Source organism: Grampus griseus (assembly GCF_964374135.1).
Source record: "Grampus griseus genome assembly, chromosome: 16".
Lineage (NCBI taxonomy): Eukaryota > Metazoa > Chordata > Mammalia > Artiodactyla > Delphinidae > Grampus > Grampus griseus.
This window is the reverse complement of record NC_139010.1, coordinates 17,942,306-18,230,663: the sequence shown is the minus strand read 5'-3', so window position 1 is coordinate 18,230,663 and position 288,358 is coordinate 17,942,306. Positions and strand designations below refer to the sequence as shown.

The following is a 288,358-nucleotide window of genomic DNA, read 5'->3' as shown; positions in this document are numbered from 1 at the left end:
GTGGTGATATTCCTTTTTTTAAAGTCCATTCTTTCTCATGTTTAACAATTAATATTTTTTAAGTAGAGAAATTTTCCTTGTCAACTATTTGTTACCCCAAAATAAAGTTTAAAAAGGAAAGGAAGTATAAATGCTCAATTATATCCCTTTATTTATCAGTTTTCAAACTAATGAGTTGGTTCCTTAGGATCCTCCAAAGATGTTGAGTGAATTAATTTTAGTATCCTTTGATGAATTCGAATTTGATGATTTAAAAATATTTAATGTTTTAGTCCATTACTCTACTTGTAGATATTCAAACTGGTGAAAGGCTCTTCAAGTTGGCTCTTACATCCTCTTGACATGACCTTAGTCATCCTTGATTGCTTCCTTGCTTTTTGGTGTGATAAGACATTCCAGGATCATCTTGTAAATGTCCTGACCCAGACCTGGAATCAGCCATTTGCTCTAAGAACCTTGGTATTTAGAGGCTACAATCTGAGTGCTTGGGGTGCTCATTGGTACTTGGTTTTTCAGTGAACAGATCCAGGAAATACGTTTTTGTTTCTGGTTTTGAATACCTAGGTACTGTGTTTGGCACTTGGAGAAATAGATATAAAACACGGTCCCTGCTTTGTAGATAATTAAAGCATGGTGTTATAAATACTAGAATGTGTTGGGCTTTTGGTATAGAAGCTCATAGGAGGTCACCTTACATAGAGGGAAGATGGGCATCAAGGAAGGCTTCTTTGAGGTGATGGCACTTGACCTCAGCTTTGAGGAATAAAGTGAAGTGAAGGTACTCTTGGGAATTGTCTCTTTAGGACATTTATGTGGTATGCCTTTGTCTTTGCACCAGTATGAGCCTCAGTCTCCTCATCTTTAAATTTATGACATTTATCAACATATATTTTGCCTTTCTTCAGGCTTGCTCTGTCAGTAATAATACCACAGGAAACATCATTGTGTGTATACTCTTGTGCATTTGACTATGTATTTTGAGAGGGCAAGATTCCTAGAAAGAAAATTGCCGTGTGCAAGAGTAGGTACATTTTAAACTTCGTTATAGATACTGCCAAATTGTCATCAGAAAAGGTTGTAACAATTTACAACTTTTACCAATGGGAGGCTAGTGACTGTTCTTCACATCCACGATAGTGTGTCTTTTAAAACTAAATTATTTTCATTAATTTAGTATCATATTTTTTAAAACTAAATTATTTTCATTTATTTAGTATCATATTGTGTTGCTTCCTTCCCAGAATATCAGGAAGTTAATTTAAATATGTTTACCTCTTGCAAGTATGGTGTTAAGATTACATTTAAAATTTAAGATATTTTCAGCACTAGAAACTTATTTTATAATGGAACTTTGTAGTTCTTTACTGTGGATTAATAATTATCTGTATTTTGAAAAGTATCAGTAATTGAAAGTCAGCATACCAAGAAATCATGTACCCTGCTTCTGACCAGCTGCAGGAAGAAAAGACCTTCTGATGTCACACTTCTCTCTCTCTCTCTTTTTTTTTTTTTTTCTTTTTTTGAAATGTGATCTGGAGATGTGGATTAGAAAGAAAACATTCCTAAGGTAGTTTGTGAGCCTTCTAATTTTATCAGACTTTTTCTACTTTTCTGACTTTATTATCTCCATTTATAGTAGCCACTTGTGTGGTCTGTGAAAATGGATAAACCATAAATTAATTTATACATGAAAGCAGAACATTTATGCTCTCTCCTTTATGTGCTGTTGAACTTATCATTTTAATAATTTGTACTTTCTGAAATTATGTTTTGTTCCTGTCTACTTAAAAATAGCCTGTGATTCTTACGTAGGTGTCAATCTACATTTTAATATTATCTACTTAAATTTTCCTGCTATAAATGTATAATTTTATCAGGTTAGCATACGCAGAGAATTTTCTTAAATTATGAATGGTGTTGAAAAAAGAAGATAAGGGAAAGAATAAATAAAGAAAAGCAGGGAGAGAAATTGAAAGAGAAATCCAGACAATTTTAAATCATGTTCCTTTTTCCCCCCTTTAAACAGAAAGCTAACCACTTATCTGACACTTCTCTTGAAGATACAGCTGTTATCTAGACTCATATCTTAGAACCTCACAGTTAAAACAAAGGCAAGACTTTAAGTTAATATTGGGGTCATTCAGGCAATACTGTGGTGAGTTATTTGTCTGAGTTATTTTCAATTGTTTAGATCTCCCCTACCTCAGCATTTTGGACTTACCACTTTGAGCTTGGTGTATAAAAGTGTAATTTGTTTTGCTTTTTCTTACACTTTTAATGATTACTTTTGTTTACTAATTACCTTTTAAAATGATCTTTTAAATCGGTATTGTAGATTAAAACTTCCCTTCTTGTGATTAACTTCTTCGTCAGACTTTGTGCGTATTAGAAGTTCCTTTTTTAGTTCCTTTTTATTTGGAACTAAAGCATGCCTTTCAAAGAAAAAGTAATGATTACTCTATTATTTAAAAATAAAATCTCTATAAGGTCAAGGAATTTCTGCTAAGTTGGATTTTTGTTTTTTCTTTTTTAGTTTAGAATGAATTCTCTTTTGTGGTGACACATAGCTGTTTCTGAAGTTGGCAAGAAAACTTCCTTTTGGGACTCTCTTGGAAGTGTTGTGGCAGCTCTCTGATTCGGCTGCTTAGAAAGCTCTGTGCAAGTTGCCTTATTTGTCTGGAAAGATTCTGGAGCCCAAGGTTCCTCCACTGAGGAGGATTGTAGCTCTAAGCTGCTGTTGGAACAGCAATGAAAGATTCTGTGATGACAGTGCAAAATAGAGCAATACCAAGGCATACATTTAAATTTTGTGCTCCAAACCAAATTTTCAGACCCAGTAAAAAAGGGGCCGTTTCTAGTACAGATAGGCTTTGGCAGTATTTATATTCCTATCTATCTTCCTAGGATACCAAGAGAAAGAAGAGGAAAGAAAGGAAGCATCTCCTTTTCTTACTAGACAGTCCACAAACAAGTTGAGTACCGTAAGAGAATCACTATGCAAGAAGAAGGAGGGTCAAGAGTGTTGGTGCAGATTCCTTATTGAAAAATGAAGTTGTAGGTCTTTGTATAATGTCTTAGTGAATACTAATTACCTCATATTAAAAGATTACATATAAATGTTAAAGTGTGTATCATGAAATTATTTTGAATCAGATTAAGTGTAATGGAGAAAAGAGTCGGTAATTAAAAATAGTTGTGTAGGGGGGAAGAAGAGCAGTAGTAGTAAAACAAGATGAGAAAGGTAAGAGAAAAAGATGGAAGTGGAGGAATTAAGGCAAAGAACGATTCTAATTTTCTCCCTCTAATGACTCAGCTCCCTGCCAACACGTCCACCCTCAGCTCTCACCACTCCATTTCTCCTCTGTCCCCAAATCCCCCCTGCTCCATTAAATGTTCCAAGCTTCAGTCATACTGTACTGAATTTCTCTCAGTTCGTTAAATATGGCACGTTCTCTCAAGCTTTCCATTTTTTATATTTGCCTGAAACCCTTTACCTTCCCCCATTCTTTGTCTGTCATTCATTCTTCAGGCTTCATCAGATCTATTATTGCTTCCTGATCTCTGCTTCAAGCCCAAGCCTGGATTAGTTAGTTGCCCTTTCTGTGTGCTGCCATCTGTCTAGTCATCCATCTATTTAATATCTTCTCATAGATTTCTCACTTAATATCAAAGGTCTGTATGTCTACTGTGCTGTAAACTTTGGGAGAGCCAAGACCGTGTCTTTCCTGTTCACTTTTGGATCATCGTAGTAAACAATAGTGCCTGGCATGTGGTAGGGCCTTGACAAGTATTTGTTGAATAAATTAATAGATTTAATTTTTTTGTTAAATTGAGAAAAACATTAATTCATTCATATTACACTTTTACTTAACAGTTACTCTGTGCTAGGCATCATGTCAATTGCTGTGCAATATTGAAAGGTCCCCAGTCCCTGCTTTCAAAGTGCTCTGGTCCACTTGTGGAAATAAAACATGGATAGTGATGTTTTCCTGAATACGAGTTCTCCTAATTTGAAATATGAGGAAATTTGGATATATCTGTAATACTTTTTTGTCAATTGTGAGAATTTTATTCCTAGGATAAGATGTCACTCCTCTTCTCACTGTTCTACATTGAGCTGTCACAGGTTCAGAAGAAGAAAGAAGATGTTGGCCTTGAGAAGGAGTGACGGGATATCTTTTCTCTGATTTTCTCTTCTTTTTTTTCTGCTACTATTTTTTTCTGTTTGAATAAAGATTTATGAGGTGAAATGGAGGTTGGAAGAAAAATTTGCATTCTCTGACAACAGCCTCAATCCAGGGGACTTTGAAAGAACAGGTATAGAAGGGAGAGCACAGAAAGTATTTCAGGAAGAACCACAGGTACTTTCCTCTGTGTTTTAATAGTCTTCATAGTAACATTTTCCTTTTAACAACAACAAAAACAATAAATACCTAAAATTTACTGAGCCCTGACTCTGTGCTTGTCACTGTGCTAGTTGTTTTATGTGAATTATTTCATTTAATCCTCATGAAGCTAGTGTTTTTATTATCCCTTTTGTGGTTGTACCTCTATTCCTGGATTTTAGTTTTTAAAATCTGTGCAGCAAAGAAGAGGTAATTCTGAGAAGTTCTTTTTAAAAGAACCCATTATGTCAAATGCTAACTCATCCCTCCAGTGGATGAGGGTAGAGGAGAACAGAGCAGCATGAACCCTCACTTGCCCTAGTGTCACGAGAATTCTCTGTCATGAGGATTCTCTGGGCCTTATAGTAAGGGAACCAGGAAAACTGAGGAGACGCTTATCCTTCCTTTTTTTCTCATATTTCCCCTGTGAGACTGACTACTGTAGGAAATATGTCCTTATTATCTCTGAATCAAAGGTCAATGGAAACTAAATATACAGTATTCACTCTAGTCAATTTTAGATGATAGTTGGAATGGATATTTTCCTTATCTACTTTTGTGATTTTTTAAGAGAATATAAAAATGTTTGTCATTGCTTTCATTGGTTTGATCAAGATCTTATATTTTTAACCCTCTTTATTTTTTTTTAAAATCCTAAATTCTTCAACTACAGATTCTCCTATCACAAAGGCCACAATTGAAGTTCAAATAAGCTCTGTGTTTGTCCTGAGGAGAGAGGGACTAAATGCTAGGAGAAAGGTATTGTTCATCTGGGAAAGTTACATACACTAAAAGTTATATATTCAAAAATCGTTCAATGAGGATAGCAGTATTATCTCAAAAGATAAGAGTTCTATTGCTTCCCTGTTTTGAAACAGTGTTTCTTAGAGTCCTTTGTAGGGAAGCACATTGCAGGTAGTGAGTGTGAATTGTTGGCTTTGGAGACTTGAGATCCAATCCTGATTCTGTACTTACTAGCAGTGTTATTTAGTCACATTGTTCTTTCTTAGCCTCAGTTTCTTCCCCTTAAAAATTGGAGATTATAATACCTCTTAAGGATATTGTTAGGATAAACGAGGTAGTTTGTGCTTATCACAGGTTTCATAAATCTCAAGTGTTGCCAAGTGTGAGGTATTCTTTTGTTGAAGTGCTGTGCTGGTAATTGGCAACATAACAGTGTGTCTGGTTTAAAGGGAAGATATGATTAAAAATTTCAGTCCTTATGCCTAAGGGGCAAATTTAAAATGAGACATTGTTTAAAAAAATGTATTAATGAATTACATCCTTTTGTTTTGTGCAGAGAATCGAGTGAGTGTAAAATAAGACACCAGTGGCAGTCTTATTTGCAAGTATTATCAAGATACTAAAATGTATTGTAGGCAGGCAGTTAATTCACCTTTTTTTGTGAAGTTTTCAAGGAAATAGCCCAAAAAAAAAAGCGGGGACGTGGAAACCTGGTTGTTATTATAACCCCTTGTTTGTTAGAAGTAGAAGAACTTTTCTCACAATCTAGAGCAATTGGGGGCGATTTTGTTCCCGCAAAGAATTAATGTGTTTCAAAATGTCAGTAGTGCTCAAGCTACCCCTGATTTAGACTTAGGGATCAGCTTATTTGAGAAGCTAACATTATGTTATGTTTTGTGGTGAATACTTTGTAGAAATGACTGGATTTTTAAAATATTTTATGCTTCACCTGTAACTGAAAATAGTATTTTATCCTCTTTAAATTGGTATTTTCATGGGGGAATTAAAATAATAAATTTCTTAAATGATTACTTCATTGTCTTCGTGATGAATAATAAACAGTCTAGTTGACCCATTTTTTAAAGACTATTTGGATTGTTTTATATTTCTTTTACATAAGATTTTATGGTTATTACAGTTTAAGATGAGTTCCTTTATAAAGATAGTTATTTAGACTAGAGATGTTGAGATTTTACAAAATGATCATACCTGGATTAGATCAACTCTATATGGTAATTAGGAATTTAATTTTTAAAAAATTAGGAAGCATTTTACTGGTTTTAAAGAATAAATGAATGGGCCATTACTGACATTTCTTGGAAATAGCTAATATTTATTGAGTGCTTCCTTTGTGCAACTCTGTTCTAAGTATGCAACATTATATTCACTCATATCATCCTCACAGCAATTTCTTTACATAGGAACTATTATTATTTCCATTTTACAGATGAGGAAACTGAGGCACAGAGAGATCATGTTACTTGCCCAGGGTCGCACAGCTAGTAAATGTTGGAGCTGGGATTAGAATTCAGTTTAGTTGCAGTTTGCTCTCTTAACCACTATGTTACTTTATACTGACTCTCAATAAAGAAGTTAAACTATTTTCTGATTAATTACATCTCTGTAGACTTGATGAATATATATAGCTAAAAGTAAATTGAAAGATACATAATTTTAAAATATTCTTGTGGCATTGGCATGTACTGTGTAATATAAGTTCATATGCTTAGATTAGGATGTGAAAGAATGGAAATCTGAGTTTACCTCCATCTCCATGCAGCTTCTGGTGTGCAGTCGTTCGTCCAAAGGAAACCTACTATTCTCTCTCTGATTTAGATTTTTCTTCTCCACATAACTTCCTTCCAACTTCTGTTTGTCTCTTCCTCCTCTCATGTGTTTTACTACTTTGGTTGGGGGGTTTTGTTTGTCCCCTGATTTCTACCTTCTTTCCATCCCCCAAATGATCTTAATAAACTAGAGATTAATTTATTTCTAAAAGTAATATTTCTGTTACTAAGTGAGGTCATGGAAGAGGTCCAAAAGCATGCTGGGTGGCAGGAGAAGACAACAAAAATATACAGTTAACAAACCATAAATGGATGGTCTGTAATTGACTGTGGTTTACTTCAGAAATATCTTTTGTTAAATGAAGCTTCTAAGTGAACTCTCAAAGCCACAGAATTAAGAAGGCTATTTGTTTAGTTTGAGTACTGCTCATATTTTTATAAATAAATTAGTAAATAAATAAATAAACAAATTCGGTTAATTTTAAAAGGAAATAAGTGTCTGCTACTTTATTTTATTTTATTTTAATTTTTTATTTTTTTTGAAAGGTGTCTGCTATTTTAAAACATAAATATCCAGTAGATATGTTCGTTGTAATTAATATGATCCTGGACATATTCTAGCAGTATAATGCCCAAGTGAAAGTTTCTCAAATCCAACTTTAAAATTAAGGTATCTTTAGTTTTTTTGAAATCTGAAAACATGAATTATCTGAAATAACATTAAAAACTATTCTATAGTGTTTACCAACCATTAGTCTAGGAAAAGACTTCCCATTATTTCTAACTACGTGTAATCAAGGAAATCCTATCTAGTTCCTGAGGAAAAACACTTAGTTAATTTCTCAGTGAGTCTATTGAAGCTTCATAAAACATATGAAGATTCAGTGTACAGTAATGTTTAAAATAATTCTATCAGCATATGAATAGCATTCGGAAAATTTGTAAATACGAGCCTTAGTTGTTCTGATGAGTCTACAGTGTATTTATATCAGTTTCTCTAGCATACACATATGAGTTACAGACTGGATGATGAAAATGCTTACAGCCCCCCTTCCCTTCTGATAATTAATTTCCTGTATTACAGAACGAGAGTAGGGAAAGAGCTGCTGTTGAGACTCACAAAAAACATTTTCTGGTATACTGGTAGCTAGGGTCCTGGGCTTCCTTGTTTGCCATCCATCCATTTTTTAAGTGATGTATCACGAAGGTAACCAAAAAAGCTTTGAACCGGACTCCTCTCTAACAGAAAGGGTACCTCTATCTGTAGGCATACAGACTACCTGTGGTGAATCATTATTAGTCTATAATAATATTTTAAAATTGTTAATAGCAATAAAAATTGTTAATAACAGTTGTTAATTGTTAATAATAAGCAGTGAGTGGAGCTTGAGTGCATCCACCCGTAATCATTGTGTTCACAGTTTTCGGTGTTCCCAGTTTAGAGTGCCAGGCCTTAGCACTCTAAGGGCTTACAGAGGCTGTAAGACAGCCTGGCTGTAAGACTACATTTTAGGCTGTTTCTGAAGGATTCATTACTACCCCTGTGGAATATATCTTGCAGACCCCCAAAGGTCTGAAATTAGGGTCTGAAATTGCTTCAGAAGATGGTCTCTGTATGTCTTCTGCTTCTCGATTAAATCTGGATTGTTCTTAACTGGATTAGAACCTTTTATACTAGCCATAGAACAATGCTGTTTGATTGGATAGCCTCTAGAATAAAACTCACTGTACTTTAAAAAATACTGTTTTTTAAGGTGATTTTTTAAATTGTCAAAGTAACAGATATTCATTCTTTTATAGTAGTTTTCCAAAATCCTGTATTTGGAAAATCCAGAGAAGTAGGAAGCACTTCAAACCAACCAACCAACCAACCAACCGACTTCTGGTAATTCTACTACCCAAAGGAAGCCACTGATACTATTTAGTCCTCTCAAAAATCTCTTCCCACTTTTTGGTTACTGGGATCCTCATAGTCTTATTCTCCCAAAGTAGAAACCTGGGGCTCATCTTTGATTAGTTACATTTAGTAAATAAATCCTGCTAGTTCTGTGTCTACTGTGGCTCTTGATTTTGTCCAGTCCCTCAACTCCTGACTTACTCCTTTTCACAGTGCTTGTCTTAGATGTTAAACTAGTCTTCTCTATCTGGTTTTTCTGTTTCTGTTGTCTTTCCTCTTTTATTCTTTACAATATTAGTAGATTTATTTCTCTAAGAACCAAGTCTGATCCTATCACTTAGCTTAAAAACATTTTGTGTCTCTGCATACTTTAAAGTGTGGACAATATATTGTAGCATATATGAAGTGTTAGAAGATTATGAAACATTTCACAGTGGCCTCATCCATAGCTGTCCCTCAGTAGGCACTTTATATGTGACTTATATCATGTAACTTGCTTATGCCTTAAACACAACGCATATTTCCAAACACCAGTGTCATGTTTTATGCTATTTTTTTCTGCCTTGAAATACTTTTTTCTTTTTACCTTACCTCCCACAAAAATGCTTCTTAACTTTAAAAATATAACTTAGACATCATCTTCCCTGGGAAGCATTTTTATTTATTTTTATTCATTTTTTAAAATTTAATTTTTTAAAAAAATTGTTTTACTGCAGTATAGTTGATTTACAGTGTTGTGTTAGTTTATGGTGTACAGCAAAAGTGATTCAGTTATACATATATATAATAGTTAGCATTTGCTTATCCCAAACTCCCAATTCATCCCTCCCCCACCCCCCAAGCCACGGCAACCACAAGTCTGTTCTCTATGTCTGTGAGTCTGTTTCTGTTTCGTAGATAAGTTCATTTGTGTCATATTTTTAGATTCCACAGGTAAGTGATATCATGTGGTATTTATCTTTCTGTTTCTGATTTCACTTAGTATGATAATCTCTAGGTCCATCCATGTTGCTGCAAATGGCATTATTTCATTCTTTGTTATGGCTGAGCAGTATTTCATTATATATTCCATTTTATACACACACACACACACACACACTCTCTCCACATCTTCTTTATTCATTCATCTTTTGATGGACATTTAGGTTGTTTCCATCTCTTGGCTGTTGTAAATAGTGCTGCTATGAACATAGGGGTACATGTATCCTTTCAAATTATAATTTTGTCCAGATACATGCCCTGGAGTGGGATTGCTGGATCATATGGTAGTTCTATTTTTAGTTTTCTGAGGAACTGAGATACTGTTTTCCATAGTGGCTGCACCAACTTATATTCCCACCAACAGCGCAGGAGGGTTCCCTTTTCTCCACACCCTCTCCAGCATTTGTTATTTGTAGACTTTTTAATGATGGCCATTCTGACTGCTGTGAGGTGGTACTTTATAGTAGTTTTGATTTGGTCCCATTTGTTTATTTTTGTTTTTATTTCTATTGCCTTGGGAGACAGACCTAAGAAAACATTGGTACAATTTATGTCAGAGAGTGTTCTGCCTGTGTTCTCTTCTAGGAGTTTTATCATGTCATGTCTTATATTTAAGTCTTTAAGCCATTTTGAGTTTGTTTTGCCTGTGGTGTGAGGGTGTGTTGTAACTTCATTGACTGACATGTGGCTGTCTAGCTTTCCCAACACCACTGGCTGAAGAGACGCTCTTTTTCTCCACTGTATATTCCTCCCTCTTGTCGAAGATTGACCGTATGGGTGTGTGTTTATTTCTGGGCTCTCTCTTCTGTTCCACTGATCCATATGGCTGTTTTTGTATGAGTATGGCACTGTTTTGATTACTGTAGCTTTGTAGTATTGTCTGAAGTCTGGAAGGGTTATGCCTCCTGCTTTGTTCTTTTTCCTCAGTATTGCTTTGGCAGTTCTGGGTCTTTTGTTGTTCCATATAAAAGTTCTGTGAAAAATGTCATGGGTAATTTGATAGGGATCACATGAAATCTGCAGATCACTTTGGATAGTATGGCCATTTTAACGATATTAATTCTTTCAATCCAGGAGCATGGATAACTTTCCATTTCTTTGAATCATCTTCAGTTTGCTTTATTAATATTTTATAGTTCTCAGCATATATATCTTTCATCTCCTTGGTCAGGTTTATTCCTAAGTATTTGTGTTTTTTGATGTGATTTTAAAACGGTTTGGTTTCTTACTTTTCTGATATTTTATTGTTAGTGTAAAGAAATGCAACTGATTTCTGTATGTTAATCTTGTATCCTGCTACCTTGCTAAATTCATTTATCAGTTCTAGTAGTTTTTTTGCAGTCTTTAGGGTTTCCTATATATACTATCATGTCATCTGCATGTAACAACAATTTTCCCTCTTCTTTTCCAGTTTGGATACCTTTTATTTCTTGTCTGATTGCTGTGGCTACGACTTCTAATACTGTGTTGAACAGAAGTGGTGAGAGTGGGCATCCTTGTCTTATTCCAGATTTTAGTGGGAAGGCTTTCAGCTTCTCACCGTTGAGTATTATACTGGCCGTACATTTGTCACGAATAGCTTTTATTATGTTGAGATATGTTCCCTCTATGCCCACTTTGGTAAGATTTTTTTCTCATGAATGGATGTTGAATTTATCAAATGCTTTTTCTGCATCTATTGAGATGGTAATGTGATTTTTGTCCTTTCTTCTGTTGATGTGCTGTATCACACTGATTGATTTGTGTTGAATCATCATTATGACCCTGGGATGAATCCAACTTGGTTGTGGTGTATAATCTTTTTTATATGTTGTTGGATTCGGTATGCTAATTTTTCTTTTTTTTTTTCTTTTTGCGGTACGCGGGCCTCTCACTGTTGTGGCCTCTCCCATTGCGGAGCAACAGGCTCCGGACACGCAGGCTCAGCCGCCATGGCTCATGGGCGCAGGCACTCTGCGACATGTGGGATCCTCCCAGACCGGGACACGAAACCGTGTCCCCTGCATCGGCAGGTGGACTCTCAACCATTGCACCACCAGGGAAGCCCTGGTTTGCTAATATTTTGTTGAGGATTTTTGCATCTATATTCATCAAAGATACTGGTCTGTAAGTTTCTTTTTTGGTAGTGTCTTTGGTTTTGGTATCAGGGTGATGGTGGCTTCATAAAATGTCTTTGGGAGTGTTCCCTCCTCTTCAATCTTTTGGAAAAGTTTTGGAAGTGTCAGTATAAGTTCATCTTTGTATGTTTGGTAGAATTCCTCTGGGAAGCATTTTTAAACTGTTCCAGATATAATTACTTACTCTGGTGTTCCAGAGGGAACTAATTATACTGCTTTAAAACACTTCCCATGTTGTATTATACTTAGTTATATATATCATGTACATTTCTGCTTCTCTAGTTAGTTAAGGGAGGTATAGATACCCTGTAATTTGGAATCACAAGATGATTTTTAACTGTCAGAAGGTAATTGTAGGGAAGCAGATTTTGTTTCTCACCTGTGACTTTCTCTATTGCTTATTTTATTATGTTGCCTTTACAGTTCTTCTACCTGCAGTACACCTAGAGTATTCACGTTGAATCTCTATGTGCAGTCAGCCCTCTGTAGCTAAGGTTCCACGTCCATGGATTCAACCAACTGCGGATCAAAAATATTCAGAAAAAAAAATTCCAGAAAGTTCCAGAAAGCAAAACTTGAATATGCTGCACTGCAACTATTTACATAGGATTTACATTGTATTAGGTATTATAAGTAATCTAGAGATGACTTAAAATATGTGGGAGGACATGTATAGGTTATATGCAAATATGATGACATTTTCTATGAGGGATTTGACTTGAGTATCTATGGATTTTGGTACCTGTGGGGTTCTGGAATCAGTCCCCCATGGATACAAAGGGATGACTGTTCATCCATGCTTTGTGCCGAAGATATCCAAAAGATTTTGAAGAAGATTTTAGGGGAGTGAGGAGGAATGTTGTTTTGGAATGAAAAAAAAGTCTAAGACACCCTCCCCCTAAAATTTTGCTTTGGGTTTCTTGGTGCTACCTTCACTGCTGTCATCGTTCAGAATTGTCAGTTTGTGAAAGTGGCCCTGTTAAAATTACACAGTACATCTTTTCAGTGTTAATAGTTCACAGTACTTCACAGTGACCTATTAGCATTTAGGAATTGGTCCAAAGAATTCTGAATGTATTATCACTATGTTTATTTCTATAGAATTGAGCAAGATGACACAACTTAGAAGTTAGTGAGAAAGACAAAAAGCAATTGATATGAGTAAATAGGTATCATAGCTTTTGAAGGTGCTAGATCGCCAGTTCATTTTCTGAGAAACTGTAAATGGAACGAGTCAAGAATTTACACTGTTTTTCCTGTGTAAACTGCATGTCAGCGTATCTAAATAGTTATTTAGGGAAAGTCCTTTTTAGAAGAATTCCAGATAATAAGTGCAGATGGAATGATAGAATTAGCATATCACTTTTGGGCAGCCCTTAAATAAATAATGGAGAATGATCATTGGGTGAATCAGGCCGGCAACACTTGAATATAGTAATCAATCGAAACATTACTTTAAGTGGGATAACCAGATATTACGTTTTTTCTAATGTGATGGATTAGGAAAGTACATGTATCATCTCTGGAGTATGCTTGTCAAAAATTTGAAAATGAATCACGTCTCTAGATCTTACTACAGTTTACTGGAAATATGGGGAATGGAGGAATAAGTTAACACTGTAAGGAAATAGCTAAATTTAGGATATGAGAAATTCTACAGGACAAATGACTTGTTACAGATTAAATGAGATTTGAAGAGATATATCCATCAGATAAAGTGTGTGGTTCTTGTTTCATTCCTGGTTTAGACAAATCAGTAGTAAAAGTTTCATTTTTGAGATGATTGAAATTTGAATATGTACTATGTATTAGAGGATATTGAGGAATTATTGCTAATTTTGTCAGATGAGATAATGGAATTATAGTGTCAATTTAAAGAAAAGTCTTTAACTGATAGTGATACATTCTTGACTAGTATGGGTGAAAAGATATGATGTCTATGATTTGCTCTAACTCCAAGCCCCAAGCCCCTCCTCCCCCAAAGAAAAAGAGAGAGAGAAATGGTAGGACAGGAGAAATGAGACTGTTAACTTGCATGGCCTTTCATTCTACAATTATCTCCTTACTTACATATGTATTTGAAAAATTTCAGAACCAAAGATTTAAAACAATTAGCCTAAAATATGTGTATCATAAAGATTTCTAGCAGCCAACATAGAAAGAAAACTAGGTCAGTAACATAATTCATAGTGTCTATGCAATAAAAACAAAGCAACTTGGGGAAAAAGCACAATTATTCCAAACATTTATTAAGACCAAAAAGAAGTTTTCCTTGACAGTGTTCTTGAGGACACTATGTAAGGTAGTGTGAAAAGCATTTTAAACCACATCCCTCCAGTAAATAGAATCAATTTTTTGTAGCATTCCTCAAAATGGCCAGTGAAATCCCATCCATGATTAATTCCAGTGAAACCAGCTTTATGGGGAGCCAATATGATACATTCGAGGAACCTCACTTCCCAGTAGAATTCATTAGAGGTCTCATTCCCATCCCTACCACTCCTCCCCTCCATTTCTGTAATGATTTCTTCCCCTAACCCTGTTTCAGATTAGTTAATATAACATAAATTTCCTTATAGCTGTTACTGTTGGCCAAACAAATTTGATTGAATTTTGTTTTCTATGGTTTGTTTCCAAAACAAGTATTTTTTAAAATGTAAAAATGTTGTCTTAAAATAAACATTTAAAATACCATAGTCGGCCCTCACTCCCTCTTGTGAGAGCACCGGAATCACAACTAACTGCTGAACAGTCATCGACAGGAAGACACTGGAACTCACCAAAAAAGATGCCCCACATCGAAAGACAAAGGAGAAGCCACAATGAGATGGTAGGATGGGCGCAATCACAATCAAATCAAATCCCATAACTCCTGGGTGGGTGACTCACAAACTGGAGAACACTTACACCACAGAAGTCCACCCACTGGAGTGAAGGTTCTGAGCCCCACGTCAGGCTTCCCAACCTGGGGGTCCGGCAACTGGAGGAGGAATTAATCAGACTTTGAAGGCTAGCGGGATTTGATTGCAGGACTTTGACAGGACTGGGGGAAACAGACTCAACTCTTGGAGGGCACACACAAAGTAGTGTGTGCATCGGGACCCAGGGGAAGGAGCAGTGACCCCATAGGAGACTGAACCAGACCTACCTGTTAGTGTTGGATGGTCTCCTGCAGAGGTGGGGGGTGGCTGTGGCTCAACGTGAGGACAAGGACACTGGCAGCAGTTCTGAGAAGTACTCCTTGGCGCGAGACCTCCTAGAGTCCACCATTAGCCCCACCAAAGAGCCTGAGTAGGCTCCAGTGTTGGGTCACCTCAGGCCAAACAGCCAACAGGGAGGGAACCCAGCCCAACCCATCAGCAGACAAATGGATTAAAGTTTTACTGAGCTCTGCTCACCACAGCAACAGCCAGCTCTACACACCACCAGTCCCTCCCATCAGGAAACTTCTGCAACCTCTTAGATAGCCTTATCCCCCAGAGGGCAGACAGCAGAAGCAAGAAGAACTAAAATCCTGCAGCCTGTGGAACAAAAACCACATTCACAGAAAGATAGACAAGATGAAAAGGCAGAGGGCTATGTACCAGATGAAGGAACAAGATAAAACCCCAGGAAAACAACTAAATGAAGTGGAGATAGGAAACCTTCCAGAAAAAGAATTCAGAATAATGATAGTGAAGATGATCCAGGACCTTGGAAAAAGAATGGAGGCAAAGCTCGAGAAGATGTAAGAAATGTTTAACAAAGAAGTAGAAGAATTAAAGAACAAACACCTAGAAGAATTAAAGAACAAACAAACAGGGATGAACAATACAATAACTGAAATGAAAAATACACTAGAAGGAATCAACAGCAGAATAACTGTGGCAGAAGAATGGATAAGTGACCTGGAAGACAGACAGGTGGAATTCACTGCCACGGAACAGAATAAAGAAAAGAGAATGAAAAGAAATGAATACAGCCTGAGAGACCTCTGGGACAACATTAAACGCAACAACATTCGCATTAGAGGGGCCCCAGAAGGAGAAGAGAGAGAGAAAGGACCCGAGAAAATATATGAAGACATTATAGTCGAAAACTTCCCTAACATGGGACAGGAAATAGCCACCCAAGTGCAGGAAGCGCAGAGAGTCCCATACAGGATAAACCCAAGGAGAAACATGCTGAGACACATAGTAATCAAATTGGCAAAAATTAAAGACAAAGAAAAATTATTGAAAGCAGCAAGGGGAAAATGGCAAATAACATACAAAGGAACTCCCATAAGGTTAAGAGCTGATTTCTTAGCAGAAACTCTACAAGTCAGCAGGGAGTGGCATGATGTATTTAAAGTGATGAAAGGGAAGAACCTACAACCAAGATTACTCTACCCAGCAAAGATCTCATTCAGATTTGACGGAGAAATCAAAGGCTTTACAGACCAGCAAAAGCTAAGAGAATTCAGCACCACCAAACCAGCTCTACAGCAAATGCTAAAGGAACTTCTCTAAGTGGCAAACACAAGAGGAGAAAAGGACCTACAAAAACAAACCTATAACAACTAAGAAGATGGTAATAGGTACATACATATCAGTAATTACCTTAAATGTGAATGGATTAAATGCTCCAACCAAAAGACACAGGCTCACTGAATGGATGCAAAAACAAGACCTATATATATGCTGTCTACAAGAGACCCACTTCAGACCTAGAGACACATACAGAGTGAAAGTGAGGGGATGGAAAAAGATACTCCATTCAATTGGAAATCAAAAGAAAGGTGGAGTAGCAATACTCATATCAGATAAAATAGACTTTAAAATAAAGAATGTTACAAGAGACAAGGAAGGACACTACATAATGATCAAGGGATCAATCCAAGAAGAAGATATAACAATTATAAACATATATGCACCCAACATAGGAGCACCTCAATATATAAGGCAACTGCTAACAGATATAAAATAGGAAATTGACAGTAGCACAATAATAGTGGGGGACTTTAACACCTCACTTACACCAATGGACAGATCATCCAATCAGAAAATTAATAAGGAAACATAAGCTTTAAATGACCCAATAGACCAGGTAGATTTAATTGATATTTATAGGACATTCCATCCAAAAACAACAGATTACACTTTCTTCTCAAGTGCACACGGAACTTCACCAGGATAGATCACATCTTGGGGCACAAATCAAGCCTCAGGAAATTTAAGAAAATTGAAATCATATCAAGCGTCTTTTCTGACCACAACGCTATGAGATTAGAAATAAATTACAGGGAAAAAAACGTAAAAAACACAAGCACACGGAGGCTAAACAGTACGTTACTAAATAACCAAGAGATTGCTGAGGAAATCAAAACATACCTCGAGACAAATGCCAATGAAAACACGATGATCCAAAACCTGTGGGATGCAGCAATAGCAGTGCTAAGAGGGAAGTTTATAGCAATACAAGCCTACCTCAAGAAACAAGAAAAATCTCAAATAAACAATCTAACGTTACACCTAAAGGAACTAGAGAAAGAATAACAAACAAAACCCAACATTAGTAGAGGAAAGAAGCCATACAGATCAGAGCAGAAATAAATGAAATAGAAACAAAGAAAACAATAGCAAAGATCAATGAAACTAAAGCTGGTTGTTTGGGAAGATAAAGATTGATAAACCTTTAGCCAGACTCATCAAGAAAATAGGGAGATGACTCAAATCAATAAAATCAGAAATGAAAAAGGAGACGTTACAACAGACACCGCAGAAATACAAAGCATCCTAAGAGGCTACTACAAGCAATTCTATGCCAGTAAAATGGACAACCTGGAAGAAATGGACAAATTCTTAGAAAGGTATAACCTTCCAAGACTGAACCAGGAAGAAATAGAAAATATGAACAGACCAGTCACAAGTAGTGAAATCGAAACTGTGATTAAAAATCTTCCAATAAACAAAAGTCCAGGACCAGATGGCTTCACAGGTGAATTCTATCAAACATTTAGAGAAGAGCTAACCCCTCTTCTCAAACTCTTCTAAAAAATTGCAGAGGAAGGAACACTCCCAAACTCGTTCTCTGAGGCCACCATCACCCTGATACCAAAACCAGACAAAGATACTACAAAAAAAGAAAATTACAGACCAATATCACTGATGAATATGATGCAAAAATCTTCAACAAAATGCTAGGAAACAGAATCCAACAACACGTTAAAAGGATCATACACCATGATCAAGTGGGATTTATCCCAAGGATGCGAGGATTCTTCAATATATGCAAATCAATCAATGTGATACAGCATATTAACAAATTGAAGAATAAAAACCATATGATCATCTCAATCAATGCAGAAAAAGCTTTTGACAAAGTTCAACACCCATTTATGATAAAAACTCTCCAGAAAGTGGGCATAGAGGGAACCTACCTCAACGTAATAAAGGCCATATACAACAAAGCCACAGCAAACATCACTCTCAATGGTGAAAAACTGAAAGCATTTCCTCTAAGATCAGTAACAACACAAGGATACCATGTTCTTGGATTGGAAGAATCAATATTGTGAAAATGACTATACTACCCAAAGCAATCTACAGATTCAGTGCAATCCTTATCAAATTACCCATGGGAATTTTTGCAGAACTAGAACAAAAAATCTTAAAATTTGTATGGAGACGCAAAAGACCCCGAATAGCCAAAGCAGTCTTGAGGGAAAAAAATGGAGCTGGAGGAATCAGACTCCCTAACTTCAGACTATACTGCAAAGCTACAGTAATCAAGACAATATGGTACTGGCACAAAAGCAGAAATATAGATCAATGGAACAGGATAGAAAGCCCAGAGATAAACCCACGCACCTACGGTCAACTAATCTATGACAAAGGAGGCAAGGCTATACAATGGAGAAAAGACAGTCTCTTCAATAAGTGGTGCTGGGAAAACTGGACAGCTACATGTAAAAGAATGAAATTAGAACACTTCCTGACACCATACACAAAAAGCAACTCAAAATGGTTTAGAGACCTAAATGTAAGACCGGACACTATAAAACTGTTAGAGGAAAACATAGGAAGAACACTCTCTGACATAGATCACAGCAAGATCTTTTTTGATCCACCTCCTAGAGTAATGGAAATAAAAACAAAAATAAACAAATGGGACCTAATGAAACTTAAAGCTTTTGCACGGCAAAGGAAACCATAAACAAGAGGAAAAAACAACCCTCAGAATGGGAGAAAATATTTGCAAACGAATCAGTGGACAAAGGATTAATCTCCAAAATATATAAACAGCTCATGCAGCTCAATATTAAAAAAAAAACCCAATCCCAAAATAGGCAGAAGACCTAAATAGACATTTCTCCAAAGAAGAGATACAGGTGGCCAAGAAGCACATGAAAAGCTGCTCAACATGACTAATTATTATTGAAATGCAAATCAAGACTACAATGAGGAATCACCTCACACCAGTTAAATTGGGCATCACCAGAAAATCTACAAACAAAAAGTGCTGGAGAGGGTGTGGAGAAAAGGGAACCCTCTTGCAGTGTTGGTGGGAATGTAAATTAATACAGCCACTGTGGAGAACAGTATGGCGGTTCCTTAAAAAACTAAAAATAGAATTACCATATGACCCAGCAATCCCACTACTGGGCATGTACCCAGAGAAAACCATAATTCAAAAAGACACATGCACCCCAATGTTCATTGCAGCACTATTTACAATAGCCAGGTCATGGAAGCAACCTAAATGCCCATCGACAGACAAATGGATAAAGAAGTTGTGGTACATATATACAATGGAATATTACTGAGCCATAAAAAGGAACAAAATTGGGTCATTTGTAGAGACGTGGATGGATCTAGAGACTGTTCCACAGAGTGAAGTAAGTCAGAAAGAGAAAAACAAATATCATATATTAATGCATATATGTGGAACCTAGAAAAATGGTACAGATGAACCAGTTTGCAGGGCAGAAATCGAGACACAGCTGTAGAGAACAAATGAATGGACACCAAGGGGGGAAAGTGGCAGTGGGAGTGGTGGTGTGATGAATTGGGTGATTGGGATTGACATGTATACACTGATGTGTATAAAGTGGGTAACTAATAAGAACCTGCTGTGTAAAATAATAAATACAATTCTAAAAACAAAAATTGTTTATGACATAGAGCTAGAAAACATCTTAAGTCACCTAATATTTTTCCTTGACTTTAAAGAAGAGCATAAATTATTTTATTTTTGAAAATTCTGAAGGGTATTTCACAATTTCCTTCAGTAGCCCATTTTAGTATCTAAACATACCGTTTTGAACTTAAAAAAGATCAAACTCTTCTGTTTTAGCAACTTGAGACTTAGGTCAATTACCCCTAGGCTAATAAAAATGCTAATCTTTTAAAAATTTTGAAACAAAGGGTGATAAAGAATAACTGTCTCAATCCTGGTCTGGGATATAAATTTTGTATAACAAAATTTACAATATTTTAGGAAGAAATCAGCTTTTCTGATAAAATGTTTTATAATCATATGTTCAATCTAATGGAATTAAACATTTTGAGAAACTAGCTCTCTATTGATTATCAGGCAAAAGTTTAATAGTTTAACAAAATATTCTCTTTTTGTATTAGTGTAAGCAGTCTGTTTTTGTTGTTGCTGTTGTTTTCACTGGATGTCTCTAATTGGACTGAATCTTTTAGTTGACTTGTTTTAGGTCTCTTGTGGCAATTTTGAAATAAAACTTCATACGTGCTCATAATTTTAAAAAAAATACCATACTCATCTACTTCCTTAGAGCTTTTTTTTTCCTTAGAGCTTTTGCTGTTAACTCCTCTCCCTCTCCCCAACCACTCTAAGTTTTTTTTTTTTTTTTTTTTTTTGCAGTACGTGGGCCTCTCACCGTTGTGGCCTCTCCCGCTGCGGAGCACAGGCTCCGGACGCGCAGGCCCAGCGGCCGTGGCTCACGGGCCCAGCCGCTCCGCGGCATGTGGGATCTTCCCAGAACGGGGCACGAACCCGCGTCCCCTGCATTGGCAGGCGGACCCTGAACCACTGCGCCACCAGGGAAGCCCCACTCTAAGTTTTTGAGTAACTAGATCAACTGTATGAAGCATCCTGCAGACAGTTCTCCATAAACATTGTTTTGTGTGGAGCTTTTCCCGGGTAATGGGCAGGAGTGAATTGAGATTTTATTTGCTGGCAACTTGCTGAAATGCAGGTCCTCTGTGTTACTGATTAAATCTGAACCATTATTCAGTGAAACTTGTGTTAAGGTTCACATTCTTTGGTGAAAGTTGAAGTGCCTAACAAGAACAGGACATTTACTGTAATTTGAGATGAGCCATTATTAAAGCCAAGATTCTCCAGAAAATAATTTCAATTACTGGATTACTTTTCTATTGCTGTGTAATAAATTGCCAGAGTTAGCAGCTTAAAACAACACAGACTTATCATCTCACAGTTTCCGTGGATCAGGAGTCTGGGCACAGTTTAAGCCGAGTCCTCTGCTCGGGGACTCACAAGGCTGCAAATCAAAAGTGTTGGCTGGGGCTGAGATGTCATTGACACTGGGTCTTCTTCCACGTTCACATGGTTGTTGCCTGAATTCATTTCCTTCCAACCGTAGAACACAGGTTGACTTGCATTTTCAAGGCTGGCAAGAAAGTCTCTGACGTCTAGACCCTTGTTTAAAGGGCTCACCTTCTCAGGTAGGCCCACCAGGGGAAAATCTCCTTTTTGATTAATTTAAAGCCACCAATTAGGGACCTAAATTACATCTGCAAAGTATTTTCACCTTTGCCATTTAAAACAACATAATCATGGGAGTGATATCCCATCACCTTTGCCATATTTCATTGGTCAGGAACAAGTTGCGAGTCCTACCCACACTCAGGGAGAGATGATTGTACAAAAGCATGAAGCTTATTTTGTTTGTTATTATGCAGACAATATTAATGGAACTTGAAGTAGAAGAGGAAAATAGTCACCCATAATCCTGCCAGCCGATGACTAAAAATGTTTTCCTTTGGCTGTGTGCATGCATAAATTTTATAAAGAACCTATAGAGCAAAGATCCAATTTTCTGTTGCTCTCTACTTAGGAAAGGCATTTGTTTTGTTATTTACCTAATATTTATACTTGCCACTTTTAAAGAATGAAATTGTTTTAGGTGACTGTGTATATTACTGGTTGTCTTAGGTTAATCAAGGTATAATTCACAAACAGTAAAAATCATTGTTCTCTGTGTATAGTTTTGTGTTTTGATAAGCACATGTATTTATGTAACCAGCATCACAATAAAGACATAAAATATAATCTTGTGCCCATTGGTAGACAAGCCCTCCCCCCCTGCATCCCAGACCTTGACAATTACTGGTGTATTTTCTATCCCTGTAGTTTTGCATTTTCAAGAATGTTGTATAAATGGTATCATATACTTCAGAGCCTTTTGGGCTTTTCCTTTCACTTAGTACAATGCATTTGAGGTTGTGTAGTAAAGGAATAGCATTCCTCTGACATAGTAAAAAATACATATTTTGTCTTTGTCCCTGGTTCCTGGTCTAGAACCCCTAAAAACCCTTGAAAGGAACATTTTCTGTTATTCATAATAAGCCTTTTCCAACCATGTCTGACTTGAACTCTTGGTGGGTCCCTAGATAGCTTCAGAATGGTGGCTAGTTGCCAGAGGAATCAACAATGTGATTAGAGGTTGGAACTTTCAGCTCCATCCCTGGACCTCCGAGGAGGGAGAGGGTTTGGAGATTGAGTTCAGTCACCAGTGGCCTATGATTTAATTAATTATGCCTATTTAGTAGAACCTACATAAAGACCCTGAAACAGTGGGGTTCGGAGAGCGTCAGATTTGGGAAACACATCCACTTGCTAAGAGGGTGGCACACTCCCAACTCTGTGGAGACAGAAGCTCCTGTGCTCAAGAACCATCTGGACCTTGCCCTGTGTGCCTTTTTATATGACTGTTCACTTGTATCCTTTATAATAAACTGGTAATAGTAAAGTTTTCTCTGGAGTTTTGTGAGCCATTCTAGGAAATTAATGTACCTGAAAGGGGGTGGGGTTTATGGGAGCCCCCCCCCCCCCGCCCTCGACCTTGTAGCCAAGTTGAACAGAAGTATGGGTAACCTGGGGACCCAGTACTTGCAACTGGCATCTGGAGTGGATGTCTTGTGAGACTGAGCCCAAAAGCCTGAGGAGTCTAATACTGACTGAGTAGTTAATTGTCAGAATTGAAGTGAATTGTAGGACACCTAATTGGTGTCTGGAGAGCTGGAGAATTAGTTGGTGTGAGGAAAAAATGCACACATGTGGTGTCAGAAGTGTTTTGAGTAAAAGTCGCTCAGTTGTACCTAAAGGTGCCTAAGGTTTGGCCTTGCCCAGCTCCTGGGAGGTAACCTTTAAGCCCTTGGAACATCCTGCTTCATAAGGGTGTCTTTGTTTACTTGGGGGCATTTGGCCACCCCAGACTGCCTATCCTGACAATGTGGCTGATAATTGCGTGGAAGCCTTGGGCTGTGTGGTATCAGTTTGACCTATAGACGAGCTGAGACTAAAGTCAGCCATGCAGATGGTTAGCCCTACCTATGTTTCAGACCTCGGATAAAAATGCTGGACACTGAGCCTCGGGTGAACTTACTTGATTGCTTATACTCCATGCACATTATCACAAGTTCTTGTTGGGGGAAGTAAGCGCTGTGTACACAACTCCACTGGGAGGGGACAGCTGGAAGCTTGGTGTCTTCTGGACCCTGCCGTATGCCCCTCTTCCCCTTATTGATTTTAATCTGTATCCTTTTGCTATATTAAACTGCAACCCTGAGTAAAATGGCTTTTCTGAGTTTTATAAGTCTAGTGAATCATTGAACATGAGTGTGGAGTTGGGGACCCCTGAATTGCGGAGGTTCATTCATATTATTTCATGTATATGAAATATTGAATTATTTCAGTGTTGAGTAGCACTCCAAAGTTCATTCCCCAGCTGAGCCGGTTGCATCTAGCTTTTGGCAATTACAAATAAAACTTCTATAAACATCTGAGAACAGGTTTTTGTGTGAACATAGGTTTTGATTTTACTTGGGTAAAAATACCTAAAAGTGGGATTGCTGGGTTATATGAAAAGTTTAACTTGATGAGAAACTTCCAAGCTGTTTCACGAAGTGGCTCTACCATTCTGTACTCGTCCCAGCTACTACTGTATGAGAGTTCTAATTGCTTCTCATTCTCCTCAGTATTTGATAGTGCCAGTTTTCTTTTTCTTTTAGCCATCTTAATAGGTATGAAATGGTATCGCATTATAGTTTTTCTTTCCATTTCACTAATAACTAGTGATGTTGAGTATCTTCACGTACTTATTTTCCATTTGTATATCTTACTCGTTGAAGTATCTGTTCAAATTTTTTGCCCATTGAAAAATTTTAAAAATTATTGTTTTGAGAGTTCTCTAAATTTTCTGGATACCAATCCTTTATCACATATGTGTTTTGCAAATATTTTCTCCTAGTCTGTGACCTTTGGAGAGGAATTTTTAATTTCAACAGTGTTTAATTTTTAATTTTATAGGTTTTATGGATTTTAAGAAATCTTTGTCTAACTCAATATCATGAGAATTTTCTGTTTTCTTCTAAAAGTTTTTTAGCTTTTCAAATATTTTACATTTAGGTTTTTTATTTATTTTGAATTGATTTTAGTATACGGTATGAGAGATGGATCAAGGTTCTTTTTTTGGTGTATGAATGTCTAATCGTTCTAGCACTATTTGTTGAAGGGATTATCCTTTCTCCATTGAATTACTTTTTTACGTTTGTCTATCAATTGACTATATATGTATGAGTCTGTTTATGGACTCTCCATTTTGTTCTATTCATCTATATGTTTACTCTTCTGCTTATGTCATGCTGAGTTGATTAATGAAGCTTTACAGTATAGTCCTGAGGTAAGATACTATGAGTCTTTTAGTTTTGTATTTTCAAAATTGTTGTGAAAAAAACCTGTTTTGGTTGTTCCGGTTTCTTTTTCTCTTTTTTTAATTTTTTAAAAAGTTATTTTTATTTGTTTATTTTTGGCTGCATTGGGTCTTGTTGCTGTGTGCGGACTTTCTCTCTAGTTGCAGTGAGCGGGGGTTATGTTGTGGTGCATGGGCTTCTCTTGCGGTGGCTTCTCTTGTTGTGGAGCACGGGCTCTAGGCACGCGGGCTGCAGTAGTTGTGGCTCGCAGGCTCTAGAGTGCGGGCTCAGTAGTTGTGGTGCACGGGCTTAGTTGCTCCGCGGCATGTGGGATCTTCCCGGACCAGAGCTCGAACCTGTGTCCCCTGCATTGGCAGGTGGATTCTTAACCACTGCACCACCAGGGAAGCCCCTGTTCCAGTTTCTTTACCTTAACTTACTGATTTTAGAATCAACTCGTTGATTGCCAGCATCAAAAAATTTGCTGGTATTTTAATTGAGATTACTTTGAATTTGTAGATAAACTTGGGGCTGATTGAGTCTTCTAATACATGTTTATGGTATATCTCTTCACTTATTTAGGTCTTCTTTCATTCATCAGTACTTTGGAGTTTTCAGCATGGAGAGCTTGTACATATTTTATTACATTTACACACATTTTTATTTGTTTGGGTGCTATTGTAAATGGTACTGGTTTTAAATTTAGATTTCTAACTTTTTGTTTCTAGTGTATGGAGACATAGTTGATGGTTGCATATTGATCTTGTATCCTGCAACCTTGCTAAACTCATTTATTAAAGTTCTAGAAGCTTTTTTGAAGGTTCTTTATGATTTTCTATGTAGACAATCATGCCATTTGCAAATAGAGGCAGGCTTATTTCTTCTTTTTCCAGTCTGTATGCCTTTTATTTCTTTTCTTTTATTGTACTTTCTAGGACTTTGAGTATGTTGTTATTGAATAGGAATGGTGACAGCTGATGTCCTTTCCTTGTTCTGAATCTTTGGAGGAAAACATTTAGTCTTTTACTGTTAAATATGATGTTAGCAGTAATTTTTTAGTAGATGCATTTTATCAGGTTGTTTAAGTGCCCTTCTCTTCCTGATTGAGAATTTTGTCAGGAATGAGGGTTGGATTTTCTCAAATGTGTATTTTTTGCATTTGTTGATGCTATCATATTTTTCTTCTTTAGTCTGTTGATCTGTTGAATTATACTGATTGATCTTTTAATGTGGAATCAACCTGCATTCCTGGAATAAACCTGCATTGGTTGTGGTGTTATCCTTTTTATAAATTACTGAATTTGATTTGCTAATATTTTGTTGAGGATTTTTGCATGTATGAGGGATAATGAGTTTTCTTTTCTCGTAATTTCTTTGTCTGATTTTGGTATCCAGGTTAATGCTTACCTCATAAAATGAATTTGAGACTTTCCCTCCTGTTCTATTTGTGTAGACTTTTTTCCCACTTTTTTTTTTTTTTTCCTGTTTAGTTTCAGCTTTGGTAATTTCTTTTGACCTGTCTTCAAGGTTATTGATTCTTTCCTCAGCTGTGTTAAGCCTGATGAGCCAGCCAAAGGCTTTTAAAATTTGTTACTGCAGTTCTTGTTTTCAGCATTTCAATTTCAAAAATAGATGTTTTTGTATAATTTATAGAACAGGTAATGGTAACCAAACATGCAGGCACTGCCTTGGTGATCAGGGAAGTCACCCCCATGGCTAGGCTTATAAATTTTGATTGAATGCCAGCTATCATTGGCAAGGTAAGAGAGATTTAAGTATACAGTATTTATGCCAAGAAGTAGGCATGACTCTTATTCCATTAAGCTGTTAACATGGGGGGTTGAATCAGTCTTGCTTGAAGTTGATGAGGTTTTATGTTTTTTTGTTGTTGTTGCTCTGGTTACCTTCAGTGTATCGTCAACTGTAAACACTTCTATCATCACCTCATGCTTAAGGTGAGAGTTGATTTGCTGGAAAGTTTAACTCAATATTTTTACTCTGCCTCTATGTTTAAGCCTTACTTGTATATCTGAGAAGCTCTCTCTGTACTCTTTTGTTCCTTCTCTACTAGTAGAATACGGTTACTTATTACTGGGAGCTCTTTTGCCTTGTGGTAGGCTAGGGCCCTGGGAACTCTAGCTTTGTGGTGGTGGGCATCAGGCCTTACTTTTTTGTCCTAGATCAGCGTTAGTTTTAGACAGGCTCTGTTTCCTTCTCTTCTCAGTAATCCTGCTTTTCTCCTGATAATAGTAGACCTTTATTGTTTGGGGCCAGGATGATTTCCTGTCCCTCTCTCAGGGGTAGATATTAGCCTCTAATTTGAGGGAATTATAAAAATTTGAATCATAAAACTACCAGAAGAAAATACAGAATACCTATGTATTTTCTAAGCATGGCTTAAGGCCAAAACAAAGATTTTAGCATATTTGTGTAAAAACTTAAAACTAGTGAATATCAAAAACAAAGTGCAACTGGGGAAAGAAACATCCATGAAAATTTAGCTGTGAAAAGCAAATGAAACAATTGACTTTAAGATAATTTTTGTAATTAGAATAATTGAAAAATGGATTTTTAGCCATTATAAACAAAGAAGAATATAAAGGCATGCAAGCCAGAGGTTTCTAATATAAAGGTTACTTGTAATGCAGAGTATCTCAAAAATTCCTCCATTTGGAGTTAATTCTGCTAGGTTATTTTAATATGATAGTTTTAAGAGCAAATTTGGAGAGAAGAGGAAAGAAGTGATTCTACAAGGGTGTTTAAAAAACTGTTGTTTAATTGGGAAATCTTTTGGTCTGTATTATTAAGTTTGTATGTATTAAATGATTGATATGTATATCTTCTGTGAGAGCTTTGAGATAGAAACTTTCTGGCTAAAAACATTTGTTTTCCTAAGCAAAATTACTTTTGTCAATCCTTTAACATTTTTCAGGTTTGAACCTAGCATGTATCAGGAGAGTGTACTTTGCTGCTTGCTGGATTATTCAGAAGCTTTAGAAGCAAATTTTTAGGAACTTCATTGATTATATTAGCCTCTACTTTTTCTGTATGATTCCTAGAGAAGCAGAGGGGTTTGCCCAAAGTGTACAGTAGTTAGCAGTAGAAGTAACTTAGACTTCTGTGACTCTTGCTCTTTCATTAAATTACATTATGTGACTGATAATTTTAAGTTTGCTATATTTGAGATATACATCTTAAAATACCCGTTTGTAAATGGCTCTAAGGCATGGAGATTGACCAGTTTTAACCTAAGTGTATTTGCATACTTTGTGAAAAGAGAAGTTGGCTAGTTTTCTGAATATTTCTCTTGGCCATTTAATCTTAGATAATATCAAAATGTGCCTTGAAGTAGCAGAATGTTTTGGGGATGTTGATTTGGATTTTAAGTTTGTAGTTAAAGTTTTTTCCAGGTCTCTTTTTTATGTGTGTCAATTTTGATTTTTGAAGAAAACATCTAGGGGCCTCCAAATACTGAGCTTCTGTGAACATAGGCCTTGGAATTGGAACAGTATTTTATACACGCTTTAATTGAATAAATAAATTATATGTAATAGTGAAGCACACGTGGAGCCAGAAGACAATGCTTTCCTTTATATAGAGTAATTTATTTTTATTGGATATTTATGTTTTGTAGTATGTTATAAATCTCATTATATGTAATCATGTGGCTTTTTCTAGAATATGCCAAAGAAAAGAATGACTAAAGATTTCCCATATTTCACTGCTAGGTCTTGTTTTGTTTTGGTTTTGTTTCTTTGAAGACAGATGCCATTAATTTAAGAAATGTGTCTCAGAGCAATGTGTACTTGACCGTGAAGTTTCATCTGTGGGGAGGAACTTCAGTGGAGTAAGCATGCTGAGATTTTGAGTCAGTATTACTTTATTTATTTATTTATTTGGCTGCGTTGGGTCTTCGTTGCTGTGCGCGGGCTTTCTCTAGTTGCGGTGGGTGGGGGCTTCTCTTGTTGCGGAGCACGGGCTCTAGGTGTGCCGGCTTCAGTAGTTGTGGTGCAAGGGCTTAGTTGCTCTGCGGCATGTGGGATATTCCCGGGCCACTTTTTAGCTTAGGTTTTACTTTGACTTTCCCTCATTTGTAGCTTTAAATACAAGTATAGACGCTCTTTTACTTAATTAACTTCCATGGATATAAACAGAGCCATTCTTTGGGATTTTTAGCTTTGCCACTACTGACACGTGGTAATAGTGAAGGCTTGTGAGAATAATACATACCTTTAGGAACCTGACCTGTTGATAAATGAAGGAGCTAATGTAACAATTGAAGATGCGAAGTGCAAACTGCCATCTAGCATATGCATATTTTAATGGTAGTTAATAGTGGAAGCATTTGTGTGAGGGGTGACAAACAAGAAGTCCTATGGGACACACCAGGAAGACTCTTGCTGTATGCTCAATGGCAACTTTTCATTTATTCTTTTTCTTATAGTTGCTCATTCTATAATGAGAAATTTTCAGTGCTATTATGTTCATTCTTTCTAAATTAAAAAAAATTATCATTGAAAATCAGATTTGAAGTCTCATTTTTAATAGAAAAATGTTGAAAAGAAGTGGTAGGTTCCTGCACATCCAGAATTTAAATTGGAAACTAGGTAACAAATGTGGAGGCCCAGTAGAGATTTCTTTATTTCTCCTTTCTTCCTTTCTTTTCACCTTCTTTTCGTCTTTCTCCCTCTTGCTCCTTCCACGTGGCATCAAGAAGACAGAAAGTTATGTTTGTATGTTACCTTCATCAAAGACATTATTTGAGACTGTTCTCTTTGGAATACTAAGAATAGACTGGTGTTTTGCATATATACTTATAGGATCGTTTGGGGGTTTGCGTTAAATTGGTAATTTGGTAACAGTGAAAGTTTTTCTTGTGAATTGTAACCCTTTCTCTGTATCTCTTCTTTAGAAAGTATACTCAGGAACCACCTTGCTTTTCTGGTGAAGCTCAAGTTTCATGAAGGCTTTACATTGTACTTCCATGATGAAATGAGATAATGTATGTAAGACATTGTTTTAAAGGCGATGAATAACCCTATAGAAAGAACATGAACTCTTGTTTATGACCCTCAATTGAGAGATTCTAAGTACCTCTTAGTTGGGTTGGATTTAGAAAAAGGTACATTTTTTGCGATGTTCATTCGTTAATTCAGTAACATGTATTGAGTATTTATTCTGCTCAGGTCTTAGTGGGTGCTGGGAGTATTGTTATGAACAAGATAAATTGTCCTCGCTTTTATGGAGCTTATAGTCTGCCAAGGGAGACAAATATAAAACAGTCTTTTACACAATAAATGTTATAAATACAATTGTGATAAGTACTAAGACAAATGGGAAAAGTTTTGAAAATCCATAATTGGGGATTTGATAATCTTGGAATCAGATAGCTTCCTTAAGGAAGTGACATTTGAGTTACTTTATCATTATCATAAATGTGGTTGAGGAATTCAGTTTAAGTGCTTAGGGAAATACTTAGATAAATATTAGTTAAGGTTTAATAATAAGCATGATAACAAATTTATATTCCATTCTACTCTTGGTCTTCCATTTGCAGAATTCAGTTGAAACTCTTGGCTTTCTTCATTTTAACATTGGCTTCCACAGTTCCTAGATATACTCATATAGTCTGAGCTCATAACCCAATCCAGTCTTTACATTTGGCAGTAAATAAAATCCTCCAAGTTATAATAGATTTGAAAATTATTTGTTAAAATGCACTAAACTTACCTTATATTCCATTCCAGGAATACTTCCTTAAATATTAAACAAACCAAGGCATTTCTATTGTCTATCTTTCCAGATAGACTGAACTTCTTAAGGACAGAGGCCCTATCTCCAAAACCTTGCAGGATGTGAGACACATAGTAAGTGTAAAATAAACAAATCCGTTATGAATAATCTGTGTTAAATAAGGAGGAAACAACTTGGCAACTGACCTTCCTGTTTCTTTTAAGTTACTTTTTAGCATAATACAGAGGCTTTGAATCAGAAGGTCTGGTTTTGAATTCCAGTTCCTTAATGTGTATTCCTAGGCAAATAACTAATTAAACTTCTGTAAACCTCATCTTCTTCATCTTTAAAATAAAGATTTATTTACATGCGATTACATGTGTAAAGTACTTCGCATAGTGTCTGGCACATAGTAAGTGTTTCACAAATGGTGGCTAATATTATTACAAGATACAGATCTTCCTTGGCTTACGATGGGGTTACCTCTAGATAAACCCATCAGAAGTTGAAAATATCCTAAGTTGAAAATGCATTTAATACACCTAATCTTCAGAACATCATAGCTTAGCCTTGCCTACCTTCAGCATGCTTAATATACTTACATTAGCCTACAGTTGGGCAAAATCATGGAACACATAGCATATTTTATAATAAAGTGCTGCATATCTCATGTAATTGATTGAATCCTTTACTGAAGTGAAAAACAGAATGGTTGTAAGTGTATATCAGCTGTTAACCATTGTGATTGCATGGCTTGACTAGGAGCTGCAGCTTGCTGCCATTGCCCCGCATCAAGAGGGAGTATGGTACTACCCTTACTAGCCTGGGAAAAGATTAAAATTCAGAATTCAAAGTAAGGTTTCTCCTGAATGCATATTGTTTTCACATTGTCCTAAAGTTGAAAAATTCTACGTTGATCCATCTTTAAGTTGGGGACTGTCTGTACATGCACTAAACCTTTTTACATATTTGTTTTATCTGTGATGTTTAAAATATATACCTATAGTGATGCAGGATACTGGTATGTGTTAGAGCAGATAATTGGCCCTTTCTATAGTTAAACCAAGTGAAAAAGTAAAAAATAACTAGTTGGTTGTTTATGAAACTAAATTTGATGAACTACTCATTATTGATAATTAAGTGGGTAATGGTGGCACTTATCATTGTAATGAATACATTGTCTTCCTTTATAAGTCAGGTTTTTTAATAAATCAAGTAGATTTTATAAATAAATTTTTGTAGACTTTTAAAAAACAAAACGATCCCCCATTTTATCTTGTATATAGATTAAGATAATTGGATGTACGAAATTTGCCTGAATTGATGTGTATGTGTGTGTGTGGATATATTTAATGTACATATTTGGGTTTGGGGATGGAAAGAGTAGAAGATCTAGTCTATATATCTAAATTTTCAGCTTCTGTAAACTTAGTTATTTTAAGTACTTCTGTGTCACTGTCTTCATCTATATAGTGAAGTACTATAACTTACAACTACAGTATTATAACTTCTTTTCTTTATAGTTACTAATCCTGGCATTTTCTGAGGATCTTTATGAAAGTAAAGGATGTAAGGGAACTAACTGAACAAACAAATATTTTAAGGTTTCAAGTCTGACTTTAAATTTATTTTTATTCCATGTTATTTACAGTTATGAGTTGCTGGCAAAAATAATGTAACTACAGTTGACTGTTGAACAACTCGGGGGTTAGGGGCGCTGATCCCCAGTGCAGTAGAAGATCTGAGTATGACTTTACAGTTGGCTCTCAGTGTGAGAGGTTCTGCATCTGTGGATTCAACCAGCTGGATGGGGTAGTACTATAGTAGTACTTAAACGGAAAAAAACCTGCATGTAAGTGGACCCACGGTTCAATCCCATGTTGTTCAAGGGTCAACTGTACTCCCTGAAACAAAGCAAAAAAATGCCAGCAAACAAACAAAAATCCTTTAAGGCCGTTTTATTTTACATTTTAAAAAATGCACTTCAAGTTTCTCCAAAAGCAAAACATCCACACATTAGTGATTTGTTGTTGTTGTCATTGAACCCTAGGTACTGGTTGTAGTCAAGGGATTCCTAGACTGCTATCTGGAATATAGTTCTAAGAATATAAGATGTTTGAAGATATATGGCCTTCTGAAAAACTTTTTGTTTTTGCATTTGAAATGTTTTGATTGATTTGGTTGATTGACATGCTTTTCAGGGTACTTGAAAGGACAGCATTCTACATATAGAGAGGGTTCCTAGGGTCCATTTAGAGGAGCTTGCCTACAAAATTAAAATCAGCTGGCAGTTTTATTAAGGCAACAGGACAACCTATACTCTAAAAATATAATTTAGTGAATGGTATTTATGTGATAATATGTGCATATTATATGTGCATCTCTTTTCTCAAACGACTTTATATTTTCTCACTTGTTCCCAGACTATCACTGAGATTAGGAAGCAGGCAATTTCAGTTGTAGCAATTGTGTCATACCAGAGATCACAAAGCAAGTCATTGATAAATTGGTATCTGAATTTAGATCTTACTTTTTTTCTTTCCACGTGTTAGATTATTTTCACCAGGTTATTTTACTGGCTCCTTAATCCACGTTGAGACTTTAGAAATCTTAGTCTGTAGTTCTCAAGGTGATTTGCTAAGTATTATACAGTGTGTGCTAAAAGAGTGGACTTGGAAATAAGATGGCACAAGTAAAATTAAATTTTTCTCTCAACTTGCAAGTATGCATTTCTAGATATGGTTTTCCTTTGTTATCTATTACAGTTCTACATTTGGTCTTTAGAGTAGCAAAATTAGACAATGATGATTAAAATCTGTCTTGCAATTTTGGTTTTTAACCTGTTAGCTGCGGCCATGTATTTTCCATTTCAAACAGCTCAGCTTGGGTGTTGTAAGAAAGCAGATAAAAGCCTTATGTTTATTTTAAATATTCAAATTTCTAGTGTAAATTCCTTTTAAAAAGGTAACTTTTTTTTTGTGGAGGCTTAGAAAAATCTTTAAGAAACCGAAATTTAGAAAAAGTTTTTATTGGACTAGAAGAATTTTGGGAGTTTATGTAATCAGTAGTGGCCGTGAAAAAAACCCACAACTGGGATTTTGAAAACTACTTTTTAAAAAACACTGTAATGTATGCCTGAAATCGAACTTCTCACCGAGATCTATAGAGGTTTGATCTAGAAGAATTGAAGGGTTAGATCAAAGAAGGAGTAATTGTTCTAAGTTGGAGATCTGTACGTGTATGGGTTACAAAGTCCTGTTGTGATTGGACGGGAAGAAAACATAATTTATTTTCCTGAACTATGATTGGCCAAAATCCTTTTCTTTCCACGGTATTTTCTAACAACTGAATCTGGAGCCTTTCTCTGTTTTTATTATCTGATCAGTGAGTTTGGCGTATGTACTAGTACTAAAAGTACTCAAATTGGTGCAGAGACTGTGAATTTTAAGAATGTTGACAAAAAGCCCTCAACCGGATGTTTGGCTTTCTTACAATAAAGCAGTATCGCGGTGTAAATCTCTGAATAGCTCAAACCCAGAATGAGTATCTCCCCAAAACAGGAAGAATGAAAGGATGACAGTGTTATCTTCATTTTCATTTAAAGTCGTGGACTGTGTTTCTGTCGTGACCGAGTTCTGTGGGCTTAGTTTTCATTTGAAAGTGTTGCTCTGCTTTGCAGCCTGGACTACGGGACTGTTAATTCAGGCAAAATTGCGGCTAACTAAGACTGCAGGCGCCATGTGTTCTGAAAAACATCACTCTGGAGATGCGGCTTTTAACCTTGAGTTTGTTTTGTGACCCAGAGTGGAACCAGCACACTTCACTTTCACCTCACCCCCAAGTCCCCCACTTCTCAGGGAGCGACGAGTAGAGAGGTGGACGTCAAACACTACGTTTCTGAAGGACTGCACTCCTTTCTCCCGCCCCACTCTGTTTTTTTATCCTGGCTGGTCCCGCAGACGCTGCTGCAGCGTCGGGCACTACTTTCCGTCTGCGGTGGTTCCTCCGACCCTCTCCCGCGGCTCCCTCCCCCAGCCCGCGCCGGCGGAAGGAGACGCGCGGCGCTCCTTCAATCACGCTAGTGGATGGGGAGGCGGAGTAGTACTGGCCGCGGCGCGGTGGCGGTAGCGGCCGGCGCTGCCTCGGGGCCTGAGACGGCCGTGTGGAAATTTCTGTCCGTTTCTTTCTTTTATTTGTGGAACTGCAGCCAGAGGCTGCAAGTCGGGAAGACCAGGGGAGCGCTGAGGACTGTGAGAGACCGAGGTCGCTGTGCCCTTCTGGGCAGAGCGTCCAGTGCGCCCCCGAGCCTGCGCTCGCTTGCGGGGCCGCCGCCTTCCCTAGGTCAGCTGTCCTCGGCATGGGCGGCCGGTAGGAGCGGGGTTTCGGTGATTTCCTGGCAGCTGAGGAGGCAGCGGCCACTTCGGCAGCGACGGCTATGGCGGTGGAGACGCGGCCGGAGCTGGTGGGGAAACGGTTCCTGTGCCTGGCGGTCGGAGAAGAGGCGCAGCCGGAGCGCGGGGAGAGCGGACGCTGCTGCCGGGGCTGGCGAGCGGGGGTTATCCGAGCGGTGTCACATAGGGACAGCCACAATCCCGACTTGGCGGTAAGAGAGTGAACTCCCCTCAGTCTCTCGCCCGCGGCCGCAGCCCCACCCCTGGTCTCGCAGCCGCACCTTGTGGGGTTACCTCTGGCACCTGGCTCAGCCAGGCCAACTGGCGGTCACGCCCCTCTCCTGCGCTCTGGGCCGGTTTGCCCACGTGCCCTGCCAGGATCGCCTCCTCCCCGCGAGGAACTTCCTCTGCGGGGGCGGTGACCCCCTCGGGACTCCCCGGCGCCCGGCCGGGCCCTTTGGCCGCTATCCGGGAGGGATGCGGCCGCGGAGACCTTACGGAAAGGCGGGGTTGCCAGCCGGGTGCTGCGTGGGCGGTTGGGGGTGGGGGCGGACCCCTCGCTCGTGGCGGTAGGGGCCCAGCCTCACCTGCCTCTCTGTGCGAAAGTCTTAACGGTGCAGGCGTTGGAGACTGAAAACTTATCCCGTAAGATTGCTGAAGGGGAGGGAGAAAAGGAAAGAGACACAGCTTTGGTTTTCCAGTCTGTCCTGGGATTCTTGTGTGTTTTCGAGGCAAAGGCCCTGGCAGTGGCGGGGGCCCTGATTCAACCTTTTCCTACAGTAGATGCTTGGATTTCTAACAGAAAACGATGAAAATGAAAACTTTTGGTTTGGAGGGCCATGGAAATTATTATCTCCCTCCCTCTCTCCCTTCTTTTCTTCCGTTTGTTTTTTCCATAGTGTTGTGTTTTTTTGTTAGAAGGGAATAGTGCGTTAAAGTCATCCATTCCTGGATTTTATATGATTTTTAAATGAAGCAAGAAATATTGTAAGTTAAAACGTTTAAGATTCTGCAGAACCCTAAAGTGTCTTTTTCTTTGCTTGCTTTTCCTCACTTGTGAGCACTGCCAGTGTTTTCTTTCACTAGTGTAGGAGTGTGCAAGATTCTGAGACAGGATATGCTGTTAGGGTTCCAATAACGTTTTCACTGGGGGACATGTTGGAGTTAAGGAGCCAAGGAGAGGCGAGACACTGACTAGGCTTTGAAAGGTTGATTTATGAATACATAATGCATGAAATTTATTGGTAATACTGTGGGGTATTTAATTTTTCAGTGGATATTTAAAATTTGGGAACTTTCTTTTTGTTTATATGCAGGTTTACAATTACGAATTTACGTGTACATATGTATCTTAATACTTTTGTTGGAGTTTTTGCGTGTTTTTGTTAACTCCGGTTTCATGAACGTAGTCAGTGATATGGTTTCTTGCGGAGTGTGTTAATGTCAACTTGATACTGCAAAATATATTTGCAGAATAGAAGTAATTTTGGAGATTCTGGTTGGTTATTCTCGTTGAAAAGAAGAAAAAGAGAATCTTCCTTAAAAAAAAAATCCAAACATTTCTTAATGGTTCTACAAATTGTGGCAATTCAGTGTTTGTGTAAAAAGCATGTGCTTATTTTATTTTTCCTCCTTTTACTCTGATATGTAATTGTCTTGGCTTTATGTGGAAGATAGATTATGGGTCAGCTTTTTTTTTTTTTCCGGTAAGTGGGCCTCTGACTGTTGTGGCCTCTGCCGTTGCGGAGCACAGGCTTCGGACGCGCAGGCTCAGCGGCTATGGCTCACGGGCGCAGCCGCTCCCCGGCATGTGGGATCTTCCCGGACCGGGGCACGAACCCGCGTCCCCTGCATTGGCAGGCGGACTCTCAACCACTGCGCCACCAGGGAAGCCCTTGGGTCAGCATTTTTTAATTGTTTCAAAACAAACATAGAATGATATTTTGTGTTTTCCTAAAAATTTTGTGTTTTGTTTTAGTAGATACGTGAAAATTGGGAAGTATAGTGTTAAATTACGAATGTCATTGGCGACGGTCAAGTTATCGAAGTTAAATATATTAAAAATTTTTTTGTATGGGAATTTAAATTATATGAGGAGGGGGGTTTACACATACCATGTTTGAAAAGGCAAGATGATAAATTGGGTATTTAAAAATGAAAAGTGTACGTGGATGGAGGGAATCAACTGGAAAGAAGAGGAAGGAGTTTCCTCAGATGATGGAAACGTTTTGCATCTTGATTGTTGATTACACGGGTGCATACATATGTCAAAACTCATTGAATTGTGCACTTAATATCTGTGCATTTCCTATATGTAAATTTTACCTCAGAAATGTGTTTTGAACTATAACTATGTGAACCTTTGACAGTTTTCCTGTAACAGTCTTAATTTTAAAAATTTATGTTGTTACAGTGTAATCTGAGTTTTTTAGCCTGGAACCTACAGATTTAGCGTTACTTCCAAACTTTCTTATATTTCTTTTTTTGCATTCATATTTTCTAAGTTAAACTTGGGACAGTTTAACATCACCAAAATGCAATTCGCGTTGTAGACTTTTGTTACTGCAGAATAAATCAAGCCCAAAGGAGCGCTTTTTAAAAATAATTAATTAATTAATTAATTTTTGGCTGTGTTGGGTCTTTGTTGCTGCTCGTGGGCTTTCTGTAGTTGTGGTGAGCGGGGGCTACTCTTTGTTGCGGTGCGCGGGCTTCTCATTGTCTTGGCTTCTCTTGTTGTGGAGCATGGGTTCTAGGAGCACAGGCTTCAGTAGTTGTGGCACGTGGGCTCAGTAGTTGTGGTTCGCAGGCTCTAGAGCTCAGGCTCAGTAGTTGTGGCGCACGGGCTTAGTTGCTCCGCGGCATGTGGGATCTTCCCGGACCAGGACTCGAACCCGTGTCCCCTGCATTGGCAGGCAGATTCTTAACCACTGCACCACCAGGGAAGCCCCCCAAAGGAGCTTGATCAATTACTTTTGTGTATTTTTTTTGGTTACAAATATATGTAATTTAAAAACTGCAAGTTCATTAGGAATCTCAGATATGTATGTATTTATGGCACATGATTTGGAAGGATAATTATCAGAACTTGAAAGTAGTTTAGGGGATGCTTGGTCTCAAAAGTTAGTCAGTTATTCTTATTTTTGGTCTTATGTATGAGGAATTTCCACATGCATTAATTTCCTATACTACTGTTAACTAATTATCACAACCTTGGTGGTTTAAACAATACGAATTGATTATTATAATGGTTCTGGAGATGATAAGTCTAACTTCTGGGTCTCCATGGGCTAAAATCAAGGTGCGATTAGAATTGTGTTCTTTACTGGAGGCTCTAGGTCTCACTTTTAGAAGCAGCCCACGTTCATTGGCTCGTGGTCCTCTTCCTCCTTAAAAACCAGAAGTTTGTCTCTGTTTTTCTCTAGTCACATCTCCCTTTTGACTCTCCTGCTTCCCCTTACACTTTTAAGGGCCCTTGTGATCATATTGGGCCCACACAGATAATCCAGGATAATCTCCCCATCTGCTAATTAACAACCTTAATATCATCTGAACCCTGATTCTCCTTTGGCATGGAATTTAACATAGTTACAGGTTTCATGTATTAGGACATGAGCATCTTTGAGGTGGCATTATTCTGCCCACCACACCATGGTAGCAAAAATATTCTTTTACAATATGACCATGATTTGATACAAATAAATTAAGGCTAAAATTATTGTACTTTTTCCTGCTGTGAGTTTTAGCAATATCACTATGTGATCTCTTAAGTAAATGAGCTTAATTTGTAGAAGCTGTACTCAGCTGTGCTTGTATAATTTCACCTATTTTGTTGGTGACTTTTAAAAAATGGCTTGAAAAATCTTCTGGGATATCTTGGAATTACATTAACCAACAAAAGACTTTATCTGAACCCTTTTAATTAAGGAGGACCAAGTTGTTGATTAAATTGAAATACATAAAATACATTGTGAGCCCTCAGCATGTTTTCTTTTTTGTAGCTCCATTGTTTAGAAAGGTTCTTGAGTTGTTATACATGTTGAATGTTTATTACTGCCCTACTTTTTCAGGAACTTTCTAGAAGATTGATAGTATTATGGAAGGAAAGCTGACAGTTGAGACAAGTATGGTTGCATAATATTCAACCTTGAATAATATTGTCATGCTAATTATAGAGCAAAAATTGATTTACTCTTTGCTCATTTTACTACCCTTGCACAACTTAACAGCCCTTTATTTATTTACTTATTTATTTATTCATCCATTCAGTCACTTACCCACCTACCTTCCCTTGAAGCTTAATGTGATTGCATCATTGTTTCACGCTAATCCTATCCAAAGTGTGAATATTTTTAAAAAATATATCAGGTTTTCATAAAACATTCCAGGTTACTGTGACATTTTGCAGTGTCATTGAAAATCATTTTTAATCTGGTTAGAGACCTCCCCACTGGGATTCCTCATTTTGGATGCAGTCATCTATTTTCCTTTCCCACAAAAGCTTCCACTTTTCCACACTCCTCTTTTTTTCTTTTATCTTGGACTTTAGTCTTCCAGATTAAAATCTAAGAGTGTGCTGTTTGTGTTTGAGTCTGCTTCTTGAGAATAAAATTCCCAGAATTTTGCACTCGACTTTGTGCTGTGTTGCATAAGAGGTTAGATATTTGCTGAGTGAATGAGAAGTTGAAGTACATTATACCCGATAGATCTTCATACCAAGGACCCAGTCCTGTTTCAAATGAAATAGAAACTGCTCTGGAGCTCCTGAGAATGGACACTTAACAGATTCACACTTGGGATGTCTGGATCTTGGGTCAGTTATTTTTTTCCTCTGTAGAATAATGTTTCCATCATTTCTATTTTTACACAAGAATCCTTTTGAGTCAATCTCCTTTATATTAATATATTGCTTGAAACAAATACAGAGTCAGGGAAGAAGTAAAGTCATAATAAAGGAAGGAAAATATTAACTGAAGTATTCAAAAATTCAGGAAGGGATGCTAAGAACTGAATTACATCTTGATTGCAACATAAAAGAAGAACACAGATACAACAACAAAGGCAACACACACACAAATAAAAACTTCCGTTTCTTGGTGAAAGAAGCTAACTCTTTTTTAATGTCAGTAGAGAAATATGAAGATATTTTGTGTACATTGAAAAAAAGCGATTTTACAATCATGGAACATTTTTCTATAGCGCTTATAAAACTTTACTCCTGGCTACCATTAATACTAAATTTGATAACATCTTGAGTTCTTTGGGGACTCATTATTGGATAGAAAGGAGCAAATGCACACAGTTTCTGAATGCTCATACCAAGTTGCTTTATGAGTGATATAATATAATTTTAAATCTCTTTCACAAGAACAGTGTTCTCAGCAAATGTTTTATTTGAAGTACAATGAATCAATGTGAAGTTACTTGAAAATAGTTGTTATCTAATAGTCCCTTGTCAAAAACTCAGATTGAAAGTTTCTTGTAGAGAAATGAAAAGTATGGCAATTATTGTTACCTATTTTTTAACTTGAAAATTACTCTCTGTCTAATAAAAAGCATTCTACAATTAAAAAAAAAAAAAGTACCAGGTTTTAGGACTTCCCTGTTGGCCCAGTGGTTGGGACATGGCCTTCCAATGCAGGGGGTGCAGATTCAATCCCTGGTTGGGGAGCTGGGATCCCACATGCCTCATGGCCAAAGGACCAAGAACATGGAATGGAGTCAATGTTGTAACAAATTCAATAAAGACTTACAAATGGCCCACGTTGGGCTTCCCTGGTGGCGCAGTGGTTGAGAGTCCGATGCAGGGGACGCGGGTTCGTGCCCCGGTCTGGGAAGATCCCACATGCCGCGGAGCGGCTGGACCCGTGAGCCATGGCTGCTAAGCCTGCGCGTCCGGAGCCTGTGCTCCGCAATGGGAGAGGCCACAACAGTGAGAGGCCCACATACCGCAAAAAAAAAAAAAAGGCCCACATCAAAAAAAAAAAACAACAACCTTAAAAGAAATGTTATCAGGTTTTTTCAGTACCCAAAAGGAACAAAAAATCATAGTATTGTGTTTTATAGACCAAACATGTAAATTTGTTTGTATTTGGGGGAATTTTCTAAAGCTCACTTAGTGAGGAGTAGCTAACTTTGTAATATAGATTTTAAGCTGTTCTAAACTGTGTACTACCTGTAGATTAAAGTTACTTTGCAAATCTTATATGTCCTATGTAAGTATCTTAAATATGAAAACTGTGTTTTTCTGCTTAGCTGTCTCTTCATTTAAGTTTCATATTGAATTGGTGGTATTTGATTCTTTAAGTTTTGTTAGGATAATTCTTTAGGTAAGTCTAAAATGTATATCGTAATATTGCTAATACTAATTTCTGGTCTAGGCGCACAGTGTTGAATGAGTTAATGAATGTATTTTATTTCATTGCTCAGTATGACCTGGATAAGTTAACCATAGGGAAAATTGGTTTAGCTGGTAGGTAGAAAAACTTTTATGTCTGATTTGAGTACATACAGGTTCCACTGCCACCCCCCCGCCCCGCCCTTGAATTTATATTGTGATTGGTCCTAAAGACTTATGTACAGGAAAATAAGTATGTAAACTGTAGCTGTGGTGGTACGTAACTTGTGCAGTTGTAACCACTAGCTGGTTTTAAAAGTAGACAGCCAACCAGTAAATGGTGTGAAGTGTATGTTTCTGTGTAAAACTAAATAAAGGATCTTTTGTTTTTCCCCTTTTAAACAGTCATAGATATATCCTGGCACGTATTGTGATGCCATTAATTTAAAATAGAGAATGTGGGCTTCCCTGGTGGCGCAGTGGTTGAGAGTCCGCCTGCTGATGCAGGGGACACGGGTTCGTGCCCTGGTCCGGGAGGATCCCACATGCCGTGGAGCGGCTGGGCCCATGAGCCATGGCCGCTGAGCCTGCACGTCTGGAGCCTGTGCTCCACAACGGGAGAGGCCACAACAGTGCGAGGCCTGCGTACCGCAAAAAAAAAAAAAAAAAGATAGGAGCAAGTGTACATGGTTTCATTCCTCCCACTCATATGTGATCAACCTGAGCATCACTGAAAGAAAACCACACATTATGAATCTACTGGCAATATATGGTAGGAAGTACACCAATGAAATATTTGTACTAAAAATGAAACCAATGAAGTATTTGTACTAAAAATTATTGAACTTGAGTATAATCAAGCTTCTACATTCAACCACTAATTTGCAGGACATATGAGGGTAGAGGAGCATGTTAAACACCACCATGAGGATACAGTCAACTAGATCCAGGATGTGGGAAATTCTAGAACTAGAGCTGTGCTGTTGAATATTGTGGCAAGTTAAATTGATTAAAATTGAATATCAGTTCCTCATTCACTGTAGCCAATTTCAGGTTCTCAGTTGCTACATCTAGCTAGTGACTATGGTTTTAGACAGCACAAATAAGAAAATTTCCATCATTGCAGAAAGATCTATTGGATGCCACTATTCTAGAGTAAGCTTTAAAAGAACAGGCAACTTATCATACAGACTAGTAGAAGGGGAAAAAAATGGAGTGATAAAAATAAAAGAAGGCAGGAAGAGAGACAAACATAACAAAGGTGAGACAAACAGAAATCACAAAATAAGAGATTTAATTTAAACCCAGATATATCAGTAATTACATTAAATGTAATTGACTAAACATTTCTATTAAAAGGAAGGTTATAAAACTGGGAGGAGAGAACCCACAAAACACACTTACTGGGACTTCCCTGGTAGCACAGTGGATAGGAATCTGCCTGCCAATGCAGAGGACACGGGTTCGATCCCTGGTCTGGGAGGATCCCACATGCTGCGGAGCAACTGAGCCCATGCACCACAACTACTGAGCCTGCATTCTAGAGCCCGTGAGCCACAACTACTGAGCCCACGTGCCGCAACTCCTGAAGCCTGTGTGCGTATGGCCCGTGCTCCGCAACAAGAGAAGCCACCGCAGTGAGAAGCCTGCACACCGCAACGAAGAGTAGTCCCTGTTTGCTGCAACTAGAGAAAGCCCACGCGCAGCAATGAAGACCCAACGCAGCGAAAAAAAAAAAACAACCCACGCTTATTTGCTGTTTATAACAAATCTATCTAAAACATAAGAATACTTACAGGTGGTTGTAAAAAGATGGGGAAAAAACTTCCATGCAAATACTAATTAAAGATAGTTGACATGGCTATGCTAAAGACAGTGTTTCAGAAAAGAAGCGTTATTTGGGATAAAGAGGCTTTGTTTACCATGGTAAGAGTTTATTCAGCAAGAAGATATAATTTCGGTTTTCTAAGTATCTGTGACATGACTTAAAATACATAAAGCTGGAATTGATAGAACTATTAGAGAAAATAGACAGATGTATAACCATAGTGCGAAGTTAAATAGCTGATAGAACTGGCAGTAAAATAACAGTAATAGAACATTTAGAATAATAAGTACTTGGCTTTGGCCATCTCACAAGGCAGTTGTGTGAATGAGGTAGTATATTTAATAAATATACTGTCATTCAATATGAGTAGGTATTTAACATGAATAAATACTGAAATACTTTTATTCAAAAAATACTTGAGCACCTTCTAATGACTGGTACTGTTTAAGACATGTGTTTTGTAAGGTGTGCAGCCTTAATCAAATGTAAGATGTTGTCAGGTACAGTTACCAATTTTAAGTGCTTAATGAATGATAAGCAGTAATATCTGTATGGATTCATAGAAGTGAGTGATACAGATTTGAAGGACGCATTCGTTGAGGAAACAGGATATTTTGGGCCCTGAAGAGTGACTGGCATAATATATTGGGTTGGCCAGAAAGTTCCTTCGGTTTTAAAGTAAAAATAGAAGACACATTTTTCATTTTCAGCAAGAAATTTATTGAACAACGTATTCACCATTTTGTTCCACTACCTTCTGCCATTTTTCAGACAACTTCATAATTTTCATCTTACCAAAACTTTTTAATCTTTTTGAGCAAAGAACTGGTCCAGGTGCCTTTTCCAGTCTTCCAGGGAATTGAAATTTTTTCCATTAAGAGAATTTTGTGAAGACGGAAATAAATGGAAATCCGAAGGTACAATGTCCGGTGAATACGGCGGATGAATCAGAACTTCCCAGCCAAGCTGTAAACAGTTTCTGCCTGGTCATCAGAGAAACATATGGTCTTGTATTACCCTGATGAAAGATTATGTGTTTTCTGTTGACTAATTCTGTACGCTTTTCGTTGAGTGCTGCTTTCAGTTGGTCTAATTGGGAGCAGTACTTGCTGGAAATAATCGTTTGGTTTTCCGAAAGGAGCTCATAATAGAGAACTCCCTTCCAATCCCACCATATACGTAACATCACCTTCTTTGGATGAAGACTGGCCTTTGGTTTGGTTGCTGGTGGTTCATTTTGCTTGCCCCACAGTCTCTTCCATTCCCCATTATTGTACAGTTATCCACTTTTCATCGCTGGTCACAATTTGTTTTAAAAACAGTACATTTTTGTTGTGTTTCAGTAGAGAATTGCATGCAGATATACGGTCAAGAAGGTTTTTTTTCCGCTTAACTTACGTGGAACCCAAACATCAAAGCAATTAACATAGTCATGCTGGTGCAAATGATTTTCAGTGCTTGATTGGGATATTTTGAGTATGTTGGCTGTCTCCCACATGGTATAACGTTGATTGTTCTCGTTGATTGTTCTCAGTTAATGTCTCGATTTGATCGCTATCAACTTCAACTGGTCTACCCGCCCGTGGAGCATTGTCCAGCGAGAAATCTCCAGCACGAAACTTCGCAAACTGCTTTTGACACGTTCGATCAGTCACAGCACCTTCTCCATACACTGCACAAATCTTTTTTTGCGTTTCAGTTGCGTTTTTACCTTTCTTGAAATAGTAAAGCATAATGCCAAAAATGCTGCTGTTTTCTTCCATCTTCAGTATTAAAATGGCTATACAAAAATTCACCAATTTACAAAGTGAGAGAGTGGCATGGACATATATACACTACCAAATGTAAAATAGGTAGCTAGTGGAAAGCAGCCGCATAGCACAGGGAGATCAGCTCAGTGCTTTGTGACCACCTAGAGGGGTGGGATAGGGAGGGTGGGAGGGAGGGAGATGTAAGAGGGAAGAGATATGGGGGTATATGTATATGTATAGCTGATTCACTTTGTTATAAAGCAGAAACTAACACACCGTTGTAAAGCAATTATACTCCAAGAAAGATGTTAAAAAAAAAATTCACCAATTGTGATTTTTTTAAATTCACGCTGATATGACAGCTGTCATGGTACATTCTACAAAATTGTTTTGAATGAAGTTAAAGACACCTAAGCGCTACTAGAGCCATCTTAACGAGGAAACTGAAAAACATTATAGCCAACCCAATAATAATATTAGAAGAGGTATAAAATGGTTTTGGTAGAAAGAATGGCATGAGGAAAAGCAAACCACTTGGCTTCAGAGAGGGTTCATATTGGAATAACAATAAGAAAAATAATGTGAAAATTAGGGCCAAATTGTAATATCAGATTGAGAAATTTATGCTATGTCTAGAGTGGTTGGCTGAAATGAATATCCTAGTACTTGTGTCATTTCCCAATTTTATGAATACAGTTGTCCCTAGGTATCCATGGGGGCTTGGTTTCAGGGCCCCCTCAGATACCAAAATCCAAGGGTGCTCAAGTCCCTTTCTTAAAATGGCATAGTACAGTTGGCCCTTCGAATCTGAATATGTAGAGCCATAACTGTATTTTTGAAGGTAGAATGAAGGGCCTTTAATTTTGGTCGCTGAAACAGCAGACTAATTTCCATACAGATTGTACCTGTTTACAGCTGCAGTTTATGGAAGCACCAGTTTTCCCACACAAGTCTCAACACTATTGGATATTGTCAGTCATAATTTTTGCCTAATTCGCTCCCCAAAAAAGGTACCTTGCTTTAATTCCTGTTTATGTGTTTTTGAGTCTCATGTATTTATTGGCCTTATTTTAAAAATATATAAATAGCTTGCTCGTAGTTTGGCCTTTTTCTTTTTTTAATTATTTATGTATTTTACTTTTGGCTGCGTTGGGTTTTCGTTGCTGCATGCGGGCTTTCTCTAGTTGCAGCGAGCGGGGGGCTACTCTTCATTGCTGTGCGCAGGCTTCTCATTGAGGTGGCTTCTCATTGCGGAGCACAGGCTCTAGGTGCAGGGCCTTCAGTAGCTGTGGCTCAAAGGCTCTAGAGCACAGGCTCAGTAGTTGTGGCTCATGGGCTTAGTTGCTTCGCGGCATGTGAGATCTTCCCGGACCAGAGCTCGAACCCGTGTCTCCTGCATTGGCAGGCGGATTCTTAACCACTGTGCCACCAGGGAAGCCCTGGCATTGGGATTTTGATAGAGGTTATATTGAATCTGTAGCTCTCTTTGAGTAGAATTAATATTATTAACAATATTAAGTTTTCTAATCTATGAATACAATATTTCTTTCCATTTATTTGTGTTTTTAATTTTTTTCAGCAACATTTTGTTGTTTTCAGTGTAGAAGTATTTTGCCTCCCTGGTTATGTTAATTCCTAAGTATTAAATATTTTTAATGCTATTGTAAATGGAATTTTCTTAATTTCCTTTTAGGTTGCTTATTGTTAGTGTATAGAAATGCAACTGATTTTCATGTGTTGATTTTGTATACTGCAACTGCTGAATTTTTTTCTAACAGTTATTTTCCCCTGTGTTTGTGAAATGTTTAGAATTTTCTGCATATAAGATCATATCTGCAAGTAGATATTCTTTCCCATGTGGATGTCTTTTTAGTTTCCTGTCTAATTTTCTATTTAGAACTTCCAACACCATATTAAATAGGCATGGCAAGAGCAAGCATCTTTGTCTTGTTAATCTTAAAATGTTTGTAGTTTTTTACTGTTGAATATGATGTTAACTGTGGAATTTTCATATATGGCCTTTATTATGTTGAGGTAGTTCTTTCTATTCCTAGTTTGTCGTGCACTTTGTATCATGAAATGGTGTAGAATTTTGTCAAATGCTTTTTCTGCATCAATTGAGATGATCATTTTTTCCTCCCTTTCATTCTTTTTTTTTTCTCCCTTTCATTCTTTTAATATGGTATATTACATTGATTTTTGTATGTTGAACCATCTTTGCATTCCAGGAGTAAATCCTGCTTGGTTATGTATATTACTATTTTTAGTGTATTTAATTAAAAAAAATTTTGTAACTCCTTTCATTTTCTCCCCTTCTCACACATATATTCTAGTATAATTTTGCTTGGAATTGTGTACGTCTTTATAGACAAATTCAGGAAGAAAGAACACCTTTCCACTGAGTCTGAATTGCAAATAGCATGGAATATCCCTCCAGCTATTAAAGTTTTTTTTTTAAGTTCTACAGTTATTTTCCTCATTTAGGTCATGTGCTTTTTTTAGGTTTATTCTTAGACACTTTATATTTTGATTTTTTTTTTTTGCGGTACGCTGGCCTCTCACTGTTGTGGCCTCTCCCGTTGCGGAACACAGGCTCCGGATGCGCAGGCTCAGCGGCCATGGCTCACGGGCCCAGCCACTCCGCGGCATGTGGGATCTTCCCGGACCGGGGCACGAACCCGTGTCCCCTGCATCGGCAGGCGGACTCTCAACCACTGCGCCACCAGGGAAGCCCTATATTTTGATTTTTAAATGCGTGTGGACATACCCTGAATCATTAATACAGACCTGTATAAGTCACTGATTTCTTTACCCAAACATGATTTTTGGACTAAAAGTAATGTTCCTATTCTTTTCCCTGTGTATATTTTTAGCTCATGTAATTGTTTTCTAGTTTTTTCACTAATGGGCTTAACAAAGTTACAGTAAAGGTTAGTGTCATAAAGAAAAAGTGAAATGATAATGTTACTAGTGTCTTAAATCTTTTGCTTAAATTCTCAGGAGGCTGTTGAAGATGTTATTTCTTTAACCTGTCTTTCATTTTATAATTGTAATCAGTGGAAATATAAAGTTTATTTTATAGAGCTTTACTTTTAGGTTAAGTATGTAGCAGTTTATCTTCAGATAAAATTATAACAAATTACCATATTCACAAATACAGATAAAAATATTTTGGTGGCAGTTACTATACAAAAAAGTACATATCAGAATTCTTAATTTTAAAGTGTATTTAAATTACTTCCCTAAGGTATCAATTCTTTTAAAACACTACTGTTTCAAAATGCTGTATTTATGACATAAAATTATAATCCACTAAAAACGGTGTGTGTGTGTATATATATATATACACACACACACACACCCCGTCTAAAGTGTTCTTTTTTTTTTTTTTGGCGGTACGCGGGCCTCTCACTGCTGTGGCCTCTCCTGCTGCGGAGCACAGTCTCCGGACGCGCAGGCCCAGCAGCAACGGCCCACGGGCCCAGCCGGTCCGCGGCACGCGGGATCCTCCCTGACCAGGGCACGAACCAGCGTCCCCTGCATCGGCAGGCGGACTCTCAACCACTGCGCCACCAAGGAAGCCCCTAAAGTGTTCTTTTTTATCTCTTCTGCAATAGACTCCACTCTCAATTGATTTCTCACCTGTGTTAACCTTTTAGAGAACTGTTCTATTTTTACTTCTCAAGAGCGGTACTGTAGTGAAGGTTAAAATTTGGAGAATAGGAAACTGACCTTATGTGCACTGTCATTTTTTTAATGTGCTTTCTTCAGCTTTTGATATTTTGAACCTTGGTATAGCTCAGGAAATAGTAGATCAAAATTATCTATTTTAAACAACAAATGGCTGTACTTTCTGGATTCTTGACTGAGTCACTTACCTGTGAAATTTTAAAACGTGTGAGGAAAGTGTTCAGTTTTACTAAATTCCAAAAATGCAAAAAGGGTTGAAGGGATAACAGGTGCATTTGGTACTAATTTTTTGTCTAGTCTTTCTTTTTTATTATTTTTTACATAGAGAAAAAATAATCCAGGTTTTGGCAAAACTTTTACTTAAACTTTGTTCTGAGGAAGTTTTTTTTTTTTTAATTAATTAATTAATTATTGTCCACATTGGTTCTTTTTTTTTTTTTTTTTTTTTTTTTTTTTTTTTTTTTTTTTGCGGTACGCGGGCCTCTCACTGCTGTGGCTTCTCCCGTTGTGGAGCACAGGCTCCGGACGTGCAGGCCCAGCGGCCATGGCTCACGGGCCCAGCCTCTCCGCGGCATGTGGGATCCTCCCGGACCAGGGCACGAACCCGCGTCCCCTGCATCAGCAGGCGGACTCTCAACCACTGCGCCACCAGGGAAGCCCCACATTGGTTCTTTGTTGCTGCGCATGGACTTTCTCTGGTTGTGGCGAGCGGGGGCTACTCTTTTTTGTAGTACATGGGCTTATTGCGGTGGCTTCTCTTATTGCGGAGCACAGGCTCTAGGCATGCGGGCTTCAGTAGTTGTGGTATGTGGGCTCAGTAGTTGTGGCTTGTGGGCTCTAGAGTGCAGGCTCAGTAGTTGTGGTGCACGGTCTTAGTTGCTCCGTGGCATTGTGGGATTTTCCCGGACTAGGGATGGAACCCGTGTCCCCTGCATTGGCAGGCCGATTCTTAACCACTGCGCCACCAGGGAAGCCCTGTTTCGTTTTTTAAAGCAGTTGTGACTCTGGCAAAATTAACAATCAATGGACATATTTAAAAATCTTGAACTCTTTGATCTTAGTATCTCATCTTCTAAATGAAAATGATCTTTTTTCTATTGTAATAAAACAGTAAGTTTTTTTTAGATTAGTTTTTTTTCCCTTCCACCTTCTCCCATACTTCAGAGTTATGGATAGTGTACTTATACTGCTGATTCTTTTTAGTTATAATATTAATGGCACAGAGCCGTAGAAAGTAAGATTTAATCTCTTCAGAGCATAAGCTATTACCTTTATTATTTCTGTCCTTTTAAGTAATGTGGAATATTATGATTCATGTTAGAGTTAGAAGGAAAATGTACAGGCTCAATGAAATTCGACTGCTCACCTAGGAGTACAAAGGAAATGAAAGAGGTCGGAAATACGTTGATTTTGATTACAGGAAAAAAAGGGGGGTGTAATCTAAATCCAGTACTATTTTGTACCCTTTAAAATTATATTTATTTTTTCTTCCTCTGTTCTACAGTCTTCTAGATACTATAGGCTGTTTTCTGGTGAAAAAGAGGAGGTTTCTAAGAAGTTTTTTTTTTTTTTGAGAAGCTTTTTAGAAGTAATGTGGGAACATGAGGAAGAACTGAGTTGAGGTCAGGGAAGCTATAAACCTTTGAGCGTTTTTGTGATGTGCTGTGCTCTGTGGGAGGCACTCAAAACGGTCAAGCTTGAGAAACTTGCTTCTTAACAATGTGACTATTAACACTTAGCGTACCCTATTTTTGTTGAGTCTATTGGGAAGATTTTTATTTAAAAGTTGATTGTATCAAAAAAAAAGTTGATTGTATCTTGTGTTTATTTATAAAATGCTTATATTTTGTTCCTAGAGTTATACCAATTCCTTACAAATAACCAAAACACAAATATAGCAATAACAGAAAAACTTCGTTGCAAATGAAGAAATTTCACGTTAATTAGAAGGAAATTGGAATCTCTCCTTTGTAAAGAAAGTAGTCTTTGTTGTATCTTTGACATATAAGTTGTTTGGTATTATTCTCAGTTTCTTGACTTCTGTTACCTCTTGAATCCACTCTACCAGCCTTTTGCCCTGTTACTCTAGGGAAACTGCTGTGATCAAAGTCACAAATGACCTGCTCCTTTCTAAATCAAATGTCATTTCTCACTTCTCACTCCTCATCTTACTTTGACCTATCGGCAGTATTTAATATGGCTAATCACCCTCTCTTCCATTAAATATTTTGTTCACTTTGCTTCTAGGATATTATGCTCACCTGATTTTTCTCCTACCTCTCTTGCCTCTCCTTTGAAGTTTCCTGTCCTAATTTTCCTTGTTTCTACTGCCTGTTAAGTGGTCAGTTCTTGGACCTCTTTTCTATCTAAACTTTTGTCCTTGGAAGATATACCATCTATATGCTGATGATTCCCACATTTATATCCTTAGTTTGGACCTTTCCCCCAAACCCCACACTCATAGACTCATATTGAAGCACTCCCTTCATGTCTCCATTTGGGTGCCTAATGGGCATCTCAAATGTAACATGTCCACAACTGAGCTCCTGTTACTATCCCCCTAAGCCTGCATTGCTCTGTGTTTTCACCATCCAGTGAATGGCAGCTCCATCTTTCCAGTTCAGTTCCTTTGAAGTCATCCTTGACAACTTACTCTCGCATCCCATATCCAAAGTATCTGCAGAATATTTTTGGTGCTGCCTTCAGAATACAACCGGAATTCCAGTACGTCTCACCTCTTCCATTATCATCCATCTAGTACAGGCCATCATGATCTTTTGCCTAGATTTTCCAGCAGTTTCTAACTAGTTATGAGTAATAAATAGGTGCCTAACTTGCTTTCTATTTCTTCTTACCCATAAAAGTACCTACAGCAGGTAGTTAGATTATGTCACTCCCATAATCGAATGCTTCCAAAGTCAACCACACTGATTTAGAGTTAAGAACCGAAGGCCTTAAGTGGCCCGAGAGGCTCTACATTATGTTGTTCTTCATCAGGCCACTTTGACCTCATCATCTATTACTCTCTGATTTATGTATTCTTTTCCAGCCACATTATTGGCCTCTTTGCTGTTCCTTGAATATTCCAGGTGTTATCCTCGCTTGTGGCCTTTGCACTTGTTTCTCTGCCCAGAATGCTCTTCCCCAGGTTATCCACATGACTCGCTCCCCCAGGTAGGTCTCTTCCAGTGTCAGTATGCTTGCTCATTGTGGTCTTCTCTGGCCACCTTATCTAAAATTGACTCCCTCCCTCCCTTCCTTCTTCCTTTAACATTTTCTGTTTGCTACCCTACTCTATTTGACTTGTCTGTAATTTCATTTGACTAAACATTTTATTTATTTTTCTGCATTAGAATTAAGCTTCATGAAATGGGTTTTTGCCTACTTTGGTAACTGCTATTTTCCCATCACCTAGAACATCGCTTAGCAGCTAATGGGGATTTAAAAAATATTTGTTTAGCTAAAATACAATGAAATGTCCTAGAATTTTCTGAAATTTAGCTCTTATTCCTGGAGTTATATTAGTTTATAATGAAAAACCTAATAAAGTCAGTAAAAGAGAACTTTCTAATATGCAAATATGAAATCAGAACACTGTGTCATTTTTTGTTAGGTGTTGCCTCTCAGTAAATTTATTGAATGAATACACACCAAGTATCTATTATGTGGTTAGCGTTGTAGGCTAATTGAAAATTTAAGAAATAAACTCACTCTCAAGGAATTTATATTTCTAGTGGAGGGGGATGACTAACATTCAACTGTTGATTTATACTGTAGTATACAGTTGTGGTATAATAAGAAATATATATGTGATTTATGTCACTGGTTCCTGGCACTGAGCTTCTAAAATCCTTGGAATTTCCTGAGTGATAAAGGTGATGGGAGCATCTTTTGTTCTAATGAGGTGACTCCTCATAAGTCCCTAGATAGCTTTAGGTTGGAAGCTGGTCACTGAAAAGACTAAGCTTTGATTAGAAGCTTGGAACTTTCAGCCCCAACCCCGAGCTTTTGGGGAGGTGAGAGGGGTTGAAGTTTGAGGTAATCACCAATGGCCACAATCATGCTTTTATAATGAAACCTCCATTAAAAACTCCTAAGCTGGAATTTGGAGATCTTCTGGGTTGGCCAATACATCAAGGTGCTGGGAAGGTGATACACCCAGGGAAAGTATGAAAAACTCCGTCTCGGGCTTCCCTCGTGGCGCAGTGGTTGGGGGTCTGCCTGCTGGTGCAGGGGACACGGGTTCGTGCCCCGGTCTGGGAGGATCCCACGTGCCGCGGAGCGGCTGGGCCCGTGGGCTGTGGCCGCTGGGCCTGTGCGTCCGGAGCCTGTGCTCCGCAACGGGAGAGGCCACGGTGGTGAGAGGCCCGCGTATAGCAAAAAAAAAAAAAAAAACAAACTCCATCTCCCGCTCACCTTGCCCTATTAATCTCTTTCATCTGGCTGTTCATCAGTTGTATCCATAAACCAGTTGTAAGTAGGCTTTCCAGAGTTCTGTGAGTAGTTCTAGGAAATTAGTGAACCGGATAAAGGGGGTCATGGGAACCCTGATTTACAGTTGGTCAGTCAGAAGTACTGGTAACTCATACATTTGACTGGTGACTGAAGTGATGGCAGTCTTGTGTGACGGAAACCTTCAACCTGTGGAGTTTGATGCTAACTCCCTATAGTTAGTGTCAGAATCTAATTGAATTGTAGGATACCCACTTAGTATTGGATTGTTGGAGAAGTCATTTTGGAAAATATACCACCTAATTGATGTCAGGAGGGAAAAAGCCAGCCAACAATTAAGGATTAATTATGTGGTGATGTTAAGTGCTATAGAAATTAAGAGATGGGGCATTATGAGAGTGTGCTACTATTATACTTTTTATGATAGAAAGGCTTCATGGAGGAGCTGGATTATAAAAAGGGTAGTCATTGAATGAAGAGACTACATTCCAGAGAAGGGAATAGTATGAATATTGCCTTGGGGACAAGAAAAACTTTGGCATGGAAATAGAAATACTTAACAAATTTTTATGCCATCTTTTTCTTTAAAGCCGTCCCTTCATTTTCTAGTTGGTTATATTTTACACTACAGAGCATCTAATATTGCATGCACACTAACATATGCCTAACATTCTAATGAGTCGCTAGAAGTTACAGGGAATATAATGAACCAAGTCTTTTTTCTTTTTTAAGAAATTTTAAATTGAATGGCCCTTTGGAGTCAAGTAAAAATCCAAAAGAACAAATATGTATGGAGAATACACACACACATACACACATACCCAAAACTGTCTGTATTTTGCATGTGCATATAATGTAATTAACTGTGTTGTAAGTTAATTGGTATCCTAGTTTTATTAAGAATCGCGTATCCAATTGTTATATGCCCAATTTGAGGATTGAATTAGGAGGAACTTTTATGGCCGGTCCAAACATTATTTACTTTTTTCTCCCTGGCAATCTAGGACTCTTATTTCTGAACTCGTTGATTCAGATTTTTAACCGATAATGGGAAAACCTAGCTTTGTACTAGATCAGCCTCCGTGAATCTTTGGGCAGTAGTTTTGGTTGCTTGTCCGCATCATTTTACCAAGTATGACTGTTTCTTCTTGATCTCACCAGTTATCATTGTGTATGAGTATCATCTTAGTTATATATATATATAGCCCCAGAATAGTGTTTAGCAAATAATAGGTGCTGCATATGTATTCTTAAATGTATAAAATATTGGGTAAAATTTATTTGCTCACCTCTCCCATGCTTCAAGAACACCAACAGTGTAACAGTGAGAAGAGGAATGAGAGAAACAGAACAACAGAGATTTATCGAAGGTGACTAAATCCATAAAATAACTGAGGCCAAAGAACTGGAAGAGATTCAGTAATGAGAATAAAGTTGAGTGTAGTAATTCAAAAGGGGCAAAAGTCAGATTTTTCTCCACTATCACCGTATATTGGAGTTAACTTTTTGAGTCACCAGCTGGCTGCTATGTGATTTTATTGAAAATAGGGTGATGCTTGAAACAGGAAAACTGAAAAGAGAGCTTTTAAGTGAAACTTAAGAATAGAGATAGGAGAGAATGCAAAATGAGAAGATTGAGGGAAGGACTTAAAATTAGGCCAATAGGAAGGGAAGAATGATTGGTTCATAGTGGTAATATTTCTACTTACATAGCCCTTGCCCTGTACCAGCCATTATCTTAATGTTAAACAGTTTACATGTATTGACATTTTATCCTCATAGAAACTTTTTGAGTTAATCGCTGCTGTTAGTACCATTTTACAAATGTGGCAGCTGGGGAGTATATAGGCTTAGGAAATTGCACATAGATATTGTAAGTGATGACTAGGTCACCCAGGTGCTGTGACTGCAGAATCCACATTTTTCGTGTTATGCTGCCTCTCAGGCACAGCTCTTCCAACGAGGTACTTCCTGACTGTAGGCACTTTTCCTTCTATCTGGATGAGTTAGGTGACTTGGGGAAGGTCTTATTCATAATTACTACCTGTGTGTGTGTGTGTGTGTGTGTGTGTGTGTGTGTGTGTGTGTGTGTGTGTGTCTCTGTGAAAAATGATTTGACTTTTCTTGGTTTTCTCATGTATATAAGAGGGAATATATTACCTAAAAGGGTTATTACAGGGATTAAACTATGTAAAGCACTTGTCATAGTGCCTTTTATGTTGCCTTTACTAAACCTGATTGTTCATGTAACTGTTTGGGGGACTGCTGTGGACAGTGTAGTAAAGGACAGTAATTAAAGGCTCAGTCTTCAAGGAAGATATCTGGAATCAAAAGATCTAGGAATAGAGTGGTAAAAATCTGGTGGTTCTTTTCTTACTGAGAGTTAGTTGGTCACTGGGTTACTAAATCGTAGTCTGTACAAACTGTGTGAAAGCAGCATCTACTGTTGTTTGGTGGATACTCAGAAAATGCATTTTAATTTTAATAATAAAGTAGAAACTTTTACAGAAAAAATGTAAGTTGAATCATATGAGGTATTACAAAGGCAAATGTGATTGCTTGGATGATTATTTGTCTGCTTATACTTTCTTACTGGTTTAAATAACACTGCTTTAATTAGTAGTAGACATCTTTAAGATCTTATCGATAAATTTTGATACTTTATCTGTAATGTGCCCACATTTCTGTTTGTCTGTACTGTATAGATTAATATTGCTTTCTTATTTCACTGTCACCTTAAGTGAAATCATTGCATTTCATTCCCTTCCTTTGCTTATGTCTAGCTGGAAGTAATACTATCCTTCTTGTGATTTGTGGAAAAACAACAAACTTCTTATTTATGTTTAATTTGGCTACTCCTTAAGTATTTTTAATGCTCTTTAACACCCCCATCTCCCCCATTTTTTCTCTAAAAGCCTGAAATTTCAGTGGTTTATTGAGGTTGCTTGTTTTTCCTATTTCTTTTTTTTTTCTTATTGAAGTATAGTTGATTTACAATATAGTGTTAGTTTCAAAATTATATTTCATTGTAGGTTATTACAAGCTGTTGGGTATAATTCCCTGTGCTATACAGTAAATCCTTCTTGCTTATCTATTTTATGTATAGCAGTTTATATCTGTTTATCCCATACTCCTAATTTAGTCTTCCCCCTCCCCCTCCCTCTCCCCTTTGGTAATCATAAGTTTGTTTTCCCTGTCTGTGAGTCTGTTTCTGTTTTTTATATAATTTTTAGAGTCCACATATAAGTGATATCATACAATATTTGTTTTTCTTTGGGTGACATTGCACTAAGCATAATGTTCTTTAGGTCCACCATGTTGCTATACATGGCAATATTTCATTCCTTTTTATGGCTGATTAATATTCTATTGTGTATATATACCCAATTTTCTTAATTCAGTCATCTGTTGATGGGCAGTTGGGTTGTTTCCATGTTTTGGCTATTGTACGTAGTGCTGCTGTGAACATTGGGGTGCATATATCTTTTCAAATTACAGTTTTCATTTTTCCCATATTTATACCCAGGAGTGGAATTGCTGAATTACATAGTAATTTTATTTTTAGTTTTTTTAAGGGACTTCCATACTATTTGCCATAGTGGCTGCACCAGTTTACATTCCCACCAACAATGTAGGAGGGTTCCCTTTTCTGCACATCCTCTCCTGCATTTATTATTGGTAGACTCTTTGATGATAGTCATTCTGGCCAGTGTGAGGTGATACTTCATTGTGGTTTTGATGTGCATTTCTCTAATAATTAGCAGAGTTTAACATCTTTTCATGTACCTGTTAGCGATCTGTATGTCTTCTTTCGAAAAATGTCTATTTAGGTCTTCTGCCCATTTTCTGATTAAGTTGTTTGATTTTTTTGATACTGAGTTGTATGAGCTTTCTTGTATATTTTGGATAGTAACATCTTGTCAGTCACATCATTTGCAAATATTTTCTCCCATTCTGCAGGTTGTTTTTTGTTTTGTTGATGGTTTCCTTTGCTGTGCAAACACTTTTAAGTTTGATTAGGTCCCATTTGTTTATTTTTGCTTTTATTTCTTTTGCCTTGGGAGACTGATGTAAGAAGGTATTGCTATGATTTATGTCACAGAATGTTTCACGTGTGTTCTTTTATACGAGTTTTATGGTGTTGTGTCTTAGATTTAGATCTTTAAACCATTTTGAGTTTATTTTTGTGTATGGTGTGAGGGAATACACTAATTTCATTGTTTTACATGTAGCTGTACAGATTTCCCAGCACCCTTTGTTGAAGAGACTGTCTTTTCTCCATTGTATATTCTTGCCTCCTTTGTCAAAGATTAACTGACCGTAGGTATGTGGGTTTATTTCTGGGCTCTCTATTCTGTTGCATTGATATATGTGTCTTTTTTGTGCTGATACCATGCTGTTTTGATTACTATAGTTTTTTAGTGTAGTCCAAAGTCTGAGAGGGTTATCCCTCCAGCTTTGTTCTTTTTTCTCAGAATTGCTCTGGCAATTCTGGGTCTTCTGTGGTTCCACATAAAACTTAAGATTTGTTCTAGTTCTGTGAGAAATGTCATGGGTAGTTTGATTGGGATTGCATTAAATCTTTAGATTGCTTTGGGTAGTATGACCATTTTAACAATATTAATTTTTTCAATCTAAGAGCAAGGGATATTTTTCTGTTTCTTTGAATCATCTTTAATTTCCTTTATCAGTGTTGTATAGTTTTTAGAGTATATGTCTTTCACCTCCTTGGTTAAGTTTATTCCTAGTTTTTTTTTTTTCCTTTGACAGTTTTATTATTTATTTATTTATTGTTTGTTTGTTTGGCCATGCTTTGCAGCTTGCAGGATCTTAGTTCCCTGACCAGGGATTGAACCCATGCCCCCTGCAGGGGAAGCACAGAGTCCTAACACCTGGATGCCAGGGAATTCCCTGATGTGATTTTAAATGGAGTTGCTTTTTTTTAACTTTCTATTTCTGATATTTCATTACTAGTGTGTAGAAATGCAATAGATTGCTGTATATTTATCTTGTATTTTGCTACCTTGCTAAAATCATTTATGCTAATAGTTTTTGTGTGGAAACTTGAGGGTTCTCAGTGTAGAAGATCATGTCATCTGCAAATGGTGACAGTTTTACCTCTTCCCTTCCAGTTTGGATACCTTTTATTTATTTTTCCTGTCTGACTGCTGTGGCTGGGACTACCAAAAGTATGTTGAATAGAAGTGGTGAGAGTGGGCATCCTTGTCTTGTTCCTGAATTTAGCAGGAAGGTATTCAGTTTTTCACTTGAGTATTATGCTGGCTTGTCATAAATGGCTTTTATTGGGACTTCTCTGGTGGTGCAGTGGTTAAGAATCTGCCTGCCAATGCAAGGGACATGGGTTAAATCCCTGGTCCGGGAAGATCCCACATGCCATGGAGCAGCTAAGCCCGTGCACTGCAACTACTGAGCCTGCTCTCTGGAGCCTGCGAGCTACAACTACTGAAGTCCACATGCCTAGAGCCCATGCTCCGCAACAAGAGAAGCCACTGCAACGAGAAGCCCGCACACTGCAACGAAGAGTAGCCTCCGCTCACCACAACTAGAGAAAGCCTGCGTGCAGGATTGAAGACCCAAAGCAGCCAAAAAAATAATAAATAAATAGTTTTTATTATGTTGAGATGTGTTCCCTCTATACCACTTACAGTTTTTATCATGAATGGATGTTGAATTTAGTCAAACGCCTTTTTGTGTGTGTTTTGAGATGATCATTTGGTTTTTGTGTTTCCTTTAGTTAATGTTGGTGTATTACATTGATCGATTTGCCTATGTTGAACCATCCTTGCGACGTGTCCATTGACGTTTAAAGTAATTATTGACAGGTGTGTACTTATCACCATTCTAATCCTTGTTTTACAGGTTTTTGTGATAGTTCTTTGTTCATTTCTTTTGTTGTTTTTCATTTTGTGGTTTGATGATTTTCTTTTGTAGTGTGCTTAAGTTTCTTTCTTTTTGGTTTCTGTGAATCTGTTGTATGTTTTTGATTTGTGGTTACCTTGGAGTTCACATATATATCTGCTTTAAACTGATAGTCATTCAGGTTCAAACACATTCTAAAAGATGTACATTTTTTTACTCCCCTTCCCCACATTTTGTGATTTTGAAGTCCTGTTTTACATCTTTATGTTTATCCTTTTACTGTTCATTGTAGGTATGATTGTTTTTACTTTTTTTTACTTGTTTTTTAAATCAGTGTACTGCCTTTTTTTTTTTTCCCGGCTGCATTGGGTCTTCGTTGCTACGCACGGGCTTTCTCTAGTTGTGGCAAGCGGGGGGCTACTCTTTGTTGTGGTGCATGGGCTTCTCATTGCTGTGACTTCTCTTGCTGTGGAGCACGGTCTCAGCAGCTGCAAGGCATGTGGGATCTTCCTGGACCAGGGATCAAACCCATGTCCTCTGCATTGGCGGGTGGGTTCTTAACCACTGTGGCACCACGGAAGTCCCTGTACTGCCTTATTTAACTGATGGTCAAACCTTAGTGTACATTTGCCTTTCCTATTGTGATTTTTTTCTCTCCTATAGATTTTTTGCCTCTTTTCCATTTAGAGAAGACCCTTTAGTATTTCTTTTAGGGTGGGTTGCTGAATTCTTTTAGTTTTTGCTTGTCTGAAAAATTCTTTCTATTCTAGATGATAATCTTGCCAGGTAGAATATCCTAGGTTGCATGTTTTTCCCTTTCAGGACTTTGAATACATCATGCTGTTCCCTTCTGGCCTGCAGAGTTTCTGTAGAGAAATCAGCTGATAGCCTTGTAGTGGTTTCCTTGTAAAAGACTCTTGGTTTTTTCTCTTGCTGGCTTTAGAATCCTTTCTTTTGCCATTTTAAGTACAGTATGTCTTGGTGTGAGTCTGTTTGGGTTCATTGGGACCCTCTTTGTTTTCTGTACCTGTATATCTGTTTTCTTCTTTAGATTTAGGATGTTTTCAGCCGTAATTTATTAAAATACATTTTTGATCCTCTTCTCTCACTTTTCTCTTTCTATATCCCCTATTATGTGTTGGTTTGCACATTTTATATTATCCTATAGATGTCATATGTTGCTTTCACTTTTCCCCCTTCTCTTTTTGTCTGCTGTTCTGATTGGATGTTTCCATTATTCTGTTTCCCAGATCACTTATTCATTCTTTGCTTCAATTTTGTCAGCATTTCATTGCTCTTAGATTGCTTTTTATCTCAGATATTTAATCACCTATTTTTGATTGGTTCATCTTTATAGTTTTTAGTTCCTTATTACATTGATTTGCATTCGTATCAATAATCTTTAATTTTCAGTTTTATTACCACCTTTTTGAAGTAGGAGTCTGATAGACTGGTGAGTTCTGTTTCATTATTTGTTCTTTCGGGGGATTTCTCTTGCTTTTTTAATCAGGAGTAGTTCCTCTGCCTTTTCATCTTTCTTAACTTTCTCTGTCTCTATAAATCGAGGAGAAGCAGTTATCTTTTGTGGTCTTGAAGGGGGTGTTTTTATGTGGGAGTGTCCCTGTGTAGACTGTCCAGTATTTTTGGTGTACATGTTTCCTCAGGATGTGTTGGCCATGATTACTTTGATAGGGTGTTTGGTTGGTGTCGGAGGATCTAAAGCCTGTTCAGGGTATGAGGTGGGACTTCTCTGTTACCTGGCTGTTGTGGCCCTGTCCAGGTGGTTTATTTTCCCAAGTTGTCAGAGTAGAAGCCCTGAGGTTTGGGCTTGATCAGTTTCTGTTCCCTTTCATTTCATGCCCTGTCCCACAGGAGGGGATTACTGAAGCAAGTGCATCCCATGCACTCACAGAGGACCAGTGTGCCACCTGAGTAGGAGTCTCCATCTCCACACAGGCACAGCCCAAAATCACATCTCTTCTCCTGTCGTATTCGTCCCAGATCTACTGCAGGGTTGTGGCATGGAGTGTGTGGAGCTGGAGGTGGAGCATTTACTGTGCTGGGGCTGGGGCTTGAGGTGTTGTGGCTGCAGGAATTGAGGTGGCCACACTGCTGCCAGAGGTCTGGGCTGCCTCTGTGACAGTCTTTTCCCAGGACCTGTCTGCCCTAGGTCCAGTACCAAGCTGTGGGGTGGAGTGGGAGGGGCCAGAGTATCTGCAGAGCTGGGATAGGAACCGTAGCATGTTCCTGGGGTGCTGACTGAGTGAGTGCTGACAATGGCTGCTGCTGTTGTCCTACCCAGACTACATCCAAGCAGGGCACCCCCCTCCATCTGTCTCTGTACTATAGCTAAATAGACTTTTTGCCCAGGACCCAGGTAGCCCAGATCTCGTGCCAAGCTGTTGTGTGGAGTGAGCGGGGCTGGGACATTTGCCCCATTGGGAACAGGGAGTGTGGTGAGGCAGCAGACAGCTGTGAAAAGCTCTCTTCGCCCTGATTGTTAGCAAGCCAGCACATATGCACTTCTCGAAAGTAGAGTCTGTGCTTCTCCAGCCCTTCTGTCTGTCACAGGGGTTCTCTCAGCACCCACGGGGGCCTGTCTCCTCATTGCAGGACCCTGAGGCTGGGATGCCCATCTGTGGCTTCAACCTCTTGCTCCCCAGGATGAGGGTCTGCCTTGCGGACCTTCTCTTCCTTTCAGATCCCTTTCGAGGGTGGGAGTCCCGACACTATGCTTTTTTTCTGTCCTACCCAGTTACGTGGAAATCTTTCTTCCAGCTTTGTTTGTGTAGGAGTTCTGCCAGTTTCTGGTCAGTTTTTTTGTGAGAAGTGTTCCACATATAGTTGTAGTTTTGATGTGTTTCTCCGGGGAGGTGAGCTTCATGTCCTCCTACTCCGCCATTTTCATCTCTCTCTCTTTCCTCTTTCATAAATAATAATTATCTCACAAAGCTGTGTTTTCATAGAGGACTATAAAAGTATTCAGGAGATACAGATAAAAATATCTAAAAGTTTTGGCTTTGAATCTAGAACTTAAGATTTTTACCAGATTGGGTGTCTGTTTAGAGGGTACTTAAGCATTTTGATACCACTCTTCAAGTCATTCTCACTCTGTATTAGAGAGTCACTAAGAAGGGCTTTGTGAGTCAGTAAAATATTCCAAAACTTAGAACTCCATATGAATCCTCAGGAATTAGAAATTTCTCCTCCTCCAGGTTTTTTTGTTCTCCATTTTTTTGGACATTTACTGTTTTGTTTTGTTTTTTTTTTTAAGATGTTGGGTGTAGGAGTTTATTTATTTTTGCTGTGTTGGGTCTTTGTTTCTGTGCGAGGGCTTTCTCAAGTTGTGGCAAGCGGGGGCCACTCTTCATCGTGGTGCGTGGGCCTCTCGCTATCGCGGCCTTTCTTTTTGCGGAGCACAGGCTCCAGATGCGCAGGCTCGGTAGTTGTGGCTCACGGGCCTAGTTGCTCTGAGGCGTGCGGGATCCTCCCAGACCAGGGCTCAAACCCGTGTCCCCTGCATTAGCAGGCAGATTCTCAACCACTGCGCCACCAGGGAAGCACTACTGTTTATTTTTCATCCTGTAAACTCTCCATATTAAAGTTTGATTTTGTCTCTCTTCTATTTATTTGATTTAGTCGGCTATTCCCTCCCAGTTATTCAGGTTTTCAGTCTATTAAAATGTTTCTTTTCTCAAAAAAAATTAATAATAAATCAAAGGTAGCAGCTATTAAGTAGGGATTTTGTCCATTTTAGTGAATGAAAGTGAACCTGACCAAAATAGCAATGTGTTATATATTGGTACTTATAAAGAAACAACAAATATATTAATATATGAAAGGCACTATGGTAGATAATAAGTGTAAGGTATAAATGTTGAATGATTAAAGGTACTGGTCAGGAAATGATTTATACCCCTTGCAAATACTTGAATCAAATGTTCGCAAGTAAATTTTTTTTTTTTAATAAATTTTATTTATTTATTTTTGGCTGCGTTGGTTCTTCATTGCTGCGTGAGGGCTTCTCATTGCAGTAGCTTCTCTTGTTGCAGAGCATGGGCTCTAGGCACGCGGGCTTCAGTAGTTGTGGCTTGCGGGCTCTAGAGCGCAGGCTCAGTAGTTGTGGCGCACGGGCTTAGCTGCTCTGTGGCATGTGGGATCTTCCCGGACCAGGGCTCAAACCTGTGTCCCCTGCATCGGCAGGCAGATTCTTAACCACTACGCCACCAGGGAAGCCTGGAAGTAAATATTTTTGTCCAGGCTGAGTGTGTCACAGAGGATATGAGATTTTAATTGACATTTCAAAGATTATGGTATTGGTATAGGGAGCAGTGTGAGCAGGATGTTTTAGGCAAAAGGGATTATGAGAGCCAGAGGCAAAGGTAAGAGAGAGGAAGGGCTTTTTAATACTAGAAGTAGAGTAGTTGGTCTCTGTGAAGAGGTAGTATAGCTTTGAAGATTCGAACGGTGAATTTATGGAGCTTCTTGAATGCTAACCTAAGGAATTTAGACTGTTAGAAAAAGGGAACTCTCAAGGGATTGCACAGAGGTCTACAATTATTATAGTGTGTGTTTTAGGGAAAGGAATCTGGAGATGTTGAGTTTTAAAAGGGGGTCAGAAAACAAAATAGAAAACCCTAGTTGTTACACTGCAGTTCAGATTGCTTAAGCAGAAATAATCAACAATCTTTTTGACAGCATTCAGTTTGTAGTCTCTGGGCTTGGTTTACATGGACTTGAATGGGCATGTATGATTAGATTACAGTATTTTCCCTCTCTTATATTGTTCATTTCTTAGAAATGCAAATGCTTCATATGCTGCTTTTCCCAGTCTTTTCTCAGTGTGAACACAAATACGTGTACACACATTTCTATTTTGTATTGTCTTGTACTGCATTTGAATTGGGTGAACATTTGTTTTTCAGTCCTTCAGGTTTACCTTTCTCATCCCTTTTCCTACTATTCTTAAATAATCCTCTTTAAGATACAATTAAGAAAATTTATTTTCAGTGAAAAAAGATGAAAATTTTTTGGTTTGTGCTTTTTTTCGATCTAAGAATGTTCAGCAGCGTTGTTGAGCTATACCTGAGATACAATAAACTGTACATATTTAAATGACATGAATAAAGATACATGATTCCAAGATAAAACTAACATAATCAAGAAAACAAACACATCTTGTGTTTCATATACATCTGTATATACTCATACACAGAGTGGAATATTATTATTCAGCCTTAAAAACAAATGAAATTTTTCCATTTGCAGCAATATGGATGGACCTAGAGAATATTATGCTTAGTGAAATAAGTCAGACAAAGATTAATACTGTATATCATTTATATGTGAAATCTAAAAAATAAAACAAAGGAATGTATATAGCACAACAGAAATAGACTCACAGATTTAGAAAACAAACTGTTGATTAACAATGAGGAGAGGGATAGGGAGAGGGACAAGATAAGGTTATGGAATTAAAAGATACAAACTTCTATGTATAAAATAGATAAGTAACAGGGGTGTATGTAGTACAACACAGGGAATTATAGCCATTATCTTGTAATAACTTTTAATAGGAGTGTAATCTGTAAAAATACTGAATCACTGTGCTGTACACCCGAAACTAATATAATATTGTTATGTTAACTATACTTCAATTAAAAAAAAAGAAAAAAAAAACCACCTCAGAATCCCCAAAATTTCTTTGGAATCTCTTTGTAAATCTCGACTCCCACCCCACAATCTCAGGAAACTACTCACTGCTTTTTGTCACTATAGACAAGTTTGCATTTTCCAGAATTTTGCTCAAATATAATCATATAGTATATGTTTTGTTTTGTCTGGCTTCTTTTGTTAGCATAATTCTTTTGAGATACATCCATATTGTTACAGGGATCATTAGTTCATTTAAAGTTGCTATGGAAATATGCTTTCATTTTTCCTGGAAAAAAAAACCTAGCATTAGAATGTCTGGGTCATACGATAGTTATATGTTTAACTCTTTAAGACAGCGCCAGACTTTTCTATGTACCAACACTCTTGTTATCCTTGGCTTTTAAAAACCTAAACTTGAAATATATTTTATCTAGATTTTTCATTGTCACAGCGATGGTAATGATGGTGGTATGAATTATATATAGGAAGCAGAAACTTCCACATGGTGTTGATATTTTGATTATTTGTTTGCATATGTGTCCTTCAGGTAGAGGTAGCTTGTATTGTGTGTAACACAGCTCCTGGTAGTGTCTGATACATTAGTATATAGAAAATATTGAGTGGCTTTAGCAAGGCTTTAAAAAATGTTATGTAGACAGACGTTCCCTTGAGCCATCAAAGAAAAATGAGACTAAAAGACAAATGGTTTTCTCTCTTGTAAAACCTTCAGTACAGATCTTAATAAATTTGTATGTTATGCTCTTGGCAGTGGAAGATCATGGAGAGATTTCTGAACAACCGTTTAGAGCTTTTTAAGTGTTGTTAACGGGAGATTAATTGGAAAACTGTGCAGTATAGATTAGATATTTTGTCAGGATGCATGTTACAGGTATCCTTTAGTATGGTAATTTTGTGTGGTCGGCAAACCAGTAGCATCAGCATTACCTGGAAACTTGTTACCTTTCTGTGATGATATTCTTGTAAAATATTTAATGTAGTCTCAATCTTAGGCTTTCTTTGGAGTTAAATTGTAAACCTATATAAAGCAATGAAGCTTATTAGAGCAAAATAATCATAATAGTTGAGTTCATTGAAAAATAAAAACTTGTCTGTATTACACAGGAAAGTGATGTGGTTCTTATTTGACAATAACCTGGCTTCTTTCAGCTGACTTACTGAAGTATTGGATTGTTTAAGACCCAACTTTTCTTAGTGATAGTCTGGGTAGAAGTAAGTTCTCTATTTTTCATTGTTTGGAAGGAAGTAATTTATGTCTATAATATGATGGAAGTTCCTTAGTATATGGTGTAATCACAGGTAAAGTTTTATGATCCATCTATTTTCTAGTAGCTTTAGCATATTTTTATATGAGAGAAGATCCTATGCCATATAAAAATGTTGACATTAAAAAAAAATGTTGACATTAAGTTTTTTTAAAAAAGCTTCCAATAGTCACTTGATCATTTAAACATCGGTCACTAATTTTCTGAGGGCCTTTTGACAAAGTGTTTCAATCTAAGATTTAAAACTGTCCATTCATTATTGGGCAGGCTTATATAAAATGGCACATTCTTTATATTTATCATCATTTTGTAGATTCAGTATTTTTATCAAAAATTTGGCAGCAGTTTGAGTAATTAACACTAGTGTGGTACTTTGAAAGGAAAAGTAACTTTTAAATTTGGCTTTAATATTTCTGCTCTTAAAAAACGGAAGACCCAGTAAAGGAGTACCTCATCTATATATGTGCATTGAGAATGCTTCTTATGACATTTAACTATTATTCTTTGGTGATCTGTTGTGTTTCATTACTCTATTAAATAATTGATCAAGTTCCCAAAGTTGTAGCATATAGAATGTGTTTAAGATGACTTGGGTCAAAAGTTTTTCAGAGTAGGTGACATCAGTCTCTATGATCATAGAGAAATCTGAATGTTTCTATGACAAATTTAGTTTCAACATTATATCTTTTTATAAACTCAGTCATCTACTAATGTGAATTTGTTGCAAAATGAATCGCTCAATTAAGTGACCTACTATTACAACTTTCATATTTGTAAAAAAATAATAACTATAAATATTTATTGTTATGTTAAAATTATCCCTAAAATTTCATTTGGACATATAGCACCTCTGTGGAGTGTGAAACTAAAAAATCAATTATGTATTTTTTACCAAATTGAATGTAGAGTTTTATGTACATATTTCATGAATATAATAAACATTTTAGAATAAAATGCAAATAGAATTTTACAATAATTTTAAATGTATGAACTCTGTGATAAGAAAGGGATAGACTTTGCTACAAGTTATTATTACAAAGCTAAGGTTATGTTTCATTACTTATGTAAAATAGTGTTCTGTGTTTAGCTTCTTATAGTGCTAGGAGAATTGTGTAGTTCTATTGATTGGTTCCATGCATTGGAAATCTGACCTTAAACAGATGTTTGAGAAATTGCCAGCTCAGCATGATCAGCCAAGTAGACAGTTTGCCCCCTGTTGCTTGACAGGCCTTTAGTGGTTTAGTAACATGCCAAGGAAATTTTAAACTTTTTTTCATAATATCAAAAGCTTTCTAAAATATTAAGAACACATTGGAAAATATTGACAAAATGAGGTATGTTATTTTTCCCCAATCATGGATTACAGTTCAGGTAATTTTAAAATGTGTTTGTTTATTTCAGGAAAAAAACAAAACAAGAAAATCCTATCTGTTGAGTGAATAAGATTTTACTTTTTTTATTTAAAAATTTGCCTATGAAATTAATTGTCATTAAGGATTAAAGCATGTTTCTTTTGCGTTGGTCATATTATTCCTTGTGCAGTTTAAGCATTGTACATTTCTCTTATTTTAGTGTTCTTATTTGATTGTTAGTATCTTTCAAAAAATATAGAATTTTTAAATAGAGATTAAATGTGTCACTGAATAGTTATCGTATCTGGAACTCCTGACTAGGAGCAGGATGCTGCATAAATGTGTGTTAAGCCTGTTGTCTGAAGGACAGCCTTTTTTAGAGTGTGTAAGAGATCCAGCTGTGTAGTGTGGGGGTTTGGCATGAACACTCTAAGCTCTGTTTTCTTCAGTTACATCCTTTGAGTGTGTAGGAAGGGGGAAAAGGAATACCATAATGTTTGGGAATCAAGTGTTGAATTGATAGTACCAGCAGTTGCCAGACTGGATCTTTTCCTTGCAGGTGCTGCTGTTCCATACGGCATTATAGTTGTTTTTCGTTGTGTCAGATTTGGAAAAAAGATTTTATTTTAAGGAAAGTTTAAGAAATATAATCTTACATGTAGTTCTGTTTTTTGGTTTTGTAACAATTGTGTATGCCTTAAGATTATATACTGAACTAGTTCTTTAAAATAAAGGATTACAATTTGTGATGAGTTGGTATACACTTATATTTCACCTTAAAAAAAATAAAAAGGCTTTTTAAAAAGTCATCAGGTATTCTAAGAATAACTATGCTAAACCAAAACTTTAAAAAACAAAACATCTGTGCTCTAGTTTTTCTGAATCCACATGAACCACACTTAATGGCCAATACCAATTGCACTGCAAGTGAAAGCCAATTTTTTGTTTATATATAAAAGCTTTAAAGAAAACAATATAGATAATTATTTCTCCAGTAATGTTATCAAATTACAGTAACTTTTCATATTGGTGCTTTCTGATAAAAGTCACATATGAAATTTTATTAGGTGGGGAAAGTTATTAGTAAACTGGTAGCTTTTAAAAATATGTATATGGATAGGACACTAAAACTTATAGGTAAAATTCTAATGAAGCTTGTCTTCATTATGCCTGTGATATTATACATACTGATACTAAAGTTTTGGTGAAGTCACTTTATATGTAGAAAAATTACGTTTTTAAGTGAGATATGGTAAGTAACCATATTCTTACTCATACCCATACTGCTACATTTACTCATTTTCAAAACCAGTAAAATGGAGTTGTGTCTTAAAAAGAGGGGATTAGGTTGCAGTGTGGGCAGCAGCAGGGGAAAATGCATCTAATCAAATTCACTCCTAAAGCCTTTTGGGGAAAACTAAGCTGTTGTTTTTCAATTCATCCAACACAGCTGGCTTTTTTTCTTTCATTGTTGGAATAATTTCTTTTTGTATATTCGATAAAGTGTTTTTCTTTTCATTCGTATCTTTCTTGTATCTCTAAATACTAGAATCATACTCATCTTTTGGGGAGGGTGGTCATATAAGAGCCTTGCAGAAGCTGTGAGGAAGGTTTGAGCACCTAACCTTAGGTGATCTGGTTAGCCTTGAGATCTTTAAACTGAAATTCCTAAATCAGAAAATACAACACACGGTCATGTGCTTTTTTATTTTTTGATTAATTGATGATTTATGGCTGCATTGGGTCTTCGTTGCTGTGCGCAGGCTTTCTTTTTAGTTGCAGCGAGCAGGGGCACCTTTTCGTTGTGGTGCGCAGACCGCATTTAAGATGGCTTCTCTTGTTGTGGAGCACGGGCTCTAGGTGCGTGGGCTTCAGTAGTTGTGGCATGCGGGCTCTAGAGTGCAGGCTCAATAGTTGTGGTGCACGGGCTTAGTTGCTCCACAGCATGTGGGATCTTCATGGACCAGGGCTCGAACCCGTGTCCCCTGCATTGGCAGGCAGATTTTTAACCACTGCACCACCAGGGAGGCCCTCGTGTGCTTCTTAAAATTAAAACAAAGAACTCTTCACTAAGTAAGTTCAGTAGGTAAGGTTTCCTTAATTATTAATAATTTTAGAACATATAGTATTCTGCGTACATCTTAAGAAGTCTAAATATCTTTGTAAAAGTGTGAACTTTTCAGTCTTTCAGTATTTATTGATCACTCTTTACTCAGGTTCTCTCTCAGATTTGGATAGAATCAGTCAATCTTTTTTTTTCTTCATTGATTTGGGATTTATCGGTTTTGTAATTTTGAAATTCTCTAATTTTCATCACAGATATTTGTGACTGTCTTCCATTCACCTTTTAATCTGACTTGAGGGACAAAAGTTAAATGCTTGCAAAAGTTAAAAGAATTGCTTTATTTAGATTTCTTAGCATTTCTTATCTCTCTGTCTCATGTGCATACACACAGACACATACACACACACAACACATATACAGAGCCTCTGCCATTATCTTACCTCCTGATTTCTTTCTTTGTCTCCTAGCAAAACAGAAAAAAAAAAAAAGTTCAACCTAAGGCAGCTGTGAAGGGCCTTTTTCCCCCCAGAAAGGAGTTTAACCAACTATTTTACTAAATTAGTCTAACTATTTTCTCCTTTCCAATAGTTGCCACTGTTTACATAAAAATTTCCTGCAATATGAGGTTGTGTCTCTTCTGTTACTCTCTCCTCAGGAAAACCATGCTTAAAAATCTATACATATTAAGCTAGAATATGTCATATTTTTAAGATGTTATTAAACAGAGGTAAGTTTATTTCATCACTATGTATTTAAGGTGGCAAAACACAAATAAAATAATATATTTTGGTATTTAGCACCAGACCTGTTAAGTACAAATAATTCTGTGACATCAGAATATTGAAGAGTGCTTGTCTTTGACCTATTTTTGCATTATCTCTTTAAGATAAATACATAAACACATGTATTGAAAGATGAGAGTAAGTATTTGGAAATGATATGTCTTTTAGTCTGTCTGATTAAAATGATTTAATTCTTAAGATAGCTCTGAACTAGTCAGTCTTTCAATAATTATTTAGCAACTATTTTGTGATTATTGTTTTGATGTTTCTGCTCTGTGTTGTTGTCTTATCCTTATTTCTTTTAATTAAACCATGTCATACAGAATATATTCTGTTCTTCTTACTGAACCCAGTTTGGGTCTGCTCACCTGCTGTTCAGCAAGCCAATCTACTGACACTGGGTCATGGTAAAGGAAAGTTCAGTGTTTATTGCAGGGCACCAAGCAAGCAGAAACAAGCAGCTCATGCTCACAAGACCTGAACTCCCCAATGGCTTTCAGGGAAGGGTCTTTTAAGGCAACATTTAGAATGAGGGTTGCAGCCTGTGGACTTTATTCCGATTGGTTTATGGTGAGAGAGCAGGGTGTTGTTTTGGGAATCTTAACCATCAACCTTCTGGTTCTAACCAGTCTGGGTCAAATTGTTTTGTATATCCCTTGAGGAGGAACTAACATTCTGTTTTACCTCTGAACTGTTGTTTCAGCTATCATCATTTTTCTTGCTTGACAGCTTTTACTTTGTTTCTTCATTTGTCTCTTTCCTAATTAGTAACTGCTTAAGACTGCTCTTTGGAACTCGGGGAATACCTAGGAGACTAAGACCTTTTTTTTTTTCTTTTTCTTTTTTTTACAAACAAGAAACAGGGATCACGGAGGGGCTTTTGTACCTGGGTGGGGGGCCCTGAAGGGTCCTGCTTGGTTTCATTTCCCCTTTTTCTTTGATACTCCTCAATCCTGAGGGGAGCAGGGTCAGGAGAAGAAAGGGGATAAAGTTTTGGATAGAGAGGTTAATCATAATCTCGGCAGGGTAACTCAGCTTTTGGAAGACTCAGTTTCATTCTTTGATCTTTAGAAAATACATTTTTATCTATTCATGTGACTACCACCAAGATCAAAATACAGAATAGAATGTCTCCAAGACATTACACTTACCTTAGTACCCCTTCCTGATGCTGAAACTCAGCCTCTGTGCGCTGGTGCCAAATTGAATCTCAGAGAGGGGTTTTGTGTGAAGTAGAAAAGAAAAGCTTTATTGCTTTGCCATGCAAAGGGGGGACACAGTGGGCTATTGCCCTCAAAACGTTGTGTCCCAACCTGAGGGATTTGGTGATGAGTTTTATAGCAATGGTTCAAGGGGTGGGGTTGCTGATAAGGATCAGGGTATGTGCAGGGCCAGCCTTCATTCCTTTAATCTGGCCTCAGGTGGTCGCCTGGTGAGCTTCTGTCATTCTCACGGTTATCAAAAGTAGTTAATATCTTCCATTTGTTGGGTGTTTTAGTTTTACAGAAGAGCTCAAAGATACTGTTATGTGTATCTCTTGAGGTGGAACCAGGACCCTGCCCCAAGGCTGCACTATTGTTTCTTGACTGCTTCTCCCTTGTCTTTGCATCTTTAGCAACTTTTTGAACCTGCCCTTTGGAACTCAGGGAAGGTCATGGAGGCTGAAGCCTATTCCCTACAAACAAGAAATGTGGGGCACAGAAAGGCTTCCATGCCTCGGAGCCCCACAGGGTCCTGCTTGGTTTCACTCCCAGTTTATACTGCTTCTCTATTCTGCTTATCTGATTTCTATCCCAATAGATAGTGTTTTGGTGATATATTAATGCAGCCCTAGGAAACTAAGTCATTCATTAATGTTATTGGATCTACCAGAAATTTATTCTTTTTATTGCCATGAAATATTTCATTGTGCGAATACATCACTATTGAGCTCTTCTCCAAATACAGGTATTTGGGTTGTTCCCAGGTTTTTTGGCTTTTGTATAAAGTTGTATTCACTTGGAAATTTTGGCTATTCTCATGGGTGTGTAATAGTATCTAACTGTAATTTTAATTTGCATTTCATTGGTGAGTAATTTGTTGAGTACCTTTTCATATGCTTATTGGCTGTTTGGATAGATATCCTTGTTTTTCAAGTCCCTGATCAAGTCTTATGCAACTGAATTGTTGTTTTTTTCTTTTTGATTAGTAGGAGGTCTTTATGTATTCTGTATATGAGTCATTGACAGGAGGATTTGGGACTAGAGTGAGACAAGTGAGGTACTTAGGGTACAAATTTAAAGAGGCATCCACTCTTGGAGTTGAGTTCCCTCTGCTGCTGGATTGCTTTTCCTCTAAAGCATTCCTGTGGTTCAAAGCATTCCTGTGGTTCACTTTCTAATTCAAGACTCTATTCAAATGTTGCCTCATTAGAAAGGCTATGATATCTAAAATAGCACCCCATTCCGCTGTCATTCTATCATCCTAGATACCTCTGTTTTTTTTCATAGTACTTATCACCAACTGACATATACTTATGTGTATACTTTTTTATTTTTGGTTGCCCTCCAGAAGAAAATATGCTCTGGAAGAGCTGGGGCTTTCTTTTTTTCCCCTGCTGTTTTACCAACTTACTAGAGCAGTGTTTGGCCTCAATAAATATTTATTAAATATTAATAAAATAATGAAGTTGAGAGGAGCAAGTATCTGAAAAAAAGGTGAGTTGCATTTTAGACATGTTAAATATGTATATGGGATTGATACAGATAAGAGATTGAACTAGGTCAGGGATCAGCAAACATTTCCTTTAAAGGACCAAATAGTAAACATTTTATGCTTTGTGGACCTTATGGACTATGTCACAGCCAGTCAACTCTGATATCAAAGTGAGAAAGCATCTGTGGACAATGCGTACATTAATGAGGGTGGCTGTGTTTCAGTAAAAACTTACAAACAAAAACAGGTGATTGGGGACTTCCCTGGTGGTGCAGTGGTTAGGAATCCGCCTGATAATACAGGGGAAAACAGGTTCGAGCCCTGGTTTGCGGCATCCCACATGCCACAGAGCAACTAAGCCCGTGCGCCACAACTACTGAGCCTGCATGCCACAACTGCTGAAGCCTGCACGCCTAAAGCCCGTGCTCCGCCATAAGAGAAACCATCACAGTGAGAAGCTTGCATACCACAACGAAGAGTAGCCCCTGCTCACTGCAGCTAGAGAAAGCCGTTGTGCAGCAATGAAGACCCAACACAGCCAAAAATATAAATAAATAAATAAAACAGGTGATTGGCTTATGGGCCGTATTTGCTGACCCTTGGAATATGTAATAGAGACCTATGAATGTGAGATGTAGGAGCTTGATCTTGACTCAGAAGGTAGTCATGCATATTTTACATTATTAAAGTGAGATGATGAAAGGAACTGTTATAAGAAAATTAGTCTGGTGGTATTAGGTAAGCTGGAGAAAAAAATGCGATTGGAGGTGTTACTGACCTCAGGTTCAGCTGCTCGCAAGCCAATACTTGAGAGAAAAGCATTGGTAGGAAAGGAAACGTTGCTTTATTCAGGAGGCCCACAGCCCGGGGAGATGGCAAACTCATGTTCAGAAACCAACTCTGAAGATTCAGCTCAACAATGAAAGTTTTTAAAGGAAGAATCACGGGTTGGGGGGGCGGTGTGCAGGGAGGGGGGGGATCAGAGTCTTAGTTGTCTTCCACTGTGTGCAGACTTTTTTTTTTTTTTTTTTTGGCGGTACACGGGCCTCTCACTGTTGTGGCCTCTCCTGTTGCAGAGCACAGGCTCTGGGCACGCAGGCTCAGCGACCACGTGGGATCTTCCCAGACGGGGGCACGAACCCGTGTCCCCTGCATCGGCAGGCGGACTCTCAACTACTGCGCCAGCAGCAAAGCCCTGTGTGTAGGCTTTTTTCTGATTAGTTAGTGGTGAGGTAACAGGGTGGTGTTCCAGGAATCTTGTGCTCAGTCTGAAGTTACCATCCTCCACCTGGGTGGGGGCCTTAGTTCCTGCAGAAGAGCTCAGAGGTATCTGTTATGTATATTCCTTGAGGAGGAATCAGGACTCTGCTTTATTGCTGCGCTAGTTTCTTTACTGCTCCTCCTTTGTTTCTGCATTGCCTCTCTTCCCTGATTAGCAATTGTTTGAATCTGCCCTTTGGAACTCAGGGAAGGTCAAGGAGGCTGAATGAAGCCTATTTCCTACTGACGGGAAACCGGGAAAGGATTTGTACCCAGGAGGGCCCCACAGGGTCTTGCTCTGTTTCAGAGGCAGGGAAAACAGTTATGAAACAGGCTTATATAAAGCTTACTTTATGTGAGGCACTGTACTTCCTTTGCCTCTCTCTCTTTTTTTTTTTTATCAGATTATGTTCCTGAATTCCATGTCTTGGTTTATTCTCTTGTATTGGTGGAATATATCCTCCAGTAATTTCTTTAAAAAGACTGCCTGTTTGGACATTTTTTAATGGCTTGTTCATCTGAAAGTATTTGTATTCTGCCCTCAAACTTGACTCACATCTGACTGGATATAAAATTCTGGATTAGAGAGTTCTGAAAGCATTGATATAATATCTTCCAGATTCTGATGTTGCTTTTGAAAAGTCATATCATTCTGCTTTTTGATTCTTTCACAAGAAAGAAGTGTGTAGGATCTTCTCTTTTGTTTGTGCTTGGAAATTTCACAGTAACATTTCTAGATGTACATGCCTTTTCATCTGTGTGCGTAGCTCTTCAGGAGTTGCTTTTCAATATGGGAATTTACGAGTTTCAGTTCTGGGAAATTTTCTTGAATTGTTTACTTAATTCCCTCTTTTCTGAATTCTTTTTTTCTTTTCTGGAACTTTTGTGTTGGGATGTGGGACCATACTGGTCCTCTTTTTACCATATATTTTCTTTGCCTATGTTCTTTTTGTTCTATGAGTAGGAGGAATTTTCAACTTTATAGTCTAAACTTTTTCTTGTGTTTTTCATATCTGCTCTCTTAATTCATTTTCCTTAAACTTTTTTGTTCTCTGAATGGTTATTTTTAAATAACCATTTAAAATTTTTGTTTCTCTCTGTGTTTTAATTATGTTGTTTCTGTTATATTATTGAGACTATTAATATTAGTTTTTGCGTGATTTTTTTGCTTCTTTGTTTTCTTCTCCCTTCAGAGTCTTGTTTTCTTCTAGTCACTTTTTTCTCTGTGTAATTTAGTCTCTAGGTTTTATATTTGATGTTTTCCCCGCATGAAATACTTGATGATTCTTTTTGACTACTCATACTTAATAGCATAACAATTAAAAAGCACTATGGGAGCTCTGAGCATGTGGGCAGGGTTTGTTGACCGTAGTCCTGCCTGTTTGGAGATCAGGCCATGTCCTTGGGGAATACCTAATGTCTGTTTATTTGGGTGTCTTTTATCTTAAACTGGTCAGGTTTCCCATAGAAGTAAACCAGTCTTTTCCCTAGCTCTCAAAAGTTAAACCCTTTGAGGTAAAAAAGAGTGGGAGTGGGAGGGATGGGGTTGGTTTTCAACGTATTTAATTATGTATACTGTAACTTCATCGTCCTGTTTCAGTAATAATCTCATATTATTTTATAAATAATACAAAGTAGTATGGTCCTTGATCCAGAGACCCTCTGATAACTTTTTTCTAAAAACTCTTTTTCTGCCAAAGTGGGAGAGGAGACAGTTGCTAAGCTAGAGCCAGGGAGAGATCTGTGGGTCTGACTGTTGCTGAAATAGACTAATGTAATTCTTCCTATTAGCCCTACTTTACTCTCAACCAATTTTTGACCCTTTGTGGGCTTCTCTGCTCTAAACTGGAGTGTTTATCGTTTATCAGCTTTCCCAAATTCTGGCTTTAGCTTAAGCTAAGCCTCTTTTATTTCATGAAGTCAGCTATGACTACTATTGCTGTTGTTTTAATATTAGTTGATTCTACCCATTTTCCAATCTATTGAAATTGTTTTGAAACTTCATGTTATCATCCAACATGTTAATTATTATTCTTAAATTTGAATCCTATTGAGTCATCTGTCTTGATTAAAGTATGAGGATAGAGGCCTGTGGATTACTTTTGAAGACATTTAATTTTACTCTAGTTCTTGGTAAATACTGTAAATTATGGTGATTTATCCAGCTATGAGTACATATAGTGTTATACTAGCCTACCTAAAAAGAAGAAATTTACTGATAAAGAAGAAGTTGAGGATCACTTATAGCGAAAAAAACAAAAATGCTCCAGGAGTAACCTTTTTATTTTTTTAGTGCTTACAAGCCATCTTCAAACAATAGTCTTTGTACTTTGGATACAGATTGACATTAATGGATTTTCAAAAGCGTTTTAAACTAAAAGGCTACATGCTTTTTTGATACATAATTCTCTTAAATTTTTTTCTTTCAGTATCAGTGCATTTTAGAAATTGCTTTCTTACGATGTTTTACAGATTATACACATTAGAGGTGCATGCCTAATACAGGCTCTGTAGACAAAAACTAATTTAAAAAGTGCCTAGGTATTCTCTTACAGTCTTCTTTACTCATTTCAACTTCATTTACTTTTTAACTATGTTTCTTCTACCTTTTCCAGTTTTCTACTCAATTCTCCTTGGTGGAGAAGATGGATGCAAAAGAGAAGGTGTGAGTAGTTCTTTATTCTCTCTGCATCTGTTAACATTACATCATCTTTTCCATGCAATATTCTTGTTTCTTCCTAGTTCATCCTCTTACTTTTATGCAGCCAATGGACCTGTTTGGTTTTCCTTTGTATTATTTATAAAATTTAGCTTATTCTAACTTATATTATTATTATAAAGTTTATGATATTAATTTATAAACACTTAGTTACATTTCCCTCCTTCCATTATTTATATATGTCCTTCTAAAATCTGGCATCTGAAAACTATATGTAGTCATACTGTTTCACTCACTCATCACCTTCATTAATTCAATTCACTGAAATTATTTAAGTTCCTAAAGTGTATCAGGCCCTGAGAAATAAAATATTGGTAAGATACTACTTTTACTAGTAGAGTTCATATTTTCATAGGGAATATCTTCTACCATTTCTCGTTAGAATTATCTACATCTGTATTATTAAAAACTAACTTTTGCTCTTTGGTCTCTCATCCACATTGTCGAATAGTACTTACTTTTGGAGCTGTATGGTACTAGAATAGTAGACTCAAGTTTGAGTTCTGGCTCTGCCAAATGCTGACTGTGTAATGTTGGATAACTCAATCTTTCTGGGTCTTAGAGTTCTCACTTGTAAAATGTACCTAATATCTACTTGATAGGGTTGAATTGAGAGGATTTAGATGTTAAAAATTAATTGAGAAAATATACATACATATATTATATGAACTTTTTATGTTTAAAAAGCTTTATGATGGTATTATTTTTGTAAGGATTGCTATCTAGATGTTTATTGCAATCCTTTTGAAGTAAGATTCTAAATCTCCTTGGGAGCAAGAATTATGTTGTACCGATCCTTATCCATTGCAACTGGTAAATAGCAATGACTTACAGTCATTGCCTAAATTTGTTGGTTATTTCTTTTCACCCATTTCATTGTTGATATTTCTTTTTATCCATATGTACTGCCTCTGTGTCACTTTAAAATTTAATGTTAAGAAAAAATTCTCCATATGGCCCATTTCTGTTATATACTTATAAGTATTATTACTTCTGTTTATTCTCCTTCCCAAATTGCCATGTTATCACGCTTACGTTTGTGGATTTCTGGATGTCTGGCATCTCTGCTGCTCAGTAATCCTTCTTCTTTACCTGTTTTTGAAAGATAAATAGACATGTTGCTGTATTCCAGTAACAAATTCCTTTCTTTTCATATAGAGAGATTATTTTTACATTTTATGTTAAAATATTAAATAAACGTTAAAAGTTAATGTGTTTAACCACTGGATTATAAAAAAGCCAAGGTTAAAAATACGTGTCTGTGTCCTCTCCCCTCCCCCTTCTCACTCTTGTTTTTGAATGAGATTGGCCAATTTCTCTGATGGTTCTTTTTAAAATTAAATTCACTGTTTTTCTCAATAACTTCATTTTACATATCCTTTCTCTTTCTGACATTTCAGTGCAATGCAATCGTGATCGTGGTGACAAATCTCTAGCCAAACATTTTCTTTTTAGTTTTTATGAAGTACATCGTACTTTAAGGTCAAGGACAAAAAGAAGCCACCAACATGTGTCAGTTACTTTTTTGAGTTCTTTTCTTACATTATCATGTTTAGTCCTTAAAACAGCCATCGGAAGTATTCATTATTACCTCTATTTTGCTAATTTGAAAACTGAGGCTCAAAGAAATTTTACCATTCAAGGTCTCATTGTTCTTGCTGCCAAAGAATATGCTCTCTGTGCTGTAATATATGACCTGAAAAGTAATGATGCAGAACATTGAACATCATTCCGTATCTTCAGTGAAATCACTTACATAACTTCATCATCCAAATTGAAGTTCTTTGGTATCTTTCTTAGATTATAAATAATAATTCTCAGTACTCTTTATTCATTGTTGGTCTGGTTACATTATACTTACCTAGAATGTACGTTGTATGCGTATTTCTGAACTTTTAAAAAGTTCATACAGCTTGGTTAGGTAATGTACATTTGGAAGTAGTAGGACAACTTGTATTACCCTGGGCCAATCTGTTGGGTATCCTAGTGACACTTGTATTTCCAGCTCTTTGACATTTGACCTGTTTTCTCTAAAGAGTTAAAGCACGGCTCCAGAGATTAGTCTGTCCATCTCCCTTTCTCTTGACATTTCTTTAGGTTTCAAACATTGTATTTCATTCCTGTTTTTAATCATTGCAGTAAAACTTTATCTTCTGCTTCTTTTCTACCGTGAGATCAGAATGAGCCTGGTATGTTTTAGGAACAGAAAGAAAATCATAGTACCAAGCTGTAGAGTAAGGGACTAGTAGTTGTAGCAGGTTGAGAAGAGTGCAGAAACTAGATCTTTAGGGTTTTTGTCAACTAGCATAAGTTTAGACTTTATTCTTGTCTCACGAGAAGCTAATAGAGGGCTTTAAAGTAAGGGGAATGATTTGGTATCTTTTTTGAGGTTTTTTTTTTTTTTTTTTTTTTGCGGTACGTGGGCCTCTCACTGTTGTGGCCTCTCCCGTTGCAGAGCACAGGCTCCGGACGCGCAGGCTCAGTGGCCATGGCTCACGGGCCCAGCCGCTCTGCGGCATGTGGGATCTTCCCAGACCGGGGCACGAACCTGTGTCCCCCGCATCGGCAGGTGGACTCTCAACCACTGCGCCACCAGGGAAGCCCTTTTTTTTTTTTTTTTTTTGAGGTTTTAGTATCTTATTCTAGAACAAATGAAAAACCCTAAAATATACTCATTAATGGCTGCTAAAATGTAAATTGAGTGATACAACAACAGAAGTCTAATTTATAGTGTGGTCACTGTGTGATTATAGGTACAGAGATTCTTCCCAGCTTACAGCTGGGGCTCTTGGAAGCTATTTCATACTGTGGAGCAACATGACGGGGAATTAAGCCCTGAAATCTTGGAGTTATCACATCTACTTTTTCCATCCTGATGGGAATAGGTAATTAAGGTATTCCTAAAAACATTCTTTTCAGATGAGTTTTATACATTCAGTCATAATGTTATTCATTTGCTCAATACAAAGCAATAAATATTTTTTAAAGACAGGAGGGAAGGAAAATATATTTTAAAGAGAATGTAAAAAGTGTTTTTTGTAAATCTACCCAATTATTTTGTTCTCATTGTTTATTTTTTTATTTTTATTTTTTTAATTTTTTTTTGCGGTACGTGGGCCTGTCACTGTTGTGGCCTCTCCCGCTGCGGAGCACAGCCTCTGGACGCGCAGGCTCAGCGGCCAGGGCTCACGGGCCCAGCTGCTCCGCGGCATGTGGGATCTTCCCAGACCAGGGCACGAACCCGTGTCCCCTGCATCGGCAGACGGACTCTCAACCACTGTGCCACCAGGGAAGCCCTCATTGTTTATTTTAGATGCTCCCTGGTGGTCTAGTGGTTAGGATTTGATGCTCTTATTGTTTATTTTAGTGGTAATCCATTACTAGGTTTTTAATTAAGGATTCTAGTTTTTAGTAGTATATTAAAATCAATTGGTTTTATTTTCATTTGTTTCTTGAGAGACTGTCCATCTATTTGTAGATGTTATTGTTAGGAGGACGATAACCTTTTCTCTGTTAGGGGAGGGGTGAAGAAGCTAATTTTAGAGGATAGTACTTTTTTTTCCCTAATATTTATGTATGTATTTATTTATTTTGCCTGCTCTGGTCTTAGCTGTGGCACACCGGTCTTCGTTGTGGCATGTAAGCTCTTTTAGTTGTGGCATACAAACTTCTTAGTTGCAGCCTGCACGTGGGATCTAGTTCCCTGACCAGGGATTGAACCCAGGCCCCCTGCATTGGGAGCACAAAGTCCTACCCACTGGACCACCAGGGAAGTCACAGAGGATAGTACTTTTATATTGTCTTCTGTTTGTGTTGTTGTGATGGTAGTTTTACCTGAGTAAGTAAATTATTTGAATTCACTACCTAAAAAAGATAGGATTATGTAAATATGTGAATATATAGAGTATGTCATGATAGATTTTCTCATTAGTAACTTCAGATATTATTTCTTATTCCAGAAATTTGCAGATCATAAGCAACCTATAAACCTTAGAGATTTAATGCATTTACTCTATTCTCACTTCTGTAGAAGTGAGTTTTACAGATTGAATTTCTTAACCCTACTATACTAGAGAGGTTTAGCTTTTTTTACTTGGAATCTTCCTCAGCCACTATAAGTCTGTGTTTTAGAATTTAAAAGTTTCATCTAATAAAAAATAATTCTTAGTCTCCTATAAAAATTCTTATTTTAATCATCAGAGTATTCAGTGATGTGAACTCTGCTTGTTAGGCCCAGCATATTTGTTTTGTTTCCTGAAAGGTGCATTAAATTTAGAAGGCTGACTTATAACTTAAATTGCATTTGTTGAGGAATTGTTTTCATAACTAATATATCTACGTTAAAAAGCATATTAAATGAAAAGTTTCAGTATCAATTATCAGAGTTTTCACTGTGTACCTAAATGTATTTATGGCCCTGTGATCATGTAGCATCATTCTCTATTTTAAGAATGAAGCTTGCTTCTGATGTTTTTACATTTAATATAATGGATTTAGAGATATCCTGTAAATATGTAGAAAGTTGTTTTCTGTAAGAAATTTCCCAATTTAACTTTTAGATAAATTAATTTATTGAAATCTTGAAGCTAAGGAAAAACAGGAAAATTGGATAACAAAAGGATATATTTTTCCAAAATAAATATGTTTACATAATGTTGAATATTATAAAAATATTTTATTCATGATTACTACCAGTTTTCCAAACTTGAAAATACTCTACATCTTGACTTAATAAAATTTACATTATCGATGCTTTTTTTTTTTTTTTTTTTGGCGGTACGCGGGCCTCTCACTGTTGTGGCCGCTCCTATTGCGGAGCACAGGCTCTGGACGCGCAGGCTCAGCGGCCATGGCTCACGGGCCTAGCCGCTCCGCGGCATGTGGGATCTTACCGGACCAGGGAACGAACCTGTGCCCCTGCATCGGCAGACAGATTCTCAACCACTGCGCCACCAGGGAAGCCCCATCGATGCATTTTTTAAAAATAAGTGAATGATATTTATTTATGGCTGCGTTGGGTCTTCATTTCTGCACAGGGGCTTTCTCTAGTTGCGGTGAGCAGGGGCTACTCTTGGTTGTGGTTCATGGGCTTCACGGTGCCGTGGCTTCTCTTGTTGCAGAGCATGGGCTCTAGGCGCGCGGGCTTCAGTAGTTGTGGTGCACAGACTTAGTTATGCTGCGGCATGTGGAATCTTCCCAGACCAGAGATCGAACCCATGTGCCCTGCATTGGCAGGCAGATTCTTAACCACTGTGCCACCAGGGAAGTCCCCATCAGTACATTTTTAATGGTTACTTTACAAAATGTTCTTGTGTTACATACACAGTATTGTTACATAAGGGAGACAAGATTATATAGAAATCCTTGTTTTGATCACTTGTATTTATATTTCATTGGGCAAGTTACTTAATTCTCTAACACTGCTTCCTCAATTACAATAAGTTTAACAGTATTTACGTAACTTATAGTGATGTGCTAATGATGAAATGAGAGAATTCATGAAATAGTCAGCACTGATTTTGGGCAATAGGTACTCCACACTGGTTTTGTTTTGTTTAAGACAATATGACATTTGTTTTAATGCCTCCGTTCTGATAAATGTTGACTAGGCCGATTTTTTTTTTTAAATCTTTTCGTTTTGGCAGACTTTCATAACAGCCTTTTCACATCCCTCCCACTCCTACCACTATATAGTAATTTAAGCCATTTTTAGCTATGCTGTCTCAATGTGCATTTAGCCAGTAAGACTAGGAAATGGTTTAAAGGAAGGATAACTGAGATGAAGGGTAAGATAAGAATAATTACTTAAAGGTAATTTTCTTCCATTAACTTTTTTTTTTGTGGTACGCGGGCCTCTCACTGTTGTGGCCTCTCCCGCTGCGGAGCCCAGGCTCCGGACGCGCAGGCTCAGCGGCCATGGCTCTCAGGCCCAGCCGCTCCGCGGCACGTGGGATCCTCCCGGACCGGGGCACGAACCCGCGTCCCCTGCATCAGCAGGCGGACTCCCAGCCACTGCGCCACCAGGGAAGCCCCATTAAGTTTTTTTAAATTAATTTTTATTGAAGTATAGTTGCTTTATAGTGTTGTATTTGTTTCTTGCTGTACAGCAAAGTGAATCAGTCATACGTGTACCTATATCTACTCTTTTTAAAATTTCCTTCCCATTTAGGTCATACCTGTTTTATACATAGTAGTGTATATATGTCAGCCCCAACCTCCCAATTCATCCCACCCCGCCTTCCCTCTTCCATTAACTTTTTTATTTTTCAAAAACCTTCAGTGTTATTTTAAAAGTGGTATTTATGTTCATTCTTGGAATGAACATTATTGCACCACTCTTGGATAATTTTCATTAGCATTTTTGCAAATTGCTTTTCTACCTTCACATATTTTATAGTGAAATTGTAGTATAATAGAACAGCAATGAAAAGTTGTAGGCCCTGGGTTGGGTTGATCGATTGGTCCAGCTTGAATATGTCAGAGTGAGCTGGAAATATAAGAGGTAGTGTTCTAGGAGTGAAGTGTTTGAAATCGAGGATATGGAGAAAGTATATAACCAGGGAGAGGGGAGGGGCGTGGTTGAGGTAGGATGGATGATCAAGGAAGGAGTATGGTCTGTGCAGTGGGGAATAAAGAGAGACCTAGTCCAACTCTAAGCCCAGTAGTAAAATGAATCCGGGAAGGAAAACAGTCATAATATGAGAGGTTACCAGCAAAAAACAGTGGTTTTGAAGAAGAGCCATACTTCATTTAGAGGAACAGGGCAAAGGATACAAAATTCAGAGAACAGGTTGAGGATATGCTGGATTTTTGCTGGTATTATTCCAGAGATCATTGTGGTAGGTTTTCAGGAGTTATGTTTTAGAATGCTGTAGGGCAGAATTAATGTTCAAGAGTAACCAAGGAGGGCTCCCCTGGTGGCGCAGTGGTTAAGAAGCCTCCTGCCAATGCAAGGGACACGGGGTTCGAGCCCTGGTCTGGGAAGATCCCACATGCTGCAAAGCAACTAAGCCCGTGCACCACAACTGCTGAGCCTGCGTTTTAGAACCCACGAGCCACAACTACTGAGCCCACGTGCTGCAGCTACTAAGGCCGCGTGCCTAGAGCCCATGCTCTGCAAGAAGGGAAGCCACAGCAATGAGAAGCCCGCTCATCACAACAAAGAGTAGCCCCTGCTAGCCACAACTAGAGAAAGCCTGCATGCGACAGTGAAGACCCAATGCAGCCAAAAATAAAAAAACAATTAAATAATTTTAAAAAAAAGAATAACCAAGTAAAGTATTTTGTGTTCATACTTTCCTTTGCTAGAATTGGAGCTCTCTTTTTATATTGGCATTATTTCAGAGATATTTGTAATTGGTGGTGCTACATTTCAGTCTCAGCAATAGGAGATGATGCAACAAAGGATTTTATGTTTTGACAAAAGGAGTGGCAAAGTTTTTGGATGGGGATTGGGAGCTGGGGAGAGAACCTGTGTATTGAATAGCTAAAATAGTTCAGTGGATAGGCAGTTTGTTTTTTTGTTTTTTGTTTTTTGTTTTTTTGCGGTGCATGGGGCTCTCACTGTTGTGGCCTCTCCCGTTGTTGAGCACGGGCTCCGGACGCGACACGCAGGCACAGCGGCCATGGCTCACGGGCCTAGCCGCTCCGCGGCATGTGGGATCCTCCTGGATCAGGGCACGAACCCGTGTCCCCTGCATCGGCAGGCGGACTCTCAACCACTGCGCCACCAGGGAAGCCCTGGATAGGCAGTTTTAATTAAAAAGTTAACGTAGGTTCATACAAATCTCCCTTCTAAGAATGGTATCACTGTGAAGTATAATAGAAGACATCCTAGACGCTTCATCAGTGTTTCTATTTTCAGTTTTAGTCACAACCCTTAGTATGTGAAGAACCTTTGGATACCTCTGTGATAACAGTTTTGTCATATGTTAAAATAATATTCATCTTTTTTTCTTCATGGGGTTATAGTGAAAATAGAATGACACAATGTATTTGAAAACTTCTGTTGTATTGCAGTTACATGTAATAGGCACTTACAGAGTTTCCACTGAGTGTAAAACACAATGAATCAGTAAATAATGATTCAGCCACTATCTGTAATCAAAAGATCAATAATAAAATTTCTAATTTTGTCTGAAAGGTTTACCTTGAAGCTTCATTACTTTGATGACTAAAGTAAATGTTGGGTTAACTTTTGAAAATAGTCTGGCCTAAATATTTTTTCTGACTGTATATTAATTTTTTAGTAGGTTTATTGAAATATTTTTATGTGGTAATATTTACCTATTTTAAGTATACATTTTAACATAACTGTTCCCTCATGTCCCTTGGCCGTAAGTCCCCACTCCTGACCCCTGATCTCTCTTCTGTCAAAATAGTTCTGACTACCCTAGACTTTAACATAAACAGGCTCACACAATATATAGACTTTTGCGTTTGCCTTATTTTTTTTAGCTTTTTTCCCCCTTTATTTTGTTCATCCATTGACCATGTGATACACAAATATTTAAGTTGATTCCGCTTTTTGAAATTTATGGATAATGCTTTTCTGGACATGTGGATACAAATCTTTGTGTTGAGTATCTTTAGTAGATGCCTTGGAGTAGAATTGCTGGTGTGTATGGCAATTATGTAACATAATTATATAATTATTTTAATAGCCAGATTTTGGGGCATAGCACCTGGGGAATTAGATTGCTTGCTTATGTTTGTGTTTGAACAGACAAAATCTTCTATTGAAGATTTTGGTTGTGCCCCTTAATCTACTTCCTTGATGGTCATTAATTCAAACACATGCTATGGTTAAAGAGGAGCTCAACCCTGCCTTCTTCTTGACAGATTTTTAAATTTTAGCTATGCTCTCATGTAAAATATCCCCTCTCCAGGTTTCAGCAGAGCTCCCCAGTCTTTATCAAAACTCAACTGCAGTAAAAATTAGGGTAGATTACTTAGTATACTCCATCTTCCAGATAGTCTAAACCTGCACTGTTCAGTAAGGTAGCCCTAGCCACATGTGACTGTGGAGCACTTACAACGTAGCTTGTGTGACCTGAGATCTGATGTAAGTGTAAAATACACACAAATGTTGAGGACTTAGTATAAATAAGCCTAAAATATTGCATGAATTGTTTTTGTTGATTGCACATTGAAATGATATTTTCATATATATATATATTTGAAAATATATTAGTAGAATTTACCTGTTTTTCTTCACTTTGTAAATGTGTCTAACAAAATTTAAAATTACATATTGGATCACGTTTGTAGTTCATGTTGATTCTCTAGAATAGCACAGCTCTAAACTTACCTTCAGATGAATCTACAGATTAATTATTTATACTCCGTTGTTTTAGCCTGTCATAGAAAGTGATACTAAAGTGTACATAGGCCACTCGTAGGACTCCAAATTAAATGACTGCATTTATTGTATCAGTGATAATAATGCAATTATGGACATGTTTTTATATCACATAGTGAATACTGGCTTATTTAACTCATTATCTTTTGCTTGGCTCCTAGAAAGCTTTAGCTCCTCTGACAACCATAAATGCCATTAGGTAACGAACATTTGTGTACTCAGTCATACCTCTGGATTTATTGTGAAACACATACAATCTAGAATATGTACAGATATCCTCGTATCTTATAGTCTAAGAAAATATATAATTTCTCTTTCATTTTGAATGCAGTTCAGTTTGATGTATCTTTTGGGGAACATATTTTTTTTTTTCTATGGAGCACATGTTTGGGAACCTTTCCCTATAGAGAAAATAAGTAATTGTGGGAAAAGTTTATAGGATAGCCTGCCATATTCTCGCATAATACAGGAATTACTTATTTTTTAACAGAATAGTCTTGGTTGATCGTGTCACATGTGAAATCTGTAATTACAGAAACCATTACATTTATTAATTTATTTTTTGATTGTATATTACATACATATCCTTTCATTTATAACTCCTCACATGATAGCTTACTATCATTTTGAAAATATATTAGTAAAATTCATGTTACTCTTCAGTTTTAAAATTCAGCTAACAGACATTTTTAAATTCTTAAGGATTTTGTAGTTTTTAAGAAAAAGACTTAAAAAGAAAACTGCATCAATTGGAATTAATTAAAATCTTTAGATTTATTTATAAATAAGTCTCATTAAAATGCTAAGTGAAGTGAACACATATAAATCATTTTTAAATGTTTGAGTCATAATTTAGTGTTTTAGTGTGCAACCAAATAATTCTGGATACAAAGACTGTTACCCTCTCACTCTGAAAATGAAGAAAACGATACATTGTACTACAGAAAGAGGTAGAGCTGGTCTGTCTAATATGGTAGCCACCAACTACATGTGGCTTTTGAGCTCTTGAAATGTGGCTAGTCCCAGTTGAAATGTGCTATAAATATAATATACAAACTAGATTTTAAAGACTTAGTATGAGTAAAAGAATGTAAAAATCTCAACTTAAAATGTTGCTTACTTGTTGAAATTATAACCTTTAGATATTTTAGCTTAAAATATATTTTAAAATTTCACCTGTCTTGTTTTTCCTTTTTTTATGTGGCTACTAGAAAGTTTAAATTTTCATTAGTTTCATTAGTTAAAATACAATTCTAAAAAATATTCAAGCAATGCAAAAGAAGGCAGACAAAGAGGAATAGAACAAAAATAATAATAATTATTATTTTTAACACAAGTCAATCTTCATTGAAAACTGCAGTATTAATACATAACAATTCTTGTTACAATAAATGTGCTTTTAAGAATTTTAAATCTGAGGGCTTCCCTGGTGGCGCAGTGGTTGAGAGTCCGCCTGCCGATGCAGGGGACACGGGTTCGTGCCCCGGTCCGGGAAGATCCCACATGCTGTGGAGCGGCTGGGCCCGTGAGCCATGGCCGCTCATCCTGCGCGTCCGGAGCGTGTGCTCCGCAACGGGAGAGGCCACAACAGTGAGAGGCCCGCGTACTGCAAAAAAAAAAAAAAAAAAAAAAAAAAAGAATTTTAAATCTGAGCTCATCTACTCATCAGATTGCATAAAAAATTAAAATAGTACGAATTTACACATAATGGAATTGGCTCAGGATGGGTGTTCCATTCCTTTGTATTGATTGACACCTTAAGTTCAATGCAGAGGTGAGGGGGACCTTTAACACTGGAAGACAATGCTGACTTAAGTTTTAAAAAAGTACTATGAGAATGGTCTAAAAAAAAAAAAAAACAGTATTCCAAAATCGTTTAAAAAAAACCCAAAAAACAATTTCCTAGTCAGTAACAGTGGCTCCCTGGGGTCTCCCTTGAGTGGCCATCACAGTAACCCCGCCAAGAGCACATGAGAGCTGGCCTCAGGTCCAGCCCAATTAGTCTACGGACCACTGGTCTGCACGAGGACCTACAGGAGACTCCAACAGGGCTCAGGAGGCCAAGCCAAGACACTTGTCATCTCCAACACACCAATCCTGGGGGAACAGCATCCCCTGAAGCTCACTGCAGGCTCCCTGCACAGAGATGCCAGCCTCTGCTCCATCTCCCTGTCCCAAGTGACTTGACATTTGATCCCGGGGATTCAAATAAGATTACCCCAGAGGTTTTCTGTTCAAGTGAATAGGGTGGAGGTGATAAACAGAAAACTAGTAGTAAATTGATAGACTCAACCATATTAATAAGTACAATAAATGCTAATGACTTAAAACAGTCCAATTAAAAGACAGAGAATGTCAGAATGGATAAAAGAGAAGTAAGATCCAAGCATATACGGTCCACCAGAAATTCACTTTAGATACAAAGACACAGATAGGTTGAAAGTAATGAACAGAAAAAGATAAAATGTGTAGAGTAGCCATATGAGAGTTGATGTGGCTAAGGTACTCTTCAAGAAAGAGTATTAACAGAAAAAAAGTGGGACAGTTCTGACATAACAGTGACAAATATATGTGTACCTAATAGCATGACTTCAAAATACATAAGCAGAATTTTACAGAATGACAGATTTTGTATAGAAAATTTCACATAGTTGGAGGTTTTAATACCCTTCCTTCAGCAGTTGGTAGAACAACTACATAAAAAGCTAGCAAAGACATTAAAGATCCGAAAAGCTATCAATCACCTTGATTTAATTAATACATATGGAACACCTAAATAAATTTAAAAGCATGGATATAATACAAGAGTATATTCTTGGAACGTAGTGGAATTAAATTAGAAATCAATAACAGTATGATGTCTGGGGAAAACATCTTAAATGTTTAATATTAAACAGTACGCTTCTGGAAAATTGGTAGGTCAAAGAAGAAATCATAAGGGAAATTAGAAGTCATTTTGAACCGAATGATAATGAAAATATAGCACATCAGAATGTTAGTGCCTGAGAATGAATGTTGGTTTAGAGAGAGATTTATAAGTTTAAATACTTACATAAAGAAAAGAAGGAAAGTAAAATCAGTGACCTAAGGTTCCACCTTAAGAGAGAAAAAGAAGAGCAGATGAAACCCAAACTAAGAACAAGACAGGAAATAAAGATGAGTAGAGCATTAAAATAGAAAATAAAAGGTAAAAAAGTGAATACACTGAGAATTTCTACCTTATCAGATTGTCCTTCATTCCCTTCTCTTCCTGTATTGACAACATATCCATTTGGTGAACTTGTGGAGGAGTACGCACTCTCAGACATTGTTTATTGGAATACAAAATGGTGCAACCTCCTATAGTAGGGAATTTAGCAATTTCTAGCTAAATTCATATTCATTTACTCTTTTTTTTAGAAGATGTTGGGGGTAGGAGTTTATTTATTTATTTTTGCTCTGTTGGGTCTTCATTTCTGTGCGAGGGCTTTCTCTAGTTGTGGCAAGCGGGGGCCACTCTTCATGGCGGTGCGTGGGCCTCTCACTATCGCAGCCTCTCTTGTTGCGGAGCACGGGCTCCAGACACGCAGGCTCGGTAGTTGTGGCTCACGGGCCCAGTTGCTCTGCAGCGTGTGGGATCCTCCCAGACCAGGGCTCGAACCCATGTCCCCTGCATTAGCAGGCAGATTCTCAACCACTGCGCCACCAGGGAAGCCCTTCATTTACTCTTTGATCCAGTAAATCTTATTTCTAGGAATATATCCCAAACATAGAATGGCATAAATACAAAATGACATGTGCACAAGGCTGTAGTCATAGCAGCCCCATTTATAATAACAAAAGACTGAAATAACCCATCAATAGAGTTGTGACTGAGTAAAACGTTCATCTACCCAATGAAATATTTTATAGATATACAAGCAAATAAGCAATATCTTCTGTGACATGATGGCCAGTATACGTATTATGAAATAAAAATAATAAAGTATAGAAAAATTCATAAAGTATGTTATTTAACTAAATATATATATATTGTATATGTGCATTTCTGTTTGATTTTTTTTAACCTAGGGATTAACCAAAAACTAATCCATCATAGGGAACAAGGATGGAAGGAATAGCTAGAGTTCTGTGAATATATTTGTTTTTTAGGTATGACTTTGAAACCATGTAAATGTTTTATGTAATTTTAAAACAAGTTTGAATCTTTAAAAAATAAGATCCTAGGGCTTCCCTGGTGAAGGGAAGAGTCAGCCTGCCAATGCAGGGGACACGGGTTCGTGCCCCGGTCTGGGAAGATTCCACATGCCGCGGAGCGGCTGGGCCCGTGAGCCATGGCCGCTGAGCCTGCGCGTCCGGAGCCTGTGCTCCGCAACGGGAGAGGCCACAACAGTGAGAGGCCCGCGTACCGGGAAAAAAAAAAAAAAAAAAAAAGATCCTAAAAGTGAAAGCAAAATGAAGCAAAGAAGCGTAAGTGGTATCACCATAGGAAGGAACTATTTTAAGTGACTTTATAACACAGTAACTTGATTATACATGCCTAGTAGGTTATACCCTAAGGACAAAAGAGCAACATAAGAACAATGTTTTCATTAATCACAGTGTTGGTATTCTTATTCCTAGATTGTTGTATATGTATTGTGCAGCAAAGTAAATGGATTTGTGTTGGTGTCATTGTTTAACAGGATCTTCAATATGGGAGAAATGAGATAGGGATATAAGATTGATGTTGTTTAAAAAAAATGTAGAATTTTATTTGGAAGTATCAAGACATACTAACTCTGACCAGTATATCTGACCAGCTCAGGAGTGGTGAGCACTCCTAGAACCCAGATTGTTGTCTCTGAAAGCTATTTCTTATTGACAAGTATATATGGATATATGGTTGATTTCAGGTCTGAGGCAGGAGTTGGACAAGATGACCCTGGGGTATTTTGTTATTCTGGAAGCAAGGAAGCTATCAAAGACTACTAAGGTCATGTCTAGAAGACTCAGAAACTAATTGAAGAGGCTCTCACTGGCCAAAGGTGGGAAATTTGAAAGCAATAGGAATAAAAACTGCAGTGATTTGAAGCATTACTACATTTGTTTAAATCCAAGAGTTTTTAATAATGATCTCTCCCCTAAAAACCTCTCATTATTTACCATTCTGGGACGTTAGGATACTAACTCATTACAGCCTGTTTTCCATGGCCTTCCATATCTGTGAGTTCTGTATCTGTGGAGTCAACCAACCATGAATTGAAAATACTTGGGGGGGAAGGGGGTGGATTTTAGAAAGTGAAACTTGAAATTGCCCAGCACTGATAACTATTTGCATAGCGTTTACATTGTATGTACAGTTATTTACATGGCATTTACAATGTATTAGATATTATACATAATCTAAAGATGATTTAACGTACATGGGAGGGGCATAGGTTATACACAAATACTGCGCCATTTTAAATAAAGGACTTAAACATCGTGGATTTTGGTGTCCATGAGTGCGAGCTGAGGGCGGGGGTGGTGGTCCTGGAACCAGTCCCCTGCAGATATTGTGAGGGGCAACTGTATTTGAAAAACTCATAAAAATCAAGCATTTACTTTTCCTTTCCTAAACAAACTACCTCTTGGATACTGAAGATTTGATGAGGGGAATTTTCACTTATTAGACATATTCCAGATAGTAAATGAAGGAATGATAAAATTTGTGTATCACTATTATGCAACTGTCAGTTAAGTAGTGGATTTAGGCAATATTTGTCATTGGCTGCTATTACCACAGAAAGATATATGGTAATACATATATGCCTCAATGAAGAACACGGTACAGTGTGTGAGGTTGTCTTCTCTATCAGTTCGGAATTTAAGACTCTAGATTCAACAATTACAGAAAATACAGGGACAGAGGAACATGTTTTAAAATGCCATAGAAGTGTATAATCAGCAAAATACAGGTAACTGAAGACTGGAACGAATGACTTGACTTCTTTAACAAGAAAATTGCAGGAGGAAAAGAGATGGTAGAACCTATATAGATAAAAAGATGTAAGAATCATGTCAACCAGTTGCAATTCGTGGAACTTGTTTGGGTCTTAGTTTGAACAAACTGAAAAGGGAAAAAAAGACTATCCTGGGAAACTTGAATGATGACTGATAATGAATAATTTTGCAGAATGAACAATTTTTTTAGTATAAAGAAGATTGGCCATGAGGTGAAATTGTTGAAACTAGATGATGGACACATGGGCATCCATTGTTATTTCTCTATATAATGAAAAGTTAAGGGCTTCCCTGGTGGCGCAGTGGTTGAGAATCTGCCTGCTAATGCAGGGGACACGGGTTCGAGCCCTGGTCTGGGAATATCCCACATGCCGTGGAGCAACTAGGCCCGTGAGCCACAACTACTGAGCCTGCGTGTCTGGAGCCTGTGCTCCGCAACAAGAGAGGCCGTTATAGTGAGAGGCCCGCGCACCGCGATGGAGAGTGGCCCCCGCCTGCCACAACTAGAGAAAGCCCTCGCACAGAAACGAAGACCCAACACAGCCAAAAGTAAATAAATAAACAAATGTGGGGTTAAAAAAAAAAGTTAAAACTAAAAAAGAACAATTAGATTTTTCAAGATATCTTTTCTTGTATCCAAAACCTGTCAGTAATCTAGCATACTAAATAGTTGAAGAATTATTTATGAATTTAAGTGTTTGTGTCTTTCACTCTCTTGTGGTGGAGAACCATAGATTAAAAGATGAGATCAGTTAAATAGTGGTGATTTTCATTTGAAGGGCTCTGCGGATATTTATTAAATTCGAGCATTATAGTTGACCTAATCAGAATTAAGAGAGCAAAACAGTTTTTGTTGATAGGGTTTGATAGAAGGAAAAATTCATTCCATGAGTTTGATTGTTGAAAAAATGCATACATTTAAATCCAGTCTTGTAAAATCTTTCTTCAACTGAGAAAAACAGAAATACAGTTAAGTGTACCAACTGTTGGTTTCCTTGTTTTGGCTGAACAAAGGGAAAGTTCTTAGGTGTAGCACAGGCATACCTAATAACTCTGTGCTCCAGTGACCCCTTGTGCCTATGATGAAAAGGTATCATTAGTTTCTCTTTAAAAAATTGGGGTATCCCCTTCTAAGAGCTCCTGGAAACAAAACATTTGCAAGTTTATAAATAAGTTCCATATCTTAAACTTGCTGGGACCTGACATTTATGTCCTTTTCATTTTAGGGCATGTTCTTCTCTTTCAGCTAAAGTTGCTACGTTACCAGTTATATGGCATTTGGGGAGTGTGTGTGTGTTTAATTTCAGGTTGTTAGTGTTTCCATAGCTCTTTCCTCACCCTCACTTCTACTTCCACATTTGCCTTTTCAAAGCAAAAAATGGGAAGGGTGGAGTTGGCTATGTCAGAGGACTTACATTCTTTCTTTCTCTTTCTCAAGGAAAAAGGATCCTGGGATCAACCCATACCATGATAATGTATAATTGCAGAAATTTCTGGCCCGTCAGAATATATGATTGCCATCCCATTATTTTATTGTTTACCCCAAAAGGCATATGAAGCTTTATAGTAGAGTACCAATAAGTATAATACTATTACATCATTCCTTTGGCAGAAGGCAGTGGCATAGTTTTCCATCACGCTCATTCCTCCTTCTTTACCTTTTCAGTTAAATTTTCTACTTACAATTTTTTTTTTTTAATTAGAGTAAAATTAACTTTTTTTGGTGAACAGTTCTTTGAGTTAGGACAATGGCATTGTAGGGTAACCTTTACCACAATCAACATGTGTAACAGTTGAATCACTCTCCCATAGAATTTCCTTTTGTTACCACTCCTTTGTAGTCAAACCTTCAAATCCTCCACCCCCTTTAACCCTGGACAATTAATAATCAATTCTCAGTTCTTGTTTTGTCTTTTCCCGAATGTCATGTGAATAGAACCATATAATAGATAACCTTTTGAGGCAGGCTTCTTTCAGTTATCCTGATGCATTTGAGATTTATCCATATTGTTGCCTGTATCAGTAGTTTCTTCCTCTTTATTGCTGAGAAATATTTCATTATATGGATATACCATAGTTTGTTCATCCATTCCCTGTTTGTGTTGTTTGTAACTTTTGTCTATTAAAAGTAAAACTGCTCTAAACATTCATATACAGGCTGTTGTGTAAGTACAAGTTTTATTTCACAAGGCTGAAATTTTAGCCATACTGTTAGGTATGCAGTAATATCTCATTGTGCTTTTTATTTGCATTTCTCCAATGACTAATGATTTTGAGTATCTTTTCATTAGCTTATTTGCCGCCTGTATATCTTCTTCGGTGAAGTATCTGTTCAAATCTTTTCCTATGTTTTTCGATTGCTTTGTTTTCTTTCTCTTGAATTTTGGCAGTTCTTTATATATCCTGGATACAAGTCTTTTGTCAGATAAACAATTTATAATTTTTTTTTTTTGGTCCTGTCTGTGGCTTTTCATTTTCTTAACATTGTCTTTCCCAGAGCAAAAACTTTAAATTTCGATGACATCTAAGTAATTACATTTTTTCTTTTATGTTTTGTGCTTTTGAAGTCATTTCTAAGAATTATTTGCCACAAAGACTTTCTTCCAAAAAGTTTTAGGTTTTACGTTTAACTTTATAACCTGTTTTGGCCTAAGTTTTGTATATGGTGTTAAGTATGGATTGAAGGGTTTCGGGGGGGTTTGTTTTGTTTGCATAGGGGTGTCCAGTTATCCCAGCATCATTTGTTGAAAAGGTTATCTCCTTTGAATTGCATTTGTACATTTGTCAAAAATCAGTTGTCAGTTCTATATGGATCTGTTTCTGGACTTTATTCTCATACATTGATTTGTGTGTCTTTTGTCACTACCACACTGTCTTGATTAATGTAGCTTTGTAATGCATCTTGAAACCAATTAGTGTGAGTCATCCAACTTTTTTCTTCTTTCTTGAAGTTGTTTGGTCTATTCTATATCTTTTTGCCTCTCATATAAATTTAAGAGTCTGCAAAAATCCTGCTGCGATTTTTATTGGAATTGCATTGAGTTTATAGATCAATTGGGGGGAAATTTTACTTTAAGAATATTGAGTCTTTAAAGTAACAAACACAGTGTATCTGTCCTTTTATTTAGACCTTCATTTTTTTAAAATGCGTGTTTTGTAATTTTGTCATACACGTCCTAAACTTATTTTGATCAATTTCTGCTACTTTTTATTATCTTAAAATACTGCTAACTGCTTTGATGCGAAAGAGGAGTGTATGGCATTATATATTCTCTTCCCACCCAAGACTCCAGAAACCAAGGTGCTTCTCTCAGGTTTCTGGGCTCTGGTGCTTAGTCTCAGCTTCAGTCAGAGATCAGACTCTGTCAAACTGGATTGCTGGCCCACTATGATAGAAAGAGTCCATTATTTATTTATGGTTGACTTCTGTTAGGGATAAAGGTATATTTGGTCAGAATGCACATACAGTCTCAAAGGTGCAAGTTGTTTGTTTTTTTGAGAGGAGGGATATTCCTCATGTTTATTTTCTCATAAACTTAAAAATTCATACTTTTATCTGCCAGATGGAACTATCCTTTATAGTTGAAGTAAGGTAAAGTCTTAATGGTAACTATGTGCTTTTTAGACATGACTCAGCAAATTCATAATAAAACCTATTGCTAGCCACAGTATCCTTGAGGCAGAAAGAAAAGTACAATTATAAATTTATTGCTAAAAAATTAATTGGGGGGGGGCTCCCAAAGTACAACAAATTGGCTTTACAGTTTTTACATAGATCCACTAGTAGATTTTCTAGCCCTATGAGGTAGATGGCCTAAAACTAGGTCCCTGGAAATAAGCAAAGGTATATTCCATATTTTGATCATTGCTTGGTAGGTTATCCTCTTTACGTTTACAGAAAACACCACACAGGGCTCTCTATTCTCGAAAACACATGAAAGAGAATTTGGCAGCCCAGGAAATTTAAACGGTTTCAGACTCAATTTAAGATCAAAGGATCTGAGGCCAAGGAAGTCCAGATGATCTCCACAAAGTAAGTGTCAAGGATCTGTGGTTATAATTGTGTCTTGGAATACAGCATATATGGGTGAGACACCTAATAATAATTGTGCAATGACCCTTTGTAATGACACCTGCTATCCTTTAATACAGGTATCAGCCAAGTATATGATAGGGATGAAACATAATGAGGTCATTCTCCTATGCCTAGAGTAATTCTTGTATCTAAAATGTTTGACAAGGATAGTAAGCCCTAGTTTTCAATTCAAAAAATAAAAATAAAAAGACTTGGAATCTTACGGTTTTCTTTCTGCAATAGAAAAAATAAATATCTACCTCAAAATGAGTGCACAGTTTTAGTATGAGTGTACTTATTCTGATAGTGAATATTCTGGTACCATTATTTAAAAATTCTGTTAGTTTTAGTTATAATTTCAGATGACTTAACTGCTTAAGTGCTGTTGATGTCTCAAAAGCTAGGTGGCTGAAATTTCTTTCCCCAGTGCTCTTCATAACACTCTACACTGGCACTGTCTTGAGACCTTAGGTTGGTAGGAAAAGCCTTGTATAATTGTCCAAATACAAATTCTGATATTGAATACTGTGTTAGTTAACTGGAAGTGTAGAAGTATTAAAGAAGGACTGATTAACTTTAAGTAATACACTAGTAGTGAATTTTGACAGTGACTAAAAACAGTTGTTTCATTCTGATGGTCTAACTTTTTTTAAAAAATCATTGAGTAATGTTTTATTGTATGGATGTACCACAACTTGTTTATCTGTTCACCTATTGAAAGACATTTTGGTTACTTCCAAATTTTGGCAATTATGAATAAAGCTGGTGTATAAATGTTATAGAATATGTGTTAAATACATTAGCCATTTGCATGAGAGTTTTCTAAAATACATTTCTGCATCATCTTAGATGATTCTGGATATAAATTTAGACTTTTTCTGCATCACTCATTAAACGTATTTATTACAAGCTAGTAGTAGAGGGGACAAACATTAAATATACACAGACATATTTTATCTGTGTCAAATGGTACAAAGTATATGGTGCTATGAAAGTAAATGATAGAGGGTTTTTAAAAAAATGTTTTGCATATATTTTTCAATTAAACAAATGCCCATTTAATATAAATTATAATACAGTGATACTATTTTCTGACCAATTTTGAGTCCCAGGGTGCAAGATTTTCTAAAGTCTTCATGAAACTTTTTTATAGTTTTTAGAATGCTATGGAAGCATGTCTTCAGAGGCTCTCTCCCTGTTTTGCTTTTATAATCTGCTTTAGACTTGGAAACTAGATAATGTAGTTTATTATTATTATTATCTTTATACTAGTGTTAGTAAGGTCTGACACAAGATGAGAGAGTTTACCTTTGCGTAAAGTGCATTTGCCTGTAGGGAATGGAATTTGTAACATCTTCCTTGGCTCGTTAGGAGCCTTTTAGCTCGTTTTTTAGTTCTGTCGTATTTCAGATGGATAGCAGTGCTATTGTCCTACATAAAAATAATATATTTAGAACACAGTACATTTTTGCTCAGATATATTTGTTTCTGCCTTTCAAGGTACAGTTTCCTCTATTACTTAGTTTTCTTCATTGATAAAATAAGTAGCATGTTTCTCGATCCCAATTAATTAAATATTTTATTAACATACACATGAACAGTTAGATCGAGAAACAGAAGTGTATTTTAATTTTACGACTCAGTTACCAATGCCCTAGTGCTGAGTTCTTTATAAATAGTATAAAGAAAGGACATTCACCACTGCTTTACATTGTTATAGCAAGTCTTCATTTCTGTGGTAACTTTCTTAAAAATCTATTTCAGAAGGTAAATGGAGGAAATTAACAGTACAAAAAAAAAAAAGTAAAAGCAGAAGTAGTTTTCAGTACTGTGAAAATAAGGAATAAAAGTACTTGATTTTTTAATTCAAAGTATCAGAGAAATATATTTTACCTCTGGCCAACTCTTTGAGAAGTTACTTAACTGGAAAACCAAATCTGAAAAGAAGAGTATCAGTGATGATTTTGAGCTGCCTCAGCTACCTGAAAGGTTAACTGCCTATCACACTGTCTTCTGGAGCCCAGTTAAAGAAAGACCACATGGTTATAGACAAGAACATAGTATAGTCTCTGTTATAGATAGGGGGAGGAAAGACCCAGTTTTTTATTAAGTTCTTTTACAAGAAGGAAGGAACAAAGCATCTTGTAGCTGCAAGAGAAAGCTATGAAAGGGGTCACTGGATTTGGAGTTGGTAGCAGTAATAGCGGCAGAAAAGTTTTGAGAATGGCTTGCCAGTTGGGTGATGAAGACTGCCAGCATAAATTTTCAAAACTGTGGAGCTCTAGGACTGAGCTTAAGAGGCTAATAATCAATTGCTAAGGAAAAAAAAAATAAAAAACTAACATACTTAGTAGACGATTGATACTCGTGTTGTAAGATTTTCAGCCTACTTTTAAAAGTACTCCTAGAATTGTAATGATATATTATGGGAGCTTCTGCATTTGACCTTTTTTCTATAAAAACATTAATAGTTAATTCAGTTTCTAATCATGTCTCAAAAGACCAAAACCAGAATCTGAGTCTTCTCTAAACAAATTATGTTGGGGATTTATTAACAAGCATTTGTAGTATTCAGGACTTTGCATTTAACTTAGGTTTTTCTTTGTTATATATTTAGTTGCTCTCCCTCTCCTTTAAACTCTTGAGTTACATCCTAATGCCTTCAGTTTTGTAAACTATTCCCAGGAATCCCTTTTAACCCATAGAAGAGCTCTCTTCATTAATTCATTCCTGTGGTTTAAAAGCATCCCCAGAGTTTGTGCTCCTGGAAAGCTTTTTCCTCCTTGTTTGGTAAAGCTCCTTCTCTCTCTTCCTCATCTTTTATATTGTCTAGAAACTACTGTGGTCTCTAAAATGCCTCGTTATGCTAAAAAAGAGCTGAACTGATGGTGTTTGTCCTTTTTAGCCATTTTCAGTTGTGTGTCATTTGAATAATTGTCCAAAAGCCGTAAATTGCTTAACTTCTCTATGCCTTAGTTTTCTCTTTTGTAAAACCTTACCCAACACATTGTAAGCCCTCAAATTTTAGCTGCTGCTATCATTACTAATGTTATAGACTTGGTTTTTGTGTCCCCCCAAATTCATATGTCCTAACTCCCAATGTGAAGGTATTTGGAGATGGGGTCTTTGGGAGATAATTAGAGTTAGGTGAAGTCATGAGGCTGGGACCCTCATGATTGGATTAGTGCCCTAATAAGAAGAGACTGTCTGTGCTCCCACAAAGAAGAGGTCATGTGAGCACACAGTGAGAAGGCAGCTTGTCTACAACCAAGGAGAGAGTCCTCCTCATAAGCAGACCTTGCTCTATTCAGTCTTCCAGCCTCTGGAACTGTGAGAAGATAAGTTTTTGTTGTTTATGGTATTTTGTTAAGGCAGCACAAGCAGACTAAGACAGTCATCATCATCAATGATATTATGTTAAATACTATGCATAATTTATCCAAAAGATAGTAGTATATATACTGAATTATATAATGTAATAAGGAACTTTGAAGATGATGGGAATATAATTCTTTTTCATTAGATGTAAAGAAGGTAAGTGTAACTTAAGCATCTTTGAATAGTTTGCATTTCTTGATGCATCTTGTTATTCACCAAGTAGTAGGTAAGTAATTCATAGAGAAGAGGAGTAAGCAATATAGATATTGAAAGCACGCTTAGTCTCTTTTATTAAACAATATAGATACTGAAAGCAAGCTTGGTCTCCTTTATTTTACTATTTGCTATCTTTGTTTGACCCTTTTTCTCATTTTGCCCCCTAGGGCTCTAACTTGCAGACTCATTGTGGAAAATCTTAAGGCCATTTTAAGTGTGTCATTCTTCTACCTTTACGCCACAAAGGAGTCAGCTACCCAGACATCCCTCTCTATTCAAGTGATTTATCACTTGCTGTGTGCATCACCTTGTAGGGACTATGCTGCTGTGTAACTGTGAAGCCTCTTAGAAGCTATCTTATTGTTTTCACTGATTCCATCATTTACTAGGTGTTTGACCTTAAGCAACTAATTTCTCTGTATCTCAGTTTCTGCTTTTGAAAAAGTTGATCCTAATAGTGCCTACTTACAGGGTATATGTAATGATTAAATAGCTTAATATATGGACATAGCAGGCACTATTGAAGTGTTAGCTGTTTTTGTTGTTACTGGTATTGCTTTTATTTCCATTATCAATAATACTTGTTAACTCTGATAGAGGTTTGAATGCCCCTTGGGAAATGAATGATTATCTGTGATCCCCAGACTATTTTAGAATTTTCAGAACCTAGATTTATATATCACAATGTGTATTGTAATTTTTACTTGTGATTGTCATTACAGTAATATACTGTTTTAGTGTGAATATGTATTGGACTCCTCTGTAGAATTGTCCTTATGATTTTAATTTTAGTTCACCATAGCAAATTTAATATAACTACACAGAATATTATACTTGTTTATTAAAATGTTGGATTTTATCATACCTACTAGGATGGCTGTAATAAAAAAAAGAGGAAATAGCAGAAGCCACTTAACATTGTTTCAAACTGCTTATACCTTGGATTATGTCAGACTATTTCTCAGGTTTAATTCTAAATTTACAGTTCATTATTTTCTAAGATCAACCTATTTCTTTAAAATAATTCTTAGATTTATTGATTATTGCTCAACATACCCTTTGTTTAAGCTTGGGCTAGTTCATGAGTGCCTATTAATTTTGACCCTTTTTAATGTTAATAAAAGTGTAAACTTTTGAAGTAACCTAAAATTATGGTTACATTTGTTTACGTTTTTTGTAAAATAAAATTTAAAAGAGACCTAACTTCCTTATTTTATATAATTTACATGAAATTATTTTCTCTAATGTCTCTTTTGTCTTAACTAATAAATGAAGTCACCAAATGATTTTAAGTTTTTCACAATTTCTTCCAATAATCTAGAAAACTTATTTTAAATACGACTCTAAGCCAGTAATAATAAAAACATTACTTTGTTGATTTATCGTATTCCTCTATTTCATTACTTACTTTTATATAAAATATCTGCTTACAAAATATCTTTTGAAATAAATATGCTTTATTCATTAGAGAGGAAGGTAAACTAACCTAATCTGCTGTAATTACCATTTTAATTTGATAATTTAATTTTTAACATGTATGAATTAATAAGCCATAGTTAAACATTTCTGATTTTATAAAGGCATAGGGCATTTTTTAAATGTTTTGAGTAAGACATTTACTGTATTACACTTTAAACCCCATTAATTTACTATCTAGTTACCTACCTCCTTGAGTATTTGGGCAGAGATGACCAGGTTTTGGCCCCCCCTTGATTTCTTTTTTTGTTTGTTTATAAAAGCTATTTGAAAAGGTTATGTATGTTATTTATATATATTCTTTTTCATATTCTTTTCCATATGGTTTATCACAGGATATTGAATATAGTTCCTTGTGCTGTATAGTAGGACCTTATTGTTTATCCATCCTATATATAATATCCAGTTTGCATCTGCTAATCTCCCTCCTCTCCTTCTCTCTTGATTTCTTATTACCAAATTATTTATATCAATTTGTAGACAGGTAATTTGTGTGAAAAAACTAGTCTGTTTTTCCATCTACTGCTATTTTATAGAAAACTATTAAGTACCCCATAATAGAAGATTTTATGGACAAAGAAATTGGGAAAAATCTCACGGTATAAACTCCTTATTATTAATAATGCATAATGAACACTGGCATGTTAAAAGACTTGAGAAGACCTCTGGTAAAATTAGACATTTGTTACTTTAACTTATTAGTTCCTGAGCTTTGTGCATGACTTATTTGGCTTCCCTAATGCTTATTTATATACAAAGAAATGATGGTTCTATAATATAGTTTATATTTTGAGAAATGTTAGTGTAGTCTAACGCTTTTATTTTTAACATTAAAGATTCTTAGAGTCTAAGTAGTTTTAGCCTGTGGTGGCTGGTTGGTTTTGGCAGAATCAGGCCTGGGAACTCTTCGTAGTTCTCACATGACATTATGGAGATCCCCACCCTTCCTTTGCAGTAAATAAAAAGATGAGGCCTGCATTGCACTAAATTGATATAATATCAACATTATTATTATTGAAACCATGGTAAAAATAACTAAATTTGTCTTACATCATTTGATTTTTACAGCAGAAACAGTTGTGTGACTTTAATTTTCTTTATAAATGTCATTGAATAGAATATATTGTGAAAGAATAGGGGCTTTTCCTAGTTACTGGTCATTGTTTTATTTTGTAGAAAAATAAGAGATTGACACACACACACAACTGTCTAACTGTTTATCTACCTACTTACCTGTCTGTCTACAGTCAAATCTCAAATTCTTCACTATTGTTGATAGTATGGAGGTAAATTGGCTGCATAGCAAAGAAGCAGCAGAATGTCTAGTTTTAGTTTCCTTTTGTCCCCAAGGTCCTAGCAGATTTCCTAAAACTGCCCATGACACTGTCCATGCAAGATAAACTATGAGTTTAGAAAGTTCACTTCAAGCTGAAAGTTTTAATTTTATATCAAGGGCTTTGCATTTACATTGAATATGTCCTTTTAGATAAAGAGACGTTTATAAACCTTGGTTCTTTAGGTTCTTGGCTGAAATATTTTGTCAACAAGACCATATTACTGTCCAGGAGGGGAAAGCAAAGATAGTGCTAAGGTTTTCCTGAGCCTTATCTCAGCTTCAGTTTCCTGGAGTTTCCCAAAACCCATTTACACCACAATTGAGTAATTGAGAATCTTGAAAGATTTAAAGTAGTGGAGAAAGTGGTATAGTTTGAAATATTTGCATAACGCCATTTGGACCTCAGCTCAACCCCTAAGGATGCATTTTTAGAAGAAGCCAACAGAGCTTCTTCTGTGCCTTCATGTGGATAACCATGAACAGAGATTAAATCCTTGAACAATGTATTTCTCTTTCCCAATTCTAATAGGTAAGCATATCTAACTAGCTTCCTAATGGGCAGTAGCACAGATATCTCAAAATCAAACATATGTTTTAGCAGTTTGCCTCCATGTTTAAAAGTCGATGACTGCAAGAGGCAGGAGATACGTAATATTTGTTAAGCACTTTGTATGTATGCAGCACTGCAGTGAACACTAAAACAGTTCTGCCCTCAGCGAGCTTGTACTTATATACTAATATAAACTGGGGAAAAAAACTGCTTGTAAATGTTCAAATGTTTGAATCGAAGTGGGGGTTATAAACATCCTCTAAGAACTTGAACAAGGCCAGAAGAACAAACAGAATTTAAATAAGTGGAAACTGAAACACTTCAGGTGTAAGGGAGCAAAAGATGGGTGGTAAAAAAAAAGAACAAGACGGCCTCCAGCATAACTCATAATGTTATAGGGAGCACAGCTCTATGAATGAAAAGGATGACAGTGGGGAAAGAAGAGTTGAATGATTGAATGACTTAGCATAGAAGCGTCAGCTTCAGTTTTCCAAATACAACACGCGTGTCTTGTTCCTGTTTTGGTGGAAAAGCTTTTGGTCTTTCATCATTGAGTATGATTCAGCTGTGAGTTTTCCATTATTATCTTCATTAAGTTAAGGTAGTTTCCTTCTATTCCTAGTTTGACTATTTTTATAATGATAGGGTGTTGAGTTTGTCAAATGCTTTTTCTTTGTCAGTTAAGATGATTGTATAGTTTTCTTCATTCTGTTAATGAGGTATATAACATTGATTGATTTTTCATATGTTGAACCATCCTTGCACTGCCTCCTGTCTTTGTAATTAAAGTTTTATTGGAGCAAAGCCAAACTCATTTGTTTACATATTGTCTGTGGCTACTTCGATACTACAAAGTCAGAAATTAGTAGTTATGACAGAGGCCATATGATTTGCAAAGCGTAAAATATTTACTATTTGGTCCTCAGAAAACATTTCCTGACTTCTGCTTCTAGAATCATCAGTATCAACATAGTTCTTTAGTATTTTTTTAGTAGATATTCGCTGGTCTGTACTGACCAATATTGTGTAAATTGCTTTTCTTAATAAACTTACAGTTTATCTTCCTGCCATACAATAGGTAAGGGTTATAATTTGGTTAAGGAAATGTTAGATAAATAATGATTTTTAAGAGAAATATTAATTCGAATAATGAATTTGTTAATGGCTTTTCTAATTTAACTTCATGGCTTATATTTTAAAATATCACATTCTGTGTTGTTTATGGAGTTTATGTTTTCTTTTCCATAGGTGTATGTGGAATTTGATCATCTTGAGTGGGATAAACGAGAGTGGGTTAAAGTTTATGAAGATTTTTCAACCTTCTTGGTGGAATACCACTTAATCTGGGCCAGAAGGAACAACCCTAGCCAGACTCAGGGATCAAAGAGCAAACAGATTCAGTGGCCTGCATTGGTAAGATCTATATTCCTATTTCATTAAGCATTTTCAGTTGTTTGTTTTAAAAGAATAAGAGCTAAATATAAGTTTAGATTTATCTTAGTGATTATAGGTTAATATTCCTGAGGAGGCTCGGAAGTATCTGGCAGATATTTCAAAATATTGCTTTCATTTTGTTAAAGAATTCTGTGTGTCTTTTTGTTAGTACTCTTTCAGCATATTTAGTCCATAAATAGTTTATTCTGTTCAACTAGGGGAAACATGAATTGACAACTGCTGAGAGATACTTGATTGATTTGTATGCAGTGTGAAAGAACTGTGTTGAATGAGACTTTGTAGGTGAACGATAAGAGGGTACTTTTTATAAATCATTCAGTAACATATAATTTTCCTTAGTTCGTTAAATTTTGTCAAAATTGAGTGAGTCATTGTGGATAATAGCAGATATTTAATGTGAAATTCTGGTTGACCCTTGAACAACATGGACTTGAACTGTGGGGTCCACTTATACATGGATTTTTTTCAATAAATATATACCCCTGTACTGTACTATTTACAGCTGGTTGAATCTGCAGATGGGGGACTGCAGATATGGAGGGCCAACTATAAAATTATATACACGTATTTTCAACTGCACGGAGGGTCAGGTCATAACCCCCATGTTGTTTAAGGGTCAACTGTGGATGTTAAGGTAATAAGTAAAATTATTTCATATCAGGAGGTATTCCATTTAAGAAAATAGTAGATTTCAATAAATTCTCAATTAGTTTGCAGAGTTTTATAAAAGAAACATACTAACAACAATATCATTAATTCTGTGGGAAAAAAGCCACATCTCTTTAACCATTGTTATCCCTGTTTTCTGGCAGGGTGTTCGGCATTTAATATTTATTCAGTTTGTTTGAATGAAATAATTTTCTTACATTAATATCAAAGAAATATGTTAAAGCCATTGAAACGTTATTTCATGTATTTGGTATATATATTATCAGGGTAGGTACTTCAGATTTTTTCAACATAAATTAACTACTTACAAGGATAGTTTTACTTGCTGAGAATTGTAGTGCTTAAAAATTTTCTCTTTTAGTTAGTTAACCCTTTAAAAGTCTGAGGAGTTAAGTGGTTAAAAAGCAAAGACAGAGAGGGAAGGAGAGAGATGATGAAATGAATTAATGGCATTTTAAAAAGAAAATATAATATGGAAAGATGAAAGGTGATACTTATGAATTATAGTTTTGATAGGATAGTTTGAATACTCTAGGAAAATAAAGAAGATAATTTTATCCATAATAGATTTTAAAAAAATATTTGTTGAATGAATATGTTGGATTGTTAATATGAAGTTTTTTAAAATCGTGACTAGCATGCTTTTTCATTCTCTAAACCTTAACTCAAAAATTGGAAAAAATCTGTAATTATCACATATACGTGAATTTTGTATGAAAAGTCTCAAAAGCAGGAAGCAGTGATATCAGTAATACCAAAAAATATGCCTTAGTGTCATAGTTAAAGAATAAACAGAACTTTAGAAAAATCTTTGCCCTTTATGAGAGAGAGTTAAAATTAAGGTGAATTCCTAATGTATATTTGTAAATTACTGATTTGGGAGAAAATTTCTATTAGGAAATACTGTTTAATAATTTTTATCATAATTTTAGAAATTTGTTTCTGTTGAAAATCTTTTAACCTCACAGAACTACTTGAATAAGAACCAAACTTCTTTTTAAAATTCAACTTTTTTTTTAATATAAAAACAAGTACATATTATTAAAAACTTGGAAAGTGCTAAATGGTATAAACTAGAAAATCATAATCATTCTATTTTGGCTTCCAAGGAATATCTAACTTAATTCTTTGACATATTTTCTTATAAATTATATTTCTCTGCCTTTTTTTTTCAAGCACAGAATTAAATAATTTTTTTGAATTGTGATGCAATGTGCTTAACATAGAATTTTCCATTTTACTTACGTTTAAGTGTGAAGTTCAGTGGCGTTAAGTACATTCACATTGTTGTACAATCTACGGAAATTATTCCATCTTACAAAACTGAAACTCTGTACCAATTAAACATCAAGTCCCCATTCCCCCCTTTTCCCAGCCCCTAGCAGCCACCATTTTACTTTCTGTCTCCATGATTTTGACTACTCTGTACCTATATAAGTGGAATCATACAGTATTGTCCTTTTGTGACTGGCTTATTTCACTTAGCACAGTGTCTGCAGTGTTCATCCATGTTGTAGCCTGTGTTAGAATTTCCTTCCTTTATATTATAAGGCTGAATGATATTTCATTGTATGTTTGTACCACATCATATTCAGTCGTTTGTTGGTGTACACTTGTGTTGCTTCCACCTCTTGGCTATTGTGAGGAATACTGCTGTGCTCTTGGGGGTACATATATCTCTTTGAGACCATGCTTTCACTTCTTTGGAGTAAATATTCAGAAGTGTAATTGCTGGATTATATGATACTTCTATCTCTTAATTTTTTTGTGGATACTGTCAGAGCAGCCATACTATTTTACATTCTAGCCAACACTTGCTTTTTTTTTCAGTTTTTTGATAATAGTCATCCTAATGGATATGAGGTGCTATCTCCTTGTTGTTGTGCTTTGCATTTCCCTAATGATTAGTGATGTTGAACATCTTTTCATGTGCTTATTGGCCATTTGTATATCTTTTCTGGAAAAATGATTCTTCAAATTCTTTGACCATTTTTTTTTTTTTTTTTTTTTTGCGGTACGCGGGCCTCTCACTGCTGTGGCCTCTCCCGTTGCGGAGCACAGGCTCCGGACGCGCAGGCCCAGCGGCCACGGCTCACGGGCCCAGCCGCTCCGCGGCATGTGGGATCCTCCCAGACCAGGGCACAAACCCGTGTCCCCTGCATCGGCAGGCAGACTCTCAACCACTGCGCCACCAGGGAAGCCCTCTTTGACCATTTTTGAATTGGGTTGTTTGTTTTTATGTTGCGTTTTAGGAGTTCTCTGTAGTATTCTGGATATTAATCCCTTATCAGATTTGATCTGCAAAACATTTTCTATCATTCTGTGGGTTGTCTTTTTACTTTGGTGATAATGTCTTTCCATGCACAAAATTTTAAATTTTTCAGTAAGTTAAATTTGTCTATTTTTTTCTTTTATTATCTTTGCCTTTGGTGTCATATCCAAGAAATCACTGCCAAATCCAGAGTCATGAAGTTTTTGTCATATGTTTTCTTCTGAGAGTTCGATTGTTTTAGGCCTTACATGTATGCTGTTGATCCATCTTGAGTTAATTTTTGTATAGGGCATTATATAATATAATATCAACTCCATTCCTCTGTATGTGAATATCCAGTTTCCCAGCACCATTTGTTAAAAAGACTGTCCTTTCTCCACTGAATGTTCTTGACACTATTGTCATAACTTCTTTTGCTGTATATGTAAGATTTTATTTCTGGGCTCTTTATTTCTGTTCTGTTGGTCTCTATGTCTCTCTGTATGCCAGTACCACACTGTTTTGATTTCTGAAGCTTTGTAGGAAGTTTTGAAATCACGAAGTATAAGTTCCTCAACTTTTTTTATTTTCAAGATCGTTTTGGCTGTTTGGTGTCCCTTGAGAATTCCATATGAGTTTCAGGATGGATCTTTCTATATCTGCAAGAAACATGGGGATTTTTATAGGAATTGCATTGAATGTATAGATCGCTTTGGATAGTATTGATCTCTTAACAATAGTAAGCCTTCCAGTCCATGAACACATATCTTTCCATTTATTTATGTCTCTTTTAAATTTTGTTAGCAGTGTTTTATAGTTTCCAGTGTACCAGTGTTTCACTTCTGTGGTTAATTCCTAGGTAATTAATTCTTTTCTATGCTGTTGTATATGGAATTGTTTTGTTAATTTTATTTTCAGATTGTTCATTATTATAGTATAGAAATGCAGTTGACTTCCATGTGCTGATTTTATATCCTTCTGCTTAGCTAACATCCCACTCAATTGTGAAAAAACTGGAAGCTTTTCCGGAAGAGAAGGATGACACTTAGACAAGGGGGAAAAAAAGCATCTAAATTGAAAAAGAAGTAGTAAAATTATTTGTTTGCAGATGGTATGACCTTGTGTGGTCACACACACACATACACACACGCATATACACACATTAAAGCTAATAAGGCAATTCAGAAAAGCAGCAGGATACAAAATCTGTGCTTCTTTTAATCATAGTTTTAGCTGAAGCTGCATTAAAATTGTAGATCCTGGGTTTTTTTTACTTAATGTTTTATCCTATACATTTGTCCTCAATTTTTAAAGGCTGCATAATATTTGATCCTATAATGATCCATTTCCCTAAGGTTTGGTATTGTAGTTGTTTCTAATTTTTTGTGATTATAAATATCATTATAAATATGTAAATCTTTGTCTGAATCTGATTATTTTTAAAATTTAGATTCACGGTAGTAGAGTCACAAGGGTATGAACTTGAAAACAAGAAAAATCTAAAAATATGCTAATACTCTCCACAAATTATTTGAAAGTTGTGCTTACTACTATTGTCCCCAGTGTATGAGTGTTTTCATCTTACCCTGACCTTAACCCCCCAACTCCCCCCAACCCTGCCTGTAAGCATTGATTACTTATTTTCAGAACATCTTGTAAAACCCAAACAAACATTGGAAAAGGAGGATTTTTACAGTTTAAGAAGTGCAGAATTGAATGTTATTATTTTTATATCTGCTAATTTGATATTTTAAAATACTATTTTATTGTTTTCATTTGCATTTCTTTAATGGGATGAGTACTTTCTCATATTTATTAGGAACTTGTATTTTTGTGAACTTTTTTTCAGTTACTTATTAGGGTTTTGTGTTTTTCTAATACTATGAACTTTTAAAATATTATTACAGATACTGTAACTCTTTGTCGTATTTGTTTCGTGGTTTGCTCAGCTAGTTTTATGAGAGAAAGTCTTTTTGAATTGTATGTTTGTATTTAAAGAAAGTCTGTCTTATGTGATATCTTCCTTAATTCAGATAGTCAGGAAGTGTCTTCCTTTCTTCCTATTTCCTTTGTTTGTTTCAGGGGGGTGTAAAAATTAATAGAACAAACAATTAAAATCAGAATGCATGGTATACTCTAGAAAATAATCATTTTAACTTTCATAAGACTTTGCAAATATTCATTTATTATAATACATGTGACTAAGAGTCTTGTTTATCTGTTCAGTAAAATGAGGCTTATTTAAGGAAATCTACAAGCAGCAGTTATGAAACTCAGAATTTTTAAATTCATATAGCATAATGAAATACTATACATACAAATTTGAGTTATTTTAGGGATACATATGAGGTAGTAATAGGCTGAAACACAGTAGAAAGTTAGTCTTGTTTTTAATTCTCTACAGATTTTTGTAGAGAATTAAATGTTTGTAATTCTGTGCACCTGATAGTTACTTTCCTGTTCCTTTGTACTTAAACATATGTTTGTATTATCTTCTTTCCAGTTGTTTCACACCTTGTATGGTATCTGTTAAATATTACATGTTGGTTATATTATCTACTCTCCCTCTTATTCTAAGAAATCAGTGGAAACCAGCAATATACCTGCTGGTTTTTGGAATCATGACAGGACAAAAAAACCCCTTTTATCTCATTAACCTATTCTAAAGTTTACTTTAAAAGTTTAAAGATAAATAAAACTGCAATAAAATGTGGGATAGTATAATACCCAGGTTACTTCTCTGGAATTATCTCCTCATCTTTCTTCCCAGGATATCAATAGCAGAACATGTATTGGAGCACCACATATGTAAAATGCTGAAGTGGTGTCTTTTTTTTTTTTGGCTTGGTCCTGTAAGATCATGGTACCACCTGAGGCCATTTTGATGATGGAGGCCAAGGTAACTTACATTTTTATGTAAGTTACTTAATATGTTGTAAAATTTTATTTTTTAATGAAGCAAAATACTCATGAAATCACATTTATCTGCACCAGGGAAAGAAAGTGTTGCATTCATAATTGAAATCAACGAATCGCCTACCTAACTGGGTTAGGGCCCTGGCTCCATCTCCTTTAGGAAAACTTTCTGTGGGGAGTGGGGCTTCGACCCTAACCCAGCTGGGCTGTAACACTGCTGCATTTTCTAAGGGGCTGAGTTTTCTACTCCTTTTCTGCTGACCCAGCCTTCCAGATCACCCCATCCAGAATTAATTTTACCATCTTTTGCTCCTGTAGAACATTGTTTTTGTATCTTTATTTTAACAACTAGTACATTCTGCTTTGTATTATACCTATTTGTTTACATGTCTGTCTTTCTCTACTAGATTGTAAGTTCTTTGAGGACAGGATCACGTCTTAGTCATCTCTATCACCCTAGGACTCTAGCACAGTGCCTTACCCATCTTAGACAGTGAGGAAATGCTTATTTTAAAGTGATAGATTTACTCTATCCCAGCTAGTGAAAAAGAACCCCACTGGGAGTTATAGCAAGTTTCCAGGCTATTACTTTATTATGCTAAGATCAAAGGACAAGAGAGCATCATCAGCCAGTTGTGGTAAAAATGTGTTTGTTAAGTTATCAGTTTTACATGACAAGTAGTCAAAAACAAACAATAAAAATGTTTATAATAGATGCCCTCTTTCTAATCAAATACAAATGTGATTCCTTAAGTTGTCATGGGGGGAAATGAACTTATATTTTCATTTTCAACTAAATATGCCAATCTACAGTAATTTATCTGAATTTCTGGAATGACTTTTAGGAAGCTCTGACTTCTTCTTCCCAATGCAACTTTTCCTTCGCTAGATAAGTTATTCTGGTTTGACCAGGAATTGCGATCAGATCAAAAGCATGTGAACTGGGCTTCCCTGGTGGCGCAGTGGCTGGGAGTCTGCCTGCCGATGCAGGAGACACGGGTTCATGCCCCGGTCCAGGAAGATCCCACGTGCCGCGAAGCGGCTGGGCCCGTGAGCCATGGCCGCTGAGCCTGCGCATCCGGAGCCTGTGGTCCGCAACGGGAGAGGCCACAACAGTGAGAGGCCCGCGTACCGCAAAAAAAAAAAAAAAAAAAACATGCGAACCTTCATCAATATATTTCCTTTAGGCTTTTTGCCTAGTGAAAATACTTTTTAGTTGCTCTCTGTTCTGAAAGAAACCCTCTCAAAGTAGAACAGAATTCGCCTCTCTTTGGGACAAACTTACATTTATGTCTCTTACATTGCCAAACTTGGTTAGATTATGACTTCAGCCAAATTTTACTGAAATGTGAAGATATGCCACATTCCAGATATGAAATGAGCTTTCACATAAATTCATTTACAGAGTTTTTACATATCGACAATTGAGTTTTCAGAATTAGAATTTAAGTTTTACAGTTCTTTGTACTTCAGTAAATAATGAAATGGTAGTAAAGATAATAAGCCTTCAGGATTATTATTTCTCAGGAAGGTGAAGCACTTTAAGAGATCAAATTATACATCGTAAAGTATTAAATTTTTTAAATGACAAAGTCTAATACTGGAAAGGATTCCAGTGAATGAGCATGTCTTTCATTTCTTGTGGGTCATAAAATGACATTATTTGGGGGAAAGTATTATTTTGTAAGGACCATAAAGAAGTTTCTACTCTGTGATTCATTAATTCTACTCTTAGGAAATTATCCTTATAAAATAACTCTTAAGAAAGTAAAAATTATAGTCAGTTCACCCAGTGTTTATCAGATACTTAATATGAGCCAGATAGTCCTGCAGATAGAAAAATTAAAGGTATAATGTTACATGCAGGAAGTTGTTCATTAAGTCCTACTAAGGAAGAAGAAAAGAAACAACTTTGATGTCTGAAAATTTGTGAATGGTGTTGAATTAATTTTCTGAGAGGCTATGCAGCTTTAAAAATTATAATTATGAATACTTTAGAGAAACATGGACAAATTAAATTTAAGTAAAACACAAATCTTGATTACAGTGGTGTTAAAATTATGTACTTAGGAAGTATTATAAAATAATTAAAATTATTCCTTTAGAATGGAAGGCATATGCTTGATTATAATGTCGTTTCAATTAAAAACAACTAGGGCTTCCCTGGTGGCGCAGTGGTTGAGAGTCCGCCTGCTGATGCAGGGGACACGGGTTCGTGCCCCGGTCCAGGAGGATCCCACATGCCGCGGAGCGGCTGGGCCCGTGAGCCATGGCCACTGAGCCTGCGCGTCCGGAGCCTGTGCTCCGTGACAGGCGAGGCCACAGCGGTGAGAGGCCCGCGTACAGCAAAAAAATAAAAATTAAAAAAAAAAGAAAACAACTGTTATTTCCCAAGATATTGGAAATTCTGATGTAATTAGTTTGTCCTGCAGTTTTTACTTTGGAAATAGTTTTCTTCAAATGAATTAGTTTAGTGGTTTGTTTTAGGCTACTGTTGATATACTTTGACATATGCTTTTTATGTTAATACAGCATTTTTTTTTTCATTTTAACATCTTTATTGGAGTATAATTGCTTTACAATGGTATGTTAGTTTCAGCTTCACAACAAAATGAATTAGTTATATATATACATATGTTCCCATATCTCTTCCCGCTTGCGTCTCCCTCCCTCCCACCCTCCCTATCCCACCCCTCCAGGTGGTCACAAAGCACCGAGCTGATCTCCCTGTGCTATGCGGCTGCTTCCCACTAGCTATCTACCTTACGTTTGGTAGTGTATATATGTCCATGCCTCTCTCTTGCTTTGTCACTGTTTACCCTTCCCCCTCCCCATAGCCTCAAGTCCATTCTCTAGTAGTAAGTCTGTGTCTTTATTCCTGTTTCACCCCTAGGTTTTTCATGACATTTTTTTTTCTTAAATTCCATATATATGTGTTAGCATACGGTATTTGTCTCTCTCTTTCTGACTTACTTCACTCTGTATGACAGACTCTAGGTCTATCCACCACATTACAAATAGCTCAATTTCGTTTCTTTTTATGGCTGAGTAATATTCCATTGTACATATGTGCCACATCTTCTTTATCCATTCATCCGATGATGGACACTTAGGTTGTTTCCATCTCTGGGCTATTGTAAATAGAGCTGCAGTGAACATTTTGGTACATGACTCTTTTTGAATTATGGTTTTCTCAGGGTATATGCCCAGTAGTGGGATTGCTGGGTCATATGGTAGTTCTATTTGTAGTTTTTTAAGGAACCTCCATACTGTTCTCCACAGTGGCTGTATCAATTTACATTCCCACCAACAGTGTAAGAGGGTTCCCTTTTCTCCACACCCTCTCCAGCATTTATTGTTTCTAGATTTTTTGATGATGGCCATTCTGACTGGTGTGAGATGATATCTCATTGTAGTTTTGATTTGCATTTCTCTAATGATTAGTGATGTTGAGCATTCTTTCATGTGTTTGTTGGCACTCTGTATATCTTCTTTGGAGAAATGTCTATTTAGGTCTTCTGCCCATTTTTGGAATAGGTTGTTTGTTCTTTTGTTATTAAGCTGCATGAGCTGCTTATAAATTTTGGAGATTAATCCTTTGTCAGTTGCTTCATTTGCAAATATTTTCTCCCATTCTGAGGGTTGTCTTTTGGTCTTCTTTATGGTTTCCTTTGCTGCACAAAAGCTTTTAAGTTTCATTAGGTCCCATTTGTTTACTTTTGTTTTTATTTCCATTTCTCTTGGAGATGGGTCAAAAAGGACCTTGCTTAATACAGCATTTTTAATATCTATTCTTAATAGTACAAAGAATTAAGAGTTTCTAATAAAAATGACAGTTGAAACAATGACCAAGTAAAATATAATAAAGATTATTTAAGATTTGTTTTTAATTCAGTCTGAATTACTGTTTACTCATAGATTTACATGGCATGATATGACCTTAGAGATCTTCTAGTCACAGATTCAGAGAATGTAATTGCTGAAAAAGACAACAGAAGCCTAGCAGTCATCTAGGAAGGCAATGTAATATATTAAGAACATAAGCCTTGATGTTGGATTTCCTGGTTCAGGTCTCTACTCTGCCCTTTACTCTTAATATCTGGAAGAAATTAAATCATTTATTCTCCCTGTGTCTCACTGTCTTCATAATAGTAGTGCCTACCATGTAGAGTTGTAAAGGTTAAGCAGCAAAATATATAAATAAAAACCTCAGAACAGCAAGGTCCTACTGTATAACAGGGAACTATATTCAATATCCTGTGGAATAATGGAAAAGAATATTAAAAAGAAAAAAGAATGTCTATATGTATATAACTGAGTCAGTTTGCTGCACAGCAGAGATTGGCACAACATTGTAAATCAACTCTACTTCAATTAAAAATTAAATAAAAAAAAACTTTTGTATAGCACAGCAATGAGTTTAACCAAACTGTACAGTTTTTAGGTGTAATCCCCACAAGACTGCCTCTCTTATAAGTTTGAGGGTTTCCCAGACCTATTCTTCAGTTTGATAATTCGCTACAAGGACTCATAAAGCTCACTGAAAACTGGGATACTTGTGCCTGTGATTTATTGCAGAGCCAGGATGCAAATTAAAATCAACAAGGGAAGAGATGCCTAGGGCACAAAGTACAGGAGGGTCTGTCTACACATGGACCATGATATTCATAGATAGCATTATCTCCTTCTGGCCACAAAGTGTGATAATTGCAGAGTATTGCCAACCAGAGCCTTTGCTGGCCATAGTTTTCATTGGAGCTCAAGCACATACTGTCTGCATATCTGAGCTTTAGTCTCTGTTTCTTTCTGGAGATCAGACTAGTACCTTTAGTTATCACTTACTCTGGAAGTTGAAACTGATATTGAAATATCCAAAGTCCCCATCATAAATTAATTGTTGGACAGTCCAGTGGCCAAAGTCCTGAAGCAAACAAAGACACTTATCACAGGGGTCTAAAGATCACCTCCCAGTAGCTGAAATCCAGGCCAGACCTCTCTTTGGGTAGGTAGGGTTGCTGCTTCACTAGACAGGCCACTCCCATAGCCTTTAGCCTATGCTGTCTTACGGCAATACAGTCATATTTGTCTAGACATCTGCATTTAGTATAGCATTTATATGATAGTCACAGTAATAATAATAGTATGAACATACCCTACATTTGGAAGTGCCAGTGTGGAGTAGGGATAGATTTAAAGAAGCTGCTAATCTGATTTATAAAGCCATTACATACATTTTCATATTCTTGTAGTAATTTATTATTTATTTCCCCTCATGATCTACCACTATTTGTACCTTATGATAAACTTGTACAGAACTATTTAGTATAGAAATTAGCTGATGGTTAGCTAAATCTTGTTATTTCCCAGACCATTCTTTTTCTATCAGTATTACATTCTGAGAAAGCTCAATTTTCTGATACATTTAATTATCAGTATTATTATAAGACTTACATAAGGTAATTGAATCTTACAGTGACAGTGTTATGTCATATCGTAGTATGGTCATGAGATAGTTCAGTTTCACTAAAGAACAATGTCAGTATTGCAGAGGAATTTGCTATGCTCCTAACAATTGAATCTTGCCCATATATCAGATATTATTATGGACAGGCTTAGTTAACAATTGGCCCTTACTCATTTTTTTCTGGATTCTAAGTCAGTTTAGAACAAAGTCAATCACCCTGTCTTAGTTCACAAGCTTGTACTAAGACTGCTTTCCATTGTGTGGTGTTAAGAAGTAAGGCCCACTTCTCTACTACAGGCAGTACACAAGGAGTATTGAGAATTATATTAATTATATTAATATTATAACGGTAATACAGGATATGTCTTATTTTGATCAGTCATAGGGGGAAGGGCAGTCATAGTGCATTGGTATAAATTACAGGTGCCCCAGAAGAACTTCCATAGGTTTAGAGGTATGTAGGAATCCCATGGGTGTGCTATGTGAGCCTTAGCAGCTAAGATGGAGGGCCATTTTCCCAAGGCTATTTTGACCTCAACCTGTCAAAAGGACCTTTTGGGTCAGGGTACAAGTCCTTTCCCAGTGCTGGTGCCTAGCATTATTTGTTGAGTCTGCCTGACCCATTTCACTAAAACCTCATTATTTTCATAGGCTGATTGCCATCCCTTGCCTTCCTCCTGGAAGAGACATCCCTCTAATCTCCTTATTCTAGTTAGTAAATCTTTTTCTTCCTAAGCTTGGCCAGGTGTCAGGATCTGCCTCAGTATCTCCCTGACTTTCTTTTTAACTGTTACAGATGACAAGAATCAAGAGATTATATAGTTAGCTCATTTAAAAAATTTTACATTTCTTTATCCAGTGAGCCAGATCTCTACAAGTTGGATCCATCATTTCTAAATTTCACTGGTAACTTTCACCTCTCCTAACTGATCATTGTACAGCTACAGTTCCATACCATGGGTGACCAAAGGGCCACCTGGGAGTCGAAAGGTTTGTCCTCCACCATCCTGTCATTCTTTTCCCAAACTACATATTTGAGGTGGTTAGCATTTGTTGCATAAATCCCACTTCTGACACCAACTCACCAATTGTACAGTTTGAGCTCAGCCAATTGTACAGTTTGAGCAAACAGTCTCCGCAAGACAGCCCTTCTGACACCATTGCAAATTCAAGGCTTTTGAAAACCACCCCCAGGTTCAATTAATTAGCTGGAGGAACTCACAGAACTCACTGAAAACTGTTACGCTCAAGCCCATAGTTTGGTACAGAGAAAAGATACAAATTGAAATCAGTCAAAGGTACAGACTCCCATAGGAGTCTAGACGTGGAGCTCCTGATCATCTTCTTTTTGTGGAGTCGTGGACAGTGTTATCTCTTCCTGGCCACAGTGTATGACAGTATGCATAGATTATTGTCAAACAGGAAAAGCTAAGTCAAACCTTTGGTTTTGATTGTTTTTACTGGGGCTTGATCACAAACTGTTCACATGGCTGACTTTTAGTCTCTAGCCCCTCCCAGACTGTCAGACTAATATCTTTAGTTAGCACTTCCTTTGGAGGTCACAGGTGATAATGTATGGCTCAGAGCCCCATCATAGGTCACAGTCACTTATTCTTTGGATATAATTTATTAAAAATCTTTATATCCTAAAATTATTTTGGAATCTTTTTCTTGATTATTTGACCTTTCTATTATAAGTATTTCCCATATCTCTTTGTCTTTTTTGTTATGCTTGGAATTGCTGGGGATTTTTATTTTGTTGCTGTTATAATTCATAGCAGCCAAAAGCAGCTAGCCATATAAAATAAAGGTAGAGATTGTTGGTTGCGTTTTCTTCTTGTCCAGAAATATGGTTGCCTGTCTACCATGTGTTCTCATTTGAGAAATTATTTTCAGTTCTTGTGGGGAAAAACTCTGCTTTGGTGTTGAGTTTTAAATGCTTGCCTCTTTACAAAAGTAGCTTCTCTTTCACTGTATAAATACTTTTTTGTTTTAATTTATAAATGGTTACAAGTAACTTAAAATGAAGCAGCATTATATATATGTCACATGATAATTTCATTCAGTAAATATTTTTTAACATTTACTGTGTGCTAAGCATTATGTAAGTACTGTAAATCCAACAAGTATGGTCCTTGCTGTCTGACACAATTATTTAAATGCAACTATGAAGAGTTCTATGAAAAATACAGATCTCCCTTGATACTGTTGTAAAGTATATTTATACTTCCATTTGAAAAAATATGATGTAAGTTTTCTTACATGTAATAATATAAGTAATACAACATCGTTAGGTTTTTGAGGGCTTACCAAGTTCCAGGAATTTTTCCCAGTGTTTTTGTATCATCCCTTTGAGACTGATATTTTTATTATCCCTGTTTTACAGATACGCAAACTTGAGACATGGTATAGTTAAGTAAGTTACTGAGGAAAGAAGTAACTGTATTGAAAAGTTTAAATAATTATGTAAGATTAAAAGTGATAATCTTTTCTCATTCTCTTTCATGTATTTCCCATAGGTATCCCTAGTTAACAGATCGTTATATGTCCTTTTAGAATTCCCCACTTTTCCTCCCTTCTCAGTAAATATGCAAATATTCCCCAAAAGTCTTGTTTTAAAACTAAATAGATAACTTACTATGCATGTACTGCTATATGAATTAAACGTGATTTTGATATCTTAAGGTTGTAAAGTTGAAATGGATATGTGAACCATGAAAGATGGGCAAACCATTGTAGCATCTTGTAAACTGGGTAAACCCAAAGATAATTGTGCTAATCTTGGGGCTCCCCTAGGGATTTCAAAGAATATAAGAATGGTTTCCAAGGTCTTTTCTATTCTTCAGGAGGATTTGAAGGTAAGGTGTATCAAAGTAATCCACTTTCACAGTGGAGAAAAGCAGGGCTAACCTTTTTGGGTGAAAAAATAATTACAGATTAAGAAATGTTTTTATCATTTTGAATGTCTGTCTCCTACTTTTAATTGAGTAATGCCAGGAAATCTCTGGTATTCTGTCCCCACCCCACCCAGTATTCCGACATATAGTGTGTTTGTGGACAAAGTTTATCTTTTATAATCTATGAAGTAGTGGTCGATAATATATATGTAGTGGTGGTAGATACAGGTTTGGATGAAGTCTTTTGCAGTCCTTTTCTTACTATGATGCAGCACTGCTATGTACTGATAGATAGATTGTGTAACCCTAATACTGTTATAATTTTAAATTTAAAATAAATGCTATTTAAGTTTAGTTTTTCCTCTCCTCATTGGAGTACAAGGAGTCCATTTAAATATAGCATATCTGAAGAACATTTGAGTAATTTTGGAACACCAGATGAATTTTATTTTGGAAAAACAGTGATGCATGTAGTCTGCTATTTCAGCTTAATTATGGTGTTACGGAGCTTTAAATCAGCTTGTCTTAAAACTTCATCATTGTGTACTCCAAATAAAGCTGGATCTGCTTAACTCCTGACTTGGTACCCCTCTCATCATTACATATTATCTAAAATTAATGCACGTGAGCAAACAGTGTCTTTTTTGAATAAGTACCTAGAGAAGACAACACAGAACACAGAACAAAAACTTCTACAAAGTCTTTGCGTCTTTCTCTTAAACCAAGAGCTACTCTCATACAACTGTCCCTCAAAAAATTTTTTTGCCTACTGCTCAACCTTTGACCTTTCTTTGTTCATCCACAAACTGCCTGAATCTTTCTCTTTCAAGAGAAGCTTTATACCCTTTCTTATGTAAATAAATTTCTCACGTAAATAAAAAACCTCTGTTTCAGGGTTTTTATAAAGGGTATGAAGGCATTAGGGAATCCTTGTGATAATGGAACAGTTCTGTATAATGGCTATGGTGGTGGTTACATGAATCTTGCACATAGGATAAAATTGAATAGATTGCGTGCACACACACAACTATGTAAACAACATAGTTGACAACTATGAGTGCATGTAAAACTGGTGAAATGAGATTTGTAGTTTGTACCAATATCAGTTTCCTGGTTTTGACATTATGCTATAGTTCTATAAGATGTTACTGTTAAAAGAAACCAGGTGACTTTTTTGCAACTTTTTTCCCTCCTTTCCTGTGAAGGTGTAATTATTGCAAAAGAAAAAAACAGTAGGTCATAACACATGTAAGAGAAATTTGAGAAACACTTGCTTTTTACTTTTTTTTTAAACAAAGTCTCCATTCTCCTCAACAAAGTGCTGTTAGGCATTTATTTTTTAATTAAAGTAGATTAAATTTTTAAAAAGTAATATAAAGGTTATTGATTAACACAAATAGCCAAAAGATTAGGAAATGATAAAAGTTGTAGAATAAACTAAAGAAATGGAAAATTCAAATATAAAATACTCTGAACAATAAAGGTAAAAGAAAGTAAATGTAAAAGTTAACTAAAATAGTAAACTTATTTTCAGAAATAGAAGAAAGTGAAAGTATATACAAGTTCATATAAAAGTCCCTGTTTAGCATGTTCATCTCAATTGTAATAAAAACATAACATCATTAATTTCAGAGATCTAAAAAGTGATATAAAAATGAAAAAATGGTTAAAAGAAATGGTTAATATAAGTAGGATCCAGCTAGTTGGACACAGTAAATAATACAATACAATTAGAAATTTAAAAATTAGAGAAAAGATGTCAAAACAATGAAAAAACATGAACAATTTGAGGTCAAGGAAATTAAACATGTAAAATTTCATTGGCGTTACAGAAAAAAAGACATCCGGTGACCACCTTTCTATTATCTCTCAGTAATATGAGGGAAGTTCATTGATGGGACAGTGAATTCATAATGACCTTCTTTAAATCACTTATTGAAGTTGTGGCTAACTTGTACTTATGTTTACAGTTAAGTGCCTGATTACTGTAAAAATGATAATTTGGTAACGGTTTTAAAAAGACTTCCGAATGTTCTTTGGTTCTCAGAAAGTGTCAATCAGTTATTATGAATACATTTTCCAAATGAAAATCTAATTTTCACCTGCTTTGCTTAGAATCCTTCAGTGTCTTCTCATCTTAAGAAAAAGACTAAACATCCATTTATAAGACTTTGCGTGATCTTGCCCTTCTAGCCGTATGAACCACCCACACACCCCACCCCCTGTTGCCCCATTGTTCTTCATAGCCCATCCCTGTAATTTTCTTTGAATTCTTAAAAAATACCATATTTTCTCCTGCCTTGGCACATTCTGTTCTCTCAGCTTAGAACACTTTCCCAGTTAATTTATACCTCAAATATTACACGTCGCTTCTTCGTGCAAGTCCTCTCTAAACTCATGGTCTAAATTGAGGAAAGTACTTAGTAAATTTTCCTAATTTCATTTATCACAGTTACAATTTTACATATTTTATGTGATTATTTGATGAATGTCAGCCTGCTGGTAGATTGTATACCCCATGGAGGCAGGACCGTGCTTGTTTTTGTTCAGCATTGCAATCCCTCTCCTTCGTCAGTGAAACACTGAATTAGACTTACACTTCATCACACTCTCCTCTTGATTTTTGACTGTTTTATTGCTTTGTCTCTGTGCTGTGTTTCCTCTGACCTGTCTTCTAGTTTATTTACTCTTTTCAGTGGTATTTAATAAGCTTTTATTCATCCATTGCTTTTTCAAAAATTTTCAACAAATCTATTTTCTTATACCTAGAAGTTTTTTTTGTTCTTTTCCAATTCTGCTTGCCCTTTTTATAAAAAAATTAAAAATTCTGTTTTCTGTACATATTTCTAAAGTTGTCTTTTATTTCTTTAAACATACATTACTTGTAATTATTCTGTTAACCTGTGTCTGTTAATTCTCACGTCTTAAAGTTTTTCCTGTTTTGCTGTCTCTGCTGGTTCTCAGCCATGCTACCCTGTGTTTAGTTAATTTTTAACTCTCCACTCCCCCTTTCCAGGCGAAGATGGTTGGGGGATTTTTGTGAGAATATTGTTAGGCCTAGAATGAAGGTAGATTTCTCCAGAGAGGATTCGCTATTCAGTCTGCCATATATCTGGGGTGACACCATCATGATGGTCTTAGATCACTTTAAATTCAAAGCTTAAAGTTTTTTGTATTACTAAGGTAATGTGAATGAATCCATGTGAGGGCTGATTTGTGGTTACAACTTCAAAGGAATTTTTAAAAATTGTATTTGCTCACTACCAACCCAGCTTTCTTTGCAGACCCAAGAAAGTGGAAAGAATTGGGTAGGTTTACTCTTATCTCAGGTGTGATTTGTTAGCCCTTTGTGGTTCCAGGTTAGTGTGGGTGAGTCACATACCTCCCACAATGCTATATTCTCTCTATACCTAACTGCTTATGCTTAGCACTTCCAAAAACTACCATACAGTTTAATGTCTCTGTTCTTTTGTTCATGGTTTTTTTGCTAGCCTTCTCTCTGAGCAGACTATGCCTTTTGCATTCTGTTACTGTTTCCCCAAAATCTCTATAAACTTCAGCTCAGGTGTGCCCCCATTCAGCAAATGCTCTCAGGGTAACGGTCTCTATGCAGGTCCTGTTTTTTTAATATGACGATTTAGAAGTAAGTGAAATTAATGTTTTCTAGGAATTGCAGACCTAAAGTTAGTGTTGTACTAATTTAATCCATGTTTTCCAATTATTCACATGTAGATTGTAATTGGTCATGAGTTTTAAAATTGTTTGCTCATATAGATCCCTTCAATTCATGTCATGTGTTGGTACTACTTCTACGCTAAACTTATATGACTTTGAAAATGAAAAAAGTTGTTTTAAAAAATTGTTGATATATTTATTAATCATAAGTAAAATGGTAGAGGACTTCCGGGAAGATGGCGGAAGAGTAAGACGCGGAGATCACGTTCCTCCCCACAGATACACCAGAAATACATCTACGCGTGGAACAACTCCTACAGAGCATCTACTGAACGCTGGCAGAAGACCTCAGACCTCCCAAAAGGCAAGAAACCCCCCACGTACCTGGGTAGGGCAAAAGAAAAAACTAAACAGAGACAAAAGGATAGGGACGCGTCCTGCACCAGCGGGAGAGAGCTGTGAAGGAGGAAAAGTGTCCACACACTAGGAAGCCCCTTCGCGGGTGGAGACTTCGGGAGGCGGAGTGGGGGAGCTTGGGAGCCGCGGAGGAGAGCACAGCAACAGGGGTGCGGAGGGCAAAGCGGACAGATTCCAGCGCAGAGGATCGGGCCGACCGGAACTTGCCAGCCGAGAGGCTTGTCTGCTCGCCCGCCGGGGCGGGCGGGACTGGGAGCTGAGGCTCCGGCTTCTGTCGGAGTGCCGGGAGAGGACTGAGGTTGGCGGCGTGAACACAGCCTGCGGGGCGTTGGTGCACCGCGGCTGGCCAGGAGAGAGTCCGGGGAGAAGTCTGGAACTGCCGAAGAGGCAAGAGACTTTTACGTCCCTCTTTGTTTCCTGGTGCACGAGGAGAGGGGATTAAGAACGCTGCTTGAGAGAGCTCCAGGGACGGGCGCGGGCCGCGGCTAGGGGTGCGGAGCCCAGAGACGGACGTGGCTAGGGCCGCCCAGAGCGGCTAGGGCCGCTGCTGCCGCCAACGGGAGGCCTGTGTGCGAACACAGGTCACTGGCCACGCGCCCTTCCGGGGAGCCTGTGCAGCCCGCCACTGCCGGGGTCCCGGGATCCAGGGACAACTCCCCCGGGAGAACGCACAGGCGCGCCTCAGGCTGCAACGTCTCGCCGGCCTCTGCCGCCGCAGGCCCGCCCCACACTCCGTGCCCCTCCCTACCCCCCGGGCCTGAGTGAGCCAGAGCCTCCGAATCAGCGGCTCCTTTAACCCCGTCCTGTCTGAGCAAAGAACAGACGCCCTCCGGCGACCTACACGCACAGGCGGGGCTAAATCCAAAGCTGAGCCCCTGGGAGCTGTGAGAACAAAGAAGAGAAAGGGAAATCTCTCCCAGCAGCCTGAGAAGCAGCGGATTAAAGCTCCACAATCAACTTGATATACCCTGCATCTGTGGAATACCTGAATAGACAACCAATCATCCCAAATTAAGGAGCCCTGTGGATGAAAGGCTCTTGGGGCTGCAGCCAGGAGTCAGTGCTGTGCCTCTGAGGTGGGAGAGCCAACTTCAGGACACTGATCCACAAGAGACCTCCCAGCTGCACATAATATCAAACAGCAAAAATTTCCGAGAGATCTCCATCTCAACGCCAGCACCCAGCTTCACTCAACGACCAGCAAGCTACAGTGCTGGACATCCTATGCCAAACAACTAGCAAGACAGGAACACAACCCCACCCATTAGCAGAGAGGCGGCCCAAAATCATAATAAGTCTACAGACACCCCAAAACACACCACCAGACGTGGACCTGCCCACCAGAAAGACAAGATATAGCCTCATCCACCAGAACACAGGCACTAGTACCCTCCACCAGGAAACCTACACAACCCACTGAACCAACCTTAGCCACTGGGGACAGACACAAAAAACAACAGGAACTACGAACCTTCAGCCTGCAAAAAAGGAGACCCCAAACACAGTAAGATAAGCAAAATGAAAAGACAGAAAAACACACCGCAGATGAAGGAGCAAGATAAAAACCCATCAGACCTAACAAATGAAGAGGAAATAGGCAGTCTACCCGAAAAAGAATTCAGAATAATGATAGTAAGGTTGATCCGAAATCTTGGAGATAGAATGGACAATAGAATGGACAAAATGCAAGAATCAGTTAACAAGGACCTAGAAGAACTAAAGATGAAACAAGCAACGATGAACAACACAATAAATGAAATTAAAAGTACCCTAGATGGGATCAATAGCAGAATAACTGAGGCAGAAGAACGGATAAGTGACCTGGAAGATAAAATAGTGGAAATAACTACTGCAGAGCAGAATAAAGAAAAAAGAATGAAAAGAACTGAGGACAGTCTCAGAGACCTCTGGGACAACATTAAACGTACCAACATTCGAATTATAGGGGTTCCAGAAGAAGAAGAGAAAAAGAAAGGGACTGAGAAAATATTTGAAGAGATTATAGTTGAAAACGTCCCTAATATGGGAAAGGAAATAGTTAATCAAGTCCAGGAAGCACAGAGAGTCCCATACAGGATAAATCCAAGGAGAAATACGCAAAGACACATATTAATCAAACTGTCAAAAATTAAATACAAAGAAAACATATTAAAAGCAGCAAGGGAAAAACAACAAATAACACACAAGGGAATCCCCATAAGGTTAACAGCTGATCTTTCAGCAGAAACTCTGCAAGCCAGAAGGGAGTGGCAGGACATATTGAAAGTGTTGAAGGAGAAAAACCTGCAACCAAGATTACCCAGCAAGGATCTCATTCAGATTTGATGGAGAAATTAAAACCTTTAGAGACAAGCAAAAGCTGAGAGAGTTCAGCACCACCAAACCAGCTCTACAACAACTGCTAAAGGAACTTCTCTAGGCAAGAAACACAAAAGAAGGAAAAGACCTACAATAACAAACCCAAAACAATTAAGAAAATGGGAATGGGAACACACATATCGATAATTACCTTAAATGTAAATGGACTAAATGCTCCCACCAAAAGACACAGATTGGCTGAATGGATACAAAAACAAGACCCATATATTTGCTGTCTACAAGAGACCCACTTCAGACCTAGAGACACATACAGACTGAAAGTAAGGGGATGGAAAAAGGTATTTCATGCAAATGGAAACCAAAAGAAAGCTGGAGTAGCAATTCTCATATCAGACAAAATAGACTTTAAAACAAAGACTATTAGAAGAGACAAAGAAGGACACTACATAATGATCAAGGGATCGATCCAAGAGGAAGATATAACAATTGTAAATATTTATGCACCCAACATAGGTGCACCTCAATACATAAGGCAAATACTGACAACCATAAAAGGGGAAATCGACAGTAACACATTCATAGTAGGGGACTTTAACACCCCACTTTCACCAATGGACAGATCATCCAAAATGAAAATAAATAAGGAAACACAAGCTTTAAATGATACATTAAATGAGATGGAGTTAATTGATATTTATAGGACATTCCATCCAAAAACAACAGAATACACATTTTTCTCAAGTGCTCATGGAACATTCTCCAGGATAGATCATATCTTGGGTCACAAATCAAGCCTTGGTAAATTTAAGAAAATTGAAATTGTATCAAGTATCTTTTCCGACCACAACGCTATGAGACTCGATATCAATCACAGGAGAAGATCTGTAAAAAAATACAAACACATGGAGGCTAAACAATACACTACTTAATAACGAAGTGATCACTGAAGAAATCAAAGGGGAAATCAAAAAATACCTAGAAACAAATGACAATGGAGACACGACGACTCAAAATCTATGGGATGCAGCAAAAGCAGTTCTAAGAGGGAAGTTTATAGCAATACAATCTTACCTTAAGAAACAGGAAACATCTCGAATAAACAACCTAACCTTGCACCTAAAGCAATTAGAGAAAGAAGAACAAAAAAACCCCAAAGTTAGCAGGAGGAAAGAAATCATAAAAATCAGATCAGAAATAAATGAAAAAGAAATGAAGGAAACGATAGCAAAGATCAATAAAACTAAAAGCTGGTTTTTTGAAAGGATAAACAAAATTGATAAACCATTAGCCAGACTCATCAAGAAAAAAAGGGAGAAGACTCAAATCAATAGAATTAGAAATGAAAAAGGAGAAGTAACGACTGACACTGCAGAAATACAAAAGATCATGAGAGATTACTACAAGCAACTCTATGCCAATAAAATGGACAACCTGGAAGAAATGGACAAATTCTTAGAAAGGCACAACCTGCCAAGACTGAATCAGGAAGAAATAGAAAATATGAACAGACCAATCACAAGCACTGAAATTGAAACTGTGATTAAAAATCTTCCAACAAGCAAAAGCCCAGGACCAGATGGCTTCACAGGCAAATTCTATCAAACATTTAGAGAAGAGCTATCACCTATCCTTCTCAGACTCTTCCAAAATATAGCAGAGGGAGGAACACTCCCCAACTCATTCTACGAGGCCACCATCACCCTGATACCAAAACCAGACAAGGATGTCACAAAGAAAGAAAACTACAGGCCAATATCACTGATGAACATAGATGCAAAGATCCTCAACAAAATACTAGCAAACAGAATCCAACAGCACATTAAACGGATCATACACCATGATCAAGTGGGGTTTATTCCAGGAATGCAAGGATTCTTCAATATACGCAAATCAATCAACGTGATACACCATATTAACAAATTGAAGGAGAAAAACCATATGATCATCTCAATAGATGCAGAGAAAGCTTTTGACAAAATTCAACACCCATTTATGATAAAAACCCTGCAGAAAGTAGGCATAGAGGGAACTTTCCTCAACATAATAAAGGCCATATATGACAAGCCCACAGCCAACATCGTCCTCAATGGTGAAAAACTGAAAGCATTTCCACTAAGATCAGGAACAAGACAAGGTTGCCCACTCTCACCACTCTTATTCAACATAGTTTTGGAAGTTTTAGCTACAGCAATCAGAGAAGAAAAGGAAATAAAAGGAATCCAAATCGGAAAAGAAGAAGTAAAGCTGTCACTGTTTGCAGATGACATGATACTATACATACAGAACCCTAAAGATGCTACCAGAAAACTACTAGAGCTAATCAATGAATTTGGTAAAGTAGCAGGATACAAAATTAATGCACAGAAATCTCTGGCATTCCTATACACTAAGGATGAAAAATCTGAAAGTGAAATCAAGAAAACACTCCCATTTACCATTGCAACAAAAAGAATAAAATACCTAGGAATAAACCTACCTAAGGAGACAAAAGACCTGTATGCAGAAAATTATAAGACACTGATGAAAGAAATTAAAAATGATACAAATAGATGGAGAGATATACCATGTTCTTGGATTGGAAGAATCAACACTGTGAAAATGACTCTACTACCCAAAGCAATCTACAGATTCAATGCAATCCCTATGAAACTACCACTGGCATTTTTCACAGAACTAGAACAAAAAATCTCACAATTTGTATGGAAACACAAAAGACCCCGAATAGCCAAAGCAATTTTGAGAACGAAAAATGGAGCTGGAGGAATCAGGCTTCCTGACTTCAGACTATACTACAAAGCTACAGTAATCAAGACAGTATGGTACTGGCACAAAAACAGAAATATAGATCAATGGAACAGGATAGAAAGCCCAGAGATAAACCCACGCACATATGGTCACCTTATCTTTGACAAAGGAGGCAGAAATGTACAGTGGAGAAAGGACAGCCTATTCAATAAGTGGTGCTGGGAAAACTGGACAGCTACATGTAAAAGTATGAGATTAGATCACTCCCTAACACCATACACAAAAATAAGCTCAAAATGGATTAAAGACCTAAATGTAAGGCCAGAAACTATCAAACTCTTAGAGGAAAACATAGGCAGAACACTCTATGACATAAATCACAGCAAGATCCTTTTTGACCCACCTCCTAGAGAAATGGAAATAAAAACAAAAATAAACAAATGGGACCTAATGAAACTTAAAAGCTTTTGCGCAGCAAAGGAAACCATAAAGAAGACCAAAAGACAACCCTCAGAATGGGAGAAAATATTTGCAAATGAAGCAACTGACAAAGGATTAATCTCCAAAATTTATAAGCAGCTCATGCAGCTTAATAACAAAAGAACAAACAACCCAATCCAAAAATGGGCAGAAGACCTAAATAGACATTTCTCCAAGGAAGATATACAGAGTGCCAACAAACACATGAAAGAATGCTCAACATCACTAATCATTAGAGAAATGCAAATCAAAACTACAATGAGATATCATCTCACACCAGTCAGAATGGCCATCATCAAAAAATCTAGAAACAATAAATGCTGGAGAGGGTGTGGAGAAAAGGGAACCCTCTTACACTGTTGGTGGGAATGTAAATTGATACAGCCACTGTGGAGAACAGTATGGAGGTTCCTTAAAAAGCTACAAATAGAACTACCATATGACCCAGCAATCCCACTACTGGGCATGTACCCTGAGAAAACCATAATTCAAAAAGAGTCATGTCCCAAAATGTTCATTGCAGCTCTATTTACAATAGCCCAGAGATGGAAACAACCTAAGTGTCCATCATCAGATGAATGGATAAAGAAGATGTGGCACATATATACAATGGAATATTACTCAGCCATAAAAAGAGACGAAATTGAGCTATTTGTAATGAGGTGGATAGACCTAGAGTCTGTCATACAGAGTGAAGTAAGTCAGAAAGAGAGAGACAAATACCGTATGCTAACACATATATGTGGAATTTAAGAAAAAAAAAAAATGTCATGAAAAACCTAGGGGTGAAACAGGAATAAAGACACAGACTTACTAGAGAATGGACTTGAGGCTATGGGGAGGGGGAAGGGTAAACGGTGACAAAGCAATAAAGAGGCATGGACATGTATACACTACCAAACGTAAGGTAGATAGCTAGTGGGAAGCAGCCGCATAGCACAGGGAGATCAGCTCGGTGCTTTGTGACCGCCTGGAGGGGTGGGATAGGGAGGGTGGGAGGGAGGGTGACGCAAGCGGGAAGAGATATGGGAACATATGTATATATATAACTGATTCATTTTGTTGTGAAGCTGAAACTAACATACCATTGTAAAGCAATTATGCTCCAATAAAGATGTTTAAAAAAAAAAAAAAGTAAAATGGTAGAATGACTTCCAAGTTAATAGTAAGGTTTTAAAATACATGAAAAACAAACATAAGAAAGCACTTAGTATGTACTTTTCAAAGTTACAGGAAAGATTTAAGTGTTCATTTGTGAAATAACATTGAAACAAGTGGGGAGATCTTTTCAGATAAATAATAAGTAAAAATATTTTTATTCCTTTTGCCTAATTTTATGGGTAGAAATTTTTGACATTACGGGATGCTTAGGATGTAGAAATAATAAGTACTTTCCTCTTTAGTTATAAGCTGGATTGCTTGTAACATTAAGGGTTTTTAAAACCCTAAATTTCTAAATAATATGTTTATTTAGAGACTGTTTACTTACCATCAATTCTTACTGCCTGAAATCTGTGAATTATTCTTTCAGTGAATTTAGGATGTTATTAAATCTATTACCCTTCCCTCATACCTCCCACAATGCTATATTCTCTCTATACCTAACTGCTTATGCTTAGCACTTCCAAAAAATACCATACAGTTTGACATCTCTATTCTTTTGTTCATGCTTTTTCCTTACCTATAAAGTCTTTTCACCTATTTCTGCTTATTAAATCCCTACAAATCCAGAGTAACTCATATACTGCCTTCATTTTAAGAATTCCGTTGACTGCAATCAGAGAATCCTCTTTGTAAGTACATATAAGACTTTTATAAAAACATTCAACATTTCTGTGAGTCCTTGCATTCTAGTCATTCCTGTATGTGCTTGCCTTCCCTACTTTTCTTTGAGCACTTTGAGGGTAAGAATTGATGATGCTTTATTTTTATTTTTGATTTCTCTTTCCCCAAGAGATTGCCTTAGAGGTATCTCTATCCCCAAGGTACTAGAGCATAGTATCTTGAACATCATTCACATACAGTATGTGACAACACAAAAACATTATTGATAACTTTTTACTTCATACCAGGCACTTTTAAAAGTATCATCTAATAAAATCTTTACAACATTCTTATCATCTACACTTTGCAGGTGAGGTAACTGAAGCTTATGAGGCAAGCAACTTGTCTGTGGATCTACAGCTTGCGATTGGCAGACCTGGGACTAAAGCATAGGCTATCCCCACCCAAGGTCCTTATATTTAACCTTGTAAACTATTTGTAGAAATGTATCATACTTATGGATTATATAAAGCGTCTTGTTAGTCATGTTGTGAACTCTGGACTAGTCTTAAACAACTAGTACATCTCCATAGTCTCATGGTGTGAGGAGATGACACAGATTCTCATCACTGACGCAAAGCTTTAGCATATGTCTAAAGACATATTAGCATATGTCTCTTATTCTTTTTTTTTTTTTTTTTTTTTTTTTTGCGCTACGCGGGCCTCTCACTGCTGTGGCCTCTCCCGTTGCGGAGCACAGGCTCCGGACGCGCAGGCTCAGCGGCCGTGGCTCACGGGCCCAGCCGCTCTGCGGCATGTGGGATCTTCCCGGACCGGGGCACGAACCCGTGTCCGCTGCATTGGCAGGCGGACTCTCAACCACTGTGCCACCAGGGAAGCCCTAGCATATGTCTCTTGATGAAATACTGAGACTTTTTTTGGTACCTTGATGACACTTGAATGTTTTCTTAACATTATCATTGGTAAGCAGTCTTTGGGTTGCTTTGCTTTAAAAATGGATTATACTTAGTAGGCTTTGGGTCTTAATTTTCTTTTTGATAAACCTTTAAATATTTGTTTTTACTACACTGAGTTCAGGATAAATGCCTTGGGCTCATATTAACAAATACAGTTTTCTTTTGAAAGTTTTTTTTCTTTTTAAACAAAAAGATATAAATTTGAAGGTGACAAGAATCCAGGCTACATTATAGCTTAGAGAATAAAATGTTTTCTGTTTCCATCCCCTGTTTGAATATGCAAACAGAAAAAGGATTGCATGGCACAGTTTCTGGGTTTTTAATGTTCCTAGGACTTTCTTATGCTGCTTTATACCAGGAGGAGTTGAGAAGTGGTTACGTTATTGTCCATTTACCGAATATATTTTCTCTATTCAGTTGTATGTTTTTAGCCCCTCCACCTAAATAGCTACTATGCTGAAAATGGAGGTTCTTGACTTAAATTAGGTAACTTGTTCATTTGCATATTAATTATGGGCAGGTTAAGCCTTAGAGTTGCCATACTTTAAAGAGGCCATTTGGGATCTCACTGAGGTTAATGTTTTACTGGAGATAGGCAAGCAGCCTCAGCTAACTCCCAGTAATTCTCGTTTCTCATTTACAGTTGTGTAAATCATTAACATTTTCTTAATATAGTTTCACATCAGCACTGCTGACAACCTTGAAACCTAAATCTGTGAGTGTGTGTATAACACTTAAATGTAGGACTTTTATTTAGCCTTATATCTGGCATTTTGTCTTTGTTCTTAATTTGAAGGTAATAATAATTTAAAATAACTTAATATCTCATTAGGTGAAAACAAGATATAGGGTTATAAATATAGTCTTATACTATTTTTTTTCAAAATAAGTATAAGATAGGTGAGAAAAATCAATACATATGTTTGTATCTACTTATATGCACTTAAAGGAACTCTACAGTAATCCTGGTTACCTTCATGTATATGTTTCAGATGGGGTATTTGTTGGGAGTATAGATACAGGAAAGGAGAGAAAAAGGGATGCAATTTCTTCTGAATATTGTCTTATGTATTTTGAGAACCATTGGAATGTATGGTCTATTAAAAAATTTTTTCAATCTGTTTACTCATTGACCTCTATGCCTTTCCATGACTGCAGTTAAGGAAACTCATTTCCTTTGTCTCTGATTGAATGTTCATGTATGAAAAAAAAAAGAATCAGAGATTAGATTGTAAAATGTATCTATATAATATATACTTGTATAAAAATTTGTTTTTCATTTTTTACCTTTATTCCATACTGTGGAATAGTAAAAGTTTGTTGAAAATGGCACCCTTCAGGGGCCAACTTTACTTTTAACGTGAAAATACAGTTGGTATGCCATATCATGTAGGAGCACCTAGATCCAGACATTTTTAAACTCCTTCTTTTCCCCAAAACTGAAGTTCTCATTAGCCAATGAAAATTTTTTTAATACTTTAAAAAATTTATCTACTTTTGTTTGTTTGTTTGTTTTGGCTGTGTTGGGTCTTTGTTGCTGCATCCAGGCTTTCTCTAGTTGAGGCGAGTGGGGGCTACTCTTCATCGCGGTGTGCAGGCTTCTCACTGCAGGGAATTCACTTGTTGCAGAGCAGTCTCTAGGCACGTGGGCTTCAGTAGTTGTGAAACGTGGGCTCAGTAGTTGTGGCTCGCGGGCTCTGGAGCTCAGGCTCAGTAGTTGTGGTGCACAGCCTTAGTTGCTCTTCAGCATGTGGGAACTTCCCGGACCAGGGCTTGAACTCATGTCCCCTGCATTGGCAGGCGGATTCTTAACCACTGCGCCCCCAGGGAAGCCCTGAATTTTAAACTAGTTTTTAAAATGACATTTTAATTGAGCCAAATTATGGTATGAAGGAGAAAGGGTAATACACTGTGACACTGACTGATACTGTAAGGTAATTTAAAATAGTAGCAAAGTAGGAGGAAATACAAGCAGACTATTGTTTATCATAGGCTAAGTGCCTTCTCTTAATTGATTTTTCTTTTGGCCTTATTTTAGTTGTTTTTTTTCCTTTCCAGCTACTCAGAGAAATTTTATAAGTGGTATCTAATCCTACTTTAAAAATTGCTTTTATTTCCTGATTATAAAAGTTACAAATGTTCATTCCAGGATTTTTGACAGACACAGAGAGTTGTAAGGACTAAAATATAGAAGTCATGCTTAATATTTGGCCAGAAATAACCACTGTTAAGAATTGGATCCACTTTCTTTCAGGCTGCCTGTACTTTTTTTCTGTCTTCTTTATGTAAAACATCAATAGCTTTACTTTTATAAGTGCTTAAGTACAATTTCTGAAAAAATTAGTTTTTGAAAAAACATGCATACAGTAACATTCATTTATTTATCCTCACGTACAGTTCGTGAGTTTTGGTAAATTTATAGGCTCATGTAAGTGCCACCACAATCGGGATACAGAATGGTTCCCTCAGGCTCAGAAATTTGTGCTGCCCCTTTGTACTCCTGACCACTGGCAACCACTGAAGTGTTCTTTGTTTATAGTTTTCACACTTTACAGAATGTCATATACTATAAATGTATTCACACCGTATGTAACCTTTTGAGGCTGGCTGCTTTCATTTAGCATAATGCTTGGAGATTCATCCATGCTATTCCATGTATCAGTAGTTTGTTGCTTTTATTAATGAGGAGTATTCCATTGTAACATAGTTTGTTGATGCAGTTACTCATTGAAAGATAAATTCGGTTGTTTCTAGTTTGGGGTGATAATGAATAATGCTCCTAAAAACATACATCTACATGTTTTTGTATTAATATAAACTTTACTTCACTTAGGCAGATACCTAAGAGGAAGACTGCTGGGTCATTATGGTAAGATGGTATTTGATTTCTTAAATAACTGCCAAACTGTTGTCCAGAGTAGCTGAAATGTTTTGAGAGTTCAGTTGCTCTTTATCTTCACTTGATATTGTCGAGTTGGTTTTTGGTTTATTTTAGACATCCTATTAAGTGTGTAATGGTACATCATTGTGGTTTACTTTGTTTTTCCCTTATAGTAATGGGTGTTGAGCTTTATTCATGACCTATTTACTATCTGTTTTCATTAGAGAACTCACTGATCAAATCATTTGCCCATTAAAATTTTTTTTAATATTTGAATTTTGAGAGTTGTTTTTATAAAAACTTTGAATATAAGTCCTTTTTCAGATATGTGATGTGCAAATATTTTCTCCCAGTCTGTAGCAACAGTTTTTTAAAATTGAAGTATAGTTGATTTACAGTGTTGTGTTAGTTTCAGGTGTACAGCAAAGTGATTCAGTTATATTTATGTATACATATTTTCAGATTATTTTCCATTATAGGTTATTTCAAGATATTGAATATAGTTACCTCTGCAAGTAGAGCAAAGATGTGAAGTGTATATATATTGACAAAATCTTTATTCTTATATGTTATCTAAGTTAAAATTTGTAACTTGTAAATATATATTCCTTTTCTCTACTCCAATCATGAAATCAGCCTAGAATGTATTTTCTTCATTCCTCTACTACCTTCTCATCCTGTGTATGCAAGACTTACTTCTTTTTTTTTAATGCGGTACGTGGGCCTCTCACTGTTGGTGGCCTCTCCCGTTGCGGAGCACAGGCTCCGGACACGCAGGCTCAGCGGCCATGGCTCACGGGCCCAGCTGCTCCACGGCGTGTGGGATCTTCCCGGACCGGGGCACGAACCCGTGTCCCCTGCATTGGCAGGCGGACTCTCAACTACTGCGCCACCAGGGAAGCCCAAGACTTACTTCTTAATATGTTTAGTTGTCATTTTTTCTAATCATTCTCACTTTTCTTAATTTTATGTTTAATTTTGAGAAAAGATTTAGAGAAAACTATAAGGATAAAGCTGGTACATAGTTCTGCCTACAGTACAAAATTTCCTGAGATATCTATACTTCCTTTAGTGCAATTGGCCTGCTTCACCATATATTATATATATATATATACATATATATATATATATGTATATATATAAAATAAAAATAGAGTAGGGTTTGGCAAACTTTTTCAGTACAGGGACAGATAATAAATATTTTAGGCTTTGCTGGCCACATGATTTCTGTCACAACTCTAGGCAACATGTAAAGGAATGAAAAGTGATTGTGTTACAATAAAACTTTATTTATAAAAACAGTCCTTGGACATAGATGCCTGGGTCCAGCCCCCAAAGGTTCTAATTTAAGAGATCTGAAATGAGAACTGAGCATCAAGGTAAAAGCTGCACAGGTGACTCTAATGTGGAGTTAGGTTTGAGAACCACTTATTTAAAAGAAACTGTAATACGAAATTAAGTTAAACAGATAACTTGAGAACTTAAAAGTGATAGAAATGTTTCTATCAATTCAGTTTGATCAAATGTAGTTAAGCCAAATGGACTTTTGGGGGAAATTCAATATAAATTTCAAAGCTCTGTGTCTTTCCTTTAGCCTAATTGGCAGACATGACAGTTTCTTTCTGTGCCTTAAGTCTTGTCTTCTTATTCAGGAAAACACAAAATTACAGCAAGTTTTCATAGGAGCCAGCTAACAGTAGACAGTTGCATTACTGTATCCGACCATCCTTGTTCTAGGTTAATTATCAGACCAAAGCAAAAATTGATTTAAGACTTGGTAGTGACCTTAAATATAAGGTCATAGAAAAATATCTAGGAAGGTCAGAAAATACTGTGTTCCTTGAACTATTTAGTTGGTATTCCATGTAATACAAATGAGCAGAAAAACATAATATTTTTCTTTTAAAAAATTTAATATATATTTCCTTTAAAAAATAAAAACACTGATTACATTTGATAATCTGCCTGTGAAATATATGGCAGACCCCAAAATGTCACATGCGCTTATATTAGTTTTTTATTATGCTGAAAATTATCTTCTTTGCTGAAGATAAAACGCTTTTTTGAGAACTGCCTCCTTTTACCTTCAGTATCAGAGAACCCTAATGGCTTTCTTTTGTACTGCAGCATCCTACGTAATTCTTTCCCCCAGTCTTCATGATCAGATTTACAATGGACACCTACTGTATATAGTGCTAAACTGTGAATAGCCGGTAAATTTGGAGTAATGTGAGTGGTGCACATGTAAGTTTTAGTTTTTCTCTGGAATGAAGCCTCAGCCATATAAAGAGAAGCAGCAGTGAGAGATGAAGAGAATCGTTACGGTTCTTAACAACTTCCTAGGTATAGGTATAACCTTGTGAGACCCTAATCTCTTTTTGCTCTTTAGATTCTGAGATACCTGTGTAATCTTATAATTATTTTATCCTCAAGCTGTTTTTCTGTTATTTGTAATCAAAAGTACTCTGTATTGTTTACGTTTCGAAATTTGTGATATTATAAGCATTTCTGCTATGCAAACACATTACCATTCCCCAAGTGACTAGCCAGATGAAACAAACTGGTTCTTAAGACGCCTGAATCAAATACACAAAAAAGGTCACAATACTTCAAAATGAAGGTGACTGATATTACAGTCTTTTGAGTTCAAAAGATCAAGAGAATTGAATGACTTTAAATTAGCCCAATTTTTTAAGACTCAGATCAGAGTTACCTCCTATCCAGGTTAGGTCAGGTCTCCTTACTTTGTTACCCCAATGGCACTCTTGGCATCTCTTTAATATTGCAGCTGTCTCAGGATATGGAAATTATTTCTATGTTTTCTGTAGTCTCTTTAAAAAATAACCAGTTGTTTATTCAGATTTCACCAGTTTTACATGTGCTCTGTGTATGTGTTATATGCAGTTCCATCACTGTTTAGATTTATGTGACCATCACCACAGTCAAGATACAGAGCAATTGCATCACAAGGATCCCTCAGGCTACCCTTTTGTAGCCATGGCCGCCTCACTCCCCAGCCCCTGACCACCACTAATCTTTTTCCATCTTTATATGTTTATTATTTCAAAAATATTGTATAAATGGAATCATACTGTATCCATCTCAAAGGGATGGGCTTTTTCACTAAGCACAGTTTCTTTAAGTTTCCTTCAAGTTTTTGTGGGCATCAATAAATTTCTGTTTATGGTTGAGTAACATTTCCAAGGCAAGGATGTACCACAGTTTGTTTAATCATTCACCTGTTGAAGAACATTTGGGTTATTTCCAGTTTTTTGCTATTACAAATAAAGCTGCTGTGAACATTTATCAATAGGTTTTTGTATTAACATTAGTTATCTTTTTTTTGTGGGACAAATGCCTGAAAGTTTATTTTGCTGGGTCATATGGCAAGTACATGTTTAGATGTTTAGTTTTATAAGAAACTGCCATTTTCTTTTCCAGAGTTGGGTATACCAGTTTACATTTTCATCAGTAATGTTTGAATGATCCAGTTTCTCTGTGTCCTTGCCAGCATTTGGGGTCATCACTATTTGTTTATATTAGTCATTTTGGTATGTGTGAAATAATATCTTACTGTGGTTTTAGTCTATATTTCTCTAATGGCTAATGGTGTTGAACATTTCATGTGCCATTTCACTTGCCATCTGTATATCCTCTTTGGTAAAATGCCTGACCATGACTTTTGTCCATTTTGCAGTTGGATTGTGTTTGGTGGGGTTTTTTTGTTTGTTTTGTTGTTAACTGCCATATGCTTTTTTTCTTCATTCTTCCACCTGGAAGTGATTGTATATGCTGTGAGATAGTTCTGAAATTTCACTTTCTTTTTTATTTGGGTAGTCAGTTGTCTCAGCAAGGAGTCAGTCCTTTTTCTGTCAGTCTTTAATGCCTGCTTTTGTCATTTGTTTCCATATATGTTTAGCTTATTTGGAGGGTTTCTCTTTTCTACCCTTTTCCCCCCATATTCCTATTCTAGTATCAAGCAGTGTAATTAATAAGGCTTTATTTATTTGAGGTGTTTTTTTTGTTCTTCTTCGGGTTTTTTGGTTTCCTTTTTTAAAATTTTAATTTCCTTTTTTTTTTTTTCCATGTGTTTTTTACAGTGGCTTTATACTATGACTTGAAATCGGGTGGGGCAAGCCAAGCCAACCATGTTGTTGTTCTTCAGGAGTATAGTGCTACTTCTTATCCTTTTGCTCTCCCATATATATTTATTTGTTTGTTTATTTTTGTCTGCGTTGGGTCTTCATTGCTGTGCGTGGGCTTTCTCTAGTTGCAGTGAGCGGGGGTTTCTCTTCGTTGTGGTGCACAGGCTTCTAATTGCAGTGGCTTCTCTTGTTGCAGAGCGCAGGCTGTAGGTGCACAGGCTTCAGTAGTTGTGGCACACGGGCTCAGTAGTTATGGCTTGCGGGCTCCAGGCACACAGGCTCAGTAGTTGTGGCACACGAGCTTAGTTGTTCCACGGGCATGTGGAATCTTCCTGCACCAGGGATCGAACCTGTGTCCCCTGCGTTGTGGGGGGACAACTGCGTTCGTCCCCCCGAACCTGTGTCCCCAGGCGGATTCTTAACCACTGTGCCACCAGGGAAGTCCCTCCCATATATATTTAGAATCTCGTCAGATGGAGAAGGTAATTTGAATCAACTCTACTATTGAGAGCCACTGGAAAAGCTAAATCACAATTAAAATAAATAATCTTTGAAGACATCAGACAGTCACCAAAACTGTGAAGGATTATAGGGCTAAAGCTCTGGGGGGAAGAAAACAAAGCTAGTATACTGAGACTGACATTTGGACTTTCTTTTCCCCTAATGGTGTACAGATTCCAGAAAAGGCCACCAAGAGTCTGAGAAGCTAAGCAGTTGTTTTGTCACACTTAATGGACTAGGGAGGTAAAAGTTGCAGTTTGCGACCTCCAAGGAGAGAGCTCTTTGTTTTTATGTTAAAACCTCAAGGGGCTAGACTCTAAATCAGTGTTTCTCAATTTCAGCACTGTTGACACTTTGGATGAGATAATTCTTTGTTGTGGGAAGCTGTCCTGTGCTTTGAAGGGTGTTTAGCCACATCCCTGTTCTGTATTCAGTAGATGTCTGTAACAACCTCTACCCTTATATTCATTGTGATGATTGAAAATGTTTCCATATATTGCCAAATGTCCCCGGTGAACAAAATTACCCCCATTTAAGAAACACTAAATGGTATACCGGAATAGACCAGACTTTATAGGAATTGAAGCCCAGTTTTCAATGTCTCCATCACTGGATTAAGATTATCTGAGATTTACTAGTATCCTTTGCTTTAAGGTGCCTGTTAAAAGCAAACGTTAGTTTACTCCTGAAAAAATAACATTATCAAAAGCCTCAAATTATCGCTTCACTTTCTCACATATAGTACCTGACAAAACCAATTAGAAGATCTATGTACAGCCCAAAAGGGTACAGGGACACCTGATGAAAAACCAAGTAAAACAGTGTATGGTAGAAACAGATGAACAAAGTATCCACATAATGGAATAATTGAGACTCCAACTATAAAACAAATATATATTCAGGAAAATTAAAAACAAAATTGAATCAAGGAGACTTAAGAAATACCACGGTTAGCAGCAGATTAACTGTTAAATTCCACAATAATCACTGTGGATGTTTTTATTACAATTACATAAGTTTAAGAAGTATTAACATCTTTATTGACATTCCATTTAAGTTTGTAATGTTTTCTGCATGTACGTAGGTATTCTTCAATGTCTTGCAATGATTTAAAAAATTTTTTTAAAATCTGTTTTTCTTGTTTTACTTCATTTATTGGACTGTCATTGAAGTGGTGAATAGATGTGATTGTAGACTTATTTGTCAGTATTAAAGTTCGTCTCTGCTGGTTAAAGAAGTTTTCCTGTTTTGTCCGATTCTTTTTATCATGAATAGATACTGAATTTTGTGGAATATTGCATCTGATGACGATCATGTTTTTCTCTACCTTTGTACTATATTGAAAAACATTTATAAAGCTTTTTAATGGTAATCATCCCCTAGATTTTTTTAGTTAAACCAAATTAGTTCTGAAGTATTTGTATCTTTTATATATTGCTAACCTTGGATTGCAGATAACTTTTTTTCAGGATTTTTTACAGCTGTATTCCTGAGTGAGATTGGCCTGCGATTTTTTTGTTATACATTGTTTTCTTTTTGTCTGAAGGTTACGCAGAACTTTTAAGATAAGCTATGAGATATTCTCACCTTTTATTCTGGATGGTGTTTTTAAGATTGGAATTGAGTTTCTTGAAAGTGTAGTAGAACTTAACTATAAAGCTTCTTTCAGTCTGGTGTCTTCTTTGGGGGCAGATGATTACCCACTAATTCAATTATTTTTAACATGTGGGAATATGAAGTTTTCATTTTGTCTTTGGTAAGTGGTGTTTCTCTAGAGATGAGTTCATTTTATCTATTTTTAAAATGTGTTTGCTTCCGATTGTTAATAAAATTCTTTTTTCCTTTGAATGTTTATAAGACCTAAAGTCTGTAATAGGCATTTTATTTCAAAATGTTGTTCATGTGACTTCTCCCTCTCCCTCACCAATTTACTTTGTCAGAGGTTTGTCACTGTTATTAGTCTTTCTAAAGAACCAACTTTTGGGCTTTATTTATGCTCTCCATTGTAATTTTTTTCCTCTTTCATTTTGTTTTTAATGTTTTGTTATTTCTTTTCTTTTTTGTAAATATTTATTTGTTTATTTTTGGCTGCATTGGGTCTTCGTTGCTGTGCGCGGGCTTTCTCTAGTTGCGGCGAGCGGGGACTACTCTTCGTTGCAGTGCACGGGCTTCTTACTGTGGTGGCTTCTCTTGTTGTGGAGCACAGGCTCTAGGCGTGCAGGCTTTAGTAGTTGTGGCACGTGGGCTCAGTAGTTGTGGCTTGCGGGCTCTGGAGCACAGGCTCAGTATTGTGGCGCATGGGCTTAGTTGTTCCACGGCATGTGGGATCTTTCCAGACCAGGGCTCGAGCCACTGTCCTGTGCATTGGCAGGCAGATTCTTAACCACTGCGCCACCAAGGAAGTCCCTATTTCTTTCCTTATATGAGTTTATTATTTTCTTTGTTCTTGGATCTTACATTGAATGTTGAGCTTATTGAGTTGTGGTGTTTCTGAAGTTTACTTTAAGTGATGCTTGAATCAATGCCCACACACTTGGTACATATTGTCATTATTAGTATAAAATATTTTTTGAATTCCATTACAGTTTTTCTTTGATCCATGAATAAAAATAGAAATGAGTTCTGAAAATTTTTTATCTATGCATTTTTCAGTTAAACTTTTTCTAACTGACTACTAAATTAATTTTATTATGGTCAGAGGGAATGGCCTTTATAATATCGATAAGTACATTGAAATATATTTCAAAACTTGTCGAGGCCTTAGCATATGGTCAGGTTTTATAAGTGTTTTATGTATTCTTGGGGATAAAATGTGTATTTTTATAATTAGGCACAGTATCTTACATACACCCACTAAATCCAGCTCATGAATTCTCCTGTTCTAATCTTTATCCCAACAGGCATTTTATGGTCTATTTGATTCATCAATTTTTAAAAATGATATATTGCAGTCTTGCACTATGATTGTGAATTGATTATCAAGTTCTCCTTGTTTTACTATCAGTTTCTTAAAATTTGAAGCTAAGGTTATCATTTGAACAAGGTTAGAATTGTTACTGAAGTTATTTCTAACATTTTCAGTTTTCAGTTTTATCTTTTGCCCTCTTTCGAATTGATTTTTTCCCCCTCCTTTTGTTGTTCTTGTTTCATTATTTTTCCTTCTTTTTCGGGCAGTCTGTTTTAGATTTAATTCCACATTTTCCATTGACTATGCCCAGTATTCCTTTTGGTAATTTTCACTTCCTATTTGAAATAATATTCCAGCCAGTTATTCTTTAGAGACTTTTGTGAGGAATATCATCAGCTTTTATTGTTTTACTGTTTCTTTATTTCATCTTATTTTCACAGATTACTGTTTTTAGAATTCTAGGTTGATGATTATTTTTCTATTAGCACATAGGGGATGTCACTCTACTGAACTTAAGGTTGGAGCTAGATGGTTTTTCTTTTTCTTTTTGGATATTTTTATGAACTCCTCTTTAATTTTTCTAAACATTTATTCAGTTTCACTGTGTTGTATTTCAGATTGGATTTTGTTATATCCATTATGTTTACAATTGGTTGGGCTTTCCACATCTAAGGCTTAGTGTTTTAAGAACACTTACGTTAAATTCTTGGCCATGATCGCGCCACCAGGGAAGCCCTGCCTGTTTTATATATATACTTTTTGCAGTACGCGGGCCTCTCACCGCTGCGGCCTCTCCCACTGTGGAGCACAGGCTTCGGACGTGCAGGTCCAGCGGCCATGGCTCACGGGCCCAGCCGCTCCGTGGCACGCGGGATCCTCCCAGACCGGGGCACGAACCCGTGTCCCCTGCGTCGGCAGGCGGACTCTCAACCACTGCGCCACCAGGGAAGCCCTGTTTTATATTTTGAGTCTTAAAATTATCTTAACTCTTTGCCACTTAAATTCTGATGCTGTGTGTGTCTGTGTCTGTGTGTGTGTGTTGAGATTCACTTATGATGCTTTGTTTTATTATGTTTTTGGGTGTTTTAAAAAAATTAGTAGCTGCTCATTTTTCTTGGATATTTATCTTTGGGAATTCATTGATACTTCTGAATTGAATCAGTATTTGTTTTTTCCAAGTGGGACTTAAATATGAAACCTTAAAGTGTTTGGACCATATATATAGTTCATATAAAGTCATTACAAAATTCTTCATGAACATGGTTGTGATTTAAATTCTTGAAGAAAAACCCCCAAAGGGAGTAATTGAAAGAATACTGAACCTGGGTACAAAACAGTGCAACAATTAGAGCTGATTTTTAACAGAAAACTATGAAGGCTCAAAGGAAATGGGATGAGAGCTTTAATGTACTAAAAGAAAAATATCGCCAGTAAAGAATTGTATATCCAGTGAAAATACCTTCAGAAATGAAGCAAAGTAAATAAATTTCAGATATAGTAAAACAGATCTGCCACTGAGAGAACCAATCAAGTAAAGGCTTTAGGCTGAAGGAAAATGAAAGCAGATAAAAGCAGATAAGTGCAGGAAGGAATGAAGAATGCCACAGGAGTTGTAGGTAAATATATTTTATAAAATACAAATTTTAGGTAAATAAAAATATTAAATATAAGTAAATTCTTAAATATTACATTTTATTTTATTTTATTATTTTTTATTTTTTTGCGGTACGTGGACCTCTCTCTGTTGTGGCCTCTCCTGTTGAGGAGCACAGGCTCTGGACGCGCAGGCTCAGCGGCCATGGCTCACGGGCCTAGCCGCTTCACGGCATGTGGGATCTTCCCGGACCGGGGCAGGAACTCGTGTCTCCTGCATCGGCAGGCGGACTCTCAACCACTGCACCACCAGGGAAGCCCTAAATATTACATTTTAAAAACAGTATTTACTGTGGTCTGTAGAGTTTAAATTACACAAACAAAATATATGATAATGATAGCACAATAGGTAACAGGTTAGGATAATAGAATTAAACTGCTGTAAGTTATATTATTTGTGAAATTATTAAAATGTGCCTATTAAAGTAGGTAATAGTTATTAAGGAATTTTATTGTAATCTTTAGAGTAACCACCAAAATAATTACTTTGAAATGTATAACTAAAAATTGAATAAAGTAGAAAAATGGAATAATAAAATTTGATTAATCCAAAATGCATTTGAAAACAAGTAAAGAAACAGAGCAGATGCAATAAATAAATAACAAATAATCAGATGGTAGACCTAAAGCCATCTATATATACCAGTCATTGCATTAACTTGAAATGGACTAAGTAATTCAATTAAAATTCAGTGATAGGGCTTCCCTGGTGGCGCAGTGGTTGAGAGTCCGCCTGCCGATGCAGGGGACACGGGTTCGTGCCTCGGTCCAGGAAGATCCCACATGCTGCGGAGCGGCTGGGCCCGTGAGCCATGGCCGCTGAGCCTGCACGTCCAGAGCCTGTGCTCCGCAACTGGAGAGGCCACAACAGTGAGAGGACCATGTACCACACACACACACAAAAAAATTCAGTGATAGGCAGACTAAATAAAAAACAAAACCCAACTATGTGGTGTTTATAAGAGGCATACTCTAAATATAAAAATGTTTGAAAATAATAAAATGGAATAAGGTAAACTACGCAAAGTCTTCACTAAAATAAAGTTGATTTAACTTTATGGATATTATACAAATACTCAAGAATTATTACTAGAGATTTAGAGAAATATTGTATAATGATAAAATGGTCAATTTAATAAGATACAACAACACTAAATTTGTATGCATTAAGATTAGCTTCAAACCAGTTAATGCAGAATTATAAAAACTGAAAAGATATAGATAGAAATCTATAGTCATTTTAACTTCACTTCCATAAACTGATGGTATAAAGGGACAAAAAAGAGTAATAATATAGTAATTGAAGACCTTTTTAAATTAACTTGACCTACTTAAAATACATAGAATATTCTCTACCCTACTCCCCCAAAATGTAGAATATACATTATTGTCACTTAGGAAGGTAATTCATATGCTGGACCATGAAGCAGATAGTACAAATTATGTCACAAATCTTATAGAATTAAATTAATACAGAATAAGTTTTATGGTCACAGTGAAATTAAACTAGAAATTGATATAAGAGATGACTGGAAAATCCCCCAAATATTTTAAAATTGAGCGACACATTTTACAGTAATCTCTGGTTCAAATAAGAAATCACAATTTACCTTAGAAAATACTTCGAAGTGAATAAAATGAAAATACATTTCACAAGTGGTAGACAATTAAAGCAATCTTAGGGAGAAATTATAGCTCTCAATATATATATTGGGAAAGAAGGTTGAAAACCATTTTCTGTTGCAAGGTGCTTGAAACACAAACAGCAGATTAATAAGCCCAGTGAATGTAGAATGAAGGATATAATAAAAATAGAAGTCAAACAGGAAACAAATGTACAAAATAAAAAAAATAAAGGCCCCAAATTAGTTGGTGCTAGAGACAATGAAGATATTCAGAAGGCATTAGCAGGCTATTATGTACAACTTAATGACAATGTATTTGAAAATTTAAGTGAAGTGGATAAAATTTCTTTGAAATCAGATATTAATAAAATATATACAAAGTTAAAGTAGAAAATTTGAATTCTCCTTTATGAAGAAATTTAGCCCACAAAACTTTCCATTTGATAATTCAGACCCAGCTGGCTATATCGGTGAATTTTCCTACAGGTTTAAGAAGAAATATCATAAACCCTTACGAGAATGGAAAAACTGGAAAAATCCTTTCCAACTCCTTTTATGAGCCAGCATCACACTGATAACAAAACCTGAGTAGGATGTTATAGGAAAGGAAAATTGCAGACCAATATATGGCATGCACATGGATGCAAAAACCATGAAAAGAACATAGCTAATAGAATCCAGTGATATATTAAAAAATATAATGCAACATGTACAGATGGGTTTATTTCAGGAATTCAGAGCTAGTTTAATATTTGAAAAACTAGTGTAATTAACAAAAGAATGGAGAAGAACTAATCAGTAGAAATAGAAAATTTGTTTCTTAAAACTCAACGCCTGTGTATGATTTATAAAATTTTGCAACTCAGGAATAAAGGGAACTTGCTTATTCTGATAAAGAGTATCTACACAAAATCTTCAGCTGCTAACATATTTAACAGTGAAATAGTGAATGCTTTTTTCACTGACACTGGGAACAAGACAAGAATGTCCAATGTCATCATTTTTTTCAATTTTTTTTTTTACCGTACAGGCTGTTAGAGATTATGTGATTGATATGTTCGAAGTTACAATGCTAATGTGAGTAGCACAGTTGGAGGTAAAACCAAGGCCTTCTAATTCTCATTGTTCTTCTTGTGATTTTTAAGTCTGCTGTTACATAAAGTGGATTGATACTGTGTAGTATGGTGGGTACTGGTATGCTTATGAGCATTAATAGAAAAACAACTTATTAACATTATAACTTTACATCTTATATATTTGAATTTTCAAAGAAGCCATTATGTGTATTCTTAAGTAAACTCTGTTTTATCATTATTTCAAAGATTACAAGCATTTTTAAATTATAAAATTTACTTTCTTGTAATGTGAAGTGACTAAATGGAGAGTTTAAAAGGGGACCTGAAAAAGGTTAAATTCAACTGCCTCATTAAAGAAATTAGGAAACTCTCCTCCTCTTATCTTTCCTGTGCACTCCTCTGCTTTGTTGTTCTTCTTGCATGAGAAAGTTATCATAGGTGTAGGGTAATTATTCTTAGGGATTTAGAACAGGCAAAGAGGGTGCCAAAATCACAGTAGTTAAATATGCCCAGATGCACCTTTCTCTTCGGAACATTAGGGTAGGAGTTTCTCTTAGTAGCTTCTCTTACCCATTGATTTTAAGAATTACTCATTTAAAGCTCCTATACAAATTAGGACATACACATATTAGATTTATATGACTTCTCCCTTCCTCCCTCCCTCCCTTCCGTGGGTGTGGTTGGGGGCTGAAGTATGTTCTTACCAAAGTGCCTCCAGAAAGCAGAGAGGTGTTTGGGGTTTTTGTTTGTTTGTTTGTTGTTTTTTTTTCCCCTCGCCCTAGAGAAATAAACCGAAATAATAGGAGGGATGATACTATGGGCCTGACAGAGAAGTGTAAAATAAGTTACAGTGGAATCACCAGCACCATTGTGCTTGGTGTACTATTCAGACAGACTAAAAGCATATGGTAGGAACTCTGGACCCAACTTCCAAGAGGAAGAAGTTAAGAATGGAAGTACTGGAGTGGTAGCAGAGGATGAGGCCTAATTAGCTGTCCTTTCCCCTTATTCCAGCTTGTTGCAAAAAAGACACATCTTTTCATTTGACCGCTGTATCTTTAGCTATAAATATAACAGTTTTCTCAGACAAACAGACAATAATGGTATTCTCCTATGCTAAAGTAGAAACATAGAGTAGAGAAAATAGTTCATCTTCTTGAAATATGAGGGAACAGGAAAATATGGTGGATAAATTTTATGTGTTTAGAGGTTTTGAATAGCAAGCAGAACTTTAAGCAACTAAATTTAATTTTCTTCTGTGTACCAAATAGGCACCTGTTCATTGTAGATCTTCTTACCAGGGTTCTTTGTTACAGTAATGAAACCAGCTAAGACCAACTAAGACAGTTTTAAGCAGAAAACGCACTTGAATAAAGAACTTAGGCATACAGCGTCCCCAGCAAAACATGAGAACCATTCTTGGAGGCTATGCTAGAATTAGTATAGCATGCAAAATCAAACCACAAGAATTGTTCTGTGTTATACAGAGTCACTATAGCAATACCATTGATGCTTACAGTAGCCATATATCTTGGTTTTCCTTGGTAATTATTAATAGTTCATTTCACTCTCAGAAGTGTCCTGATTTGGACAGTAAATTACATGGGCACGCTTCCGATTTTGCAACATCACTGCCTCTGGAAAGCAGATAAAGATGCTCCTAATACCAGCACACTTTTTAGCGTCGAGTTCACTTGTCCCTTCCTTCTTCCTACTGGCTTCAGATTCAAATTCTGGGACAGATTTGTCTGATGTATAGCACTCAGCTGCTAAGGAGTCTGGAAATGTATCTGCATTTTACAATTTCTGTAAGTGAGAGACTGCCTGGAAGCTAGGGGTTTCCCCAAATATAAGAATTGCGTAAGCTGGGGAGTTAAAAGAATAACAGATATTGAGTGCATTATGTTTTAGTGAGTCTTCCATTTTATTCTTTTCCTTCGGTATATACAGTACCATCCTATTCCTGTCGGGCTGGCTAGATTTATTAGGCAGTCATGAAAGTAATTTATGTAACTGATCAGAGACTAATAATGACAGTATAGACTAGTTTTTTGTTCTTTTACATTTGCTTTTTTCCTTTAAGCAAGGAGACTCTATTGAGATGAAGGAAATACATTTGCCCATTCTCAAATCTTCAGTATGTAAAAAATAACTACTTCAAAAGATAGAGGATTAAGCTTAATAAAAAGACGGGGACTTCCCTGATGGGTGAATTGGTTAAGAATCCACCTGCCAGTGCAGGGGACCCAGGTTCAATCCCTGGTCCGGGCAGATCCCACATGCCACGGAGCAGCTAAGGCTGTGCACTGCAACTACTGAGCCTGCGCTCTCCAGAGCTAGAGAAAGCCTGAGTGCAGCAACAAAGACCCAATGCAGCCAAAAAAATAAATAAATAAAAGTAAATAAAAAGCTGGAAAGTTGAAAGATATTTGACTCTTCAAAATTTTGAAGTTTATGCAGTCCATGTAGCATATGTAGTCAGGCATTGAGCTTCACTAAATGGTGTCACTCCATCTGGGTCTCTCTTGGTGGTACATACTTAAAATTATTTGAATAACCTTTAAAAAAAAAAAAAAGCTTGAAATCCAGATCATATTCAGATCTGTTCTGAAGAGCTCCAGATAAACTCTTCAGAAATAGTATTTCTGTTGTTATCTTTGGTCTTGAATTTTTGCCTTATAGAAAGAACATAAGTTGTGAGCTAACATGGATTTTAGTCTCAGCCATCTTTTATAAACCTTACGAGTTTATAAATGTTTCTGTTTTACTTGTCCCAATTTTAACTTCAAGTTGCTATGAGTAAGTAAGATAATGAATGTGGAGGGTTTTTTGTTTTATTTTGTTTTTTCAGATTACCAGATACTTTGTAAATGTGAAGTGTCCCCTTAGTCTGCTAATAAGACCTACAGAATGTCACTAAGTGTACCTTCCTTCTGGGAGAATAAGGCACATGTGCCTGGCCCATCTGGTTGTTGTTCCGTATGTGGCTGTGAAGAATGAGGGAATCCACATGAAGACACCTCAGGGAACAGTATTGCCACTATAAGGGGATTGCTATAAAGAGCAATGGTGGATTTATGACTTTACAAAGCATCTTACTGTGAAGCATTTGAAAATTGAGAGGGTTAGGCTTAGAAATTAGCTTTTCCTGGCCAAGATCCTCTTTATTTGCATTCTTCTGTTCTGATATTCTTCTTACGTGGGGTTCTCAAGTTCTCCTAATAACACGATTTGTGTGAAACCAAGGAGCCATGATAACACCTTGAGGATGGCATTGAAACATATGGTGAGTGCTGAGAACCTTTATAATAGTTGTCCTTTGTATTCTAAACATTTTCAGATTGAATTTTTCATTCTTCTTCTTTTTTACGCGTGCCTTAGATTTTATTAAGGTATCCCAGGAAATAGCTCTTGGGATGGTGATGTGGAAACCAATGGAAAATTAAATAATGTATGATTCGTACTGAAACCTGGGTATGTAGTTTTTAAATTAATATTGCTTTCTTTATTTTATATAGCACATTACACAGGATTTAGTCCTTGACTCTTTATCTCCTTATTTATTAGGATATCCATTTATCCATGAATATATGGATAATTAAAAGAAAGCCTCTTAAAAACCTTGGACATTCTTTCCAGCTTTCTCAAGACCTATTTCCTAGTTTCATAGGCACATTATTCCAAAGCTTGCTCTCTGTCTTCCTAACATGCCTCTACTCTCCTCTCCCCCAGGAAACTTGTTCTTTCCTCCAAATTTCTTATCTGGGAAGAACAATAATTCAGAACTGTTAAATTCCTAGGTGAGGTTTGAAATATAACCAAATTAAACATAACTAAGATTTAAAAATTTTAGAGACATATGTACAATAGCATAGTATGTTACCAGATCTTAAAAATGAAGTTGAAAGCCATAATACAGCACCCTGTAACTTGGTAAGTACGTAGTTACATAAACCCGGATGCCTAGATTTTATTTCACCCTTCTATGATTAATAAATATGTTAAGATGGTTTCTGATATTTCTGTTGGAATTCTTTTAAAAAACAAGTGTGATGGTTCAAATTGCATATCACAGTGAAAATGCCAGCTTTTAAGAAGAATTGTAATTGGAATCCAGTTTCCTTTTAATTGAATATTAAGTGGAATATTTAGCTTTATACAGAACAAAGATCCTTCTTGCATTGCATTGTTCCCACTCGAGATTATCACCTCTTTTGAATACTGTATCCAGGTTGGTTATGTTACAGATTTTATTATCAAGGTCGAAGCTACCTAGAATGACAGTTTCTGATATCAACATTCGGAGGCACTTTGTCAGACTGCTGTGTCTGACCTTATCCCCTGTGAGGTAGTGTCTCCATTTTTCTAGGTCAGTTCTTTTTTGTGAAGGAGTGGAACTTCCTAGCTAGGGAACAAGATTTAAAAACCAAAAAAATCACAATTTAAAATAAAATTGCCTGAAGATACTCTTAGCATATGTAATTTTAGATTTTATTAACCTGTGTTCATTACTGTTTTAATTCAAAGAACATAAGATTAGTACAACTTGATTTATTAAAGAGAAGGCCAAGTTAGATGTATTTTACTAAATATAAGATGAATAGTCTCAATTTAAGAAAAACAACAACTTGTTTGAACACAAATTTATATCAGGAAGGAATAGCAAAGACCATGTTGTGTTTCTCCTTTATTGATCAAAACTTTTGATGCCAATAAACCAGATTTAATAGTACTGGAAAAGTGGTACATGCCAAAGGGTAATAGAATATGTCTATTACCTTTGGGTCAGCATTTAATGTATTCTGTGACAGTAGTCTTGTATGAGTACAGTCTTTTGAAGGTTATTTAAGGGTGCCATGAGTCATTTAAGTTCCTTCTTTGCATTTTATCAGTACACAAAATAGTCTCTGCTTTTAATACATTTTATTTCTTTAGTTGTCTTGAGAAACAGCTTTGTGATTTTATTTTGGCGTTTGGCTTTAGGAAACCGTCTATCCTTATAAATTAATTCTGTTGAAAAAAGTCAAGTAGTTAAATATCCAAAATTGAACTGAAAATCACGTCAAGGTGAAGTGATCCTTGTACTTCATTTGCAGGGATTGGAAAAAAATCTCTTAAGACAAAATAGCAAGTGTTCAAACGAAGAGATTGTTAAAAGGCATTCCTCATTTTTGTAGCAGGATAATTGTGTGGTTAATGCTTTTAGGTTTTGCCTCATAATTGTCAGTGGATCATAACTGGATAGGAAAGATTTGCAGGGCAGTCAGTGAGCTCACCACAGGATGGTAGTAGCATTTTTACTCAGATTTTTCCTTTGGGAGAAATTTCTAGTAGCAATATTTTACCTTCCTCATATGCAAGAACGGGAGTATGCGTGTTGTGTCTTACCTTTAAAAAATCTGATTCCTTATTTTTAAAAATTCATACCTTTTAAGGTCAATAGTTTTTCATCATTTATAGATAGAAAATATTAGGAATCCTAAATCTTGTGGAATGCAATTAAAATATAACATGTTTCTACATATTGTCTATTTAAATTTCTTAAATATAACCAAAATCAATGCCTCAGAGCATTTAGCAAAGTTAAAGTACATAAACTGTATTAAACATTTTGATACAATTTTATTTATTAGACATTTATTAGATTGTGTTAGATGCTAATAAGCACTGTTATGCACTTGGAATAGAAAGATGCAAAGATATTTATCAATGTTCTCAAGAAATATACAGTCTAGGAGGGAAAACATTTAGTTTTAAATGAAAATTATTCCCATATTTATGCATTTATATATATGTATGTTGACTTTCAGTTTTGTAAACAAAATTATATCTAATATGAATCAGCTATGACATTAAGCCCTCACTGATAAAACTTTGGAAATAAGGCCAACACTTCACATGTGTCCACAAATATAATATTATTTAAGTCATCTACGAAAATGTCTGTATATCTGTTTGTTATAACATTGGGCCAGAATCTTTTTTTCCTAAAAATGTTTTGCTTTTCTTTTGGCTGTGCTGCGTGGCTTATGGAATCTTAGTTCCCCAACCAGGGATTGAACCCGGGCCCTTGGCAGTGAAAGTGCAGAATCCTAACCACTGGATTGCCAAGGAATTCCTGGAATATTTTGTTTTTTTCATTATGAAAAATTTCAAATATACACAAAATCGAGAGTTACCAACTTACTGCCAATTTTTTTTACTAGTACCCTCAAATTGTTCTGTTTGTTGATGTTTGCCTAGATATCTCAGCATTTTAAACTTTCTCTGATTAAATTTATATGCAGTGATTACTCAATACAAAATACAACTCTGAAAATCTGTATTCTTCCTAAAATTCTTTATTTTTCTCTGAAGCAGCTACTACCACTTGACATGTTTGTTTCTTGCCATTTCCTCTCCACACATACACCCATACATATTAGGACTGTGCTCTCCATAGGTAGGGATTTTGTTAATACTGTTGTATCCGCTTTGCCAATACCAGTGCCTGGGACATACCAGGCTCTCCAGAAACATTTGTTGAATGAATGAATTTGTCTGAATCTGAATCTTCCTTTCCACTGGGCTTCTCTGTTTATATCTTGCCGTCAGTATAAAATAATTTTGTGGTTTTGATGTGTATAAATCTGGTCTCCATCACCACTGGAAGCTCCTTGGGGTGTGGGCCCTATTTTGTACTACCTCCCCCACAGAGTCTTAGCATGCTCTTGATTCAGATAGGACCTGAATTTGAGTTTCGGCTCAGCCATTTACTTAGTTTTGTGAAATATGGTAACTTTACTAAACCTTGATTTCTCCATCTGTTACATGCTAAAATGACATTGTTATGAGGATAAACTACATAGTGTTGAGTTCATACAAGATAGGTTATTTGAAAATTGAAAGGATGTATAACGTGGTCCATGGTATGTAATAAGCTTAATAAAATTTAGCCATTTTCATTATTTAGGTGATGAAAGTATTGTTTAATTCTTTTTTGTTTTGTTCTTGTTTTTTGGCTGTGTTGAGTCTTTGTTGCTGCATGCCGGCTTTCTCTAGTTGCAGTGAGTGGGGGCTATTCTTTGTTGTAGTGCGCAGGCTTCTCATTGCGGTGGTATCTCTTGTTGCAGAGACGGGCTCTAGACACACAGGCTTCAGTAATTGCAGCATGTAGGCTCAATAGTTGCGGCACGCAGGCCCTGGAGTGCGCGGGCTTCAGTAGTTGCGGTGCACAGGCTCTAGGGTGCATAGGCTTCAGTAGTTGTGGTGTGCGGGCTCAGTAGTTGTGGCTCACAGGCTCTAGAGTGCAGGCTCAGTAGTTGTGGTACATGGGCTTAGTTGCTCCGTGGCATGTGGGATCTTCCTGGACCAGGGATCGAACTCATGTCTCCTGCATTGGCAGGAGGATTCTTAACAACTGTGTCACCAGGGAAGTCCAAAAGTGTTGTTTAATGTTTGATTTGTTTCTATTATTATTTGTAGTAATTTTTAAAAAGAAAAAACAGGTCTCTGTACCTGTCATCTTATTTTATGTCACATCTAAGTATGCCAAGAGTATATGAGAGATTGTTCTTAGTCTTCTGTTATTAACCTTTCTTATGGTGCTCTCATCAGTGTAATTTCTGTTTTCTGATTAACATTGTTTACCAACTTGTGCTTCCAGACATATCAGTGTTATCTCTAGGCTTAATTAGTTTGTTGTAGCCATCAAGCTTTCCCTGGGTTTTGGATTAGGCACCTACTCTTCATGACTATGAATGAAATTTCTTTGACTTTTCTCTCCTACTTACTCTCTCAGCCCAGCCCTAGGTTTTACCCAGGCAGCCATTTCTGTCCCATTCTCTCCTCTCTATTCCTTGCCCAGTATTATCTAATTTTCATATATATGTGAATTTTTCAAACATAGGTTTTTCAGAACCCTTCTTCTCCACTAGAAATCTCATACCAGTATTTATGACTAGTTATGGAAACATTTAATATAATCTTTTCTCCCAGCTGTGCTGTGACAGACTTTGACATTTTTAACAGTTCCAATAAATATAAAATGTCAGGAAACATTAATCTATTCTGACTTTAAATCCTTGTGATTTGTAGTTTAAAATCTAGCAACTTTCAAATCTTCATACTAAGTAGTGGTAGTTCTCTCCCTCTATGTTATTTTCCCTGTCATGCTCCCAGAATCCTGCAAGTTGGCAAATACCTCCTAAGTAAGAGCTTGGAGAGAGGTTCATTTTTGTAGAAATTATAATTTTCCAGAGGAAAAAATACTCCAACTCGAGGGTCCTTCACTAAAACAACCAGCAGTTTACCTAATTGTCCTTCAGTGAAGCTGACGTATACTCATGTTTGAATCAGATTTTTCATTCCTTTTTTATATAAATTAATAGCCAAGGAATGCTCAACATTTGAGGAGAATCTCCCAACATGAGAGAGAAAAGTCATATAGGAAAAAAACTGACACCAAGAAATTGCAAGGAACAGTTTTGAAAACATTAGGGAGAAAAATCCTCTAATATGCTCAGAGATGAGAAAATATTTCATCATTAAAAAGAATGTACTGGTGCAGATTCCTGAAAAGATGTTCAATTAGCATGACTGTTGGCTCCCTCACCCAGAATCAGTTTCAGTAAAGGGAAAATTGAAGGATCAGAACATATAGAGGGAAACTCCTAAGGTGCTGGAAAAGGGACTATTTTGAAATGGTGTGTAGGATGGGAGCTTTATTTGGGGGCTCTGTAGGCATCCTTCTTTGGCTATGGGAAGGAAAAATAGGAAAAGAACTGTTGGAGTTCTGCTCTTGATTCTTGCCTTTGAACCAAAGTTGCCTAATTTCTCCATGGCTGCAGTGTGTCAGAATTCTGGTCCAGGTATCCTTGGGAAGTCAAATCAGGATTGTGCCCTTTGCTTCTTAGGGGATGACAAATATGAAGTACTGCTTCACAACCGCATACCCAGCAGATTCCTAGTACTGATAAATTATAGTCTAAGATCTCCCTTTCATGATATTTTTTTTCCTGTGAATAAAGAGTGAAAACTCCCTTTCCAAGGAATTGTTTTTTGAGAAAAGAACATACATTGAGTGTAGTTTTCTGCTGCTGTCTGGAACTCTCCACCTTAGGTCTTTTCTGCCTCAGTAATCTGAGCCCACTAGGGTTGACAGAGACTGTTGTCTGGCATTCTTCCATATACATTTCTTGAGTGAGTTTTCATAGACGAAAATGAGCACACAGACCAAAATAATGACCTTCCAAAGAAAAGAAAAATAGTGTACTGATCACAGATTCTGTTTGTAATAGAAATACAAAAATAGACAAATGAAGAATGTGAAATTATTGTAATATATATGCTTAAAGATTTCAAGGAAGAAAGATATTAACAGTACAGAACAAGAAAATATAAAAGAGAAAAACAATATAAAAAACATAATAGCTGAAATGAATACAAAAATAGGATAAATAACAGTGAATTTGTTGGAAGAACAAAACAGTTAATTGGAAGATTAGAGTCTGGTGATCTCACAGTAAAAAGGAGGAAAAGATAACAAAATAGAATATAGAAAAGAAAAATTGAGAGATACTGAAGACATAAATAAAGGTACCAACATTCAGATGAAAAAAATCTCAGGAAAGGAGAAAAAAAGTAGAGGAGAAAATATTTGAAGGAATAAAGAGGATTCGTTTTCCTGAATTAGAGAGAGAGGGAGGGAGGGAAGGATGACTATCTTCAGATAAAAAGGACCCACAAAAAAGTCAAGGGAGAGATAAGGAAAAACCCACAACACACATTAAAGTTAAATGTAAAACTACCGAACGGAAAGAAAAATCTAAAACTTTATCTAGAGATGGGAAAAGAAAGAAGTCCCAATAAGTGAAGAATTAGATTACATCACATTTTTTCAACAGCAGTTCTGAATATGAATATAAAACACATTCGTATCCTCAAACGTTTGAAGAAAAAGAACTTAGAATTTTTCATCTAGCCAAACTGTCATTCAAATATAAAGGCATAATAAAAAATATTAGTATGCATATTAGTCTCAAAAGGTCTGCTATATAAATTATCACATTAAAAAAGCTTTAGATGGGACTTCCCTGGTGGCGCAGTGGTTAAGAATCCACCTGCCAATCCAGGGGACACAGGTTCGAGCCCTGGTCTGGGAAGATCCCACATGCCGTGGAGCAGCTAAGCACATGCACCACAACTACTGAGCCTGCGCTCTAGAGCCCATGAGCCACGACTACTGAGCCTGCGCGCCTAGAGCCCGTGCTCCACAACAAGAGAAGCCACCACAGTGAGAAGCCCGCTCACCGCAAGTAGAGAAAGGCTGTGCGCAGCAATGAAGACCCAATGCAGCCAAAAATAAATAAAAATTTTTTTAAAAAGTTTCAGATGAAACATTGAACAGACAAAAATTTAAAAATTGTGAAAGAGATATATGAAGTAAAGGTAATAAAATACCTTGGTAAAGTTTTTTGTTTCTTCTTTAAAAAAAATGTAGCTAAGACCAAAGAATAGAGAAAATATGTCCATACTAATTCAGAATTAAAAGTCTAGGTCAACACTTTTCAAAGTATGTTGAAGGAACTTTTAAAAAAAAATTTCAGTGTTTCAGACCTAACTTTTATACATTTAAAGAAATCATAAATATTGATGTCCCAGCAATGTCAAAGTGGTATAAAAATTTTTAGACATATATTCTCAGCTCCTGTACTTTGTAGACAAGTAAGAGACACTTCAGTTAGGCAAACTGTTGATAGAAACAGATGCAATAATGGCAGAAATGAAGGAAATGGCAGACAAAGACATTAAAACTATTATAAATATGCTCAGTGTGTACAAGGATTTATGGAAAACACAAACATAGGAGAAATATAAGGTACAAGCCATATGAACATTTAGTGATGAAAAATACAGTAACTGAAATGAAAAATTCACTGGATGGGCTGAAGAACATATTAGATGAAGTGAAAGAAAAGATCAGTGACCATAAGGTAAATAGTAACTATGCAAAATGAGGCTCAAAGAGAAAAACGTGGGGGGGCAGGAGAGGAGAGGCCCAGTAAAGTGTTGCTGGCTTGTGGAATTCATCCATAATTGGAGTTCCAGCAAAGAGGCAGCCAACAAAAATACTTAAAATTATGTCCAGAAACTTTCAATATTGGGAAGAACATTATAAATAGGCAAATTCAAGAAGCTCAAAGAATCACAAACAAGATAAACACACCAAAAAGAAAACAAACAGTTACATACCAAGGTATGTCATAATCAAATCCCTGATAAAGAGAAAATGCTGGGCTTCCCTGGTGGCGCAGTGGTTGAGAGTCCGCCTGCCGATGCAGGGGACGCGGGTTCGTGCCCCGGTCCGGAAAGATCCCACATGCTGCAGAGTGGCTGGGCCCGTGAGCCATGGCCACTGAGCCTGCACATCTGGAGCCTGTGCTCCGCAACAGGAGAGGCCACAACAGTGAGAGGCCCACATACCACAAAAAAAAAGAAAAAAAAAAAAAGATGCTTAAAGTACCAAATGAATAAAGGCACATAATGTTCAGGTGAACAAATGTAAGACTGACAGCAGACTTCTTGCTGGACACTGTTCAGTCCAAAAGGCAATGGAATGGCATCTTTAAAGTACTGAAAGAAAGCTCAACGTAGAATTATTTGTGCAGAAAGCAGAACCTTCTGAGTAAAGAGAAATAAGGCTTTTCTAAGCAAACAGACGCTGAGTGAATTTATCACTAGCAGACATGAATTACAAGAAGTGTTAAGGGACTTTTGGCAGAGGAACAATGATTACACAAGAAAACATGAATCTACACAAAAGGAATGAAGCCTGCCATAAATGATTAATTTGTTGGAAAACATGAGATTTTTAAAAGCTTTTCAGGTGTGTGTTATTTGGTTTGGGGGGGGCAGGGTGTTTAGGTTCTTTAAAATGGCCGTTGAATTTTTTTGTTCACTAAATTTATTTTAAAAATCATAAAACGTTTCTTACAAAAGAGGATTACATTATGCACACTGAATAAATGCCAGGGATATATGGACTATTGTTCCTATTTAGGTTATTACAGAATATTGAGCAGAGTTCCCTGTGCTATATATATAATAGCTCCAGCCATTGACTGTTTACAGCAAAAATCTCTTAGTTTACTAACAGGTAAAATTAAGGTGTATATTAACATTAGTACAAAGGACAGGAGGGTGGAATGGAAGTATACTGTTGAAAAAATTCTACTTTATAAATGAAGTGGTATATTATTTGAAGGTAGACTATAATATGTTAATGATACTTATTGTCAACCCTAGAGCAGTCACTGGAAATAGTGAAGAGATGTACTAAGTAAGTCATTAGTGAAGATAAAAACACATACTAAAAGAAATAATCCCAAGAGGGGGAAAAGACAGCAAATGGACAAGTACAAATCAAATAGCCAGATGGTAGATTTAAACCTAAACAAATCAATATTTACAAAAAATATAATCTGCCCAAACACCCCAATTAAATGGCAAAAACTGTTAAATGAGAGCTAAAGCAAATCCCAGCTAAATGCCGTCTAGGAGCAAACCACATTAATTATAAAAGACACTCATAGGTTAAGAAGTGAAAGTATGGAGGAAAAAAGGGTCTACAAGTACCAATTAAAGTAGAGTGGATATGTTAATATCAGGAAAAGTGCACTTCAGAACAAGAAATAGGTAGACTACAGACTCAAAGTTTTTCTAGCTATAAATTAGGGATCAATAACGGATACCTGAAAAACCTGCCAATATATGGAGATAAAATGTGCTTCTAAATCAGTGAATCAAAAATCCAAGTCACGGCTTCCCTGGTGGCACAGTGGTTGAGAGTCCGCCTGCCGATGCAGGGGACATGGGTTCGTGCCCCAGTCCAGGAGGATCCCACATGCCGCGGAGCGGCTGGGCCTGTGAGCCATGGTCGCTGAGCCTGCGCATCCGGAGCCTGTGCTCCACAATGGGAGAGGCCACAGTGGTGAGAGGCCCGTGTACCGCCAAAAAAAAAAAAAAAAAGCCAAGTCACAGGAAATTAAGAAAATATTTTGAATTGAGTGAAAATGAAAACAGTAAAATCTGTGAGATGCAGCTAAAACAGTGCTTAGTAGGAAGTTTATAGCTTGAAATGCTTATATGAGAAAGGAAGAAAGTACCAAAATCAATGATCTAAGAACCTTGAGAATCTAAACAAAGAAGAGCAAATTCAATCCACAGTAGGGGGACTTCCCTGGTGGTCCAGTGGTTAAGAATCTGCCTTCCAATGCAGGGGACACAGGTTCGATCCCTGGGCGGGGAACTATGATCCCACATGCCGTGGGGCAACTAAGCCCACATGCAGCAACCATTGAGCCTGCATACCGCAAGAAAGAGCCCACGTGCTGCAGTGAACGATCCCGCATGTTGCAACGAAGATCCTGCGTGCTGCAAGTAAGACCTGACACAACCAAATAAACAAACAAACAAACTTGAAAAATTGATTTAAAAAAAAACCCACAGTAGGAAAGGAAATAAAGGCATAGGCAGAAATCAATGAACTTAAAAAAAAATAGAGTATCAACAAAATCAAAAGCTGATTCTTTGAAAAGATCAATAAAATTGATAAGCCTCAAGCCTGATTAAGAAGGTAGAATAGGAGATTGGTTGAAGATGGTGGAGTAGAAGGAGGTGTGCTCACTCCCTCTTGTGAGAGCATCGAAATCACAACTAACTGCTGAACAGTCATGCACAGGAAGACACTGGAACTCACCAAAAAAGATACCCCACATCCAAAGACAAAAGAGAAGCCACAGTGAGACGGTAAGAGGGGCGCAGTCACAATAACATCAAATACCATAACAGCTGGGTGGGTAACTCACAAACTGGAGAACACTTATACCACAGATGTCCACCTACTGGAGTGAAGGTTCTGAGCCCCCCGTCAGGCTTCCCAACCTGGGGGTCCGGCACCTGGAGGAGGAATTCCCAGAGAATCATACTTCGAAGGCTAGAGGGATTTGATTGCAGGACTTCGACAGGACTGGGAGAAGCAGGAACTCTACTCTTGGAGAGCACACACAAAGTAGTGTGAGCATCGGGACCCAGGGGAAGGAGCAGTGACCCCATAGGAGACTGAACCACACCCACCTGCTAGTGTTGGAGGGTCTCCTGCAGAGGCAGGGGCTGGCTGTGGCTCACCGTGAGGACAAGGACACTGGAAGCATCAGTTCTGGGAAGTACTCCTTGGCGGGAGCCGTATCAGAGTCTGCCATTAGCCCCATCAAAGAGCCAGGTAGGCTCCGGTGTTGGGTCGCCTCAGGCCAAACAACCAACAGGGAGGGAACCCAGCCCCACCCATCTGCAGACAAGCGGATTAAAGTTTTACTGAGCTCTGCCCACCAGAGCAACACCCAGCTCTACTCACCACCAGTCCCTCCCATCAGGAAACCTGCACAATCCTCTTAGATTTCCTCACCCACCACAGGGGAGACCGCAGAAGCAAGAAGAACTACAATCCTGCAGCCTGTGGAACAGAAACCACATTCACAGAAAGATAGACAAGGTGAAAAGACAGAGGGCTATGTACCAGATGAAGGAACAAAATAAACCCCCAGAAAAACAACTACATGAAGTGGAGATAGGCAACCTTCCAGAAAAAAAATTAAGAATAATGATAGTGAAAATTATGCAGGACCTCGGAAAAAGAATGGAGGCAAAGATGGAGAAGATATACGAAATGTTTAACAAAGACTTAGAAGAATTAAAGAACAAACAAACAGAGATGAATAATACAATAACTGAAATGAAAACCACACTACAAGGAATCAATAGCAGAATAGCTGAGGCAGAAGAACGGATAAGTGACCTGCAAGACAGAATGGTGGAATTCACTGCTGCAGAACAGAATAAAGAAAAAAGAATGAAAAGAAATGAAGACGGCCTAAGAGACCTCTGGGACAACATTAAATGCAACAACATTCGCATTATAGGGGTCCTAGAAGGAGAAGAGAGAAAGGACCCGAGAAAATATTTGCAGAGACTATTGTCGAAAACTGCCCTAACGTGGGAAAGGAAATAGCCACCCAAGGCAAGGAAGCAGAGCGAATGCCAGGCAGGATAAACCCAAGGAGAAACATGCCGAGACACATAGTAATCAAATTGACAAAAATTAAAGGCAAAGGAAAATTATTGAAAGCAACAAGGGGAGAAAGACAAATAACATACAAGGGAACGCCCATAAGGTCAGCAGCTGATTTCTCAGCAGAAACTCTACAACCAGAAGGGAGTGGCAGGATATATTTAAAGTGATGAAAGGGAAGAACGTACAACCAGGATTACTCTACCTGGCAAGGATCTCATTCAGATTTGACAGAGAAATCAAAAGCTTTACAGACAAGCCAAAGCTTAGAGAATTCAGCACTACCAGACAAGCTCTACAACAAATGCTAAGGGAACTTCTCCAAGTGGGAAACACAGGAGAAGAAAAGGACCATCAAAAACAAACCCCCCCCCAAAAAAAAAAAAACAAACCCAAAACAATTAGGAAAATGGTCATAGGAACATACATGTTGATAATTACCTTAAACGTGAATGGATTAAATGCTGCAACGAAAAGACACAGGCTCGCTGAATGGATACAAAATCAAGACCCATATATATACTGTCTACAAGAGACCCTCTTCAGACCTAGGGACAGATACAGACTGAAAGTGAGGGGATGGAGAAAGATATTCCATGCAAATGCAAATCAAAAGAAAGGAGTAGCAATCTTCATATCAGATAAAATAGACTTTAAAATAAAGAATGTTACAAGAGACAAGGAAGGACACTACATAATGTTCAAGGGATCAATCCAAGAAGCAGATATAACAATTATAAATATATATGCACCCAACAGAGGAGCACGTCAATACATAAGGCAACTGCTAACATCTATAAAAGAGGAAATCGACAGTAACACAGTAGGACTGGGGGACTTTAACACCTCACTTACACCAATGGACAGATGATCCAGACAGAAAATAAGGAAACACAAGCTTTAAATGACCCAATAGACCACATAGATTTAATTGATATTTAAAGGACATTCCATCCCAAAACAACAGATTACACTTTCTTCTCAAGGGCACATGGAACATTCTCCAGGATAGATCATATCTTGGGTCACAAATCAAGCCTTGGTAAATTTAAGAAAATTGAAATCATATCAAGCATCTTTTCTGACCACAGCGCTATGAGATTAGAAATAAATTACAGGGGATAAAACGTAAAAATCAGAAACACGTGGAGGCTAAACAATGCGTTAATAAATAATCAAGAGATTGTTTAAGAAATCGAAGAGGAAATCAAAAAATACCTAGAGACAAATGACCACAAAAATACGACGATCCAAAACCTATGGGATGCAGCAAAAGCAGTTCTGAGAGGGATGTTTATGGCAATACAAGCCTACCTGAAGAAACAGGAAAAATCACAAACAATCTAACCTTACACCTAAAGGAACTAGAGAAAGAAGAAGAAACAAAACCCAATGTTAGCAAAAGGAAAGAAATCATAAAGATCAGAGTAGGAATAAATGAAGTAGAAACAAAAGACAATAGCAAAGATCTGTAAAACTAAAAGCTGGTTCATTGAGAAGATAAACAAAATTGATGAACCATAAGCCAGACACATCAAGAAAAAGAGGGAGAGGACTCAAATCACTAAAATTAGAAATGAAAAAGGAGAAGTTACAAAGGACACCGCAGAAATACAAAGCATCCTAAGAGACTACTACAAGCAACTCTATGTAAATAAAATGGACAACCTGCAAGAAATGGACACATTCTTAGAAAGTTATATAACCTTCCAAGACTGAACCAGGGAGAATTGAAAATATGAACAGACCAATCCCAAGTAATGAAATTGAAACTGTGATTTTAAATCTTCCCACAAACAAAAGTCCAGTACCAGCTGGCTTCACAGGTGAATTCTATCAATCATTTAGAGAAGAGCTAAGACCCATCCTTCTCAAACTCTTCCAAAAAATTGCAGAGGAAGGAACACTCCCAAACTCATTCTATGAGGCCACCCTCACCCTGATACCAAAACCAGACAAAGAACTACAAAAAAGAAAATTACAGACCAATATCACTTATGAATATAGAATGGAAAATCCTCAACAAAATACTAGCAAACAGAATCCATCAACACATTAGAGGGATCATACAGCATGATCAAGTGGGATTTATCCCAGGGATGTAAGGATTCTTCAGTATACACAAATCAATCAATGTGATACACCATATTAACAAATTGAAGAATAAAACCCAAATGATCATCTCAATAGATGCAGAAAAAGCTTTAGACAAAATTCAACACTCATTTATGATAAAAATTCTCTAGAAAGTGGGCATAGAGGGAAGCTACCTCAACATTATAAAGGCCATATACGACAAACCCACAGCAAACATCACTCTTAATGGTGAAAAACTGAAAGCATTTCTTCTAAGATCAGGCACAAGACGAGGATGTCCACTCTCACCACTATTTTTCAACATAGGTTTGCAAGTCCTAGCCACAGCGATCAGAGAAGAAAAGGAAGTAAAAGCAATCCAAATTGGGAAAGAAGTAAAACTGTCACTGTTTGCAGATGACCTGATACTATACCTAGAGAATCCTAAAGATGCCACCAGAAAACTACTAGAGCTAATCAATGAATGTGGTAAAGTTGCAGGATACAAGGTTAGTGCACAGAAATCTCTTGCATTCTTATACACCAATGATGAAAATCTGAAAGAGAAAATAAGGAAACACTCCCACTTACCATTGCAACAAAAAGAATAATATATCTAGGAATAAACCTACCTAGGGAGACAAAAGACCTGTATGCAGAAAACTATAGGACACCGATGAAAGGAATTAAAGATAATAGCAACAGATGGAGAGATGAACCATGTTCTTGGATTGGAAGAATCAATATTGTGAAAATGACTGTAGTAACCAAAGCAATCTACAGATTCAATGCAATCTCTGTCAAATTACCAATGGCATTTTTTACTAGAACAAAAAATCTTAAAATTTGTATGGAGACACAAAAGACCCCGAATAGCCAAAGCAGTCTTGAGGGAAAAAAACGGAGCTGGAGGAATCAGACTCCCTGACTTCAGACTATACTACAAAGCTGCAGTAATCAAGAGAGTATGGTAATGGCACAGAAACAGAAACATAGATCAATGGAACAGGATAGAAAGCCCAGAGATAAACCCACACACGTATGGTCACCTTATCTTTGATAAAGGATGCAAGAATATACAGTGGAGAAAAGATAGCCTCTTCAGTAGTGATGCTGGGAAAACTGGACAGCTGCACGCAAAAGAATGAAATTAGAACACTCCCTAACACCATACAGAAAAATAAACTCAAAATGGATTAAAGACCTATACATAAGGCCAGACACTATAAAACTCTTAGAGGAAAACATAGGAAGAACACTCTTTGACATAAATCACAGCAAGATCCTTTTTGACACACCTCCTAGAGAAATGGACATAAAAACAAGAATAAACAAGTGGGATCTAATGAAACTTAAAAGCTTTTGCACAGCAAAGGCAACTATAAGCAGGACGAAATGACAACCCTCAGAATGGGAGAAGATATTTGCAAATGAAGCAGCTGACAAAGGAGTAATCTCCAAAATTTACAAGCAGCTCATGCAGCTCAATATCAAAAAATAGACATTTCTCCAAAAACTACATACAGATTGCCAAGAAGCACATGAAAAGCTGCTCAGCATCACTAATTATTAGAGAAATGCAAATGAAAACTACAATGAGGTATCACCTCACACCAGTTAGAATGGGCATCATCAGAAAATCTACAAACAAGAAATGCTGGAGAGGATGTGGTGAAAAGGGTACCCTCTTGCACTGTTGGTGGGAATGTAAATTGATACAGCCACTGTGGAGAACAGTATGGAGCTTCCTTAAAAAAGTAAAAGTAGAATTACTGTATGACCCAGGAATCCCACTACTGGGCATATACCCGAAGAAAATCATAATTCAAAAAGACACATGCACCCCAATGTTCATTGCAGCACTGTTTACAATAGCCAGGTCATGGAAGCAACCTAAATGCCCCTTGACAGATGAGTGGATAAAGATGTGGTACATATATACAATGGAATATACTCAGCCATGAGAAGGAACGAAAATGGGTCATTTGTAGAGACGTGGGTGTATCTTGTGAGTGTTATACAGATTGAAGTAAGTCAGAGAGAAACAAATATTGTATATTAACGCATATATGTGGAACGTAGAAAAGTGCTACACGTGAACCGGTTTGCAGAGCAGAAATTGAGACACAGATGTAGAAAACAAATGTATGGACACCAAGGGGGGAAAGTGGTGGTGGGGTGTAGTGGTGGGATGAATTGGGAAATTCGGATTCACATATATACACTAAGATGTATAAAATGGATAACTAATAAGACTGCTGTATAAAAAAATATTCAGAAAAATGGTAGATATATTATGTATAAGGAATGAAAAAATATCACTAGAGACCTATGTCATTAGAAGGATTAAGAGAATATAATAAATAACTTTATGCTAAAAAATTTGATTACTTACTTGAAATGGGCAAATTTCTTGAAGACAAAAACTCAAAAGCTCACTCAAGAAGAAGGAGATTACTTGAATTAGCTCTTTGTGTATTAAACAAATTTAAGTAATATTTCATTTGTTTCTTTTTGGCTGCGTTGGGTCTTCATTGCTGTGTGCGGGCTTTCTCTAGTTGCAGCGAGTGAGGGCTACTCTTTGTGGCAGTGCACAGGCTTCTCATTCTGGTGGCTTGTCTTGTTATGGAGCTTGGGCTCTAGTCGTGCAGTCTTCAGTAGTTGTGGCACACGGGGTTAGTTTCTCTTCGGCACGTGAGATCTTCCCCGACCAGGGGTCGAACCCTTGTCCACTGCATTGGCAGGCGGATTCTTTACTGCTGCGCCACCAGCGAAGTCCCGAAGTTTAATTTATAATGAGAGACTTTTGCACAAAGTAAACTATTTTCAATAGATGGTTTCACTGGTGAATTATATCAAACGTATTTAAGAAAAAAATATTACCAGACCTATGCATACTCTTTCAGAAAATAGATCATTTTATGAGTCCAGCATTACCCAGATACAAAAACCAAAGACATTGTAAGAAAACAAAATCACACACCCATGTAATATCCAAATTCACTCCCATTTTTATATATCAGGACTAATCGACTAGAAAATGTAATTAAATAGGAGATACAATTTATAATAATGTAGATGATCAGAGACAATTAAGTTCTTTAGAATATATTTAACCAAAAATGTGCAAGACCTCTATAAAATAAATCATAAAGCTTTCAAAATTTTTATACAATGTTTCCAGGAACATTTAGTATAATAATGTCAATTCTGCACCAAATTCATTTATAGATATAATTTAAATTTGGTCGAAAAAATAGTGGGTTTTTTTTTTTTTCTGACAGTTGATAAAGTAACTGTAAATTTTATTTCTAACAATGAACACTAAAAATGAGATACTTTTTGCAAGAAGATCCAGGTGTAGATGGTCATTGTTTTCTATCAAATAAGAGGACATCTGTGAAGCTTGAGTAATTAAAACAGTGTGACATTTGACATAAGAATAGACAAATTGATTGGTACAGTAAAATATCTATCTCCCCCCAAAACAGAACTGAGCATGCTGTGGAATTTGGTTTATCACAGAGGTAAAATGTTAGATCAGTTGGAAAAGGAGGGGAGTTTTCTGTATTCAGCTGGGGAAAAAATGATATCCTATGGAAAAAGCTGAAATTGAATCTTTCCCAAATAGGTACAGTCGTTGGATGGGTTCACAAGGACCTGATGAGTACACATTTCAGTTTCATAAACAGATTTAAAACTCTGCAAATATAGTGGTGAATATGTAGGCTATGAAGTAGGGAACATTTTTTAAAACAAGACTTAGAATTCCTTGTTTAAGGAATTGATAAACCTGTCTTTTATGGTTAATTTTTTTAATCTAAAGATATCTTAAAGTAATTGAGTATATCACGTAATTTCTATAAATTAATAAGTAATGCACAAGAAGGCTAATGGAGGATGGGGAAGGAGGGGAGATAAATAAATGAGCAGACATTGCATAAAAATGTAAATACTGAATAATAATCACACTAAGAGGTATTCATCATCTTTAGTGATCAGGAAGATGCACATTAAGAGATAAATTATTTTACAAAACATTTTTAGCAGAAATATTTAAATGTGACAAATAATAGGTGTTTGAAAGAATGCACATCCTTGGGGTCTCTTTAACTTTCCTGGTGGGTGTGTAAAACGATGGAACAATTTTATAAAATAGTTTGGTATTCCAAAATTGTCTGTTCATACAGCTTTTGTGAATGAGTCCTTGTGTTTGTTACATTAAAAATGATATAAAATTTAATAAATGTTTATAGTTAACTTTATGAGCCAAAGATAAGGCACACTACCAAAATCTGATTTTTGTTTTAATATTGTCAAAAGAGCTCATTTCCAGAAACAAACCCAGCCCCATGCACACTCCCCAACCCTATGGTCCTAAATAATTTTATATTCATTTTTTTCTTTAGTCTCTATTTAATCTGTTATATTTCTTTTTTAAATGCATTGTGCTCAGAGGCTTTAAATAACTTTTTTCTTTGTTATATACTCAACAGGTGGTAAAATGAGTATTCAAACACTGTGTCAGTTTTAGCGCCAGAAGTTTCTTTGTACTCATTGCGTGTTCCAAACTATCATAACAGTATACTTATGCTGATAGGAAGAGAGAGGGAGATGGATTTAAAAGCACTTAGAAAACATTCATCATTTTTATCATACTGATTTTAGGAGATAGTATTCTTGGCTTTCCTTTGTACAGTTTTGAGTTTCTAGGTTTTCGATTTTGTAAGTCATTCTGAAATGTTATGAGGCAGAAAAGTTGGTGTGAAAAAGTATTACAACTTTTTAAAAAACATTTTTGACATGACAGAATATACATGGGGCAAAATCCATGTAGAGTCTAGTTGCCTTAGTAACTATAGCTAAGAAATGACTAGTGCCTAGAGAGAATATAAAGATCAGTTGTCATTTCCAATTGAATCAAGAAATTTTTTTGGCTATCAACATTCCAGAGACAATCCAGGGTAGACTGCAATTCATTTAAGATTAATAATAAAGATGATGATGATGGTAAAAATGTTGAAGTCGATTACAGGTAACATCAGGTATGCCAGGTACGATTCTAAGTGCATTCATTCATTCAACAGATGCTCATTCATTACTACTTCCTATGTTTAAGGCATCTGTGTTCTAGATGTTGGGGATTCAGCGTTGAAAGAAAAATAAAAGCTTTCAACCCTCATGAAGCTTGCATTCTAGTAGGGAGGCAGATAACAAGCGTAAAAGTAGATGCATAACATGTCAGATGGTCTAAAGTGCTATGGAGAAAGGAAAAGAAACAGGTGTTATCAAGTGGAGTTTTTTGTTTGTTTTTAATTAATTTGCTTATTAGATAGCTATGGGAGAGGAACTAGCAATTGGGAAATAGCCTACGAATCCTAAATTTCGTTAGGTGCTATATTTATTTTTATTTTTGTGTTTATTTAAAATAAATTACTCTATTTAAACTAAAAATAAAAAAAAACAGTCATTCACTTGTCTGTTCTCTGATCTATGAACTTGTTTTTGTTTTTAGAGTCCACATGTAAGAGAGATCACATGATATTTATCTTTCTTTGTCTGACTTACTTCACTTAGCTTAATGCCTTTGAGGTTTAACCATGTTGCAAATGTCAAGAATTTTTTTTTTTCCGGTATGCGGGCCTCTCACTGTTGTGTCCTCTCCCGTTGCGGAGCACAGGCTCCAGACGCGCAGGCTCAGCGGCCATGGCTCAGCGGCCATGGCTCACGGGCCCAGCCGCTCCGCGGCATGCGGGATCTTCCCGGACCAGGGCACGAACCCGTGTCCCCAGCATCGGCAGGCGGACTCTCAACCACTGCGCCACCAGGGAAGCCCAAATGGCAAGAATTTATTCTTTTTTTTTTATAGTGGAATAATATTTCTTTATGTATCGGTAAACACTTAGGTTGTTTCCATATCTTGGCTATTGTACGTAATGCTGCAATGAATGTAGGGGAGCACATATCTTTTCAAATTAGTGTTTTCATTTTCTTCAGTTAAATACCCAGAAGTGGAATTGCTGGATCATATGGTAGTTCTGTTTTTAATATTTTGAGGACTCTCCATAGTGTTTTCTATAGTGACTGCACTAATTTACATTCCCACCAACAGTGCAGAAGGGTTCCCTTTCTCCACATTCTCACCAACACTTGTTATTTCTTGTCTTTCTGATACTAGCCGTTCTAACAGGTATGGGGTGATACCTCATTGTGGTTTTGATTTATTTGCATTTCCCTGATTAGTGATGTTGAGCATCTTTTCATGTGCCTATTGGCCATCTGCATGTCTTCTTTGTAAAAATGTCTATTCAGATCCTCTGCTCATTTTTTTTTTATCGATATATTTTTTTTGCTACTGAGTTGTATGAGTTCTTTATATAGTTTGGGTACCAGCCCCTTATCACATGTATGATTTGCAGTTGTTTTCTTCCATTCAGTAGGTTGTCTTTTTCATTTTATTGATGATTTCCTTTGCTGTGAGGAAGCTGTTTAGTTTGATGTAGTCCCACTTGTATCATTTTTGCTTTTGTTACTTTTGCTTTTTGTGTCAGTTTTCGAAAATCATCACCAAGACCTACATTAAGGAGCTTACTGCCTATGTTTTTTCCTAGGAGTTTTATGGTTTCAGGTCTTATGTTCAGGTCTTTTTAATCCATTTTGAGTTAATTTTTTTGTATGGTGTAAGATAGCTTTCCAGTTTCATTCTTCTAGCATGTGCCTGTCCACTTTTCCCAGCACCATTTATTGAAGAGACTTCCCTTTCCTCATTGTAAATTCTTGGCTACCTTGTTATAAACTAATTGACCATATATGCATGAGTTTATTTCTGGTCTTTGTATTATGTTTATTATGTTCCATTGATCTATTTGTTTTTTTATGCCACTACCATGCTGTTTTAATTGCTGTCGCTTCGTTCTTCTTTCTCCAGATTGCTTTGGCTTTTCAGGGTCTTTTGTGATTCTATACAAATTTTAGGATTGTTTGTTCTATTTCTGTGAAAAATACCATTGGAATTCTGATAGAAATTGCATTGAATCTGGATATTGCTTTGGGTAATGTGTACTTTTTTTTTTTTTTTTTTTTTTTTGTGGTACGCGGGCCTCTCACTGTTGTGGCCTCTCCCGCTGCGGAGCACAGGCTCCGGACGCGCAGGCTCAGCAGCCATGGTTCACGGGCGCAGCCGCTCCGCGGCACGTGGGATCTTCCCGGACCGGGGCACGAACCCGCGTCCCCTGCATCGGCAGGCGGACTCCCAACCACCGCGCCACCAGGGAAGCCCAATTTTTAACAACATTAATTCTTACAACCCGAGAGCATAGAACATCTTTACTTTTATGTTTGTGTGGTTTTCAATTTCTTTCATTAATGTTTTGTAGTTTTCAATATACAGATCTTATACTTCCTTAGTTAAGCTTATTCTTTTTGATTCTGTTGTAAATAGGATTGTTTAATTTCTTTTTCTGATGGTTCATTATTAGTGTTAAGGAACACAAACAGGTTTTTGTGTCTTGATTTTGTATCTTGCAATTTTACTGAATTCATTTATTAGTTCTAACAGTTTTTTCATGGAGGCCTTAGGGTATAAGGACTATATATAATATAATGTCGTCTGCAAATAGTAACAGTTTTACTTCTTCTTTTCCAGTTTGGATGCCTTTTGTTTCTTTTACTTGCCTAATTGCTCTTGCCTAAAATCTAGTCCTTGCCTAAAAGCTAGGACTTCCAATACTATGTTAAATATAAGTGGCATATGTGGGCATCTTCGTCTTGTTCCTAATCTTTAAAGAAGAGCTTTCAGATTTTCACCCTTGAATATTATGTTAGCTATTGACTTGTCACATATGGCCTTTATTATGTTGAGATATATTCCCTTTATACCTGCTTAGTTGAGAGTTTTTATCATACATGGATGTTGAATTTTGTCAAATGTTTTTACTGTATCTCTTGAGATAATCATATGACTTTTATCCTTCATTTTTAACATGGTGTGTTATATCGGCTGATTTGTGGATGTTTAAACATCCTTGCATTCCTTGAATAAATCCAACTTGATCATGGGGTATGATCCTTTTAATGTATTGTTGGATTTAGTTTGCTAATATTTTGTTGACGATTTTTGCACCTGTGTTCATCAGGGATATTGGTGTGTAATTGTGTGTGTGTGTGTGTTTGTGTGTGTGTGTGTGAGAGAGAGAGAGAGAGAGAGATCGATCCTTGTCTGGTTTCAGTATCAGGGCAATGCTAGCCCCCTAAAATGGGTTTGGAAAAATTCCCCTCTCTTCTGTTTTTTGGAAGAGTTTGAGAAGGATTGGTATTAATTTTCTTTAAATGTTTAGTAAAATTCACCAGTGCAGCCCTCTGGTCCTGGACTTTACTATTGGGGGAGAATTTTTTTTAAAGGAGGTGACTGTTTATAGCAGAAGAATTAAGTATAAGGAGAATGAGAGAAGAGAGAAAATCCGGGAATTCAGAGTAGTATTACACATCATACAAGGCATTTATAAGACTCTTAATGGTAAATTTTCTACTTTATGTTTCCATGTCTTACAACTTTTAAAATATATATCTTATGAACTTTGTCTTTTTAAAATCTTGTACTTTTTTTTTTTTTTTTTGCGGTACGTGGGCCTCTGACCGTTGTGGCCTCTCCCGCTGAGGAGCACAGGCTCCGGACTCGCAGGCTCAGCAGCCATGGCTCATGGGCCCAGCCGCTCCGCGGCATGTGGGATCCTCCCGGACTGGGGCACGAACCCGTGTCCCCTGCATCGGCAGGCGGACTCTCAACCACTGCGCCACCAGGGAAGCCCTAAAATCTTGTACTTTTCATGTATCTATTTCAGTTCTTGTTAGAAGATATTTTTATTTAGAATTTTCATAGGTTTTTTTTGTTTTTAAGACTCTTTTGGCTCAGGTTAGATTAACTCTATTCACATTTCTTACAATTTTGATAGTTTAATATTTAGATTACCTGGAGTAAATCAATGAGAGATTGGGAGTATTCATCTTTCTGAGCAATTTTGCTTGCTTTTTATTTTGTTGTAGAATTAAAGTTAACATGGCTTTTAGTAGATGTATGGCTTAATAGTTCAGGTTTATTCTGAAAATGGAAAGAAAAATGATGTACTAAAAGCATAGTAAGGGACTTCCCTGGCAGTCCAGTGGTTAAGACTCTGAGCTTCCAATGCTGGAGGCACAGGTTCTATCCCTGGTCGGCAAACTAAGATCCCACGTGCTGCACAGCGCGGCCAAAAAAAATAAAATAAATAAAAGCATAGTAAATAAGGAGAATAACCTAACGTTTCCCTACATTTATCCTGTGCAGCTTTATCTTAACACTTTGCATATCTTCTATATTTGAAAGAAAAGTGCTCCTTATGTACGTCTCCCTGTCTAACTCTTCTTCTCAGTAGGCAATCACTGTCTGAATTTGTTGTTTCTTATTCTCATATGTGCTTCAATACTGTTATTATACATATAGGCATTCATAAACAATATGTGGTATTGTTTTGCATGTTTTAAACTTGATATGTATATATAATATGCTTTTTATTTCATTTAAGTTTGTTAAATGAGTGCAGATTAATTTTTGTTAATGAGTGCAATATGCTCTTTTCATTTAACTTTGTTTTTCTGGTTTAGTAGTTTTAGTTCATTTATTTTAACTGATGTATGGTATTCAATTATATGATTCTGTCAAGTATATTTATCCGTACTCCTATGAATAACTTTTAGGTTGTTTCTTATTTTTTTCTACTAAAAGCCATGTTGTAGTGAATGTTTTTGTACATATCTCCATGGGGTACAGTGACACCTTTTTGAAGGTGTATTTTTAGAACTAGAAATACTGCATTTAGGGGACACTTACTCACTTTATTAGATATTGCCTAATTGCTCTCCAGGGCCATTGTCTCCATATATTTTCCCATCAGCTTTTTGAGATTTCCTGTTTTTTCATGTCTTCATGAACATTTAGTATGTCAGTCTTTGTAATTGTAGCTAATTTCATAAAATAGTATCTCAATGTTGTTTTCATTTGTTCTTCTTTGATAACCAGGAAAATTGAGCATCTTTTCATATATTTCTTGACCCTTTTGGCTTCTTTTTTCAGTCCCTTGTTCAATATTTGTAGTCCATTTTTCAATAGAAGCTTGTCTCTTTTAAAAGGTTGTTTTGGGGCTTCCCTGGTGGCGGAGTGGTTGAGAGTCCGCCTGCTGATGCAGGGGACGCGGGTTCGTGCCCCGGTCCGGGAAGATCCCACATACCGCGGAGCGGCTGAGCCCGTGAGCCATGGCCGCTGAGCCTGCGCGTCCGGGGCCTGTGCTCCACAATGGGAGAGGCCACAGCAGTGAGAGGCCCGCGTACCGCAAAATAAATAAATAAATAAATGGTTGTTTTGTAGGATTTCTTTATATGTTCTAGATACTAATCCTTTACTGGTTATATGTTACATACAGCGTCTCCCAATAGCTCACTTTTTCACATGTGTTAGTAAGTTTTAATGAGTAAAAATTTTATATTTTAGAGAAGTCAATCATTTTGAAGTTAAATAAGACAACTTCTATTTTGGGTTCCCATTGCCTTAGGCCTTGCTTACCTGTCTCAAAGGCCAAATGGATCAAAATCAGGGACACTACCCTATTACCTATTGGAGGCATTATAATTGGAAATCTCTAACGTTTTACCAATAAGTGATATTAGCTCTAGATTTTGCATAGATACCATTTATTAGGTTAAAGAATTTCTTGCTTCTTATATTGCTTAAAGAATGTTTTTTTCCTTGCTCGTAAATGATTATTTCATCAAGTGCTTTTTCTGCATATATTTTCTCCTGTAATACGTTCTTTTTTTTTTTCCTGTAATATGTTAATATGGTGAAGTACATTCATAGAACAGCCTTTGAATTCTTGGGGGAAGCCCACTTTGAGAATTTCTAGATTAATTTAACAGAAGAGTTTTTTTATTTATCTGATTTATTATGTTGCTAGTTCAGGAAATGTAAACCTATTTTTTGAATTATAAAATAAATGCACTATAAAAGTGATATATAAAACGTGTTTACATAAAATTTTATTTTACTTAAATTTACATAATAAATTACTTACTCTTTATCTGCCACCCAGGTTAAAAAGTAGAACATTGTAAGTGTTCCTCAGTGTTCCCCTTCCCAGTTGCCCTTCCTCCTCCTTGCCTATCCCAAAACAGGTAACCAGTGTCCTGACTTTGCTTTTTTTTTTTATAGCTTTATAACGGAAGTATGTATCCATAAACAGTTATTGTTTACTTTTCAAAAACTGAGTAACAAAAACAGACTTAACTCTGTATGGAGAGTGTATTATTACCACCGTTGGATGAAGGCTTCCGGTAGAAAAGGTAGAAAATACAAGTAGAACAGTTTCTGGGTCACTGTGTGGCTTCACAGTTTCTTTTGGGGGAGGTCATAAAGACTCATTCATAAAGTGAATAGTGATGAGTGATGGTGAATCCTCTTTACTGACATTGAGGCATCTAGCAGACCTTTATTGTACACTGGATACCAGATGCCTCACCAAAGTACAGTTAGAGGGAATGGGCTACTGTCTCCTTCGTAATTCTAAATTCACTGTGGTTTACCTCATGTTCTCAGGAGTAAGTCAAAGCAGAACAGTTCTGAAGTATGAAATGCATGTTCTCAGTTGATATATATGAAGCACAACAGAGAGCATGAGTTTCATTACCACATGATCAAAACAAGCCAGTTATATATTAGGCTTAAATTCAGGGATTCTGTCCTCAGGCTACAAAAAAAATTACAGAGGCAGAGAAGAACTTATTGATAATAGACTTCAATATACCTATTTCTCAAATCACAGTGTTATATTGTAGATTGGTTACCCTTTAGGTCTGTTACACAGCTGTAACCCTTGGACTCTTCCTTTACTGTATTCATAGAGGTTGCTTTCTTCCCTGTTACGTGTTGACTCATTTGTTTCCTATATCCTTGTCTTTCTCTTTCTTTACTCTGTCATTTTGGTGGAGCATATCTTGAATTGCTCCTTGAGATACGGTGTTTGAAAGATATATTTTTTGGTCTTCCTTGATAATAGCTTGAACATTTAATTCTAGCTTAGAAATAACTTTTTTATCACTATTTTGAAGATGCACCATTATATTTAAAAGCTTCCAAGGTAGCTGTTGAGAAGCCTTGAGGACATTCTGTTTCCTGGATCCATTGTATGTCACCTTTTTTTCCTGGAATCTTTATAGTTTATCCCCAAAGATTGTGAAATTTTGCTGTGATGTTTCTGTGTGTGAGTCTCCTTTCATCCATTGGGTTTCAGGCCCTTTTAATGTGGCAGCTTACTCCTCAGCCCTAAGACATTTTCTTAGTTTTGTTTGTTTTGTTTTCCACCCTTTGATTATAACTTTGCCTCCATTTTTTCTGTTCTCTCCTAAAATGGATATTGGTTCTTCATTTGTCTTCTGGTTCTCTAATTTTCTCTCCTATTTTCTATTTCTCTGTGTTTTTGTTCTACTTTCAGTTTCTGATTTCCTAGTAAGTAAATTGCCTCAACTTTCCTTTTAAGATTTTTACTGACTTCTTCATAGCATCTTGTTTTGTTTCATGGGTGAAATATCTTATTCTGAGAATATAAATTTTGTTGTCATTTCTCAGATTGGTTACTTTCCCCAGGGAAGACATCAGCCTCCCATCTGTCAGGTAAGGATCTGTCTGTAAGGATTCTAGATACCAAACAGGGAAGAAGCCTGACTGCTCTTAGATATTAGTATATATACAGTCACTTAATTTTCCTATTTTCATTTGAATGTGATGATGAAAGCTTCTTCCCCTTTTACTCCTATCCTTCTGAAATATTTTTCATTTGAAAGAATTTCTCTGGTTTAGTTTTTAGTAGGGTTTCAAAAGGGACTAAAATTAAACACATGTATATAACTTGCCATCTTAACCCCAGAAACCTAAACCTACTTTTTAATTGTACTACTTTTTAAAAAAGTTTATTTTGGCTGCACTGGGTCTTAGTTGCAGCATGTGAGATCTTCATTGCGGCATGCAGGCTCTTGGTTGCGGCATGCATACGGGATCCTGTTCCCAGACTAGGGATCAAACCTGGGCCCCCTTGTGTTGGGAGCACGGAGTCTTACCCACTGGACCACCAGGGAAGTCCCTATGGACTTATTTATTTATTTATTTATTGGCTGTGTTGGGTCTTCGTTGCTGCACGCGGGCTTTCTCTAGTTGCGGTGAGCAGGGTTGCTGTTCATTGTGTTATGCAGACTTCTCGTTGTAGTGGGTTCTCTTGTTGTGGAGCACAGGCTCTAGGCGCACAGACTTCAATAGCTGTGGCATGTGAGTTCCGTAGTTGTGGCTTGCAGGCTCCAGAGCACAGGCTCAGTAGTTGTGGCACAAGGGCTTAGTTGTTCTGCAACATGTGGGATCTTCCTGGACCAGGGATTGAATCCGCTTCTCCTGCATTGGCAGGCAGATTCTTAACCACTCTGCCACCAGGGAAGTACCCCTAATTTTTTTTTTTTTTTTTTTTTTTTTTTTTTTGCGATACGTGGGCCTCTCACCATTGTGGCCTCTCCCGCTGCGGAGCACAGGCTCCGGACGCGCAGGCTCAGTGGCCATGGCTCACGGGCCCAGCCGCTCCGTGGCATGTGGGATATTCCTGGGCCGGGGCACCAACCTGTGTCCCCTGCATCAGTAGGCGGACTCTCAACCACTGCGACACCAGGGAATCCCCCCTACTTATTTTTAAATGTATGTTATTTACGATGCAGCATTGAAATATTCTGAAATAGGTAATATCTAGGTGTTCCATGCATGCTTTTTTAAATAAATCATTGAGTAACAAGTATTAACTATTTTGTGAATGTCAACATTCACGCTTCTTTTTTGGAATAGGAATGAGATGAAATGAAAGGACATATAAGGAAAATTCAAATGAATCTTCCAAATTATTTACTGTGAATGGCAACCACTTAAAATATTGAAATAAAGAAATTTTGTAAAGTGTAAGTTCCATTAACTCGGGGATGTGTAAGCCAAGAAAAAAGAAAAGGAAAATGATTGACCAGACTTAATCATGATCCTAAAAACATGTTACAGAGTACTTATGTTTCATACATTTGGTGGGTGGTTTTACTACCGTATCTGTTTATTGTGGTGTTTACTTGAATGTTTGGAAAACAAAAAAATGTCTTTCTGTTATCTCGATAATATATCTGACGTTATTATTAGGTTATAGATGGTTAAAATTCTTCTGCAGGCTTAATGGTGGTGATACGTAAAGTCACTGCACTTGAATACATACTTTCTAAATATTTTGGACTCTTAAGATTAAAAGAATCATGGAATAGGTAAGTCGGGGTATACCTTTTAAAAAGAGTATTCTAGTTTCATCTCATACGCAGCTAGTCCCTACAAAGTTTGGGGATGTAAACTGCAGAAAAAGATCCAAAAAATATTCTGAAAGTCAAGGGAAAATTTCATCATTGTGTCACATTATCTTTTTATTATGTATTTTACTATTTACTGTTGAGACACCTAACAGTTTTTATTTAGCACTATATTTTTCTTTAAACTAGGTATTTTACTCACGTAATCATATTTCTTCTATTCAGACTCATTTAGGATAATGAGATTGAAGAATGGTCAATAAAATTTTAATAACTATGAAATAAGTAAACCAATTTTATTGGGTATACTCCTAGCAAACTCACCCCCTGTGTTTTTTTTCTCATTTCTCATTGTCTCTTTTTTTCCTTCGAACTTTATTTTATTTATTTTTTTATACAGCAGTTCTTATTAGTTATCCACTTTATACACATCAGTGTATACATGTCAATCCCAATCGCCCAATTCATCACACCACTATCCCCACCCCCCACCCCCTCAGCTTTCCCCGCTTGGTGTCCATGTGTTTGTTCTCTACATCTGTGTCCCAACTTATGCCCTGCAAACCGGTTCATCTGTACCATTTTTCTAGGTTCCACATACATGTGTTAATATACGATATTTGTTTTTCTCTTTCTGACTTACTTCACTCTGTATGATAGTCTCTAGATCCATCCACGTTTCAAGAGATGACCCAATTTCTTTCCTTTTTACGGCTGAGTAATATTCCATTGTATATATGTACCACAACTTCTTTATCCATTCATCTGTCGATGGGCATTTAGGTTGCTTCCGTGACCTGCCTGTTGTAAATAGTGCTGCAATGAACACTGTGGTGCCAGTCTCATTTCAATTCTCACGTGTCTTTTTGAATTATGATTTTCTCTGGGTATATGCCCAGTAGTGGGATTGCTGGATCATATGGTAATTCTGTTTTTAGTTTTATAAGGAACCTCCATACTGTTCTCCACAGTGACTGTATCAATTTACATTCCCTCCAACAGTGCAAGAGGGTTCCCTTTTCTCCACACCCTCTCCAGCATGTGTTGTGTGTAGATTTTCTGATGATTCCCATTCTAACTGGTGTGAGTTGATACGTCATTGTAGTTTTGATTTGCATTTCTCTAATAATTAGTGATGTTGAGTAGCTTTTCATGTGCTTCTTGGCCATCTGTATGTCTTCTTTGGAGAAATGTCTATTTAGGTCTTCTGCCCATCTTTGGATTGGGTTGCTTGTTTCTTTAATATTGAGCTGCATAAGTTATTTATATATTTTGGAGATTAATCCTTTGTCTGTTGATTCGTTTGCAAATATTTTCTCTCATTCCGAGGGTTGTCTTTTCATCTTGTTTATGGATTCCTTTGATGTGCAAAAGCTTTCAAGTTTCATTAGGTCCCATTTGTTTATTTTTGTTTTTATTTCCATTACTCTAGGAGGTGAATCAAAACAGATCTTGCTGTGCTTTATGTCAACGAGTGTTCTTCCTATGTTTCCTGTAAGAGTTTTATAGTGTCTGGTCTTACATTTAGGTCTCGAATCCATTTTAAGTTTATTTTTGTGTATGGTGTTAGGAGGTGTTCTAATTTCATTCTTTTACATGTAGCTGTCCAGGTTTCCCAGCACCACTTACTGAAGAGACTGTCTTTTCTCCATTGTATATCCTTGCCTCCTTTGTCATAGATTAGTTGACCGTAGGTGCTTAGGTTTATCTTTGGGCTTTCTATCTTGTTCCATTGATCTGTGTTTCTGTTTTTGTGCCAGTACCATATTCTCTTGATATCTGTAGCTTTGTAGTATAGTCTGAAGTCAGGGAGTCTGATTCCTCCAGCTCCGTTGTTTTCCCTCAAGACTGCATTGGCCATTCGGGGTCTTTTCTGACTCCATACAAATTTTAAGATTTTTTGTTCTAGTTCCGTAAAAAGTGCCATTGGTAATTTGATTGGGATTGCACTGAATCTGTAGATTGCTTTGGGTAGTATAGTCATTTTTACAATATTGATTCTTCTAATCCAAGAACATGGTATATCTCTCCATCTGTTGCTATCATCTTTGATTTCTTTCATCGGTGTCTTACAGTTTTTCTGCATACAGCTCTTTTGTCTCCCTAAGTAGGTATATTCCTAGGTATTTTATTCTTTTTGTTGCAATGGTAAATGGGAGTGTTTCCATAATTTCTCTTTCAGATTTTTCATCATTAGTGTATAGGAATGCAAGAGATTTCTGCTCATTAATTTTGTATCCTGCAACTTTACCACATTCATTGTTTAGCTCTAGTAGTTTTCTGGTGGCATTTTTAGGATTCTCTAGGTATAGTATCATGTCATCTACAAACAGTGACAGTTTCACTTCTTCTTTTCCAATTTGTATTCCTTTTATTTCTTTCTCCTTTTTGACTGCTGTGGCTAGGACTTCCAAAACTATGTTGAATAATAGTGGTGGGAGTGGACATCCTTTTCTTGTTCCTGATCTTAGAGAAAATGCTTTCAGCTTTTCACCATTGAAAATGATGTTTGCTGTGGGTTTGTCGTATATGGCCTTTATTATTGTTGAGGTAGGTTCCCTCTATGCCCACCTTCTGGAGAGTTTTTATCATAAATGAGTGTTGAATTTTGTCTAAAGCTTTTTCTGCATCTAATGAGATGGTCATATGGTTTTTCTTCTTCAATTTGTTAATATGGTGTATCACATTGATTGATTTACGTATATTGAAGAATCCTTGCATCCCTGGGATAAATCCCACTTGATCATGGTGTATGATCCTTTTAATCTGCTGTTGGATTCTGTTTGCTAGTATTTTGTTGAGGATTTTCCATTCTATATTCATCAGTGATATTGGTCTGTAATTTTCTTTTTTTGTAGTATCTTTGTCTGGTTTTGGTATCAGGGTGATGGTGGCCTCATAGAACGAGTTTGGGAGTGTTCCTTCCTTTGCAAATTTTTGGAAGAGTTTGAGAAGGATGGGTCTTAGCTCTTCTCTAAATGTTTGATAGAATTCACCTTTGAAACCATCTGGTCCTGGCATTTTGTTTGTTGGAAGATTTTTAATCACAGTTTCAATATCATTACTTGTGATTGGTCTGTTCATATTTTCAGTTTCTTCCTGGTTCAGTCTTGGAAGGGTATACCTTTCTAAGAATTTGTCCATTTCTTCCAGGTTGTCCATTTTATTGTCATAGAGTTGCTTGTAGTAGTCTCTTAGGATGCTTTGTATATCTGCGGTGTCTGTTGTAACTTCTCCTTTTTCATTTCTAATTTTAATGATTTGAGTCCTCTCCCTCTTTTTCTTGTTGAGTCTGGCTAATGGTTTATCAATTTTGTTCATCTTCTCAAAGAACCAGCTTTTAGTTTTATTGATCTTTGCTATTGTTTTCTTTGTTTCTATTTCATTTATTTCTGCTCTGATCTTTATGATTTCTTTCCTTCTGCTAACTTTGGGTTTTGTTTGTTCTTCTTTCTCTAGTTCCTTTAGGTGTAAGGTTAGATTGTTTATTAGAGATTTTTCTTGGTTCTTAAGGTAGGCTTGTATAGCCGTAAACTTCCCTCTTAGAACTGCTTTTGCTGCATCCCATAGGTTTTGGATCGTCGTGTTTTCATTGTCATTTGTCTCTAGGTATTTTTTCATTTCCTCTTTGATTTCTTCAGTGATCTCTTGGTTATTTAGTAACGTATTGTTTAGCCTCCATGTGTTTGTGTTTTTTACGTTTTTTTCCCTGTAATTCATTTCTAATCTCATAACGTTGTGGTCAGAAAAGATGCTTGATATGATTTCAATTTTCTTAAATTTCTGGAGGCTTGATTTATGGCCTAAGGTGTGATCTATCCTGGAGAATGTTCCATGCGCACTTGAGAAGAAAGTGTATTCTGCTGTTTTTGGATGGAATGTCCTATAAATATCAATTAAATCTATCTGGTCTATTGTGTCATTTAATGCTTCTGTTTCCTTATTTATTTTCATTTTGGGTGATCTGTCCATTGGTGTAAGTGAGGTGCTAAAGTCCCCCAGTACTACTGTGTTACTGTCGATTTCCTGTTTTATAGCTGTTAACAGTTGCCTTATGTATTGACATGCTCCTCTGTTGGGTACATATATATTTATAATTGTTACATCTTCTTGGATTGATCCCTTGATCATTATGTAGTGTCCTTCCTTGTCTGTTTAACATTCTTTATACTGAAGTCTATTTTATCTGATATGAGTATTGCTACTCCAGCTTTCTTTTGATTTCCATTTGCATGGACTGTCTTTTTCCATCCCTTCACTTTCAGTGTGATGTGTCTCTAGGTCTGAAGTGGGTCTGTTGTAGACAGCATATATATGGGTCTTGATTTTGTATCCATTCAGCAAGCCTGTGTCTTTTGTTTGGAGCATTTAATCCATTCACATTTATGGTAATTATTGATATGTATGCTCCTATGACCATTTTCTTAATTGTTTTGGGGTTTTTTTTTTGTAGGTTCTTTTCTTGTGTTTCTCAGTTAGAGAAATTCCTTTAGCCTTTGTTGTAGACCTGGTTTGTTGGTGCTGAATTCTCTTAGCTTTTGCTTGTCTGTAAAGATTTTGATTTCTCCATCAAATCTGAATGAGATCCTTGCTGGGTAGAGTAATCTTGGTTGTAGGTTCTTCCCTTTCATCACTTTAAGTATATCATGCCACTCCCTTCTGGTTTGTAGAGTTTCTGCTGAGAAATCTCTGTTAACCTTATTGGAGTTCCCTTGTATGTTATTTGTTGTTTTTCCCTTGCTGCTTTCAATAATTTTTCTTTGTCTTTAATTTTTTCCAATTTGATTACTGTGTGTCTCTCCCTGGGTTTTTCCTGTATGGGACTTGCTGCGCTTCTTGGAATTGGGTGGCTATTTCCTTTCCCATGTTATGGAAGTTTTTGACTATAATCTCTTCAAATATTTTTTCTGGTCCTTTCTCTCTTTTCCTTCTGGTACCCCTATAATGCGAATGTTGTTGCGTTTAATGTTGTCCCAGAGGTCTCTTATGCTGTCTTCATGTCTTTTCATTCTCTTTTCTTTATTCTGTTCCGTGGCAGTGAGTTCCACCTGTCTGTCTTCCAAGTCACTTATCCGTTCTTCTGCCACAGTTATTCTCCTGTTGATTCCTTCTAGTGTATTTTTCATTTCAGTTATTGTATTGTTCATCTTTGTTTGTTCTTTAATTCTTTTAGGTCTTTGTTAAACATTTGTTGCATCTTCTCGATCTTGCCTCCATTCTTTTTCCGTAGTCCTGGATCATCTTCACTATCATTATTCTGAATTCTTTTTCTGGAAGGTTGCCTATCTCTACTTCATGTAGTTGTTTTTCTGGGGTTTTATTTTGTTCCTTCATCTGGTACATAGCCCTCTCTGCCTTTTCATCTGTCTGTCTTTCTGTGAATGTGGTTTTTGTTCCACAGGCTGCAGGACTGTAGTTTTTCTGGTTTCTGCTGTCTGCCCTCTGGTGGATGAGACTATCTATTTGTTATCTCCTGAATTAAACTTACAACGTATGTAGTGTCCATCGCCTGAAAATGTGTCGCTTTGCATATCAAAGTTCAGCTACTCAGATAGCCTTAGTCTACTTGGAGAAAAATAAAAGGCAAGAGGAAGCAAAGTGTTGTCTGACTAAGTCCTTTTTTCTTTCTACCACATAACATTCTACCCAGAAAAAGGAGGCTAGCATTGTTTAGTGTGAATTTTTCTCAGGATATGATGACTTAACCTGAGATTTTGCTCAGAAGACAAAATCCTGTGGTGACAGCATATACATTGCTCACTTTTTTTTTCTATATGGGTTCCCTGCAGTTTCAGTAGAACTTTTTTTGTGAAGTATGTTAAGTGATGAAACACCTGCTGTATTAGTTTGCTAGGGCTGCCATAACAGAGTACCAGAGATTGAGTGACTTAAGCAATAGAAATTAATTTTCTCACAGTTCTGGAGGCTAGAAGTCCAAGATAAAGTTGTCAGCAGAGTTGCTTCCTTCTGAGGGCTGTGAGAGAAGGATGTGTTCCCAGCCTTGCTCCTTGACTTATAGATGACTGTCTTCTCCCTGTGTCTTCTCATCATCTCCCCTCTTCATCTGTGTGCAGATTTCCTCTTATGGCCACCACTCATACTGGATTATGTCCCATCCTAAGGACCTCATTTTAACTTAATTACCTGTGTAAAAATCCTGTCTCCAGATATGGTCACATTCAGATGTACTGGGAATTAGGACTCCAACGTAAGAATTTTTAGAGGGGATACAGTTCAGCCCATAACACATGCTATTACAAAAATTTGTCTTTAAAATAGAGGATTTATCTGCCTATGAAATGAAATAATTTATTGAAATGCACTTAATATTATTATAAACAATGAGGACTTAGTTTCCCTATTATCAGAAACATGACTTTGAAAGGGAGACAGTAATGAAATCTCAGCACTAGTCCAGGAACAGCTAACTAATCATCCAGTTAGAGGCAAATTGAGGATCACTTTTTGGTTATAAAAACCCTGACCAGGGCTTCCCTGGTGGCACAGTAGTAGAGAGTCCACCTGCCTATGCAGGGGACACAGGTTCGTGCCCCAGTCCGGGAATATCCCGCATGCCGCGGAGTGGCTGGGCCCATGAGCCATGGCTGCTGAGCCTGCGCATCCAGAGCCTGTGCTCCGCAACGGGAGAGGCCACAACAGTGAGAGGCCCGCGTACTGCAAAAAACAAACAAACAGACAAACAAAAAACTTGACCATAAGCTAGATTTCACTTTTCAAATGCTGAAATAGATGATGTTCACGCTTACCTTTACCCATATCCGTTTGTCTATAGGTAACCCTAGTAATTCTTTAGTTGGGTATGCTAAGCAGCTAATGTTAATTTGTTAATTGGAGTAAAGAAAAAGCTATTATTTGAGAATTTGGATAGAGGTTTCTTAACATGTTTGAATGTTAACTTTGGCTGTAGCTTAACCTTTTTTTTTTGCCTGTTTTAAGTGAATAGCTAGGTCAATATAAAAATGTCTTAAAAAGACATCTATTTGAAAATAAAAGTTATTTCTGTCTATATACCAATTTTATATGTTTCACAGTGAAGTACAGTATTAGGTCCTATCAAATATCCTCTGCTAGTGGACTTTCCATATAGATTAAAAGTGAGCGAAAGCATCTGCTGTCTGTGGTCTGAGATTTGGTACCTTAACCCAGTCTAGTGCTCAGTGTTTTTGCTATACAGACTGTTATCGTAGTTGGTATTCTTATGGCAGATGCTACGAACAATAAAAGTTGCTTTTGCAGTATAGGCAAAAGAACCTTACCCTTAGAATTATTCCTGCCAATCTAAGAAATAAGAGTTTACTTTTTAACATGGATACTCAAATAAAGCATGATACTTTTATTTATACTTAAGTACTTTTCCATTTTGAAGTTTAACACACAGCTGTGTGGGTGTTTTTGTTTTTGTTTTTGCGTTTTAAATTCCTGGCTCTGAATCCTAAATCCTCATTCCCTCAGATGTAGCCAGCAATCTGGGCATGCCTATGTCTGAAAAGAGACAGCCTTATGCCCAAACTTCTGTTACCAACTCCTTCTGATATCCAATATGAGTTATTTTGATTGCATTCCCGATAATGGCAGAGGCAGTAGCTAACTATTATTCATATTTGATGATTTCCAAAAGTTTGAATTTTTTGTCAATGTGGACTTTTTGTCCCTTTTGAGTTCATAGCAATTAAGAGATTTTATTTATACCACCTATATGAAGGATAGTCTAATAGAACGATGCTGCCAGGAATACAAAGATGAGTAAGGCAAGTTTCTTGTTCAGACAAGTACATTAATTACTGTAATTCAAGGTTAGAGTAAGATTAGTGCCGTAAGAGTATTGTTTCTCATATCAGTATGTATCAGAAACAGTGGCTTCTCAGCGATATCCTTGCTCTTCCCTCTGAAACTGTTCTGTTGATATCAGAAAAACTCTTAGTAAAAAATTAGAGTATTTTATAATATAATCTAATAATAAACAGAATCTTGGTAATTTTTTTTTTTTTTTTTTTTTTTTTGCGGTACGCGGGCCTCTCGCTGCTGTGGCCTCTCCCGTTGCGGAGCACAGGCTCCGGACGTGCAGGCTCAGCGGCCATGGCTCATGGGCTCAGCCGCTCCGTGGCATGTGGGATCTTCCCAGACTGGGGCACGAACCCGTGTCCCCTGCATCGGCAGGCGGACTCTCAACCACTGCGCCACCAGGGAAGACCAGAATCTTGGTAATTTTTGACTCAATAAAGTCACATAACAGGTTCTTATTGACTGCTTTTTTGTGTACAGCATTGTTTTCTACTGTGAAAAATCATGAAGAAATATATATTTTTAAAAGAACCTGCTTTTAAATCGTTTATATTTTATAACTCTTAGATGCATGAAATGAAATGTCTCATGTACTTCCAAAACAACATAACAGTTTGGGCAAATAACATGATATGAATCAAATGTGCAAGCCGTAGCTGAGAATGTGATTTAGCATTGGGATTGATAAAAATCATGAGCAAAGTATAATCAGAGAGCCCTTCATGAAAGAAATTTTTAATTATACCTTGGTATAGGTAAGAAGCTTGGGTTTTACTCTATAAAAAATTTCTTGAGAGTGTATCTCAAACTGTGTTCTGTAGAAAACCTAGTGTTGTAAAAAATAGTCTCTCATTCATAAGTTAGAGGAATATGTACCTCTCCCCACCGGACGATTCACAATAAAGTCAGGTTAATGGATAAAGAATCTTAGGCCCAAAGATTTTTAAATCATCAGACTAAGAGTTGTTCAGTCAGTGATTGAGGAAATTATATTAAAATATGCTCAGTGAATGTTACAACATAAAATTTTTTCCCTGTGGCTTTCTTTGCGTTTTAATAAAGTTCCTACATATGTTTGTAAAGTCTAGGAGGAAGATGGATCTTTATCATTCTAGTTGCTAAGGAGTAGTAATTTTTTGAATGTGACTTAAATCTAGAGGCTGTAATTGTGGCTACTAATTCCAAATGAGACTTGACCAGACAAATGGCATTACTAAGTGCAGCTAATTCTAGAGATTTCACTAACTGTTGTCTGGGTCTAGGACTAGAAGTCAGACTGCAACAGTAACAACTTGATAAACATTTAAATAATGAATTAGGGAGTTCCCTGGCAGTCCAGTGGTTAGGACTCTGCGCTTTCACTGCCGAGGGCATGGGGAAGGCACGGGTTCAACCCCTGGTCAGGGAACTAAGATTCTGTAAGCCATGCAGCACAGCCAAAAAAAATGAAATAATGAATTCAAGTTTTGATACTCATATGTGATTTATAATTGAAGTAAAAATGTAGTTACAATATGTTGTGAAGATTGCTTTTCACTTTTTCTCCACTCTTAGCTATCTGTGAAGATAAACATACAACTTGCTGTCTCTTTTAAGAGGTTCTCAAGGAAGAGAAAGCTATGATGCGACATCATTTTTCAAATACTAGGTTAACAAAGATCAATATTTTTGATAACATCTTTTTGAAAAGAGTGTGGGGAAACTGCTACTCTTTCATTGCTGGTATGAGTATGTTTAGGTATAAACTTGATGGAGTACAGTTCTAATTATATACTCAACTCAGACATTTTTAATCTAGGAATTTATCCTACAGTCTACATGCATTTGTGGGAAATGACTTAAGTACAAGGCTTATTCTTGTGTGTAATAGCATGGAAGCAGCATAAATAGCTATTAAATCAATTATGATATATCCGTTCAGTGGAATAGAATGTAGCCATGCATTAAAAAGAATGATGTCGCTCTTTATATACTACAGGGAATGGATTCGTTTCAGAATAGAGCGAAGTTTTTTTCAAGTGAAGTTACAAAGTATAGAGAATTTTTTTTAAAAAACCATTTGTTTTGTACGTGGTCTCTATATTATGTGTACATATACGCATGCTTGAATATGCATACAGTATCTCTGGAAAAAAATAAGAATTTGTTCAGACTTGTTGCCTCTGGGCTAAGAAATCAGATGTGCTTAATGGAATAAAAGGGTAACTGGTGTTTCCCTGCATATATTTTAATTTTGTACCTGTGTTTCTGAGAGACAGTGATTCTCAAGCATTTTCCCTTGTTGCCTTTCCTGTAGTATATGCTTTAGTAGGTATTGAGGAAATCTGCTGAGGCCTTTAAGTGGAATGTGCAGTGTTTATAGATAGTTCTTTCTTAATTATTTTTCTCTTAGGTCTCAACTTTCACCCTAAAAGCAATGTTAATTTCTTTTAGATGGTCTGCCTTTAAGATTCAGAGAAGGAAATAGTTAGCACAGATATTTGTTCATGTAAGAAAGATGGTTTTATAAAAGTATCCTTCCTTTGACAGATCATTTTCCTTTTTTCAGCTTCTCCAAACTATAATATTTCCTAAAGTGGCAAATTTGAAAGATGTGCAATATTCTTTTTATGTCTAGACAAGAGGTAGCCTTCCTTTCCCTTTGGTACGCATACAATAAATACATCATTGGTAGTTTTATTGTGCTTTTGATGACTATGCTGACTTACTATTTTAGAGAGTAGTTTGTGACTCTGAAACCAAACATGTAGCGCTATATGTGAGATAGAGTCCCTGACGTTGGCCTCATGAGTACTATAATTAACAGCTCTCTGACCAGACTGAATTAACATATTACCTTAGATATTCAGTTGGATGTTATATTCACTGAAGTGTGATAACTGCCTAATGGAGTAGCCATTTAAGTAATATGTTTGTTTTAATGTATTATACTTCGTTTCTTTAGAAAATGCAGATTATCAGCAATTCTAATTACATATACCCCTTAACTCAGACATTCCACTTCTAGGACTTTATCTTACAGTCTACATGTATTTGTTAGAAATAACTTAAATAAAGGATCATCGTCATATTATAAGTGATATAATTTGAAGACTTACTCATCTACAGAAAACTGAATCAAAAAGACTGGGTTCCATGAGAAACTTTCTCTTTATTTATTGAAGAGATGATTTTGCTGACAGTCTTGAAATTTGAAAATAGGATAACGGGGGAATTCCCTGGCTAGGACTCTGCGCTTTTACCGCCGAGGACCTGGGTTCAATTCTTGGTTCGGGAACCAAGAATCTTGTAAGCCATGTAGTGCAGCCAAAGGAAGGAAGGGAGGGAGCGGGGGAGGGAGGAAGGAAGGAAGGAAAGAAAGAAAGAAGATCGCATAAGGGCATTCATGTAGAGCTTCTTGGAATTCACAGAAATTGATACTATTTGGTTATCTGCGATTATTTTATTTTTACATTTTTGCTGAAGAGAAGGTTATAAATTAATACTATTTTGTACAAAAACTATGGGTAGTAATAATAGGGTGCATATTTATTCCTAGGGCATTCGAAACAGAGGTGAGCTCTGTTCTGTTGTGAAGTATCCATTTTAGAACGGACTTGCCAATATACTATAATAGGAAATGTAGTTTTAGTGTTTAAAGATACAAAAATTCAAATAGCATCTTGATTTCTAAACGTTTTGCATAATTGCTAGAATGGTTTTTAACACTATAGACTGTTCGTAATGTTTACTAAACATATAAATTTTTTAAAAAATAAATTTATTTATTTATTTGTTGCTGCATTGGGTCTCCGTTGCTGCGTGTAGGCTTTCTCTAGGCGAGCAAGTGGGAGCTACTTTTCATTGCTGTGCGCGGGCTTCTCGTTGCGGTAGCTTCTCTTGTTGTGGAGCATGGGCTCTAGGCACGCAGGCTTCAGTAGTTGTGGCACGTGGGCTCAGTAGTTGTGGCTCGCGGGCTCTAGAGTGCAGGCTCAGTAGCTGGGACGCACGGCTTAGTTGCTCCGTGGCGTGTGGGATCTTCCCGGACCAGGGGTCAAACCCGTGCCCCCTGCATTGGCAGGCGGATTCTTAACCACTGTGCCACCAGGGAAGTCCCACAAGTGTACTTTTTTCACATAATATATAGTTTTTTTTCCAAAATTACTAATATGGCTTTAACTTTTCTGAGAGGATAACTTTGTGCCATGTTCATAGCTAAAGTTCTAGTTCTAACCAACCAAACTGTTTTTCCCACTAAATTCAGGAATGACTTAAAAACCCAGTGATACTTACATTTTTATATCAGAGGCAGATCATTCATAAATGAGAAAGTTGGGTAAGCTTCATTCAGTCATGAGTTACAGTGCTGTTGGCTTTGATTTCAATGTTAATGAATCAACAATATATATTAAATAAGGTGTCTTTAAGCAGAAACACACATAAAAGAAAGTTATATATTGATAAGTTGATGAAAATGTTGTTATCAAAGTCTCCAGGAATCTACTTTTGTATTTCCACTAATAGCACTGGCTCAGTATTTGGTAATTCAGGTTTGTGGTGACTGTATAGAATATAACTACTGCAAATAACAACAGTCAACTCTAGTTACAACTGTACTTATTGACTAAAACATTTAACAGTTTGTCCTCTGACACATTGGAAGTAAATTGTAGGGTTTTTTGCATGTAAGGAAGCTTGCTCATGAAATTTTCAAAATTAAGTTTACATTTTATGAAAGCTACCTCTTTCTTGATCAGTAGGCTAACTAGTGAGCCTTTATGGAATCCGAGCAAGAAAGGAACCCATGAGGAAAGAACTCATGAGCTTGAAGCACTTAATTTCATATTCAGGTTTTCAGTTTATAATACTTACAGCTTCCCTCAGAATTTTTTGAATTGCTAAACTTTTAGAAGATTTCTTACTGTTCTAGGAAGAATCCCTAACAGCGAATTTCCCTTTTAATCTTGGTGATCTCGAGATGGTTGTGGCACTGTCTTACATAGTAACCTCATAAAAAACTGCATGCTGGCTTTAACAGTTTAGTTCTGTATTTTCAATAGCACCTTTTAAAAATTAATTTCCTAAGAGCTGTCGGAAGGTGTTTTCCCTAGGGACCATCAGTTTTAGAACTTCTTTACAAATATTTAATGATCGTCTTTGTTTCACAAATTCTATGTTAGATACTATGGAAAATACAGAGATGAATATGAAAAGATCTTCTCCCTAGAGCTCAAGATTTTGTGGAGATAAATACATGTATAAATAAATAATGGAATAGAGACTTCGCTGGCTGTCCAGTGGTTAAGACTCTGCACATCCACTGCAGGGGGCACGGGTTCAATGCCTGGTTGGGGAGCAAAGATACCGCATGCTGTGTGGCCAATAAATAAATAATCGATTAAAGCTGTTTTATTGTGTTGCTGGTTATATGGGGTAGGAAAACAACATGGTTATATGAGGTAGGAAAATATTAATTTTGACTGGGAATATCTGAAGAGTCATAGAAAAATCTGTGTTTGAACTATGCCTTGAAAGGATTGAGTGAATTTTAACGGATGGATATGGGGAAATATCTTGAGCTAAATCAGAGGAGAATAAATGAGAAAGAACAGAGAATGTTTCAGCATCTAAGATATGCATAATTAGGGAAAGGAAGTAGTGGAAAATGAGGCAGAAAGGGAAGTTCATCTGCAAGGTGAAGAAGATTGGACACCTTTCTATATGTAATATTAAAGTGATTTGAGCAAGGGAATGATTCAGTCAAATTTGTTTTAGGATCATTTTGGAAGAGTCACATTAAATGCCAGAAGGCCAATTAAGAAATCGAAACGAACTGAATTAGTACAGTGAGAAAGGTCAGAACAAAAAAGTACCTATATGGGGTAGTTTTCTGCATGTAGATAGTATTTAAAGCCAATAAGATGCTCAGTTAGAGTTTAAGTAATAGATTTAATCTTGAGCCACATCCACATGTAAGGGATGAGAAGAAGTGGAGCCATCTGGGAAGATTGAAATGGTATCAGAGAGGTAGGAGAAAAAGCATCAGAATATGCTATTTTCAGTCAAGGGAAGAGTAAGTTTCTAAAACTTTAGTACGAAATACTTCTGAGTTAAGTAGGGTTGAGAATTGAAATGAGACTGGCACCACAGTGTTCATTGCCGCAGTGTTTACAATAGCCAGGACGTGGAAGCAACCTAAGTTTCCATCGATAGATGAATGGATAAAGATGATGTGGTACATATATACAATGGAATATTATTCAGCCATGAAAAGAAACAAAATTGAGTTATTTGTAGTGAGGTGGATGGACCTAGAGTCTGTCATACAGAGTGAAGTAAGTCAGAAAGAGAAAAACAGATACCGTATGCTAACACATATATATGGAATCTTTAAAAAAAAATGGTTCTGAAGAACCTAGGGGCAGGACAGGAATAAAGACAGCAGATGTAGAGTGTGGACTTGAGGACACGGGGAGGGGGAAGGGTAAGCTGGGACGAAGTGAGAGAGTGGCATGGACTTATATATACTACCATATGTAAAATAGATAGGTAGTGGGAAGCAGCGGCGTAGCACAGGGAGATCAGCTCCATGGTTTGTGAACACCTGGAGGGGTGCGATTCGGAGGGTGGGAGGGAGACGCAAGAGGGAGAGGATATGGGGATATATGTATACGTATAGCTGATTCACTTTGTTATACAGCAGAAACTAACACAACGTTGTAAAGCAATTATACTCCAATAAAGATGTTAAAAAAAAAAAAAGAAGAAAGAAAAGAGACTGGAATTTAGCAGTAAGAGGGCCATTACCTTGAGAGAGCAATTTCAAGAGAGTGCAGAAATAAAAAGGTAGATTATGTTGGATTGTAAAACTAGGATGAATTGAAGATTTTATCTCGAGGCCCTATTTTAATGAAAAGGAGTGCATTGATTATGTAAAGTGTTTTCCAAAAAGCAGGACAAACATATGTTAAGTATTGTCATCTGTGCTATAGCACCTGAGAGAGTTGTAACAGTGACCATAAGTGGTAACTAGAAGAAACAGGAGAGGTCTTCACTTCAGAATATGGCCAGGAAAGCAGTGATTATTGTTTGTCCGCCCCACAGGACTGAAAGCTCTGTGAAAGCAGGAGATGTTTGGTTCTACACTGTACTTTACCCCCAGATATTTGTTGGTTGATGCAGTGGCTGGGTGGATGACTATAATAGGGTGGCCAGGTTTTATTTCACTTAGGTTTGGTGGCAAGGAGAGCATTTCAGTAAAAGGTCAAGGGAGTCCTTTATTCTTTGGTATTGGTTCTAAAATAACAGTAGCAGAAGTGATTATTCTTGGTTAGGGGGATTGGCATGTGTGATCATGCTGGAAAAAATACTTGGCTGGGTTGGAGGTGGATTTTGGCTCTGAAGAAGAGATTAAGAATTGTAGGTGGTCTTATATCATGTTAATAATGGTGGACTGTGAAGCAGGTTTGGCATTAGAATATTTATAGAACATTAGTATGATGTGATGACATTTGTCCTGTCTTAATTACTCCCATAGACTTAAATAGATCCTAGTGGTCATTTAGTCTGTGGGAATGACCACTAGGATGACTTTAAAACAATTTTTTTTTAAACAAGCTTGTGGGAATGGAATTAAAATATAGAGTGGAAATATAAATATTTTATGTCTGTATGTATTTCCCTTCTATCCCACTCTCCCTCCCCCACAAAAATAGAAAGAGAAAAGAAACAGAAATGTTGAGTTAAAAGCTTGGTCTTTTAAGTAGACTTTAATATAGGAAAAAGGGTGGCAAAAGTACTGTAAAAGTTATAATTCTGATCAGGTTTTTCTTACTAACTAACTAATAGTATTTGGAAATGGTCGCACAGATGAATAACTGATATATATATAGTATTCCTTCTCAAGATTAGTTCTCTCTCCCGAAAAAGAAAACTTCACATTGATTCTCTACCTTGTCAAAATTATTTTCATGAGCTCATTAATTAAATTCCCATAGCCAGTCTTCATTTATTTGTTTTGTCTTTTGATTGAAAAATGAATTCCAATATAAATTATTTTATATTAATAGCAAAATTGTCAGCATTTTTTAACATTGTATATGTTAATCTTTTTCCATAAGCATCTCAGGGGAATCATGCATATTAGAGATGGACAAGTCCTATTGAGTCTTGGTCTATAGTAGAACCCCAGGAGCTTTTTCTTAACCAGTTTTACATGTTTCCTGGTGTTTTCAGAAATTTCAGAAATTTTTATAAGTTTCCCAAGTTCCCCAGCAGTCTAGTTTGTACCTCTAGACCTTTCTTTAAGGGTATTTACCCACTGTTGGCCTGCAGTTGCTTTTACTGCTTCCTAGAACATTCATGTAATTTATATATTTTCAAAGTATTATCTCTTTATCTGAAAAAGGCTACATTGTACATATTTGATTTTTTTGTATCTTTCATCTTTCCTCTTAGATATTTTTTCTGTGATTTTAATACATTTTTTATAATTTTTAAAATTTTGTAAGTAGCAGACAGCCATCTTAGAATTTTTGCTCTGTAATCAGGTTTTTGAATAATGAATGATATTTCTAAAAATGCCATAATTTAAAAATATTTGTGACATCTGTGCATTTATATTCGTATAATAACTTATTGTAATAAATACAATTGTAGTGAAAGCTTTGTTTTTAAAAATGTGGTTTTTTTTAAAGAGTCCACCAGTAACCCATTAACTTTAATACCAACTGCTGTAATACTTACTTTAGAAATAAGGAATTTGTACAGTCCCTTGGAGCTTTATTGCAACAGGATTTAACTTATAAATACATACTTTTAAACTATAAATAAATATGTAAGTACCATCCATCAAATAGTACTAGTCATTATTCATGAAAAACAAGTCACTGCTCATTGTCTTAATTTATAAGACTGCAGATCACTGTTGCCATCGCTAAAAAGAGAAAAGAAATACTCCCAACGGTTTTTACTATCCATCAGTCATTTTTTGCTGTTTTAATTAACATTTCCAGTCATGAGTTTATATTCATGTTTTTTTACTTCAGATTATAATAATTTTTATCATGTGCCTAGCAAAATGAATAATTATAAATTACTAGTTTTCCAAGAGAGAAAATTTTTAGTTTTCTCTTATGAAATTCTTATAAGAATAAACCATAGAAAAACCTTTTTACACGGCTACCAAAAGAATTTACTGAGGAGAAGTACAGTGATTTAAACTTCACTAGTTCTGAGTTTACTGGTGCTGTGCGAGAAATTACCATGATAAAGTTGTACCTTTCATTTGTGCTAATTGGAAGAATAAAGTTTCCCAGAGTCTGTGCAACAGAAAGAACCACAGATTATATTAAAATACTGGAATTACAAAGTTATTAAATCAGTTTAAATATATATAATAACAAATAAGGAGATTAAGAGAATGAGAAGACAGGCCATAGTCTAGGAGAAAAGTATTTGCATAAGACATATCTGATTAAAGACTGTGTTTTTGAACCCAAGTTCATGTGCCCTATGCACATGAAACTTCAGAGTTTGGAGCAGAGGAAGGTTTATTGCAGGGCAAAAGAAGGAGAACGGGCTGCTCAAGCTCAAAGGACCTGATGAACTCCCCTATGGCTTTCAGAGAAGAGTTTTTAAAGGCAACATTTGGGCTGAGGGCTCCTGGGTGTGTGACTTTTTTTGATTGATTGGTAGTGAGGTAACAGGGTGATGTTTCAGGAATCTTAGTCATCAGCCTTCTTGTTCCAACCAGTCTGGGGTCTACATGCTTGCTGTCAACATGTAGTCACCATCCTCCATTTGGGCAGGGATCTTAGTTCCTGCAGAACTACTCCAAGATATGCATCAGACTGTAATGTATATCCCTTGAGGAGGAACTAGGACTCTGTTTCATGGCTGAACTATTGTTTCTTGACTGCTTTTCCTTTGTTTCTGCGTTCCCTCACTTCCCTAATCAGTAACTGCTTTAATCTGTTCTTTGGAACTCAGGAAGGCCTAGGAGACTAAAGCCTTATTCTAAAACAAAAAAACAGAGAGCACAGAAAGGCTTTTGTACCCAGGAGGGCCCCACAGGGTCTTGATCAGTTTCAGTACCACCCTTTTCTTTGACACTCCTCAATCCTGAGGGTAACAGGTGAGGGGCAAGAGAGGCAGTGAAGATAGAGAGAGAGGTTAACCATAAGCTCAGCAGGGGAACTCAGTATTAGGGGGACTCGGTTTCAACTTTTGTCCAAAATATACAAAGAACTCCTAAAACTTAACAATGAGAAAACAAACAACTGGTTAAAAAATGAGCAAAAGACATCTCACCAGAGAAGGCTTACAGATGACAGATATGCATGTGAAAAAATGTTCAATATCAGATGTCATTAGAGAATTGCAAATTTAGACAAGGAGATAACCACTGCACACCTAGTAGAATGGAAAAAATCCAAAATTCTAATATTGGAAGTATTAGTAAGTATTAATACTTACTTCTAATAAGTAATATTGGAAGTACTAGTAAAATGCTGGCAAGAATATGGAGCAACAGGAACTCTTACTCATTGCTGGTGGGAATGCATAATGATACAGCCACTTTGGAATACTGTTTGGCAGTTTCTTACAAAACTGAGCACATTCTTATAATGCAATCCGGCAGTCGTGCTCCTTGGTATTTTACAAATGAGTTGAAAACTTATGTTCATACAAAAACCTGCACATAGGTGTTTATGGCAGCTTTATTTATAGTAACCAAAACTTGGAAGCAACCAAGATGTCCTTCAAAGGGTGAATGGATAAACTGGCACATCCAGACAATGGAATGTTATTCATCACTAAAAAGAAATGAGCTATGAAGCCATGAAAAGACATGGAAGAATTTTCAGTGCATATTACTAAGTGAAAGAAGCCAATCTGAAGAGGCCATGTACTGTATGACCCCAACTATATTACACTCTTGAGTAGGCAAAACCATGGAGACCGTAAAAAAATCAGTGGGGTGGGGAGGAGGGGAGGGATGAATACGCAGAGCACAAAGAATTTTTAGGGCAGCAAAACTGTTCTGTGTGATACTCTAATGATGGTCACATGTCATACATTTGTCCAAACCCATAGAATGTACAACACCAAGAGTGAATCCTAATGTAAACGTTGGACTTCGGTGATGATGATGTGTCAGTTGTGGGTTCATTGATTATAACAAAACAAATGTATCGCTGTTTCAGAATGCTCATAATAGGGGAGGTTGTGCATGTGTGGGAATAGGGGCTATATGGGAACTCTGAATTTTTCACTCAATTTTGCTGTGAACCTACAAGGGCTTTAAGAAATAAAGTTTATTTAAAACTTTTAAAATAAAGAAGGGGAAAGATAGGAGGTTGACTAGTACACTCAGGGTAGGGTGCAGTTGGGGTAAAAAGATTGTGACACTCACTTCTGAGTCTTACCAAGTTCTTTTGTCTATTTATGCCACACAGCTTTCACTGCTAATAACATAACTATAAGAACCAGAGTTGAATGTGAGCCAGGGAACTCAGCCAGGGAAGGGGCCAGGTAGACTCAATACTTGCCTACTTTTGCAGGAGTATCTAAGCCTGGCTGCAAGTATAATTCACCAAAGACTTGCTGAGCAGCTTTTCCTTTCATCTTTTACATTTTTGGCAAAAGACACATAAGACCATAATGGGTGTCACCAGTGAATGCCCATTTTAGAGGTGACATAGCTATCAATATGTAGGTGACATGATCTGGGCTTAATGAATAGATTACATTACTTGGTGTTTCCATGTATTCTCTTTCTGTATATTCTCTTTGTGTCTAATGTGCCACACAGGATGCTTGCACTCTTTACTAATCATATCTTAGGAATTCATACATCTCATTTTTTCCTGTTATCTAGAACAGAATTAGATGTTATCCAAAAAGTACAACATGCACACATTTTCAGCATGTTATTATGCCATATAGTCCTCCCCATAAAGAAAATTCTTAAGTAACAATGATTTTACCTGGTAATACTCTTTTTTTAAATTAATTTTTATTAAAGTATAGTTGCTTTACAATGTGGTGTTGGTTTCTACTGTACAGCAAAATGAATCAGCTATATGTATATATATATCCCCTCTTTTTTGGATTTCCTTCCCATTTAAGTCACCACAGAGCATTGAGTAAGTTCCCTGTGCTATACAGTAGGTTATCATTAGTTATCTGTTTCATACATAGTATCAGTAGTGTATATATGTCACTACCAGTCTTCCAATTCCTCCCACCCCCACCCCCTTTCCCCCTTGGTATCCATACATTTGTTCTCTATGTCTGTGTCTCGGCTTCTGCTTTGCAAATAAGATTATCTATACCATTTTTCTAGATTCCACATATATGCGTTAATATACAATATTTGTTTTTCTCTTTCTGACTTACTTCACTCTGTATGACAGTCTCTAGGTCCATAGCTGGTAATACTCTTGATAAACATTGAACACTCTTGCTGTTCACGTTATAGCATCCTACATAAACGAATACCCCCTGCAAACGAAGCAAATGACAGAGGATTTATCTCCAAAATTTGCAAGTAGCTCATGCCACTCAGTATCAAAAAGACAAACAACTCAATCCAAAAATGGGCAGAAGACCTAAATAGACATTTCTCCAAAGAAGACATACAGATTGCCAACAAACACATGAAAAGATGCTCAACACCACTAATCATATGAGAAATGCAAATCAAAACTACAATGAGGTATCACCTCACACCAGTCAGAATGGTCATCATCAAAAAATCTACAAACAATAAATGCTGGAGAGGGTGTGGAGAAAAGGGAACCCTCTTGCACTGTCGGGGGGAATGTAAATTGATACAGCCACTATGGAGAACAGTATGGAGGTTCCTTAAAAAACTAAAAATAGAACTACCATATGACCCAGCAATCCCACTCCTGGGCATAAACCCTGAGAAAACCATAATTCAAAAAGAGTCATGTACCAAAATGTTCATTGCAGCTCTGTTTACAATAGCCAGGACGTGGAAGCAACCTAAGTGTCCATTGGCAGATGAATGGATAAAGAAGATGTGGCACATATATACAATAAAATATTACTCAGCCATAAAAAAAAATGAAATTGAGTTATTTGTAGTGAGGTGGATGGACATAGAGTCTGTCATACAGAGTGAAGTAAGTCAGAAAGAGAAAAACAAATACCGTATGCTAACATATGTACATGGAATCTAAAAAAAAAAAAAAATGGTTCTGAAGAGCCTAGGGGCAGGACAGGGATAAAGATGCAGACGTAGAGAATGGACTTGAGGATACGGGGAGGGGGAAGGGCAAGCTGGGACGAAGTGAGTGAGTAGCATTGACATATAAACACTACCAGATGTAAAATAGATAGCTAGTGGGAAGCAGCTGCATAGCACAGGGAGATCAGCTCAGTGCTTTGTGTCCACCTAGAGGGAGGGTGGGAGGGAGACTCAAGAGGGAGGAGACACGGGGATATATGTATATGTATAGCTGATTCACTTTGTTATAAAGCAGAAACTAACACACCATTGTAAAGCAAGTATACTCCAGTAAAGATGTTTTAAAAAAAAACATCAGTAAGTTGATTACCAGATATGTTTTTACTAAAAAAAAAAATAAATGAATACCCTCTGCATGTAGGAATGCTTTCTGAGATATTACTACTTCATAAGGCAGCTCATCCCATTACTGCATAGCTAAAATTGTTATAAAGCTTTTCCTGACATTGACCCAAAATCTAGCTGTACACAACTTCCGTATATTAACCTAGTTTATCTTCTAGGTGCTGTTTCTTAAATCTTTTGGGTCAGGGACTCCTTTGAAAATCTGATAGAAGCTATCGAGAATGCTTTTCCCAGGGGAAAAAAAATTCTCACATTCATAAATTTTTAACAAATAATTTCAAGGATTTTCTGGACTCCTTGAAGGCTTTTTTAAAAAACCCAGGTTGAGATCCTCTGCTCTAGAGCAAGATATGTCAAGTTTTTCCTATATATTAAAGTATAATAAAGACTTAGGCTAAACATTCCCAGTTCCTTTAAGCAGTCCTAACATGACTTAATTTTAGACAGACCTTTGCTATCCACGTCACCTACTTTTATTTATATTTTAACGTCTATATCTTTCGAATGGGATGCCTTTAATTTTCATTTGAAATCATCTCAATCTGTTGGGACTGTTATTCATATATTTGGAACACTCTATAATAGCAGTTGTAGCATTCGCATCACACAGTACATTCTTGCCTTATATGCAGTTTCTCTTTAGCTTCATCTTTGCATCATCCAAAATCTCTGGGACAATGCTTAACACATTGTAGATATTCCAGTGAATATTTGTAGAATGAATAAAACTTCCTAATGCTTTTTTTGCATCAAAAGCTGCCAAGCAAGTTTTACCACATATTATACTGATGCATGCCTGTGAGGGATGGGGTGGGAGAGTGTGTTGTACCATACTTAAGTAGTAGCTTTTTGGAACCTAAACTGGGGATTTAACATTACTGTTTTTAAATTTCCTTGTACAAGAGCAGTTAGTTCCTTTATTATCTAGATAAGATGCCAAGGAAAACAAAATAGTGGTAACTCTTACTTTCTGTATGTAATATGCACAGTGGATATATACCACATCATAGGGGCTGCACAAACATTTGCTAACTGGATGAATAATTAATGGTCATGAACTAGTAATAGCTAAAGTATGTAATTTGAGAGCTTGATTCACTATTAGTGAATGTTTTATGCTTCATGTATCTTTTTTTATATTGAAGTATAGTTGATTTACAATGCTGTGTTAATTTCTGCTACACAGCAAAGTGATTTAGCCATACATACACATTCTTTTTTATATCCTTTTCCATTATGGTTCATCAAAGAACACTGAATATAGTTCCCTGTGCTATACAGTAGGACCTTGTTGTCCATCCATTCCATACATACCACAAGTCTGTTCTCTATTTCTGTGAGTCTGTTTCGTAGATAGGTTCATTTGTGTCATATTTTAGGTTCTACATGTAAGTGATACCATTCTAAAGATGAGCACCTTTAATTATAACTTCATGTATGCTTTGTAGATGTCAGGATAGGACACGTAACCTTAGTGTCCCCATTTTCTCCCCCCATCCCCCAAATTGCTGTAATTGATCATACATGATAGGAGACTGTAATGTAATTTTGGGCCTTCACCTCCTTGGGTCACAATCTTAAGCCAACTCATTCTTGGTTCATAGTTCATGTGACCTGGGAAATTTTTTTGCTGCTTCATAGGCAATTTTAATCAGCTTGGAAATCTTTTTTGTTGATGATTAACTATGCTTTTGGCTCTTCATATCTTCTCTTGAGGAACTTCCTCTATGTTCCTCCTACTGAGTAGAAGGTAAGGAACAGCAATGATTGGAATTCTCATCTTTTTTAAGCATCAAGAGAAACTACCTTTGTGGTTATATTGTTTACTATTTTGGCTCTGTTCCCTCCTTCCATTTAATCTAGGGATGCAACAGTGCCACTTTCTGAGCCTGCTGCTTTAACTGCATGATATTTTTAGGAATCCAAGGCATCTTTAAATAGGTATCTCTCTGCATAATACAAGAGCTTATCTTCCACTAGCCCTAGGTTACTTGAATTTGAGAACCTGGTGTGTGAAATTGATTGCTACATGGTTCTCACATCTCCACATTGAGAGTGAGCAGCTTTCCAGTGTAAGCTGTTGATAAGCTATTTAAAGACCCTGTGCTTCCTGAGAGAGGAGGAGGTTGAGTTAGCAAAGTGACAAGGAGACTGGTTTGTCAAGAGAATATCTAAGACCTGAACTGGGGCACTCTGTCCTGAGATTTGATCACTCTAGACTAGGTGTTTTCAACCAGTATTCATGGATCCTTGAAGCAGTGGTTCTCAAAGCTGACCGAACCTCAGAGTTAAGTCAGATAGCATTTTAAAACTGAGGATTCCTAGGCTGGTTCAGTATTCTTTTATTTGATGGTCAGTGAGGTACAGACGCAAGAGGAGACACAGGAGAGGCACATGAAAACGAAGTTTGTTATACTCAGAGGTCCTAGAGAGAGAAAGTCACTATGCCACAAGGGAGTGGGCTCAACCAAGCAGGTGGGGAGCCAAGAGAGAGCACAAGGACCTGTAGGCTAGTGTTCTTCTTGGGGGCGTCAGGTTGGATTACCCAAGTAAAAGTAAAAGAGCCAAGAAGATTTCATTGGTGCCTTTGAATGTTATTAGGTCATGGTCAGAGGAGGGCAGGAAAGGGAACTTGTGGCAGAGGCCAACCTTATCAACCTGGTGTACCTGGTCACCTGGACCAGGGTGCTTATAGCCTACTTGTGGAGATGTTGAGGCAGTGGGGAAAATATTTTAAAAATGAAGTTTAAAAAATATTTACAAAAAAAAATATTTACAATGAAGTGCCCCATCCTGAGTTTTTGATTCAGTAGATCATCAGGGTTAAAGCTTAGAAATGTATATTCTTAGAAGATTCTCCAGATGATCTTGGAAACCCCTGAAATTGTGGTGCAAAATTTTATGTGTCATGTTTCTGGGGGGCTATAGCTTTCATCAGACTCTGGGAGTACACTGACCCCAAAGAGTTTAAGAACACTTGCTATGAGCCACTGGTTCTCAAACTTCAAGGTGCTCCAGAATTACCCAAGGACTTGTTAAAACACAGATTTCTAGGCCCTACCTCTCAGAAATTCTGATTCTGGTAGGGGTGAAGCCTGAGAATTTGCATTTTAAACTAGTTACTTGATACTGTTGATGCAGCTGGACAGAGGTCTGTCCTTTGAGAACCACTGTTTTAAGGACAGTTAACACTGTGGTTAACACTGTGCCTTCAGCATTAAGCTCTGGAAGTAAAGTAAACCTTTCAGGATTCTTTACCAATTAATGTAGTAATAAACTTAATGAAGCTTATCAAAGCTCAATCTAGTACACTACTGTAAGAGAATGGTAAAGAAAACTCCCTCCTTGCTGGCAAAGCAAGTGGCAGTGGAAAGTACACAGGCATTTTTAGTTGACCCATTGATAAATCTGTTTCATAAGCAATTGCTTCTTTTTAAAAAAAATTTTTATTGAAGTATAGTTGATATTATATGTTACCACACAGATTTTAAAGGTTATACTCCATTTATAGTTATTATAAAATATTGGCTGTATTTCCTGTATTGTACAGTATATCCTTGTAGCTTATTTTATACATAACAGTTTGTATCTTTAATCCCCTCCCCCTTCCCTCTCCCCACTGGTAACCACTAGTTTGTTCTCTGTATCTGTGAGTTTGCTTCTTTTTTGTTACATTCAGTAGTTTGTTGTGTTTTAGCAGTTGCTTCCTTATGTAGCATTTCTCCCCATCAGAGTAGAAAAATTCATAGTTCCATGACCATTTAAATGACTTGATTTTTTTTTTTTAAGCTAAATCATGTAACCTTTTGAGTATGCTCATGTTATCCAAGGCCAAGTAGAATACAGCTCGAAGTTTGACCTAAATGTGTTGGGAAGAAGGAAAGATGATCCTAAGGATTCCTGAAATCAGGAAAAACTGTTCTACTTTAAAAAGCTCTTAAAAACAGGTGGTCAGTGGTCAATGCAGAGAAGTTTTCAGATCCCTAAGGAGAAAACAACTGTTTGAAAAGCTATAAAACACTGCTAAATCCACAGGAGTCCCAAAGAAGTTTATTTGTCCAGACTGCTTACAGGCTGTCTGAAACTTTGAAGGAAACTAAGATCCTGGAAGGAATCTATTATCCATGAAGAGTCTAATTGTGAAACTTTCCTCTCTCTCTACAGAGATAAACTTAAGCAAGGCTTCTGGGCATCACTAATGGACCTTAGCTTTTTCCCTCCCCACTTAGCCTTAGGACTTTTGTTGCCTCATCCCCTTAGAGGGAGATGTCCTCAATGAAACAGGAACTGACCTAAATTAAGAAAACAGAGCTTTCCAGGGGAGGGATTTCTTTTAAAGGAAGTGTAGCAAAATTATATTAGTGGTTATTGACCTGAAATTAGGTTATGGGTATTCGTTTTCTCTGGGGTTTTTTGTTTTGTTTTTGTGGGTTTTCTTCCAATATAAACTTTCATTTGTCCTGTAATATGTTAGAAGGGAAGGAAAGTTCATTTTCAATGAATCATAATTTGTTAGTAATTCAAAGAAAACACTTTAGTGCCAAAGTCTTTATGTGAAATTCTCTCTTCCATTGTAGCCTTTTAACTTGGCATTGTAGTTAGTACTTTGTTATTTCAGGCCTGTCAAAATGTTGGCATAAGTTATAATACTTAACGAAATATGCTTGAAACTTTGATAACTTTGGTATTACCATATTTTGAATCTAAATACTACTTAGCATATGGATCATTATCACCTAAAATGTATTAATTTAAAAAATAACCAAAATAGCTACTCTATTATACTTAATGGAAGTCGTGAATCCTCCTTGTTAGTTGAAAAATTCCGCTTCCAGATTGTTGCTGACATCATCATAGTTTTTGACAAAAAAGGAGATAATGGAGAAATAATTGTAGAGGCTTTGTTGACTTGTGCTTCACAAGTAACAGATGTTTGCCAGACAGAAATGAACAAAACCAATAAAGAAATAGATATCCTATTCAAGTTTCCAAGAGTACAAGCAGTGAAATGATTAATAAAAATTGGAAGAAATATTTTAAAATATTTTATTTAGCTTAACTTTGAATTTCTTCTGTGATTTTGATTATTAGCATTTTAACACATGCTTTGCATTTATGGTTGAGTAGATTTAATTTTGTAATATTTTTTATTCTCACAAAATTACATTTACTTTTTTTTTTTTTTGCGGTACGCGGGCCTCTCACTGTTGTGGCCTCTCCCGTTGTGGAGCACAGGCTCCGGACGCGCAGGCTCAGCGGCCATGGCTCAGCGGCCATGGCTCACGGGCCCAGCCGCTCCGCGGCATGTGGGATCTTCCCAGACCGGGGCACGAACCCGTGTCCCCTGCATTGGCAGGCGGACTCTCAACCACTGCGCCACCAGGGAAGCCCTACATTTACTTTTTCAACGTAAGAGATGAAGGATCTGTGGATTACAGAAATTCTGTGCCCCAAAAGTCTCCCATGTAGTTATTTCTGCCAAGCAGAACAAGTCTTGGTTAACTTAATTTATTCTAAAATGGGAGATGTTACTTTTTACTTTTAATTCTGCCACCTTATGTCAGTAATACATGAACATTCAGCAGTACCCTTTTTATGCTTTCTTATATGCAAAAGCAGCAGTAGCAGTGTTTATGAAAAGTTTGGTTTAATTTTGTTTATCTTCGCTTTGCTCTTAAACATTAAATTGCTTAATGAATACAGTATTAGATCTTAGAATTGGAAAAAATCTTTGATATTTCATAAACAACCCCTTGCCAAAGCCAGAAATGGGATCCATCAGGGACAAGCTTGCCAAGTTAGTTTTCATCCAGATTCTTCTTGAGTGCTTCTTGTTATTGGAAGCTCACTACTTCATGAGTAAGTGTCCCTTGGTTTGATGGTGTTTAATTATTAAAAATTTGTACATTCTTTGTGCTGAGCTAGAATTGGCCTTCATGGAAATTTTACTTACAAGCTTCTTCCTTTTCAAATTACCCAACCCTTTAAATAATTGTACATAGTTAATTATTGTTTGCTCTCCTCTTCTCCATTCCTTCAAATGATCCTAATAATTCATGATTTTTAAGTGTCGACACATCACAGTTTGTAATCGTTCCTCTTCTATTATGATGTCCCAAGTTGATCAAGATATTCAGAGATGGTATGACCAGTGCAAAATCTAAGGGGACCAGTACCTCCCTTGGTCTGGGTACTTTGTGTCAAAATTTGATTTGTCACCGCTCTGTCCTCTCTTTTTAAAAAATACATGACTTTGGGCTTCCCTGGTGGCGCAGTGGTTGAGGGTCCGCCTGCCGATGCAGGGGACACGGGTTCGTGCCCCGGTCCGGGAAGATCCCACATGCCGCAGAGCAGCTAGGCCCGTGAGCCATGGCCGCTGAGCCTGCGCGTACAGAGCCTGTTCTCCGCAATGGGAGAGGCCACAACAGTGAGAGGCCCACTTACCGCAAAAACAAACAAACAAACATGACTTCTATTGGCTTAGTGTCTTGAAATCCTCCCGGATTCTTTCATATGAATTTCTAGGAAGCTAGATCTCCCTTACATTCTACCTATATAGTTGATTTTTTCAACCTAAAAATAGAACCTAACCTTTTGATTATTAACTTTGGGAGTAATCTAGTTCTTAATTGCATTTTTTGTGAGATATATTTTGGAATCATTCTGTCATTTATTAATTTGCAAATAAAGACAGCCTTCAAGTGATAGTGTGTAAGACCAAAGGTGAAGAGATGCTATATTATAGGTTAAAAGCAGTACTATTATTCAGTACTATTTAACTAGGTACAAATGTACCAAGAACTGTCATCTAGCCCATATTTCATTGACTTACGTATTGCAAATTTTCTTGGTGAAAGTAACCTTTGTTTTTATTAAAAGACAAATTATTCTCAATGAGTATATTTGTCTCTTAGTAACTATGACTGTGTGGGGTTTTTTGTTTGTTTGTTTTTTCATGATTCTAATTATCCATCTTAGAGTTTTTCTGGAGTTCATTTACTAGCATGTAGTTTTTTTTCTAAATTGCCCCTTTCCTCCTTTATAAATATTAATAGATACCTCTCTCTAATACCTTGATAATGTCATGGTTTTTTTCAAAGATTGCCAGTAATGGCTCTGAGTTTATATCTGTCAATTTAATATTCTAACATGTAATTTATTTGAACCCTCTAAACTTGGAATTTTGGTTGTTTAACAAAAGCAGGAAGATTTTCCTATTATTTTTCTAATAGTAGAGAAGTGAAGAAGGCCTAAATATCCAACACTGAGAAAAAGCAGAGTAAACTTAATGTTCATTTGCTTGATTATTAAGTATTTGTTAGATAGCTATTTTAAATGATGGCAATGTAATAACATGAAAAGAGTACTAAGTGGGGAATTCCCTGGCGGTCCAGTGGTTAGGACTCTCTGCTTTCACTGCAGGGGCCTGGGTTCAGTCCCTGGTTGGGGAACTAAGATCCTGCAAGCTACATGGCACAGCCGCCCCTGCCCCCCAAAAGAAATACTAAGTGAAATGAGCAACTTATAAATTATATGTGCCTTAAAACTTGGTAACAAATATACATACGTGTGGAAAAAGCAATTACATGCTTAACTGGCTGAGTTCATGGTTAGAACCATGGGATCCTTTTTTTCACCCATTTCTTTTGTTTTCCAAATTATTCTCTAATGTAATTATGTTATTTATAAGGAAAACTAGTTGTTTCTTGAAACAAAGCAAAAAGGATCCTATATCTGTTTTTTATGGTTTAGTTTATTTTTAATCCCTAGTTTACACTTTCTACATTAAAAATATTTTTTCTTGATAGAAATAATAGTGACAAAATAGGAATTAAATTAAACTTGCTTTTTCTTTTAACTCTTAGTGTTTTATTGTCTTCTCAAATGGTGTTTTTCAGAATATAGCTTTAGAAACTCTTATGTTGAATGGTTTACCTAATCCTGGTTGTTTCTTCTTTCTGATAGGTGACAAGTGTCAGTAAAGCATATTAAAAATAGATAAGTTTATTATGCTCTACCTCTTTTCCTTGGTAGTATATAATCTTGCATTTTCTTCTAGACTAGTTTCAGTTTCCTCCATTTTAAGTTCAAAGTTTGAAGTTTTATTCAGCAGATAGCAAAACACTTTGCTCTCTGCTGCCTCATGGCAACAAGCATGAAAACAATATGGTTGTTTCACACCATCTTACAATGTAAAAATCATTCATTCAGCTATGAATTAGGAAATCCAGTTTCTAGTCCCAGGGCTTCTACAAAGAAGTATTTTGATGAAAAAAATCACTTAATCTCTCTGAATGTCCATTTCTTCCTCTGTAAAAATGAGATTAATCTCTAAAGTTCCATTTCTATTTTAACAACTATCTTTCTTGTATTAAATTTTCTGATTCTCATTTTACTGCCTCGGATTTGAAAATCCACCTTCATTTTACAGTAAATTCCCGTACTTACCTGATGCTATTTTGGGACTTTTTAAAGTATCCATTGATTATTATTTATGTATGTTCTAGTTTCCCATTGTTGTATTAATTAGAGCATTGATATTTGATGTATCTTTTAGGGCTAGTTTCCTATCATTGATTTGTATTTTTCTTTTCTTTATATTTGCTTTTCCATAAATTTGATTTGTCTACTTCCAAAAAATCTTATTGGTATTTTTATCAAAGTCATATTAAAGTTATGGAATAATTTATTTAAAAATTACATATTAGGGCTTCCCTGGTAGTGCAGTGGTTGAGAATCCGCCTGCTGATGCAGGGGATACGGGTTCGTGCCCCGGTCCAGGAAGATCCCACATGCCGCGGAGCGGCTGGGCCCGTGAGCCATGGCCGCTGAGCCTGCGCATCCAGAGCCTGTGCTCCACACGGGAGAGGCCACAACAGTGAGAGGCCCGTGTACCGCAAAAAAAAAAAAAAAAAACCCAAAACCAAAAAAAATTACATATTATTGACAGAGGTTTAAAGGAAAAACTATCAAGTATTCAGAATATTATAATATGAGCAAGGGAACCAAAGTAAATCATCAAGCATGATTACTGTATTAATGAATTTTGAGGTAACTACTTCTGAAGTTGTGATAATATTTCTAGTGGTTTTGAAAGAAGCGTGAATAACTTAGGAAAGAAGGTTAAATATTTAATTCTCGACATATTTGGCTTTATGTGGCGACAGGGTACATGTATGGCTGTGTCCTAGTAACAGTATAAAATACAGGTTAGAAGGTGAAAATTTAGGTCTAAAAATATAGTTTGGAATTATTTGTGGAAAGAAAAATTGGTTATCTCAATGGCACACACCTGTGAAGTGGTAGAGAAAGAAAAGTACAGTCAGCCCTCCCTATTTGCGGATTCTGCATCTGAGGATGCAATCAACCGTGGAAAATTTCAGAAGAAGAAATTCCAGAAAATTCTCAAAAACAAAACTTGAATTTGCCTTGCACCTGGCAACTGTCTACATAGTATTTATATTAAGATTATAAGTAATCTAGAGATGATTTAAAGTTTATGGGAAGATGTGGGTAGGTTATATGCAAATACTGTGCTATTTTATATGAGAGACTTGAGCCTTCAAGGATTTTGATGTCTTCCTGGGCCCTGGAACCAATCCCTCACAGATACAGAGGGATGACTTTAAGTGAAACCTCATAATATTGGGAGGAAGAAAAACTGATCAGGGAGATTCTGAAAGAGAAGTCCTAGATATGACAAACTGATAAAACTACTCGAGTTAAGAGTATGTGCTTTATTAGTACTCAGAAAGACTAGAAGGAAAAAATAAAAGAAAGGACACTGAATTCAGCCATAATGCTTATTCAGTCACAGAGACTATTTGTGTAGTGTTTTTGTGTTATCAACAATGATTTTTCTTAGTCAACTGTATGTCATAGAACCTATGATGTGATATTTACCAAGTTAAAAAATGAACACATTCAGTTGTTGCACAACTTTCCTCTTAATGACTGGGGCAGTTATCAAGGATATAGGTAACAAAGGAGGGAAAAGTGCATTAATTGAAGACATCCCATGCATATTGGTTGAATGAATGTCCTGCATGCTTAAGGGAGAGAAGAGAGTTTAAAAATCAAGATTATGTCTGTATCATCTGGAGATCCTCTTGGAACTTCATGGTCTATTGAAGGTACGAAACTGCTACACAACCTTTGCAGTGCTTGGAAGATCTACATGGATTTATTAATGTGAAGAAGTTAATCATTTGGGCACTACCATGATGCGAGAGTTTCATTACACGTTTCATTATATATTTTCATAGATTTATAGGGCAATAGGGCATAATGAAAAGTATTTTCCTGAATCTAGTCAGCCTTCAAATAAGGCCATATCAAATCCAAATCCTCTTTTAACTACTATTGTTTCTCTTGTTTTCCTATCCTTATGTCTAAAAAAGAAATACTTAAAATGCTAATAAGCCACTGAAACTTAGAGGTTTTTGGTTTTTTGTAAAGTCTGTATACTTGGAGAAATCCACTTGTTTGTTTAGGCTTCCATATCTATAAAGATGAGGGATTTATTTCTTTGATAGCCCAAGATAAATGGGACTAAAATGCTAGTTTAACTCTTAATTACATGTAAAAAGGTTCTACAGTTATTGGAAGGAACAGATTTTCTTCAGATAGCCATACAGTGTTGCCTTCCTTTTAAGCCTCTGTTTACTTTCTCACCTCTGTTGACTTATTCAGCTTGTAACCTAGAAACCAGCTAAAAAGGAAGGAAGTCAGAGATGTGTATTTCTGGGCAGTAACTGGAGTAGTTTCCTCTTCCTCTAGCCTGGTTAGGCTGCCAGAAAAGACCTTTTACCCAACCAAAAAAAAGAAAGAAAAAAAAATTTTAACAGTAGCTCTTCAACTTCCTTCCTTAATTCATTAAGGAAGGTATAAGCCATAAGAAGAACCAGTTTAAAGGACTGAAATGCTCCTCGCCTCAAATTGGTGCTTTTCGCTGTCTGGAAGGTGATATTTAATACCATCCCTTATGAGTTGTAAGAACAAGAGAGAATTAAGGAGACTTGATGTAAAAGCTGAGCAACTTAACGCTTGCTACCAAGTGGTTTCTCTGTATTGTTACTTCACTATTTTTATTTGTGTTAGAAATTTGCCAGCGTACCAGACCAAACTCACACTCATATATTTATAAAAATATTTATCAAGGCCAATTTAAATATTAAAAAGATATTTATGGTTTTCAACTAGTTGCACTTGTACCCTTTATTTGCATTAAGAATCAACTATGTAGTATTTATATCAATGGAGAAGCATCTAACTTTAATGTAGCTCTGATGTAGTATGAAATAAAAGTGAATGGTTTTTCAGTATTGACATTATTTTGATTTTATAAAAATTATTGAATTATGTACCATTAGCAATATATAAATATTGTGGCATTTGGATTGTTAGCTAAGTGTAGGTCTTAATGCTGTTTGATTCTGTAGGGGACTAATAGTACTTGAGGAACAAAGACATGTTTTTAAGTTAATAACAACACATATAGTCAAACTTGAATTTATGTGAGATTGTAAGATGAATCTTGTGAAGTATTTAACTCATTCTCTAATGTACAGTAAATTGTAGAAAAGTAGTATGATGTATATTTAAAATTTGATAGTCTATAATGTAATAATCTGAATCAAACATTTGAGGTTGTTTGTGGCTCAGAATAAGGCTGCCATATTACTCGTTGTTCTTCTGGAAACTTACATTGAATTCTTTTAATTCCATATATGTTTTATGTTCACGTCTTAAGTAATTAATTATGAATGAATTATTGGGATGCTGTATTTTATATTTTGGCTGCGTTGGGTCTTCATTGCTGTGTGCTGGCTTTCTCTGGTTGTGGTGCACGGGGTTAGTTGCTCCACGGCATGTGGGATCTTCCCAGACCAGGGCTCGAACCCGTGTCCCCTGCATTGGCAGGTGGATTCTTAACCACTGTGCCACCAGGGAAGTCCCTTTACTAACATTCATTGAATAATCATTACCCCTCTCTTTCATCCTTAAAACAGGATTGATTGAGATTTTAAGTGCAATCCATAATAGACTAAATTTAAAATATCTGCTTTTCAGTAGTTAACCTGATGTTTTCTTTGAAATGAAATTGATACATCTGGAATAGATTTAAAGGGACAGGGCATTGGCTGGTGGCTGGAAGTTTTTCTTTTAACATAATTTGATAAAATGGTTGTGTGTGCGGTGTTTAAAAAAATCAGTGTAAAATTTTAAATTTGTTGAAATTGAGATACCTAACATTGGGACAAATTTATAATAAAAGACCATTCACAAACATCATTAAAAAATAGGTGAATGAAGATGGTGTTTCAGAGACACTAGTCTGCCACCTTCTTGGTCTGCCGGCTTTCCGAATAAAGTCGTATTCATTGTCTCAAAAAAAAAAAGGTGAATGGTTTCTTGCCCTTGCAGATATCTGACATTCTTTGTATTCAGTGTGTTTATTATACATACAGCACACATCTCAATTCAGACTAATCACATGTCAGGTGCTCAGTAGCCATGTGTGGCCATTATAGGTTTTTATAACTGTAAACTATTTAAATTATTTTTATAAACAATGAAAATGTTTCAGGAATATTTTTTAATCTGCCAAAATAAACATTACCGGTTCGTTTTTCCTTTGAGTTAAGTGTCAGTGAGATTGTTGGTTATGTCATTTGATTTAACTTAATTACTCCAGAAATGTTAAACTGTTTTCTTCCCTGCATTTTTAGAAATGTCAGTATATTTCTAAGGAGAAATGATTAAACTAAAAATAAACTATTTACTTGAAAACACACTTGAAAGTATTTTTGATGGTTTAAAGTTATGCTTTATTTTTTCCAGCTTGAGAGATATTTACACATTACTTGTTTTCTGCACTTTCTCCCCTTGGTAAATCTGGAAAGCAAAAACTTTGTATTTGCATTTGCTTTATGAAGGAGACAGTAAACTTGAGCTCTCAGTCTCGCCACTAGTCTGTCTTTGTCTGTTGTTAAAATTATGAGCCAGTCTCTATGGCGCAGCCAAATGAGTAATCACCAGTAATGTGACTCGTGCTGGAAGTGACTCCATCAGCACCTGTGACGGAGGATTAGTTACAGTTTACAGAGCACCGCCTCTTCCCTTCTCTCAGTGTGTCCTAAGCCAAGTAGTCGTTCTCATTTGGGTGTCTGCACTGTTGGAAGCTACTGCAGTGTGTTTCCACGCAGAGTACAGTGGGAAAAGGCTTTCTCTAGCTGATGGATGGCTGTTCTCTCTATTTGGAGTATCTTACTGGTTATATAAGCGACCTCGGGAGAAATTATCCTGACCCAGATCGGAGGATGCAGTAGTGCTTCAGCTGCAGGATTTCTTAGTCGTTAACACCACAGTGCTGATGACAAAGAGCGAGTTGTAATCCTCATCACTGCCAGGACCGAGCCGGAGCAGACAGAAAATCGTCATTTGCTCGTCGGAGACTTGTTAGGTTACAGCCTCTGCTTCGTTCTGTGGTCTTGGCTTTTCTTACTATACAATGACGACGCTGCAAGTAAGCTTAGAAATGCTTGGTTTGAGAGACATTTGCCTGTGATTTTTTAAGACTTAAGAAGTATTTAGGTTAGATTAAAAAAAAATACTGCTCAAGAACAAAATGGAAATGTCAGCAATACTTCTTGACCTTTAAAGCCTTGTCGTGGATATATGAGATTTAAAGATACTTTAAAATTCTCAAGAACAAAGTACGGTTTGTATTTTTCTGCTTCCTTTTTCTTTTGTCTTAATTTACATTTGGTTTTGCTTCTCAGCCTTAGGAATTAAGGTCACTGTCTTTTATAGATCCAGCCTTAGTGTTCTTAGTTTTAAGAATTTTTAACGATTTCATTTGTTTAGGAGGAGATTTATTGTGTGTGCAGTAATTTCATAACACTGTAAAGATAAAAAAAAAGACCTCAGTTGTTTAAAGTATTATAGCAGAAATGTTTTAGATTAGGGTTTTAGAATATAATGTGTTAAGGGAAGTAGGGGTGTTTGTTTTGTGAGGGTTTTCTTCTGTGGTGTATTCTTTTCCCCACCCCCAACTTGTTTTCTAACAGTACTGTGTTTTTCAATAGACCTGCTTGGGTGGGAATTTGGACTTTGTTCTTTCGAGTCACTCCAGTCTTTTTTTTTTTTTTAAGACTAAACCTTGACTTCTGAAATGTATCCTAGATTGTTTTCTGCTTTAGTATTCCTTTAGGGAGATTTATATCAGATTTTTGTAGTTAATGAGCCTGATTTTTTTCACTTGGAAAAGGAATTGTTAAATGTTAACTGGAGATTGTTAGAAACTCAGACTGTAGACATAAACTCCATGAATTTCCAATTAAATGTTAAATGATGAGCTTTAACATGGTTTGTTTGAGCAGCTGAGTTATGTTTGAGAACTGCAGCTGATTTATTTTAAAAATGTATTTTCGAGGAGGGCTCATCTGTTCGCCTCTTCCTCATGTGAATGGAATGTGGTGCAGCATGGAGCCCCAAACAGGATACAGTTGTTCTAAGCATTCTTCCTATAGCGTGGTAGGCCCTACTAGAAATGCAGACTCTCAACTATTTATTTTGGCTTTATACTATTTTTAAAGTACAGTTAACAAAGACAAAGGACCTTAAAAGAACTCCCAATCCATTAATAAAATTGAAAAAGTGTTTTGTTTAATTGGTAGTTTTAATTTGGATTTTCAAAGGCTTTTTTCAGCATTAGAATAATAGTCTTTTTATGATTAGGGCCATATTCTACTGTGACTTTCATCAGATGGTAGCTCCTTGCTTCCCCTTAGGCTGTGGAAGTTCCTCATAGAATGGTATATCTTTAGAGTCTTGAATTACTTAGCTATGCATGAGTTCTAGTTACTTTACATTCCAGTGCACCTAGACCCATGAAATACTTACTACATAAAAATCTGTAGGATCCATTCGCTTTTATTTAAATATTTTTTATTTTTAAGCTAATAATGTCTTTGAAATGGTTATGTTTGACTTGGATACAAAAGTTAATAATGGTTACATCATTGACTTGCCACTTTAGGGAATCAGGATGTATTTTTAACTCTTAGCTTTGTATGTTGTTTGTCTTTAATTTTTCCATAAAGTACGAACAGTTGCATATTTTTAGGGTTGCTTGTTTAATATATATTAAAACATTTCTTTAACAAGTACTATAAAAGTATTTATCGGCACTTGGTGGGAACATATTTTTAGTTTAAAAGTAATTGCACATTTTAAAATTTGCAGGTCGTGGCCCTGTTTACTAATATTTAAGAAGCATGGTATACTTTTGACTTCCATTTGTACATGGTTATTATAAGTCTTCATGTATCAGAAATAGACCATTATAAACCAGTCTTTTAACATTTCTGATAGCTAAATTCTACCAGTGGCTTTCAGTTTAGATACCCTAAAATGAGAAATTCTTTATTTTAGCCTAGAAACTAAACCTTTGTTTTTTCTAACTCAGTAATTTAAATTATGATAAATTGGCCTGTTGAAATTTACCGTTAGAACTCTGACCTACCTTAAAAAGCTGAGTTCTGAGAGGTTCTCTTCACAAGAATGTTTTTCATATTATAAAATGACTAGTTCTCATAGGAAATGCAAACCACCTGTATTATTTGCGTAAGAAAGAGGCACTCAAGACTGGAGAAGTTTACTTTTTTTCCAGATCCTACTTAATTGAATTGTATCTTTAGCCACTTAGATAATACCTTTTGTAGACCTTTTTGTTAACCTTCCCAAGTTGATCCGACTCGGTACTGTTTAAAAAGAAATAGAGCATTTGATAAAGTTCAAGGATTAAATGTTCTCCTGAGAAGGTGCCAGTGTTTTCTAGTTTACTAAAAACTAAACAAAGATATAATATGAAAATGTTACATATTACACTAAGGAATTGAGTTATGGTAAATGGAAAATGTTAGATGGCAACAGTAGCAGGAGATAGCTAAATAATGGGGGAATGTCTGTTTTGAAAATGTAATTTCTCACCCCAGTAAAAATACTTTTGATACATATGTAGTACTTAAAAGGTTAGACCTAGGACATGGGAGGGGAGGATATTACTGTGACTAGGTTTTCTAATCATAAATACTGAAAATAGGTGGAGGTGTAAGAGAATTTTTTTCATGTTAATTTGTGAAAGAAGATATCATTTATTAGTTCATGGTGTGGATAGTGTAGAAATAAGGCATGTTTAAAATATTTATTCCTCTGTGTTCTTAGCTTTTTCAAAACACAGACTCCTCAATGAATCGAATTGAAAGCTTTAAAAAGAATTTCTTAAATAGAGAAATTAACTGCTTAAGAGCCATTCTGAATTAAAAATCTTGAAGAGTTTTTCCCCAGAGTGTTTATTAGTTATGATTAGTAAGATGTTAGATTTATTTCAGACATAAATAGGAGAAGGGGGAAATACAGCGGCTTTGGATCTCCTGGGGATTTTTACTGTCTGTGCCGAAAGCTTTGGTTTGCATCCAAATGGTCGCAGAAGTTGCCTGTAGCAAGAAAGATTTCCCCATGTGATATAGGTAGTTTAGCAACTTAGTTCCTTGTTTATTTCATTTTCCAAACTTAGATTCTTTTATAGTAAAGCCACTATGTTTTTAAGATGGTGGAATATTTTTAAAGTTTTAAAGCAGTATCATGGATATAATGTATTTGGTTTTTATTCAGACTGCGTCTATTCGAAAGTGATTCTGATAGTCATAAGAAAAATGCATATATAGTACCTTTATTTCCTTCCTCTTCCTCTCCTGCCTCGCTCACTCCCACCCCCACCCCAAGATATGAGTAAATTTCTTTATGTAAAAGTTGAGTCTCCTTTAAAACAATCAAATGACCATGGATTTACTCCCCCCCGCCCCCCCCCCCGCCCCGCCCGTGTTTTGTTTTGTTTTTTAATAGTGGAAATCTGGAGAGACTTTACTGAAAGGTCGGTTTTGTGTAATACTTCTTACCTCCTTCTTTTCCTACACCCTTCCCCCATGCTGCTCTTACTGAAGCAGCTGGATTTTTATTTGTGCTTGGGGCAGGGGCGGGGATGAGTAGTACACGGGGTGGAGTTAAAAGACCAGATGCATCCTGATCATTTAAAATCCTTCTTGATGTGAATGAGCTAGGGAAAAAAATTACACATGTAAATCGTAACTACTCTGTTTTATAAAGAATAATACTTACAATATTTTAAAGAGTTGGGGTAATATGCTCTCCTACCCAGTTTACTTTTTCAGAAGCAATTTCTCTTTTTTTATATTAGAAATTTTTATACACATGTATATTTGATTATATCCCTCTTTTAAAATAAACTGGGACTTATACTGGAATTTTTTCATATCATTTCTTAAAATCTTCATTACTTTTAAATAAATAGAAAGTACTCTATTATATGGATAAAAGCATCACTTTAGATTATAATATGAAAACTGATAGCAATTGGTATCCTAAAACCATTATGATAATGACTTTAATAGGTTGTATTTATATATACCCCTTCACATTTTGAGGATAAAATCCAGAAAATAACCATTAGAATTTTTTTTTTTCTCTTACCAGACTTTCAAACCCCTGGTTGAAAAAAGTATACCCAGTTCAATCACTGCAGTAGAATTCCTTGTAGATAAACAACTGGATTTTTTAACTGAAGATAGTGCCTTTCAGCCCTACCAGGTAAGAAATTTTAGGTTGCTTTAAAAAATTAACTATTCACTAAACTTCGCTGATATTCAGATATTCTTTAGAATATTCAGTTCTAGCTAACATCAAGGTGTATAATAAACCCAGTGCATCTGATAAATTTTGATTATAGGATAAATGATTCATTTATCCAGTCAAGAAATATATACCGAGAACTTACTATGAGCCAGCCAGCATCCTGTCGCATGCACAAGTAAGCAAAATAAAAGTCCCTGCCATTCTAAAAAATGTTCATTGTTAGAAAATAACTGGTTAGATATTAGTATAAATTATCTTTGTCTCCAGCTCTAAAGGTTAAGAATTGAGTCATTAATGTAATTAAATGAGATTAGTGTTTACTATATACATTCATATCAGTTTAGCATAATAGTAGTTCATTTTCTTTTTAAGTGGGAATTTTTCTTTAGGTTGTCATTAATTGAATTGTTCAGTTTCTAAATTTGAATTCCCAGTTGTTGCAATTTAAATACAAATACACTTAATTGGAAAAAACGTTCTCTAGTAGGTTTTTAGATTTAAATCATGTAAAGAAACTCATATCAAAAGTAGTAAGCTAAATGTTTTTTAAAATTTCTAGTTAAGTTCTATCAGTTAATTTTTTAAGATTGAAGTAAAAATGCAGAGAAGTTTGTTTTCTTTGTATATTTGGATTTTAGGTTGAATTAAATCAGTATATTTTACAGGTTTTTTTTTTACTTAAATGTTTAAGATAATATAATAAGTGCCTTGAAAGAAAGTATGAGTGAACTAGTTTGACTTTCTTTTTTTAATAGAGCTGAAAGTCCAAACTCCTATTTCATTTCAGAATAGTTACTGTTTTTCAAAAGTAAAATATAGAGGCATTGTTTCCATGGAAAGAACAAGAGCTTGAGTTAATGAGCAGTGGTTTGCTGTGTGTGAAGTTATAATACTTAGGGAATTAGTAGTGATGTGCCGCTTTTATTAGATCTACCAAAAGTAGATGATAGTTCTCTCGATTAAATGTTATTTCTTACTTTGAAGTCTACATGGGTATGTTTTTGTCTCTTCACATTATTTTTCACAGTTCATTAAATGGCCTCATTTTTGTAGTTACCTTTTGCTCTTTGTTTGCAGTATTTACAGCTAAAAATTCATAGCAGTTCCAGTTTAATATTGGAGGTGTTAGAGCTTTTCCCTCGGGTTTTATTTTGTTTTGGTTTTGGTTGTAAATGCCATTTAGCTTGCTATAGCCTTATTTGTCTCATTTCTAACAGTCTTTTAGTGGGAATTAGCCTAGGTGAGTATAGGTAAAAATCAAAGGAACCTTCTGCCTCAGTATTTTAATTCTGTGGCTGCTGATTAGCACTGTAGAAGCTTGGATTTGATTTAGAGAACTGAAATCATTATGTAGAAATTACTTTTAAAAATAAACTCTTGCCAGGTGGCCTAAAACTCTACAACATGTTTATTAAAATTATAGTGATTGAAAGAATTAGAAATAAAGGCTTAAGAGTTAAAGTCTTATTTGACTTGGTGATGTGTATGATTGTCTTTGTTAGCTATTTATATTTTCCCTGCTAGTATAGGTAAGTTGACCTCTGGCCTAGAAGGATATGATCTTCCAAAGGTGATGTGATTCACTTGACATTTTAACCATTTGCGCTTCACAAGTAATGTGAATTCTCAGTTGTAAGAGATCAGAAGGAATTACACTAACAGCACTTGGTTTAGGATCCAGCATACCTTAATTTTAGTGTTTCTTAAGAGTTTTAGAAGTAATAAATGGTATACAGTAAAGCTTTTTTGTATACATTTTAATTTTTATATTTAATGTTTTTTAACCAGGTTAAAAATATAAAAAGTTTCTCCAGTATGTAAATTATTGACAGCTACTGTAATTTTTTGAATGAAAATTTACTCCAGAGACTGAAGATGGCTTAGTCTAGGTTTTCAAAGTTATTTATTTAAATGAATTTATAAAATATAGACATACTCTACATAAAGAAAATACTTTTAGAGTTCATGTAATTAGAGTGACTTTATCCCACAATGCTTTTCTCTAACCAGTTGTCCAAACAGTACATTAAATTCCTTGGCATGTTAAACATGGCAGCTGTTCCTGGCATAGATTTTGTAAATAGTGCCTTGATAAATCTTAACCTTAGGGTAACCATATGTAAGTCGAAGGGCGTTTGGGGAAAATTGAACAAGTTTTTAAAATGGTCTCCCTGTTTTTTCTCATTTCTTTAAATTTCATGAGGCAGTTTCTTCTGAATCTGGGTGTTAATTGTCCTTTGTAGACTTCTTATGTGGGATGGGGAAGAAAGTCTTCTTTGGAAATGGCCTTTCTGTATAGAGTACGCCTAAGTTTTGTTTGAAAAATTCCCACAAGTGATGCTTCATTGTGAATCTGTTTAAATAGTTTTATACTGGGAATTCCCATTCACCATCTTTCTCCTTGAGTGCTCAGCATTTTATTCTGTAGTAGTACGCTCCCTTTAGTTACCTTTATAGTGGTGCAGCCCTATTTTTTTTTTTTTTTTTGGTATGCGGGCCTCTCACTGTTGTGGCCCTCTCCCGTTGTGGAGCGCAGGCTCAGCGGCCATGGCTCACGGGCCCAGCCGCTCCGCGGCATGTGGGATCTTCGTGGACCGGGGCATGAACCCGTGTACCCTGCATCGGCAGGAGGACTCGCAACCACTGCGCCACCAGGGAAGCCCCCTATTTTTTAATATGTCACAATAACATATATTGTAAGGTAATGGTTAGGAAACACATGACTCAGAATTAATACAGATCCTTTCCCTTTTAGGTCACTGGTTTGCACTTATCTCTCTGAATGACTTCAGTGTATTGAGTATCAGATGGCATGTATTAAGTTAATTGATTTGTTCTTTTTTAAAAATATTTATTTATCTATCTATCTACACTGGGTCTTAGTTGCGGCTCACGGGATCTTTTAGTTGTGGCATGTGGGATCTAGTTACCTGACCAGGGATCGAACCCAGACCACCTGCATTGGGAGCATGGAGTCTTAATCGCTGGACCACCAAAGGAAGTCGCAGTTTGGTCGTTTTTTTAAGTTACGTGCGGTTGGTGGATCCGGGTGCAACCATCATAGATTATAGTTTTCAGTATTTTGGAAGGCAAGTTGAATGAGGAGAAAAATCAAATCAACATTTTATAGACAATATAATGAATGCATATTAATACACTGCTGATGCAGCGTACCATGGTATTGTTAATTCTGTTTTTCCTTCCTTTTGCACACAAATGAGTTTCTGCTTCCTCCTTTCAGATTTCCTGATCATGCCTGGCTGCAATTAACTTTCTTTGAAGTAAAGGGGGAAGGGAAAAAGAGAGGAAGTAGGAGGGAGCTCTTCAGATTCTATGTCTCTCAGCTGGCTGGGAAGGAGGAGGAAAAAACAAATTATTTGTTCTTAAAGATGCTTTTTATAGTTTTCGTTTTTTTTTTAATTACTATGATTTCTGTGGTATGGTTGCTTTACTTTGGAGGATGAGTACAGAAGTTTTAAAAAACTTTCCACTAAAATTTGAAGTTTTGATCAAGTTCATGTAAAAAAGTTTGATAATGAAATATGAACATTGAACTTTTAGCATGATTTTGAAATCATCTTGTCCTGGATTTTGGCTTCTGGCCATGCACACACCTGCAGTTTCAGGTTGGTTGCCTCATAGAAGATGTAGAAGAGATTATTTCTTACCTGAAAATCGTACATGACTCATATCAATTAATCTGGGTTGGTCTGGCTTGTTAGTCCACTGTTTTCTAGGGATCACAATCCTTTTTGCTTTTAAATGTAATAAAGGAATAATACAAAGGGCACTAGTTGAAAACCATTAAAGGTTTGAAGCAGAATGTGCTGGCTTAAAATTATACCCAATGTCTATCTTATTGTATATTAAAATTCACTGTATTGGGTTGGCCAAAAAGTTTGGGTTTTTCTGTTTTCTTACGGAAAACCCACACGAACTTTTTGGCCAACACAATAGTAAAGAGGTATTTTCCCTACAGTAAGGTAGAATCATCCTAGACCTGAAGGAATGAACCTATTTGAAGTTCTTGGTCATTATAATGTGCTAAAAGTTCAGAGATAAGACTGCTAATACTTCAGTTTCTATCATTGCAAAATACAGACATTGAACTACTTTACTAAGTCCTTGATATAGTACTATTGTGCTGTGAATTGCTGGTTGAAGGGAATGCGTGGAGCAAACCTGAGTATTTTCTTAGTTCCTAGACTAAAGATTGATTAAGGACTTTAACAGAGAAGAGTCTTATATTATTTAATGCAAGTGTCTGAACTGTGTTGGGTCTGTTTATCATTGCTATATGCTCCTTCAGTGAGAAAGTTGTTTTTTCAGTTGGAGTCTATTTTGAACCACATTCCATCATTGATTACATAAATTTATTGTCTGCAGTTTGAGAATATCCCTAAGTTAGTTGTTGCTCAACACATCTGGTTTACTAAAAATAGTTTAAGGAGTGGAGTGTAGCAGAGACATATATGTTTTTCCTTCTAAATTTTTGTTATTTGGAATTGCTTCACTACCAGGATGAGATGAGTTTGAGTGAGGTGAAATTTAGCCTTCAGTCAGCCTAGATGAACAATCAACTAGTTGTTTGGTTGTTAACCTGCTCAATGTTATATTTTGTTGAGTGAAGTATTTGACATAAGTGAGCCACTGAAAAGTTTGAAAATTTTGTTGGTAATAATTTGGCTTATAAGCAGATTTATTCCCCAGAGAACTATGTCGATATTGCTAATAGTTTAGAGAGGAAGTAAACAGAACTTCATTGTTAGTATTGCTGTGGTGGGTAGAGAAAAGACAACTTTTTTGCCCTTTTCTTTACTCTCGTTTCAATTTGTAGTATAGATATATCACTTTAGAGCACTTTTAAACTAACATTCCTGTAGAGGAAATGAGAATTTGACCTGGTACAGGATTTATGTAGTCAGGTAAATGTTTCTGTCCCAGAATTACTCTCAGATTTGTTCTTTCTGGTGTCAAATTACTGCTCCCTCATTAATTTTACTAAAAGAAAAAAATAAATTGACTTTCAGAAACTGCCTAGAAAACTGTTGTTTTATTTTTATGATAGAAATTGGTGGGTTTTTGTTTGTTGTTTTGTAATGATAACTGAACTTGGTATTGAGAGATAGGTACTTATAAGAAATAACGGAAGTACACCTCCTATTAGGATATGGGAGTGGAGTGTGCTCACACCCCACCCTCGAGAATGAGAGCTTCTGCTCCTGAGTTGAGGTGGGGAGAGATGGGCTCAGAACAGAAGCTCCACTTACTGTTAACTCACTTGATTTTTTTTTTTTTCCCCAGAAAGGAGTGTTTAAATGGCAGTTTTATGCTCAGACTCTACTTCCCTTTGACTTACCCTTGAAATTTTTAAATGTCTGGTGTTAGAAACATCCCAACTGACTTCATTCATTTAGCAGTTATTTAAATTATGTGGTTTCCCTATTCATAGCATCCTGCTTAGGTGCTTGATGGTTTTAAAAAGTTGATAAAGGGACTTCCTCGGTGGTCCAGTGGTTAAGACTCTGCTTCGACTGCAGCGGGCACAGGCTCAATCCCTGGTCAGGGAACTAAGATCCTGCATGGGAACTAAGATTCCCACAGGCCGCACTGTGTGGCCAAAAAAATAAATTAAAAAAATAAAAGTATAAGTCATAGTCCTTATTAGTTTCCAAAGAGTTTATAATCCGTGATAACAACTTAGATTTTTAAAAATGTCCTTGAAATAGGTTTGATTTAAGGAGCCAAAAATGCATAGTAAAGACTTAAGGAATACAAAAGAAAGAAGCCAGCAGAGATTGAAATGGTATAAAGAAGTATCATGAAGAGGGTAAAACTTGAATGGGATTCTTCTGAATGGAGATGGAAGTGAAAGATAGGGAGAGTGAGGCAGACATTTAGCAGAAAGGATTGCGTGATCAATGATGAGGTAGATTTAGGGGTCAGTAGAATATCAGTCTAGCTAGAGAAGAGAGTTTGGTTTTGAATATAGACATCATACCAGAGAAGTAAGTATTGTGGGGTCAGATAAAAGAGGAAAAGGATTGCTAAGTACGGTTACTAAGTGACTTTTATCTTGTAGGCCCTATGAATCGTTGGAAGCTTTGAAGCAAGAGAATAACAAAAACAAAATTTTCTACATAACAGTGACATCTGGTTATTGTACTATATCAGGAGGAGCTAATTGATGGCATCTTTTGTCTTAGATAATCAGCCTAGCTATGAATTTTGAAGTCAATTCATGCAGATACGGTTTCAAATCCTAGCTTTGCCGTTTGCTAGCTATGTGACATTGGGAAAGTCTAAAGCATGCTCAATAATTGGTTTCCTCATCTATAAGATTAATATACTATCCATCTCAGAGTTAGAAAGATTAAGTGAATGACACATTTAAAATGAGCTTATTACTACATAGAAACTGCTCAATAGAAGGTCACTGCTATTTAGACATGCTCTAAATCTCCCTTTTTATAGATGGAGTCTTAAACCTTTGTGGTAGATATTTGAAACTCCTTTCTCTTCTTACCATATGCAGCCATTGGACATTTCTCTGCCACCATCTGCGCCTCTTTTAACAATCTGTTTTATTTGTCTTCTCTGGAACTCTCACCATTCCTTCTGCAGCTGGTGCTAGATAAACTTTTTCGGTGTTGGTACAAGCCATGGTCACTGTGTAACAGAACATGTCTTTGTAGTAGTATTTCTTCTTCCCTCTCCCCCTTTTTAAAAAGTATATTTAGATAAGATTCCTCAGTGACTTCTTAAACTCCTGTTTTAAGAAAATGATATTAGAAAAGATGCAGAACCCTATTGTGGGATTACTCTCCACAACACATCCTTACCTTTTTTCCCCGTGGGGAAAGGCATAAGCTCTACTTGCTGTGATAGTTATTTTTATCTCAAGAAGTATAAGTGATATGCAGCAAATTACAGAATTGTTTTTCTTTGTTTGGCTCTGGAGGGAGGCCATGAGGATGTAGTACTACAGTTTGGAAGTCCTCTTAGCATTGAATAAGAGTTGGTCTAAATGACCTTTGAAGTTCCTTTCCAACATTTAAAGCCATAATTCTGTGAACTTGCTCAGTGTGGGAAAACAAATATTTCTGATGAACATTAACCTGATCAAGTTAGTCCCTGGCTAATGATATTAGTCTCAGGGATAAAAGACATTCAACCTAAATCTAGGTTTATCTGAAAAGAGAGAACTATTAAGCCAGGCAGTGCCAGATGCAAATCGAAATTATGCAAAACTGGAATAACAGGATTGTTTGGATTAATAGTACCTACTGAGAGCTTTCTTTCTATTCTGTATTTTTCTGTATCTGTTTCTGAATTATATTTTGACAGAGTTGAGCACGTTCTCAGTTAGTCCATGAGTTTTTGTGTGCATTTCACTTTGCCTTCATATTAGCATTTGATTGAAATTAGAGGTGCCTTGTTGCCATAATGTCAGTAAAAATGAGAACTGTGAGATTGTAGGATATACACTGTGCCAAGAGTATAAAAAATACAGGATCATAGCCATAGCTGTGAACTGATTGCTGGTGGAATATTGGCTTGGTAGGATCAGCATCTGTGGGCAGGCATTGGCCTGGGGGGTGGTCTAGGAGATGAGGCCAGAGCAGGAAGCTGCTATTGTGTAGTGCTTGGCTTTATTCCATTTCTAGTCAAAAGTGACAGCTTGCAGTAGTGGAGCCAAGCTGAAGCCTAGAAAGTAGAATGGACTACAAGAAAAGCAGAACCAGAAGCTAAAACAGAATCATTGTTACTTCCTTATTTAAGTAGGCTTTTTAAAAATTTTAAATTGGTACATCATGTTTTAATATTCAGTAATTTTGCTCTGCATCTTGTTTAAATACTGTTATCTCCCCCCTGCCTGCATGATTCTTTATTGCCATAATTTCAAAAAAGGTTGTGAAACGTGCTTAAGGTCCTACAAATCGGGTATGCCGATGTGTATTGTCTGCTGCTATTAAAAAGGGAGTTCTTCATTTGTAAAAATTGGTTGCAAAACTTGGTGTGTTGAAAATATATTCATGAAGTTCAGGAACATGTTATTTTGACTGAAATTTGGCTCACGTATGAGCTGTTCTGCAATATTCAGATTAAAAACATTTATAAGTCACAGTCTGCGATAGTTCTCTCCTGGTCACAAATCTGCTATGATCATATGCTGAAAAATCTGCCAGTCCCTTTTTAATTTTTTGTGGCTGCTGTTATGAATTTAAAGTATGTGAAATTATGCTTGTAGACATCAGATTCCAAAGATTCTAAGCCATCACTTAGTTATCATTGAGAAAGATTTCTGCCAATTTCTTTCTGCCAATCAAAATAGGTTGATACTATTTACTTATTCCTTTTGCCCAACCGGGAATTCTTACTAAAGCACAGCCCTTTTATTTAAAAATCCCAAAGTCAAAATTTTATTTCTCAGTGTGCTGTTAATATTTTACATTTATAAGGTTCAACATTTTCCAAAATATTTCCAAGTGCATTATTTTAGTTAATTCTTATGTTTACTTTATGAGGAAAACAGATTATATTATTATCTTAATTACATATAATGCTTTCAGGGTACATATATGAATTTATTTAATTCACACAAGTCTTTGAGAAGTCTAACTTACAATGGCTAGGTGGCAGAAATGGAAACCCATTTAAACTAGATTTAATTTTTAAAAGGGGGTGGTGGGCCTGTTAAAAAGATACAACAGGAAATGTCATGGACATCCACTGCAGAAAAGTACAGCTGAACCTTACTTGGAATGGAGTTAGGAACTAGAAGGTCAGGAACTCAAGTTACATATTTCTTCTCACCCCCTTCCTCAGTCTTCTTTCTGCAGACAGGTTTTTCTGCTTAATCATAGGTTTTGCTTCTCATAATACTAGTTTCCACGTGACTTTTGTGTGTCAGTGTCAATTCGCCCACCAGCTCTCCCTCCTTCGCAGGACCTTTTAAGTCTAATATTTGTGTTAATTGGTAAACTAGGGGTGGGAGTGTAGGAGGATGAGAGGCTGAAAAGAGAAGAAGGAAGAAATATGAGGAAGGGAGAGAATATGTGATAGCAATTTTTACAGGCAAAGAAAGCGAGGTTTAGGGAAGTTGTGATTTGGCATCTAGGTTCACACAGCTAGTGGTAGCCTAAATAGAACTTGAACCAAAAACTTTAGATTCCAAGATGTTTTTTCTACTATGCCACCCTGCCTTTGTGCGCTATCAAACAGGAAACATCTCTTATTTGCACATCATTCTTTTGTTTGGCACTTTGTTATTTTTCTTAGGGTTGACATCTTTTCTAAATATAAGATTAAATTTTTCCTTAATTTTATTGCCTGCACAATCTCCCTAGACTTTTCAAATACTGGCATCAAGCTGTACCCCAAATCTGTGCATCATTTTCAGACTCACTTGTTCCCTAGGCAAGAATCCAAACAGATTAAGATGTTTTGCTCTCTCCCACTTTTCTCAGCTCCCTAGTTTTCTCTGTTTTGCTCAAAGATTTGTTCAAAGTTAAAATTGAAAAGCAATACTTTAAAACAAAGCCCTTTTAGCCTCTTGTTAAAAGGACTGTCTCTAAAATCCAAGTCTTTCTGGGCTTCAGACTAAAGGCAAAACAGCACTAGCCCTTAGTCAATAAAATAACGTTTGGGGGCTCTTTATTCATATGTTTGAGGGCCTGCTGTGTTGTATTCAAGCATACAAATACACTACTCAGAGAGTTTATAATCTAATGGTGGAAGCACATGGAAAAATACAAATGTAAATGTAGGCAAAAGATAGTACGTAGCGGACACCAGAGAGGTATAAGGAATCTTCCCTGGTTGTGGGAGAAGTAGAGGATGTCCCTGTCCTTAGAATAGGTGACCCCCTAAATTGTCTCAGGATGAATATAAATTAGCTAAGCCACTAAGACAGCAGGGCTGGTTAAGTGCATGAGATGCAGTGAATAAGCAGAATGGGTGTTGGATGGTCCACTTACATAAACTCTAACCCACCTACCTTTCCTGTGAAGATGGAATGGTGACTAGTCAGAGACATTTTAACAGTTTTTTAGTTGAGTCAACCATGTGATTGACTTCAACCCTCACTGTCCATTTGGAGTAGAGGAATAACGGGCATTTGTTTAAAAGAAGGTAACAGTAAAACCATTTTAACCATTTACGTGTACAATTCAGTGGCATTAAGTACATTCACAGTGTTGTACAGCCATCACCACTGTCCATTTTCAGAACTTTTTCATCATCCCAAATAGAAACTCTTCATTCATTAAACAATAACTCCCCATTTCCCAGTACCCTATTCTTCCCAGCCCCTGGTAACTTCTCTGTTCTTGGTCTGTACTTTGTTTGCCTATTCTAAATACCTAATATAAATGGAATCCTACAATATTTGTCCTTTTTGTGACTGACTTATTTCACTTAATAGTATGTCTTTAAGATTCACCTGTGTAGCATGTGTCAGCAGTTCATTCCTTTTTATGGCTGAATAATATTCCATTGTATGTATTTGTCGCATTTTGTTTATCCATTCATATGTTGATGGACATTTGGGTTGTTTCCACCTCTTAACTGTTGTGAATAATGCTGTTGTGAATAATGGTGTACAAATATTTGAGTCCTACCTTTCACTTCTTACGGGAGTATACCTAAGAATGGGATTGCTAGAGCATATGGAAATCTATGTTTTACTTTTTAAGGAACAGCCAAACAGTTTTCCACAGGCTCTGCACCATTTTACATTCCCACCAACAGGGTTCCAGTTTCTCTATATCTGTGAGCACACTTGTTATTTTTCATTTCCTTAATAGTAGCTATTCATTGCCTATGCTTTTAGTATCATATCTGAGAAATTATTACCAACTCCAACATCATGAAAAATGTCCCGAGAGTTTTGTAGTTTTAATTCTTACGTTTAAGTCATTGACCCGTTTTAAATTAATGTTTTAGATAGTATAAGGTAAAAATACAATTTAATTCTTCTGTTTGTGGATATCCAAGTTTCCAAGCCCCATTTGTCCTTTCCGCATTGAATAGTCTTGTCACCCTTGTTGGAAATCAGTTGACCATTTACTCTAAAATTTATTTCTGGGCTGTATTTTATTCTTTTATTGTATATGTCTATTTTGATTACTTGAGGTATCTGTCTTTTCCACTTTTCTACAACTGCATAATTTGTCCAAATGATGGTTAACCCTAAAGATAAATCACTTTAAAATATACTGTTCTGCTTAACTGTTGACATTTTCTGAAGCACTTGTCAGTGTTTGGAGTATAATTCCTGTCATTAAATTATTAGACGTAGACCTGCCTTTTAGAGAAGCTATGTTTTTAAGATGCAAGGGAAAAAGTTCAGTGATTGTTGAAATGTAACATACAGTCATTCATTTACTGATTTGTGCCAGTTACTTTGCTAGCTACTGGGAATTTAAAGACAGATAAAATACTTGGTTCTCTTTCATGCCAGGGGGAGAGATTTAAATATAATTATGGCAATGTGCTAAAAGTTCTAAAGTAGAGGTATGTTTATAGTGTTCTGTACTGTGGAATCAACTGATGTAGTAATACCAGCGATTTGCCTGTTTCTCTTTTTTTGGTTTTACTTTTTCTTAGAAGGCAAGGGTTTAGAAGATGGGAAAGAGATAAGGAAAGCTAATAATGTTTCACAATAGGGTACCGTGTTAGGATTCTCCAGGGAAACAAAACCATAGGGTATGTGTGTGTATACAAGTATGTGTGTAGAGAGAAAGGGGATGGGGGAGGAGTTTTAAGGAATTGACTCATGCAGTTGTGGGGGCTAGGGATTCTGAAATACACAGGACACACCCACAGTGGAAATTCTGGCAGGAGTTGATGTTGACTCTGAAGGCAAAATGCTTTCCTCTTTGGAGGACCTCATTCTTTTTTCTTAAGGCCTTCACCTGATAGAATGAAGCCCATGCACACTGTAGAGGGTAATCTCCTTTACTCATAGTCTTCTTCTGATTGAAAAACACCTTCACAGCAACACCTAGACTGACGTTTGACCAAACAACTGGGTACCATAGTCTACCCAAATTGATAAGTAAAATTAACGGTCACAGGTACTATTTGGTTGTTTTATAGTGAATTGTAGGATGGTGGGCATTCCAGGCTTTCCAACAGTTAAATGCCTTTAGCACCACTTCCTAGTTATTATGTTAATGGGAGAAAACATCTCCACACAGTTCCAGTGCCCTCCGCCACTTTATTTAGAGCTATTGGAATATAAATTAAGACACCTAGAAAAGTGGAAGCCTTCAAAGCAGTCTTGTCAAGTCAACTTAGAAGTGGTCAGCAAGCAGTGGCCTGCCAGATTCTCTGAGCACCCTAAAGGTGAAGAGGCATCATTCCTTTCTCAGTGTTACAAAGCTCTGCCTCCTCTTGAGTCTTGATACTGTGAGGTTTTTGTCCTGGCTAATCGTAATCCTCTACCAGTTCAGTCTCATTCCAGACCAAATTCTTATATCACTCACATTCTTGGAGATCTTTAGACCTAGTTATTTGATAAAGGTTATTAATTTTAAATGGTTAATATCTTTCCATCGTATTTGTACTTATATAGGGATACCTATATATTGCAAGTCTATAAGTATGTAAAATAATAAGGCATTTAAAAATTATATTTATTCAGTGCTTCTCTAGATGTTCTTTGCCTGGAAGTCAGGTACTCTACATAGAAATGACATGTTATTGTTTCCCGTTAATAACCCTTCTCCCCTCTGCCATTTATAGAGTAGCCATTTGGGGAAATAGAAAATTCTGTATAACGTGAATGAGTAAGGCCTGAATATATAAGGCCTCCTCATGTAGAGTCTTCAAGCTTAAAGGCCTTTAAGACATTATACAGTCTTACAAAAATGCAGTATCTGAAGGACCTCAGAGGGATGAGGTTTTATGTTGTTTCTCCCACATTCACTCCTATTTTCAAGGAATTAAGTTCCATCATATATTAACAATTCATTCCAATGCTTAACAAAGCCCATTGTTGAGAAATTTTCTTAAAATTTATTGCATTTATGTTATATCAGTTAGGCACACTTGTATCAGTTGGAAGAGTCTAACTGGCATGTTGTTAATGTTGCAAAGGATTGTGATGCCCTATTCTGGCCAAGGGTGTGTAGTTAATTAATGATGTTCCCTACCAGCACTGTAAAGGAGCAGGCTGAACTACTAATTAGTTTTTATTGATCTTGATCACTACAAGGTATCTCTTTCCCATTCTGTCTTGTTCCACATTATAGGTATAAGTACAGCTTTGTACTTAAATTTTTTATGAGTTCAGTTTGAATGATGGCACAGCTTGGTAGCTCTGCCTTTGGCCCCAAACTCCAAGGACTTAACAGTGTCTGATTAGTGCAAATATTATTAAAATCAAAAATAGTTTACAAATTAATCAAATGAAAAAATATAGAGAGAAGAATGAAAATCAGCACACAACGGTTTAAAGAATAAGTTGCCAAATTTACTGAGATTCTGTTTTAAGATATCTAGTCATACACATAAGTACACATATATAAAATTTATATTCTTAGGGAATTTTGGCTCTTTGAAGGGAGGCAAAAGTTTACATCTATTAAAATATCAGAATTTGGTAGTAGAATAGGCCAACTTGGACTCAGATCCCAACTCTGCTGCTTACTGTCTGAAATATTAAGCAAGACGTATAAGCACTTAACAATTTTTTATTTTTTTATCTTTAAAGTTAGCTATGTGATGCCTGTTTCATGATAGTGTTGCCATTGTCTATGAGATAATGTGTAGGAAAAAACTTTGTACCCTATAAAATTTTTGTGATAAATAGAATAAATATGATAGGAGTTCAGAAAATAAATAGGTCTGGTTGGGTAAATCTCAGTTCATGATACGTGTAGCTTCATGAAGCCTATTCAAAGTGATTGTTTTTTAAACCTTCAGCACAAAATAGATGTCATTCACAGACCTTACCACCTCACCAGTGGTCACATAATTGGCAGTGGTCACATAATTGGTGAATTTCCTACATTCTGCTACTTTTCTCTTCATTTTATTTCCAGCCAAGATATCTCTCCTGTGATACATTATTTCAGTCATTCTTAACCACCACCTTAACTCTCTTATGATTTTGTCTTACTGTCACATCTACCTTTTAATTTCTTATCTTGGAATAGTCCTATTTATTTTCTCCACTTTTACCCCATGAAAATGTGCTGCCCATTATTGGTGGCCAACTAGTCATATGTGGCTATTTAAATTTAAATTAAGCAAAAGTAAATTTATTTATTTATTCATTTATTTATTCCTCCCCCTCTCTCCCCCCTCCCCCTCTCTCCCCCTCCCCCTCTCTCCCCCTCCCCCTCTCTCCCCCTCCCCCTCTCTCCCCCCTCCCCCTCTCTCCCCCCTCCCCTCCTCCCCCCCCCCCCCCCAGTAGTCCCTGCATTGGGAGCGTGGGGTCTTCGCCATTAGACTGGCAGGGTAGTCCCAAGCAAAAGTAAATTTAAAAATTCAGTTCCACTCCCACAAAACTAATGTTAGTGTTGTTAAGATCACTAATAATCTCTTAAATATCAAACATATTATTCCAGTCCCCATTCCTATCCTACTGGACCGTTGCATTTAACACTGAGGATCACTGTCTTGGATATTCTTTTATTCTTAACTGCTTCTGTGACATCTCTTTTCAGGTTTCCCTGAAAAGGTTTCTGCAGATTTAATGGTGGGTGGTTTTCCACAGTCTTCCTTTTTGATGTCTTCTCTTTTCACTACTCATCCTAAGCAGTGTCATATTTCCAGTTGCTTTCACTATCATTTAAAAACCCTGTCTTCTGAATCTGTAACTCTAGTCCAGACTTCCTTGCTACACTGTCATTCATTTAACATCTTTATTTAGCATCTTCTATATGCCTGGCATTGTTTAGACAAAAATTCGTGTCCCCTTGGAGCTTAAATTCTAGAAGAGGCACAGTAGATAATAAATATAGTAATAATTAAGTGGTACAGTATGATAGATGGTTTAATTACTGCTAGGCCAAAAGGAAAAGTAAAGCAGAGTAAGAGCAATTAGGCATGGAGAAGGGAGAGGCAGGCTAGAGTATTGTGGTCCCTGTGGATGTCATTGAGAAGGTGAAACCCATATTTTCTACTGCCGACTGTGTTAACTCAAACCTTGTCTTTCTTCCTAATCATTCTGTATCCTGGCTAATGGTGTAACTGTATCTACCCCGTTTTGTTACTCAGATCAACAGCCGGGAGTGTTTTAGGTTCCTCTCTTGCCCTTGTTGACCTCCAAAAATAGCTTAACATTGCATATGTCCGTCCCCTCCTCCTCATCTCTGTTGTAAGGCTTCCATCCTCGTTTGGCTAGACTATTAGAGAGCTCTCCAAGTAGGGTCTCTCTGCTCACCCAGTCCCTTGTCCTCATTCAATCTATGTCATTGTACTTAGAGTTCTCCACACAGGCCATACTGTTTCATATATCTACGTCTATGTATGTCTGCACATGTATTTCACCCTGTCTTAAAAGCCCTTCTTTTCTGCTCTACCATAGCCTGGTAGGTGCCCTTGCATTTTTGAAGTTTCAGCTCAAGAATCTAGGTACCCATCCATGCTTTCCTCAAGTCCCAACTCAGATATCCTTTTCTGTGATCCTTTCCTGATATACCTAACTAGATTATCTTTCCCCACCTTTTTTTTCTCACCACTGTATTATATGTAAAACTCTGTATAATCTGTATTGCAGTGATTTGTGTATTAGTCCCCGTTCCTACAGGCTACAAGATCCTCAAGGGCAGAAACTCTTATATGTATTTCCAGTCTCCTAGCATAGTAATTTTATACTTGGTATTCAGAAATCTTGTTGAATGAAATATATTTCTAATATGTTTAACTCAAAGGAGGAGCTCTTAGCCCCACACTTAGAGACTGTTTCAAACATAATTCCAACAAATTATCTAATCTGGTTTCCTCTACCATAGCAAATGAAAGGTCAAAATCAGAATTTTAAAAAGTATGATGATGGTAGTTTGGGAGCTTGATAGCACAAGAGGTTACAAAAGAAACTAAAACGTAGTTACAACTCAACTTTTGTCTTTCTGGGACAGTTTGGTGTAGAGGCAATAATCCTTTATATCAATCGATAATTATGACTATATCATAACATAGTAATCAATAATGATTATCTGTGAGTATTGAAAAAAACCAAAATTGTGTTTAATATGTTATTTAATGAAAGAACTCTAGAAATATTTTCAGAATTAGTAGGATTTTGATAAATTTTCTTATTTCTGTAAGTTATTTTAAAAACTTGCTCTCTTTTGGATATAAACTGTAATAAGCATTTGGCATGTCTCAGTATATGTTCTGTTTTTTCTAATTAGATTTTCTAAGTAAGTTAAACTTACCCTTTTAGGAATAGCAAAGCAGTGATTGGAAATCTTGGTAAAGTACATTATGCATACTATCTTCCTTAACAGCCCTAGGTAATTAAGATGTTCTAGTATTTTGATACTTTTGAGTTGTAGTTTTAACTCCCTCCTTTTCTCTGAATAACTTAACACATTTGTCATGTATTTGCATTTGCTCTAGACTCAATGAGAGGAACAGATACTTTACTTGGGGTCATATGATAAAAGACTAAGTCACTTGGAAGATCCAAGTCTGTCAAGTTACAGGATTTGTTGATTATTTCAACTTGGACTAGATTGTATTCATTCTTTCTGAGAAAAGAGAAGTATGGTATAATAGTTCTCAAGTTTATAGGTGTATCATTTCCATAGCAGTATATTGGAAATAGTGAAAATAGTGAAAATCAGCCCCAGAACGTGTATGGCATGGTATTAATTTTGAAATTATATCCCTTGCATTTTATATTTTAAAAATAAATGTTCACTCTATGATCAGAATAGTCGTTGACTAGGGATTACTTTTAGTAGATTACTTTCCAAAAAATATTATGCAAGCATATAATTTTATTTCCTTCTTAGGTTGAGCTCCTTCTCTCCCTCTTCACAAGGTAGGGTGAGACTGCCATAGGTGGAGGGCTCATCAAGAGCAAGGAAGTTGCTTTTTTGTTGTTTTATTTTCTTAAACTTCGGCTGTTCTGAAAGAATATTTTCAGTTGCTCCTTTGGAAAACATTAACAGATCCCAGGCCTTCCTGAGTTTGTTCAGTTTGTAAGTTTGAGGAAACTGTAGTTAGTAAATTGTGGTTGGCAGATGCTGTAAGCAGGTGACTCAATAGGTTGAACTCATGATGACTCAACTGTGTAAAAACCATGCTTTTAAATAGCTTGAAAGAAAAATTGCCTTCCAGACTTTTGAACTGCCATGAAAAGTTCAAAACTATTATTAAAGATACCACGAAGAATATTAACATGTGGCTTTAGAAGGAAACACATTTCCCTTCAAGTGGTTTTAAAAGTTTTACTTAATTGTTGTTCTGATTTTTGCTCTGTGGTAATTCTGACAGGCAAGGACACTTAGCGAGTTGTAGTTTAAAATGCAGAAATATTACAAGTCTGCATAAAGAGTATTCAGGAGAATATTTTTAAAAGGTCAATTTCATTCAGTTGGGAGATTAGCAGAGAAACCCAAATGGTTGTTGTTTTTAATTAATATAGTAAAAGTAATCTAGTTAGCTTTTTCTTTAACCTTGGTATAACTGAACAAATAAAAACAATGCAACATAAGTAGTCGCTTTCTTATGAATTGATGTAATAGGATGTTTATATTAATATAGTATATCCCATTCCAAAATCCCATCTGAGATCTGATAAGTTACTTATATCTGATAAATTATAGAGTTTTTGTTGTTTATGATGTCCTTTACAAATTTTGGAATACTATATTCCTGTGAACTGACTTTATCTTAGCAAACATCATTTTCCATATTTAACAATAAAATAATTTGGTTAATTGGGTTTCCTTTCACTTTCTGTGGTCATGTCACTAATATCATAAGTAAAATATTGAAAACCCAGTAGAGAGTATTCAGATTTTTAATTCTGCCAGTGCATGGGTTGGAAAAAGGTTTTGTGGGAAGGGCTTTGACATTATGCAGACACTTGCTAATTTACCTTCCAGCCATGTGATTTGGGGTCAAATTACTTAATCTTTGAATGTTTCTTCATCTATAATATGGAGAGAATAATATCAGACTAGCAAAGGGTTTGTTAGGATTAGATGAGGTTAACATTTGTGAAGTGTTAACCTCTTCTGTCAATTAAAGTTTAAGTTTTTTTATTGTTTACACTGTCAAGTAAATATGCTTATTAAATGGATACTTTTTAAAGGCTGAAAATAGATTCGTTTCATTAATCATATGCAGTCAGTTTAGGATATATTTAAGCTGTGTTGAAATGGGAGGATACCACTCATCTGAATTAACCAAAATCAACCAGGAATTATGAAATTATATATACGCAGGACTTACTTATCTATTGCTTTTAATTATGTACAAAATTGTAATATGTTTGTCTTTAAAAATTACATATGTGGAGAAGTTTTAAAATTAATCTTTTTTGTTTCTGTGTCATTAGCTTCTTTCTGTGTCACTAAGTTTGTGCTTACATAATCATTTTACTGACTGTTGTAGTCTATTGTGTGAGTATATGATCAACTAAAAAACTTCTATTTTAAAACAGAGAGACCTTTCTTGTATATGCATTAATTTGTTTTGTTATTCATTTATTTGTTTAGATTAGTCAAAAGTTCAGTGTTGGGTAGAAGAGTATGTATTTTAAGATATTAAAACTATGAAAAACCTAATGTACAATGAAAAAGATTTTGAGAAAAATAGCTTTGGAGTAGATTGTTCAAAGCTTATGCAAAATTTTAATGAGAGTACTACCACAAACAGTAATAATCCTATAAAAATAGTAGACTTTAAAAAGACATTTCTAATAAAGTTAGGCAAATATAGAAAGGGGGAGAGAAAGGGAGACATTTGCTTGATATTAAGAATATGTAAGGAAGGATTGAGATTGCTGGATTATGGAGTCAAAAGCAAAATAAAAGAAAATTGGGGCAGTCTAATCAATATGAACTTCTAAGTCAGCATGCAGTTACATTAAACAAAGAATTAAGTGGAATGGATGGCTATCATGTCTAGTGCTTTGTTCAGCTTTATTTATTTAATTAATTTATTTTTTTTTTGCGGTACGTGGGCCTCTCACTGTTGTGGCCTCTCCCGTTGCGGAGCACAGGCTCCGGACGCGCAGGCTCAGCGGCCATGGCTCACGGGCCCAGCCGCTCCGCGGCATGTGGGATCTTCCCGGACCGGGGCACAAACCCGTGTCTCCTGCATCAGCAGGCAGACTCTCAACCACTGCGCCACCAGGGAAGCCCTCAGCTTTATTTTTATACTTAGTATTCAGCTGCTCATACTAGGTAGTGCAAAAATAAATAAATAAATGGTATATGAACCAACAGTACTACTGTGTTACACTGATATCATTCACCTATTTTCTACAAGTTCTTGTGAGCTAAAATGAGTTGCAGAAACATTCATTGTTTAAAAGAATAGGATGTATAGTCAAACTGACTTTCAGAAAAGGTTTTTTCCTCTCCCATGAATGATGTCATAAATTTTTTAACTTTTCCAATCTGATTAACAGAAAAACTGGAATACATTTAAATTTGGTGGTTCTTGAAGAACGGTGAGACAGAGCTTTTTTTTTCCTCCAGAGTTTTAGTTTAGTGTGGATAAGTATAAAAGTGTCCAGTACTCTTGACTCTAAAATATTGATGTTTGGTTTATATGCAGGGAATCAGATCCTAAATAAATTATAATAATTTAAAATTCTATCTAAAACTTAAAATTTTAGCAATAATGAGAAATCTGGAAATTTTTAGGTTTTATCATATAATGTGTTGTGAAGAATCAAGTCACCAAAATTGACAGTACAAGTTTAGAATTATGTTAGGAACATTTAGAGACAACATAGCATTAATCTTATGTAATAGGGAATATCAGGTAAAATATTTGAAATATATTGATCATTTCTCCCAGTAATATTTGGAGACAATTTTGTGGCAGGATGTGGTTGTGCGTTTTCTTCCTCTTCAACCCTAATTGGTTTCTTTTTCAGAGTGTCACAAGGTCAGCCCTTGGAGGAAGTAGAGAAGCAAAGAAATTACTCTGTATTTGTCTCCCTGTTTGGATCCTCCCCTCCCCCCGTTTTTGTTTGTTTGTTTGTTTCGTTTGTTTGCTTTTTAAATGAATATCTGTTTTCCTTAGGAGATAGTATAAATGAGATTATGTTAAATTACCTTATCATGGAGAAAATACTCAGTTTTCAGTCTTAACTTCAGATATAAGAACCATAGGATTAATGTTGGAACATTGTCTTTAGAAAATTTCTTCTTTTTTAATGCATGTTCCTATTTTTACCCTACTATGGAGTCCAGAGAGGTGGATAGTACCAACCTCTGTATATGAGTATAATTCTCATTGACCCAAAGGAGTAAATCTTATCTTTCAAAGTGGGTAATTTTTCTACACTAAAATCAAGTCATTATTATATTTGGAGAGCTAAACATGGTACAGGAATGTATCAGGGAAACTGATGAAAAGCCTTAAAAAATTAAAGCCTGTGAAAACCTTAAAAAGTGATTTATCTTAAAATATTTTTTCTCTAATAATGAAAAGGATTTGGTAATTGGTGTATTTTCCTATGCTTATGAATATGCAGCCATTTATGGAAATAAAGTTTGCAATTTGCCAATGAATTGCATTGCATTGATTAGAAGTTTTTGATCTTGCTTTGTAATAGTATTTTATTTGTTCTTTCAAATCATGGGTAGGCAGTGACCACAGGCCAAATCAAACCAGCCTCCCATTTTTTATAAGGCCTTTTACATTTTTAAACAGTTGAAAAAAACTCAAAAGAAGAATAATGTCATGACACCTGAACAATCTGTGAAATTCAGATAATGCCGATAAACAAACTTTATTGGAACACAGCCATGCCCATTCATTTATATATTTTTTATGGTATTGTTTGGCTGCTTTTGGCAACTACAGTAGCAGAGTTGAGCTGTTGTGAGAGAGATGTTATGACCTGCAAAGCCTAATGTTTTTACTCTTCGGCCTTTTAGAGGAACAGTTTGCCAACTCTTGCTTTAAATCTTGAAAATATATGGAAACCCTCAGTGGTAGTTGCATTTAATTAAACTGCAGATGGTTTAGACAACTGTGCTTTTTGAAGACCTCTGTGGTAACTCTCAGACTTAATAAGTTTCCTATCTTAGTAAAGCCTTATTAACAAAGTGGGTTCTTTAATAAGTTATACAAGAATTGGCTTAATAGCAATTGGCGTCACTCTTGACCTATATGGACCTAACATTCATGTTTTTCACTGTTGGCTAGCAACCCCAGGGATTTAAAGGACAGGCAGTCGTTTGTAGTTTTGCTGAAGCATGAATTTAAATTATGACTGTGCCAGAGTGGTGTGGCAAAGCATGTTCAGTCACCCAGCCTGACATTTCAAGATACAGATAGTTTCTTTTATGATAGCTCTTATAAAAATAAAATCAACTGTTATTTTTATAGGGGAATTTATGTAATATAATTGCATTTAAATGGTCACCACAGAGGTCAAGGGCTTTATTGCAGGAGGAAGAAAATTCTAAGACATACTTAGTATCAGTTTGAAAGCAGGCATTAGGTCATTCTCCATCAGATATTGTCCAAAGGGAGAGAAACTGCTCCAGTTTTATATTTCTTGTATCCTAAAAGTCATCAGTTAAGACTTTAGAGCAAATCCCTTAAAATTATTAAGCCAGTCAACTCAGTCATCTTGATAGAAACTAACAACTAGTATATTATTACATATTTCATGCCTCTGCTGGCTCTTCAGTCAGTATTTAAATCCGGGGGATGTGTAACAAAGAAAATATGTGTTGAAATAGTAAGGAGCACTTGATTATGGTAAGGCAGATTGTTCTTCATTATCTTAGAAAATGTGTTACATATACTTTGAGCACTGTAATAATATTGCTATTTATTAAACCTAGTCAGGAATATCTGAATATTTTAGTACTAAGATCTTATTTTTTATGTTATTGTACTTGTTACTGTTTCCCTTTGAACTGCGATGAAGTAGAGAATTGCTTGAAAATTAGGTTAGTACAGTAATCTTACTGTCACAGTACAGATTCCAACCTGATTTTAACTTTTATATTGATATTTTGAGGAATGCTGCTTTTTGATTTCATCATATTCTTCTGTACATACGAGAAAAAGTCTGTATTTTGATCATCTCCGATGATCAGTTTTTAATTCAGGGTGGTGTTTAACCTAGAAACACAGCATTTGGGAATTTGTAGGTCATGACTAAGTCATGTTGCCAAAGTGATTTGTCTTCTCTTCTATGCTTTCTGATTATAAGATTGCATGAGTTTAACATCCTCTTTTCTGTTTGATGAGTCTTAGACTATTTTGATATGCGAAATTTCACATAGCCAATGTGAGGTTGTAGAACGATAACTTCCACCTAATGTTAATGTCTTTTGACCCATTCTGACTTAAGATAATGTTACCTTTCACCTCTTCCATATAACGTAAAGAAATGTGTCAAATTTTGAAAGGCAGTGACAGTAAATAGTCTATTATTTATGCCTCTTCATTGTGCTTCAAGAGAAGCAGAGAATAGATGAAAAGAGACTGAGCTTTAGAGTCGCAGAACTAGATTCAAATGCTAGGTCTCTCCATCACATCCTGACTTTAACCATGGACCTCTCTGTGTATAGCATGTAAAAGGGGTATGATAATCTGAGCTTTACAAAAATTGATAGTACAGAAAGCACCCAATGTGGTATCTGTCATAGTAAACGCACAATTATGTTAGCTAGTTTTCTTTATTATTCTTTACATTAAGGTTCCACTAATGTTCAATTAAAGCTAATCTTTGTCTTTGCGAAAGGAGAAAAAGCACAGCACACAAGTGAACAATAAATATAGTCCAGAACTTCACTTAAGGCATCGTTTAGCACGTTTCCATGTTTTCTGTGTTTCTCGTACAACAGATCTTGCTGAACTGATTTTTTCCCCATTAGTCATTTGCTGGAGGTTATAACTAGCAGTGTAATTAATAAATTGGATGGAGTTTATGGAGAAGAGAAGATTCACAGAGAGTGCTTATTCCTTCACTACATGGGTGATTTGGGGGGGATTAATGAATACATATAATTTTAATTATACAATATGAAATTGGGGGGGATTATACTACAGTTAATGAAAAGTACGGTGCAGGTAAATTGTTTTTAATCTCATACAAGCTCAAGGCATAGTTTGTTTGTTAGTTGCATTCTGTGAAAGATAGTAAGCATTCGTAACTAGTTTTTAATTAACAGATGCTCTTCTCTGTGAGTCTGCCTTATAGCTTTGTATCTGATTTTTTACACTATCACAACATTATTCGGGTAAATAAATAGGGGAAAAAACCTCATTTGGCTACCTGCTAACAGCTCTTACAGGATTTGATCGTTTAGCCTTTTGTGAGCCTCTTTAAAATGGGAACGATGACCACAACTCAACAGAAATACCTCTAACTTACAAAGCACTATGTGCAGAGGAAGGCTTCAGCAACAATATGATTATCATAATCAGGCATTGTATTGGGGTAATTTTCATGGGTTTTAATTAATTTCGTGTAATGCATGTCATTCAGTACCATGGTTAATTTAGAATTGAATGTGTTAAGAAGACTAGTTTCTGTAAAATTTAAAAAATCATATTATAAAAACGTACTTATTAATATGAAAAGAGATATTATTAACCCTGCTTTATAGAGAGGAAATTGATACATAGAAATTTTAACTTACGTAAGGTTATTTCAGTGAGTAGACTGATATCAGCTTTTAATGGTATGCTTTTTTTCCCTAGAAATGAGCGGGTCATTGGTGAGAAGATACTTGTTGTCTAATGATCTTGGAAATGTAGCTCATTATTTTAACCTGTTGAATAAATAAAATAGAAATGTTGAGCAAATTTTACATCTCAGTAGCTTTAGTTATAAAATTTCAACACAGGGAACTGGTTTTATAAATCATACCTGTACTTGTCTACAACGTATTGGCAGTGCTGCTTTTACTCCTCCCCACGCCCACCCCGAATATAAAGGCTTGGGAGCAATACACTATAGTAAATTTGATATAAGTCAGCTTGTGACACCCCTGTGATTGTAGATTGTAGTTTTCTAGACAAGTACCCATCTTCTTCGAGCCAGTTAAATGTCTAGAATAAGAGTAAGAAGAACAACTGTGAGAAAGGTGGGTGTTGAGACTAGAGAAGACTCAGGTTGTGGAAACATAAAACCAGAATTCAAATGTTTGAAGGACTGTCAGGTAAGAAAGTGATTAGGCTTCTGTTTGACTCCAAGGAGTTAAGCTTGGACCTGTGTATGGAAGTTAAAGTGAGAAAGATTTTAAAAGAACTTGGCATCTGTCAGAACTGTCTGGAAATGGTAATGGTTTTCCTTGGGAAATAGAAAGTTTCCTGTGTTTTGTCTGTCATGGACTAGACTGTCACCTGATGTGCATCAAGAGGGTTAGAGTCTGACCATGTATTTTCTGTTACTCAAATAATGAGATTAAGTGTGCATTAAAGTGGAGTGGAGAAAAGGGATTGCTAGGAAGTTTCTTTACGAAAAGGAAGACAGAATGACAGATTTTAACTACTTTTAACTACTTTTTGTATAACACTTTTCCACTCTAGTATTTCCTTCTACTATAAAGCAGCATTTCTTTGTATTTTCCAAGGAGAACATAGTTGATAAGTTTAAAGGCCTTTACTTCTGTTTGTTGGTGTTCACTAAGTATAAACAAAATATCAGAGTGTTTACTGCAATATTATTCCAAGAATACAGAGTAGTTCCTTAAAGCAGTGATAAGATGAGAAGGAAAGTGCTTTACTTGGATAAACTTTAGAAAAGAATGAAGTATGACCTGCTTGGTTTAGGGATTCTTTGTACTCTTCAGCCACTTTCTGGCTTTTCTGTATTGCCAAATTATTTTTATTCACCAGATAAAATCCCCTTCATGTAGCTCCTTTCTGTTCACTGGTTTCCATGATCTGCTAGTCCACTTTTAAAAGGGCCGCCAAATTGACAGTGCTGCTTTGTTGTTCTTCCCAGCTCTACTCTAGGGCTCCTGCCGCTGATCTCAAATGCAGGAGCAGCAGAGGTGCTTTGAGAGAGAACAGAATGTCAGAGAGTCCAGCGGGGGACCAGCAGATTGTGGGAAACCATGTGACTGTGTGATTCACATCTCCAAGGAGAGAGAACCGGTTGTTTCTGTGTCTAGATCCACCCTGTTATGAGGATAATACCATCAATAATGTAATTTAAATTGCCTGGATGCTTTGACACTGGCTTGAAAAAATAAAACTTTTAGCAGTGAAGTTACTGGTCAGATGAGTTTGAGTAGAACTGAATTTGATGACATTTAAATCAAATCAATTTAAATCAAAAGACAGTGGATAATGACTTGTAGTTTAAAACTAATGTTTTAGGTATTATGGGGAGAGGGTAACTCATCTATGTATCTATATATTGTCACTAAAATATTCACCTTGATTTGTTTGCTACCAACCTTAGATGACCTGAAGCTATTTGGTTTGTATATTGCTTCTAACAGTGAAACCCTTTAAAAGGTGATTTGTATAAGGCTTGCAGTAGGAAAACTTGTATAAGGCTTGCAGTTAGAAAACAAACAGTTCAAACAAAACGGTTTGAAATGAGTAAATTTCAAATTTTGTCTTAAGGCATTTTTGTCTTATCATGGATTAATTTCTTAGGCTCCGTTGTTATGTTACTGCTAATGAACTATAACTTATGAATTTGCGTTTTTGTATACATTTAGATCAAGGAATTTTCTTCAGTCCTTAGAACGTTCAGGAGGGAATGATGTTAACATTAATGTTAGGACAGTGTAACATGGACCTTTCTTTTAATCTATAATTCTAGGACGACATAGACAGCCTAAACCCAGTTCTCAGGGACAACCCGCAACTTCAGGAAGAAGTGAAAGTCTGGGTAAAGGAACAAAAGGTTCAGGAGATTTTTATGCAAGGTAACTGTTTTGAAGTTATGCATTAATATATGTATATTTTTTGGGAACTGGGCAATTTCTCATGTTTGATTTTGGTTGTTCAGTTATATGCAATACAAATAGAAGACCCAGTCTAATATTTTGAGTTATATACAGGCCAGGGAAAATAATAGCAAAATCAGAAAAATTTCAATAGGAAATTGGTAACTTCACCAGTTATTGAGCTAATTTCACCACTAATTTGAGCTGAATGCCTGAAATGAAATTATAACCACACAGGTGTTTTGTTAATAGGAAAATTTCCATACTGCAGAATGCTTTAGGTGTGTCCTTCCTGGAGAAGGAAGCATTGTTTGCTGTGGAGGGTTGCCCAAAGCCACAGTTGATTTCCTTTGAAGAATGCTGTTGGTATCTGATAAAAGTGGCCTATTTCAGTTTGCCTTCCTCAGCAATGACCACAATACTAGTCTTAGTTTTGTTTCCTTTTTTTTTAAAAAAGTAAGTTATAGGTTTGTCTTCAAACCAGTGAGATTTTATGATTCTTAGTGATTTCTTTTCCTGTCAGTAAAATTATATATTGAAAATGTAAGCTTCTTGTGAAATTGAACTGAAACTGCAACAATATGACATGGATACATGGAGTATCGATATTTGTTTGAATGTTTCTAAAAGGAATTTTGTTGAATTCCCATGTTTATCTGAACCTCAACTTCATGCCATTTAATTTAAGCATTAATAGAGGTAATCTCAGTTGTGGCTGCCTTTCTTTGTATGGGTTTTTATAGCAGCAGATCATCTACTTATTAAATTCTTCCTAGGCTAGATATTTTTTAAACTTTTAATCTGGAGAACTTGAAGCATACAGAGAAATAGTCACATGGAAGTTCACCGGAAATATTCTATCCCCGGTTCCAACAACTGTAAAATAAAACCTTGGTAGGTTCTGCCCCACCCGTACTCTCATTTATTTCTGTCAATTTTCAGACATTGCTGTGTTCTATTTTTAAACAAAGCCACCATACCATTATTATGCTGAAAAATTAATAGTTCCTTAATACCAAATACTGAATACTCAGGTTCAAGTTTCCATTTGTCTCATAAATGTCTTCATTGATTTTTCACAGGATTGATTTTTATTTTACTTATTTATTTTTAACCTGGGATCCAAAAAATGTCCACAGATTGATTAGTGGATATGACCCATCTATCTCTTTTTTCTTCCTTTCCTTTCAATTTATTTATTGAAGAAGCCAGGCTAATATTTTTTTAAAGTAACTTTTTTTTCCTTGTCATATTCTTAGAGGTGAAATCATTAAGGCAGTAATCCTTTCCATCCTAAGCAGAATTACGTGAGACTGACTCCAGATTCTGTGTGGTGGTAGAACAAGACAGTTAAGATGGTGTGCTGACGGGAATTGAAAATTGGTCATATTTGGAGTTACTCTATAAGCTATTTCTATATTACATTCAGAAAAAGTAATTTGGAGTCTTTTTCTTCCATAGTTAAAAATTCTAAGACTATAGTTTGTATAATAGATTACAGGTATGAATGTGTTTGATTTACAGGTAATATGGAATACTTTCTACAGATGTGTTATTTGATTTATATTTTAGACTGATATTAGCATAGATTTTTTTTTAAAACAGTCAAACATTAAATCATTGATTGATATGTTAAATGTCTTAACTGTAGAAGAAAAGGCATCAATCTAGGAATCAGAAAAATAAATTCAGTTCTAGCTCTTTCACTTAAAAATTTATTTAACCTATCAATCTCACTTTCTTAATTTTTATAAACAGGGAAATATCTGAGAGTTTTTGAATAAGATTCAAAAAAATTGAATAAGCATCTGCAAATTGTAAAAGCATTTTGTAAATTGTTAATGTATAACACTATCATATTAATAAGGTGCACCAGAGCCCCCCCTCCACAGTTCTTATTAAACTTTCAAGTATTTGATACCATTTTAGTACCTGTGAATTGAAAAAATTTTTATCTCCATTCTCTTTTGTTTTAAGACATATTTAAATATATATAGATATATGTTTTTTATTATTTATTACCTATTTTCTGAAGGATATCTGTATACATATATAGATATCATTTAAAAAAGTGAGTTTAATCCAAAAGTACACCAATATGGCATTTTAGTATTGTATTTATAAATTCAGTTAACAGTCTCTGCATGTTTTAAGACTTTGGCAGCTTTTCCTGTCACCGGAATCAAAATTTTTAGTTGCTTATGGTAAAGTTTTGGCAACTAGAAGGTTCATACCTCAAGTTCCAAATTACTTTTCCGTTTCATCCATGAACTCAATCATGTATGATGTGTGTTTTTTTTAAGGTCCTTATTCCTTGAATGGATACAGAGTGAGAGTATATAGACAAGACTCTGCCACCCAGTGGTTTACTGGCATAATTACTCATCATGATCTCTTCACTCGCACCATGATCGTTATGAATGATCAGGTAAATAGTCCAATTTTTGAAAAGAGATGGTTACAATTCACATATTCCATGCCTCTCCTCTGCCCCCGCCCCGCAATGGATCAATAGGTTGACAGCAAATAATTTTCATCTCTAGGTGCAGTCATATAATCCTAATAAGTACAAATGTGTCTGATGTTACATAGAGTTCACTTGAGGTCACAGCAAGATAGTGATGCCAAATTTATTTCAACACTGATAAAATCAGTCCCTGAAATGGAGGCATCAAACTCTTATTTGTTTAGTCTTTTTTTTTTTTTACCAGTAGGTCAGCTAAAACTTTCTTAAAGTCTCAGCTTTTCTGCCCCTCCAGTAATAAAAATATTTCCCAAATGGTTTCTTTTCACGAATGAAAACTTAAATGCACACTGAAGTTCTTTTTACATCAAATTCCAGAGTTGGGATGCTCCCTTAAGTTTTATAGCGAATATGGTGAACGTTAAGAATTTCATAGGGAGTTTGGTTTTTTTTTGTTTGTTTTTCTGTTTTTTTTTGCGTTACGCAGGCCTCTCACTGTTGTGGCCTCTCCCGTTGCAGAGCACAGGCTCCGGACGCGCAGGCTTAGCGGCCATGGCTCACGGGCCCAGCTGCTCTGTGGCATGTGGGATCTTCCCGGACCGGGGCACGAACCCGTGTCCCCTGCATTGGCAGGTGGACTCTCAACCACTGTGCCACAAGGGAAGCCTTCATAGGGAGTTTTAAGTTAACAGTCTGAAAGTCTTAATTTCAAATCTTTTAAAGCTGTACTGTATTTACCCCCAGAAAATAGATATTTACACCTTCCTACCTGAGTGGATTGTGGAGGGTGTCTGAATAAATGAGAACCCCCTCTATAAACAATGCAGATGCTTTGGTTAAAATTCTAGTCGAAATGCTAAATAAACTATATCATTTAATTTAATTTTTTTCCTTAAAAGCTAACAAACTTTGACCTCTCAGTGAAGCACAAAATTGCCTTTAGTTTTAAAAATAGTTCTTTCTTTAACCTGTCTTTAAAACTATTATTCATTTATATGATTTTTGTCCTTTTCTGCTTCCCATGCTCTACCTTCTTTTTTTTTGGCCGCACCATGCAGCTTTCGGGATCTTAGTTCCCCGACCAGGGATTGAACCTAGGCCCCAGCAGTGAAAGCGCCAAGTCCCAACCACTGGACCGCCAGGGAATTCCTGTCATGCTCTACCTTCTTGTTTTATTTTACAGCTGTTTTTGAAAATTACTTTTTATTTTTGAAATACATTTTATGACTTGTCAATATACTCTTGAATAACTCTAATCCTTGTTTTGCAAGGTATACTTGCAATAGATGTATTTGCTTTTTAATTTTTAGTTAGCATGTAAAACAGTAGCCTTATCTTTAATGGTTAAAGTTGATTTATTGTAAGTCTGACAGTATCTCAAGCTGATTTCTAAACATCTCTACTCAGTAAAGAAATTGTACCTAATATCACATTGGCTAGCTGATTGGATTTAATTTTTGTTCTTGTTTTGTGTCATGGATTAGGTACTAGAACCACAGAATGTCGATCCTTCTATGGTTCAAATGACCTTTCTAGATGATGTTGTTCACTCTTTGTTAAAAGGTGAAAATATTGGCATTACATCACGGCGAAGGTCTCGTGCCAGTCAAAATAGCAACACTGTTCACGTATGTATGTTGTTAGTGATGGATTATGGTAAAATATTTTCCCTTAAATTACTTAGGATCAGGTAGTGAACAATCATTGTTAATTGGTTATTTTTAGGGTCATTATACACGTGCCCAAGCAAATAGTCCCAGACCAGCAATGAACTCCCAAGCTGCTGTACCAAAACAGAATTCACACCAGCAACAAAGAAATATTCGTCCAAATAAGAGGAAGGGCTCAGATAGCAGTATACCAGATGAAGAGAAGATGAAGGAGGAAAAATATGATTATATAGCACGAGGAGGTAGGACCCACCTTTTTTAAGGGCATGAGAACATATAAAACAAAAATGCATTTAAAATATACTTATTTAATATTAATTTGAAAGATAAAACTGTTCTTTTTTTAAATCTTATAGAAAATGCTAAAGGTAAAAACAAACAGGTGATGAACAAAAGAAGGAAACCTGAGGAGGATGAAAAGAAACTAAATATGAAAAGACTACGAACTGACAATGTTTCAGACTTTTCTGAGAGCAGTGACTCAGAAAATTCAAATAAGAGAATAATAAATAATTCCTCAGAGCAGAAGCCAGAGCATGAGTTGAAAAATAAAAACACTTCAAAGATAAATGGAGAAGAAGGAAAATCCCAGAATAATGAGAAGGCAGGAGAAGAGACACTAATAGATAGCCAGCCTCCCTGGGATCCAATACAGGAAGATAAAAAACACGAAGAAACAGAGAAACAGAAGTCTGTTGACTCTCAGATTCAAGAAAAAATGATTATCCGTTCATCAGAACAGGCCACACTTTCTGATCATAATTCTAATGATTTACTTCTTCAGGAACGCAATACGGAGAAAACACACACAGTGGAATTATTACCAAAGGAGAAGTTTGTATCCAGACCACCCACACCAAAATGTGTTATTGACATTACGAATGACACTAATACGGAAAAGGTGGCTCAGGAAAACTCAAGTACCTTTGGCCTTCAGACACTTCAGAAAATGGATCCTAACATTAGTGATTCAAAACATTCAGTCACAAATACAAAATACTTGGAAACAGCAAACCAAGATTCTGACCAGAGCTGGGTCAGTGATGTAGTTAAAGTAGATTTAACCCAGTCAAATGTTAGGAATGCTTCTTCAGGAAATGAAAACCTGAATACGGAAAAAGAGAGAAATCAGTATGTCTCTTACATATCTTCTCTTAGTGCAGTTTCTGTCACAGAAGATAAGCTGCATAAGCGAAGTCCACCCCCAGAAACTATAAAATCTAAACTTAATACTTCAGTAGATGCTCACAAGACAAAATCCAATTCCTCACCTGAAGTTGTTAAACCTAAAATTAACCATTCCCCTGATTCTGTAAAGTCTAAGCCCACTTTTGCAAACAGCCAAACTGCTGGTGAAAGAAGACTGGCAAATAAGATAGACCATGAGTTATCAAGATGCAGCTTTCATCCGGTTCCTACTAGAGGCAGTACATTAGAAACTACAAAAAGCCCTCTTATCATTGATAAAAATGAGCATTTCACAGTTTACAGAGATCCTGCACTTGTCGGGTCAGATACAGGAGCTAATCACATTTCACCTTTCTTAAGCCAGCATCCTTTTCCTCTTCATTCTTCATCCCATAGAACGTGTTTAAATCCAGGTACCCATCACCCTGCCTTAAGTCCTGCACCCCACTTACTGGCTGGATCATCCAGTCAAACTCCATTACCTACCATTAACACTCATCCTCTGACTAGTGGTCCACACCATTCTGTTCATCACCCTCACTTACTTTCTGCTGTGTTACCTGGAGTGCCTACTGCCTCCTTACTCGGTGGCCACCCACGACTGGAGACTGCTCATGCCAGCAGCTTGAGCCACTTAGCACTAGCACACCAGCAACAGCAACAGTTGTTACAGCACCAGTCACCTCATCTTCTTGGACAAGCCCACCCATCTGCTTCATATAATCAGCTTGGACTTTATCCAATTATTTGGCAATATCCAAATGGAACACATGCATACTCAGGACTTGGTCTGCCTTCTTCTAAGTGGGTTCACCCAGAAAATGCAGTTAATGCTGAATCTTCGTTAAGGAGGGTAAGTTAAGCTGTGGTTTACCTCATGTCATATATTTATTAATCAACATATGTACAAGTGCTTTTTTCAGTATCCCATTAATTTTTTAGATTTCTTATTATAAAATATGCTAGAATTTTTGAAACAGTTATTTTTCTAATTATGATGAAACTTTTGATGCTTAGTAACTTTAGAACTGTAAAGCTAAAATCTCAGAAAAGCCTATTTATTTTTTTAAAAAGCCAATTTAAAGAAGTAAACCTCTTAAGTTATTTCTTATATACTTAGTCTTCATAACTAATTATATATCCATAATTATTTTGCTCAGGTAAATTCCTAGAAGTGAAACTTCTGGATATAAAATTTATGTAAAATTGGAAGGCTCTTGATATGTATAATCAAGTTATTCTTAAAAGACAAATTGTTATGTTTCCCAGTTAGATACATTATATTGATGTATACTACAAGCTATGACTCTCTAAGCCCCCAGTTCTCTTAAGGGTGCCGAGGCTGGAGAATCCTGATATTTGGGAGTGAAGTTGGGGCTGAGAGTCTCTCTGCCTGACAAAGTATTGCTGAAGGTGGGGGACAGGGCTCTTTCTTCTTCCTTCATGCGCTGTGTGGTTTTTCCAGCCAGATTAATTTCCATGCTAAGAAATGGTTGTTGAGGGCATTACCAGCCCCATTCTGAAAACTGGGGATTGGGTGTCACCGTTAAACTCTAGGAGGCAACTTAATCCTTGGCGTGGACCAGGATGCTCTTCAGGTTTTCCCCAGAATCTTTCAAAACACATTTTATTTATTTTATTGTGGTAAAAGCCACAACATTAAATTTATTTAACCACTCTAAAGTGTACAGTTTAGTAGTGTTAAGTATATTCACATTGTTATGCAACAGATATCTAGAACTCTTTCATCTTGCAAAACTGAAACTGCCCATGAAACACTAATTCCCCTTCCCCCTAAGTTCTTGGCACCTACCTTTCTACTTTCTGTCTCTATGATTGTCTGCTTTAGATACTTCATTTCAGTGGACTCATACAGTATTTCATGTAGCATAATGTCCTCAAAGTTCATCCATGTTGTAGCATGTAACAGGATTTCCTTTTTTTTTAGCTGAGTAATATTCTGTTGTATGTATATAGGTATATACAGGTACCCTTGTAATCTGTATAACTTCAGATTTCTGGATCTTGTAGAATTGAGACCTTATTTTAAACATATATTTGAATGATCCTATGTACATGTATATATATATATTTTTTTCTTGTGTGAGGTTTATGTATATTTTTAATCTAAGAAATTTTATAGCAGCATATCTTTGGTGTGATATCATATTGCTTTCACATTATCATTTTGAGATGTAAAATGTATTCCCTTTGGTAAAACCAAAGGACTGTATTTTCCCAATATCTGATTCAACACAGTATAACTCAACAAAGCATTTTCTGGAAGAATTTCAGTGAGTCATAGTATAGAAACAGTTCTTAAGCAAGTAATTAGATAGTTGTAAGTCTCAACATAGAGATCAATGTCACCAGATACTCACTATGAGAAAGGCAGCATGTTGATATTAAAAAAATTAATTTTGTTGTACCTCCACACCTCCAAGTTTAATGGTCCATCTATAGCTTATAGTGAAATGGAGTACAAATGGGCCTTGAAAATGTAATTTTCTGCCAAATCTAAATAAATTATGACATTGGGAAAATTATTATTATTTATTATTATTTTTTTTTTTGCGGTACGCAGGCCTCTCACTGTTGTGGCCTTTCCCGTTGCGGAGCACAGGCTCCAGACGCGCAGGCTCAGCGGCCATGGCTCACGGACCCAGCCGCTCCGCGGCATGTGGGATCTTCCCAGACCAGGCACGAACCCGTGTCCCCTGCATCGGCAGGCGGACTCTCAACCACTGTGCCACCAGGAAAGCCTGGGACAAATTATTTTTGACAAGAAAAATTGGCAAATAAACTTGATGAAATCTGGTGAAATGTATTTTAGCAACATGTTTTCTGTTTTTTTCTATTAGCAGCATATAGTCTTTTGGTGTTAGAATCTTAGGAAATCTTAAAAGCTAGGTTCTGTGTACATCATTTGTAAGTTAAAGGCAATGATTTCAAGATCTGCAATCAGTAAATAAATTTCTGGAAATAACTTTTTTTTTTTTTTGGCAACACCGCACAGCATGCTGGATATTAATTCCCCAACCAGGGATCAAACCCATGCCCCCTGCAGTGGAAGTGCAGAGTCCTAACCACTGGACTGCCAGGGAATTCCCTGGAAATAACTATTTTAATGCTGATTGATTTTTTTCATCATATGGAAAAATCCATATAACTCTGTTAGTTACTTATTTGTCTGGATATTTCTCATAAAATAATAAATATACTGCTATATTAGTATGTCACATACTTCATAAATATACTACTATTAAAGTCCTGCTGTGATACTGTGTTTAGCTTTTTCTAGTAACTGAAGGATGATTTTAAAAAATTTTTTTGATAGAATTCTCCCAGTCCTTGGTTACATCAGCCTACCCCTGTGACCTCAGCAGATGGTATTGGATTACTTAGTCACATTCCTGTCAGACCTTCCAGTGCAGAGCCTCATCGGCCTCTTAAAATTACAGCACATTCCAGTCCACCATTGACAAAATGTTTAGTAGATCATCATAAAGAGTAAGTTCACCAATGCTTAAAACTTGTCTTTTATAATTTTTGTTAATTCAGTTTATAAATAGATAATTTTAACAAATGTCTTAAAACTGGGCTGAGTAATAAGTACTATTCTTCTGTTTTTATATTCCTTTAATTTTCTTAATAATATTATAGCACATGCAAAGTTGTGTTTCACTTTTATGATAGAATAGTAACGCATAGAAGCTATATTTGTATTATACGAGAAAAACTGTGTACAGAAACCTTTGTGTATTTTCTTTGCAGAGAATTGGAGAGGAAAGCTTTTATTGAACCATTGCGTTCTGTTGCATCCACATCAGCCAAAAATGACCTGGATCTAAATAGGTCACAGACGGGAAAAGATGGTCACTTGCATAGGCATTTTGTGGATCCTGTATTGAATCAATTACAGAGACCACCCCAGGAGACTGGAGAGAGATTAAACAAATATAAGGAGGAGCACCGTCGAATCCTTCAAGAAAGTATTGATGTTGCTCCCTATACAACTAAAATCAAGGGGCTTGAGGGTGAGAGAGATAATTATTCCAGAGTAGCATCATCATCCTCTAGCCCTAAAAGCCATGTCATCAAACAAGACAAAGATGTAGAATGTTCAGTATCAGATCTTTATAAGATGAAGCATTCAGTGCCTCAGAGTTTGCCTCAAAGTAACTATTTCACTACATTGTCTAATAGTGTAGTCAATGAACCACCAAGGTCATACCCATCCAAAGAGGTTTCAAATATTTACACTGAAAAACAGAGTAATACCCTTGGAGCAGCAGCAGCTAACCCTCAGACTCTGACTTCGTTTATATCATCTCTTTCAAAGCCTCCACCTTTGATTAAACACCAACCGGAAAGTGAAGGTTTAGTAGGCAAGGCACCAGAACATATTCCCCATCAAATTGCTTCTCACTCAGTAACAACTTTCAGAAATGATTGTAGGAGTCCTACTCATTTGACAGTTTCTTCTACAAATACACTCCGGAGTATGCCTGCTTTACATAGAGCACCCGTATTTCACCCACCAATCCATCATAGCCTGGAGAGAAAGGAAAGCAGCTACAGTAGCCTTTCCCCTCCAACATTAACTCCAGTGATGCCTGTAAATGCTGGTGGGAAGGTTCAAGAATCACAAAAGCCTCCAACTCTGATTCCTGAGCCTAAAGACACTCAGGCAAATTTTAAGAGTTCTTCTGAACAGAGTTTGACAGAAATGTGGAAATCTAATAATAACCTCAGCAAAGAGAAAGCTGAATGGCATGTGGAGAAAAGCAGCGGAAAGTCACAGGCTGCTATGGCATCTGTCATTGTACGTCCACCTTCTAGTGCAAAACTTGATAGCATGCCAGCAGTGCAGTTAGCTTCCAAAGATCGAGTTAGTGAAAGATCTTCAATTGGGGCAAATCAAACAGATTGCCTCAAATCAGCAGAAGCTGGAGAGAGTGGAAGAATCATTCTGCCAAGTGTGAATTCAGACAGTGCTCACATAAAATCCGAAAAAAACTTTCAGGCTGTCTCACAGGGCAGTGTTCCCAGTTCAGTCATGTCTGCTGTAAATACAATGTGTAATACCAAAACGGATATATTCACATCTGCTGCCATTACCACCAGTGTTTCCAGCTGGGGTGGTTCAGAAATAATTTACTCTTTATCAAATACCATTTTGGCCTCTAAATCTTTAGAATGTACCTCTTCGAAAAGTGTCAGTCATTCAGTGGCTCAAACACAAGAATGCAGGGTCAGCACGACAGCTCCAGTTACACCAGCCAGTAGTAAGACAGGAAGTGCTGTTCAATCCAGCTCTGGGTTCTCAGGCACAACTGATTTTATCCATTTAAAAAAGCACAAGGCAGCACTGGCTGCAGCTCAGTATAAAAGTAGTAATGTCAGTGAGCCTGAGCCTAATGCTGTGAAAAATCAGACATCTTCAGCCTCCCCTCTCTTGGATAGCACTGTAGTCTGTAGTACAATTAACAAAGCAAACTCTGTAGGAAATGGGCAAGCATCCCAGACAAGTCAACCAAACTACCATACTAAACTGAAAAAGGCCTGGCTTACAAGACATTCAGAAGAAGATAAAAATACTAATAAAATGGAAAATTCAGGGAATTCTGTATCAGAAATTATTAAGCCATGTTCTGTCAATTTAATAGCCTCTACATCGAATGATCTACAAAATAGTGTAGATAGTAAGATCATAGTTGATAAATTTGTAAAAGATGATAAAGTCAATAGGAGAAAAGCCAAACGAACTTATGAATCTGGCTCTGAAAGTGGAGATTCAGACGAAAGTGAAAGCAAATCAGAGCAAAGGACTAAAAGGCAACCTAAGCCAACTTACAAAAAGAAGCAAAATGATCTTCAGAAGAGAAAAGGTGAAATAGAAGAAGATTTAAAACCCAATGGGGTTCTCAGCAGGAGTGCCAAAGAAAAAAGTAAATTGAAGTTGCAGAGCAACAATAATAGTGGTAAGTAAATTAATTACTTTTTTATCTCAAGTAAAATGGGCTGTAAGTTCTTGCAATAATGATGGTGTTCTCTAAAACTTAGAGAGCTTAAAGGCATCTTTGACTTCATTTGTATGCCCTGGTGTAATGTATGTGCTCATTGACTTCATTTCTACAAGTACCCTATAAGAGGAAATGAGAGAAGACCTATCAATATTTCTCCATTTTCAAGAGACTTGTAGAAATATGGTTTTACATAGCACTCAGGTTGGCAAAACCCCAGTGTGTAATTTAGTAGTTACTCAGAATTTTGACCATTTCTAAAAATTGTCAAAAGGCAGTTATAGCTATACACTAAAAGTGGATTTCTAATACAGGCATACCTTGTTTTATTGTGCTTTCCAGATATTGTCTTTTTTTTTTAAACAAATTGAAGGTTTGCGGCAACCCTGTGTCAGGAAAGTCTGTCGGCACCATTTTTCCAACAGCATTTGCTCACTTCATGTCTCTGTCGTATTTTGGTAATTCAGACTTTTCCGTCGTTACGGTATAATATTTCTTTTGGTGGTCTGTAATCAGTGGCCTTTGATGTTACTATTGAAAAAAGATTACGACTCATACTATTGAAAAAAGACTACAGCTCACTGAAGGCTGAGATGTTGGTTAGCCTTTTTCAGCAATAAACCATTTTTAAATTAAAGTACATGCATAGTTTTTTAGACATAATGCTGTTGCACACTTAATAGACTGCATTATAGTGTAAACCTAACTTTTATGTGCACTGGGAAACAAGAAAATTTGGGTACTTTATGGTGGTGGTCTGAAACTGAACCTACACTATCTCTGAGGTATGCCTGTATTAGGTATTTACCTGTAACAAGATAATAGTTGAAAAAGAATTCCTATTCACAAAACCTTCCTTGAAGTCCCACTTTTAGAAGAGAACTACTTCAAAGTAGTGTGGATGTAGCCCATATTTCACCCTTTGTCATCTGGAGAAAAATTGAAAACTTAAAAAAAAAAAGAAAGAAAGAAAAGAAAACAATGAAATTACCTTCTATTTAACTAATAATGCTACTCATTCAAGCAGTCCTTAACAGCGGGTAAAAGTTAAATAAACGGGATTGGTGGTTTTGTTTGTTCATTTCTATATTCAAGAAGAACTTACATAATAAGTAAAAGTTTCAAAACTGATATTTATATTTCATTTGTGGCTACAACAGGGCAGAATAAGTGATACTTGCCAGTAATATTCACTATAAAGTATTTCTGTATGTTTTTACTCTAGAAGTAGTTTTTCTCAGTTTGCTTATTTTTTTTTAGGTATGTTGCACAAGGCAGAAAGCAGTTAATAGTTTCACTATATCCATGTATTCATCCACATACAATATATGAAATATCTGTGACAATGTGGACATTCAAGACGTACTGTAACAAGCATTTGGATGCTTGAAGGCTCTTATTTGGGCCTTTTTACTGAATGAGGTTTTTCCCACATGCCTGTGTGGAAACCAGAGGCAAAGTGAAGGAGAGAAAAACAGGAGGATGGAATCGTAGAAAAGGACAGTCAGAAAGTGAAAGAACAAAGGAAAACAAGCTCAACTAGAGACAGGCTGACAGACTGAAATGCAAACATAGTAAGAAGAAAGAAAGAGGGAGATTGACAACGAAGGATACAGGATACGTGCCATTTATTTGAGTGTTGGATTGCATACTGTGTTGTAATGTGTTCTGCTTACTTCCCCAGTGAATTCAAGAAGCTTAGTGTGGTCAATAATTGTTTCTCTTTTGTTTCACAAAACATTTCTTTTGGTGTCGAGTATTCAAATACTGGAGTTAAACTTACAGAAAACAGAAATAGGACTCTTCCAGCTTTTAACACTTAGAATATTCTTGAGAAGTTAAATTTATAAAATTAACTCTTAATGAAGTACATATTCTGTTTTCGTTTTGAGACTGTGTATGTACATGTTCCCAAGTAGGTTTTAAGACAAAGACTGGAATCAGCACTTCCCCCTCCAGGTTGTAATGCTTAGTCAAATCTCCCCTACATAGTGAATAACACTTAGCATCAGACAGGCTATTTTAAGTCCCATTTACTCCCAAGTCCAAAGTAATATTAAGTGACTGTTAAATGCCATCTATTAATTATGGGCAGAGTTGACTTGCTTTTGTTCTGGGCTATTTAGAAAAGTTCTCTAAATTGGGAGTTCATAAGTTCTAAACCTGAGTGGATTATCTCCCTCATGGATTAAATATGATCTTTATCCTTTTAATGTTCATTGGGGTTGTCATCAGTCATAGTCAATCGAAAAGAGTTAAGTCTGCACTTAGAGAATGTAATATGATTGCATAGACTATTATACATGTATAATTATTACACAAATACGCATATCATAGTTTTTAATACATTCTAAAGCCAGGTACAATAGAATTTGCTTTATCTGCTGTTTTAGAAAATCTTCATATCTGCTGCCTTTTGTTACTGATAATTAAAAGTTGGATGCTTTTTCGCGACTAGTTTTTTACATCATTTTATGTACTGAAATTTCCCATCAGATTTAAATGTAAGTCCTGTGACACACAAAATCAGTGGTTTAACTGTTAGCAGAGTTCATTTCTATATCTCAAAAAATATCAGAGGTTAAAGGTTAGCATGTATTTTTCTCTTATTTTCTTCCTCAGTTTTCTGTTGCTAGAGCAGCTGCTTTGAGGATTTACTGATAGAGAACTAAGGTTGAAAATGTTCTTCTGGTATAAAGGAAGAAGAAATATCCATTGAGTTAGGTATTTTTCGTTGACTAAGTGTCTAAATCTCAAACTTTTAGATTTTAGATGTTACCAGTAAATTATATATATAGAATTGAAAAATGGAGTTTTATTTTATTTATTGTACAAATAATATTACAGTAAAATTCGTAAAAGAGGTTAGGCATAGTCATGTTTGGCCTAGTCTAGAAGCAAAAAACATAATATCAAAAACAGTCTACATGACCTGGACCTTCATATCTTTATAATTTATTCATTCATTTAAAAAAAAAGGTCTAAGTGTCCATTTCATGTCACAGAACTGAGAGTTGCTTTGAAATGCCTGGTTCTTTCTTTATAATACTATTTAGATTGTTCACAGTAGTATGGTTATCCATACTCTTGGAACTGTTCCATTGTCTGCAATGTAAAAGCATATTGGTTAATGGTCGTTTTCTAGTCTAAGTAGAAAGATTTCATTTAGTTTATTCTAGTGTAACAGATAAAAAAGTAAATAAATGATTGGAAGTAATATAACAAATAAAAATTTATCAGCAATGTACTACTGTTGTTCATTCTGACTTCAAGAAGCTCTGAATTTTTTATACAGTCCATAGGAGAAACGTGTCTTACACACAGTGGAGGAAATAACAAACATTTTACACAAGCCTTCTGGAAACATTTTTATTCCATAAGTGGTATGTGTGCCCACATACATGTTTCTCTAGTGGATTAAGCCAAATGGCTCCTTGCCCTAAATTAGAGAAAGAAGAGGGGAGAACATGTAATTGTAAAAGAATCAGGCAGCAGTCATAGAAGTGCTTAATAACTGGAACCTATTTCAAATGGGCCACCCTGGAATTTAAACACAGCACTTCCTGTGTTAAGATGTATGTGATCTTGCTGTGATTGTACTACGTATGCTATCAACAGGTAAGTTGACAGTGAGAGCTCAGAACAAGAGTTCTGCTGTATCTTCTGCAAGAATTATATAATCTCAGGAGAACATTTGAACTGCCTCTGATCGGCAAAATGGGTATGATTAGTAAACACAAGGGTAGGAAACACAATTTATTCATTCAACATGATAGAAATAACAAACTATGTAAATCTCAGGTCTGGCATATAGCTACATAAGTATGGGCAGTGTAAGTACACTGATAGGTGTCAACAAATACTTGCTTGTCCCAACGTGCTTTTAAGTGAATATATTTTTAAAAATTGAATAGGCTACATTTAACGTATGTACAATATAATGTTTTGAGTTCTTGCTGCTCTATAGATGACTGATTACTTGAGCCCGTGTTATTACAACAATTAAGTTCAAGTTAATGAACGTGATGGAGCAATGATGCAGAGTATAGTACATAAATTAATTTTTTTCCTGCAAGTATTAAATTGTGTAGTGCGTTTGAGTTTTGTTTTTCTTTAGACTTCTCTGATGCCTTTTTTCTTTATACCATCAATAAAGACAGGCAGGTTAATATTGGCTTTTTTCTTTTACATCCTTCAAACCCTTTGATTTTTCTAAAAGATACTGCTTCTATCAAATATTGATACCAAATGGAGGGCATTATAATAAGGGAGAGATATTAGGAGAAAAATCTTAGCTCCTCTTCCCACAAATATAGTGTGATAAAATCGAAATTTGTCTCGATCCACATTTACCTTTGGAGAATCAGATTAAGTATTTCAAAACAATATAAATATATTGAAACTAGCCTGTAGTTTCTAGAAGTATTAACTTTTGGTCTTTAGGTCCTTCCTGTGCATCTTAAAAGAGCCTCCTCCTACATATAACAAATTTCTGTGTAGAAGAGCTGCATTTTTATCTATAGATTTACAAAGAAAATGAATGATTATCATGTTTGCTACTGTACAAATATGAATATTGAGTATGTGAAGATTTCAGTCAGCTGGAAAATTTACTTACATCTGCATTTCCATTATGCTGACATTAAGAGTTCATTTGGTTAGTAGAATAGTAAATAGAAATGCTGCTGTGGACTTTTTAGTTATTAATGAGTACCTTGAACTATAATATAATCCCTTTTCTACAATCTCAATATAGGATCACAGTTGTATAATTGACTTGAACTGGTTTTTTTTTGCCTTTATTCTCAGTGATCTTTAATTGATTTGAATATTATCTCAAGGAGTTTACCTTTCTAAAAAGTTATAATCTTGCTAATACCTTCCTACTGCTTTTACAGCTGGCATCCCTCGTTCAGTATTAAAAGACTGGCGTAAAGTCAAGAAGCTGAAGCAAACTGGGGAATCCTTTTTACAGGATGACTCCTGCTGTGAGATAGGGCCTAATTTGCAAAAGTGCCGAGAATGTAGACTTATTCGGAGTAAGAAGGGAGAAGAACTCACTCACTCACCAGTGTTTTGTAGATTTTACTACTTTAGACGGTAAGTTGAAAATAGGTAATTGGGGGAAAATACGGTGATAGGATATTGGAAATTGTACTGTCATTCTGAGGGTTTTTTGGAGGTGGGAATGAGGCTTTGAGCCTCTGTTTCTGAAGCATTATAAAAAGACACTAAACTTTTTGTGTGCCAAATTTAACAATAGGTTTAACTGTTAGACTAAATTCATATTCACACTGCTACTTGTTTTCATATGACCTTTCTCTTCTAAGAGATTTATTATTCCTTAATGAGAAAATGTTAGTATTTTTTCTAAATTATAGGAAACAGCAGTTTAAGTTTTTTTTTTATTTATGTAAAACAAAACAATGTCACATTTATATCTGTGCATTAGCCACAATAAAAGTCTATATATCTGGGTAAACAATCTAGGCATTAAACTAAAGTCAGTATGTTGCATTACAGATACCCATACTTAGGGTTTTGTTTTGTTTTTTTTTTAATTTATTTATTTTTGGCTGCATTGAGTCTTTGTTGCTGTGTGCCGGCCTTCTCTAGTTGTGGTGAGCAGGGGTTAATCTTCATTGCAGTGCGCAGGCTTCTCATTGCGGTGGCTTCTCTTGTTGCAGAGCACAGGCTCTAAGCGTGCGGGCTTAAGTAGTTATGGCTCGCGGGCTCTAGAGCACAGGCTCAGTAGTTGTGGCGCACGGGCTTAGTTGCTCTGCAGCACGTGGGATCTTCCCGGACCAGGGCTCGAACCCGTGTCCCCTGCGTTGGCAGGTGGATTCTTGATCACTGCACCACCAGGGAAGCCCATTTTGGGTTTTTTTAAAATTTTGTTTTTATTTTTATTGGAGTATAGATACCTATACTTCTGTTAAACATATGTAGCTATAAAAATATGAGTTATAAAATGACAAGAAGGATTTGTTAGTAGCACGTCACATTTCACAGGTTTTGTGGTGAATATAGAAACAACTTAATAGTTGTTATGGGCTTCTCCGGTAACCCAGCCAGTAGAAACTAGTTAATTTCTCAGATTCTAGAATCAGTCATTCCTGGATTTTGGTTCCAGCTCTGTCCTTAGTTCCTGTGTGACTTTATTAACTGTAGTAGGACTACAGCTAAGCCTGTCTCATCTGCATAATATGAATGATAGTGGTACCTACCTCACAGAGATTTCATGACGATGAAATGAGAACAAAGTACACAGAGTTCTTAGCATAGTACCAAGCATGTATATGGAATGCACCTGTGATGCTGCCTGCAATTATTTTTCTAATCATCATCATCTTCTTCCTAAGAAGTTACGAGGCACTTTGCTGTGACAAATAAATGTACTATGCTGGTGGCCCAGTAGAGACCCCAAAAATATGTATTGGCAGAAACAGAACATTCTTCTTTACTTCATGGTTTTTCTAGCCAACAATCCCCAAAGGACAAACAACTTCAAAGAATAGCTATAGAAGGTAGTCCACATGGAAGTACAGAAAAGGTGGAAAAGGAAGCAGAAGGAAAGTAGGTTTGAAGAGATAAGAAAACCTTTGGGAAAGTTTTAAGGAAGGAAAGGTAGACATAATACAAAGCTGAAATAAGATGATGGGTTGTCATGAAAGGAGAAATTTTTTTTTTTTAAGAAAAAGAGGGAAAGGTAATAAAGGTATAGGAAGAAGTGGTAAAAGGAATGTTGTTGGTATTGTCCATTTGAAAAATACAGGCTGATTTGTAATGTACTTCTGATATCCCCTCTTTGAGAGTAAAGAGTAAGTTCAAAGACAGTTGAGAAATAACCGTCAGCCTGTAGGAGAATGGCAATTTTTCCTTCCATTTACCTTAAACTTCTGTGAATTGAGTGGTTACATGAATTGGATATCAGAAGTAAGAGAAGGAAGTAAGCACAGTAATTGAGTTCCTAATATACTATTAAGAATTTCAATCTTGTTCCTCCAAATCATGTCAATGAAGTGTCATTTTAATTAGTGAGGAAGATGGGGTTTTTTTGTTTTTTATTTATTTTTGGCTGCATTGGGTCTTCATTGCTACGCACAGGCTTTCTCTAGTTGTGGCGAGCGGGGGCTACTCTTCGTTGCGGTGTGCAGGCTTCTCATTGCGGTGGCTTCTCTTGTCGCGGAGCACAGGCTCTAGGCGCGCAGGCTTCAGTAGTTGTGGCACACGGGCTTCATTGCTCCGCGGCATGTGGGATCATCCTGGACCAGGGCTTGAACCGATGTCTCCTGCATGGGCATGCAGATTCTTAACCACTGCGCCACCAGGGAAGCCCAAGAAAATGTATTTTTTAATTTAGCATTTTTTTTTTTAAATCTTAGTGAGTCTTAAGGTGATTTATGGTATTTTCAACTTTAGAGGGTGGTGGCTTAGATTATGTATAAAATAACTGCATTGCTCAAGGCAGCATTCGGCCAACATTTTAACTCTTTTCCTCATGAAACACTTGGACAGTTTCCATTTGACTGGAGTTAAATAGTTAAGTATAAGTGATAGGTTATTTCAAGAAATAAGATTTTACCTAAAACTGGTGCCACTGCATTGCCATTTGTGTAGCACTATGGGAGTCAAAAGTTGGTTAAATTTTATTAATAAAGTTTGTATATATAAACAACCACTCTATTTTCATGTTTTTTAATTGTAAATTTATATATTTATAATGTAATATAAAAATATAAATTAATTATACGTTTACAGCTTTTAAAACCTGGACTTCTGTCTTGTTATCTAATGCTTTTATGTTTTAATGTTTCAGATTGTCTTTTAGTAAAAATGGAGTGGTTAGAATAGATGGCTTCTCTTCTCCTGACCAATATGATGATGAAGCTATGAGTCTATGGACACATGAAAATTATGAAGATGATGAAGTAGACATAGAAACTTCAAAATACATCTTGGATATAATAGGTGATAAGTTCTGTCAGTTAGTAACATCTGAAAAAACAGCTTTGTCCTGGGTGAAAAAGGATGGTAAGGAAGTTAAATACTTAGAACATGCAACTATTCACATTTTATTTTAAGAATTTCTCTTTGGAATATGTTTTATCTGTGGGAGAAGTCCTTAATCTTACCTAGGCTTGTTTACTTTTAATTTTGATAATGACACTTTTATGTGCAAATGTACCTATATGTAATTAAGGTAACATATTTTCCAACTGAGGTTGAATTGGATTAGCAATTTGTGAAATTACAATAGCATTTTGGTATTTCTGCCATTATGACATAACTGAGCACGATAGACACTTTGGATGTGAAATTGGGAAACTTCAGCATTTGCCATATAAAGACATAATCCATCCCAATTATTTAAGCTTTTTATCTCGTGTGATTCATCACAGTCTTTGGAGTTAGATAGACTTACATTTGTATCTCAACTTTATTCCTTGTTTAACTGTATGAAATGGGAATGATAACTACCTCGTAGGTTTGTTTTTAAAGTAGTTATGTTATATTTACTAAGTAAAGCACCTAACATACTAGGTGCTCAAAATGTTAGCTTCTTTTCCTTCCCATCCCTTAAGTCAGTAGTTTGTCCCCCAGGGGACATTTTGCAATGACTCAAGACATTTTTGGTTGCATAACTGAAAGGTGTTGGGGGTATAGAGAATTAGCATCTATAGGTGGAGCCCCAGATGCCACTGCGCAGGGTAGCCACCCACAAAAGAGAATTATTCGTCCAAATATCAAGGGCGCCAGGATTGAGAAACCCTCCATTAGATGTAAGTCTTCTGAAGAGAATTACTAGTTACATCAAGAAATCTGCTATTGATTGTTAATTAATAAATCCTTCAAAGTTTTTGGTTCGCCTTTAAATTTTTGTTTTTGTGCATTTCAGTGAAAATTGTATGGAAGAGAGCATGTTTGCCTTTAACTTTTTATTTCCCTGTATTTCAGCCAAAATTGCCTGGAAAAGAGCAGTGAGAGGAGTCCGGGAGATGTGTGATGCGTGTGAAGCAACATTGTTTAACATTCATTGGGTTTGTCAAAAATGTGGATTTGTGGTCTGCTTAGATTGTTACAAGGCAAAGGAAAGGAAGAGTTCTAGAGGTTAGTTGTAACTTCATATAAATTGAAATTTTTTTTTAGGACCACTCATCTGGAAAATTAGATGAATTAGGTGAGTTTTTTCCCTGCCTTCCTTAATTATGAATATATTACATTAAGGAAGTTTTATGAAGCTTATGTTTAAAAAAGGAGGAGTTAACCACAGTTTATTAAAATAGCCAGATTTTCTACAATAAAACTGCATCTACATCTTTTTAGCCTGATTAGTAGATCCACTCTCTCATCTCAATCAGATTAATGCGGCCCAAATTTAGGTTAGGCTTTGCAGCTTTCAGATTCCACTGTGTCACAGCCTGAAGTGTCTTATAGAACCTGTTAATTTATTTATTTTGGCTGTGTTGGGTCTTCGTTTCTGTGCGAGGGCTTTCTCTAGTTGTGGCAAGCGGGGGCCACTCTTCATCGCGGTGCATGGGCCCTTCCCTATCGCGGCCTCTCTTGTTGCAGAGCACAGGCTCCAGACGCGCAGGCTCAGTAGTTGTGGCTCACAGGCCTAGTTGCTCCGCGGCATGTGGAATCCTCCCAGACCAGGGCTCGAACCCGTGTCCCCTGCATTAGCAGGCAGATTCTCAACCACTCCGCCACCAGGGAAGCCCCAGAAGCTGTTAATTATACAGTCAAGCACATAAGTCACAATTGCATACTTAACTAGGGTGAATTGATTTTTCTAAAAATTGGTCCATAAAGTTTAAATCCAAATGTTCAAGAATATGCTACCGCTAGCACCATTTATCCACTAGTTAGAAAATGAAGAAGTCTTTATTATATATGAAAACATCCTTTGAAATGATTATTTCTAATTTCTAGAGAAGTAAAATGGCACAAGACAGTGTTCTTCATGTTAATACATTTGGAAGATAATAGTTTAAAAAGAAAGTACCTAACTGTACCTTTTGTCATGGTACAAGTGTTTTAGAAGAAGTTCATCCAAGGCAGTTAAGGAAGTAGCTTACGTAAATACTGGTAACCTGAAGGTTTGGGGGGTAAAGTCTTAATGAGAGGATTCAAACTGTGGAAGTATTAGAAGTAAAATCATGTTTAGTGATAGGCTATTTATTCAGTATCTAAAAACAGTGAATGTCATTTTCATTCCAGGCAGCTCTTTTTCAAAGTAGTATGTCAGATAGATGAACCATGATTTAGCCATCAGTATCTTTTCCAGTTTTAGGCTAGATTTGAATTTTATTTCCTCTGAAACTTTTCATGAAATAGTTCTAGATTTTTTTATGCTGAATTTAATGACCTTTTTGATACTTACTGAAGCTCTTACAGCCACATCATAGATAAGTAGTTATCTATATCATTAAATTTATAGAAGAAGATGTCCTTTGAGATCAAGGTATTGAATATTTTTCCTTTGTATGATATGCCTCATGCTATGCCTTAATACATCGACTTTTCCAGGTATGGAGCCTTATTGCAGTAATAGCAATTAAATACTGTCTTATCAAGTTGAGGCTTTTCACATGTCTTGTGACAGTTCGTGTCTTTGACCCATTAGAAAAAAATGAGTTGGCAGTAGCCTCAAACTTATGAGTCTAATGTGCTAAGATCAGGCAAAAGCCCTGTTTGGCACAAATAGTTAAGAGTAAAAAATTAGCTACAGGGAAGATTGAGGTGACTAATACATTAATGAGACTAAAGAATGGTCATTTTAGAAAAGGCTAGTAACATTGTATCTGTTTTGTATCATGTTTTTATAAAATTCTCAGAAGAGTGGAACTGTTTTTTTTTTTTTAAGAAGCAAACATATGAAACCTACCATTGACATTTTACATAATTGCTAAACTCTTTATATGTAAGCCATCAATTTTATAATTCTAAAACCATGACTAATATAAAAGTACGTATGTTACTATCTTACAGATAAAGAACTGTATGCTTGGATGAAGTGTGTGAAGGGACAGCCTCATGATCACAAACATTTAATGCCAACTCAAATTATACCTGGTTCTGGTAAGTATAAATATACATTATTTTTTGGCTGCATTGGATCTTCGTTGCTGTGTGCAGACTTTCTCTAGTTGTGGCGAGTGGGGGCTACTCCGGGTTACAGTGCACAGGCTTCTCATTGCAGTGGCTTCTCTTGTTGCACAGCACGGGCTCTAGGCACGCAGGCTTCAGTACTTGTGGCACTCGGGCTCAGTAGTTTGTGGCTCACGGGCTCTAGAGCGCAGGCTCAGTAGTTGTGGCACTTGGGCTTAGTTGTTCCGCGACATGTGGGATCTTCCCGGGCCAGGGCTCGAATCCGTGTCCCCAGCACTGGTGGGCGGATTCTCATCCACTGAGCCACCAGGGAAGCCCTAAATATACATTATTGACTTAGTATTGTAACAGGTCTTTGTTGTTCCAGATTACTTAGAAGTATGTCAATAGTAGTAGAAAGAAGTGGTAAGGTTTATGTAATCTTGAATTGTTATTGCTCTGTTCTTAGAATCCTCTGTGTAATAAAGTTAGCAGGATAAGCCCAGACCCAGTGATGAAGAAAGCCTTAGAGGAACCATTTTAGAAGGGGAAAACTGGGAATTCTCTGGCAGTCCAGTGGTTAGGACTCCACGCTTCCACTGCAGGGGGCACAGGTTTGACCTCTAGACGGGGAACTAAGATCCCACAAGCCACACCATGCAGCCAGAGAAAGGGGGGTCGTGGGGCGGGGAGACCAGAGTGTAATGAAAAAGCATATTAGATGTATTTATTACAGGTTATTCTACTTTTTTTTTTGTTTTTTTGAGCATAATGATTTTTAATTATAGAGGTAAAAGAAAAGAATAGAGAACATGAATTTGGTTGATTGATCAAACCTGAAATAGATGGAAGGGATGAAGGAAAAAATGGAAGAAAAGTTGAAAAGGCACAGAAAACCTCCACAAGAAAAAGAAAAAATTTTTATAATCTTAACAACTAGTGATGATCTTTTTATTAACCATTATATTTTGTAGTTTTGACAGATCTTCTAGATGCGATGCACACTCTTAGAGAAAAATATGGTATTAAATCCCATTGTCATTGTACTAACAAACAGAATATACAAGTTGGAAATTTTTCTGCTATGAATGGTGTGTCTCAAGTGAGTAAAAATCTCTATTCAAATAAAATTCATGGTTAATCAGCTTTGATATTTGAAATCCAATTTAGGACTTGTGTTTTATAAATTATGTTTCCTGTGTTACTGTATAAATGTAACCTCTATTTTTTAACTCTGAATAATTGAAGAAATAGTATTTTAAAAATTCAACTGTTCTACCTTTGTAGGTTTTACAGAATGTTCTTAATCACAGTAATAAAATTTCTCTGTGCATGCCTGAGTCTCAGCAGCAGAATACCCCTCAGAAGCCAGAGGGTAATGGCAACAGCAGCCCAGAGAGTGATGTAAGCACAGACAGCAAGTTAACTCCTCCAGAATCCCAGTCGCCACTGCACTGGTTAGCAGATCTTGCAGAGCAAAAGGCCAGAGAGGAAAAAAAAGGTAAACCTAGTTTATTATCTAATAGAGAATTGTAATCAACAGTGTAGTATTATACATTAACGTACTACTGTTCACTTAGAACAGTTTACTTTTGTCTTTTGCTCTCATTGTGGCTTAGGTTTTAACATTTGTCTTTTCTTACTAGGAACTCGACTTCCTGTGATCTTATCAAAGTTAGTTACAGAATCATCTGTAGATGAGCGTATCAATAAAGCCACCAGGGCGATAGATTTGTAACTTTACACTTTCTCCCCGTCTTAGCTATAGCATTTTTCCTTTGTGACAGGTACAAACTCACCTACATGTCTAAAACACTGAGGAAGGCCTTTTCATATTCAAACTATTTGACTCCTGAAGGATCTAATCCATCCTCTGGTCTGTGTTCAGGTGAATAAATGACTAGTGCTACAGTTTTCATCTCTCACTGTAAAATGTAGGATGCCAGCTTTGTCTGTACTTTAGCAGCATGTTTAATTTTATGTGAATTTTGTAAAATGTTTTATTTCAGAAAACAAAGAATTTGCCCTTGAAAAGCAAATTAAAGAAGAGAGAGAACAAGACAACCCTGATTCTCCCAATAGCAGAACATCACCTCCTGTGTCCCAGAATAATGAACAAGGCTCAACATTACGAGATTTGCTGACCACAACAGCTGGCAAGCTACGTGTGGGTTCTACAGATGCTGGCATTGCCTTTGCACCAGTTTATTCAATGGGAACCCCCGTGAGTGAGATGCCAGATTTTTGGATTTCATATGGGCCTTAAATTTAGATTTGGGGTCTTGGCTGTGAACTACACAATAAATAGATGCACATGAAATCAAATATACCAAATTACTAAGCATGTTCCTATTTGCATTATAATTCTCATAACTTAAAAGCCAGGAAAAAAAAAAAAAAAAAAAGCCAGAGATTTTGTTCTTTTCCCAGGTGAAAAGGGTTGCAGAGGGGCATTTTGATTCCAAAAGAGTCCTAACATACTCCTTCAGAATTTGGTATCTAGTTGGGGGAGGGGGGGGGCGGGCAGGGAATGACGTGGATGTGAATGTTTTGTTACTTAAAATATTTAGACATCAATTTTTGCTTTAATTATTCACCAAAAAAATTTAAAAAAAAATAAAAACAAAAATTGCATAGGTAGACACAAATTTTTAGTGGCTTTTAAAAGTATTCGGGAGAGTATACCTATTTGTTCCCTCTGCCCCAATCCTAAAACGATATAAAAAGGAAGACCACACTTCTAGTTTCTGCAGATCCGGCGGTTTCTCACATGGAGACCACCCTACTTCTGCTTCCCACTGTCAGGAATAGTGTAGGGACTAGAGATCCATATCTATTGACATGATTCTTTTTTTGCCTCTCACCGCTGTGGCCTCTCCCGTTGCGGAGCACAGGCTCCAGACGCGCAGGCTCAGCAGCCATGGCTCACGGGCCCAGCCGCTCCGCGGCACGTGGGATTCTCCCGGACCGGGGCACGAACCCTGTCCCCTGCACCGGCAGGCAGACTCCCAACCACTGCGCCACCAGGGAAGCCACAATGACATGATTCTTGAAGCCAGATATATTGTTTGTGTTGGTTGCTTGCTATGTAATAGTAAATAAAAACAAAAGTTTCCAAATGTAATCATTTCCCCTGAAAGTATAATTTTTTTTCCTTATTAGAGTGGTAAAAGTGGAAGGACTATGCCAAACATTCTTGATGATATAATTGCTTCAGTTGTTGAAAACAAAATTCCACCAAATAAAGCCTCTAAGATAAATGTAAAACCAGAGCTCAAAGAAGAACCTAAAGAAAACAGAAAACCTGCCATGGATGAAAACAATAAATTGTACAGTGATATACCACATTCTTGGATCTGTGAGAAGCATATTCTGTGGCTTAAGGATTATAAAAATATTAATAATTGGAAGCTTTTCAAAGAGTGTTGGAAACATGGACAAGTGAGTATTTTAAGCTGATTTTAGTATGCTCTGAGTGGAACTAAAGCTGGTTGAATAGGAAAAATGGTTTTCTCCTTAGGATTAGAAAGGGGAAAGATAATACTTGACACATTTGAGTTGGAAGATATCAAAAACACCAAAAAAGTTACCAGAATGATTGTTTCTGAATCCTTATTTTTTTGGCCAGATTTATATGAATTAACAGGGAAGCATTGATTATTTGATGTTATAATTTCAATTTGTTAGCAGACTTTTAATAAAGCCATATATTCACAAAGTTTGGTATCACCTTCCTTTTTTTACATTTGTATTTTAGTTAACAGATTCATTTCTGCTATCACAGTGTTAATAGTAAAAGCAGTTTTCTTGAACTGATGAGAAGTGTAGATGCTTTTGCCTTTAATATTTACCTAGAGAACATTTATTTATAAGTTAGTTCATAAAATCTTGAACAACAAACTCCATTATTTAACTTGGCTCAAATAAAAATGATTTTCTGTTTGACCAGAGTTTTGATATAATAATGTTTGATACATACTTCAGATGGTAATTTACATTAATGCACAAATTAGGATTTTGCATGACTTAATATTATCTTGTTTTTTTCTTGCATTCTGGAAAACATCATTGCTATTTTACTTCCCTTTTTTTATTCAACAGAGAGTTATTGAGCACCTAATAAAATCTAGTGTTTGTGCTGGCCATTAAGGATATAAAAATGAGTACATCATGTAAAAATGAGTAAGAACCATTTTAGTACAATGGTTCTTAATCTTTTTAGGTCTCTAGTCCTTTGTAAAATCCAATGACAGCTTGGTTCCTCACCCTAGGAAAAATACACGCCCATGCAATTGCATATACACGGTATTTAGCATATATTTTTTTGGTTGGCTCTCCCTTGAAGCCCTGATGCCATTGCTGCGTCACAATTCAGACGACTTAAATTTGTATAGGCTTAAACAGTCTTATAAATACATCACATGTTCTCAGAACTTTAAGGTACTGTGGAAACCTAAAAGAGTGAATGAATAAGCTAGAGTACTAATTCAAAAGGGCTAGTATGAATTGATGTCTCAGGGGTTAAGTGAAGGTTTTATAGATGGACAAGAGGTTGGAAATAAAAAGGATCAGGTGTTTGGGGAACTGTTCAGTAGCTTTGTTTATCTGACATAAGTAAGAGTTCTGTGGGGTAATGATGGGGAAATGAGGTGGTTACAGTTATGATTATGAGGGGCCTTTATATCTTGCTGAAGAGTTTGAACTTGTTCCTGTAGATGACAGTTTTAATTGAAGAATCAAAGAACTCAGATTGACTTTTTAAATTGAAGTATATTTGATGTACAATATTATGTAATTTACAGATGTACAATATAGTGATCCACATTTTTTAAAGGTTATACCCTATTTATAGTTAATATAAAATATTGGCTGTATTCCCTGTGTTGTACAGATCGACATTTTAAAATAACTGACAGCAAAGCAGATTGGAAGTTGAATTGGAGGGGAATAAGACCAGAGGCAAGGAGCCAAATTAGCAAGGCTTTCAGTATTTCAGGAAGATGATAATGATGATAGTAGCCTAAGAATTCTGCTTTAGAATATTCTGATTTATTAATTAACGTGCCTCTATAATTTTTTTTAATTTTTATTTTTCCCAAGCTGCTGGTTACCAAAATAAGGAGTGGCACAGGGCTGGATGGGAGTATTCCTGGATAGGCATAATAAGGGCTAGGAGTTAATATGTGAATTGTCAGCAGTAGTTAATTATCTAATAGCTGAAACTGTTTTAATAGTTGGATATATTATTAGCCCATTGAAAGGAAGTTTAATGTTGCAGTTACCCAAGTGGTTAACCAAACTTCTTTAAGGTGGTTTTTGCTGTTGTTTATTCCTTTTCTTTTGAGATACCTTTTTGTGATAACCCTAGCTTGAGGTTATTCTGCACTTATCATTCCTCAAATTTTATTATCTTGTGAGTTTTAAGAGTACTTAAAAATAACATCTTTTACAAGAGACTCTTACGTCATAACTTTCTGTGTTCTCTTTTACCTTTCATTTATAATAAAGGAATTAAAAAAAAAGAAACCTAAGAATAATGCATCAGATTGCCTTTAGAGGTCTTTTTTTACATCGGCATTGGAGTTTTAAAACCACAAATCTTCAATTGTTGGTTTTTGGGTTAGAGAGCCGTGAGGGAATTTGAATTCATGTGATTTCAAAGGAGAGATTCACTTTCAGGGAATTTGGTCATTCGACTTGAAATTTATTGTTGTTGCACTTGGTTGTTTAATATTTTTGTCATGATCCTTGTAGAGGTAAAGAATGTTTTAGGTGATATAAAATCGGAATGTATACAAATTATGTTTTAATCCCAAGGATTCTGTATTTTATTTAAAAATCTTATTTACATATATTGCATATATACAAATATATAAGGTTATGTTTTGTCTATAAAAAGGAGTCTGTAAATAAAACATTTATATTGCCTAGAAATTTTTTAGTATAGCCTTTCAGACTCTTTCCTGAAAAACACTACATATTTTTTGTTTTCGAAATGGCAGTGTACTCTGCCATGTACATGGCATTCTCTTATCAGCTTTTCTCTTTGAAAATATATTGTGAACATCTTTCCAGGTCAGGGACTATTTTTGAAAGCCTCTTTTATTCTCACAATTTGTCATTAGTCCTAAAATTCAACATGTTAACCGTCTGTTGTGTGTGTGTGTAAAATCAAATTTTGGAAGTGTGCATATACCTTTTAACTTTTCTTTATCTGTCTGTTTATTTATAAGCCTGCAGTGGTTTCTGGTGTGCATAAGAAAATGAACATTAGCTTGTGGAAGGCGGACTCAATTAGTTTTGATTTTGGAGACCACCAGGCTGATCTCCTGAACTGCAAAGACAGCATTATTTCAAATGCCAATGTTAAGGAATTCTGGGACGGTTTTGAAGAAGTTTCAAGTATGTTGTTTTTTGTTTCTTTGTTTTACTGTTTTCTTAAACATTTCCCCCCCAAATGATAAACTGTTTAATCTTTAAAATGTCTGTATTACTTTGTTGTCCAGTAAAAAGGAACAAGTACTTGAAAGTAGGAGACTGGGTCCTATTCCTGGCTCTACCCCTCATTTTCTGTAACCATAAAGAAGTCATTTAGGAATTCCCTGGTGGTCCAGTGGTTAGGACTCAGCACTTTCACTGCCGAGGCCCGGGTTCATTCCCTGGTCAGGGAACTAAGATCTCACAAGCAAGCCACACGGTGCAGCCAAAAAAAAAAAAAAAAGTCATTTATACTATGTTTCCATATGTCATATTCAATATATTAATATTCTTGGGGAATATTTTTGGCAACCCCCACAACATTTGAAACTTGAATAACATACTTTGTGTAAAACATTTCGAAAAAGTAAAAGTAAAAATGTGAGACTGTAATTTTAATAACAATTGTAAAGAGGCTTTTTTTAAAGAATTTTATGGTGATATTACAGATATCTGTGTTCATAAGGAACAAACATCTTAATACTACATGAATACATAAGAAAAGTCCATAAGCAAGCATTCTTTACCTACTGTACAATAATAGAGGTATTCATTCATTTCACATTTCTTCCTTCCTCTAAACATTAATAAAAAGACAGAGATTATCTTTTAATAATCAATTGCATTCTTACAGAACGGCAAAAAACGAAAGGTGGAGAAACAGTTGTTTTAAAACTGAAAGATTGCCCTTCAGGAGAAGACTTCAAGACTATGATGCCAGCAAGGTATGTATGTCTGTTTATACTTGTTATTTTGACTCTTGGCTTTGAGGTTGAGCTGAGATTATCCCCAGAAGTGGGATAATGATCTACAAATGTGAGCTTTAGGCAGTATCCTCCTCAATTAAAAATAAGTAATAAAAAAAGAAAGAACTGAATCTCTGTAGTCTGAGCAGGGGGAAGTTTTCGTTAGGGCAGTAAAGAAGAGGATGCTGTCAGAGGAGGCCCCATTTGGGACCTCTCTTCTCTTTGGTGCTTTCAATTTGCTGTGTTCAAGGAAAGAGAATTGGCGGTTTTAGTCAGTATCACTTCTATTCTTTGCTTATCCATGTATTATGCATTCATTTAAACTTTGAAGTCAAGGAAAGTGTTAACTGTTAAAGGCCTTAAGGAAAGTTTAGCAACTTGAACATTTATATATTTGAAAGTACTTAAGAATGTAAACCTTTATTCAAAAGAAGTCAATGTTATTCTTCAGATATGAAGACCTTTTAAAAAGCCTGCCATTGCCAGAATATTGTAATCCAGAAGGAAAATTCAATTTGGCCTCTCATTTGCCAGGATTTTTTGTACGCCCTGATCTAGGACCCAGGTTGTGCAGTGCTTATGGTAAGTATATATTTGCATTTCTATCAACTTGGAGTATATGGAAGTTTAACTTCCTTCCAAAGATAAATTATCTAATCATTTTTAGATTCTGCTAAATCCGTTCCTTTAATAATCCATTGAAATCTTTTTCTGAGTCAAGCAGTGTATATTAGGTATTAATAGCCAATATATAGTTAAGTACCTGCTCATTCCTTATAAAATATAGTTACATTTTCTATTAATTTGATTTTTATGGTACATTTCATGGATTGTGATATTTTGTGAGCAGGTTTTGGAATAAGGAGACTAAAACTCAAATTACAATTAACAGATTTTCCTCATAGAGCTGATTTTGGAAGGAATATCTAGGATATATAAAGTGTTATGCTAAATAAAACTTCATTTTATACACAGGTGTAGCTGCTGCTAAAGATCATGATATAGGAACAACAAATCTACATGTTGAAGTTTCTGACGTTGTAAATATTTTAGTATATGTTGGCATAGCGAAAGGAAATGGCATTCTCTCAAAAGCAGGTAAAGAAACTTAAAGAATAGTGGTCTTTGGAATAACAGTTGAATAACCACACACAATAATATTATCCAGAATGTCAGCCTCTGAGTTAACATCAAAGATTCCCAAAAAAATTGCAGTGGATATTGGGATATTTTAATATTTATTTGGAGCTGTGATTAATTTACCTGGTTTTTTTTTTTTAACACAAAAGGAATTTTAATTTTAAAAGTGAATTTTTTTAATTTGCTCATTTCCTATTATTAAATATTGGGTTTATGAAAATAAACTGGTAAGCTCACTTATAAACATTTAGTGAAGAACAGAAATTAGGTCCTTGAGCTCTGAAGATGATTAAGGCATGTTTGTGTCTAAAGCATTCTTTTTTCCCCTCTAGTACCAGAGAGAAGGGGCCTTTTCTCCCAAGTAGAAATAACTGTTCAATCCAGTGCATAGGTTTTAGAGTCTGTCCTCTAGGTTTCTTTCTAAAACCTTGTTCCATCTATCATTCCCTTTATAGACATAGGTCCTTCAACTTTCTTTCTCCACTGGCTTCTTTTCTCAGAGTAGGAGCAAACTTCAGACTTTTCCTCCTTCCTTTAAAAGCCGCCTTCAGACCTTGTCTTCCTTGCCACCATCCTATTGCTCCTGCCCTCATAACATTATTTGCTGTGTCTATCACCTCCCTTTCATATTTCAGCTCAATGCAGGTTGGCCCCTGCCTGCCGCCCCACTGAGATTACTGTACTGTTGCTATTGCTGTGGCTTTCACTGATAGTCATATTTCAATACAATGGTTTCTTTGTGGTCCTCTTATTATTTGTACCCTCTGTAGTAAACGACACCTCTTCTTCAAATAGTTTCCTTGGCTTCAGTAACACTACTCTCCTCATTCTTCATATGGTGGAGTTTCAGACTTTTCTAGAGTTATAGACTTTATCCTCTCCCTTTTCTGGTTTACATGCACTTCCTGTGAAATTCTATACATGATTTCCGACCAGTTAGCTCAACAATTCTATCTGGAGCCCAGAATATATCTGCAGCTTAGTGGCTAGGTGCTCAGGACATGGGGGTTTATTATAATATTCACTCAGTTTTTGTGTCTATTTGACAGCTTCTATAATACACAACCTAAATTCCTCCAAAACTGTAGAAACTCATAGTTTCTCAGCTTCTTTAACTGACTCTATTGATTGTAATTGATAAAAACTCTTGTCTCCCCTACTCCCAAGGATTTGAGAGTCAGGCACACTTGAGTTGTAGTCTCAGCTCTAGGACAGAAATGTGTGTGACCTTTGATATCAGATTACTTCTCCTTTCAAAGCCTATGGTGCCACACAGTTACAGTTGCCCCTTCGTATCTGCGGGTTCTGCACCTGTGGGGTCAACCAGTCAAGGACAGAAAAAACACAGCAAAAAGAAAATACTCCAGTAAGTTTCAAAAAGCAAAACTTGAATTTGCTATGTGCTGGCTTTCAAAAAGCAAAAGGAGTTTGCTGTAGCCAGCAACTGTTTACATAGCACTCACATTGTATTTACAATTATTTACCTAGCATTTACATTGTATTAGATATTATAGCACTTAGTCTACAATACAGAGGTTACATCTGCTTTTCTCCCCTACTTTTCTTTCATCTCCTTAAATGCTAGAACTTCCTTATTCATCTTTGTTCTGCTCATCTCCCTCCCCCTGCTCACCTCCCATCCCTCATTCATAGCATAATGTTTGATCTTTTGAGAAAAAGTCATCAGCTTTTAATTTTAATTCTTGGACTTTAATTCTTGGACTGTCTTTCTTTAAAGTTTTTGCCAATTTTTTAGATGGTCACAAAAAAAGGAATGTTTTAGTGTTATAATAATGCTTAAAACACATCAAGAAAACCGACCTACATAAAGCACATGCTTTTTCCTCTGCATACAGTGGCTCTCCTACCTCCTGTCTCCCTAGCAAATTCCTGTATTCATCCCTCAAAATGTAGCTCAGATTGTCACCTCCCCCTAGAGGTCTTCATTTAAAGAATAAACTTTCTCTGCTCCAGCAACCATTTTCTTCCTTGTGATTTCAGTCACAAATTAGGAAATATCTGATGTATTCTTTCTAGCAGCCTTTTTAGAATTCACAGAGCAGTAACAATTTTCTTTTTATCTTTTTCATTAAAAGATAACATTCGAGGACTGACCCAGTCTTTGTGTACCCTTTTGTACTTGTATGATTGTGCTTAACCACTATGTGATATTCTTGTTTATTTGCCTACACTTATTAATATCATCTTTTATTCTGTGAAGTCTTAACTGGGTCTTTCTTAACTCTAATCCCCAAGATTCTAGGACAGTGCTTGGCATATTGTAAACACCTAATGTATAACTTCAAGAAATCTTTGCAGCTCACTTTAAAGATAAAAAAGATATAACTGTCACAAATGAGGGAACATTTGCTATGTTCTTTGTATTAGGCAATAGATTTCCTTTTCTCTTAAAACATTTCTTTAAAATGTTCATTGTGGGGTGGGGGTGGGATGAATTGGCAGATTGGGATGGACATCTATACACTAATATGTATAAAATGGATAACTAATAAGAACCTGCTGTATTAAAAATAAAATACTAAAATGTTCATTGTAGTAAAATCAGGCATTTGAAAACGACATTCCTGTCCTTCACTCAGAGGTAACTACAGTTAACATTTCTTCTGTGCATATATATGTGCAGTTTTTAATTTGTCAATAGTTCAGAAGAATGGCCTGATGCCTCCTCAGTCATAGCACCCGAAGCTTTTGCATTTGATTACAGATTAACCAATAATAGTAAATGAGATCTCCCAGAAATTAGTCGGAAGACGTTTTGCTCTGCCATTCATTAGTCATGGCAATGAATAAATCCCTTCTCCTCACTGAACCATTTTGCTGAGCTGTAAAGTAGAGGTTATGATCCTTGCCTACCATATAGGGGTCACGATAGTCCTTTTTATGAAATGCTGTGAGTACAAAACATTGTTATGACCACACCCTTGGGACAGGATGAAACTTGGTTATGTTTGAGTTAAAAGTCCTTGCGTTTTCATCTCCCATCCTTTGGTTTACAGAAAACAAATGAACTGGGAAAGTTACTGTTGATTCTGTTCCCAGTTACCCCGGCTCATTGTTCTCTGCTCTTATAGTTGTAACAGTTTTCATGTAGAACTGGGTTTATCTTCTCTTTAAGAGTCCCAGTCTAGTCAGGCACTATGCTACTATGATAGATCAATTGTAGGAGATGTGGCTTTCTGGTGGAGTCTTTACTGACCAGTTTGAATATATTCTGTGTTTCAGGAATACTTAAGAAATTTGAAGAAGAAGATTTAGATGACATTTTAAGAAAACGATTGAAGGACTCAAGTGAAATACCTGGTGCTCTGTGGCATATTTATGCTGGGAAAGATGTTGACAAGATAAGGGAATTTCTTCAGAAGGTATAATTTAGGTTACAGACAGTTTTATCTCTTCACCTTGAGCAGAGACTTAAATTTTAATGTAACTTCATGGGCATTCAGCAGTATAAGATGATTGAGTAATTTTTACTTAGGAGGATGGAATTTTTTGCTGTTGAAAATCAAAAGCTCCTTTCTCTTGAGGAATTTGAATGGTAGCTTCTTCTCAGTTGGTAGTACTCCTTCATCCCCTTAGAGTAAAGAACCTGTTAATGAGTCAGATGTTACCCTTGATAAAAAGTAGTGATTGGAATTATAGAATATAAAACCTGTCATAGAAACACGTAAAGAAGGCAGAATTTTTATTGTATTGGTATTTTTGGCTGTTGACCTAGACAGTAATTCTGCTCTCTCATATCTGTGATACTTATTTGAATAGACTGAAATTGAGTAATTGTATACTTGTTAAAAAAGTGACACATTAATCTGAAATTGGTTCAAACCCTTTTCTCAAATATTTTCTGAATTTTGTAATTATAGGGATTTCTTTTAATGGACCATAATTGCTGTTTTTCTTATTATACTTCATCTTCTTTCTGAATGGACTTAAGGTCTGTCTTTGGTCAGTGTGAGGCAAGGGAGCTATGGCCCTGTAACTATTATTTTATCCCAGAACTACCTAACAGTCTTTTAATTTAAAATGTTATAAACTATGCTTTTTAAAGCAGAACATTTCACTGGTTCGTTAGAGGGTCCCTTGAAAGTGATTTGTCAAGGGTTAGAAGGTTAGCAATATAAAGGTTATTTATCTGTGTACCTACTTTAAAAAAAGAGCAGCAAAAAGAAATGTTTATGGGGACTTTCCTGGTGGTCCAGTGGTTAAGACTCCACACTCCCAATGCAGGGGGCCCAGATTCAATACCTGGCCAGGGAACTGGATCCCGCATGCCGCAACTAAGAGATGCTGCAACGAAGACCCCAAGTGCCACAACTAAGACCCCATGCGGCTGAATGAATGAATGAATGTTTATGATGTCCACACATTCAAATGGTTTGGCTTTTGGAAAAAAGTTACTAAACTAAGCTTTTCCCCGTCTTTGTGCTATACTCTTAAAATAATTGTAAGGAACCAAATGGATGAAAGCTTCATAGTAGAGAGAATTCCCTGTTGTACCAGTGGTTAGGGCTCTGTGCTTCCGACTGCAGGGGGCACGAGTCTGATCCCTCGTCAGGGAACTAAGATCCCACATGTTGCACAGTGCAGCCCCCTAAAAAAAGGACTGAAAAAGAAATAAATAATAGTTAATAAAACTATTTTTTTTTAAAAGAGAACTTCATAGTGGAAGAAGGTAAGGGAGTATGATTTACTTTATTAATAGCGTATCAGTGTGCAATATTGTTTTCATGTCCTTTGGCTTTTCCAATTGTAGAATATCATTTTCTTTAACTTAAGCTCAGTCATCGTTTCAGAAGATTCTGAGAACAGACTGTTATTGTAAAGAAAACTGAAATTTAACGGAACAGGATTTACCATTTTCTTTACTTAAATTGGGGTATATATTTTCATTTTAATCTATATTTCAGATTTCAAAAGAACAAGGCCTTGAAGTTCTACCAGAACATGATCCAATTCGTGACCAGAGTTGGTATGTGAACAAAAAGCTTCGCCAAAGACTGCTTGAGGAATATGGAGTCAAAGCCTGCACTCTTATTCAGTTCCTTGGTGATGCCATCGTCTTACCAGCAGGAGCACTTCATCAGGTATATAAAAGGTTGCTTCTAACACACTTGTTACTGAAAGAACCAGAAAGAAATTGTTCTGAGTATAAATATAAATGAAGGAAGATGTAAGAAAGAATGACCTACACCAGTATGCCTTCATTAAGAAATTACTGAAACAGCTTTTCAGTGCTTGATGAGATCTGACGTAATTAAATGCTTTGAGACCTTTAAATATATAAACATGAGCCAGATTTCCATTTTTGTATTGCTACTGTTTGGTGGATTGAAATCTAATTTCAAAGACTTTTAAGGAAAAAAAGAGTTACTGTATATTCAGTTCTCAATAGCTGAGACTTAACAGTGGGAGGGGGGAGTATCAGGACTTAGAGATGATACATTTTCTAAGGCACCAAATATGAGTAGAATGAGTTATTAGGTAGACCATTCCATAATTCAGGCTTTCACTGTACTTCCTGCCTCTTTTTAGTTTGCTAACGTAGCAATAGCACGTCGAAAGAAAGGTGCTGCGTAATTTTTATAGCTACTGATTCACAAAACTTTAAAACTGAAATACACATCTAGTCTTCGTTTCTGTGGCTTGACTGTGTGGCACCTAGAAGAATGGCATAGAATAGATGGTGATATGGAGGGTTTGGATTAAAAGCATATAGTGGGTTCCTATAAGTAGACTGAAGCTACCGCAGAGCAGTTTAGCGCTCATAGTAACAGAGTGCAAAGGAAACCCGAGAATCCAGAAAACTAGTTTGCCTCAGAGTTGGTTCCCCACCTTTGCCACCACCTGGTTATTGAGATGTATCTGATGTGTTTACTTTTACCAAGCAAAGTTTCCTACATTTTATATAACTGTATGCAATTACTGCCTGTGTAATATTTGTGACACTATTATAATAGCCACAAATATTTCTTAAGTGAGAATAGTTGCTTAGTTTTTAAGATGTCAAGTTAGGGTTAGATTTATCATTCTTAGATCTCAAACAGCATTTATTGTAAAATATAATTAAGTGTATTAATTAAATGAATGTATTATTTATGTTAAATTGTTTTATTTTCTCATGGACTTATATCATCATTTCAGAGATGTGTCATTTATGATTCATGTTTACCTGGGATTCACCCCACATACTATTCTTTGGCCTTCTAGCCTCTTATCAGAAAATAGCTAATCTGTATTCACATGTAAAATGCCCTCAAAGGAGCAGTCTTGTTTAAGAGAATAGCACAGTAAATGTTTTTCTAACTAGGTGTAATTATTTGATAATACAAAACAGGTTCCCTTGAAAATCCTTACTCACATACTCAGTTTATCCAGTATCCATTTTCTTAAAAGTCATACTGGACAGTGCATTTTTTAGGTATCATTTGCATTATAATGTACCTTTTAGTGTACAGTTCTGTAAGTTTTGACAAATATGTAGTTAGGCAACAACACAATCAAAATAAAGAACATTGCCATCACTTCAGAAAATTCCCTGTTACTCCCGCCCCCCCACTCCCCACATACTTTTGTTTTTAATTTTTATTGGAGTAGAGTTGATTTATAATGATGTATTAGTTTCAGGTGTACAGCAGAGTGAATCAGTTATACATATACATGTATCCACTTTTTTTAGATTCTTTTCCCATACAGGCCATTACAGAGTATTGAGTAGAGTTCCCTGTGCTATACAATAGGTCCTTATTAGTTATCTATTTTATATGTTAGTAGTGTGTATGTGTCAATCCCAGTCTTCCCTCCCTTTCGCCCCTGGTAACCAACCATAAGTTTGTTTTCTACATCTGCGACTCTATTTTTGTTTTGTACATAAGTTCATTTGTACCATTTTCTTAGACTCCACATATAAGCGATATCATATATTTGTCTTTCTCTTACTTCACTCAGTATGACAATCTCTAGGTCCATCCATGTTGCTGCAAATGGCATTATTTCGTTCCTTTTTATGGCTGAGTAATATTCCATTGTGTGTGTGTGTGTGTGTGTGTGTGTGTGTGTGTGTACACACACACACAAACACACCACATCTTCTTTATCCATCCCTCTGTCAATGGGCATTTAGGTTGCTACATGTCCTGGCTATTGTAAATAGTGCTGCAGTGAACATTGGGGTGCATGTATCTTTTCAAATTACAGTTTTCTCTAGATATATGCCTAGGAGTGGGATTGCTGGATCATATGGTAGTTCTATTTTTAGTTTCTTAAGGAACCTGCATACTGTTCTCCATAGTAGCTATACCAATTTACATTCCCACCAACAGTGTAGGAGGGTTCCCTTTTCTCCACACCCTCTCCAGCATTTATTGTTTGTAAACTTTTTGATGATGGTCATTCTGACCGGTGTGACCTCATTGTGGTTTTGATTTGCATTTCTCTAATAACTAGTGATGGTGAGCATCTTTTCATGTGCCTTTTGGCCATCTGCATGTCTTCTTTGGAAAAATGTCTATTTAGATCTTCTGCCCATTTTTTGATTGGGTTGTGGTTTTTTTTTTTTGATATTGAGCTGCATGAGCTGTTTGTATACTTTGGAGATTAATCCCTTGTTGGTTGCTTCATTGGCAAATATTTTTTCCCATTCTGAGGGTTGTCTTTTCATTTTGTTGGTTTTCTTTGCTGTGCAAAAGCTTTTTAATTAGGTTCCATTTATTTTTATTTTCATTAATCTAGGAGGTGGATCAAAAAAGATCTTGCTGCTATTCATGTCAGAGAGTGTTCTGCCTGTTTTCCTCTAAGAGTTTTACAGTATCTGGTCTTACATTTAGGTCTTCAGAGGTTATTTTTGTGTGTGGTGTTAGGGTGTGTTCTAATTTCTTCATGTATACAGCTGTCCAATTTCCCCAACACCACTTATTAAAGAGAGTGTCTTTTCTCCCTTGGACACTCTTGCCTCCTTTGTCATAGTTTAGATGTGTGTGGGTTATCTCTGGACTTTCCATCCTGTTCCACTGATCTACCCCCCACTTTTTAGTCAACCTCTTCTCCTACCTGATATTGCTACAACCACTTATCTATTTTCTTTCTCTATAGTCCTGCCTTTATATGAATGTCATATGATTGGACAGTATGTAGCCTTTGAGTCTGACTTTTCTTATTCAGTATAATGTATTTGAGTTTCATCCATGTTATTGTGTACATCAGTAGTTTCTTTTTATTTCTGGGTAGTTTTTCATTGTTGTTTTCAGTTTGGGGCAATAATCCACTATAAGCCACATTTACGTACAGGTTTTTGTATGAATATTGGTTTTCATTTCAGTTGGGTAAATACCGAGTAGTGGGACCACCTGGTCACATGATAAGTGTGTGAATAACTTTATAAGATACTGCCAGGCTAGTGGTTGTACCATGTTCCATTCCCCGAAGCAGTATATGTGAGTTCCATCTCCTCTGCTTACTGTCAGTTTTGTTTTTAAGCATTTGAATCTCACTATGGCTTTAATTTACATTTTCTTAATAACTAAATATGTTGAACATCTTTTCTCGTGTTTATTTGCCATCTGTAAATCTGTTTTGGTAAATGTGTTCAAATATTTGTCCATTTTTTCCAACATGGATAGGCTGGGATATATTAAAATTAAGAATTCCTGTTCATTAAAAAAAGCACCATTAAGAGAGTGAAAACGTAACCCAAGAGTGGGAGAAGTATTTGCAATACATTTATATATACATTTTTGTAATTGGGTTCTTTTTTTCTTACTATGTTGAATGTCTTTAAGTCCTTTGTCTGATATGTGCTTTTGCACATATATTCTCCCAACCTGTGGGTTGTCCTTCCATTTTCTTAATGGTGTCTTCCAAAGAGCAGTTCTTAAATTCTGATGAAGTTCAGTTGATCAGGTTTTTTTTAATGTATTATATACTTTTATTGTATCTGAAAAATTTTGCCGAGCCCAAGATCAAAAAGACTTTCTCTTAAATTTTCTTCTAGAAGTTTTATAGTTGATAGTCTTACATATAGGTCTGTTATCCATTTTTAGGTTAATTTTTGTATATAGTGCAGAGTGTGGACTGAAGTTCAGTTTTTTTGCATATGGACATGCAGTTGTTCCAGTACTGTTTGTCAAGAAAACAATCTTAAAATACTTTCTTTTGAAAATGTAACGCATTCATATGATTTTTAATTCAAACAGTACACAGTGGTTCACAGTGGAAATTAAGTCATTTTCTCACCTTTGCCCTCAGTTCCTCTACTCCAGAGGCAATCACTATTACCACAGAGAGAGTCTGCATGTAAATGTCTCTCTACTGCTTATACTTTCTTGGGGAAAGACAGGGAAGAGAATAGCCTTTTTTTCTCAAAATAGTGGGCAAAGTAATCCTGTTAAAAAGCTTAGTTCACAAGTCACTCTGCTTTAGCCTCACTTAAACAGTATGTACTTGTATCATATTCTGTACTTAAACACACTCTTAAGATGCTATACTTAAATAGACTGAAACAGCATCTAGACTGGCAAATTCTATTCTGATCTCTGCCACTAAATTGTTGAGTGTTCCAAAGTAAAAACCTTCTCTGCTGCATATTTTGGCACAGAATTGCAAGAATTTCTACCTTCCTTCCCTCACGTGATATGATAATGACAGCACAGTTATTTGTACTCTGTTTAAAGGGTGTTGTCCATGACTCACAAGTGGTGGTAATGTGGTTTTGAGAGAGAATTAAAAGGAAGTATGAACTCTGTTAACAATGTTAACTTGGATTTAAGACGCATTATTATTTACAATTTACGTAGTCCATAGAGGTCCTGAAAACTTTTCATTGATGGCTTCCACACTTCCAGTAAACCACAGGTAGCCCTTTAAATAATCCCAGAGTCTCAGTGCTTCTCTCACACTTTAGCATACATCAGAATTCCTGGAGGGCTTGATACAACACAGATTGCTAGACCCCATGCCCAGAGTTTCTGATTCAGTGGGTCTGAGGAGGGACCTGGAATTGTACATTTCTAACAAGTTCCCAGGTGACACTGACGTTACTGTTCAGGAACCACGCTTTGAGAACCACACAGATAGGAAGCCCTTGAAAAACCCAAGGCATGTAACAAAAAACTTCTGTCCAAACGATAGTGCAGGACTTGACTGGCCAGCAATGCTAGGGAAGAATCAACATACCTTTCTTTGATTTGTCAGCAGTGAGCACTTCGAGAAGCCTGGGGCGGGAGGAGAGACGGCCACGGGACAACTCTGTGCAGCGGCATTCAGATGTATATCTCGGCAAGTTGAGGGACAATATCATAGCCACAGCCCTCTTTATTTTCTAAGAACTACTCTAGAACTGCAGGCTTAAAAATCTTCTGTTGGCAAATGTGGCTGAGTCTGTGAAACCCTGTGTATACCCTTAGATAAAGCAGGTGAATCTTGACCTCCAGGATTCACTTTCTCAGCTCTAGTGTCCCGAGGTTTAGAGTAGCTTTCAGTTTTAAACAGCAACAGTTTTTTTAAATTAACAAAATCTTTACTGATAATTTTGTCCTCAACTACTTAACTGATTGTATTTGGTCATTCAAAGTAAGTTAATAATATTGCTAAGTTGTAAATTCTCTACATTCTTATGACTAAAAGGACTCAGACAAAATCACAGTGTCAAGATAATAACTTTCCTACTCTGAAAACAAAAGTTACATTTTCTTAACATTACCTATATATGATTACAACTGATTTTGAAGGCAAGTATGAATAAGACAGTCTGCCAAGGAAGTGAAAAGTAAATGACTCAAAGATGGCACAAAAAGGGGTAAGTGGAATGGGAAGTTCAGATATGTTTCACCTTAAAACTGAACCTTGCCTTTTCAAACTAACCCTTAAGTCTTTAAGCAGTCTATATCAAGTTGAGGTCATTAGGAAACAAAATAACATCTTGTAACCACTAATGAAAGTCACTGTTCTAAAAGTGATTTTAAAACAACCATAAGAATCAACTTTTTCAGAGCTCTGGAATCTAATTCAGAACTTACATGGACTAGCGGACTGCTTAATGAAGAAGAGGACATCTGAGTTTTGGCCTTCAAGGAAATCTCTGACAAGTCACTGGCTGACCACCTGAGATAACCGAACAGAGACATCAGTGAGCACGCCAGAGGAGGAATAGTCTTTGCAAAATTAGTTTGGAAAGGTCACAAAACAAATGGATGACTACAGTCCCTATCAATCAACAGCAGCAGACTGTGAGGCAGGGGAGAACCTGATTCTAGTTACCACAGGATAATGTTTAGATGTCCAGTTTCCAACAAAAAGTCACAAAGCATACACAGAAACAGGAAAGTAGGGCCCATTCATAGGGAAAAAATACCTCAACAGAAACTGTCCCTGAGGAAGGCCAAACATCAGACTTACTAGATAGACTTCTAAGTCAGTTATCTTAAATATGCTCAAAGGGCTAAAGGACTATGGAAAAAAGAAATAAAACCAGGCAAATGATGTTTGAATGCAATTAGAATATCAGTGAAATTATTTTTTAAAAAATAGTTACATATGCTAAAAGTTACATGCTAGAACTTCAGAAGGACTTAATCCCCACAGCATGTTCAGATGAATGTAAGGTGAGACAGGGCATTTGGAGCCTGTGTATGCTGGTATGACTGCGTTCATGTAGGACTGTAAAGCATCTGTTAGACAAGATATCACAGGAGCTGGGTTCCTGTTGACTTGCCATTTATTGGCTGATTTATCTTGGAACAGGCGCTGAACTGCTTATCCATAGTTTCCTGCTCTGTGAAATAGAGCATCTGTTCTACAGACACATAATGAAGATCCAATGAGACTGTACAGCAGTGCTGAAAATGTGAGGCATCCACTATGTTCATCCTCCACAGGAATCAACAACCTAATGATTAAAGGAAAAAAATGTTTATATGCTACCGAGTTATCAGTAAAGGCACAGTGCTTCAGTTAAAGACATCTGCAGCTGTTCAGGTGGTCACTATGCCCAGAGGAGCAATTCCAGCCCCTTTGGAATTTCATCACTCTATCATCAGATGTTTTCCACAGTCTCTATTCCCCACTTGTTATCTCCCTCTGCTCACTTCTCCCAACGAAATTTACTTGCATACTTTAAAAATTAGAATAAATGTAAATGTTTAGTTTTCCAGTTATTTCTCCTTTCCCAGGAATTTTATGATATCTTTTAATATCACTAGAGGACAGCAAAGAAACAAAATCCAGATTGGATAAGCTTGGTCCTTTCTCTCTCATTATCCTGAGTGTTGATAGAAAGCAGTTTCAAGAAACTGTAAAGTGCAGTTAGTCTGTACATATGCTGAACAAATAACAGGTAAGATTATTGACTGGCTTCTTGTGAACATCATTTAGTCACGAGAGGGAGAACTAGCAGAAAAACAGTTGTACTGACGCCACAAGAGACTGAAGGGTATCATCTTTAACTGGTTGATTTGAAAGAAAAGGCACAAAGGGAAAAAAAGCACAAACAAAATCCTCGGAGAATTCTAAAACTGCTGTGGTCAGTAGATCTGTCTGGAACTACAGTTTTCATCACAGTTCCTCATAAATAATCAAACTAAGTTTCATTTCCTTTAATCTACTCTCTGGTGTAAAAGTTAACAGTGAAATGACCAAATGCAGAAAGTCAAAGGAGCAACAACAGACATCCGGGTTGACTGCACTGATTGGTGAAACAGGTACCTTCCAGTTAGCATTTTGTTGTTGTTGTTGCTTTTAAGTAACACCCCCAAATCCATGTTGACAACATTGATAATTAGGATCTGATTATCAGCCTCTCTGAAGGATTCCTGGAAAAGTTCTTTTCTTTGCATCGTTTAAAAATATTCCATTTACATGAAGCTTTTCAGTGATAAACTTTCTCATAAAGTGTGGTGTTCCACTTTGAAATGCATTTGATGTTTTGGAGAAAATAAGTTCTCTGGTGAATTGTCTCTTGTTCCAGCAGACAACTTTGCTTCTCTTTATTCCCACCTCCTAAAACTTATATTCTTCTGTTTCTGTTTGGGGAATAGGTACAGAATTTTCACAGCTGTATTCAGGTAACTGAAGACTTTGTGTCTCCAGAACATCTAGTACAGTCATTTCATTTAACACAAGAACTGAGACTTCTGAAGGAAGAAATCAATTATGATGATAAGCTACAGGTAAGAGATGAGTTTTCTAACTAGCTCCTGTTCTGCAGGCTTTTTATATTCAGAATTACAAAACATGCATAACAGCTTAGGCCATCACTGCCTAGTTTGTCACATTAGGATAACAACCAAAGATTAGCGCCAGTATTTAATTATATGACTAATTTTAACTTTTGGCTTAACAGTTTTGTTTTTTTTTAAATTCTGATGCAGTTTTCATTTGTTAATTTATCTCCTGCTGAAGTGATCAGAAATACCAACATTTCTTTCAGGTTAAAAATATCTTGTATCATGCAGTCAAGGAAATGGTGAGAGCTTTGAAGATACATGAAGATCAAGTAGAGGCTATGGAAGAAAATTAGGTGTGGTCCAGTTTGATGTTTTTAGGCCATTGAACTGGAATTACTTACTCTTGAACAATGATATGTATGTACACTGACTTAAGCTTCATAAAACCATCAGTGCCAAGAAATTCTCTTTGTAGTAATTACTTGTTACTGACACCACAGCAGTATAGCATAAGTCACAGCTCCTGTGATTCAGTGATATTAAAACAAGCTTAATTTTAAAGCAGCAATTCATAGCTGTTTTTGTATTATAGTGTATATGATGTTTGTGAAAATGCCAGATTTAAAATGATGTATTTATTTTTGGAAAAAAAATACAAAATTCTATGCTATATTGTTGATCAAGTGTAAATGTGACTATGTACAGTTTACTAAAATAACTGATATTTTTCACTACATTGAGACAGTTACTGTGAGAATAGGACACAAAACACCAGCTATTGCCTGCATTTGGGAAATTGCTGAATCGCACAGCATACATGTCATAATTAGAAAATTACTGCCAAATGACTGTAAAATTTGTAAAATATAAAGTATATAAAGTAGATACTAAATACAGACACTTCAATATTTTGTTGAAGCTATTGACTGTACAATTAAACATTTTCAAAAGGTGTAATTTATTTAAAATTGTCTCATTTTGGTAAAATTTATGTGAACTTTTAAAGCTAAATATTAAACTTAATATGCTATGTAAATATATACATATATACATTTAATGATGTATTTTTTTAAAACATTGGCTTGCTTTTATTTGTTAAAGTGCAAGTGTTACATATGGCTTTGTAAAGTTGAGAGGGGTTTTACATTTTCCATTAAAAGGACTTTATCAAAAATTGGCTAGTCTAAGAGTTCTCCCTCTTGATATGCCTATTACTGGGGGCTTCGTCATCATCAAGGTGACTACCAGCATTTTCTTGTGATACAGTGTCCTCTCCTGGAACACTTCCCTCTTGTCTTTGATTCTTGTAAGCTTTTTAAGCTTTCTTCAGATGTTATAGGTCGTCACAAGTAAGTGCCTCCACTTTCTTGTCCTATGGCCCAGCTAATGAATACAGGCAACGCCAACATTTGTTATTTGTGAATAAATACATTTAGTTGAAAGAGGAACTCATACATTAAAGTCATGATCATGAGAGTATGTGATCATAACAATATCAAATAAGTGCTCTTCGCCACAGAGATGCTGTGGCAGGGAGAGGAGAAGGAGAGAGGGAGGCAGGTGGCAGAGAAGAGCCTGCAGGCAGCCAGCCTGGGTTGAATATGAGTTCTGTTACTTACTGTGTGACCCTGGTAAGCTGCTTTAATTTGGAGTCTTGGCTTTAACAGCTGACTCCCCATTACCAGTTGGTTGCTTGAGGCTCACATAGTCCTACCCT

General features: G+C 36.5%; 1 protein-coding gene across 4 annotated transcripts; it reads left to right on the top strand.

Annotated features, from left to right (window-relative positions):
* The first annotated feature begins 76,616 nt into the window (after positions 1 to 76,616).
* On the top strand, positions 76,617 to 287,798 carry JMJD1C (jumonji domain containing 1C). 4 transcript variants are annotated; one of them, XM_082673267.1, is made up of 26 exons: positions 76,617 to 76,650; positions 104,311 to 104,475; positions 216,425 to 216,538; positions 242,541 to 242,646; positions 244,971 to 245,095; positions 246,616 to 246,759; positions 246,857 to 247,043; positions 247,158 to 248,842; positions 251,327 to 251,499; positions 251,764 to 253,973; positions 258,914 to 259,115; positions 261,835 to 262,049; positions 262,974 to 263,126; positions 265,008 to 265,097; positions 266,081 to 266,208; positions 266,448 to 266,607; positions 267,116 to 267,330; positions 268,269 to 268,547; positions 271,340 to 271,508; positions 272,218 to 272,308; positions 272,781 to 272,911; positions 273,305 to 273,427; positions 276,713 to 276,852; positions 278,395 to 278,571; positions 286,513 to 286,644; positions 286,905 to 287,798. In XM_082673267.1, exons 1-26 carry the CDS (start codon positions 76,633 to 76,635, stop codon positions 286,992 to 286,994), a joined length of 7,422 nt encoding a protein of 2,473 aa, XP_082529393.1. In that variant the 5' UTR covers positions 76,617 to 76,632; the 3' UTR covers positions 286,995 to 287,798. The 4 variants fall into 4 exon arrangements, with proteins under 4 accessions (XP_082529393.1, XP_082529392.1, XP_082529394.1 ...); XM_082673266.1 differs by having other exon boundaries at positions 266,394 to 266,607; XM_082673268.1 differs by lacking the exons at positions 76,617 to 76,650; positions 104,311 to 104,475 and adding an exon at positions 212,231 to 212,583 and having other exon boundaries at positions 266,394 to 266,607.
* The last annotated feature ends 560 nt before the right edge of the window (positions 287,799 to 288,358 follow it).

Bases quoted from the DNA above. Each gene is read 5' to 3' on its own strand.
- JMJD1C (XM_082673266.1), top strand. The intron at 259,116-261,834 runs GTAAGTTGAAAA...TTAATGTTTCAG, and splicing joins AGATTTTACTACTTTAGACG to ATTGTCTTTTAGTAAAAATG. The intron at 266,608-267,115 runs GTAAACCTAGTT...GTTTTATTTCAG, and splicing joins GGCCAGAGAGGAAAAAAAAG to AAAACAAAGAATTTGCCCTT.